Source organism: Pan troglodytes, chromosome 22, assembly GCF_028858775.2.
Source record: "Pan troglodytes isolate AG18354 chromosome 22, NHGRI_mPanTro3-v2.0_pri, whole genome shotgun sequence".
Taxonomy (NCBI): Eukaryota; Metazoa; Chordata; class Mammalia; order Primates; family Hominidae; genus Pan; species Pan troglodytes.
Window position 1 is genome coordinate 32,977,355 of NC_072420.2, and position 288,358 is coordinate 33,265,712.

General features: G+C 45.8%; 4 protein-coding genes, 1 non-coding gene and 2 pseudogenes across 21 annotated transcripts; 4 read left to right on the top strand and 3 right to left on the bottom strand.

Annotated features, from left to right (window-relative positions):
• Positions 1-474: 474 nt before the first annotated feature.
• MIS18A (MIS18 kinetochore protein A) lies at positions 475-10,529 on the bottom strand. The gene is made up of 5 exons (NM_001071811.1): positions 10,176-10,529; positions 6,355-6,421; positions 1,933-2,055; positions 1,228-1,324; positions 475-639 (listed from the first exon to the last, which is right to left on the bottom strand). The coding sequence occupies exons 1-5, from the start codon at positions 10,504-10,506 to the stop codon at positions 559-561; spliced, it is 699 nt and encodes a 232-aa protein (NP_001065279.1). The 5' UTR covers positions 10,507-10,529; the 3' UTR covers positions 475-558.
• A 3,096-nt stretch (positions 10,530-13,625) lies between these two features.
• Positions 13,626-124,362, bottom strand: URB1 (URB1 ribosome biogenesis homolog). Of its 6 annotated transcripts, none has more exons than XR_010154419.1 (40): positions 124,097-124,345; positions 116,872-117,011; positions 115,669-115,820; positions 114,786-114,918; positions 109,809-109,905; positions 106,764-106,849; positions 105,032-105,157; positions 103,884-104,008; positions 99,795-99,990; positions 98,007-98,144; positions 94,539-94,712; positions 93,273-93,402; positions 92,406-92,522; positions 91,195-91,307; positions 88,937-89,056; positions 86,852-86,968; positions 86,261-86,399; positions 85,335-85,505; positions 84,112-84,308; positions 82,105-82,323; positions 80,722-80,901; positions 78,376-79,231; positions 76,788-76,989; positions 75,986-76,172; positions 72,868-72,926; positions 70,104-70,297; positions 68,812-68,922; positions 68,502-68,565; positions 65,546-65,717; positions 64,703-64,805; positions 56,753-56,913; positions 56,015-56,126; positions 54,003-54,109; positions 53,325-53,468; positions 52,018-52,127; positions 50,705-50,902; positions 49,167-49,408; positions 47,957-48,556; positions 46,333-46,584; positions 13,626-15,634 (listed from the first exon to the last, which is right to left on the bottom strand). XR_010154419.1 is itself a non-coding variant. In XM_531425.9 (39 exons), exons 1-39 carry the CDS (start codon positions 124,236-124,238, stop codon positions 46,403-46,405), a joined length of 6,816 nt encoding a protein of 2,271 aa, XP_531425.6. In that variant the 5' UTR covers positions 124,239-124,362; the 3' UTR covers positions 45,435-46,402. The 6 variants fall into 6 exon arrangements, 4 of the variants coding, with proteins under 4 accessions (XP_531425.6, XP_063659564.1, XP_016793950.3 ...); XR_001712457.4 differs by lacking the exon at positions 13,626-15,634 and adding an exon at positions 38,166-38,295; XM_531425.9 differs by lacking the exon at positions 13,626-15,634 and having other exon boundaries at positions 45,435-46,584; positions 124,097-124,362.
• Positions 23,260-43,767, top strand: MRAP (melanocortin 2 receptor accessory protein). 2 transcript variants are annotated; one of them, NM_001071823.2, is made up of 5 exons: positions 23,260-23,296; positions 24,444-24,583; positions 30,406-30,521; positions 38,109-38,208; positions 43,161-43,759. In NM_001071823.2, the coding sequence occupies exons 3-5, from the start codon at positions 30,416-30,418 to the stop codon at positions 43,471-43,473; spliced, it is 519 nt and encodes a 172-aa protein (NP_001065291.3). In that variant the 5' UTR covers positions 23,260-23,296; positions 24,444-24,583; positions 30,406-30,415; the 3' UTR covers positions 43,474-43,759. The 2 variants fall into 2 exon arrangements, with proteins under 2 accessions (NP_001065291.3, XP_009439518.2); XM_009441243.5 differs by lacking the exons at positions 23,260-23,296; positions 24,444-24,583 and having other exon boundaries at positions 30,297-30,521; positions 43,161-43,767.
• On the bottom strand, positions 108,554-108,689 carry LOC112206694 (small nucleolar RNA SNORA42/SNORA80 family). Its single transcript, XR_002941125.1, has one exon. It is a non-coding gene; the product is annotated as a small nucleolar RNA SNORA42/SNORA80 family (small nucleolar RNA).
• A 19,648-nt stretch (positions 124,363-144,010) lies between the features above and the next one.
• EVA1C (eva-1 homolog C) lies at positions 144,011-246,214 on the top strand. 11 transcript variants are annotated; one of them, XM_054675033.1, is made up of 8 exons: positions 144,011-144,424; positions 184,816-185,012; positions 189,163-189,286; positions 199,225-199,377; positions 225,868-226,083; positions 232,313-232,393; positions 234,837-234,926; positions 245,642-246,214. In XM_054675033.1, exons 1-8 carry the CDS (start codon positions 144,265-144,267, stop codon positions 246,016-246,018), a joined length of 1,398 nt encoding a protein of 465 aa, XP_054531008.1. In that variant the 5' UTR covers positions 144,011-144,264; the 3' UTR covers positions 246,019-246,214. The 11 variants fall into 11 exon arrangements, with proteins under 11 accessions (XP_054531008.1, XP_054531010.1, XP_009456796.1 ...); XM_054675035.1 differs by having other exon boundaries at positions 232,313-232,384; XM_009458521.4 differs by having other exon boundaries at positions 225,940-226,083; positions 232,313-232,384.
• LOC107970123 (histone demethylase UTY-like) lies at positions 185,020-189,154 on the top strand (annotated as a pseudogene).
• On the top strand, positions 226,090-232,306 carry LOC104006988 (exosome complex component RRP40-like; annotated as a pseudogene).
• Positions 246,215-288,358: the final 42,144 nt, after the last annotated feature.

Below are 288,358 nucleotides of genomic sequence, written 5' to 3' on the forward strand. Positions count from 1 at the left end.
CAATTTCTCCAGGGAACTTTATGGATTAGTTTTCAGAGAAGATTCCATGACACTGTGGGTAGACAAACCTCTAAGATTTTTCTTATCATTTATAATAAATGTTGTCCCAAGTATTAAATGTCAAAGTTTTTAAAAATAGTAAATAAATGTGATACAGAGGAAAAAAAGTTCAGAAAATCATCCCAGTTTCTTATCAAAATCAAAACTCCTAAGTCCCAATTCCAACAAGTACCATAAAACGGCTTTAAAATGCGATTTTGAGAAACAATGACTTCTTTATCATAAAATATAGCTATAAAAGTAATTCTACAATTTTGGGGGTTTTTTTTGAGAGAAGGTCTCACTCTGTTGCCCAGGCTAGAACGCAGTAGTGGCATGATCAAGGCTCACTGCAGCCTCAACCTCCCAAGCTCATCTGATCCTCCCACCTCAGCGTTTCGCATGCCTGGCTAATTTTTTTTTATTATTTTTTTTTAGAGACGACGTCTCACTATGTTGCTTCATTTAACAAATAAGGGGAGGAAGGACGGGGGCAGAATGGAGGACACAGACTAGAGTTCAGCTTTTACAAGTGGCAAAGGACAATTTGGATTCGGCCTCCCACAGCTTCATTTGTAATGCTTTCAAGACATCTTCCATCTATTGAATTGAAAAAATAAAAAAATAAAGAAACACACATATAATTAAAAATTATACATGGTTAAATATAATTAAGATATACACTTAATGCAATTTTGGATATGTCATACATTACAAGGTAGATATTCAGTGTTTAACAAAACTATTCAGAGGCATAAATTTTTTTAAAATAAAGCATAATTCTATCAACAGTAGTTCTCAACCTATAATCTACATCTCTTTTATACAATCATCACCATCTCACCTATCTGGCAATGAGAAAATGTTAACATCCAACAACAAGGCTATTTATACCACAAAAATTGAATCAAACAAAATACTGATTTGAATCAAAGATGTATTTCTAGCTTTGCAGTGTTTGAATATATAGTTTTGATTTTGACATGACATGTCTTCCTCATTATTTTGTTGATTAAGCTTTGGCTTTTGAGTTCCCCAAAAATCAACTTTACTAAGAACTGAAATGAAATAAGCACACTCTTCCTGCGATCAACACAGATGACGTTATGAGAATTATCGTTTGTGGGGGAGCACTTCTTCACTGACAAACTGTTCATACAAAGATATAAAATGTACGAATAAAATTACCTGTGTTAGAGACTTTTCTATTTCAACTCTGCTTTCAAGATTAAAAAGCTCTTTATCTTCTGACACAATTTGCTTTTCAGAGGACCCTAAAACATAACTGAAGTACGGTACAAGGTTAAAATACAAGCTGGGTGTGGTGGCATGCACTTGTTCCCAGCTATTCAGGAGGCTGAGACAGAAGGATCATCTGAGGCTAGGAGTTTGAAACCAGCCTGGGCAACACAAGACCCCGGGCAATATGCCTGTAGTCTTAGCTACTTGGGAGGCTGAGGCAGGAGGATCGCTGGAGCCCAGGAGTTCAAGGATGCAGAAAGCTATGACCACAGCACTGCACTCCAGCCTGGGCGACAGAGTGAGACCCCATATCTTAAAAAAATAAGCTTTAAAATAAATAAAAATAAAAAGTTGGGGGTGGGGGGCAATATCCTACTGAACTACTTTCAATTTTTAAAAACAACTGAATATACTTTTATTCCAAAAATTTTCTCACAGTGTTTTCTCCTACAATTTAGAGTGTCTGACTTTTCCAATACCAAATAAAGAAGCAGGTCAAAGCAAAAAAAAAAAAAAAAAAATTACTGGCTTGTTAGAAATCATTACTTGAAAATATATTTAACCAAACAGTATTGATTTAGTTCTGACACTTCCGTGCCTTAACTTTCTGAAACACCAGTTGTGAGGTAAACATTTATATATCAAACTTACCTTTCAATGGCTTCAACACTGAGGCAAAACAAGTCTCTCTTGTAATCAAGATTCTTGGGCGTGCATCTGTACACGTAGCCAAGATTGAGTGAGCACCCCGCGCAGCACAAAGTCTCAAGGACGCTGCAATGAAGAAATGCCTTGCTTTAGGAAATGAAGCAGCAACTCATTATAATAAAAATCTCACTGTTAAAATCCATAAACACTTCAGTTTCTGAAGTATGCTATTCTGACCACACTAGGTCATACATAAAGGATAGGAAAAAATGATAGTAAGATATTTACAATAAAAATGTAAAGACAGTCATCTCCAGGCCACGATGCCTTAAGTATCAAATGACAAGGGACATACAAAAAAGTGACAAGAGAGAATATTGAGGTGGTGTTTTCCTAGAATATAATTCCTCCATCTGGTACTAATGTAACAAAGTGGAGAATAAATATTTTAGCCTCGCCAGCCATATGGTGTCTGTAACTACTCACCTCTGCCATTGTAAAACGGAAGCACCTATAGACAATACTAACTGAATAACCTGTGTTCCAATAAACTCGTATTCACAAATGGGTGCCCGCCCCATGGGCCATAGTTTACCAAACTCTGCTCTAGTGGAAGGTAATACTGCTTGGCTTAATAAAAAAAAGTCTCTAAAGTTAGATGACAACCCATGTAATTGTTTCTTCATTCTAGTTACCTCTCAACTCAGGTTCCACACACTTGAATATACCCTCCCCCAAAGCCTATTCATGTCTCCTTAAAACCTGGCTTAGAATCCAGGGTCTCCCAAACGCCTTGTTGAACTGACCCATCCAAATTTACCATTCTATAAATATACTAAAATTACCATTCCAACACATAGCAAAATGATAACTAGAGATTTAAATCTAGTAGTGATCACAGTAGTAAAACATACACCACAAACGATTTTTATTACAAAAGTATTCTAACTCCTACTCAGTACGTGAAACACTTGTAATCACTAAATATCCATTCCTGCTATCAAGCAAAAGGGAGCTACCCAAGACTCACAGATTATAGACTACATCATTGTTTACTTACAGATACTGAAACACTGTTAATTATTACAGCAACATATGGAACAAAGAACAAAATGGATCACCATCTGATTAAGTCATGAATTCTCACTGATGATGTGATTAGCTGGATAGTATGCCACTGATTACATATGAAGTGTCTATGGGCTTTTATAAGCTTCTATACTTTTTTTAGTTTTATAGTAGAAATAGTCTCGCTATGTTGCCCAGGCTGGTCTCGAACTCCTAGCCTCAAGCAATCCTCCACCTTGGCCTCCCAAATGTGAGATTACTGGCAGGAGTCACCATACCCAGCCAGCTTGTATAAATGTTTATATGAGAAATACAAAAGCATGTCGGTAAATCCCACCTAAATTACTCACAGTGAACAGGTAAACCTCCATGCTATATATCAAACCTCATTACCATTATGAGACCGCCTCACACCATTACGAAGACTGCAAACTAATATCTAATGTCATCAGCCAAGAAAGGACACCAGAGAAACCAGAGGCTTGAACTCCCCAAATCCACTGAGCCATGAATAAGACTGTTTTATCCTGAGTTATCAAAATCAACCTAAACACCACCAAAAATAGCAACAAACCCATTCACACTTCTAGAATCATCTTGTGGAGCAATGAAGAGATGGTAGCTACTATTAAGGCAGCAACTTTCTGCTTTCACAGTTGGCAAGAATTTGGCCAGCATTCACCCCTTTCATTGAACAATAACATTGAGAAGGCAGTGCCAATAATCGTAAGGTGATGTCAGACAAGGAATAATCCGATTGTTAAGATCCTCAACAAAGGACAAAGTCAGACTTAACAGAGAAAACAGCACTGGCACCTTCACAACATATTTCTAAAGCCCACAGTGCTCTTGCTGACCATCAGCAGAATGGCTCAGGCAGGTATCAAAAAATTCACAAGCATCCCAAAGCAACATGGGAGTGTGGAGCACACAACCCTAGTGAAGTCCAAGACAAGTGAAGGCAGTCTAATCGATGGGTTTAGGTGATACAAACAGTATTAATAACTCTGGATCAGAGAGTGAATTCTCTATCAATCCTGATTAGAAAAAAGAAGAAAGTCTCGGTTTGGTGCTAGACTGTCTTTGACACTTGTCTCATAGTCGCAAATCTTTTAATAGCAACAGAATAGACCTCAGGCAGAGAACCAGCCAGGTAACAACATCTCAGCTAGAACTAATAACATGTGTTTTCACTGTAATTATCTTCAGAGTTACTTTCTAGTTATGGCAAGTATATATTTATGATAGTAAAAACAATCCTTTTAAGACAAATTTAAATAAAAATTTTGAGTTGATTTAAATTTAAAAATTTAGTATATAATAGCACAGTTGGTAGCTGGTACACAAATATGACAAAAATGATGGTGATATCAAAATGGCTAGAGCTAGAAAGTGGAGAAGAAAGAGCACTTCGAAGGCAGTAAGGAAGGATAACAAGCATCATCCTAGCTCTTACTGCTAATTAGTCCTGTGACCTTAGCAAAGTTCTAGCCTCCCTGGGCCTAACTTTCTTCAACTACAAAATGAGAAATGATCTGAGGTGGGTTTTCCAAATTTTTATGGCCTGCATGCCGGCACCACAATTTCTGTCACATCCACAAACCATCTGTACTATTACTAATTTATCTTAAATGGAGAAACTTTTTTTTTCTTTTTTTTTTACTTTTATGGAAGAGATACATAGCACAAAGGTTACAGAAGGGGGACACAGAGCTTCCAAGACCTTTCTAGGTACACCACCCTCCTGGCATCTCATATTCACCAATCTGGAAGTTCTCTAAAACCCATGGGTTTTTTGGAGGTTTTATAACACAGGCATGATTAATTACATCATTGCTGATAATCTCTAGCCCCTCTGCCCTCGATGGAGGTGGGAGAAGAGGTTGGGGTAGGGCCGAAACTTCCAACCCTCTAATCATGCCTTGGTCCTTCTGGCTCCCAATCCTGAAGCTACATAGAAGCCCCCCAGCCACAGTCACCTCATTAGGATTCAAAACGACATTATTATCACTCCAGAGATTCCAAGCATCTTAGAAGCTCTTCTGTCAGAACTGGGGACTAAGACCAAACATGGTAACAAAAGATACCCTTATCACCCCATCACTCAAGAAATAGAAAGGGTTTTAGGAGCGACTAAGTATTGAATGTTTCTGTCCCCTACCACATGTATAAGTTGAAATGGTAGCTCCTAATGTGATGGTATTAGGAGGAGGGGTCATCAGGAGGTATTTGGTCATAAGTGCACAGAGTAAATTTTTTTTAATTGAAATATACTTTATTTGATAGGATACTCTAGCATCACTAAAAATGAAAAGCCAGTATTTTTAATACACATTAAAATATACACATAATTAATTTTTGTTTAACTGTGTACCACCTAAAGTTATTTCATATGCAAGTGTAAGAAACTGCATACGCAGTTTACATTTGCGGCAACAATTATATAGGGCAGCGCTTCCCACTCAGTTTGCTCAGGCGTCACTATGGCACATGGGTGGCAGGTATGGCAAGATATTTGTCCCCTCTACCCTTAAAGTGGCCACACAGGGCCTCAGATTGCTGGAGCTCCTGTGTTGTTTGCTTTTGCCACAAACAGCCTTGTCTGTTTACCCCAATAGGCCGTGTGTGTGACAGCAGCATTTTATGTGTATGCCATAACATGAGAAAGGTGGGCAGCATTAGCCTAAGGCACCCTTTAACATTGAGATTTTATAATATAGGTATTTCCTTTTCTTTTTCTTTTTTTTTTTTTTTTTTGAGACAGAGTCTTTCTCTGTAGCCCAGGCTGGAGTGCAGTGGCAATCTTGGCTCACTGCAACCTCCACCTCCCTAGTTCAAGTGATTCTCCTGTCTCAGCCTCCTGAGTAGCTGGGATTACAGGCCCGCACCACCATGCCCGGCTAATTTTTGTATTTTTAGTGGAGACGGGGTTTTGCCATGTTGGCCAGGCTGGTCTTGAATTCCTGACCCCCCGGTGATCTGCCCACCTTGGCCTCCGAAAGTGCTCGGATTACAGGCGTGAGCCACCGCGCCCGACCTTCTTTTTCTATTTTTATTTTTGATTTTCTTCAGCACCAAGCCCAAAGATCCAAAAAGGGAATGTCAGAATATGCTTTCAGAAATCTAGAAACTCTAACTTTTCAATATCTAAAGGTGACCACAACCACTCAAGAACATATTCCTTTCTAAAACAGGATATAGAAAAAGCAAAAAAAGAACTGATATATGCAAATGACTGATTTTTTTACTATCATGAAAAGTTTTATCCCAAGTAATCTTACTACTAGTAATGACCTTTTAAAGATTTTTATTAAAAAAAATTCTCTAACATATTCATATAAATACAGTTTTACTCACCAACCATTTTCCTTTTCACGTTTGGATAGCTTCTGTTCCTTATCCACAGAAACATTACAGGAAACACCTAGAAACAGAGAAAGTAACAATAATTTATTAATGTAGTTCGTTATAACATACATGCAGACAGAGAATTTCTAATCCAACTTTTTAGAACTCGGAGGACAAAAAATAAGCCCAAAGTCAAACACACAAAAGAGCGGTTTAAAACTAAAGGTACTGGGGTCTTCTGGGAAAAGATAGCAGAATAAGAGTTATTTCCAACCAGGCGCAGGGACTCACACCTGTCATCCCAACCCTTTGGGAGGCCAAGGTGAGAGAACGGCTTGGGGCCAGGAGTTCGAGGTCAGCCTGGACAACATAACGAGACTCCATCTCTAAAAAAAAAATTTTTAATAAAAATTTAAGAAAAATTTTAAAAGGTTATTTCCTCCCTTTCCCTGAAAACCACTAACATTAATAGAATGGCTAAAATTAGAGGGAAAAATTCATTCCACAGTAAACTTGGAACCATTAGAACCTCAAATCACACACTGCAAAGAATTATCTGCCAGATAGTGAAATTGGGTTCCAAACCTAGGAAGACGCAAAAAGCCAACACATATATCTCCAGATTTCAAACACAGGGCCCATTTCTCTAAAAGTAACTGAGAGGGTCCTCAGGATCCCAGCCACATATCTTTTACTTGAACAATGACTTGGACAGAGGTCACTGCTGGACTTCAGAGGCAGCAGCAAACATTCCCAAAGAATCCAGCTCTAGGAAACACTAAAGGACAGGGTAGAGGGTGAAGAGAAATGAAGAAGGGACATCTGACCTAAAATGGCCAAAACAGACTCTTGATTTCACGGCCTCCTACAGTCTACCTTAACTCGGTAAACTCCAACTCCATCTACCTGCTTGCTGAAATCAGAAACCAGGGTGTCATCCTTGATTCTTCGTCTCCTCATCCTGCTCCCCCGTATCTACTCCACTCATCCATCCCATCAATTCTACCTCACAAACTTCACTCCAGCCCCCAAACCACCAGCACCACCTCTTGCCTGGACTACTGCCCTGGCTCTTCACTGACCTCCCCACTTCCATACTTGTTCCTCCTTCAATGCTTTCTCCAAAGAAAATGCGGGGTCACATTACTCCCCTGCCTAAGCTAGCATAATAACGTACTCACTAGAACAGATTACTACTCTTTAGAACAGACTACAACGCCTTGCAGTTTCTGGTCTCTTCCTTCCTCCCTAAATCTTATCTTTATTCTCTTTAACCACAGTCTCCAGGCTTTTGCACCAGCTGCTCAGCACCTGTCAAAAGCAAAGAGCATGACCAAGAACTGTACCTGCAGCCAAGCTAGCATTCACTTATAAATACAGGAAAATAATCCCAGCACTTTGGGAGGCCGAGGCAGGCGGATCATGAGGTCGGGAGAGCGAGACCATCCTGGCTAACATGGTGAAACCCCGTCTCTACTAAAGATACAAAAAAATTAGCGGGGTGTGGTGGCGGGAGCCTGCAGTCCCAGCTACTCAGGAGGCTGAGGCAGGAGAATAGCGTGAACCCGGGAGGCGGAGCTTGCAGTGAGCTGAGGCTGCACCACTGCACTCCAGCCTGGGCAACACAGTGAGACTCCGTCTCAAAAAAAAAAAAAAAAAAAAAAAAGGAAAATATTTTCTAGCACATAAACTTGAAATTTTCTTGGAGATGTGGACGTGGGGAGCACTAATGATTAATCAAACAATTCAGGAATGAAAAAGCTATTAAGCTTTTTTATGTTAATGAGTACTGGAGTTGGGAAAAAAATTTATATAAACTTTATAGGATTGGGTGCTGTAACTCACATCTGTACTCCCAGCACTTTAGGAGGCCGCAGCAGGGGACTGCTTGGGGCCAGGAGTTTGAGATCAGCCTGAGCAACATAGCAAGACTCTATCTCTACAAAAAATTTAAAAATTAGCCAGGTGTTAGTGTGTATCTGTAGTCCCAAGCTACTTGGGAAGCTGAGCCGGGAGGATAGTTTGAGCAGGCGTTCAAGGTTACATACAGTGAGCTATGATTGCGCCACTGTACTCCAACCTGGGCAACAGAGGGCTGTTAACCCACTATAACCCTATTAAAAAAAAACCCTATTAAATAAATAATCCTATTTTTAAAAATCATAGTAAGGCTGTTATAGCTACAGAACAGAATGTAAATGTACAGAATGTAAATGTATAAACCTTGACAAAATGAAAATAATTAAACTAATTCAAATTGGGTAAGGAAGGAATGGAAATGAATCCGAGTTCATTTATTTATCTTTACTGGGGGGGCGGGGAGGTGTTAAATCCTATTATCTAAATCTGATAAATCAAAAAATGTATAGTTCTTTAAATTTTAAACTATTTACTATTTTAGAACTATGTTTTAAATTTAAAAGCTATTAATATAAAAATTAAACAAAAACAGCCTTTCTATAAGTAAAGCAAAACAACGAAAAGAGCCCACATGGCAAAAAATACACTCTATCGAAACAAACAAATAAAATGAAAGATGTAACACCAAACACGTTATTCCTTAAAAACATGTAAACAAGGTAATCTCATTCAAACAAAGAGCTTTTCCTACCGAACCAAAAATCTGCTTTTTGAGACGTTGTCTCGCTCTGTCGCCAGGCTGGAGTGCAGTGGCGCAATCTCGGCCCACTGCAACCTCCGCCTCCCGGGTTCAAGTGATTCTCCTGCCTCAGCCTCCGGAGTAGCTGGGATTACAGGCGCACACCACCATGCCCGGCTAATTTTTTATTTTGGTGAGGCTGATCTGGAATTTTTGTATTTTTAGTAGAGATGGGGTTTCACCATGTTGGCAAGGATGGTCTCAATCTCCGGATCTCGTGATCCAACCACTTCGGCCTCCCAAAGTGCTGGGATTACAGGCCTGAGGCACCGCGCTCGGCCTGGTTTGATTTTAATAGGTGCAAAGAGTTAATCTCAACTTTCAGTTAACTACTGGACACTGGTGTGCTCCTTTATTCCCAGTATTACACCAAGGAAAACGTTCCAGAAACGTCGATAAGCCGGTGGTGAATTACTGCCGTCGGAACATTTACGGCATTCAAAGACAGAAAAAAATTCATCTTGAAAAATCACAATCCAAAAACAACAGCCATTCTTACACCAATTCATAAAAAATATGTGCACCACTTTATCCCTAAATACTGCAAAAACATCAAAATGAGGGAACAGTGGAACAACAGAGGTAACTACTAGAACCAGGATTAGAAACTAATTCCTGCCTTCTTCTGAACTCTTTTGCTACATCCTCCTTCCTCGCCAATTTTCATGAGGTTGTTGGTGCTTTTATTGCAAGTTTCCTTCCCTTTCTTCCCCATAGCACTGTGTTCCGTCAACTCTGCGGCTCTATCACTGGAGGCTGTAGAGGCATCCGCTGATACACCAACAGCCTGCTGATCTCTATGGGGAGTAATAGTACTGGCTGCACCTCAAGTGCTTACAGTCTAGTTGACCATTTGTTTCTCTTTTTTTTAGGGTCTTTAAAAGTGTTATTCTTTGTCGCCCTTTGTTTCTGAGTAATGCTCACGATGATGCTGATTCAACCGCTGCTCTTCTGGGATCGCGGACCCCAGAAAAGAACCCACCGCCCGAGAGAAAAGTGGAGGGGTGACCCTCCTCCCCTTTTCCTGCCACAGCTCACACTGTCAGACTTTTTGGTCTTAAAGTCCCTGGGCAGCCCCAAGGAGCCCCCGCCTCCTCCCGGGCCGCCCACGCGCGGCACCCCTGGAAGAAGGCGACCCCACGCCCCCCCTGCCCGGCTCGACCCAACTGACAGCGAAGCAGGATGCAGTTGGTGTCCTCCTGGCTGGCCACCCAGCTCAGCGAGTCGCCCAGCGGCCGCCGGCAGCCGGAGCACAGGAACACCAGCGGCCTCTCCTCCGCAGCCGCCGCCTCCTCCAGCCGCGCCCTCTCCATGTCGGCCACCGACGCGTCTTCGCTCATGGAGCTCCACATGCTCGCCCACTTCTGCAGCAGCTGGTGGCGGCTCGAGTCTTCGGAGAGTCTCTTGCCCAACAGCGAGGAGTCGCGGCATTTGCCCTTGTCGCCGCACTCACAGCCGCCAGCACAGCCTCTACTACACCTCAGTGACCGAACGCCTGCCATTAACTACAAATCGCCCGCGCCCCAGAGCGCCATGGGAAAAAAAACCGCCGCTGCTCATGCGCGGGGCGGGGCGCGGTGGCGGAGGCCGAGAAGGGGCAAAAGCCTGAAGGGGGCGGGACGGCGGGCGGCCTCTAGTGCGCATGCGCGCCGTGCGGCCTTGGCCGGGCGTGATAGTCACTGCGCCTGCGTCAGGTTTTCCAGCCTGAAGAAATTGATGATGCAGACCTGTTGCTTGTCTTCCTAAGGATTATTCACCCCTTTCCGTGGGAGGGGCAGCGTCACTGAGAAAGTTACGGGCTGCAGGCTTGAGTGTCTAAGAACCACCTGGCGAGCTTCTTAAGCAGATCGCCAGGTTCCATCTTCGCAGACTCTGGTTCAGCAGGTAGCAGGTTAGCCCGAGAATCTGCATTTCTAACAAGCTCCTAGGCGTGCCCACGCTGTCAGTATTGGCAGCCCAACCTTTTTTTTGGGGGGGGGGGGGGAGTCTTTCTATGCTGCCGGTCTCGAACTCCTAGCCTTAAGCGATCTTCCCTCCTCGGCCTCCCAAAATGCCAGGATCGCAAGCGTAAGCCACTGTGCCAGACCACCACCCTTTTTCTTCTTTTTTGTAAGTGGACTAATTATAGTTGTATATAAGCAGCTCCACTTTTGATGACCACTGCTCTATTTTGTCGGCTCCTGGGGACCTCTTTTCCATGAAGTGGAGAAGAAAGGGGATAGAGGAGTCCCTCATCACAGGGTCCTTTTGCGCATTGCTATCCCTGGAATGAGACCCTGGGAAGGGCCCCGGATCACTCAGGCTGTCACTGCAAGGAAAAAGTTGAGGAAGCAGCAGTGCCCCTGGAAAGCCTGGAAGTGTCCCTGCTGCTTGGATCAAGGAACAATTCATCCTTGCAAGGAAGAAGCATCCTTTGTTGATGATAAGGACAGATTTCCTCAGCTGCCCCAGAAAGCCAGCCTCTGCCTAAAACACCGTAGGTCAGGAGGGAAAGCTGGCGGGGAACCAGCCAGCTGCACCACAGACAGTCTGGTGGTATACCTGGGAAGAAAGCTACCTGCAAGGACCTACTCTGTTCCTACTACGCTCTGGGTGTCCCCCAAGTTACTGCCTATTTTGCTTGGTTGCATAAACTATTTATGTAAATGTACTTCCAATTTTAGTGCTTACAGCCACTAGCAAAAAGCAAAAGCTTTGGAGTCAGTGGTCCTGGTTAACTTACCCCTCCCTCCACAAGGTAGTAACAGTGTAGGTAACTGTGGAAAAGGCTGTTTGCCTTCCCTGAGTCTAATTCTTCATGGAGTAAATGGAGTCTGTTTCTTCAGTACTACACCAAGTTGTTCATGAGGATCAAGTTTTCTAATATTCATGAAAATACTTTGTAAACCCTGGCACACCATGCTCATGTTAATCAGCTTCTTACTGGAAGAAAATGCTTTAGATAATTTAGGCTTTTTTTTTTACCCATAGAATTCCCTTCCTTCCTTCTGCTTTTTTTTTCTTTTCTTTATTTTTTCAGAGATGATGTTTCAATATGTTGCCCAGGCTGGTCTCGAACTCCTGGCCTCAAGCGATCCTCCTGCCTCAGCCTCCCAAGTAGCTGGAACTACAGGCATGCCTCACCATACTTTGCCCCTTCTGCTTTTGTGGAGCCAAGCCTGACCTTCCTGGACTGTTGTTTTCAAGCATAATATCTGTGGTACAACATTGATACAATCCACATGAGTTCTTTAAGTAAGTGGCTAGTTACTTGGGGATTCAAAGGATCATCTTGTCTCAGACTTTGGGTTCCTATTGTCAATACTTAAATTCTATGATAGGATGCCCCAGGAAAGAAGGAATACAAGGCCGAGCTGCATGGTGACTTTCAGGGGCCCTATTTTTGCCTTAGTAGGCCTTTCTCTCCATAAAGCAGTTAATAAAAATTTCATTTTATAGTCACATTGCTATGAAGATGATTATATTAAAATGATATCATAAAACATTTTTAGACCTGTAAGTTCATTTATTTCTCTTGATTAAAAAAATGAAACATTTTCATGGTCCTTCAGAATATCATGGTTTGTAGGCATGATGCCTCCTGCACATCATGGAGAAGTTGGCTGATGCAAAATGAATTCCTCTATAGGCACAAGTGTGTTTGTATTAATATTATGAATATAAAAACAAGGCTAGCCATGGTGGCTCATGCCTGTAACCCTGGCACTTTGGGAGGCTGAAGCGAGAGAGTCACTTGAGCCCAGGAGTTTGGGAACAACCTGGGCAACATAGAGAGACCCTGTCTCTACAAAGATTTCAAAATTAGCCAGGCATGGTGGTGCGCCCCTGTAGTCCCAGTTGCTTGTGAGGCTGAGGCAGGAGGATGGGTTGGGCTTGGGAGGTCGAGGCTGCAGTAAGCTGTGATTACACTATTGCACTCCAGCCTGGGTGACAGAATGAGATCCTGTCTCAAAAAAATAAAAAACAAAACAAAACCTCAGCTAACCACAAAATCCTATTTATGGGAGGACAAAATGAGATGCTTGAAAAAGATGACCTCGTAGTTTGTGGTTGTGGTTGCTTCCTAAACTACATTCTCACCGTACTTCCTAGTTATATAACTAGGAGATTTGGATAAGGTTGAGTCCATCTCCACCACTCTCACCACCAGTTCCGGGAATGAGTCCCTAGAGGTTTAACCCGATCAATCAGGATGACCATGACTCTTCCATAGCGATTGGGGCAGGGATGGCACCTACGCCTGGCGACCCGTGCTGCTCCCCTGGCAATAGGGATTGGCTCAGAATAAAAACTTGGCCTTGTCAAGTTCAATTTTGCCCAGTCTGAGTAAGGGAATCACAGAGAAACAGCACCCAATCTCTAGATCCTTCCAGTTGTGTGAGCCAACCAGTTCCAGTTATTGTGGAAGCCAGTTTCAATTGTTGTTTTGTTTTTACTAGCAACCAAAAATGTATGTAGCAATCTGTTACAGTATGTTAAAATTGAAGTTTCCACTAAGACTCCAAGATGAAGTAAAAATGAGATATCAAAGTGTGTGTGAGAGAGATTGCCCTCCTTCCTGGGGGAATCTTCAGAGTAGATTTAGGAGAGATGATTTCCTCCTGCTTTTTTTTTTTTTTTTGGAGTCTCACTCTGTCACTCAGGCTGGAGTGCAGTGACATGATCTTGGCTCACTGCAACCTCCACCTCCCAGGTTCAAGGGATTCTCCCACCTCAGCCTCCCGAGTAGCTGGGATTACAGGCACCCGCCACCACACCCAGCTAATCTTTGTATTTTTAGTAGAGACGGGGCTTTACCATGTTGACCAGGCTGGTCTTGAACTCCTGACCTCAGGTAATCCACCCACCTCGACCTCCCAAAGTGCTGGGATTACAGGCATGGGCCACCATGCCTAGCTGATTTCCTCCTTCTCTTAAACACCTCTCTCACACACTTTGGGAATATAAAGGAAGGGAGAAAATGGTGACCAAGATGACTTCACTGGAAGGATCTCTTTGGAGATGGGCCCCTCCCCAATAGAGAAGATGAGGGTATCTGCCTCCTTGCCTCAATTTGGCTGATAAGAGACTTTGAGGAGACACTTACGTACCTGTTGGTTCCCAGGCACTTGGGGACGGGGTGACCTGCAGGAGCGTTAAGCTGCGTGTGTTTTGGTAGCACAACAAAGGCAAACAAGGTAGGTTGTCAGCCAGATCTGAACTTTGCTGGCAGGATGTCACCTAGAGTCTTAATTTCTGCCTAAGGAGCTAACCTGGAAGCATGAAGACTCCCCAGTGGTGAGTCAAGTGTGAACAGCACTCCTGGAGAACCAGGGCAGAGGGAGAGCCAGCCTGAGATGAGGCCTTGCCCAGTGGGTCATGGGCATGCACCTGGGATTTGGGAGGTGCAGGGAGTCCCCGAGGGGGCTAGGAGAAAGGGTCAGGTCTAACTAGATCTTACCTAAGAGTGCAAAACAAAGTTAGAACAAGTTCAAGTGTGTATTAGTCCGTTCTCATGCTGCTATAAAGAACTACTTGAGACTGGGTAACTTATAAAGGAAAGAGGTTTAACTGACTCACAGTTCTGCATGGCTGGGGAGGCCTCAGGAAACTTGCAATCATGGCGGAAGACAAAGGGGAAGCAAAGCACGTCTTACGTGGCAGCAGGAGAGAGAGAGAGCAAGCCAAGGGGAGGTGCCACACTTTAAAACCACCAGATCTCGTGAGAACTCGCTATCATGAGAACAGCCTGGGGGAACTGCCCCCATGATCCAGTTACTCCCACCATGCCCCTCCCTCAACACATGGAGATTGCAATTCAAGATGAGATTTGGGTGGGAACACAGAGCCAAACCATATCAAAGTGAAAACTGTCCTATCCCCCACTTTCCCCATCTCAGGCTAGGCAGAAATGAAAACCGCAGGGAACAGGTGAGGTGGGAAAGAGCAGGGCCAGCCACAGCCCCTTCCCTACCTGAGGCCGGGAAGGCTGAGGTGGCCTATGTCCTACCTGGGGCAAAGGGAAAACAGTTCTCATCCTGTAGTGAAGATTGCCATGTTGATTAGTATCTTGGACTGACGCTACCATTTCTTCACTGGGATTCTGTTTGCAATGAAAGTGCCTACAGAATTGTCTATTCCCTAAGAGGGCCTTAGAAGAACACAGAGAGCATGCACTAAAATTCTGCTAGTGTGGGGAGGGATTCTTTGCAAAGGTTTGTAGGAGAGAACCATGAGGGATGGTACAGGAATCCAGGTTAAAAGCAATGAGGCCAACACCACCCCTCCCTCGACCTAGAGGGATGCTGGGCGAGGTTACCAGAAAGAAGGAGAGTTGTGAAGAGCAGACCACCTTGAGACCATCACCTTCCATCCAGGGTCACAGTCACCAGCTGGGGTGACCTCGTAGGGAGGGAGGCAGGAGATTAAATTCTCTGACCTCGCTCTCTTCTGTCCCTCCAGTTTCCTGCTGGAACTCGCCACTGACCATATCCAGCCAGAATCCACAGGGCATGTAGCATATTGATGTAATCCATACAAGTTCACCATGGTCAAGAGCAGGGTGGAGCGTGAATGGGAAGGGATCCCACACACAGACTGCCCTTGTGCTCATCTAGGGCCACAGGGAAGGCGGTTGTCACCGAAGAAGGTCTAAGGGCGTAGCAGAAGGCAAAATGTGAAAGAGAGTTCCATTTTTATTGTAACCTGCAGTCTTTTCTTGCACAACATATGGGTTACTTGAACTACCTGATTCAACCCTAATTTTTGGCTTGATTCAAAAGCTTTAGTGTAAATAACAAACAAATGCTCATCTAATTTATATCAATGGCTAGCACTAGAGGGGAGAGAGACAGAGAGAGCAAGAAAATATAACTGGGGGAGAGAAGGAAAAAGAGAAGAAACAAATGAGATCTTAATAATTTGGGAGAATTGTGGCCTTTTAAGAGTGCTCTGGCAATTGAGGAAAATCAGAAATTAATGGCTATAGGCCGAGTGCAGTGGCTTATGCTTATAATCCCAGCCCTTTAGGAGGCCAAGGGGGTGGATCACCTGAGGTCAGGAGTTAGAGACCAGCCTGGCCAACATGGCGAAACTCCATCTCTACTAAAAATACAAAAATTAGCCAGCTGTGGTGGTGGTCCCCTGTAGTCCCAGCTACTCAGGAGGCTGAGGCAGGAGAATCATTTGAACCCGGAGGGTGGAGGTTGCAGTGAGATGAGATTGCACCACTGCATTCCAGCCTGGGTGAAAGAGTGAAACTCTGTCAAAAAAAAAAAAAAAAAAATTAATGGCTACAGAATGCAATCAAAGGCTATATTTTAATTTCATTCGCTTCCTTACACTAACATGATGGGATGACAGGTAGCTGGAATCAGTGAGCTGGCTCCTTTAGTGCATAAAGAGTCGGCTGCAGCTGCATCTGAGGACCAGTTGATCCAATTCTTTTTTTTTTTTTTTTTTTTGAGACAGTCTTAGTCTGTCACCCAGGCTGGAGTGCAATGGCGTGATCTCAGCTCACTGCAACCTCCACCTCCCTGGTTCAAGCAATTCCCCTGCCTTAGCCTCCCGAGTAGCTGGGATTACAGGTGCACGCCACCATACCTGGCTAATTTTTTTGTATTTTTAGTAGAGACAGTATCTCACCATGTTGGCCAGACTAATCTCGAACTCCTGACCTCAGGCAATCCACCCACCTCGACCTCCCAAAGTGCTGGAATTACAGGCGTGAACCACTGTGCCCAGCCTCTCAATGTAAAATTCTTCTATCAGCCCCTCACTTTCTTTCTGAGCTCTCCTTTGTTTCCCCACAGTTCTGTTCATTTTTTTTTTTTTATACAACTGGAGGAAGATGGCTAAGACTGATCACCAGGGCTACGCTATAGCCATTAGGGAATAATAGGTTTTAGCGTCTATGCCAAACATGTAAATCTCCCTTTTAACTAAAAGGGTATTTTCTAAACACAGCACAGACTAATCAGAAAGTGAGTTTTGTGACTTCTGAATCTGGAATAATATCAGAGATGCTTAAGATTACAAATCAAGTCTTCTTGGAGAGATTCAAGAAACACCGTATCCATAGCTGAAGAATTGAAAGATAAAGGAATTCACAGAATATATAATCAAATAAGTAAGAAATGTAAATGGCCAAAGAAAAGACAAGAGGCATAGGTCCAGGAGGTCCAACATCTGACTAATAGGTGGTTCAAATATACAGGGAACACAAAATAAAGAGAAAAAATCATTAAAAAAAAATACAGTTGACTGGGCACAGTGGCTCATGCCTGTAATCCCAGCGCTTTGGGAGGCTGAGGTGCGTGGGTCATTTAAGGTCAAAAGTTCGAGACCAGCCTGGCCAACCTGATGAAATCCAGTCTCTACTAAAAATACAAAAATTAGCTGGGCGGTGGTGATGCATGCCTGTAATCCCAGCTACTCAGGAGACTGAGGCAGGAGAATCGCTTAAGCCTAGGAGGCGGAGGCTGCAGTGAGCCAGGATCATGCCACTGCACTCCAGCCTGGGCGACAGAGTGTCAAAAAAAAAAAAAAAAAAGAGAGAGAGAGAGAGAAAAGAAAGAAAGAGAAAGAAAAGAAAAGAAAAAGGAAGGAAGGAAGGCAGGCAGGCAGACAGACAGCAATTGTCACTGCACTCCAGCCTGGGCGACAAGAGTGAGGCCCTGTCAAAAAAGAAAGAAAGAAAAGGAGAGAGAGAGAAAGGAAAGAAAGAAGGAAGAAAAGAAGGAGAGGAGAGGGAAGGGGAGGGGAGGGAAGAGGAGAGGAAGAAGGGAGGGAATGCAATTGCCCAGAGCTAAAAGATGAATCTTCAGATTGGAAAAGCATACTAATTTCCTGGCACAAGAAATGAAATAATCTCACACCAAGGCTTAACATTGTAAATTATCAGAACTCCAACCTTCAGAGAAATTTCTAAAAGTTTCAGAGAAGAGGGAAAAGGTGCAAGAATCAGATCACATTAGACTTCTCATCAGCAACGTGACTTCAGAAGCCAGAAAGCTCAAAGTTCAGTGGGCAGGTGATTTTCAGACTAGAGTTATATACCCATTCCAATCATGATCCAGGTATAATTGACATTTTCAGATGTAACGGAACTTGAAAATTTTATCTTTTACGTAGCTTTTTTTTTTTTTTTTGAGACAGAGTCTTGCTCTGTCACCCAGGCTGGAGTGCAACGGCGTGATCTCGGCTCCCTGCAACTTCCGCCTCCTGGTTTCAAGTGATTGTCCTGCCTCAGCCTCCTGAGTAGCTGGGATTACAGGTGTCCACCACTATGCCTGGCTAATTTTTGTATTTTTAGTAGAGACGGGGTTTCACCAGGTTGGCCAGGATGGTGTTGAACTCCTGACCTCAGGTGATCCACCTGCCTCGGCCTCCCAAAGTGTTGGGATTACAGGTGTGAGCCACCACACCCGGCCACATAGCTTTTCTTATTTGAAAATATGCTACAACAAGAAATGTAGAAAGATAGGTCACTATAAAAGAAAAGCAAATATTTAATATATGAAAAGATTCTCTGCCATGCTCATTTTTAAACTACACTAAAAACTAATAGCTCACCTATCATCCTGATAAAATCCAGAAGTTTGACAACATGATCTGTTGTCCATACTGTTGCCCAAGAAAACAGGCACTTTCATACATTGTTGATAGAAATGCAAGATATTATAACCTCTATGGAAAGGAATTTGGCAATATCTAACACAATTGCATACATATGTATCCTTTCTCTCTCTCTCTTTCACACACACACACACACACACACACACACACACCCCTCACATCTAGGAGCTGATTCCAAAAGTACACTGGCAAAAATATGGTAAAACATGAACACAAGACATTGCAGCACTACTTGAAATAGAAAAGACTGAAAACAACCCAAACATTCATCAACTGGGAAGTGAATGGATAAGCTGTAGTACAACCACATGATGGGAACATTACGTACCTGTGAAAAAGAAAGAGGCTTATCTCTACATGCCATGGAGGGGACACCAGAATAAACGGTTAAGTAAAAAAAGGCAGGCTGGGTGCAGTGGCTCAGTCAGGCCTGTAATCTTAGCACTTTGGGAGGCCAAGGTGGGAGGATTACTTGGGTCCAGGAGTTCGACACCAGCCTGGGTGACATGGCAAGACCCTGTCTCTACTAAAAATACAGAAAAAGTTAGCTGGGCATGGTGGCACATGCCTGTAGTCTCAGCTACTCAGGATGCTGAGGTGGGAGGATTGCTTGAGCCTAGGAGGCAGAGGTTACAGTGAGCCAAGATTGAGCCACTGCACTCCAGCCTGCACAACAGAGCAAGACCCTGCCTCAAAAAAAAAAAAACAATGTTTTTTTTAAAATGTAATTTGCCAATGGACATCTAAAAAAAGGTAGGGGGAAGACATTAATACACATACATATTTACTTATATTTTTAAAAATTGAAGGATATACCAAGAACATTTTTTAAAAGTGCCTACTTAGCTGAAAGTAACAGAAACACAAAAGAGGAATAGGAACTACGGATCCACAAGTGTACCTTGTCTTGTATATTTGACTTTGGAATCATGTAACTATTTGACATAATGATAAAACAAAATCTTTTTTTAAAAAAGCAATCTCTAAATATGTAGATATTGAATATATCTAGTGGATGGCATAGCTGCATGGAGAAGAACTATTTTGAGTAATTTTAAAACATGAACTTGACTATACATATCTCATGAGATATACCCTAAGTACCAAAATAAATAAATAAATTTCTACCATCTCTTTCCCAAAAAGATTTTAAACCATTTTTAGTAAGCATGTTGTTGTTAGAATTGATATTGTTAGCTGCAAAAAAATAAAATAAAATACTTAGGAATATACCTAGCCAAAAAGGTGAAAGACCTCTACAAGGAAAACTACAGAACACTGCTGAAAGAAATCATAGATGACACAAACAAATGGAAACACATCTCATGCTCATGGATGGGCAGAATCAATATTGTCAAAATGACCATACTTCCAAAAAGCAATCTACAAATTCAATGCAATTCCCATCAAAATACCACCATCATTCTTCACAGAACTAGAAAAAACAATCCTAAAATTCATATAGAACCAATAAAGAGCCCACCCAGCCAAAGCAAGACTAAGCAAAAAGAACAAATCTGGAGGCATCAAATTGCCTGATTTCAAACTATGCTATAAGGCCATAATCACCAAAACAGCATGGTACTTGTATAAAAATAGGCACATAGACCAATGGAACAGAATAGGGAACCCAGAAATAAACCCAAATACCTAGAGTCAACTGATCTTTGACAAAGCAAACAAAAACATAAAGTGGGGAAAGGACACCCTATTCAACAAATGATGCTGGGATAATTGGCAAGCCACATGTAGAAGAATTAAACTGGATCCTCATCTCTCACCTTATACAAAAATCAACTCAAGATGGATTAAGGACTTACATCTAAGACCTGAAACTATAAAAATTCTAGAAGATAACATTGGAAAAACCCTTCTAGACATTGGCCTAGGCAAAGATTTCATATCCAAGAACCCAAAAGCAAATGCAACAAATACAAAGATAAATAGGTGGGACTTAATTAAACTAAAGAGCTTTTGCATGACAAAAGGAAAATCAGCAGAATAAACAGACAATCCTCAGAGTGGGAGAAATCTCCACAATCTATACATCTGACACAGGACTAATATCCAGAATCTACAAAGAACTCAAATCAGCAAGAAAAAAAAAAATCTCATCAAAAAGTGGGCAAGGACATGAATAGACAATTCTTAAAAGAAGATATACAAATGGCCAACAAACATATGGAAAATGCTCAACATCACTAATGATCAGGGAAAGGCAAATCAAAACCACATTGCAATACCATCTTACCCACACAAGAATGGCCATAATCAAAAAATCAAAAAATAGTAGATGTTGGCACGGATGCAGTGAACAGGGAACACTTCTACACTGCTTGTGGGAATGTAAATTAGTACAACCACTATGGAAAACAGTGTGGAGATTCCTTAAAGAACTAAAACCATTTGATCCAGCAATCCCACTACTGGGTATCTATCCAGAGGAAAATAAATTATTATATGAAACAGATACTTGCACACACATGTTTATAGCAGCACAATAGCAATTGCAAAAATGTGGAACCAGCCCAAATGCCCATCAATCAATGAGTGGATAAAGAAACTGTGAGAGAGAGAGAGAGATTCCATTATATATATATACTGTATATATATACAGTATATATATTCCAGTATATATATACAGTATATATATTCCAGTATATATATACAGTATATATATTCCATTATATATATACAGTATATATATTCCATTATATATATACAGTATATATATTCCATTATATATATACAGTATATATATTCCATTATATATATACAGTATATATATTCCATTATATATATACAGTATATATATTCCATTATATATATACAGTATATATATTCCATTATATATATACAGTATATATATTCCATTATATATATACTGTATATATCTACTGTGATATATATATTCCATATATAGTCCACATATATATATTCCACATATATATATTCCACATATATATATTCCAATATATATATATTCCATATATATATATTCCATTATATATATATTCCATATATATATATATTCCATTATATATATATAATGGAATACTACTCAGCCACAAAGAGGCATTTGCAGCAACCTGGACTGGATTGGAGACTATTATTCTAAGTGAAGTAATTCAGGAATGGAAAACCAAACATTGTGTGTTCTCACTCATAAGTGGGAGCTAAGCTATGAGGATGCAAAGGCATAAAAATGATACAGTGGATTTTGGGGACTCAGGGGGAAAGGGTGGAAAGGGGGTGAGGGATAAAAAACCACAAATTGGGTTCAGTGTATACTGCTCAAGTGACAGGTGCACCAAAATCTCACAAATCACCACTAAATAACTTACTCATGTAAGCAAATACCACCTGTTCCCCAAAAACCTATGGAAATAAAAAGTTTTTGAAAAAAAGAACAAAAATAATAAATTCTTCCAAAGACAAAAAAGAATTGATATTGCTATTCTGGGGTTGTTTGTGTGTACGTTGTATATTGAGTAATTATGTTAGTCTTGTTGGGAATATAATTTTAAGTTTTGGAGAAAGAGATACAGCTAAGAAAGATAAGGTTAAGTAAAAACTCCATGCTTGTGATTTTGAAGTGGAAGCATCAGTATGAACTCATGCTATTTTTTATCTCAAAAAATAAATATTTTCTAGCTCTCTACATTGAATAGGTCTAAACATTATAACCAACCCAGTAGCAACAAGTACCCCTATCATCTAGACCATGATAGCTAAATACCATTTTCTACTAAGAACTGGGATTCCTTGGAGAAATGACTGAATTCAAGGTTCGCGGGGGTATCCAATCTTTTGGCTTCCCTGGGCCACACTGGAAGAAGAATAATTGTCTTGGGCCACACATAAAATACACAAATAGTAACAATAGCTGATGAGCTTTAAAAAAAATGCAAAAGAATCTCATAATGTTTTAAGAAAGTTTATGAATTTGTATTGAGCCACACTCAAAGCCATCCTGGGCCACATGTGGCCTATGGCAAGCTTGTTCTAGGACAAGAAATGTACAAAATGTACATAGATTTAAGTTCAAAAATGCATTTTTTATATATATATTTCTGAGACAGAGTCTCACTCCATTACCCAGTCTGGAGTGTAGTGGCATGATCTTGGCTCACTGCAACCTTCACCTCTTGGGTTCAAGTGATTCTCCTGCCTCAGCCTCCTGAGTAGTTGAGACTGACTACAGGTGTGCACAACCATGCTTGACTAATTTTTGTATTATTTTAGTAGAGACGGGGTTTCACCCTGTTGGCCAGGCTGGTCTTGAACTTCTGGCCTCAAGTGATCCTTCTGCCTCGGCCTCCCAAATTGCTGGGATTACAGGCATGAGCCACCGTGCCCAGCCTCAGAAATGCATAATTTTTTTAAGCTTATTATTATTTACTGTTGGAAGACGCTAGGCAGGGATAAATAGGTGTAGCATAAAAGACTTTCAGGGCAGTGAAACTACTTTGTATGATACGATAATGGTGGATACATGTTATTATACATTTTCCCAAACCCGTAGAATGTACAACAACAGTGAACCCTAATGTAAACTATGGACTCTGGGTGATAATGATGTGTCATTGTCATTGTTGGTTCATCAGTTGTAACAAATGTACCACTCTGAGGCAGCATGTGGATAATGGGGAGGCTATGCAGGGGTGTGGGCTGGAGGTATATAGAAAATCTGCCCCTTTTTCTCAATTTTGCTATGAATATAAAACCGCTCTTTTAAAAAAAAAAGGTTTATTAGAAAGAGAGAGAGTAAGAATAGGAAAGAGAAGACACCTGTAAATTTAACAAGACTTCAGAGACACATCTCCCATCAAGCAATTGCAACACATGGCCCTTCCTTGCTCCCAATTTGAGCAAATTAACTGTAAAAAAATTATGAGACAAATAAGGAAAATGTGAGCATTGACTAGATAGTTGATTCAATTAAATAATATTCAGGTGGGATAATATGGTTTTGTTTTAAAAAAAAAAAGCCCTCCTGCAGAGATACATAGAGAAATATTTGCAGATGAAATGATATATTTTGAATTTGCTTCACAGTAATCCAGGGTTGGAGACGTGGGTAGGGTTACAGATGAAACTAAATTGGCCTTGGCCATGATTTGATAAAAACTGTTCAAGTTGAGTGATGGTTACATGTGAATTAATTATGCTTTCTCACTGCTTTTGCAAATGTTGAAATTATCTATGATAAAAATTGACTTTTTATCAAAGTTATGCAAATTTTGCATGTACTCTGATATACACCTATGTTTGTTTCAGTATTAAAATGTAACTTTTTTTCCTTTGAGATGGAGTCTTGCTCTGTCGTCCAGGTTGGAATACAGTGGCGTGATCTTGGCTCACTGCAAGCTTCTCCTCTTGGGCTCAAGCGATTCTCTTGCCTCAGCCTCCTGAGTAGCTGGGATTACAGGTGTGCACCACCACGCCTGACTGATTTTTGTATTTTTAGTAGAGACAGGGTTTCACCATGTTGGCCAGGCTGGTCTTGAACTCCTGACCTCAGGTAATTCACCTGCCTTTGCCTCCCAAATTGCAGGTAATTCACCTGCATTTGCCTCCCAAATGGTGGCTCCCAATGGCTGGGCATGGTGTGAGCCACCATGCCCAGCCATTAAAATGTAACTTTTATAGCAAAAATCTTTAATAAAAACATGGACACTCCAGAAAGAAGTGTGTTTATTTTGAGGATTTATATTCCCAGGATGTGACATTGTTTGCCCAGTGCAGAGGCTGATTAATGGCCCCCAAAAATATCTACATTCTAATCCCCTAAGCCTGTGAATTTTACTTTATGTGGCAAAAGGGACTTTGCAGATGTGATTAAGGATTGTGAGATGGAAAAATTATCCTTGATTACCTGCACGGACCCAGTATAATCACAACTGTCCTTATAAGAAGAGGAGCTTTGGAAGAAGAGAGAGTTGACTACGGAAGAGGGAAAAGGTGATGTGATAATGAAAGCAGGGGAGGACGGCAGTGTGGTGGGGGCCATGAACCAAGGAATGAGGACAGCCCCCCGAAGCTGGAAAGGGCAAGGAAACAGATTCTCTCCTGGGGCCTCCAGAAGGAACCAGTCCTGGCAACACCTTGTTTGAGTCCCATAAGACTCATTACAGGCTACTGGCCTCCAGAACTGTAAGGCAAAAAAAAAAATAGAAATTGACATAAGGTAAGACACCAAATCTATGTTGTTTTAAGTCACCAAGTTTCTAGTAACGTGTTGCAGCAGCCATAGCACACTAATGCACCCAGGTTGCAAATCTCAGGGGTACTGGAAACAGCAGGGCCTGGAGACGGCTGTATCTGGCTGTATCCAGCTCTTTGCCTGGAAAATGAGGTCCCACCACCTGAGACCATAGTATTGTGAGAATTGCCTAAAGCACCTCGTCCAGGTCATCGTTCAATAAATGTTTGTGCCGTCTCCCTCTCTAGATTTCTCCCTTCTACCTTTCTCTCCACACTCAATCTGTAGTTGTGATGATCACTAATGTAATAGAAAACATCCTAGAAAAAACAACTTCACCTTCAAGGCTTGGGTTATAAATTAAAGGGAGAAGAAAAACAATGCTAACAGTCAAGGACTTTGAGGTATTTGTTAATATAAGTATGTCATCATTATCTTAGAGTTAACCTTGACAGCAGTGTCACTTCTTACTAATGTCAAAGGGGCAACATTTTTTTAAATTGTTTTTCTACTAGGGTACTTGCATGGATCTTTTTTTTTTTTCTAGTCAGTCTCTGCTTATCCATCATGGATATTTTAAAATCCAGATTATTATCAGACAAATAAATTCAACTTAATAATCAGTATTTTGTCAGACAGAAGTAAAAATTCCAAACTAATAAAATTATGCTCAACTGGAAAATGTAGGAAGGTCTTTTTAATTTTATCCATTCTGTAGAGGTATCTCCTGGTTTTGTTTTTTGTTGTTTGCTTGTTTTTTGAGACAGAGTCTTACTCAGTTGCCCAGGCTGGAGTGCAGTGGTGCAATCTCGGCTCACTGCAAGCTCCGCCTCCTGGGTTTACACCATTCTCCTGCCTCAGCCTCCCGAGTAGCTGGGACTACAGGCGCCTGCCACCACACCTGGCTAATTTTTTTGTATTTTTAGTAGAGAAGGGGTTTCACCATTTTAGCCAGGATGGTCTCGATCTCCTGACCTTGTGATCCACCCGCCTCGGCCTCCCAAAGTGCTGGGATTACAGGCATGAGCCACCGCAACCGGACAGGTGTCTCCTGATTTTAATTGCATCTCCCTGATGACTAATGACTTGGAGCACTTTTTGATGTGCGTATTGGCTATTCACATATCTTTCTTTATAAAGTATCTGTTCAAGTCTATGGCCAGTTTTTTAATTGGGTTATTTGTCTTTTTATTATTGATGTATATACTCTTGGTATAAATTCCTTAGTAGATATATAATTTTTAACTTTATTTCTTTCCAGTATGTGGCTTGCCTATTCATTTTCTTAGTAATCACTTTCGATAAACAAATGTTTTAAATTTCAGCTGAATGTAATTTATCAATATGTCCATTTCTACAGTTTGTAAAGCTGCTGGGATGATGATTGGGATTGCAGGGAACACGATCAATTTGGGGCCATTTAACATCTTAATAATACTGAATTTTTCAAACCATAAGCTGGTATCTCTCTCCATATTTTAGGTCTTATTTCATCTCTCTCAGTAACATTTTGCAGGTTTTACTCTTGCATATCTTTTGTTAATTTTATTCCTATGTATTTTATAATTTTTGACACTAACAGAAAACATTTATCAGAGTATCAAAAAAGCATTAATTACACTTAAAAATAATGTGTATTCTGCAACTGTTGAATATAGTATTCTATCCAAGGCAACTAGATCTAGATGATGGATAGTGGTATCACTACTGGCAGCAAATTCATACGGGTCTGCAGCAACCTCAATTCTTGCCTCCTCAGAAGGAAGAATTCAACTAAGGGGCATAAGACAGGAAAAGCGCCTGAAGCAAGTTTTAGAACAGGAGTGAACGCTTATTAGAAAGCTTTAGAGCAGGAACGAAAGGAAGTAAAGTACACATGGAAGGGGGCCAAGCGGGCAACTGGCGAGATCAAGTGCACAGCTGGGCCTTTTGTCTTTGGGCTTTATATGTGGGCATACTTCTGGGGACTTGCATTCCTTCTCCCCTGATTCCTCCCTGGGGGTGGGCTGTCCACATGCCATGCTTGAGCCCACTCGCCCAACTCCTGAGATCCTATCAGGAAGCTGATGACCAGTTTTAGGTGTTTTCTATCTATCGGGATTCTGCCTTTTCTTGGCGCCGCCTGTGACCAATTATTACTTTAGAGAGATGGTTAACAACAGCCTAACCATCACTTGATGTTTGCCCGACACTCCTGGTGTATGTGTAGGGGGAGCCCTCTCCTGCCTTGCTCATACCTGACTAGCTACCCATTATAACAGTATTAGTCTGCTTGGTCTGCCCAACTAGCCCAAAGTCCCAGAGTAGCTGTCTTAACAGAAATATGGCCAGGAGTGGTGGTTCACGCCTGTAATCCCAGCACTTTGAGAGGCCGAGGCAGGCGGATCTCCTGAGATCAGGAGTTCGAGACCAGCCTGGCCAACATGGCGAAACCCCATCTCTACCAAAAATACAAAAGTTAGCCAGACGTGGTGGCACCTGCCTGTAATCTCAACTACTTGGGAGGCTGAGGCAGGAGAATTACTTGAACTCAGGAGGCAGAGGTTGAAGTAAGCCAAGATCACGCCACTGCACTCCAGCCTGGACAACAGAGCAAGACTCCATCTCAAAAAACAAAACAAAACAAAACAAAAAACAAAAACACAGAAATGTATTTCCTCACAATTCTGGAGGCTAGAAGTCCAAGATCAAGGTATAAGTGGGCCTGGTTTCATTCTGAGGCCCCTTGCAATTGTCAATGGCCATCTCCTCCCTGTGTCTTCACATCATCTTCTTTCTGTGCCTCGGTGGTATCCCAACCTCCTCTTCTTATGAAGACACCAGTCATCTTGGATTAGAACCCATTGTCATGGCTTTTTAACCTAATTATCTCTTTAAAGATCCTATCTCCAAATACAGTCACATTCTGAGATACTGGCTTCAACTTAAGAATTTGGGGGAGCACAATTCAGCCCAGAATAGTGTTATTTGCACAGTGTTGTACACACCTGGGAGGCATGTGTACAGCAGTGTACACAGAAACATCTGGAAGTACACAGGTGGGTGCATGGTGTGGGGGATGTCTTTGTGATATTTTGATATAAGAAACATGTAAAGTCATGTGTCACTTCACAACGGGGTTACATTGTGAGAATTGCATCGCTAGGTGATTTCGTTATTGTGTGAACATCAGAGAGTCTACTTACACGAATCTAGAGGGCACAGCCTACCACACACCTCGGCTGAACTGCCTAGCCTATTGTCCCCAGGCTATAAACCTATTGTTACTATGCTGAATACTGTAGGCAACTATAACACAATGGTAAGGATTTATGATAGTATTATGATATTATTAGTGTTAGATATAAATGTATCTAAACATACAAAAAGTACAGTAAAAATACACTATAAAAGATTTTTTTAAAAATAGTACATCTGTATAGGGCCCTTACCATGAATGAAGCCTGCAGGCCTGGAAGTTGCCCTGCATGAGGCAGGGAGTGGTGAGTGAATGTGAAGGCCTAGGACATTACTGGATGCTACTGTAGACTTTATAAGCACCACACTTAGCCTATACTAAATTTATTTATAAAATAAAGTAAATGTGCAATGATGTTATGTTGGCTACGGTGTCACTAGTGATAGGAGTTTTTCAGCTCCATTATAATCTTACGTGACCACTGTTCTATATGGAGCTGGTCATTGATGGAAGCATTATTAGTCAGCATTTGACTGTATTTGATCTTTGTCCCTGGTAGCACAGAACTCATAAAACTTGCAATATCTGAGTAATGGGGTAAGAGAAGCATCTTCTGTTAATCAGCATAAGCCACTTTCAACTCTACCTGAGTTTATGCCAATGAGGTGGGGGCTGGTTGTCAGAGGAACCAACCATATATTAGAGGGTTGCAATGTTCACTCCCACCCTGGAAAGGGGAGAGAGGCTGGGGATTGAGTTCATTCACTGATAGCCAGTGATTTCATCAATGGTGCCCACATAATGGAATATAATAATCATCTAGATGGCATAGCACATGATAAAACCCTACAAAAACCCTCCTCAAGGGGCTTCAGAGAACTTCCAAGTTGGTGAACACATTGAGGTGCTGGGAGGGTGTGCACCTGGATCAGGCGTGGAAAAATCCGTGCCCTTTCCCACACCCTGCCCCATGTGTCTCTTCCACGTGGCTGTTCCTGAGTTGTATTCTTTCATGACAAACCAGTCATCTAGTAAGTGAACTGTTTGTCCTGAGTTCTGTGTGTGAGCCATTCTAGCAAATGACAGTGTCAGGATTGAGTTACATTGTAGGACACCCAGCCAGTGTCTGCCAAGAATAGGAAATTGCTTGGTATAGAAAAGCCCACGTCTGGTGTCAGAAGTTTAGGGTGTAGTGGGAGCAGAGGTTTTATTTTACTTTTCAAGTAGATCTTTTGCCCCTCCCTTGGGAAACACAAGAGCCTCATTCCTCCCCTTCTGGTCAACTGAACTACCCTCAAAGTGCTCCCCAAGGAATGCCTCAGGCGTGGCAGGCCTCAGCAAAACCAGCAGAGGGGCTCAAGTTATCTGGGTGGACTGTCTACACTGTCAATACCCAGCTTTATTCTGATAGTGTAGACCTGAATCAAGAACACAAGAAAGCTGGGCGTATTGGAGGGAAAGGCCGTGTAAACTGTGTGTTTTGGCCTCCTAATTCTCAAAGGCTAAATTCTAGGGTTCCTCTCACCTGTGGTCCTGCTCATTCCAGATGTTCAGAATGTTCCTCTTGTTAGTGTCTGAGGATCTTAGAGGAGGGTGTATAATTTGGAGTCAAGCCCTACAGAAACCCAGAAGAATCTGCATCACGTGTGGTATCAGCCAAGAGCTGAGTGGACTCTATTTCCCAAGAGCTTGGACCACATGGGGTTGTGTCAGAGATAAACAGCCTTTTGAGTCTGAACAAATGCAGCCGGCTGGTTGGTTCTTGGGGGGCTTAGATATAAGTGGAGAGGTGCACTCTGTTGGGGCAGGGGGCTCTCTTTTGGTTTTAATTAACTGGCTATGAGTACATGACAGAGGTTTACAAGTTCACGGCTGACATCACTCAATTTCTGCCCTCAGATATTGAATCTAAGCCAGCAGTTTGGTGGTTGCTCAATAGCATCAAGAATTGCTTAAATGTAAGTCAAGGGCACTGTCGGGCTTACATTTTGGTTCTTTTAACTTTTCAAGTATTTAAGGCAAAAAGCGATTGTCTTTCCAGCCCTATTGGGCATCTTCTAAGGGGCCCTGGGCGACTATTTCCTGCCCAGCTCCCTGTCCTTACACAGAGAGGGATCCTAGGGCTGCCCTGGAAAGCCGTTCTCCTGCCTCTCTGCTCTGTTTGCTTTGGAGTTTTATCAAGAAGGGGCAGATGGGAAGCTCTGCTGGATGCTGGCGTCGTGAGGCACACCCCCCTGACCTTTCTTCCAGCCAAATAGCTCTGATAAGTGGGCAGACCTTGAGCCTAGAGACCCACAGACACACTTGGACGATTCCTGCAGAAATCAGTGAGGCAGTCTCCTCCCAGGGGCTTGGCGCCTGGATCCAGAGGCGAGGCTGCCGGCCCGGACGCTGACTGCCCAGTGCCACAGACATGGCCAACAGGACCAACGCCTCTGCCCCATACTACAGCTATGAATACTACCTGGACTATCTGGACCTCATTCCCGTGGACGAGAAGAAGCTGAAAGCCCACAAACGTAAGTCTGAACTAGGGAAGCCGGCCAGACAGAGGCTGGGGGCCGGGGCCCAAATGACTGGGCACTCCCGGCTTTCTCTGCATTCACTTATTAACTCCGGTAGACATCATGGGAAAGCAGGAATGTGGCCAGTTCACTCATAGATATAAATGAATGGGGCTGGGAGAGAAACTGTATTTGCTAACTTCTGTAATAAGCTTGGAATTAACCTGCTAAGTCACGAAGACACTTTGGAAGCAGAATCTTTATTTTTTATTTTATTTTATTTTATTTTGGAGATAGGGTCTAGATCTGTTGCCTAGGCTGGAGTGCAGTGGGGTGACCATAGCTCACTGCAGCCTCGACTGCCCTGGGTCAAGTAATCCTCCTACCTCAGCCTCCCAAGTAACTGAGACTATCGGCACATGCTACCACGCCTGGTTAATTTTGTGTATTTTTTTATAGAGACATGTTATATTGCCCAGGCTGGTCTGGAACTCCTGGCCTCAAGTGATCCCCCAATCTCGGCTTCCCAAAGTGCTGGGATTACAGGTGTGAGCCACCGTGCCTGGTGAGAATATTCTTTTAAAGATAGATTTCTTGTTTAATTTGGGGCTCCAATAAGCTGAGCGAGTTTCCTCAAATTAAAGATTTGCCTTTTCCACTGTCTGTATTTAGATTTGGGACAGTTATTCTCTCCATCCCTAAGATGCAGGATTTAATAATTTTTACTAAAATGCCAACATACGTTTAATCTTCATAGTCTCAGCAAGGACAAACCAGCATGACTTCACTTCTTTTTGCTCATCTGCCCTCGGGTTCCTTATCTCTTGGCTAACGTGGCATGTGTGGACAGTCTTCTCTGAGGAGTCCAGCTACTTGATCACAATGACAAATTAGATGCGGAAGTGAGCATGAGAAACAAAACAAAAACAAAGCCTGGGAGGATTGGGTCTCAGCCCTGGAAACCCATGCGCTACCTATCCCGTAGGAAGTCTTAGCTTCCTTGGGTTTTCACTCACTATAATCATATACTGTCTGTCAAACAGTAAATGCAGGGCTGGGTGCAATTGCTCACGCCTGTAATCCCACCAACTAGAGAGGATCACTTGAGGCCAGTTCGAGGCCAGCCTGGGCAACACAGTGAGATCCCATCTCCACACACACACACAGAAAAAGTAAACGCAGACCAGGCATGGTAGCTCATGCCTGTAATCCCAGCACTTTGGGATTACGTCATATGTCAGATGCGTCATGTGTCATGCATCCTATGTCAGGGGCGTCACACGTCCTATGTCAGATGTGTCACGCATCCTATGTCAGGGGCGTCACGCATCCTATGTCGGATGCATCACACGTCCTGTGTCGGATGCGTCACGCGTCCTATGTCAGATGTTTCACACGTCTTATGTCAGGGGCGTCGTGCGTCCTATGTCGGGTTGTCACGCGTCCTATGTCACGTGTCATGCGTCGTATGTCAGATGCGTCATGCGTCCTATGTCAGATGTTTCACACGTCTTATGTCGGGCGTCACGTGTCCTATGTCAGATATGTCACACGTCATATGTCAGATGCGTCACACGTCCGATGCCAGGGGGCGTCATGCGTCCTATGTCGGATGTGTCACGTGTCCTATGTCAGATGTGTCACGTGTCCTATGTCACGCGTCCTATGTCAGGGGCGTCACGCGTCCTATGTCAGGGGCATCACGCATCCTATGTCAGGGGCATCACGCATCCTATGTCAGGGGCGTCACGTGTCCTATGTCAGATGTGCATCCTATGTCAGGGGCATCATGCGTCCTATGTCGGATGTCATGCATCCTATGTCGGGCGTCATGAGTCATGCGTCCTATGTCAGGGGCGTCATGCGTCCTATGTCAGGGGCGTCATGCGTCCTATGTCAGGGGCGTCATGTGTCATATGTGTCGTATGTGTCATGATATATCGTGTATGTCATATCAATGACATATCATGATATATGATGATATATCGCATGTCAGATATATCAAGATATGTCATACAACATCATATATCCATATATATCATGATATATCGTATATGATATATATATCATAATATATCGTATATGATATCATATATATATGATATATGATGGCTAATTTCTTTGTATTTTTAGTAGAGACGTGGTTTCACCATGTTAGCCAGGATGGTCTCGATCTCCTGACCTTGTGATCCACCTGCCTCACCTTCCCAAAGTGCTGGGATTACAGGCGTGAGCCACCACGCCTGGCCCAATTAGGATGGATTTTAAAATTTTTGTGTTTATGCTCTGATATGTGATGTGTGGGTTAGCACCATCCCCTTGGTGCTTTCTCATGATAGTGAGTGAGTTATTATGAAATCTGGTTGTTTAAATGTGTGTGCCATCTCCTCTTTCTTCCTCTTGCTCTGGCCATGGAAAGTGCTGGCTCCCCCTTTGCCTTCTGCCATAATCGTAAGTTTCCTGAGGTCTCCCCAGAAGCAGAAGCTGCCATGCCTGTTTCCTGACGCCCTGCCTGAATTGACTAATTACATGTTTGATCTTCATCTGTGCCCTTTTCCGAGGCTAAGCTTAGAAGAAAATCAATCTTACAGCAGCAATACAGATTATTCTAACATAGTGAGTCTCCAGATAGCAGCCTAATGCTCCCTTTCAGAGAGTAGGATGGGCTGATTTCCCTTGAGTAGTGCCTGGCTTAATGCTCTATTATTTACCTCTCAGGTCAATATATCTGCTTCCCTTTAGTTATGGGTTAAGAAGAACTGGTCATAGTCCATATTGACCTCTGCTGTCATGGTGGTTCAATGAGACAGTCTGTTCCTCTGCTTCTCTGAGCACAGGACGCAAGAGAACAAAATGACACTGTCAACCAATTTCTCTGTACACAATGTAGAAAATTCAAAGTATAGATTAAACAAAACGACTACATAAAACTCTTTTTCTCTCATTCAGAGCAATCATATTCAGGGCATGACATAAGTAGTGAAAGTAATTTTTAAACAAAGATAACAGAATGTGTATCTGTAAATGAATTTCCATCAAGGTAGCACCAGGGGCAGGTGCAACGCTTGAATGACTCTACTGTTGCTCAACAACTTCTTGAACTGATGTTGTTGGGTGGCCACAAAACATTCTAGCAAACATCTGTGGTGATAAATTGTGTATATCTTTTGAGGATGAATTTTATTTTTGGAAATAGTTAAGACTGACCCAGAAAAAAGTCAGGTTAATGAAATGGGTGATTAAGCTGGTTGATACCATCTGGATGTCATAAATGAACTATCTCACAACATAGCAAAATTGTGTCTATGTGTGAGTCCTTGAAGGTAATTCCAAAAGAAGAGACCTGTAAGTATTTGATGAATATATGTGTTTTAGTAAGAATTCTATGACTCCATGGTAGAGAGAGGATGATTATTTTGAAGGTCACCTTTCATTTGGATTTTTAAGTTCTGGTACATTCATTGAGAAAGTCCGTTTCTTTGCTGACTTGGTAAAGAAAATGGATTACAACTAACAGAGTATCAGATGAAACAGAAGTTAGTTTATCTCAGTCTGCAGGTCTGGGCTGGTGAGGTGGCTCCATGGAGTCCTTAGGAACTCACATCCTTCTAGCTCATTGCACTACTATCCCTGGGACATGCCTGCCCTCATCCTCAGGTTGCAAGCCATGCTCTGACCATCACATCCGTGTTCAGGGAGCAACATGGAGTAAGGGAATAAGAACGGACACACGGTGCTAGAAGTCTAGCAACCCCTGGAGGGAGGCTCCTAGAAGCTGTCCTGTGATGGCTCCACTCATATCTCATTGGCCAGAACCTTGTCACATGGTTCTCTGAAAAGGAGGCAAGGAAATGTAGTCTTTAACTCAGGCGGCCAAGTGTCCTGCTAAAAGCAAAGGTTCTATCACGACGGAAGCACACAAGGGCTGACCTTAGAGTTGACAGTAGTAACCTATGCCCCAATTCCCTTTCTTTTTTTTTTTTTTTTTTTTGAGATGAAGTCTCACTCTATCACCCAGGCTGGAGTGCAGTGACTCAATCTCAGCTCACTGCAACCTCTGCCTCCCAAGTTCAAGCTATTCTTCTGCCTCAGCCTCCCAAGTAGCTGGGATTACAGGTATGTGCCACCATATCTGACTAATTTTATTTTGTATTTTTAGTAGAGAGGGGGTTTCACCATGTTGGCCAGGCTGGTCTCGAACTCCTGACCTTAGGTGATCCACCCACCTTGGCCTCCCAAAGTGCTGGGATTACAGGCTGAGGCACCATGCCCAACCACATCTTGATTTTCTGCTGGAACTCTGGAACCCAAACGTTAGTAGAATGAAGAATGGAGGAATGCTAAAACTGTTTATTTAACAAAACAGAAGTGTCTACTATAAGAATGAACCCTTAGATTGGATTAATTTGTTAACTCCAAGTTAGGATAAGAATCCTCCCAAGATGAAGTGCAGCCTGGCCATGCCATCCAGAACCATTCCTGTCACTCTGCTGCTGAGGACTAATTCCCCTCATTCTACCAGTGTGGACCCAGAGGGGAAGGAGAGAAAGGAAGGAGGGAAGAGAGGAGAGAGGGAAGGAAAGGAGGAAAGAACAGGCAGGGAGGAGAAGGGAGGATAGGAGAGAGGAAAGGAGATAAGTTTCTATGGCTGGACCACTTTCATTGTCAACCCAGCCTGGGGCTCCCTGTTGGGAAAACCAGCCTAGGGATGTCTATTTCTGACACTGGAGAGTCACACAGCTCTTGCTTTTGGAATGAAATGTTCTCTCCAAGCACTTGGGTGAACCTTCAGAAGGAAGAGGAAAAAGAATCATATTCTCTTGCCTATTTTTTTCAACAGAACATGATGAAGGAGATTTTAGTAAAGAAAATGACTAGTGGCTGACGACTGCCTTTTGGTCTGACAAAACTTAAACTCCACTTATATGAAGACACTGCGTTCTGTGAAACCTGTCATCTTATTTCTTGCTCAATATCTGGGGATGACGACAAGGACTCAGACAAGTGTCAGTCTGGGAGAAAGGGGCTCTCAGGTGCTGAGTTTGAAGCTGTTCCCTTAGATCCCTGGTAGAACTTATGTAGGTGCTATAAGACCTCAAACCCTGCACTATTTTTAGGAAGGAAAAAGAGCATTAGTGTCCGCAGAAACCTAAAATATCCCTACAGAATAAAACTTCTAATCCCATTTTCTGACAGCATATGCACTCTTATACTGTAAGGGTTGTAAAATAGATTGTAACTCTTCGGGAGTGTAGGACAATGCACAGGGGGTGGGCAAGGAAGGCTAAGAGAGTCAGTCAGAGGCTTCTTTCAAAAATCCTTAAGCTGGCTGGGTGCGGTGACTCACGCCTGTAACCCCAGCACTTTGGGAGGCCGAGGCAGGTGGATCATGAGGTCAGGAGATCAAGACCATCCTGCCCAACATGGTGAAACCCCATCTCTACTAGAAATACAAAAATTAGCTGGATGTGGTGGTGGGCACCTGTAATCCCAGCTACTCGGGAGGCTGAGGCGGGAGAACGACTTGAACCCGGCAGGCGGAGGTTGCAGTGAGCCGAGATTGTGCCACTGCACTCCAGCCTGGTGACAGATTAAGACTCTGTCTCAAGCAAAAACAAACAAAAAACAAAACAAAACAAACAAACAAAAAACAAAAAAACTCCTTTTAAGCTTAGGACACACAGTTCAACCTCATTTCCCTTTCCCCAGGAATCCAGAGGTGCTCTTAAACAGTTCCCTGCTCTAGGGGACTGCGTCAGTTTCTCAGCTCGGAGACAGACAGGAGAGACATGAGAGCCAGCCTGGGGGTCTTTGCTGTCCCTGCCCCCGTGGAGTGTAAATGCCAAGTTGCTGATGAATTACAAGGCAATGGATGCTCATGATTCTTTTGCCAATACTGTGCCTTTTCATTATACCCTGTTTTGAGGGGGATTTGTTTTTTTTTTGTTTTTGAGACAGCATCTTGCTCTGTGGCCCAGGCTGGAGCACACTGGCGTGATCGTAGCTCACTTCAGCCTTGAACTCCTGGCCTCAAGTGATCCTCTGACCCCAGCCTCATGAAGGGGTAGGACTATGGGCATTACCGTGCCCAGGTAATCAAAAAAAATTTTTTTTAGACATGGGGTCTTGCTATGTTGTCCAGGCTGGTCTCGAACTCCTGGACTCGAGTGATCCACCTCCCACCTTGGCCTCCCAAACTGTTGGGATTATAGGCATGGGCCACTGTGCCCAGCCCATTATACCCTGTTTTTAATGTTACATTTTAGGGTCCAAGACCAACTCTTAGGAGTCCTGTTTTTCCTGCTATCTCTCAGGGGTCGTAGATGGCAGAGATGACAGACATCCTTTACTCAAATACCAATCTTCACCCCAGAGCCTCCACCTCTGCCTCTATGTAGATTACTCTCACTTTATTCATTCTTTCAGTGGTTTGCACGTTCTCTCATTCATTTACTCACAGTGTTAGTGCTGGAAGCACTGCAGAAGTTCAGAGGAGGAGGAGGTTGGGGGTGGAACATTGTGGGTGAATGAGGGGAGTTAGCAATTTCTAATGTGCTGGTTTAGCCCCCTCTGAATCCTGAACAGTCCCTCGCAAAAGGCGCTCAATGAATTATCGTTAGGTTATCATCCTCTAATAGCACCTTTTGGTCACACACATAGGCGTCTAGAATATCTCAGCTTGTGACATCTTGGCATTACGCAGTTGGTCTGGGATAAGACACTTGCAGACCCTAATTACGAGCCGGATTGCCCACAGCCACAGACAACCACCAAGAAAAACTGTCGTGCTAGAAAGTAGTTCCATAGCAACTGGCCTAACATTCCCAAACTGGAGCCTGGAGAAGGAAAAAGGCCCCTCCTGGCCAGCCAGGTTCTACCCAGGGCCCCAGGGGGGCTAAGTGTGTTTCCTGGTTTCCCTTTCCCCCTTCAGCCTCAGGCCACAAATACAGCCATCATGCTGGTGGCAAAAGTGCTTTTTCCTTCCTGCCACAGCCCCTGAGATGAGACTTCCTGCCTGAGAGAGGGACTCGCTATTTCCACCTTGCCGATCCAGGCATGAGCAGACCTAGGCTAACTCCCGTAGAGCAGAAAGGGCCTCCCCACCGGAGCGCTGTAGCCCAGCGCACATCCTCCGCAGGGTATCAACTCCTGGGGTCTCTGAAGCTGTTCCACCAACGGCCCCTGGCAGGCGCTGCATCCCTCCCGGGGGCCCAGGAGTCCTTCCTAACACACAGAGCTGCCCACAGCCCTCTCCTCTCCCTCCCATCCTTCAGGACTGTTCCTCTGAGCACCACTAGGAGCCGGGCAAGCAGATGCATGGGGTCGGGGGGCACACAATTCCATTCAATGTTTCCTCTTAACAATCACCCTAAACAGACCCCGTGGCCAGCTGCCCTGAGGAAAAAAACACTTCTTGGCTCCCCTGTTCTTTCCCAAAGTTATTGTTAATGGGAGATCTTCCCCATGGTAACAGCTGAGAGGCTGGAGGACAACCGAAACTCAGGGCCCTCATTCCACAATACCCTGGGACTCCTTACTGCCCCTCAGCCTTGCTTTATGTTGACATAACCCAGCGCTGAGATGCATCTCCTCCTCCCGCAGATTCCATCGTGATCGCATTCTGGGTGAGCCTGGCTGCCTTCGTGGTGCTGCTCTTCCTCATCTTGCTCTACATGTCCTGGTCCGGCTCCCCGCAGATGAGGTGGGTAAGAAGGGGTGTGGGTCTGTGGGTCACTCAGACGCTCTCCAGTGAGTAACAGTGCAGGTGGAGTATCCCTCATCCAAAATGCTGGAGACCAGAAGTGTTTCAGATTTGGGATTTAAAAATATTTGCATTGTACCTACCAGCTGAGCATCTCAAATCCAAAAATCTGAAATATTCCAGCAAGCATTTCCTTTGAGCCTCATGTCAGTGCTCAGTATGTTGCAGATTTTGCAGCGTTTCAGATTTTCGGGTTTGGGATGCTCAACCTACGTCCCTACAATGGAATAGTATTCAGCAATAAAAAGGGACGGAGTTCTGATCCATGCTGCAACATGCATGAACCTCAAAAACATCATGCTAAGTGAAAGAAGACAGACACAGAGCTGCATGTTGTATGACTCCATTCACACAAAACACCCAGAGTAGGCAAATCAAATTCTGTAGAGACAGAAAGCAGATTAGCAGCTGCCGAGGTCTGGGGGGAGAGCGGGGAAGGGGGAATGACTACTGATGGGTTTCTTTTGGGGATGATAAACATGTTCTAAAATTAAGCTGGGCGCGGTGGCTCACACCTGTAATCCCAGCACTTTGGGAGGCTGAGGTGGGTGGATCACTTGAGGTCAGGAGTTCAAGACCAGCCTAGCCAACTTGGTGAAACCCTGTCTCTACTAAAAATACAAAAATTAGCTGGGCGTGGTGGCACGCACTTGTAATCCCAGCTACTCAGGAGGCTGAGGCAGGAGAATTGCTGGAACCCAGGTGGCGGAGGTTGCAGTGAGCCAAGACTGTGCCACTACACTCCAGTCTGGGCAACAGAGCGAGACTCCGTCTCAAAAAAAAAAAAAAAGAAGTTCTAAAATTAAGCCAGGCACAGTAGCTCACACCTGCTGTAATCCCAGCACCTTGGGAAGCCAAGGCAGGAGGATCGCTTGAGCCCAGGGGTTCGAGACCCTGTCTCCATAAAAAATAGCAAAAAATTAGCTGGGCATGGTAGTGTGCACCTGTAGTCCCGGCTACTCAGGAGGCTGAGGCAGGAGGATCACTAGAGCCCAGCAGGTCAAGGCTGCAGTGAGCTGTGATTGCGCCACTGCACTCTAGCCTGGATGATAGAACAAGACCCTGTCTCAACAAACAAAAAGTTCTAAAATTAGATTATGGTGATGGTTGCACAACTCTATGGATGTACTGAAGACTACTGAAATTGTACTCTTTAAATGAGTCAACCTCATGGAATGAAAATATATCTCACTAAAGCTGTTAAAGAAAATGAAGCCAACTTGACACCATGGGCATTAAGTATTGCCGGCCAGCTCACCAGGAACATAAGAACCTTACCTTTGGCCAGGTGTGGGGGCTCACACCTGTAATCCCCGCACTTTGGGAGGCCAAGGTGGGCGGATCACCTGAGGTCAGGCCTTTGAGACCAGACTGGCCAACATGGTGAAACCCCATCTCTACTGAAAATATTTTTTAAAAATCAGCCAGGTGTGGTGGTGTATGCCTGTAATCCCAGCTACTCGTGAGGCCAAGCAGGAGAATCGCTTGAACGCAGGAGGCAGAGGTTGCAGTGAACCGAGATTGCACCACTGCACTCCAGCCTGGGCAAGAAGAGAGAAACTCTGTCTCCAAAAAGAAAAAAAAAAGAAAAAAGAAAAAGAAAGATCCTTACCTTAGGCACCTATGGCCAGCATCTGTTATCAGATGCCTGCTGTGTGCCACTAAATTGGAGGTGAAATCCAGGAGTTTTAAGGAGTAATTGGAACCCACCTTGTTTTATGTTAATTCTGTTATGCTAGAGGATTGGCTGCCACATCCAATGTTCCCTTCTAGGCTAATCAGCCCTCACAGCTGCTGCTCTCCTAATGACTGTTCTTAGGAGGGACCCTATATTTTGCCATCGCTCACCCAAAGAGGGCCTGTCCAGTGGCTGGCCCATGCCCTTGGAAACGTGTGCCCTGGCAAAAGAGCTGGTACTGGTCAGATTCTCATCTTTGGAATTTGGAATCTAGAACCTGAGGGATGGACCTGGTGGCTATGGAGGCTGCACTGATTGGTTCAGGAGGAGGACTAGGGCTGGGTGCCATTATAGACCATTATGTCCATTACGGACGGAAGTCTTGGGGACTGGAAACCCTAAGTGTAGGAAGCTGGTCAGCAGAGAGATGAGCCAAACTGTGCTGAGGAAGAGCTGAGTGGCCTTGGAGCCCCTGAGCCAGTGCGTCCCATGCCAGGTCCTGTGAAGAACCGTGGACTCGCGCATTGGCACAGCGTCTTAGTGTTTTCTGTTGCTGTAACAGAATACCTGAGGCTGAGTAATTTATGAAGAAAAGAGGCTTATTTAGCTCATGGTTCTTAAGGCTTAGAAGTCTAGGAAGCATGGCACCGACATCTGCTTAGCTTCTGGTGAGGGCCTCGTTTTGTAAAAAGATCTAATTCAGTCTAGAGAAAAAAAAAACTCATCACCTCTTAAAGGCCCCAGCTCCCAGTGTTGCCACACTGGGGACCAGGTCTCCACGAGTTTTGGTGGGGACAAACCATACCACAGCCCAACATTACCTTGAAGGGGCCTCTGATTCTCCTCCCCGCCCCCGCCTGCCCTGCCCGTGGTGTCTCACCCACCGGGGCTACACTCGCCAGGCCATTTCCGCTCACCTTTGGTCACATATGGAAGGTAGCTTTAGAGCAATGAAGAAATTCATTCTTTTTTTTTGTTTTTGAGACAAGAATCTCGCTGTGTCACCCAGGCTGGAGTGCAGTGGCGTGATCTCGGCTCACTGCAACCTCTGCCTCCCAGGTTCAAGCGATTCTCTTGCCTCAGCCTCCCGAGTAGCTGGGATTACAGGCACCCGCCACGACGCACAGCTAATTTTTGTATTTTTAGTAGAGACGGGGTTTTGCCAAGTTGGCCAGGCCAGTCTCAAACTCCAGACCTGTAATCCTAGCACTTTGAGAGGCCGAGGTGGGTGGATTACCTGGGGTCAGGAGTTCAAGACTGGCCTGGCCAGCTTGGCGAAACCCTGTCTCTATTAAAAATACAAAAATTAGCTGAGCATCGTGGCCGGTGCCTGTAATCCCAGCTACTCGGGAGGCTGAGGCAAGAGAATCGCTTGAGCCTGGGAGGCAGAGGTTGCAGTTAGCCGAGATGGCATCACTGAGGTCAGGAGCCACTGTGCACAGCCTGAAATCTGTTCTTTTCTTTCAGTTTTAAGAACTCACATTCAATTTAAGCACATTTTTATACCCAAGACACATCTGAGGGATAAACGAGTGATGTCACCTTTCTTTACTACTCTTCTGAGATGACCTGCAGCCGCCCTATGCCAGGGAAGGTGCAAAGATCCCTGGTCCGGTCCGGCAAGCCCAGGGGCTGCCTCCACCATGCCCAGCTCCCTGGGGGGCACAGGCCTTCTGGGCTATTTCACAGGGGCAAATTGATGACACTGTACATCCTGACCAGCTACATGGCTTACTAAAGAAAATGCTCTCAAGGCACTTGGTAACATTCCTGGAATGCTCAGGGCAGCAAAGTGGATCCTCAGCAAGTTTAGGAGTCACTCCCTGAGGAGCTGACCTTCCCATGATGGGGGGGGAGGGGAGGAGGGAGGGGGGAGGGGAGGAGGGAGGTAGGGAGGGCATTCTTAGGCGAGTGCCATCTGAAAGGATGGCCTCTGCCCAGTGGGTTCATCACTTGGTACTCTTCATTCGTGCCAGCGTTGTAACCACATTTAAGTCGTTTTATACATCATCTCATTTCATCCTGAGGATATCTGTGAGCCAATATTGTCCCATTTTATGGATGATGTTAAAGGCAGCTGGGAAGTGGTGGCCAGAGCTCACTCCAGATGGCCATGTCCACTGCCCCAGCACTTCCCGGGCAGGAGAATCCACCCAGGGAGGACACATTTCTTTTTTCTTTTTTTTTTTTTTTGAGACTGAGTCTTGCTCTGTTGCCAGGCTGGGGTGCAGTGGTGCAATCTTGGCTTGCTGCAACTTCCGACTCCCTGGTTCAAGTGATTCTCCTGCCTCAGCCTCCTGAGTAGCTGGGATTACAGGCGCCCACCACCACACCCAGCTAATTTTTGTATTTTCAGTAGAGACGGGGTTTCCCTATGTTGGCCAGGATTGTCTCGATCTCCTGACCTCATGATCCACCTGCCTCTGCCTCCCAAAGTGCTAGGATTACAGGTGTGAGCCTCCATGCTTGGCACAGGGAGGATGCATCTCTAGCCAAGTGTTTTAGTTTGTTCTCGGCTGCTAATAAAGACATATCTGAGGCTGGATAATTTATAAAGGAAAGAGGTTTAATGGACTCACAGTTTCACATGGCGGGGGAGGCTTCACAGTCATGGCAGAAGGCAAAGGAAGAGCAAAGCCACATCTTACATGACACAGGCAAAAGGGCATGTGCAGGGAAACTCCCCTTTATAAAACCATCAGATCTCGTGAGACTTACCATCACGAGAACAGCATGGGAAGACCCGCCCCCATGATTCAATTACCTCCCACTGGGTCCTTCCCACGACACGTGGGGATTATTACAATTCAAGGTGAGATTTGTGTCGTGACGCAGCCAAAGTATATCACCAAGATACAAGTTGGCTTGGGCTATGGATATAAAATGAGCTACACTCAGATACAGGGCTGGATGGGAGGTCAACCTGCTCCCCTCCACCCCCCACCCCCCCATCCTAAATCAATGTAGGAAGAAGTGGCCTCCGGGGAAAGACCTGCCTGAGGCCTAGTTCCTGACAAAGCACTTCCTCTCCTCTGAGATTTCTCTAGAATGGCCACCTTTGTGAGCTGGCTGACCCTTCTCAGGAATTTGCCTGTGTGGCCTTCCCTATGGGGTCTGGGCAGATGGCAGGTGTGGCAGGAAACCCCCCAGCCCCACAGTATGGACTGTTCTGCAGCAACTATGATGCCTGCCTCCCACTCTGCTCTGTTCACAGGAACAGCCCCAAGCACCACCAAACATGCCCCTGGAGTCACGGCCTCAACCTCCACCTCTGCATTCAGAAGTGCCTGCCGTGCCACAGGGAACCCCTGGCAACCTCACAGGCTCAGGCGAGCTCAGTGGAGCCAGGGAGCAGAACTGGCCCTGACCAGCCGCTACGACAGGAGAGCTCCTCCACCTTGCCCCTCGGGGTTTTCCAGACCCATCCCACTCTCCTCTGGGAATTGACCCTCAATGGGGGTCCCCTCGTCAGGAGCAAGCCCAGCGAGCCTCCCCCTGGAGACAGGACCTCTCAATTGCAGAGCTGATGTCAGTAAATCGTGGCCATAGCTGAGTGAACTGGTGAAATCAAGCCAACCTGGACACATACGTTCCTCATTCTTCTTAGAGGCCATTTGCATGTAGCAGAAAGGGCGCCTAGGTCAAGTGCAACTAGAGCAGGAGCATCCTATGCCTTTGACAAAGATTACAGTGGCCCCTCGAGTGCAGAGGTCATCCCAGGTGTTGCTGAGTTTATTGAGCACACCTAGCCTGCTTTTTTACTGCTTATATTTGCTTAGGGAAGAGTAGGAAAATAAAATATACGCAAATCAAGAGGAAAAGCTGTTTGCTTACTAATCTTTACTATGCCACTTTACCATTACTGTGTAATGCGTTATCAGCCCTGAGTTCACCTGGTCCTTCTGTACCTTTGTTAGGATGCTGGGTAAGTTCCCATCCAAGCTCCACTAACACCCGCCGGCTCCCCCAGATGTGATGGCATCTGCCCTGCCAGGTCAGCTCACTGCAGTCTGGGGACCTGAGTTGCACCTTCAACCTCCCCACAGCCTTTCAAAGACAGAGCCCAAAGAAGTGTCTCCCCTGGAGGGCAGGCAGCCAACGCCTGTCAGCAGCCAGGCCGGGTAAGCAGGATCTATGCCCAAATGCTGTCACAGAACACAAAGAGCCCTGGAAGCTGGCAGGAAAGGTCTCCTTCTGGATGTGACTTTATGTGACAGTGGATCTGGGACCCTTGAAAGATCTAGTCCTCTAGTGCCCAGCAGCCTTGTCCCTGGAGAGGAGACAGCATCACACAGCAAATCTCAGAAGACCCATATGTCCCCTACAGCTTTCAGGCAAGGAGGGAGTTGATAGGTTTTATTTTTAAAATAACTGTGCCCCCCGCCCCACTTAAGATATTTCTAATTTAGCATTTTATATTTTAAGTCAGGTGAAGACCATGTTCGATCTATTCTCCATGGGATGAGATTCCTTTCCTCCACACTAAGTGACTGGAAAATACACGAACAAGGTCAGGGCAGTGGATTTAAAAGGCAGAACAAAGAAAAGCAAGACTGATGAGCTCCAGAGTTGCAGAAAAGAAGGTGAGGTGCTGAAAATGTGTCCTCACTTGACTGAGCTGGAACTCGGCTTTGGAGCACTTGTCGCCACCTGACGTACTATGTATTTGACTTGCTGGGCCCTAAGAACCTGGGAGGCAGCTTAGGCCTGGAGCCAGGGATGAAGCCGTGGAAATCCATCCCACCTGCTCGCTGCGCCTCCCTGTGCCCCCAGAGGCATGGGGTTCAGGGATATTCCCCAGACCATTGTCCTTCTGGCCAATGCCCTCTGCATAAACGAGCAGAGGTGCCTATAACCAAAGGAATCCCCATAGATAGGCCTTGGAGAGGTGGATAAAGATTAAGGGGAACCAGGAAGAGAACGCTTTGTTGGAGCAGTGCTTGCCTGAGTCCAGCTTGGATCTAAACGTGGGATTTCAAGTTCAGGATAGTCTCAAAGAATAGCGTTGTAAGGTTTATTTGGGTAGGGAAGGGGACAAGTGAGGTAACTGATCCTTGCTTTGTAGACCGTGCAAGACAATTATTTGTGGTGAAGGGACTGTATGCCAACAAACGTTACTCATGCTTTAGTTAAAACTTTAAGTCACCTAAAACAGAAACAATTCTAAAGAACACTGGTGGAAAATAGAAGTGTAAATGTTTCAGACAAAACCAAGGCATTGTCAGCACGATGTACATTATATGACAGATAAAACAGCCACATCCTAGGCCACAGAGCAGATCCCAAGAGCCCCAGGCATGCAGGAGAGTTTTAAAGGAACAGATGGAAATTTTAACTGTGAAAATCACAAAATTTCATGACTTTTGTCAGCTACAACCCCAACTAATATATGACCATTAAGAGTAAAATTCTGACCTTTAAAATAAATGCAGGCCTATGTGGAGCAAAAATAGCCTCTTAACAACAATGAAGGGAAAACACAAAAACCTTACAAAAATAGACATTTATTAACAAGCATTTATAAAATTCAAAATCCCCTCTTTGAAGTATAGCTTTAAAAATTACAGGCTGTCTTCTCAAAGCAGAGGTCAAATCACTTTTATACTTTAAGGATTCAGTGTAACATCCTTTTATTTAATAAAATAATTAAACACTGGCAGAAATTAACTTATTCAAAAAGTCATACTAATACTTTGTTATGACTTTTTATAGAAAAACAAACTTTATTTTTTTATTTTTTTGAGATGGAGTCTTGCTCTGTCACCTAGGCTGAAGCGCAATGGCACGATCTCAGCTCACTGTAGCCTCCACCTCCCAGGTTCAAGCGATTCCCCTGCCTTAGCCTCCCGAGTAGCTGGAATTACAGGTGTGCGCCACCATGCCTGGCTAATTTTTGTATTTTTAGTAGAGATGGGGTTTCACCATGTTGGGAAGGCTGGTCTCGAACTCCTGACCTCAGGTGATCCACCTGCCTTGGCCTCCCAAAGTGCTGGGATTATAGGCGTGAGCCACCTCACCTGCTGAAAAATAAACTTTAAACATCTCTCTTCGTTTTCATAAAAAAAATCTGATACCTTTTGACATTTCAGCTTTAACACAGATGAATCTCTTCTGCATTCAGAAGTGCTGCCTCAAACTTGAGCTATTTCCTGTGATGAGCTCCAAGCCCCTAGAGAGGAAGGGGCTGGCCTGACGAGGCACTGGATGGGCCTCATGGCCTAGAAGTCCCCACATTCCTTGCAACTCTGATGCTGGGCACCTACAGGCCCGAGTTTATCATTCACTGGGCAGTTCAATAAAGTCCTCTCAACTTTTCTTGTCAAAGAACTGAGCCAATGTACTGAACCTGTTGTTTCCCATGCCTTCTCTGGAAACCCTTGACTCACCAAACTTCTAGAAGCTGGTGCTGTGCTTGAGGCTCTGGTCATCAGGGCGCAAGGTGCTGGCCGGCAGGAGTCAAGCATCTGAGGCTGCGCTGGCGGTGTCCTTGCAGAGCACCACGATGGCCTCCTCTTCACTGCTCGGGGCATCATCTGCGGCCTCACACACCATCCGGACGTGGGTTAAGAGGGTGTCCGGCCGCTGGGCCCCCAGCCAGATGTCCTTTATGTAGAGAGACACCAGGAATGCTGCAGAGGCTGAACAAGAACAGGGGATAGGCCGTTAGGATGCACACCTGCTCAGCTCGAAAACAGGTCATCCTGCCCACAATGCAACGGCTTTGCCAAGTGCCCAAATGAACCGTGCCACAGGCCTGGGCAACCCAAGGTGAGCAGACCGATACAACAACTCACTCTGCCTTTGCTTAACTTTTGTGTTAATCTTTTTTATTATTAAAAAGTTTCTTTTCTTAAAAAAAAAAAAAAAAAGACAGGGTCTCACTCTGTCACCCAGACTGGAGTGCAGCAGTGTGATCTCAGCTCACTGCAGCCTCGACTGCCTGGGTTCAGGTGATCCTCCCACCTCAGCCTCCAGAGTAGCTGGGACTACAGGCATGTGCCACCACGCCCAGCTAATTTTTGTAGAGACAGGGTTTCACTATGTTGCCCAGGCTGGTCTCAAGCAATCTCCCCACCTCAGCCTCCCAAAATGCTAGGATTATAGGTGTGAGCCACTGTGCCTGGCAAAAATTTATCGTTCTTCTGATGAATATGTGTGGATCCCCTCAAAAAGCTGTTACAAGACAAGTCTCTTCCTGGTTCTGACCATCCCTGCCAAGAATGACACTGAAGTTTGAGAAGAACTTCCCAGAATCATTTCCTACCATTTCCTCAGTGGCATGGGTGAGGAGGAGAAAGCTTTGCAGGCAAAAAGGCTCAATTCCCCAACTGCGGCCAGACCAGAGGGCGAGGTCACCCTGCTACCAGGTGAGCCTACCCGCTAGGCTGCCAGCCCCTCCCTCCCCTGGGCCCCCACATTCCTCCGTGAAAGGACAGACCTCTGGGTTACCACACCCACCTCCCTGGAGCTCTAACGGCCCCCTGGAGCTTGTGCTACTCACTCATTCACACTGCTAGGCTCCTAGTGACTGCCAAGTACATAAACTGTTCATGTGCGCATTTATACGCATGTGAAGCTATATGTGCACACACATGCGTGCACACACTCATGCACATGCACATGCGCACACATGCATGCATATGCACGCACGCGCACACACAGCTGGCCACATGTGAAACAGAACTCATCATGTGCCTAATGGTCAGAAACCCATTGCCCTGCAGGGTGGAGGGATGCCAAGGTTCTGAGGTGCCCTCTCTGCACCGTCAACATAACCAGCACCAAAGGTTTCCCCTGCAAGCAAAGGCAAAGACTTCCTTCCCTTCACATTCACTGTCCAGTGGCAAGCTCTCTGCAACCCCAGAACCGTAAGGGGCCACCTAAACAAGCACAATACCCAGCTGAGGAAGTCGGCAGAAACCTAAGTGTTCTAAACACAGAAATCACTCCTGCCCCCAGGCCCACTTCTGCATCTATTTCTTCAGCCTCCAACAAAAGAACCAGCCTTACCTCGTGTGGCTTCATCCTTCTCACTCAGAGAAGACAAGGAGAGGGCTTCCATGGCCGGGTGGAAGGGGCTCCCTGCCCGGCCCTGGGCGGCCACCAGCTGCAGCATGACCGTATTGAACAGGCAGGCCACCTCCTGCGCAGGCCCTGCCAGCCCCTCAGCCCCACAGAGCCGGCTATACAGCTTGAATATGCTGCTCCTCACGGCACCATCCTTAAGGAGGTCAGCCACGACCACAGGGTGTGGCAAAATATGGCTCTTAAGCCAGCCAATGAGTCCTGCAGCCTCTGCCCTGCTGAGCGGGTGCTCGGCCACTGACCGCAGCACCCAACTGACTGCCAGGGAAGCAGCAGCATACACGGGGCCTGGCGCATCGCTCTCGGGGCTGGCTGAGTCCACAGGCTCCTGAGTGGGGTCAGGACCAGGGATCACTGGTCCCCAGTAAGTCAAGATGGACCTCAGGAGGCCCTTGCATGTCTCCAAGGTAGATGCCATCAGCTCAGCATCAGCCATCTCCTCTGCCTCCCCAGGCCTCCTCTTTCGGCCCCGTGGGCCTTTGGCTCGGGCTGGCATGACAGGCTTGTTCTTATCCTTGAGCATTTCTGTTAAATGCACAAAGAGAAGGTAGTGAGACTGGGGTCCCTCCTGCCCACACAGATCCAGATGTGGGGAGGTGTCAATGGGGGACACGAGGGGCGGCTTGCATGTCCTGAGCACCTGGCCCTGCTCCCACGTCAGGAGCCTGGTGAGTGCTCGATGTTTCACTACGCCTGTCATCACTGTTATTATAACCAACTCATTAATCCTCACACCATGAGGTAGAAGCCATTACTGTCCTCTTTAAACACAGGGAATCAGGACAGCATCAGAGCTTCAGTCCAGGAGGCCGGGTTCCAGTCTTTTCCTTAACCCTGCACTACAGGAGGAGGTTGGGGCAAGTAGCTCATAGCTACCCCCAGCCTCTTTACAGGTGAGCACCATGATACTAAGGTAGGTGAAGTGACTTCTCCAAAGACAGGAAGCTAGTAAGCAGCTGGGCTGAAACTCAAAGGCTGCCCAGCTCCCCATCCAGGGCTCCAAGATGGATGTGTCCCATCTCTGAGCCTCATTAGCTTTGGAAATGTGGCTGAGAGACAGAGAGAGAGGGAGGGACAGACAGGGTGAGAGAGACATGTTGGCTACTCTGGGCCAGTCCTGGGTTCTGACACTCACTCATGAGCTCCCGGGCTTGGGCCTTCTCAATGGCTGCTCTCAGGTCTTCCTGGAGCTTGAGGTCTCTTTCAATGAGGCTCCACTTGTGCAAGAGGACAAGGACGTCCTTGGTGGAAAGCACTGTCTCATTTACGGTGAATCTGTTCATGTCCCTGAAGGCCTGTATGACAGTGGCCCGGTACCTCAGCACGGAGTCAAGTGTCCCGAAGAAGTTGGTCAGCTGGACGGGGGCCAAGGTGGGCCTGTTTGGGAGTCAATGTTACAGACTGAGCAAAGGCTGCTGCCCCAGCCTGGCAGTCAGCACCGTGGCAGCCTGACATCACACACCCAGAGGTGCACACAGTCCCTCCAGGAACCAGGTTTTCCTGCACAGCAGACATCTAGCATGGGCCCCCAGGACGCAGAAAAGAAAAAAGTGAGCCACTCCAGGAAGGCACAAAGGGGACCTGGAGTCTGACCTGCACCCCACAGGCACAGAAACCTCCTGAAACCCTGGCTAAACAGGGTAGCCAAACACACAGCTTGACAGCCAGGGTGCCAAGAGCCTGCGAGGGCTCCACTCCAGGCCTGCCAGCTTCCCTTGCCTCACAGACCACCAGTAAAGTGAGAAAAACCCAGGGAGGCCCTGGGACAGTGTCACCACCCACGGCCAAAACCTGATGACCACCAGGAGGAAAAAGATCTCCCTGAATTCCAAGACAGTTAAAGCCTGTAACATCAGTTCCACACAATTGTAAACATAAAACCAGCATTTTAAATAGCAACTGGTTCTTAGACACCAGCATGTCTTCCGACGATCCCTACATAGGAAAGGTTGACTATCCAGCACGGACTTAACAATTTAGTTTTGAACAATACAAAACAAAAGGCCTTGTTCTTTTTATCAAGACATTTTTCCTTCTGAGATTACAATCCTCTTGCTACCAACCTTCTGGTTCCGGTTAGCATAACTTGGCTCCCAAATCAGAAATAATGAGTGTACACAGTGTATTTTCTGTAACATGGTAGAATTGGAGGGAAATTTAGCTCTTCTGAGGAAACCAAAAGCATGACTCCAAGGGATCGGAGGAATATACTGAAACATTCCAGAGAATTCGTGGACAATGAGTCTTCACAGGCTAATGAAGGCAGAGGCAAGTTTGGGAACACCCTCTCTTATGTTAGAGTCACAGAAAATATTTTCTTTCTATGAAACATCACTTGATTCAAGTGTTTGAATCACAGTATCGAGGTAGATGGCTCGCCAGCTAAAAATGACCTCGTACGATGCATATTAGGTGTTAATGTTAACAAGTATGTTAAGTTCTCGGGGTCTTGACAAGAAGCTTTATAAAGCTGAAGGGGAAAGAAAGAGCTAATAAAATAGATGTTCTGACACTACCTACACCTGACACTGATGCTCTGCCCCAATCCACAGCAGGTCACGGCCCAGCGTCCCCCTGGTACAGAGTCATGACTGAGACATGGTGTCCACAGGTGGCAGACCAACACAGCATCCAAGAGGCCAGAAGGGCCCCCCTGGTGGGGGCAGGACTCACCTCAGGTGCTTCATGAGCACGATAAGAACATAAAGGAACTCATTGACCAGGTGCAGGGCAAGCCGCTTGGCAGGCTCCTGGGAGCTAGGCTGGCAAGGGCGCTGGCTGTCCCACTCCACTGCCTTGTCCCCCAGGTTGGTCACCCACAGTGTGTGTAGCAAGGAGATCACATTAGACAGCAGTGGAGTCTCCAGAAACCTAAAACCAAGCACAACAGCCTTCAATCCACCACATCCTGACCTTTCAGCAGGATCAGACTATCCCCCTCCATAATCCTGTCTGCTCATCCCCCTAGATAAGCATAGTCTCCAAGTAAAAACAGGGTGCTTGCTATACAAACGCAGCTTCCACACAGGACAAGGTGCACCGTCCTAACAGAAGACTGCCCTAAGTCCCTCCAAAAATTCAGGAGCCGCTGGGGCACACTAATAAAAACTGTCCTGTTCATGACAACAACTCAATTTCTAAAACAAGACACTATTAGCCAGGAACATTAGCTAATTATGCCTTTTATAAATCTGAAACAGTCTTGAAGTTGATGTCCAAATACACATTCTAATTTTGGATATTAATTTCTTCCCCCCACCCACTTTTTTTGTTGTTTGCAGATGTACTTGGATATATTAGTTTCTTTTAGAGAAATTTCAGGAAATACTTTTTAAAAAATGCACAAAAGAGCCTGCATTCTCCCAGGCTTATTATAGTAGTTAGTTCTTTGTAAGACAGAGCCCTCCCGCCAAGTGCTGTCTGCTGTGACAGGGTCTTCATCTTTTCAGATAGTCTCAAACAGCAGGAGAATCAGGAATCACAATAAATCATCAAATTCAGACCCTTGGTGCTGCTCCTCTACTGCGGGCTCATCGCTGAGGACAGAGACCCTGCACTGACAGCAGAGCCCTGTCACCCGTCAGACCGGCCTTTCTGCAAGAGGGCTGCAGCTGCTAAAGCCTTAGAGAACAGGACATTACTTCAGAGCACAGAAGGCTGCTGGGACACCGGGGAGGAGTCTGACCTGTGCAGAATAGAGCCAGACAGGCTGGCAGAGACTCTGCCAGATGTGAACAGCAGCTGGTGTCTGCTGTCCCATGGCAGACAAGAGACACTCAAGGAAAGGCTGTGAATGGAGGAAAGGCACTTTGGCACTGCCAGGAACGGGACTGCCAGGCATATGGTAGCATTGGAGGACACTGCATTTCAGAGAGCATGGATTTTACTGGACATTTCCAACCAACAACAGAGCTGGCAGCAGACGTCATCGTTTCTGTTCCTTTCCTTCCCACCTGACGCACACCTCGCATGCAAAAGGTACTTACTTGCTTTCAAGGATGTGTAAAATCCATGTTAAAAGGCTATAGTCTCGTATGATTTCATAGGCAGATCTGGCAACCTGGGCAGCATTCTGTAGAATTTCCAGAATCCAATTCTGAAAACCCCAAACAAGAAGTTACTCTTCAGTGAGAAAACCCAATTTACTTGATTAAAGAAACCGTTTTAAAAATGTAATGGTATGGTGCCATTACAGGTCGTGGCTGCAAATGAAGCCTGCTTTGCTAAGTCCGTCAGAGCGGTGGCCATGTACGAACGTGCCCTCCCCTACAAGTGACGGCCAGAGGACACAGACTTCCACAGCAATCTCTGGGCCCGGGGATCCACACTTCCATTAATCCATCATCTGGAACCCACCCACAAGCAAAGATGCACCACAGAAGCCAAATGGCCCAGATGCGCAGCCACCGGCACAGGGAGTGCGTGAGGGCCCGCCTCCAGGCCAGCTGCTGGCCGCCAGCCACGAGCCATGCGGCCCTGTGTTTACCACCTGGAAGGGAGGACATAAAAATGGGATGGTCCCCTGACTTGTTCATGGGGTGCTTCAGAATTCTCACATGCCATAAAAAACAAAAAGTTACTATACTCAAATTCAGTTTATTCAAATGGGCTTCTTAATCTTGACTTACTCCTATTTACCCACATTTTACATATGAGAAACAAAAGCTGACTATGCTAGAAATTAATCAAAATACTAAAAGCTTTTCCTATTTCCTTCTACCACCTACCTGTAATATTTAGAAGGTACACACACCAGCTCTTGGTTCCTGACTGGCTAGGTGAGGCTGTCTGTTTCAACCTGACCCTTGCTTTCTAAATGAGTTCTGATGACCCCCAACTTCTGTAGTAGGTAGAATCCTGGTGATTCAAAAGTGTCTCAGAGTACCTCAGTCACTGACAGGGGGTTTCTAGACTTGTGACCACTCTGAAGGCTCATGATTACTGATCAGTACCCCCCACTGATGGCCTTCGTATATGCCAAGGGCCGTATACACAGTAGGAGGGTTGCAGTGAAGAGTATTTAGAGGACCAATGACACTGGGGGTCACAACACTGCAGCCTCAAGTGAATGCACCTGCTCTGCATGCAGGGAACGGGACAGGCGCTCTCAACGTCTCACTTCCAGGGAACGGGACAGGCGCTCTCAACGTCTCACTTCCCCTAACTGAGGGCCAGGTTTAGGTCGGTCATGTCCAGGCTAGGAACTGAATTCATACGGACTTGACTTCCAAATAAAATCTTAAGAAGGGGCACAGACCTCTCGCTCTCCAATAAGCTTGCGGAACCCATGTACCTGTGCCGCCTCGTCACACAGCGGGCTGTGGAAGAAGGACAGGATGATGTGGAAGATGCCACGCCGGGCACACAGTTCGTAGCACTGCTTGTCACGGATCCCCTGCCGCAGAAGGCCAAACACCCACTTCTGCTCTGTTTTTTGCTATAACCCAGGCACACAAAAAACTGTTGTTAATAAGTGAAAGTCCTTTCATCCGACAACTGTTCAAACACCACTATTTTAAGCGGTGGCAAAAGTTGTAACACAGCAGCCCTGACCTCCACGTCTGATTATGAAAAATCCCTGATCTCATCTTTGATTCCATTTCTTCAGGTCAGAAATAGAGGATCGAGTCAAGTTTAAATACTGAAGTCAGATAGGTATTCTATAAAAGAATATTTAATATGAATATCTAAAAACAGAATTTAATATTTAACCCAGTGATTCACCAAGAAAATATGAGAATGTCGTAAAACTCAGGACTCTGAAGCAGAGTTTTTAAGGTTTGAGGCGCCATGTAGAAGTGAGCCAACAGCACGGAGACATTCCGAAGTGCAGGCCTGCGTGGCCACTGACTGCACAATCGTGTTGGCCGTGCAGCACACAGTATCCATGGGGAAAATGTCAGAATGACAATGGTGGCTGCATAATCAATTCAGGGGCCTGCAGAAAGCAGTGAGGACTCTGGAAGCATACCTCAAAGTCGGAGCTGTAGAAGAACTGGTAGAAGCCTGGCACTTTGTCCATGTTCAAGTACTCATGCGACAGCAGGAAGTTGCTGACCTTCAGGTACATGTGCTCCTCTGAGAACACAGGCAGACAGTCAGTCACGGCAGGCCCCAGCAGGACGCCCCCTGGTCTGGCAGCACTAAGAGGCAGGCATTCTGGGTATCAGATATAAATCCCCTCCCAGGAACTTTTGTGTCCTGACCCAGAGGACTGGCTCTTGAGAATGAGAACAGAATTCGACACGTCAGCTCCATACCGCACACAGGCTTGCTCTCCTAGCTCAGAAACCACTGCTGGATGTTGAGTCCTTCAGGGACCTCGCACCCTCCGCCTCCCCAGCTACTGTCCTACAGCACAGGCTTCAAACCAGCAGGTGGGAAGGGTGGGACTTGGTCACACATCCCACAGATCAGGGCTGACACCACACCCACCCGCTGCACCTGCCTCTAGCTTCTCACTGAAAGGAACCGTCACAGCGGGGGAGGCTCAGACACTACTGAGTGCCTCTGGAATGCAGCAACGCAGAGGCAATGGACACCCTAGCTCCTGCCACCTCCTATCCTTGGATCACCAATGAGTCTACCCCATGACCATGCTGCCCTGCACATGCTCCACCCCGACATGAGCACCGGTGTGGGACACAGCCACACCCAGGACCAAAACCATCATGGTCTCTGCCAATTATTTTCTTCCCCTTCCAAATCTCCAAGGCAAGTAAATCCATGGAATAAAATGAAATGGGAGTGGATGAAAATGAGATCTGAATTCTAATAGCAACTTGACTGTGAACTAACTGTGGGGCCTTGACAAGCTATCTACCCTTGGGAGCCTCAGTTAGTGAGTATGGGGGATACAGGTGGAAACAGCACCCTGTGGTCCCTGATGGTACCAACTTTCTATGATTTTTCTCTCAATAACCAAAAAAAGTCTTAGAATGAGCTAACTTCTAGTCACACTATCTTAGCAGTGGTACCCCCATTCCTGTAACAAAAAGGAGCCTTGTTCTAACAGCGTGGATTACACATGTGCAGTACTCACATACCAAAAGCTTTGTAGCTAAGGACCCGTGAGCCTAAGCATGAATCAATGATTAATAATGGCGGTGATGGTGATGGCAGCTATCACTGATGAGTTTTTACTGTGCCAGGCACTTACATGTGTGTTAGTGTGCGTGATCTAGGCCAGGCGTGGTGGCTCACACCTGTAATCCCAGCACTTTGGGAGGCTGAAGCAGGAGGATCGCTTGAGCCCAGGAGTTTGAGACCAGCCTGGGCAACATAATGAAACTCTGTCTCCAAAAAAAATTAGCCAGGCGTGGTGGCATTCGCTGTAGTCCCAGCTACTCGGGAGGCTGAGGTGAGAGATTACCTGAGCCTGGGAGATCGAGGTTGCAGTGAGCCGAGATCATGCCACTGCACTCCAGCCTGGGTGACAGTGCCAGACCATGTCTCCAAAAAACAAAAAAAGTGTGTGATCCTCATCACCCTCACAGCAATGCTAGAGGCAGTGGGTCCGATCATCACCCCATCTTAGAGGAGGAAACGGGCATGGGGAAGTCCAGGACCATCTGGCTGTGTCCACGCTTTCAGCCCCTGGGTTCCAATCCCTATGATGTGATTGGCCCACATTTTAACTTCAGTTTTATTTGCTCTCACCACAGTTTCCTATAACTACAAGCTAATATGAATATATACTCTTTCCCTCCATTATAAATACTGTTCTGCACTTTGCTTTGCCATCTACTTTTTTCTGGATTTCACCCCCCAGGGGTCCATGACGAGCTTCCTCATAGCCATCACCTATTTACTGTCCAGAGATGATGGGGACTTCGGTGGCTCCTCATCTTCCACGATCATGAGCACAGAGTGGCCTTGAACACAGACGTGTGACCCACTATACCTGTGGGACTAATCCCTAGAAGTAGACTTGCTCAGCCTCAGCTTTTCAATTTCCCCTCAACCTAATTATGTCAGTGGTACCTGGTTTCAAAATCTGCAGGGCTGCTTTGGCAATGAAGAGAGCCAAGGTAAAAGTGAGTCTCATGTCCTGAGTTCGAATCCCATTCCGGACTACATCCAACAGGTAAAGTAGCTTGAAAACAGAACAGAAAAGGAAAATGTAAGATGAGCGTGTTCAGAGCTATGGTCAGTCCTCTCTGGGGCAGCCGAACCAGGGCTCGGCAGGGTGTGCCTGCTTCTCATATCCTAGGGGCCACTGAAGACGAAGCTCACAGGAGCAGACACACTACTTGCCAGCATTTCCGGAACGCTTTTCGTTTTTATTTTAGGAGTCAGTCATGTGCACAACAGCAGAGAGAAGTCTGGCACCATGCCCTGAAAATCTAATCTGCTCTTATTCCTCCAGCACCATGGGGTACAGGTTTCTAAGGTTCAGTGTGTCATGGATAACAGCCACCTTAACCACTGAGTTTAGACCAAAGAAATACTCAGTAGAAGTCATATCATTTTGTCTACACACAACACAAGAAAGCCTGTAAGGAGAAACCTTTCTCAACCTCCACGGGGGGTTGTGGATCAAAGGCGACCTCCGGGATCACCTCCTAAGGGAACAGACTTTTGCTCTTCAGCAGAGATCTCCCGGCAACATGCCACCTCCGTGTTCCCTAGTAAATCCTTCTACCAAACCGGGTGGACAGCCAGCTCTCTGAAGTCCGCCAGGCCCACCCCCACAGTAGGATGTACGCTCTTCCTACTTACCTGGGACTGCTCTTGGAACCGTGCGCCCTCCAAGTGCGAGTAGTAGGCTGCCAGGACATGGTAGGCTATGGCTCTCATCTGGGGGTCATAGCTGCTGAGGGCTGTGACAGTTAGGCCCAGTGCATTTGAATCCAAAAATTTTCGACAATCCACCACAAACTCTACAGGAAATGAAATACAGCATGAAACACACACAATATGATTTTATTATTCTTGTTAACCTGGAGAATTAAATTTCCTCTTGCGTCTTACCAATAGCTACATGTGCCAAGCACAAGGAATGCAAGTCTCTCTCCAACTCCTCCTAACTTCTGCTGAAGTTAGACAAAAAAAAAACTCTTCCTTTATGTGGCAATAATGACCATACCTTCAGTTTCTAAAATGCTCATACATCCCAACCAGGATAATTTCATTACTTCTCTTAAACACCCAATGAGTCAGGATATTGGAGGTGACACTGAGACCCACTGCGGAGACCCCAGCTTGCCAGAGGCCTGGGGAACACAACTGGGAATCAGCAGAGAAAATCAGTCCCCAGCTTCCACCTTGCTCAGCCCTCCACCGCGGGCGCCTGTCTATAAGCATCGCCGAGGAAAGCACACACAGCAGTGAAAGCAGGAAAAGGCAGCTGATGCCAACCAGCCCGACAAAGGACTCACTCACACCCACTCTGCAACCCTAGCTCTTCCTTCAAATAAACAACACAAGTCTCACAGAAAAGTGGCTCATCAAGCTTAAGCAAAAGCTACGGTCCAGAGAGCCTGTTGGCTGGTATCCATTTGCCATTTGTGAGGCCTAGAGAAGCTGACAATCACTAGAGGAGAGGAGAAGACTCACAGAGAGAGGGAGAAGGTCAGACACATGAGGGGATGCGCCTTACCACAACCTAGAGGGCTCTTCACTAGCAAAACTGAGGACACCTTCCCACTCCTTAATAAAAACCCAGGCTATTCTACAAGATAAATACTGTCAAGAAGAACCTTAGAATAGGAATTAATGATTAATGATTAAACTGATCATGATAATTATCCACAATGATGTTCTCGAGATGGAGTGACCAGTGGCCTAATTGGGAACCAAACACAAGCCAACTGAAATGACTACTCCAAATGAGTAATCATGGAATATACCATCAATAAGAGATAGTCCATTGATGACATTTTTAGAAGTTAAAGAAAGATAAAGCATGTTAAGCAGGGACACAGAAGATACAAAAACCCAAAACCAAGCTTCTAGAGATGAAAACTAAAATATCTGAGCTGAAAAATGCATTGGATGGTGAAATGGTTTGGATTTGTGGCCCTACCCAAATCTCATGTCGAATTGTAAACCCCCATGTTGGAGGTGGGGACTCTGGTGGGAGGTGATTGGATCTCGGGGCAGATTTCCCCTTGCTGTTCTCACGCTAGTGAGTTCTCACAAGAGCTGGTTGTTTAGAAGCGTGTGGCACTGCCCCACTTCCTCCTGCTCTGGCATGTAAGATGTGCCTGCTTTCCCTTTGCCTTCTACCATAATTGAAAGTTTCCTGAGGCCTCCCCAGCCATGCTTCCTATACAGACTATGAAACCATGAGTCAATTAAACCTCTTTTCTTGATCAATTATCCAGTCTCGGGTTCTTTATACCAGTGCAAGAATGGACCAATAGAGATGGGATTATCAGTGATTAGACACTAGACCAAAAAGGATTAGCGAACTTAAGACAGCAATAGAAACTATCCAAGCTGAAACACAGAGAGGAAAAATATGAACAGAACATCAGTGTCCTGTGGGTATGTGTAATAGGGGGTCCCTGAAAAAAATCCGAAGAAATAATGGCCAAAACTTTTCTAAATCTGACCAAAAAAAACTATAAACCTAGACAGCCAAGAAACTCAATAACATAAAACATTAAGAATATCATGCAAGCATCATCACAAATAAAGCATATATATTTATATATAAAAGAAAATCACACCAAAGCACATTGTGATCAAATTGTTTGACACCAGTGATTTAAAAAAAATCTTAAGAGCAGCCACATGACATACAGAAGAATGAAGATAAGAATGGCAGATTTCTTGTCAGAAATAACTCAATTCAGAAACCAGAGGAGCAACTTCTTTAAAGTACTGTAAGAAAAAAAACTGTCAACCTTGAATTTTATACCCCATCAAAATCTTTCAAAAGTTAAGACTTTTTTCAGACACAAAAAAGCTAAAACAATTGGTCACCAGTAGACTTGAACAATAAGAATTCTTAAAGGAAGTATTTTAGGAAGAAGAAAAATGATACCAGATAGAAATCTAGATCTACACAAAGGAATGGTAACAATATGGCAAATATCAAATATTTATACTTCTTTTAAAAATAATGACAATTTGAAGCAAAAACAACACTATATTGTAGGGTTTATAGCGTACTGAAGTGTAATGCATGACAAGAATAGCAGAAAAGCCAGAAGGGAGGAAATGGATCTATACTGTTATAAGGTCCTTATACTATACATGAAGTGGTATCATCTCACTTGAAGATAAACTATAATAGATTGAAGATGTGTACTATAAACCCTAAAGCAACCAGTAAAAATACGCATGCATGCACTCATACACATACAAAAGTTGCAGGTAAAAGTCAACAAGAGATAAAATAGAGTCAGATCAATAATCACATTAAATATAAATGATGTATACACTCCAAAATAAAAGGCAGAGATGGTCAGATTAGATAAAAAGCAGAACCTAGGTACATGCTGCCTTCAAGAAACCCATTTTCAATATCAAGACATAGACTAAAAGTGAAAGGATGAAAAGAGCATAGTCAGATGACTCTTGGGCATAGCAGTTTAGGAACAAAATTTTCTAATTCTCTTATCTCTACTTTTTTAAAGCCAGAGTCTCCTTTGTTGCCCAGGCTGGAGTGCAGTGGCACAATCTTGGCTCACTGTAACCTCCGCCTTACGGGTGCAAGCGATTCTTGTGCCTCAGCCTCCTGAGTAGCTAGGACTACAGGCATGTGCCACCATGCCCAGCTAATTTTCTTATTTTTAGTAGAGACGGGGTTTCACCATGTTGGCCAGGCTGGTTTCAAACTCCTGGTCTCAAGTGATCAGCTCGCCTTGGCCTCCCAAAGTGCTGGGATTACAGGAATGAGTCACCGTGCCCAGCCTAATTTTTTTATTTCTCACAAGTGACTGTTTTTGATAAGAGGGGAAAAGAAATCCAAAAGCTTTAAAAGCACCAAACTAGATACAATTATATTGTTTTACAAAAGATGGAAGAAATGTGTTTAAGAGACACCTACAGAAGTACATAACAAATATAGGTAAATGGAATACATTTGGGAAAGAGAAAAGTCTAAACATTTAGTTTATACTCACTAAAAGCGGCTAATACTCAGCTGGCTGGGATATTTTTAGTAATCACTGACATTCTAAGACAAATGGATTTTCCACGTGTCCATGAGGAAAAGTCAGTTTCCTGTTTTGTGCTCATCTCTGCTACTCTATGAAAATCTTGGCTTTGTAACACTTATGGAAAAGAGCCGCCCTCAGAATGCTGAAAACATAATAGGCTATTTAAAAATAGTTATAAATGCCATTCTCTTTGTTTCAAGAACCTCATGAATAGCAACGTGGCCTTAACAGACCTTCAGATCAAAATGGCTTAACCAGGACAGTTATCAAGGATTAAAATTAAAACTGCCCCAAAACTGGGTGTAATGGCTCACCCAGCCTAGCAAGGTGCTGTAATCCCCCAGCAACTGGGAGGCTGAGGTGGGAGGATTACCTGGGGCCAGGAGTTCCCCTGGCAACATAGAGAGATACAGTCTCTACCAAAAAAAAAAAAAAAAAAAAAAAAAAAAATTAGCTAGGCATGGTGGTGCACATTTGCAGTCCTAGCTACTCAGGAGGCTGAGGCAGGAGGACGGCTTGAACAGGAGTTTGGGTATACAGTAAGCCATGATCATGCCACTGCACTCCAACCTAGGTGACAGAGTGAGACCCCGACTCTTAAAAAAAATGTGCCCCAGTATTAGTAGGCTTCAGTAGCAGTGCAACTGCTGTTGGAGCATCAGAAATCTTCCTTACACCTCTTTTTACATAATATCCCCCAGAGGCACCCCAATGGGCTAGACTCATCACAGTGAGAAGAGTCAGAGGAGCCTGCGTGCTCTGGTCATCTAGTGATGAGGCTCAGAGAATTGCAAATGGGGCTTCCTGTTCTGGCTGCCTTGTGGCATGTGTGAATTATGAGCTGTAGATTTCAGCCCAGTTCTGTTGAGGACAAGAGTTTGCTGTGGAAAAAGCATTTGTCACTGCCATTGCTAACAGCCTTGGCTGGCCCTGTTTCTTGGCCAAGGACTCAAAGAAGGGAAGGAATAAGGTTAAGAAAATAGGTTCCCATTTCCAGCAAAGGGCTGAAAACAGAGCAGTGGGACTGTAATTACTCTCAAGACTGGCAGCCACATATAAAAATTAATTGGATGCTCAATTTAGGATTGCAGTTAGTTTAGCAATACCTGGACCCAGATGCCACCGCAGGAAGTAAAAACATACAGTTGAGAACTTCTGCTACACTCTGCGTAGCTGAATCTCACAAATGTAACATGGGATAGATGCAGCTTGGCAGCAAAGATTACATCATGTGTATCGCCATTTACATGAAGTTCAAATACAGGATGCTGGCCCCTTCTAGGGAGGAAGGGGCTTGAGGAGCTGCTTACTGTTCTATGCCCTGATCTCGCTGGTGGTGTCACCACTACTGACTTTTCTATGTGTCACACTTCAACTATTTTAGTGCCAGGAATTTGCCTCTTCCAATGAATGAGTGTGCTTCCTTTCAGCAGTCAATGAAATCTGTTTAAAAACCAGGCCTCCATCTTTCGTTCGGGATGACAAGATGCTCAGAGCAACATCTAAGAAATGAACTTTCTGGGGAGTGTTTTTTTTTGGGGGGGGGGGTATATCCATTTCCCTCTCCACCTGTATGCCTTTTGAAATGTTCTACTTTGATATGAATTTTTCGTGTAAATTTTTGACTATTGCAATTCCTTTTCAAATTGGGATAGGCAAGCTCTGCAAATTTTTCTACCTGTATTAAACCAATAAAACTTAAATAGATGTATTTGGAAATTTAACGTAAGGAAACTGGTACCTGGTACATTTTCCTAATTTGAAAGACCATTTACTAATGACAGCTCTTCAAAAAAGTCCTCCCAGACCAAGGAAAAAAAAAAAAAAGCACAGGACTCAAGATTTCATGAAAATTAACATCCTGATTTTGCTATTAAACTTTTTCCAAGCCTTTTTCTCCTGAAAGCTCTATTTGTTATAATTCACTAAAGTTAAAATGTCCAGTAGTCTTGCATTTTTTTAGAGTATGGAAACTTTATTTCCATGTTTGATGAGTAACAGATTTAGCAGCACCACTGAGGCACAGGGGAAATCAGAAGAGCTTCCTGGCCACAGACTAGGAGATCTGCTGCAGTTAGCCTGCTGCTTAAAATCACCATCAGGGCAATTAAGATATCCATTTGCTATTACCGTAATCTGACATTTGTATGAAATGCCCCCTGCTCTCTTGCAAACAAAATCCAGCTTCAGCAACAGAGCACAGTGCTCACCATGAGGAGCTAGAGCCAACACAAAGGCCTATTGATGGGAAGATCTCTATGAAATCCTAGCCTCTTTGATCTTTTTAAAAGGGATACAAAGGGCACTGATAGAGGATTGGCAAGTCTATTCAGAAGTAGGAGCATTTGTTGAGAAAATAAAATTTCAAGTTTAAAAAGGAGGAAAACAGGATGAATAGTGGAACACTGTCTCCCCAGTGCACCTAAATCTCCCCAGTTGTGAAGTCTGGGAGTCCATTCAGGGATCACGCGAACCAGCACAGTAGCAAAATGTGTGCCGCCACACCTGCAGCACACCCCACTGGAATCTCAAGCTGGACCTAGGAAAACATGAGGAACTGCAACAGTTCTCCCTCTAGAATGAGGAAACTGTGGCCAGAGGTAGGGCAGGAAGTGCATTTTCCCTGTATACCCTTCAGCACCTGCTGAATTTCAAACTGTGAATGTATTACCTAATGTTAAAAATTAATGAACTTAGACTTCCCAATTCTGGCAAGATGGAGTAGACATGCTTTTTCCTATTCTTCCTATCAAGTAGAACTAAAAATACTGAGCATCATATGTAGAACAAATATAAGATGATTCTGGAAGGTAGAAAGAAAGCAGACCAGTCAGAGACCTTGAGACCCAAAGAACAAGGTAGTGCGTTCCTGGGTTGTCTTCTTGCCTCGTTTGTCCTAGACTTAGAACTCAAGTCAGCAACCTGGAAACATCGACAGGCTCTCACACACACAAAGGCCGGAACAAAAGCCTGTTCTCTCTAACAAAAAAGAATGGAAAAAGGGCTGCCTAGCAAGACAGAAAACTGTGAGCCAATAGCGGCGATACTTCAGCCAAACACTTCACTGTGCCCCACTCCCAGCCACACCAGCAAAGGTGGAGCCTAGACTCCCACCCCTGCCAGGCTGGAAGGAGGAGCCCCAAATCCCCTGTTGGGGTGGCATGAGAGAAGGCCAAGTAGGGAGGCAGGATGTTCCTCTCCTGGGCAGTGACAGTACACTCCTCCTGCCCCCACTGGGGTGTCAGAGGAAGCCTAGCAGAGAGTAAGGACTTTCAGCATGCCCAGCAGTGACTGGGCAGCCTCCACTTCTACCTGTCCCCACCAGGAAAGACCTGCAGAGGCCCAGTGAGCAGCTGGGACCCCCATCTCAACCAACAGTCACAAGCGGGACAGATGGACTTTTCAACACACAGAGGCTGTAACAACTGACAACAACAGGTGAAGCAGTATGAATCCAGACCCAGACCTCACACCTCACAGAAAAATGAGCTCAAAACAGATCACGGGCTTAAATTTAAAGAGTAAAACTAGAAACTTTTAGATAGAAACATAAGAAAAATTCCTCAGGATCTAGGGGTAGACAGAGTTCTTAGATGCCAAGAGCATGATCCGTAAAAGGAAAAACTGACCAAATGGACTTCATCAAAATTAAAAGCTTTTGCTCTGTGAAAGAGCCTGTTAAAAGGATTAAAAGATAAGCTACGGATTGTTAGATATTTGCAAACCACAAATCCTTCCAAGGACTAGTATCTGGAATATATAAAGAACACTCAAAACTCAATAGTTAAAAAAAGAAAGACAAAAAAAAAAAAAAAAAAAAAAAAATCCCCAAACTCAATAGTTAAAAAAACAAAAAACAAAAAATCCCATTAGAAAATGGGCAAAAGACATGAACAGACATTTCACCAAAGAGGATGTGCAGATAGCAAATAAACCACAGGATGTTCAACATCATTACCCATTAGAAAAATGCAAATTCAAGCCACAATGAGCTATCCCCGCACACTGTCAGAATGCCCCCAACCAAGAGACCTGACCAGCCTGGGAAGATCAATCTCAGTGTTTCTCAATGTGCATTACATGGAAGTGTTGCTTTCTCTCCCCACAACCCATTCACCCACAAGGACTCCCACTCTGAGGCTACTAGACACAAAACATGATTTCCAAAATGTACTTAAGCCAAGAAAAAGGCAACCTCAGCAAGCTGACCCATTTTCAGGACTAAAATCTCTCATTTCTGTTGGTATTTGACCAGTAACTAATAAAAATGCAGAAAATGTTCATCATTAGGAATTAGGAAAACATCAAAGACAACTGGACATTCCCAGATTTTAAAATTACAATTTTTTTTTAAAATCACTGTATGTTCAAAATACTAACTGTGACTTTGCTGAAAATCACTGGAATGAACAGATGAGAGGATGGCTGAAGATCCTTTAAGAATTATTTCCAAGATTCAGGTCCTCATGTGGTAATTATGGCAATAATTACCATAATCAACCTGACCTCTGAGAAGCCATGCATAGCAAGCCCTGACCCAAGAGAAGACTGCAGTTACCTGGCCTGGTCAGCTCACTGAAGAGCTGAAGGAGAAAGCAGGGGTCATAGAGGCCATCAAGATCCACCCTGCTTTTGTCTTTGAATATCAGCTCCTGTGTGTCCTGAAAGAGCCAAAATCAACAAAAATGTGTGATTCAACCTCACAAAGGTAATACAGGTTGAGCATCCCTTATCTGAAACACCTGGGATCAGAATTGTTTCAGATTTTGGAATATTTGCATACATAATGAGATATCTTGGGGATGGGAGCCAAGTTTAAACACACAAATCATTTATGTTTCATATGCACGTAATATACATAGCCTGCAGGTAACTTTATAAAGGAATTTAAGATAATTTTGTGCATGAAACAAAGTCTCTGTACACTGAACCTCAGGAAAGCAAAGGCGTCTCTATCTCATGTTAGTGCTCAAAAAGCTTCAAATTTTGGAACATTTCAGATTTGGGATTTTCAGATTAGAGATTCTCAACCTGTATGGCATAACTGTTTACCCTCTACTGCCAGAGCTCAAATTATTTTGAATATTTAAGGGCATAAAGCAAAGTGCTTGTGTAAAAAGCAGTGCTTGTACATGAAATGATAGGATCCTTGGGATGTGCTGCAACATAATCTCCTTGGGGGCAGGGGAACAGTGGTATAAACAGAACAAGCGTGGCCAGTGCAGATCATTGTTGCAGCTGGGCGGTGGGCTTATGAGGGTCTGGTCTCTGTACCTTTATATATGATAAGATTCTTACTTAATAAAAAGGTAAATAACAAGAAAAACGAAGCTGAGGGTGCAGATGGAGCCCCTGAGGCTGGGGTGAAGGGGTGGGTAGGACAGAACAGCAGCAGCCCAACCTCGGGGGGCAGCAGCCTCCGGTTCTGGGGGAAGTGCAGGATGGTCTGCATCATCTGGTCCCGGTCCAGCAGGCGAAGGATGTCCCCGACACTCGGCTGCTGCCACAGTGACCTGCCCAGGCTCCGGCATGTCTTGTGATGCTCCACGGCTGCTGGGCCCCACAGCAGCACCCTAGAGCCAGAAAAGGGAAAAGAGACTGGTCACAGAGCCCCCCGGGAACAGAATTAATCATGATAACAACAACAGGTAGCAGTTGTTAGGCTGCCAGTTCACACCAGGTGCTGTTCTGAGCATGCGACGTGTTACATCACTCAATCCCATCACAGCTTACGAAGTGGGTGGTGGTGATGGTGAGGCTGAGGGTGGGTGACAGTGTCGGTGATGATGACAGAAGCCGGTGTCTACTCAGCTGGCCCTATTCTAAGCCCTTCATGTAGATCAATTCACTCAATCTGCACAACAGCTCCATCAGGTGGGTACTATTATTATCCCCCTTGTGCAAATGGGGGAAAGAGGTGCGGAGAGGATTAAGCAAGTTGCTCAGCTGCTCACCTGCTCAGATGGTATGTTGCAGGGCTGGGATTCAAACTCAGGAAGTCTGGCTCCTGAGTCCATGCTAGACCATAGCGGCAGAATCCTGATCTCTCACTGCTCACATGCGGCCACGAGTGAACCAGGTCTGCCTACACAAGCCTTTCGGCTAAGCCCACCATGTGTGTGCTATGGACAACCTTTATACCTCAACCGCCACCGCAGCTGTCAGAGGCCACCTTGCCTTCCTTCCTCCTAGAAAATGACTCCAGCCTAGCACTTCCCCCAACTCTCCTCCTCCCTCCCCCATCCACTGCCCTGCTGCTGCCCCGCTGCTGCCAGGCCGCTCCCCAGAGCCCAGCGGAGCCCAGCTGTGACGAGGAATGCTTCCCTGCTGTCTCCCAGATGGAATGGAAATGCTTCCATCTGGTACTTTCACCCTCCACTGCCAATCCATGTGGCCTTCCCATTGCCTGTTTCCCTGCACACATCCAATGACCCCGATAAGCCGGGCTACTCACCCTTTCCCCAAATGTCCTGAGTTTCCACTCCTGCATGCTGTTTCCTCCTCCTGCTGCCCCAGGCCCCTCTGCCCACCTCACCTCAATTAAATCCCTCTGACTCGCCAAATGCCAACCCTGGCACGAATCGGTCTTGAGCACACAGGGCCTGGCTCTTGGTGCTCCTGTAAGAGCTGGTTTATATCATGGGGCGTTGAGTCAGCTGCCACTTTAAAAATGTCTAAATTTCTCACAGTCTGTTACCCTCAGCAGACGGGAAGACTGTATCTCATTCCCGTAGGTTTTCCTGAGAGCACCAAGCCCAGCGCCTCCAGGCAATCAAGGAACATTATCTATAGAGCTAAATACTTCTAAACAAAATTCTTCTAAATACAGGTTCACTTCTGTGCAAGTCGACAACAGTCACTAACGTCAGAAAAGGAAAGAATCATCCTTTCAGGGATGCTCGCTGTTCACCCCAGTTTCTGGCAGGCAGAGAGCCCATGCTCCAGGCACACCCGGCAGACTGCCCATCACGGACCAGCGGGAGAGCCGCCACGCAGCGTCCAGGATCCCCAGCTCAGCTCCCCGAGCTCAGGCCTGCTCCCTCATCTAAGGACGAGATGTTTATTTTGTTTGCGGAAATGCTCTGTGCCCCTTAGAGCCACAGTGCCAGTGAGCGGCACATCCTTGATTCGCTCTTCCCCGGGAGCTGAAACTAGACTCCCTTCACAGCCAGCCCTGTCCTGTGACTCCCTGGGCAGCCTCGCTTGGCGTTCTCTGCTCTCTGTGTTAGAGGTCGTTCTGCAGAACTGGGTAGCTGGAACAATGCTGCACTGTGATAAAACCCGCCTCCGACTTGCTCTCCCCTCTTCCTCACATAAGAAGGGCTATTCTACTCCAGAAAGGACATAACTGACATAGCACCAGCTCCGACGTCAAAAGAGCGAGGCTGCCGCAGGAGAAAGGAAAAGAGCTTCTATGCAAGCCCTGGGCATTCTTAAGAGACAGAAAAAAATGTTTTCATTTCCTTTTTCTTTCTTTTTTTTTTTTGTGGGGTGGGGAGGGTTGGGAGATAGCTTCTGGGCTGATACAGCTCTAATCTTTAAACAAAGTACTTTGACGTGGAAATTGTTTTCTCCTCCCTGCAAGCTCTCCTGAACAATCTTCCTTGGCCCAGTCAGCCCGCCTCCTGGCTGAACACACACACACACACACACGTACATACTGAGCAGATGTTCCAGTGCTAGTCCCAAACGGCAAGGAGAAAAGAAGACTCTAGGGCAGCAAAGAGGATCCAAAAGTGCATTCTATCAATGGCACATTTGATCAAGCTCCTGCTTAGGTGCGGCACTTGTAAAGGTGAGGCAGGGCCCACAGGGAAAGGTGTCACACTCAGCCCTGCAGGACCAAAGCCCATCTGACCAAAAGACTGGGAGCCCAGGAAAGACAGACATGCACACCCACACCCACCCACATACACCCACGCACACACAGACACAAGCATGCATGCACATACAGACAAAAAAAAAGAGATTTTATGTACAGTTGAGTCCCCTGACACTTCCCCTGAAATCCCTATGGCATAAGTCAATCTACCTAAAGGCATGAGCAGAAAAGTTTTCAGAAAAATCAACCAAATGAGACACCCCAGTCCAGCTGACAGTGCACAACAGGGGCAATTCCAGATGGACAGGCACCCATCAGTCAGCTGCAGTGGCCCTGCCCAGATGCCTTATGGCATAAGGCCAAGCTTCCCCAGAGCAGCCTATGCAGAAGCCAGTGTGAGTCAGGGGAGTGCTGCCTGCCTCACTCTTTCCCTGAGAACCAAAATGGAATGAGAGAAAATCTCGAGTCTGGAGCTCACTGTGTGGAGAGCAGGCTGTGACCTCAAGGCCTAGTCTACCTCTAGCCCAACACTCACCTGAAGTTGATGAGGCTGAGCTTGTTCTGCTCATACACTCGAAGCAGAAGTAAAATCTTCTGATCTACAAGTCAAAGCAGGATCGGTTTAGTAAGATGAACCCCTGACACCCTCCTGCTGCTCCCACCACCTGCCCTCATACCCTCCCTGCTCAAATGGCCCGGTCCTCACATCTTCGCCCTGCTCGCACCGCCTGGTCTCACTGTCTCCTCCTGCTCACATCCCTCCAGCTCTCATTCCCTATCTCTGCTCATATCCCCGGCCCTCACTCCCTCCCCCTGCTCACACTACCCAGCCCTCACCCCCTCACCTAGGACGCTGAGAGTGGCGCCATAGGCCCCAAGAAGCACTGCAAAGTGGCTGCTCTCACAGACAGAGGGGCACATCTCCACCACCGTCAGCATCAGGTCCACCAGCGCTTCTGCAAGAAAACAACCCTGAAACACATGGCATGGTGGGGCAGACACACTGAATACCAGTAGAGGAGAGAGCCTTCCAGGCAACACTGAAATGCTGGAAATCTCCTCCTCTGAATAATACTGGTGTTTGGACTGCCATCTAATCCCTTCCCCGCTTATTTTTTTGTTATTATTATTTCCTTTTTTTTTTTTTGAGATGAGGTCATGCTATGTTGCCCAGGCTGAACTCCTTAGCTCAAGCAATCCTCCTTGGCAGCCCAAAGTGCTGGGATCAGAGGCATGAGCCACCGCGCCCAGCCCCCCACGTATTTTTCAATTAAGATATCTCCACAGTCACCTTTCTTCCTAGGCCTTTGACAAGGCTGAATTCAGTCCCTGCGCATTCCCCCTCCCAAATGTTAAGCCAATACAGATTTTCAATCCAGGCATGTTCTCCCCATGACTGTGCTACCAAAGCCTCTACTCTGTCTACTTTTGCCTGAATTGAATGGCGGAGCCCTTTTAGTTTTTCTACTACCCATACCAGTGATGTGGCTAATGGCTGTCTTCGACTTATTAATAGCAGTTTATTACAGTCTGACCCTGTGGTGATTGCTAATACTTCCGGGTGTGAATTTTATCTGTCTAAACAGAGCGTGGCACCAGGAGGGCAGGAACCCTCGGATTATCTTCTCTGACATCCGACCTGTGAGCGCTGAAGTGAATCCTTACTGAATTAGGGATGGAGCCTAAACTTAGGCTTTTGAAGTTCTTTACCACTGAACTGTCAATGGGCAAGTTCTAACCGTTTTCCCTTGATAAAAGTTTCAATCTTCCCAAGCAGAAATTTCATGCAACTAATCAATTTCTCTCAGGTTAGACACCCACACTTTTTTCCCACGCGTGACTTCCCCTCGATCCCAGATTTTAACATGAGCCCATGATAACGGCACTAAGATCTCAAACACAACTTCTGTAAGCCAGTTAAGGCCTTGAAAACAGGTTTGTATTTGCTGTTTGACCACAAGTCAGAGGAGACATTTCTTGACCCTGGATTTGACAGAAATAAAACATTCCGACACTGTCTTGGCAATGCTTCCTTAGCTCCGAGAGCCGGAGGGAGATGAGTCTCAGTGCAGCCAGTGTAAGGAAATCAGGAGATAAAATCTGGATATGGAATGGAAGGGTTGGGGTGAGGGGTCACCTTTTACTTGGCTGTCCGGGCTCTCCTCTCCGTCAGATGTCAGTAGAGTCGGCAGAAACAGCGAGTGCTGCATGAGCATCACGTAGACCACCGGGAGCTGGATGAGCTTTGTGCGCACGGAGCTTTCTGGGCTGTACAGGAGCTGTACGGCGGTGAGGAGGGTCTTTAAAAATGTGTGGTCCTGGTACCGAAATCTAGGCGGCGAGAGTCAAAGGGAAAAGAGCTTTGCTAAAAGGAAAATTTATTTTACAGGAAACAATATTCTTTTTTCTCAGCATTTTATTTATTTATTTATTTTTGAGATGGAGTCTCATTCATTCTATTGCCCAGGCTGCAGTACAGTGGTGCAATCTCAGCTCACTGCAGCCTCTGCCTCCCAAGTGCAAGTGATTCTCCTGCCTCAGCCTCCGGAGTAACTGGGATTAAAGGCATGCACCACCACGCCTGGCTAATTTTTGTATTTTTAGTAGAGATGTGACTTCACCATGTTGGCCAGGTTGGGCTTGAATTCCTGACCTCAGGTGAGCCGCCCACCTCGGCCTCCCAAAGTGCAGGGATTACAGGCGTGAGCCACTGCGCCCGGCCATTTTCTCAGTATTTTATTAAGAAAATGTTCAAACAACACCAAGTTGAGAATTTTGCAGCAAATACCCTATATCCACCATCCAGGCTCTACCACTGACACGGCACTGCATAGCTCTATCACAGTCTTGTCTGTGCACTGACACAGGGAGCACTTCTCAAAACAAGGGAGGGATGCAGTGCATTTATTTTCTTTTTTTTTTCTTTTTTTTTTTTTTTTGAGATGGAGTCTCGCTCTGTCGCCTAGGCTGGAGTGCAGTGGCGCGATCTTGGCTCACTGCAAGCTCCGCCTGCCGGGTTCACGCCATTCTCCTGCCTCAGCCTTCCGAGTAGCTGGGACTATAGGTGCCCGCCACCATGCCTGGCTAATTTTTTCATATTTTTAGTAGAGATGGGGTTTCACTGTGTTAGCCAGGATGGTCTCGATCTCCTGACCTCGTGATCCGCCCGCCTCAGCCTCCCAAAGTGCTGGGATTACAGGCGTGAGCCACCGAGCCCAGCCCAGTGCATTTATTTTCTTTATGACTCAAACACCAAACAAACTTCCTGCTTAGTGGAAACGCCAGGAGGCATGAGAACAGCTGTGCCTGAGAAAGAGGCAACTTAGTGCCTCCCAGGTCACCTTGCCCGGCCTCCCTCCTTCCTCACTCTCCTCTACTCAGAACTTCCATCAAATGGTTCAGAAGCCTTCTATGTCCTAAATCCCTTCAAAACCCACTACGGAAAGGAAAGCAACATGCTCTAAAGAAAGTGTTTTTCAATCCTATACGAATAACTTTAACCTAAGATGGAAAGAAATATCATAATTCTGTGATGGTAACCTATAGTTGTCATTAACCTGGCACCCACTCTCACTTCCCTCTCTCCTCTTGTGTGAAATACTTTTCTCTGTTTCAAGTTCATGGGATGGTCAGGGAAATGAAAATAATGCATGACTATCTGATTGCCCCAAACTGAAGAGCTGGAATGTATCAAGGGTCAGGAAGGATGTTAAGGGAAAATGAACGCTGACACACACTCTGTTGGGAGTGCAAATTCGCTGGCCGGGCACAGTGGCTTACGCCTGTAATCCCAGCACTTTGGGAGGCCGAGGCAGGGGGATTACCTGAGGTCAGGAGTTCGAGACCAGCCTGCCCAACATGGTGAAACCACGTCTCTACTAAAAATACAAAAAATTAGCCGAGCATGGTGGTGCGTGCCTGTGGACTCAGCTACTTGGGAGGCCGAGGCAGGAGAATCACTTGAACCTGGGAGACAGAGGCTGCAGTAAGCCGAGATCACACCATTGTACTCCAGTCTGGGCAACAAGAGCAAAACTCTGTCTCAAAAACAAAAACAAAAACAAAAAATTTGCTCAACAACTTTGGAGAGCAGTTTGAGCATCTAGAACTGAAGATGCACCCACACTAAAAGCTAGTAAGTCCCCAATCCACCCCAAGAGACATGATAGAGACTGTAAGACTATAATGGGAGAGAATGAGAGAATGAGACAGAGAAAGAGAAAAACAGTGAGGGAGGGAGAGAGAGATGTGATGTAAAGGGGAGAATAGGGAGAACAGCCTAGATATTTGTCAGTAGAAGACTGGCAAAGTAACCTGGAATATAGTCAAAAGACCGAATATTGTACAGCAGTAAAAATGAATGACTTAGATCTACAAGTATCAGTACGGGTAAATTAGAAACATCTCAGTGAACAAAAGGATGTATAAAGAATGATACATTAAAAAAAAAGAATGATACATTAGTGTAAAATGTTAAACATGCTAAATAATACTGTTTAACAACATACTAACCCTCAGTGTATGAAAATACAAAATAAGATACTGACAAGACAAAGCAGAACCTCAGAAGAGTGTTGACCTTTGGTTAGAGTGGGATGAGAAAGAAACAGGACAAACACAGAAAACTGTCAACATGTATTAAATGTGGGGGCTACTATTATTCTCTGCACATTTCTGTATTTCTTTAAATAGTTCTTTTAAAAGACCGCTTCTCTCATCATCAGAAGCACCCTGTGTCAAGAGGCAAATCATTTAACTTCTCCAACTTCTATCTCTAAAAACGAGGTGACATCAGCTCCACCACGTAGATTATGCTAATAACAAGCTATAAAAGAGGCTTTGCATGATGAACGACATTCACACCTTTACCAAAGGGCACCAAGAAAATAAAATCATCTTACTTGAGTCCCGTCTTCACGAATTTCTGCCAGTCACCAGGATCAACTTCATTAAGTGCATGCTATGAATAAAATAAGTAAGAAAAACACATGAAACATCTCAGTCTACAAAATACTAAAAGGCCCCAGCTGCAGAGCCTTCAGAAAGGCATCTGCCTCCATGGCCTGACTACCTCCTCTGTAAAACCCATGATCAAAGGGTTGAAAAGAGGAGCGCTGGTGTCCCCTTCTGCTCTGACATTTGTGATTCAACCCAGCAGCTGCTCTGTTCTGGACTCTTTGTGCAATGATTATTATTTTTTTTAATAGAATAGGCATACAAATTTATTAATGTGCGTGGGAAAAATCACTGAGCAGTTACTCTTGTTTGCACAATTCTTGACAAGCATGTGATAGCTCAAACTTACAGGGGCAGAGAGCAGAACCAAGATTAATCTTAAAACAAAAACTAAAATGCAGAATATGAAATTACACTTAGAGCCATGTAATATGAAATTACATTTAGGGCCATTCAGTAAATATGAAACACAGTCATCCAAACAATCCACAAGAGCATGAAGGTTTTGGATTTTTTTTTTAACTTAAAAAAATTGTTTGGTTATTTCTGCTAGTAGCTCTGACATTTTATCAGCATAATTGTGTTTATCAAATAGTCAAAGGAAATTTCCTGAGTAGTCCTGTTATTTTTTCCTTTGTCTATCATTTCAAATAGCACTAATAGATTTGTAATTAGCCTTTTATTAAATAGCCAATGAAAACCACTAGTGTGACACCTTTACCCAGCCTCCAGGACACAGGGTTGGATGACATGAAGAGGTCTGTGGAACTGGATGATCAATGCTGGCTCCAGAGAGACCAGCTACAGGCCGTGTGTGTGCAGGCTGCTGCCTCCCACCAGGCTGGCTGTGCAGTGGAGGCCACAGTTCCAGAAATCACAAGGAAATCCAAGGAGATCCTGGACCCATCAGCTGAGGTATATCTCACACTCGTGACTTTTTTTTTTCTTTTTTAAAAGAGATTGGGTCTTGCTAGGTTGCCAAGGCTGGAGTGCAATGGTGCAATGGCTATTCATAGGCGCAATCCCACTACTGATCAGCACAGGAGTTTTGACCTGTTCTGTTTCCAACCTAGGCCAGTTCACTTCTCCTTAGGTAACCTGGTGGTCTCCTGCTCCAGGAAGTCACCATACTGATGCCAAACTTAGTGTGGAAACCTGATGGGAATAGCCCGGAACCTCTGGGCTCAAGCGATCCTCCTGCCTCAGCCTCCAGAGCAGCTGGAATTACAGGCGCGTGCCACCATGCCTGGCTCATCACATTTTTATATACATGTTCTCTTTCCCCCAGCATTTCCTGCAACTGGACATAAATGGCCAAGTGTGCAAAAATGGACCAGGCAAAGATGTTTATCACAGCATTCTTTATCATAATAAAAAACTGGAAAACCACCCACAGCTCCACTATCATACAACTGCGTGATACATGATGGTACATTTACCCATCTACCACTGACCACTAACAAAGTCACAGCAGGTCCACAGTCATCGGGTGGGGAAAAAAATCTCTAAATATGGTATTATGCTAAAAACAAACAAAAGACCAGGCTACACACAGCATGCATAATATCCTATTAATATATAAAATTATACATAATTTTATCACACACACACAGATATATAACAAGGTTTCTACAGGGAAATTCACCAAACTTATAATGAGATAGACTCTGGGTAGTGGGAGTTTTTTTTTGTTTTCTTCTCTATTTTTTGCAGTGTGAATACTTGCAATGAGTATGTCTTTTAGCCCTGTGATCACAAAAACCAGTAATTCCAAATTTTATGAGTGGTAGAGGAGGGTGGACATCATACAGTAGAATTCTACTCAGCAACAAAAAGTAAGAAACTACTCATTCCCACCACATGGATGAATCTGGAAAGCATCACTGAACTTAAAGAAGTGAAACGCATCACAGTTGACACACTATATGATTATACTGCACAGTTCCAAGTATACAAAGGTCTCAAACGGGCAAAACAACCTCAGGGTTACAGAAATCAAAAGAGTGGTTGCTTTGGAGGGAAGGGGATTTTGAGAAGATGCACAAGAAACTTTCTGGGATGATGAAAATCTTCTTGGATAGGAATGTGGGGTACACAGATACATGAAGTACACATATTTCTGTATATTTCAAAATATGTAAACTTACCTCAATTAAAAGAAAAGGCAGGTAAGGAGGGAGGCAACCCTCTAAAAGAGCCCAGTCTGTCATTCCATCATCAAGCCACCCACCGGATGGAGAGGAATAATGGCCAAATATCTCTAAATTTTGTGAAAACTATAAACCTACAGACCACGAAGCTCACTGAACCCAAAGTACAAGAAACTTGAATAAAACTACCCTGAAGTGTGTCATTATCAAACTGCTTTAAACCATGTAAAAAAAAAAAAATCCTAAAATCAGTCAGAGAAAGAAGACACAACACAGAGAAACAAAGGCAAGAAAGGCAGGTTTCTTACTGGAAGCAAAGCAGGCCAGAAGACAGAAAAGCAACAAGTTTGAAATACTTAAAGGAGGAAAAAACTATCAACATAGAATTTTATACCCAGTGAAACTTCCCAACTTGTTTTATAAGGCCAGCATTACTTAATCCTTAAGACCAAAGACATTGCAGGAAAATAAAATTACAAATATCCCTCATGGACACAGATGCAAAAATTCTTAACGAAATATTAACAAATCAAACAATATATAAAAATAACACATCAAAATCAAGCAGGCTTATCCCAGGAATGCAAGGTTGGTTTAACATTCAAAAATTTGTTAATATAATTCATCTTATTGGTAGACTAATCAAAAAACAAGACATTATATAACATCTTGAAATGGAAAAAAGCACTTGACAAAAAGCATTTGACAAAATCCAACGTCCATTCCTGATAAAAGATAGTTCATCAATTCTGGGGTTATCCAGTATCTGCCACTCTGCCCCAGACACAGCCCCTCTCATTTCCTACAGGGCCATATTCATGCCACCTGGCTTGAAATGCATCTATAGCTTGGTTTGTCTAGCATACTCTTTCCCACAGAAATTTAATCTGGATCTCTAAGAAAAGACACTTACCAACAACGCATTTAATCTAAGCAGCATTTCCTTCTCCTGATTCTGAGTATTATCATCATCTTGCTGTCCACCACTGAAAGACACGATCAGCCACTTCACACAGGACTCCAAAAGGGTCCTTCTCCAGGCACACAGCTCTTCTGCTGACCCTTCCAGAGCTGCTGAAATGGAGTCGGCCACGATCCACCTGCAGCAGGAGATGAGAGTCAGAGACAGAGAGCAAGTTTAAATCCTTGACTTTACGTATAATCCAGCATCACAAAGAGCCATATGGGATAGATGCTGAGTCCTGCTCCCCACACTACCCACTCACAGGAATCACAGGCTTCCCTGGACTCTTACTCAAATGCCAAAGATATACCAAAATTTTTACAAGCAAGGGAAATACTATTAGTACACCAGGAAAAGGACACGTATGTCCAGACTTTTTCTAAATCAGGGTTTCTCAACCTCAGTGCTACTGACATTATGGGACAGATAATTCTACCCTTTAGAAGCCAGAAGCAACACCCTCTCATCCTAGTTGTGACAATAAAAGATGTCAGACATTGTCAATCGTCCCCTGGGAGAAAATCACCCCCAGCTGAGATCCATGGCTCTCAGGGAACCCGACCCAGCCATCTACTTGTGGAGATGTACAAGCTCCAGGCAGGATGGCTGGAAGTAGAGTTCTCATAGGAACTGCCTGATCACAGATGGGGCACAACAGTAATGCAGCAGTTTTTCAATGACTTACTCTATGAATTAAAAAAAAAAAGACACCGAGAGTGGAACATCCTGCAACCAACCTGAGCCTTCATACCTCTTGTGACTGCTTGGGGTGTGAAGCAAGCTGGGCAGGCGGTCCATGAGTACACTGAGATCCTTGGCTCGTGCAAACGGGACCAGCTGTGCCAGGATCTCCTGGTACAGCCCAGATGCTGGGGGACTGTCAGTGCTAAGAAGCCTGCTCTGTAGCTGCCTCCACAGGGTCTTCCTCAAGACAGGAATGACAGCGGAAGACACTAGGGCAGAGATACAAAGGAGAAGTCATCACACCCAATGGTGGGCTGCAGCCAGCTTGGACCAGCTCATAGGAACTGGTTGCTGTATTTTAGGTATCCTGTGACCCTGGTGATGCCACACCGGTGGCCTGAAATTGGTCACGGCAGGAGTACTGACACCATGGAAACTGGCACACCTGTCTCCTTCAAGGGTCCTCCCCTATCTCATCAGTCAACACTCTTGATGGATACTCTTCAACACAGGGGGCCCTGGCTATAGCCGCTATTTCTAAGCTCATGATGAGACCATGAGTGCCAAGGTTCTCAATTCATATGGGATTCATTCTTCAAAGCCATGGAATAGGGAGGGTAGCTGCTATGGTTTGGATGTCTGTCCCCTCCAAATCTCATGTTGAAATGTGATCTCCAGTGTTGGAGGTGGGGTCTAATGGGAGGTGTTTGGGTCATGGAGGCAGGTCCCTCATGAATGGCTTGGTGCAGTCCTTGTGGTAGAGTGAATGAGTTCTGGCTCACCCTATTAGTTCCCAGAGTGCCAGGTGTTAAAAAGAGCCTGCCACCTCCTGTGCCTCTTGCTTCCCCTCTGGCCGTGTGATCTCTGCAGAGCTGGCTCCGCTTTTTCTTCCACCATGAGTGGAAGCAGCCTGAGGCCCTCACAAGAAGCAGACGCTAGCTCCTTGCTTCCTGTACAGCCTGCAGACGCATGGGCCAAATAAGCCTCTTTTCTTTATAAATCACTCATCCTCAGGTCTTCCGTTATACCAATGTTAAATGGACTATGACTAGAAGACTCCTAGTTGCAGGGCACTGTCTTACTTTTTAAAACCTCTGTCATCAGTGATAGGAAGTTATGCAAAACAGAGGCAAAGTGGTGAGTAAAAATCACCCATGCATTCAACAAAAGGGAATTACATTAAATTTGGGGTAATCGAAAAGTGCCTCAGCTCTGAAACCCAGTGAGTGGAGACAGAAGAGAGAGCTGAACCCAGGCTGCCTCGACTCAACATCAACTCATCAACATCTCCCCAGAGGGCAGGGAACCCTGGGACATGGGATGGATTGGCACCCAAGAACTCCTTCAACGTAACAGGACAGCCCTAAATAACCCCCGCTACTGTACCCAACTCCCGCCAGCTTCATGTGGGGGAACTCGGACCTGATGGGGCACAATGGGCTGTGCCTCAAGCCACAAAGTAGGGAGACTGAAGGGAGACAGGGTACTGGGGAGAATTACTCCATCTTTCTCCATCTTCAGAGTTGTGTCAGACACTGGAAACTAACCCACATCCCAGAACCTGAATTTCTAGGGTTTAAAAATGGCCATGCAGTTCACCTTCTTAGCCCGTGTAACTTAAGACCCCAGCTGCCCAAAGCTAGCCTTTCCCTTACCTCCTGCTGGGCGTGTGAAGTGGCTCTGTGTCCTGCACTGGAGGTACACATGGATGAGGGGGAGGAAGTCGTCCAGGTCCCCCTGGAGGCCGAGCCCTGGGCCAGCCTGCAGGCACCACTGCTCGAACCACAGCAGGTGGGTGCAGCTCTCCTGGAGGAGCAGGGCAGCGATGCTGAGGGCCGCCTGTGTGCGCCGGGCCAGGCAGTAGTCAAGCAGATCAGCCCCAACTGCAGGGGCCAGCACAGGGTCTCTCTGCAGAGTGTGGAGGAGCACTGTGTCCAGCTCGTCCACTGCTAGCGTGGGCAGCAGAGCCCCCAGGCCTCTCACATACTCGGAGGACCACAGGAGCTCACCACTCTGCAGCTGATCCTGGGGGCTGCAGGTCAGCAGCTGCACCAGGGTCTTTCCAAGAGCATTCAGGTGTCTTTCTTTCCCGGGGGATTTCGTGGGTTGCTGGGTCACCAGGTGTGTCTCAGGCAGGCTCAGCAAGGCCAGGGTGACCTCACGGAGCTGGGCACCCTCCATGTATGGATGCAGCTCCTGCAGGGCCTCCAGCTGCGGCGGGGTCTTTGGTGGTGATGTGGCCGGGCCCGCCCTCCTGTTCTGAAGTTCCTTCAGCACACTCTGGGTGATGGCCTCTGAGTACCTGGCCAGAAGGCCCAGCTGCCCAATGTTCCGGAGGATCGGGGCACTTGCTGCCAGCAGCTGAAGGACCCCTGCACTAAAGTGGGTGGCCAGGAGCTTCACGAGGACAGGGCTGAGCGTGTGCGGCGGGAGGGCCTGCTGCTCCAGGGCCAGGAACCAGCCCTCCAGGGTGGGGTGCCTGAGGATGGCCACAAGCACCTCCTCCAGCGTCTGAAAGGCAGTGACGAGGCACAGACGTCACATAGAGCACAGGGCTAAGACAGGGGCGGCAGCTGCCACACAAGTATTCACTGTTGTTAGCGGGACAGAGAGCAGAAGGCCCCTTTCCTAATCCATTCCATCCTCAAGCCTACATTTCCATGCGCCCCTCGGGGTGCCCAAGGCATCGCAGCCAAGCCCAGCCAGAGCTGTCATCCAGTTATACCACAATTGCCTGAGACACTCCACCTGCCCCGGAAGGACTGGACTGTGACCTGGCTGGTGCCCCACCCACATTTGCGAGCACGTGTCTGAAGAACCCAGCCTGGGTGAATTTCCAGCATGGGAAAAGTGCTCTCTATGGTCACTCAGTGTGGGGGGCGGGCCGTGCAGAAACACCACCATGTGAGTAAGATCAATCAGCTGCTGGCTTCTCCTCAGCGGCCTTGCCCTCCTAGATAAATCTGGTTGAGGGACAGGGGTGTCTACTTACAGCTGGGGTGATGTCAGTTTAGATGAGACCATGTGTCCGGGGAAAGTGGGTTGGGATTAAACCACTGTGTGTCTACGATCCTGAATTGAAAGTAATCCTGTCTCCACTGTCAGGAGGAGACTGGGCCTTGAGTGACCCCACAAAACCCCCATACTAGTTCTGACCTGGCCAACTGAGTAAACATTGAGCAGAATGCAGTTGAGCTCCCTTGCTGGATTAGAGAGTAATTTCATTCAGTCGTTCCTCACAGCCCTGCTGAACCGATTCCTCGCCAACGACACTCCACCAGTTCCCAGAAAGAAATTTTCTTTCCTTATTTATTCTTAGGGAAGGAAAGAGGAGCCTATCACAGTCTCCACTCAAGCTCTACCAGTTAAAAACAGCAAAGCACGATTACATATTGAGAATGCTTTGCCTCACGCTGACTGGCTAATAATAGGTGGTCCCACCCAAGAAAATACCTCCCAGAAAGGCAACTCAGAGCTCAAAGGAAAAAAGTGTATACTTCAATTAGATTGTGCAACAAGGAACGTGTCTGCCTCCTGAACCCGGTAAAACAGGTTACATGGCAAACTGTGAGAGAAAGAGTCATCTTGGCCCCAATTAAACAGCCTGCTTCCCAAGACTCCCAACAGGACAGAAAGGCTGCTGCTTCTCAGAGCAGTCTATTTCCTGTGTGTATTTCCTGTGAAAAGCAGCACCTGCTGCCCACCTTTCACTCAACACAAGCTGCAGCTATTCACACTGTTTCTCAGCAGGCTCACCTCACACAGCGTGAGAGAAAGCTGTCTGCAGGGAGGGTGACTGTACACAGAAAAGCAACTGGAAAGAGAAGCCCAAATTAAACCGCACGCTGGGCGGGTGCCAGGAAGTTTTTATGATCTCTGCTGTAGTTTCTGCATTTCCCAACTTTCCCACAATGGACCTATGTTTGTTTTTAATCAGAAGTGAAGAGAAAGCCACTGCCCATGACTCTGAGAACAGGCTACCAGGCGACCTGTGGCGGTACCTGATCATTGGCCAACTCCAGCGAGGCCACGGACTCCATGTCCAGGAAGAGGTCGGCTTCGGCCCGGGCGGCCTCGCATCTCTGCTGGTTCTGGGCATCCAGCTGCTCACAGTGGACAACCAGGCGCCTGAGGAGATCCAGGAAGAGCTGCAGGAGAGGCGGGCCCACACTTCTGCCCAGCTGTGAGGACAAGAGCACGAGCCTCAGCAGGGAAGAGACGGGTTCACAGCCACCAGGCAGTGACTTCCAGGGCCCGTGTTTTCAGAGCAGGAGACTCGGGAGGCAGGCTGAGATGGCAACTCCTCACAGAGTGTGTGAGACACCCATCAATGCAATGCCATTTCTCAAATAAGAGCTGTGTCTTCCTAAGCCTTGGTGAAACACAAAGGTTGTTTTGACTAAAGTGAAAGGGACAGGCCCACCTCAAAACTTAAAAATCCCTCGAACCACATCAGGAACAGAAATTCATCAGCCAGTTACTAAATTAATACACTTAAGAGGGAGGGCTGGGCCAGGCTCGGTGGCTCACGCCTGTAATCCCAGCACTTCGGGAGGTTGTGGCGGGTATGTCACCTGAGGTCAGGAGTTCAAGACCAGCCTGGCCAACATGGCGAAACCCCGTCTCTACTAAAAATACAAAAATTAGCCAGGCGTGGTGGTGCGCACTTGTTATCCCAGCTACTAGGGAGGCTGAGGGTTGCTGTTGAGGGTTCAACAGCTTGAACCCGGGAGGCAGAGGTTGCAGTGAGCCAAGATCCTGCCATTGCACTCCATCCTGGGCAACAAAAGCGAAACTCTGTCTCAGAAAAAAAAAAAGAAGAAAGAGGGAGGGCTGGGTGCGGTGGCTCATGCCTGCAATCCCAGCACTGTGGGAGGCTGAGGCAGGCAGATCACTGTGAACCCAGGAGTTTAAGACCAGCCTGACCAACATGGTGAGAACCCATCTCTTCAAAAAACACAAAAATTAGCTGGGAATGGTGGTGCATGCCTGTAGTCCCAGCTACTTGAAAGGCTGAGAGGTTGGAGGGTGGCTTGAGTCCACTGAGGTCGAGGCTGTAGTGAGCTATGATGCGCCACTGCACTCCAGACTTGGTGACAAAAAAAACAAAGGCCCGGCAGGGCTGCCAACCCATTCTACTGTAGGAAGGGCTCTGTCTTGACCAGGCTGCCCTGAAAACAAAGTCAGGCTGACCTGGCTCCCATGAGCAGGGCTGAGGGACATGAAGAGTTTGCAGCTGAGGTCTGGACAGAACAGCACTTAAACTGCCTCTGCAGTGAGTTCCAGGGAGCAAGAGTGTGCTGGGCTGTGGGCCCGACTCAGAGAAGGCTGAGCTCTCTGGTGGCAGAGCTCTGAAGCCTGTGGAGGATGGGGGCAACGCTGACCTGGCCGAAGTTCTCCACGGTGCTCCGCAGGTAGAGCAACACCTGCTTGGCCGCGAGCAGGACCTGCTGCATGGACAGGTGTGGCATGGTGGCCTGCAGCTGCACCTGGATGTGCTCGTCCCGAAGCGCCTGGCTCTCGTAGGCTGCCTGCAGCAGGGCTGTGAAGGAGGAGGCCAAGGGAAGGGCAGGGGGCGAGGGGCTGCCCTGTGCCTGCAGCAGCTGAGGGAGACAGCAAAAGGCCGGGGAAGAGAAAGACACATCACCACAGATGAAAACGGTCATAGGCACAGGTAACACACAACAAACGGACATTTCACAAAGAAGCACATGCTGAGATAGGACTAACGAATACGGGACCGTGTGGCATTTTACTTCAGTAGAGTAAGTTCTGGTACCATGTCATGCGTACTTTCCTAGAGCGTTTCCACTGACCACATGTGAAGGCCCAAATTCATGCTGCATCTACACCCCTTGGAGAACAAGGCAGAAGCCTGTCCCACAGGCAGGAGCCACGTGTGACAGAGGCAGGATGTGAATCACAAGAATCACTAGAAAGGGGGAAATCAGCCCACAGAGAAGCCCGCTCTGCGAGTGGCCTGCCTTCGGAAGACCTTCCCCAGGAGCTGCGGGTCGAATATCTTGTTAGAAGGACAGAAGATGGGCAGAACACAGAGAAATTTCTGGAGCCCTTCTGCCTCAAACTGAAGTTATTCATTTCTTCTAACATTACTACCAAGCTGCCTTCTTTATTTACTCCACGTGGCTTATGTTGCTATAATTCCATTTGACTTCCTTAGGCTAATAAAACCCAAGGCTGTAACATGCCCTGAAACTCGGTGGTTGTCAGTGTTCCCCAGGCCTGCAGCAGCATGTGTGAAATGCAAATTCTCAGGCTCCACCCAGACCTGCCGGGTCAGACACTGTGGCTGGAACCCAGCAGTCCAGTTTGAAAAGGCCCTCTGGGGAATTCCGACACACCCTGGAGGGTGAGAACCACTGCTAAGTCTTATTCCACAGAAGGTGGACACCCACTCCAAGCAACCACGAGGGGCAGGACAGAACCTCTAATACTGCCACATAAGTTGCTGTCTGGCTATCACTGTGGCCTACGTGTGGAGGAAGGTGGCAACATTATGGGTGAGGGCTCTGGAGCCAGACTGCCTGGGCCAAATCCTGACTCCACCACTGACTGGTGTTGGAACCGCTCTGGGCCTCGGTTTCCCCATGTGCATAAAGGATGGTGAGAGTCCCGGCCTACTTCTCAGAGTTGCAGTAAGGATTAAACGGCCAAAAATACACATAGTACACTTAGTACAGGACCTGGTATGCCTCCAGAAAACACACAGAAAACATGCAATCGCTGTTGGCTATTGCTGCCAATATCACAAGACAAGGAGGGTCTAAACTGACTGCTTTTTCGAACGCAGCTAAAATGAAATGAATGCACAAAAATGCATACCACAAATTTCGTGCCCCACACAGCATTGTAAATACCCTGCACATTGGAGCCAGAATCCCATTAAGAGAATGTAGTCCCCAGCAAAAGAAAATATACTTTTTCCTTTCCTTCCCCAACTTTAGCAGAAGAGACCCTGCTGGAGGCCTTGAGGGGGCCATGTGTGACAGCTGAGCACAGTTTGTCTAGGGCCATGCTAAGGTCCGCAGAGGAGAGCCAGGAGACAAGCACGCACAGATAACAAGGTAAGGAAAAAAAGGAAGAGGCAACGCTCCTGCCCCAGGCTGGAAGAGGAATTAACCTATTATCATTATCAGGGAGCCAATGGGGAATTTAATTTGGCTGCATCACTGAGTCCTGTGTGTTCAGTTATGTTAGCTGAGCACCAGGGATACTACTTAGCTTCCTCTCTTATGCAGGGGACTTTAGGGTAAGAAATTTCACCCTGCAGGCTGTCTGGCTACCCAACTGCACAGCTGTGGCCCAGCCAGTTGGGACCCTGGGAAGAACCCTGCACAGCAGCAGTGACCACAGCTGTGGCTGCAGCTCACCCAGGCCTCTCGGGCTTGCTCCGGGATCCAGAGGCTGTAGTATCTGTTAAACCGTGAGAGCTGCTGGCAGCAAGGCACCGGGCATGGAGGCTCAAGCTTATCATATGCCTGGAGCAGGAGACACAGAGCCAGGGGGTCCCTCTGGGTGTGGAGGAGGTCAGTCAGCACTGCCGTCAGATATGTCACAACGTTTTCCACTGCAAAGGAACAAGATGCATATGGGAAGAGGCTGGCTGGGCCCACCCTTCTGTGACCTACCAACACCACCTTCTTCCACATACAGGCAAGACCCTGAAAAATTCATGCAACTCCATGAGGGGACACATAACCACAGGGAAGGAGGTGCTACTACTGGAGACTGTACTAGGCTCTGTTTTATTAAACATATAGAGCAAAGTCAGACATCCACTCCCGAGGCCCAGGAGTGAAGACCCACGCATGTAAAAGGCCAGGCAAAAGCCACCTGGGACCAGGACTTGCTAGGTGCTCACCAATCCGTTTACTGTGCCTCGGCACACAAGCCTCTCTTGCGTGTAGGCTGGGACCACATGCCTGGTTAGTCACTTCCAGGCCATAACACCCCTTGCTTGACTGTCCACTCTTTCCAGTTCCCTTTCCATGGTGATCTTGGAAGCCATAAATTGAGACGACATAGCTACAAAATGGGAGCAGCCTGAATCCCTGACCAACCTCCTAAAGGACAGCCAACCAGAAGAGCCACCTGGCCTGTATTGGACCACAGCATGGTCTAGAAACAGACCCTTATTTATTAAACTACTGACAAGTCAGGGCTTATTTGTTACTGCAGCAAAGCCTGAGTTCTCCCGACCAATCATGCTACTATAATCTGTGAGCACTTCCTTGGGTCTAAGTTGCCTGGAAAATCCAACAAGTATGAAGGATTCATCCTCTACATCAACGTATCAAGAATAAATGTTGACGAAAAAACATCAACGTTACAGAGGCTGTCTGGGCAGCCAGGCAAACACATTATTTCAGACTCATGCTCAAATGACCAATTTCCCAAAAGCCTAGCCAGCCCCAAGATCCCTCCCGCTGTGCTCCTAGCTCTGCTGGCTGGGTAGCTATCACTCTGGGGGTTCTGACCTCCTATTGCCCTGGATTCTCAGCAATTGATCCCAGAGCCCCTGGAATCCCACCTCCCACCCTGCACAGACTAGCCGGCCAGGTGCAGCCAAGACATCCTGACTATACACAGGTACCTGCTTCATTGCCTGTCCCAAGGAGCAACTTATTCCTGGCTTCCAGGGCCGCAGGGACCACCGCACTGAATGGGAACGTGAGCAGGATCATGTCTTCACTCAACGTGAACCCTATTTCCTCATCCAAGCCTTCACTGCCCTCCACCAGGACATCCACCATGTCGAGAACCTCTGAGACAGAAAGAGGAGAATCCAGCTGATGTGAGAGCCACTGAAGGGTTTCACTGCAAATACCCACAGGGAGGCAGAAGCAGAATACGTGCAAAAAGAAAAAAGCCAAATTCCTCTTGGGGGGAGCGTTTAACATAGTTTGACCCTAAACAGACGAAAACATTGCCTATGAAATCTTTTGTATCTTTGTCTGATAAAATGCAGGATATTCAGCTGAGGTGGTAATAGGTTGAAGTTTCCTCAAGTGACACAAGAAGCCCAGGAACTTTAACCCAGATATTCAGGCAAACAAGCCAAAATCTGAGAGGCAAAATAGTGTGAGGGTTAAAGCACAGGCCAGAGCCAGAGTACCTGCGTTCTAATCCTGACTTTGCTATGTAGTAGCTGTATGAGCTTGAGCAAGTTATTATACTAAACCTCTCTGTGCCCCAGCCGCTTTATCTCTATATAAAATGAGAATAATAATAATACCCTTTTCTCTTGGGGTTGCTTATGAGATTTACATGAGTTAGAACTTAAAAAGAGCTTAAAACCCTACCTGGCACCCAGTAAATACTATGCAAATAAAACAACAAGTGTTTCCCATTACATGAACACATAAGGAGATTATTTCCAGAACAGGCTGGTCTTTGCTGCAAAGGGACTGTGTGCACTTGGCCTAGGGCATTAGTGCAGTTCTTGTTCTCAATCTCTTAACACGTCACTGTGGCTTGGTCTTCAGACCTCTGAGCAGCGCAGAACAGAATGGAACATACCGTCAATGTGGGAGATGGGAATGCTCATGTCATCAGCTTCTTGCTTCGTCATAGTGGCCTGCAGCGTGCTTGCTTCTTGGACAAAGTCAGATGCTTTGTCTGTGTATGAATAGGGATTCGCCACCAATGTCAATAAAATCTGGGCATTAAAGAGCCAAATAGAAAGCATTCAGATGGTCACAGGTGAAATGAAGAAGCCAAAAAATGTCACTGGTCAAAATCAAGGCAAGTGATAATATGTTCAATCCTTAATTAGAATAGTTTTACTATGAAATTGGGCCTAAACTTTTTATTGTGGAGTTAAAAAAAAAAATCTCCTTTTACTATAGCACTGCTTTTAATACCACTTTTGGTTACCTATTCCCCTATGCAAAAACAAATTCCCAAAAGGAAATGAAACAGCATGCTGTAATATATACGTATTTTACAGATTCTAAAACTATGTAGATTCTGAAGTCTCAGCAAGAATTAGGAAGTAAGCCAGGACGAGAAGTCTTTTGGTGCTGGTGCATCAAAAATGCCTCGATTACGCTAAGAAGTTAATATAATTATCTCTGAGCATGTTCCTTTATGTGGGAAATATGTGCTTACGCGTTCCAGAAACTGAATCACAGTCTCTTTGTCCTCTTCCACGGTGTTCTCTAAATGCTCCAGCCAGAGCTCCAGCTCCTTCCAGGTGTGCTCAAACACCCCCGTGTCCCGCAGAATCTGCCAGGAAGTAGGCACCGGTGAAAAAGTCAGAACAGAACGCGCTTTCTTTCTTTTCTTTGAGACAGGGCCTCACTCTGTCACCCAGGTTGGAGTGCAGTGGCATGATCTCGGCTCACTGCAACCTCCGCCTCCCGGGTTCAAGCAATTTTTCTGCCTTGGCCTCCTGAGTAGCTGGGACTACAGGAGTGTGCCAACACGTCCAGCTAATTTTTCTAATTTTTTAGCAGAGACAAAGTTTTGCCAAGTTGGCCAGGTTGGTATCAAACTCCTAGCTTCAAGTGATCTGCCTACCTTGGCCTCCCAAAGTGTTGGGATTATAGGCATGAGCCACCACACCCAGCCTACAGGACCCACTTTCTGTCGGAGGTCAAGCAGTTTCATTGTGCTCCAGCACCACACGCCCAAGGAGCACGCAGGGGGTGAAAGTTTCATCCCATTTTTCTCTGAAAGTTAGTCTTTCAACATAACATCCCCAATTGTTGAGGGAAACAAGCAAATCATTCTATGCTCTCTCAAAGACAATATAATCTGGCCAGGCATAGGGGCTCATGCCTGTAATCTCAGCACTTCAGGAGACTGAGGTGTGAGAATTGCTTGAGCTCAGGAGCTTGAGATCAGCGGAGGCAACATAGTTGAGACCCTGCCTCTACAGCAAATAGTAATTTAAAAAGTAGCCGGGTTAGCGGTGGTGCGCACACATGTGGCCCTAGCTACTCAGGAGGCTGAGTTGGGAGGATCACTTGAGCCCAGAAGGTCAAGATGGCAGTGAACCGTGATTGTAGCAGTGCACAGCAGCCTGGGTGACAGAGCGAGAGCCTGTCTCAAACAAACAAAAAAGACAATATGATCCCTTCTCTCAAGGCTACTTATCCTTTATCCTCATTTCCTAAATAAAAAGAAGGGAAAAAATTTGGCTGCTACTTAGGAGCCAAAGACCTCTGGATTTTCACAAAGACCCAGGTAAATGTGTAAAACTTGACCCCTCACAGCTACTCAACCCTTAGCCTGTATGAAATTCTCCAAGGTCACGAGCCAGTCACATCATATCACTTCAAATGTAGACCTCAAGACTCACTATTCCAACAGAAGAGAAACTGGTATGAGGCAGGACTTGAATGTGCAGAAGTGACGAAATGATTTCCCTAAATGGTCTGAAAGCAGAAACTCAGAGTCTAAGAGGCCTCACGGCACAGAGCCCTGCAACAGCATGCACCAAAGGAAAGCCTGACTGTGCCAATTTCACCTATTTGCAGTCAGTGATCACGAAATCTGGCTGGGGTCAGGTTCACAACTGCACTACCTGGAAGGAAATGGCAACCTATGGAGGTCAAGACTTAGACTGCCACATTCTTTAAGCAGCTCAAGAGAGAAGGCTGTAAGTGTAGCAAGGTTATCAGCATTTCAAATAAAAGTGAAAGGTCAAACCTCTGTACCCTAAACATAGTGCATCCCCCAAGCTGTTTGTTGCAGAGCAGAAATGAGGACTAGATGTCCTACTGCTATCATAAGACCTGACATAGCTCTGGAAACATGAGTATCAAGGACAAAACAAGATAAGGAAATAAATTCCTATTCTCTTCCACTGGCTTTGATGACCCATGTGCTGTGGGTGATGGATTCTGGCAAAAAGGCTGAAAGCCCTGGAGAACGCCGGAGCCTGAGAAGGAGGAAAGAGGCACTGCCTAATAAACACCAAGAAGCCAAAATTTAGTATTGAGCCTACAACAAGCTAGAAATGACCTACCTAAAAAAAAAACAAAACATTTTTCCAATGCACCAGGCTGCCTCCCAGGAATGTAGCTAAGTGTAAGACACGATAAATTAAACTGCCATAAAACCTTCTATTTTAAAACTAAAAACAATTCCAATACCTCCTGAATTCAATAACTGTTAACTAAACACTTACCATAAGGAAGATCTATACAACATGCTTTTCAGAGTTAGAAACTGGTAGAAAATGCTCACCTTCATGATCAGAAGTTTGGTCAATGACTTCAGTTGTAAATGGCTACTGGTCACAAACATTTTCATTAGTAAGTAAAATACTGATCGTTCACCTCCAATAATTTCTGCATCTGGGCCTTCCTAGAGTTTAAACAATATTACATATTTTTAGTATATATAATTACATATATAATTTTAATATATAGTTATATATTAGAAACATACCATGGGGCCAGGTGTGGTGGCTTACACCTGTAATCTCAGCACTTTGGGAGGCCAAAGTGGGCAGATCACCTGAGGTCAGGTGTTCGAGACGAGCCTGGCCAACATGGTGAAACCCTGTCTCTACTAAAAATACAAAAATTAGCCAGTCATAGTGGTGCATGCCTATAGTCCCAGCTACTTGGGAGGCTGAGGCAGGAGAATCACTTGAACCCAGGAGGCAGATGTTGCAGTGAGTCCAGATGACGCCACTGCACTCCAGCCTGGGCAACAGAGTGAGACTTCATCTCCAAAAACAAAAAACAAAACATAACGTAGCAGGAGCCATCACTTGCTGAACACACAGTATGCTGCCAGGTCCTTACCTCATCTCATTTTAACCACAATTTGGCAGGAAGAGTAGCAAGAGTAAGCACAGGTAGCCCTGTTCCTGTGCTGGAGCCGTCCCAGGGGCCCAGCTTACACTGACTCACTGAATCCTCCCAACACCCCTGTGAGGTGGGTACAGCTGCTACCCTATTTTACATATATGGAAACTGAGGCACTGGGAAGGCACCTGGCTGTTTACTGGGAACCAAGGCAGATGCTGTGCTGTCTGGTGGATGGTGAGCAGGAGGGACCCCAGGCTGTCTGAGTCCATCAAATGATGTCCTCGTTACTTTCATCACGATGCCAGTGCTGACAGAACGGATTGCTTATGCATAATTTATCCTCCTCAAAAGGCTTTTGGGCTTTGAACAAGTCTTCAACAAGTACATGGAGCTCCAGATCCCCAATTCAAACTCTACTGAGCCCGTGTGTCTCACTGCAGCCCTTGGCAATGAGGACAACCCTGAAAATGGTGAGGTGCTGGTTAGCTTAGGCAGAGCCAGCAGATATAAGCATAAGGTGGGGTGCAGGATATAAATTCACACCAGCTCTTTCAAATTATGAGGCCTCTGTTCACTTTCCAACTAAATTATCAAGATCCCATGAGCCTAGTTGAGCTGGAGTGAAAACCAATCAGCAATGCCCGAGCCTGTCACCTCCCTAGGACTGGTGGAAATGAACTCACATCTCAGTGGAATGGTGGCAAGCAGAGCTCTGGGCAGCACCGCCTGGGTCCCATCCTGGACCCACCACTCATGGACAGGACCCTGCAGAAGGTTCTGACACACTGTGCCCAGCTGCCTTGTCTTTAAGTAACGTGAAACGAGCAGCCACATGAAGCACCCGTAACCTGCCCAGCATGCGAGTAAGTTCTCAGTAAGAATGATCCTCAGCTACGATGCAGGGAAGCCTCAGAACGGGGACTCGAGGGAGAGACACATAGTCCCAGAGGCACAGCATTCTTAAGTCTTCCTGGAAATGTCGCGTGTAGAAATGCCAACATACATTTCCATACTACTGGTTCCATATAAGATCTAAGTCATTAAAAAGTACATCAGCTCAGATTATAAGAAACACTTGGACAATGATTAATTTTGCTTGATAATGTTCCCTCCTCCTCTTTGCATAGAAATGATGCAGCATCCTGGGCTTAAGCCCAGCATAAATATATGTGGCATCCTGAGCTTCCCTTTATGATTTAACATTATGTTCTCCAAAAAGTTCTGGTAGATATTTTATTAAAGACCTAGAAAAAAATGCTGGCAATGTCTACTGATTCTTCCACCAGCCTCAACCCTCTCCTGACTTGGTTATCTATTCTCATCTCGTCTTTAATTCTTCCAGGATGAGGACAAAAGAAAAGGAATGTATTTTATTTTGTTTATTATTTAAAAATGAGAAAAATGTAAAATGTAAAACAGTTGAGATAAACAAGAAACTCCCTGGACCCAGCAATGTATCTGCAGCAAGGACATGTTAAGCACCATATTTTACAAAAGCAAGCAGGTTCCCAGGCCTCCTGGTTCATGAATCAGGACCTCTGCTGTGGGTCTCTCTAAAATGAGAACTGTTGACCTCTTCCGTCTTGCCCCGTCAGGTTCTGAGCCAGTTAGCAATTCATCAGGCCAAGAAGCCACCCGGCCCAGCAGGTTAGCTTAGGGCAGAAGACTGGGAGTTCTGCTTCCTACCTGTGCCTTTAACCACAGAAACTTGCTGGCCGGCAGCTCCAGGGCCACCTTCAGCATGTGGTGCTGCAGAATGGGAGGCACCTCCTCTCGAAGGCCCTGCTCAGAGATGACACCTATGGGTGAAAAAGAGGCAGGCTGAAAAAAGTCACACGGACGTGGGTGCCCAACAATTGCTGCCCTGGCCAGAAGGACAAGGAACTCACCATGGAGAAAGAAAAAGGGTGGATGCAGGGTTCTGTTTCTCTGTCCTGTGCTCACCCTCACATGGCACATCTCGCCTGATGTACCCCCACGCCCTGGTCTGTCCAAATCTTCCAACAAAAAGCCCAAATCCCACTTGCCTGAAGAAGCCCTCCCATGCCACACAGCCCACACTGACCCCAAACAGCTGGAATCACGCACCCACCAAGTGCCCTCCAGGGGTAGGCTCTCGCTAACGTTCTCCCTGACTCCCCAGACAGCAAGCATTTTGTGGACAGAGACTGCAGCCACCTGCACCTGAGACTGGGTCCTTATCCTCTAGCCGGCTCTCTGGGCTTCTCCTTTGCTACCAAATACTAAATGGCCACATTCTAGTAAATTTCATATTTCCACAGCAAAGAGAACTTTTCACCTTCAAATGATTAAAAAGTGAATTGCAGCTTTTGAAAAGGAGTATTTCAATAGCTCATATAAATTCCAAGAATGATATTTTTGCAAGTCTTCTCCCATAGGCCCAATTATAAAGTGGATCAGACAAACTTTACCATCCAGGAAACATGACCAGACAAGCATTGTTACTTTTACAAGTTTGAACCTGACTCAGTGGGGTAAAAGATGAAGTAACTATGTCAAAAGTGCCTCTGCATAAACAGGATGTCCCTTCTGCAGGCCCCTCATTTCTGCTACACCCTCTGCAACCCTGCTCCCTTGAAAAGTGACTTTAGAGTTAATGTCACATGATTGGATTTGTGGGCCATTCATGCAGGTTGCTCAGCACTCAGAAGCTGGCTGGCTTCTTCCATTGTTCTCACTGCTACCAGGTGTTCATTTGATATTTACTTAAGGAAGACCAGCTATTTAAAAAATACTGATGCAAGTACAATTTCTCAGGCTGACGGATGAGCACGCAGCCAACCGTCCACCAGCCTTCCTGATTCTTGGCTGCAGGGCTCTGCTCTGGTTTATTGGCAGCAACAGTGGCGGCTTGTCTGCAAGCCCTTGAAACCCACCTTTCAGGAGCTTGCTGAAGTCAAAGTTGTACTGCATGACCACGTGGGGGACCACCTTCTGGTAGAGGCATATGACCTGGAGCAAAACAGCTTTCAAAAGAATGGTTTCTGCATCATCTGCACAAAAAAAAGAAAAAGAAAGAAAAAGAGAAAAAAAGAAAGAAAGAAAGAAAGAAAGAAAATAGCTTGAATTAGAAAACATACTGGTTCTTTGTCCTTGAGCAGCTGAACCAAGTGTGGCACCACACTGCAGCCAACTGCATGCTGTACACCGAGACTGCAGACAGACTGCTCAGTACCTAGATCTAATGAGTCAACGTGGTAAAAACGTTAAAACTGTTCAGGGGGTCTGGGTTAAAACCTCATTTCACTGCTGTGACCTTAGACAGGTTCTGGTCACTCTGTCTCCCTGTGCTTTCGTGTCTTCATCTGAGCAACTGGGACATACAGCAGGGCCTACCCTTGCAGGGCTGCCGTAAGGATGAAATACGATACAGACATAAGACACAAACCTCAATGCCTGACCAACAACAAGGCTCTGAGCTCTATCTGCAGACCAAGAAACAGCACCCCCATACTGTCATCCCTGGAAAGGCCAGAGCACATGGCACCCAACACTCAAGTCTTCAGAGAGACACAGTGCTTGCATAAAGATGGGCACGTTTCTAACAGATACTAAAATCCAATCTATGATTCCTTTCCAATTCTTCTCCCTAAGCAAAAAAGGATATAGACACATTCACAGCCAGAGGTGCCTTGAAACAAGAACTGCTCTAGGACTCTCTGGATAGGAGCTATCCTAGGCTGCCAGTGTCAGCTCTGTCCCATGCAAAAGGCAGAGGGTCCCCCTCACCCCTGAGACCTTACCGCACTGGCGAGCATCGCAGGCAGCCGGGGGCCCATCGCTCCTTTTCTTCCCTTTCTTGTCATCCTGTTTGGTCTCTTGCTTTTTAAGTGACTGCCAGACCCACACGACAGTGTTCAGGTCTGGCAAAATCTAAATGGGAAAAAGAAGCAGAACATTAGTTGTAGTCAACCACAAAGGGAGACAAATGAACTGAACATATTAACAAGATGCAAAAAACAGGGAGGGGGGTGCGAGTCTAGAGGAGTGTGTGTAAGAAGGAGAGGGAAGAGTGGTGAGAAAACAGGCCCAAATCCACATAAGCTCTGCTCTGCAGTATAATTTTTTTTTTTTTTGAGATGGAGTCTCACTCTGTCGCCCAGGCTGGAGTGCAGTGGGGTGACCTCAGCTCATTGCAACCTCCGCCTCCCAGGTTCAAGTGATTCTCGTGCGTCAGCCACCTGAGTAGCTGGAACTACAGGCACCCACCATCACATCCAGCTAATTTTTTGTATTTTTAGTAGAAGCAGGGTTTCACCATGTTGGCCAGGCTGGTCCTTGAACTCCTGACCTCAGGTGATCCACCCATCTCGGCCTCCCAAAGTGCTGGGATTACAGGTGTGAGCCACCGCGCCCAACCATGTTCTGCAGTATAATTTCTAGAACTATACACAGTAAGGATTTGGTGAACAGGCAAGTGCTGATCATTAAAACGAACCCCTTAAACCTCATTCACCTAAGCAAAAGACACAGGGAACAAAGAAAGACTTTCTCAGGAGCAGCTCAGGGAAAGCTGCCCTGTGTGACTGGGGCTCTCAGAGCAGCCGGCCAGTTTACAGAAGCCTGGCCTTCAGCCATAGGAAGCAAGAGGGGCTTCCTGAGCCACTGCATCCCTTCTCACTGGGCCACAGTGTGGTCTATGTGTGTGCCTGCAGCCATGGGTGAGGGGTAAGGACACAATCTGCCCCTCGACAACATCACCACGGCTCCTGATTGAACATGAGGTCCCCACCAGAGACAGAACCCCTGTGAGAGAACACATGTATCGTCTAAATTCTTACTCTGCACAAGGACTTTGGGATGATGCTCTGTGACATCACTGCCTACAATCACAAGTGGCAGGTCTTCTCAGCTGACCCTCAGCACCCACGCTACCACACTGCCCACCGGCCTGTCCAACCCTGCGGCTCCAAGGACACGTCACTTGGCTTCCGCCCTAGGGCTCCCAGAATGGCCTTTTCCACCTGGTGAGGTCTGGAAGGAAAGCCCAAACCCGGATCAGAGCCTACCTTGCTCAGGGCTTCTCTGAACAGCTGCACGAATTCTTCCATCATCACAGCTGTGTACACGCCTGATTCCTGCCACACCTCTTTATTCAGGCAGTGGTCAACAGTTTTTAATGCCCTCTTCAAAATGACAGAAATAAGGGATAAGGCTGTGTGCCTCACTGAGGTGCTGTCCAACTGGGAAGAAAAAGAGTTAAATGCACAAATGTCTCTAGGATACACTGGTGGACACAGATTTGCTAAGCTATGGGCTTGGCTGGCATTTGCCCCTCCTCAGGTCACTCACAGGGAAAGCTGCATGAAACAGGTGGTCTCTACGCTCTGAGAAGAGGCGACCTGGGTACCTCGCCCTCCTGACATCCTCTGGGTCTGACTTCAGCAATTGCCAGGAAATGACCACTAATGGTGGCATCCAGCAGTAGTTTCATTTTTGTCATCTGCTCTTTGGTAAGCCTTGAGACAACCACTCAGCTACTGTGAAAGTTCTCCATTAACAACAGATCTCACCAGAACCCACTCTGCCACTGTTTTTTTTTTTTTGAGTCAGGGTCTCACTCTGTCGCCCAGGCTGGAGTGCAATGGTGCGATCATAGCTCACTGCAGCCTCAAGCTCCTGGGCTCAGGCAATCCTCCCGCCTCATCCTCCCAAGTAGCCGGGACTACAGGCACCTACCGCTTCTGGCTTTCTTTTTTTTTAAGAGATGAGACTTAGTATGTTGCCCAGGCAGGCCTCAACCTTCTGGCCTCAAGCCAATCCTCCTGCCTCAGCCTCCCAAAGCACTGGGATTATGAGTGTGAACCACCGTGCCTAGCCTTTTTTTTTTCCTTTTGTAGAGGCAGGGTCTTGCTGTGTTGCCCAGGATTCTACCACTATTAAAAACATTAGCATCAGGTGGAGGAATGGCCAAAAAAAAATGCATCAGGTACTTTAGTATGAAAATCCACCTCCAAGCTCAGTGAGGAAGCAACCCACATCACAGGCCTGTGACATCCAGAGCTCTTGACTTCCAGTCAGAATGACACCTGGGAGAGTCACTCACTGCAGAGACTGAGTAGGGTTCAAGAACCTGTGCTACCACCAACAGTAGGAAAACAGTCCATGCCCCTGCTAGTCACAGTGTGTTCTGGGGCCAGGAGGATCATATGATGGCATCTCCCGGAGCTCAGGAGAAATGTAGAAGCCCAGGCCCCAGCCCACACAACTCAAGCAGAATCTGCATTTCACATGATCCCCAGGAGAGCCCTCCGACACTGAGATCTGAAAAGCCCTGGCTGGGACACTGCAGACTGACGGTGCGGTAGAAACAAAGAGCTTTTCTGGTTTACTTTCAGCTCAATAACCACGACACCCCAGAGCTCCAGCATTCCAGTCAGCTGCGGTTTCACTCTGTGTACACTGCACACTAAATCAGGACTACAGGAACTATCCTAAGCCAAGAATGGCCAGCCCCATAATCACTTCAAAGGCAAGCCCCACACAAGCGTGCACACCACACCCAAGGGGCTGGGAGCACAAAGCTCAACCAACAGCCTGAGGCCCTGCTTCCAAACGCTTTCTTATTTCCTGTTTCTAAAATAGGCTAAAGCTTCTCCTCCTGACTCTAAAATGTACGCTTTAAAAGTTTTTTAGACAAAACCATAAGAAATAAAACAAAAAAAAAACAAACATCATCTAACTCCAGTCCCTGGATGCACTCACATCACTGGGTCTCACTTACATAAAAACACAGTCTTGGCTCTCGGAAAGGGCACCTGTGGAGGGAAGGCAAGGCTGGGCTCAGTGGCCCTGGCCCTGGCCCCAGGGCATGGCAATAGCCAACAGGGGGAGAGGAGGCTGTGTCCTCTGAGACTCCTTCCTTGGAGCCACTCCGTGCAGGAGCTAGAACACCCCTCTAGGGGCACAACCCTTTGTCCTGAAACAACACTGTGAGAGGAGGAGGAGACAGGCTTTTCTCTCCCAGACTACTAGGAGCAAGCTTGGAAGGGAGAGCAAATGCAGCCCACAGAGGAGGCACATCTGGCTGGGTGTGGCGGCTCAGACCTGTAATCCCAACACTTTGGGAGGTCGAGGTGGGAAAACTGCATGAGGCCAGGAGTTTGAAACCAGCCTGCACAACATAGCAAGACACTGTCTATACAAAAAATAAAAATAAGAAAATTAGCTGGGTGTGGTGGTGTGCACCTGTAGTCCCAGCTACTCAGGGGGCTGAGGTGTGAGGAACACTTGGGTCCAAGAGTTTGACGCTGCAATGAGCTATGATCACACCACTGTACTCCAGCCTAGGCAACAGAACAAGACCCCGTCTCAAAAAAGAAAAAAAAATTTTAATAAAAAATAAAAATAAATAAAAAATAAAGGAGGTTCATCAAACTAATCCTTTCAATCTGGTTTTCCTGCAAGCCCTCTGAGAAATGCAAATGTCTCCCACATTAATTAAAACAGTTGGGCAAGCTAGCTGGGTACTAATTTTGCATACGATGATTTGACAAACACAACACAAAACCTTTCTGCCTACTCCCACACAGGCCTCCTCTCTACTCCTCACCCCATCACCCATGCTCAGCACAAACCCTGGAGGGGTATCAAAAAATGGTGAATCTCACCATGTGGTCTCAGGAGTCCACCCCACTTTACAGTGACTGTGCTCATTACCACAGGGCCAACTGAGGCCTGTGCAACCCCCCACAGCCAACCTGTTCCTACTGAAGCCACACAACAACTCAGCCTGCCTGGAAGGACGAAGACACCCTTCTGAATACCTGTCCTCCCCCAGGTACCTCAGGCAACTTGGGGTTAGGAGGGGCTGGCAGGGCCCAGGACCCACGTGTGCCAACAACCCACAGCCATTCACCTAGGCCCATGATGCTGCGGTGAAAGACACGTGAACCCCCCAGAATGCGGCTTCTGATGGGACATGGGGACCTTTATAATAAATAATGATGTAAAATTTAAGTATCAATTTCTTCCATGAACATGTCCTCCAAAAATGCCTGAAAACAGCTGGCCTTCAAAGTACATGTTTGCCAGGCATCTTAACACCATTCATCTAAACCATAAAAGAAAGAATTTGCTAGGCAAATTTCAGTCCTACCATGTCTGGAAATTCTAAACTAATGAGATTTTAATGATAAACTTTCTTTCTTCTGATTTAGACATTCTTTCATCCTCAGGCAGGACTAGAAAGGCTTGGAGGGATGCAGGGGTCCCCGCTGTGTGATGGAGCAGGGCCAAGGACATGAAGTCCGTTGTCCCTAGAAGCAAAGTCTCTTTGCTCCAAGGTCCTTACCCGGGTGCGTGGACCTGTCACTTATGGGCTATTTCAAACTACAGCCTCTGTCCTGGAAGCCTCCGAGGCCCCCTGACAAAACACAATCAAACACATCCAGGCCGGTTCTCAGAATAATCACATCATGCAGCCAGCGAGTTTAGCTGGAGGCAGTTCCAGAAGTGGGGCAACCACATGGCCTTACGTTTAATGCTTGGGTGAACATGCTCTTATTGCACACCAGGGGCACGGTGGTCACCATCACCATTGCCAGGAGCCGAGGCAAGGGTATAAACTCTCTGGTCTGAAATGCCCGGGAAATCTCCGGCTGAGCCTCATAGATCTAGGAAAAGCAAAAAAGAGATTTAGGTGGTGCTAGAAGTAAGTTTCAAACCTGAGACTAGCTGTAGGCACCCAAAGGTGAAGCCATTCAATCAAATAATTATAGCGGTAAAGGTCCGAGACTCCCCACAAGGCAGAGTGGAAGATTAACCCTCAAATCTACTTGTCAAAGACAAATCAGGTCAGGAGACTGGCTGTTAACAGAGAAAGGACCTTCAGAGCAGAACTTGACCTGTGGTCTGCAGAGTCTCTTAAAACCTCTGATGGCAAATAAATCACTGCTAGAACTACGAATGGTACTACTTACCAGTTCCTGCTGCACTTGACAGGCACCTGACAAATGATGTCAGGAAGGGATGTCAAGAAGCCATCTTCTCAAAGCTTCCTCACAACGCTTTGGGATAGGCACACTTTACATTAAAACAAAAATATATTCACAGGTGACAAAATTGGACCTCAGTGAGGTTAGGTAATTTCCTTAAGGCCACATAGCTAGTAAGCAGCCAAGTAAGGACTCAACACTGGGCCTGCAAAAACCACACACTCACCCCTCCCCTATCCTACAAATCAGATGTTTCATCAGATGCAGCTCCTAGTAGGGGTGCTGGCCCCAGGACTGTCTGTACCAAAACAAGGGGTGGAGTACATCCTCCTCATCCCAAGGGTAAATGTGGAGACTGTGCGCATAGGCACTCAAGCAGAATAAAAGCTGGTTTTATAGATAATGCCAGGCCCAGGTAGAGGCACAAGAAACAATCCCAGGTATTTTACCACTAGGCAAACCATGAATCGGTGACAGAGAGTTCAAACAAGTCAGGCATTACTGCCAAAGAACTAACAGTAGGTACCTCTATTTGTAAAATGGGCAGATGCTGACACTATGATCAAAAGGAAGGTAACGCACATCCACTTAAACCAGCAGACCAACGTTCCACAGCTTATTTCAAGTTGTTCTAATTGAAGCAGCAACCTTTAAAAACTATCCTACAAGTCAGACATTTCATTTTATTTTACTTTTTATGAGCCCAGATGGAGAAGAGATAATCGGGCAACTCATCAATCCCAGTCTAACTGTGCTGAGACTGAACAAGATTTCACTCTGAGCAAAATCTTGATGAACAGGATAAATTGGCTCAAAAGATTCTAAATAAACCTCAAATTCAGCTCAGTGAAAGGCAAAATGCTATAGAAGATAAGGACACCAAATTTACATGGTCTAAAATATCCCTTTTTATCCCTGAAAGGTCTTCATATTGTATAGTTTACCAGATGAGAATGTCTGCCGGTCCCCTAACTCCCTATGCCCCCCTACCTAGCTAACAGACTTATTTTTTTGAGATGGAGTCTCGCTCTGTCACCCAGGCTGGAGTGCAGTGGCGCAATCTCAGCTCACTGCAACCTCCGCCTCCCAGGTTCAAGTAATTCTCCTGTCTCAGCCTCCCAAGTACCTGGGATTACAGGCGCACACCACCACACCCAGTTAATTTTTGTATTTTTAGTAAGAGACAGGTTTCGTCACGTTGGCCAGGCTGGTCTCAAACTCCTGACCTCAGGTAATCCGCCTGCCTCGGCCTCCCAAAGTGCTGGGATTACAGGCATGAGCCACCATGCCCAGCCTAGCTAACAGACTTTTAAATATCATGTTTTTTACCTTGTTTAGTAGTTTGATATTATTTAACCAAGTAGACTTCGCTCGTGGGATAAAGGAAAACGTTACTTCCTTGAAGTATTTGTTCAGTAAGTCCGGGCACACTTTGAGGATGTTTACCACAAGGTCAGCCACCAGATCATCATCAGCTGCAGTTTTCAAACCCAGCAAGAAGTGCAAGAGTGTCAGGTTTCCGCCTCTGTTAGAGAAAGACACATGGGGAGAGGTCAGCAGAAAATGGTCAAAGCACCCTGAGAGCTCATGGTGACGTGCAGCTCTGCAGAATTGCCCTCAGTGAACACAGCAATAACAACGTAGGGAATTTCCCCCAGGACATAAAGTGGGGGTTCCGTGGCCTGGGGGTTCCAGCTCTCCACAGAGGGCTTCCCTCTCATCCTCTACTTCTGAGTGGCTGAAAAAGTCTCTGATTGTCCTGCTCCCTTTCTTCTTTCCTACTTCCCTCCCTTGAGTTCAATTTGCTTTCTAAAGAAAAGGAAGAAAACCATTCTCTCTCACTCTACCTCAGCCACCTACCAGTCTGCCTAGAAGTCAAGGCTACTGAAAAGAAAGGACAAAACCAGCAGGGAGGAATCCATGCCCCAAATTTCATTTTGAGATTTTACTGACGTTCCTCCTCCAGCCACACACGAAAAAGCACTATGTAGGGCTGGCTGTGGTGACTCACAACTGTAATCCCAGCACTTTGGGAGGCCAAGGTGGGAGGATCACCTGAGGTCAGGAGTTCAAGACCAGCTTGGCCAACATAGTGAAACCCTGTCTCTATTAAAAACACAAAAAAATTAGCCAGGCATGGTGGTGCCTGCCTATAGTCCTAGCTACTCAGGAGGCTGAGGCAGAAGAATTGCTTGAACCTGAGAGGTGGAGGTTGCAGTGAGCTGAGATTGCACCACTGCACTTCCAGCCTGGGTGACAGAGTAAGACTCCATCTGAAAAAAACAGCACTATGTAAATACATATGTGAGTGTTGAGTGTAAAAAAATGCAGATAAGACATTTTTCTCTTGAAAGGGGGACTTGTTTTAATTTTTAAATTTTTTTATTATTTCTTTAGAGACAGGGTCTTGCTCTGTCACCCAGAATGCAGTGGCGTGACCATAGCTCATTGCAGCCTCGAACTCCTGGGTTCAAGTGACCCTCCTGCCTCAGCCTCCTGGGTAGCTGGGACTAGAGGTGCACACCACCACATCTGGCAATAAAGTTTTTTTTATACGAACTGCTCATGAGTTGCTGCATGGTCCAGAGTGCCATTAAATTATTTCTTGACAAGAAATCTGACAAGACAGCACGAGGTCTTTGCATGGACCTTCTGCCTTCCCTGTTTCCAGCTTATTTCAAATTCCTTCATTTTCATTTAGCAGATGAAAGAAGCTAGGATGTGGAAAAAATCTACCGTAGAAAAATACTGAAAAGTTGTCTCAAAGTGGACAGTCTTCAAAGGTATGAAAAGATAATAAAAGCAGGTGAGCCCAGGACTTCGAGGCTGCAGTAACCTACGACTGTGCCACTGCCTTCCATCCTGAACAACACAGCGAGACTCCATCTCAAAAAAAAAAAAAAAAGTAAGAAGCAGGAAAGTCTGCAGAGACTAAAACTTGCATAAAGGGAGTAAAACCCCAGGATCCACACAGCCAAAGCCCCAGGACACTAGGCTTCACCTGCCTCAAAGTCTTTTTAGAAAATATGCCCTTTCCTATCTGCTTGACCCTGGGAAGTCAAAACATCCAGAAAATCCTCAGACTCTGCCTCATGTGCACGACACAGTGATGGTTTCTAGGGTCCCCGGTGTCTCACATCCCCCTTATAAATTGAGTAAAACTACAATGCTATATGACAGCTTTACATATAGTAAAAAAAGTTTTTTAAAAACCAAATTAGAAAGTATAATTTTGATCAGAAAAACTATCCTTTAAAAAAGGACATGAAAATATCCTTTCCTAATATGAAAATGTCATGAACAAAATAGTTTGTACTGTCAAATGAAAAGGATATTAAATCTACAAAGAGTGCTAAAAATACTACACATGCTTTATTTTAATCAACAACGTAATAAAATGGAGAGCATTAATATTTATGTAGTGCACAACACATGCCAGACACTGCTCTAGGCAGTTACCACCACCTCTCTGCGACAGGCACTACTTTTATTCCCACTTTATAGACAAGATAATGGAGGCAGAGAGGATGCCTAACCCAGTGAAGGTCTCAGAGCTAAGTTGGGATTGAAGCCCAGCTGTCTGCTCTGTTAACCTACACCAGGGACTGGCAAAGTAGGGCCCAGCACCTATCATTGTAATTTGATTGGGACACAGGTAAACCTACTTATTTACATCTATGGATGCTTTGCTGGCACAACTGAGTGGTCACAACAGACTGTGTAGGCTGCCAAGCCCAAAATACAATCTGGACCTTTGTAGAAAAGTTTGCCAATCCTTGCTCTATGCTGTAACACCAGCTTTCAGTGAACACCTACTATGTGCCAGGCACTGTCCTAGGGACTGGAGGCCCATAATAGACCGGCGCCCGTTCTCACCACTTCTCACCAATCTGATAATGAACAAGCAAATAAATAAATCAGCAAATAAATGTATGAACAGTCAGAAGCCTAAGCCAGGCAAAAAGCACAGTGACAGTGGAGGGACTATTTCAGAAAGGGCTGTCCGGGAAGGCCTCCCTGAAGTGGTGAGGTCTGCACAGGAACCTGAATGAAATGAATGAGTGGGCCACATGTCTACCGGGGAACAGGGAACGATGCAATTCAGTGTTCTCAAAGCTTTCTATCACCATCCACAAACAAATCTCCTTCCTTTCCCTTATGCACAAACACTTGTCTTTTGCCCATGGCTTCAAAATTCACATAAATCACAGCTTGCTGCAAAGAGATGCACACCCACAAGTTGATTCAATATGCTCATTAAATGCTCATCTATTTCATGGGCCTAGTTATGGAGGAAAAATGCTTTAAAAAGGGGGAACAATGCATGTGTTTTAAGCATGGTGTAATATTCTATTCGACTATAAAAGTCTGCTGTTATGTTTTGGCAGGAAAATGAGCTCATTCTTACTGATGAAAGAAAAAAGAAATGATGTGACAAGTTAAATCACAGTGACCTCAGAATCAAAACATGTCCAAAGTCATAAGCAGACAGAAAAACTCCCACCATGTTATTCCATTCTGAAGGAATCACCTGATTTCCTGACTGGCTGAAATTAGAAGTAAATCAAACTGCCTAAATCCTTGTGATATAATGCTAGGATAGAATAACAAGGATCAAACAATAAATCATTTACACATTTACAATGACCAGAAAACATGGCCAATATTTTTACTGTCAAGTGGGAAAAAAGCAGATAGGATGAACAGTAGTAAGCCATTTTTGTTATTAAAAAAAAAAAAAAAATTACATGGACCTGTATTATACAACTACAAAAAGAAAGTCTCAAAGAATATGATCAAAACCAGTCGATTTGAACTTAATATGTTTCCTTAATGATGAAATCTTACCACAATTGTGAAACGTGAAACAAAATGTAAAAAAAAAAACAATTTTGAAATCGTGACTCATGGGCAGCCTGTCAAGGAGAGGGAGGACTGTTTAGTATCAGTTTGGAGCTGGACTTCCTGGATTCCAGTGCAACCTCTGCCATTTAACCAGGGTAAGTGTCTCGACCTCTCTAGAACTACTTTCTTCCTCTGCAAAGTTGGCATAACAATGGTACCTGCGTCAGGACTGCTGTGAAGCCCATGTCAGGGCCAACCCTCTCTGGCAAGGCAGACGCCTTTTCTGAGCTCCAGCTGACGAACACTGTCTTTAGGTAAACATCCGCAGCACCTCCCTGGGTGAAATATCCCATGACCTAACTAAGTGCTAATAGACAGCTACCCTCAGAACTGCCCCTGAGGACATGCAACAAGTAGAAGTTCTCTGGGACTACAACTGTTCAACCCTGAAACGAGTTAGATAATGTCCACAATTCTAGTTCTAACCTACTACAGTTCCACTAGACACTCACGTATGTGGTGACTTCTGAGGAACACACACACCCTGGGGCCCACAAGAGGGTTATACTTTACCTGCCAAAGGTACCCAAAGATGCATCGTAAAAATTAATTCCATGCTTGAGTGAACAGCAAAGATCCATCAGAAAGTTATGAACAAGCTCCCGCACCATGGTTTTCCCTGCTTCTTCAGCAGAAACCTATGAAGATTTTTTAAAAATTCAATGAAAATCCCAAGCTCATACACTTTAGTAAGAGCTAGAGTAAAAACAAGGACAATATTAACTGCCGATGACAATTTAGAAAACATTTTAAATACTTGGTGTCATTCCAAACAATAAATGAAAACAACAACAAAAAGATACACCGATCAAGATAAAAGAATACTCTGAAGAGGGGCAAGTTTAAACCTGTATTTTTAAAAGCTTTAAAGTGATCTAATTTCTCTTGTTCATTTGAATAAAATTCCATATTTGGGAGTGTTTTTATGCAGCCTCTGAGGCTTGCTGGTCTAGAGCATACAAAAACATGTTCAAAACAAGAGGACCTGGGCAAGTCTCCAAGATAAAAGGAGGTGAAATATTAGGCTCTTGAGAGGTGAATTATTATAACGTTAACAGGAAGTCTGTGCCTTTACTACTCTGGCCAAGTCCATGTTCAGTAACATCCTGAAGAAAATTAAAATATACACTGGCATTGGGTCAATGTTAGGAGCAGCTGTTTCAATTTAGCACGAGTTAACTACCACAAAATAAATTATATATGTCAGTAGGTGAGGCTCCTAGACATTCAGGATCCTGAGGTTAAAAACAAACAAACAAACAAACAAACAAAAAACACACAACAAGCCTTGAAACTCCAACAACTGGACATGAAAGAATGGAAGGATGGGAAGGCAGAGGTAAAGCAAGAGGAAAAGATGGCCGGGATGACCCTGCAGGTCTAACAGGCAAGTGCTGCAGGGAAAACTAAGATATGGCTCAGCCCAAGGAAATCATAGTTTTCTAATTAAAAAAAAAAATTATTAGCATGATTAAGAAATTAGGGGAAAAAAATCCTATTGCAGTTAGCAGAGGGTTAATACAACCATATAACCACAGTCAAAAGAAACAGATCAAATGAGGGGACTTCAAGTCTGGTGCGGTGTTGAGAATTCTCCCTCTCCCAACCCTGAGGATCAAATTCCAACAACGAGGTCAACGAAAACCAAAAAGTGTCTGCACCTTGACATTTTCTGGGTTCACATCGGTAATCCCATTCCAGTTGTACAGCGATGCTATGTGGTTCAATAACTGCCCCGTAAAGAAACGCACCTTCTGGGTTTTTGTGATATTTTTATTGTGAACTACCTGAAACAATAATAAAACAAATGAAGTTCATGGAATTCAATTATTTTTTAAATGGTGCTTACTGTTTTCTCATCATTATAAAAATAATGCTTGCTAGTGGCAGAAAATTTGGTTTAAAAAAAGGACAAACATAAAGGGAAATTCACCAATATTCCCAACCATCCTAGGATATCGTTACTATTTTGATATATTTCCTTTCAGTCACCACCCACACCCACACAATATACATGTGTATGTATTCGTTATTTTTTGCCTGAGATTTTATTTATATATGATTACTTATGAAGCATAAGCCTTTTCCACGTCATTAAACATCCCTTTAGAACATTTTGGGGGGCTAAATACCATTCTATCCTATGAGTGGACCACAACTTATCTAACCATTCCCCTGGTGTTTACAATTAGTTGTTTCTAAATTCTGGCTATTCTCCATAAAGCTGTGATTAGCATCCTTGAACATAGTCTTCATTGCATCTGACTTTGGACTTGACACTGGTTCCTGCAAGTAGAATTGTGGCACAAATTCTCAGCTCCACCCAAACCTAACCCCAGAATCCCTATGGGTGTGGCCCAGGTATATATATTTCAGATACATTCCCCTAGAGGTTCTGATGCAACTCCCCCAGTTCAGAACAACCATACGTCACAGTCCATGAACATATTTAAGACCTCTGACACATCCTGTCAGAACTGTTATCTTCCATAGGGGATACAACACTTCCTCCTCAAGAAAGTATCTGATTCAAAGCATCCTTGCTAGCACTGAACACCATTGTTTTTAAAAGTCAATGCTATTTTAGTAGGCAAAAAAATCTGTATGTCATTATTTGCTTTACTTTAAATTAGGGTTTCTCAACCTCAGCTCTATTGACACTTGGGGCCAGGTAATTGTTATGGGGGCCATCCTGGGCATTACAGGATGTTCGGCAGCATCCCTGCTGTCTCCCCACTAGGCACCAGTTGTACCTCCCCAGTTGTGACAATGCAAAATGTCTTCAGAGATTGACAAATGTCTCGTAGAAGGCAAAATTGCCCCCAGTTGAGAATCACTCTTTAAAATACTTCGAAAATAAAGTCCTTTCATGCTTATTAGCCATTTTCATGAGGCCTCTGGACAACTTGTCATGTTGGGAGGGTCATAGAGTTTTTCTTACTGATGATTTAAAGTGTTTCTGTATTAAAGGCAGTGATCTTTTTAGCAAGTTTTAAAATATCAATAAGATGCTTGCAAAAGGCAGAATATGGAACATGACACAAAACAACATTTTGCTAGATATGTGAATGAAGTATTATTTATAATTTACAGCTCACAATGATTACTTTGGGTTGCTGTGAAATGTTGACCAGCAGCTTTTCTGCTGCTGTAATAAAACAGCAGCCATGTCTGGACATCACTGGCTGCTTCAGCTATTCTTTAACCTTCTAGCCCCAGGATATGCTCATCAACAAGAACAAGTTTCTGCTTAGGGAAGAGTTTTCCACTCAACCAATACAACAATCTATGTAACATAAGATGTTGTAGCTCTACAGTCCTGTAAAACACCGGAGAATATCTCCATTCCCAAGGGAAAACAGACAACAGAAACGCTGATCACCAAGCACATACCTTTGTTTTCAGTGTGGATAATAAAATATTGATGGTAGAGATCCTATCTTCCTTTATCCCTGAGCTAAAAATGCAAGGAATAAATTCTGAAAGTAAAAGTTTCAAAGCATTAAATTCAAAAATATTTTGAAAATGAGAATAGACGAGAGAATATTACTGTTTAGGTGGTACAGCAAACAATGCCATTTACTTTTTCAAGTTTTTTTTTTTTTTAAACTATACAAGTTTCCGGTAGAAATAACCACTTCCATGACATAAGAAATCAAGAAGCCAGGCAGAGTGGCTCATGCCTGTAAGCCCAGCACTACAGGAGGCCAAGGTGGGAGGATCCCTTGAGGCCAGGAGTTCAAGACCAGCCTGGGCAATATAGCAAGACCCTGTCTCTAAAAAAAAATTTAAAAATTAGCTGGGTATGGTGGTGCACACCTGTAGTCTTACTGTAGTCTTAGGTACCTAAGAGGCTGAGGTGGCAGGATCACCAGTACCCAGGAGTTTGAGGTTGCAGTAAGCCATGATCGCACCACTGCACTCCAGCCTAGGCAACAGAGCAAGACGCTGTCTCCAAAAAAAAAAAAAACAAAAACAAAAAGGAAGAAAGAAAAGAAATCAAGAGCACCTACAAGCGAACCAATGACAGAACTTTTTAAGAAGCTCAGTAGGTCTTTAGTTCCATTTTACTTTTCTTTTCTCATATTAAAATTAATTAAATGCTATTTGAAAGAGAATGTACGGTATAACAAACTAATACAATTTCTCTCTTGCTTAGACTTGCTGAGATGTGTTTAAAGAGATGGTCATGATTTTTTAAGTTGGCAGTAGAATTTTGGGTGATTTAGTTTGTTTACTTTTTGCTTTCTCTTCCTACTTTTCAATCCCCAAGGAAATGGCCACCAGAGCTTGACACTGTATCATTATTAATGCAGTGGTGACAGTGGGCAGAAGCAGCAAAACAATTACAAATTTCCTTGCTCCACACATGCTTACTGAGCACACAGAATTTCTACAAAAGCAAATTCATTATTTGTGAAAAAGGAAAAATCAGAAAATACCAGACAAACCAAAAGAATAAGTCAAAGCTTCAGTACCGAGAAGTTAACACTGTTAACATCATCTGAGTTAACTATTACCCTTCTGATGTATTCATGCTACTCTATTTGAGTAAAATGAGATCATACTTTATAGTTTTATAGTTTACACCCAATCATATATCACTAAAAAACTTTGAAATCATTAAGTGCAGCATGTTTTTTTTCTTTTTGAGACAGGGCCTCCCCCTGTCCTCCAGGCTAGAGTGCAGTGGCGCAATCTCCACTTACTGCAGCCTTGACATCCCAGGCTCAAGCAATTCTCCCACCTCAGCTTCCCAAGTAGCTGAGACAACAGGTACACGCCAACACACCCAGCTAACTTTTGTTTTGTTTGTTTGTTTGTTTGTTTGTTTTGGTAGAGACAGAATCTCACTATGTTGTCCAGGATGGTCTCAAGAACTCCCGGGCTCAAGCAATCCTCCAGCCTCCAACTCCCAAAATGCTGGGATTACAGGTGTGAGCCACGACGGCCAGCCTCCAGAGTATTTTTAATCGCTGCATTCCATCTTATGACCAGTCCCCAATTTGCTCAGCCAGTCCCTTACTGGTGGATAGTTACAAGACCCATTTCCAGCTAATATAAATATTATTCCCTAACAAAACCTCTACTCACATCTTTAATTATTTCACTGGGATAAATGACTAGACATGGAATTGCAGGATCAAGTATCTTAAAAGTTTTTTTTATCTTTTTTCTTTATCTATTGTGCAACCCACTTCAGTGCCAGCAGCCTACGGGCACAGAGGCCAGGCAATGGTTCGGGGCTACAGTTTGCTCTGGCATGGGGTACTATGAGAGGTCCAGGGGGACGGGCCCATCATAAATCCAAACCCATGCATAAGCACCTTAAAAGTTTTGATGTGTACGGCCAAACTTCCCAGCAGAAACATTAAACTGTAGTACGTTCCAGCCCCCTTCAACAGTGTAAATGGTACCAACTGTCATTGAATAAAAGGCCAGACAGCTGAAATGGCCCACGGGAATTTGAAGAAACTACTGGCCCTGGCAGCAGCAAGATATCCTGAACCTAGTGCCTGGTAACAAGTAGGAAAAAAAAAAATCTGTCTGCTGCATTATGCAGAGACCGCATCTCCACTCTCATGCTGCTCCACCACAGCAGCAATGGAGCGCCCCACACAGACCAGGCTGACCACATACAGGGTGACCGCCACCTGCACTCTCCTCCTAAATCGTCCCGGCAGTCACATTCCAGGGGCAGTCCAGATCTCCCATCCTGGGAGGGAGAAGAAGGGCTGGAGACCCAAACACCCTGGGTACAGCACCCTGCTACTCCTCCTCAATAACTCCCAGAGTTCCGGCCAGGACATGGGACTGCTCCTCACCTCCAGACAGGCCAGGATTCCAGGGAATCTTACTGAGCAACTGCCATGTGCTGAGCTAAGTGCTGCCATTTATCATCTTAGTGAATCTCTTGATAAAATGCAAGGGGCCCTAGTAGATTAAATGATGCCAAGCCTCACTCTAGGGACACAGCCACCAAAAGGTGGTCAAGTTGGAATTCTCTGAAGCCCTGTTACTGATGTTCTCGTAACACAGGTCTAAGCCACCAAAGAAACTAACTTTATTTTTTAGAACGACATCTCCCAAGGAAATCCAGGTAGCCAGGGCTATGAGTCTGAGTAGGTTCCATAGCCATAAAGCCTCCTTTGTTTGCCCGACTCTGCCTCTCTGAAGTCTGCATTTATCCTGTTACGGCATCGTTCAGCATTCCAGACGGCATAACAGGAACAACTCTGTTCACTCTGACCAGTGATATCAAAATGGTACTGACCAAGGCTTTGCACCCGCTCACCCACCTCCCTGCCCCACACCCTTCAATCTGGTGTACACAGCAACTGCAAAGGCTGCAGACTTTTTTTGAACTTGGAAGAAACGGTTTGCAGTAGGTTTTTCAAAACAAATGGGCTTTCCTAACGGACAAGGGAGTACACCTACCTTTCACTTCCAACACCTGCACTATAGTGCTGTCATCACCCGCAATTAAAAAGGAGAGAGCAAACTGAACGTAGGCCTGCCGAACGTCGTACACTCCCTAGAGGACAAAGGAGACCTACATGTCACATGCATATTCCACATACAGCCAAAGGAATCAGCAACACAGTGGCCAAGCACACCCCTCCCGTCTCAACATCACCAGCCCCCCAGCCTTGTCCCCAGTTACCAGGGGATGCAAGTCTGAAACCAATGCTCATTCTCCATGGAAAGTAAAAAATTTTTTCTGTTCTCTTTCCCCGGTAATCTTCTCTACTTTCCTTCTCTTTCAAGCCCTATTCTCAATACAAAAGTATGGGTAAAAAATAGTAGTGTTCCCTTCCCTGACTATAACACATACATTTTCGTTTCTTGGCCACTTTGGTGTAGAGCAAGACTCTCAGCCTGCCTAGATCCATCTCCTCTTGCTTGCTGATGAAAATAATCTGTTTTTGAAAATCCAGAGATGATGAAATGGCTGGTACTGCTTTTGGTGAGACATCAATGTGGTGATGTCTGGTTTTTATGAGATATTATAAATAACTTATTAGCTCATACCACAAACCAAAGCACAGATGCTGTCACGTTACTAACCCTGTTAGGCCTTCCCAGGGTTGTAGCCAGCACTGTCCACATGCATCAGCCACCAACCAGGGCACTGGGCACGTTTGGGGAGGGCCCCAACACCGTGACAGCAGCCAGTGCCTCTAGGGAAGCCGCTGATCAGCTTCCCCTCCCAGTATCATTACGACAAAGCTGTGTCACATCACTCCTCGTTTTGTATCTAAGGAACTCAAGGCATGTGGTCATGTCAGTCTCTCATCAGCTGTTCCAGAACTAGCAGGTGTGCCTGGATCCTCCATTGCTTACACCCAGCACTATTCTCTACTTCACAGTTACTCCAAAGATACCTTCATTCACTGCCAATAAATAAGTTAATATCACAACAAATCACTGCCCCAAAATGCCTGGGAAAATTAAGGAGTAATCTCTGCCTTCCAGATAGTTCTGTTCCACTTAGTAGTAGCAGGAGAGGCGGTGGCAGTAGTAGTGATGATGATGATGAGGAGGAGGAGAACAATGTTTACAGAGCACTTACTATGTGCCAGGCACTGTATCAAATGCTGCACATCCGTGATCTCATTTACTCCTCATAACAGCCTGAGGGAGAGATGCCCACACCACACCCATTTTACAGATGAGAAAACTGAGGGTTCAAAAATTCAGCCGGACACGGTGGCTCATGCCTATAATCCCAGCACATTGGGAGGCCAAAGAGGGTGGATCACTTGAGGTTAGGAGTTCGAAACCAACCCGGCCAACATGGTGAAACCCTGTCTCTACTAAAAATACAAAAATTAGCTGGGTATGGTGGTAGGCGCCTATAATCCCAGCTACTCGGGAGGCTGAGACTTAAGCCCGGGAGGCAGAGGTTGCAGTGAGCAGAGATCACGCCACTGCACTCCAACCTGGGCGACAGAGCGAGACTCCATCTCAAAAAAAACAAAAAAAGATTTCACTCGAGGTGACACAGCTAATTAAGTACCAGAACTGAGATAAGAAGTAATTGTACAAACATACGACTTATGTTCAACTACAGAGAAGTTCTTCCTTCTTCACAAGATTCTGTGGCATTTTCCATTTTCATTTCACTTTTTCTCAGGGTGCAAGGACCATACTTGGCATCAGTTAGGTTTCTGTGCAAGTCTTTAATTAATTCCATCTTATTTTGTTGGGTCTATGTTTCTTCTGGAGAAAAGGAAGGCTATCCAACCCATGCTCCCTAATATGTGGATCAAGGCCTTGCACACTCATTACATTTATTGAGTTTATCCCCGTCCATGTCACACAGCATCTCAGCAAGACCTTATTACACCAATGTGAGTTTCTTCCAAAACTGAGGCCTTCAAACTATCCTCTCTGTTCTGAGGACCTATCTGTGTGTCTCATCACAATAAGGAGTTTGCATCCAATGATCACTGGTGCCGAGAATGTGCAGCACTTCCATAGTGTCAGCAACGCTCCAGTGCCTTAACCCACCAATTCAGTTTTTATGAAACACTCATTCCATTCAAGATGCCATCATCTCAGGCCAAGAGAGGGTGCAAAGTTTACCAAGATGTTGTCCCTGTCCTCAGGAAGCTTAAGGTGCTCCCAAGCCATCTCTATGCCTCATTGTTCAAATAAACATGCCATCTAATTCAAGCAGTTAATTTTCTTGATCTACACAGGCCTTGTGTTCCAGATGAATGCTGGTAAAATGCTAAAACATGCCTGGCAAAATTAAATTAAGTTCTGTCTTTTCCCTGCTAGTGGAAAGTTCCTGTGCTTTTATTTTGTGTCCACTGAAGTAACAGTACTGGGAGTCAGGGCCCTGGAATGCTGGTCCAGGTTTTCTGCCATTCTACATCTTTCTATCCTGCTGGTACACAGCAGAACTAGACCTCCTGTGGGTCCCTCCAGCAATGAATTTATAAATGAAAAGGGATTTAGTTATCATCTCCTGGCTTCCATCTTTTATATCCCAGACAACTCCAAATTTCATGTCCTGACATGATGGAGGAACTGGGTAAGATCCCCAGGACACAGCAGCTGCCCACTCTAGGCTCTGCCACTGTCGTGGCCCCCTGGGGCTCCATCCTCTGTTTCCAGTCCTCTCCATCAAAGGCGTCCCACGCCTACTGCAAGTGGACCACATGCCTGCTCTTCATTCCCACCCTGTGACCTCACAGGGTTATTATTCCAGGAAGAAAACGTCCTGAACTCTTCAGGGCTTGTTCTGCAAAACATTGTCTAAAACAGACCAAAATACATTTGGTAAAACTGCTCTTTGGCACAGGATTTTAACAATGCTTTCTTTGGCTGGATGAATATTATCTATAACCCTCCTTCTTCATGAGGCTTTAATAATTTCCTCCAAAATGTTAACATATATTCATTAAAAAAAAAAAAAATCCCTGCCAGCACTTCAACAACTAAATAGCATTAAAAAAAAAAAAAAAAAAAGCAGGGGATGGCATGAGGGAGAAAAACTCAAAGACTCAAAAGGGATCAAAGATATTTAAGAAACGTATCAACCAAATGCAATGTGGACTTTGTTTGGATCCCGATCTGAATCACAAAGTGTAAAAACATTTTTGAGACGGAAAAAACCTGAGACCAAACTGAGTAATAGATGATAGTGAGAAATTATTAATGTGTTAGGCGTGATAATGGCACTGTGGTTTCTGTTCTTTAAAAGGTCTTTTTCTGTTAGAGTACATGCTGAAATATTTATAGTGAAATATGATTCACGTCTGGGATTTGCTATAATCGACTGCCCCAGAGGAAACTGAAAAGGTGGAGGGTGGGGACAGCGGCTGAAGCTGGACAGCTGGTACAGGGGTTCCTCACGCTGCTCTATTTTTAAATGTTCCTAACAGTTCCTTATTAAATGTAATGTCTCAACTCCATTTCCTATAACATATAAGAAATCTAAGATACTTATTACAGATTACACAATGAAAGTAAAAACACTTTCAACTTGACTGTAACTCCCATTTTACAGATCCTGGAGAGGTAAAATAATGTGCCCTGAGACCCTGAGATGAAACGGCTTGTGTGTGGCCCTGCAGCCGGGGTTCAGGACGGGAAGCCCTTTCCCACGCTGTCTGGGCTCCTAAAGTCTATTTCACTTAGACGGCGGGGAAGGCTGAGATCAAAAGAGATGGGTGGGGAGGGCATCTGATGGATAATTACTGCCAGGCTTACTGCCAGGTAAGACCAAAGAACCGTGATATTTGCCCTCGTCTGCAAATAGCACACACATTCTTTTTATTAGAAACGTATTTAAATGTCAGGAGCCATTACTCACTGAATGGAATTTGTTGACACATGGATAAAGCATAGTATCTAAGAGACATTAAGACCTGGAATTTTTTTCCTTAGAGAATACCTTATTTGTAATTCCAGTAAAACCCTCAACACCAGGCCAATCTCACAGAGCCATAAAAGCTACTTGGTATTATCAACCCTTTAGCCCAATTCCCGGCAATGTAGAAACTCTTAGTTCCCAGGGATACTGACAGAACAAGGCAGCACACTGTTATAGAAGTGAATTATTCTAATGTGGTTCTCCACCGCAGCAGATGGGATGGGCTGATACCTGTCCCCTTGTTCTTCATGTTCAGGAAGAGGGTGACACTCTGGCCAGGGCTGTTCACAGCACTGAATTCCAGCAGGGGAGCTGATATGGCAACCAGAAGAGGCCCTTCGACAGACAACCTGGAGCCAGCACACACGATGGGAGGATGCCCTCTCTCAAGCTCAGGAGTCCTCCAAGTGTGCCTGCTCCCCAAAAACCTTTCCAAACCCAAGTGAAATTTCAAAAGCCACCAGGGAATTTTTGTTTCACAGGTTTCCTGAAAACCAACCATCCACACTCCCATTTTTCCTGGGCACAATCCAACCCTTACCCATCACAAGATTGTAACTGGGAGGCAAAAGTCACTTATTAAAAAGCCATAAAAGTCCTCTTTGAGGACGTCACTGGCTTAGAGCTTCAAGGGCTTTCTCCGAGGTGGGCAGAACAGGAACAGAGGACTGGGACACGCTACAAGCTTCAGGGCCATGGGCACATGGAGGGTATTTCATTTACCAGGAGAGGAGATGCCCACAGCTAAGTCATCCTCACAACCAGGAAGGCCCTGTGCCACTCAGCCCCCAGGAGCTTCCTCAGATGTCCCCATTGTTCAGGCTCTGCCAGGTTCTGGCCCTATCGCCAGCCTGAAGTGAGTCCTGTCCTCACAGACAGATCCTGTGGCTGCTGACACACACCCTTCTACATAGACACCTCTCATTTCATCTGTGTGGGGATCAGGGCCAGAGAATGGAGGAAAAACCACTACAGTCCTCCAAGGGAAGGAGACCCATGGAAGGCACGAGACACTGTGGTCCCCTCACCTTTGAATCCCTCTTGGTCACCAGGGTGTACAAGGTCTTTTTATTCAAATCAAAATGGCTGCAGACGTCCCTGGCAGCTTCCGGACCCTGGGTCACCATGGCGGTCATCAGGCTCAGGCAGGCGCGAGCCAACCTGCACAGGGAACCAGAGGAAATCGGACACGTCAAGAACAGCAGAAGCACAGAGCCGCCTCACCACAAAGCCAGCTGCAAGCTGCTTGTGTTATTTGCTATCCCCAAACCAGAAAAAAAGAAGGAAAAAGACATGCTTTTTAAGGAAAAAGAAAAAAAAAGCATAAAGATTCAAAATAACGCTAAAAATTAAAACTAAGTAGGATTAACAATATAAACACAAGATTTGAAGATGGACATTTCTCTCTGGAGTGAGCCACTGTGTGATCAAGAGACCACACCTCAGTCCCTGTGACTGCAGAATACAGAGGACGACTTCTTCACAAAGGCATCTCTGAACGCGAGCTCTTGGCTGTCTTTCTGTTCTGCGGTTATCCAGATTCCATGCTTTTCTGAGCACCTGCTACATGCAAGGCCCTGTTTTAGGTGCTGGGAAGGTGGCATTTTATAACACAGGCAAGGCCCTGCCACATGCACCTATAGGATTCCAGTAGAGGGAGTCAGTCAACAGATAATAGCAGCAAGGACAGTAGCAGGCAGGACAAGAGGGACAAGGGGTAAGTAAGAGAGGAGTCAGGGACAGCCAGGGCTGGTCCACAAAGGAAGGGGGCAGAGACTCGGTCACTGTGGCCTCGGAAATAGCTCAGCTCTCCTCTAGCCATAAAGGTAATGACCAAATGCACCTGCGGAGAGCTGAATGCAGACCAAACCCAAAGGCCCATCCTTTGTCACACCAAGGCAGACTGCCTACCTGTAACCTGAGGCATACAGGGACTCACAGATGAGCTTCATGTGGTTGTTCATCAGCTTTTTCACAATGTTGGTTCCCACAACATGGAAATGTGAAAGATCACTTGCTGTCCGCAATAATATGGCCTCGAAAACTTGAAATATTAACATCGTCTGCAAAGACAGAATTGAAACGCTTAGAAATCGTCTCATTTCCTTTCCTCCTGTACATATATGCTCCTTTTGTCTTAGCCATAGTTACTTGTAGGCTTAAAGCCTTCAACATGCAGGATGAGGCCCACCCAGATCCTGAGTCAAAGGTGACAGCTTGGCAGGCTGACCTGCAGGACCCAGGCCCTGCATGTAGCCCCACTCCCATAGTCCAGCAAAATAAAGAACAGCTTGTTAGGGCCAGGCGTGGTGGCTCACGCCTGTAATCCCAGCACTTTGGGAGGCTGAGGTGGGCAGATCACGAGGTCAGGAGATCGAAACCATCCTAGCTAACATGGTGAAACCCCGTCTCTACTAAAAATACAAAAAATTAGCCAGGCGTGGTGGCGGGCGCCTGTAGTCCCAGCTACTTGGGAGGCTGAGGCAGGAGAATGGCATGAACCCAGGATGCGGAGCTTGCAGTGAGCCGAGACTGCGCCACTGCACTCCAGCCTGGGCAACAGAGTGAGACTCCGTCTCAAAAATAAAGAAAGAAAGAAAGAAAGAACAGCTTGTTTACAATCACAGAAAATCAAATGAGAAGAAAATTCTCTTAATGACTGGGTCTCATTCCTTTAGAGATATTCAGATCTACATCCTTATAGCAATAACCCTGAGATTTCAACAGACGCATCAATATCCCAATGTTCAATCTCTTTGGAATCAGAAAACAATCATCAATTCATTATGTGTTGTGAGTCTGTGACACCACATGTTTATCTGTTTCCCTTTTGTTTAAATAAACCATACTGAAACCAAGTATATTTTGATTAGGAATCTATGATCCTTCCTTCTGATGTCATTCATCAAATGTTAATAATAAGTGAGAATTTTCCACTAAAATGCTTTCAAGGTCATGGAGGCAAAAAATGAATACATTCCTACAGCACAGGGACAAAGCATCATTTTCTATAGAAAGTTGGTAATGGAAATTTCTATCACATTTTTCCTCATCAAACTTAACAGCAGCATTAACTTTTCTTCTCTTCATCAAGCCATGTAAGGAACAACTTACTTCACTTTCAGGTCGTTTCTCTCCACTTAGGAGCTGGAAAATTTCGACACACTCAACAGAAATCTTTATATACCCTTCCACGACATCATACACATCTTCTCGTGGTAGCTTCTTGGCGGCAGACACAAACGCTTCCAAGCCTGAAAAAAAAGTTATGTTCAAACATTAACAAGGTCAGTCTTCTTAGAAACAATCACAGCCACCACTGCAACCTGCTTTCCCCATTCTGTGACCTTCCCCGATCCACCTACACTGCACAGAAGCTACTATGAATGCTATCAACTTAACTGTTTCTCTCCAAAATTCATGTTGAAACCCTAAACCCGGCCGGGCGCGGTGGCTCAAGCCTGTAATCCCAGCACTTTGGGAGGCCAAGGCAGGCAGATCACCTGAGGTCAGGAGTTCAAGACCAGCCTGGCCAACATGGTGAAACCCCCTCTCTACTAAAAATACAAAAATTAGCCAGGTGTGGTGGCACATATCTGTAGTCCCAGCTACTTGGGAGGCTGAGGCAGAATTGTTTGAACTCAGGAGGCAGAGGTTACAGTGAGCCGAGATCACGCCATTGCACCCCAGCCTAGGTGACAGAGCAAGACTCTGTCTCAGGAAAAAAAAAAAAAAAAAAGAAAGAAACCCTAAGCCCTAAAAAGACAGTATTTGGAGATATAGTCTTTTAGGAGATTACTCAGGTTAAATGAGTTCATGAGGGTGAGGTCCTGATCTAATAGGATTGGTGTCCTTAGAGGAGAAGGAGACATCAGAGAGCTCCCTCTCTGCATGTGGATAGAGGAAAGGCCATGTGAGGACACAGCAGGAGGGCAGTTGTCTGCAAGCCAGGACGTGCCCTTACCAGGATGTGACTATGCCAATGCCTTGATCGTGGACGTGGCCTTCAGAACTGTGAGGAAATAAATTCCTCTTGTTTAAGCCACCCAGTCTATGGTATTTTGTTATGGCTGCCCTAGTAGGTTAATCCACAAGGACATTATGAACACACTTAGAAACCATGAAGGCAATAAGGAATGAGACAAACTGAGTGCCAACGTGACTCCCAGGTTTGACTACTGAGTCTGGCAATGACTCGTCTGGATCCCCATATAGCTTTTGTTCCCTCAACTGTAGAATGGGTATAACAAGAAAAACCATATAGAGCATGGTAACGAAACATTACCAAGAGCTTTACTTACATGACATCAGCTAATTCTCACTGCAACCCTCCACCCTAGGTATGAGTATTTTTTTCCCTAGGTACTAGTATTTCACAGATGAGAAAACTGAGGCCCTTGTCCAAAGGTACACAGCTTAGGAGAGGTAGAGCCAGGACTCCAATCCAGGCAGTCGGGCTCCAGAGCCCATATTCTCCCTCCACGAACTGGATGATTCCTGCTCATGCAATGGAGCTGATGCCTGTTGCTCTGAGTGCACTGGCACACAGAGTGTCCGTGCTGCACCTGGCCCACAGTCAGCATGCCAAGCATCAGTTGACATCAGTGCTCTTTCAAAACCCAAAGGAGGGCACCCCACTAGAGTGTTTCCCCATAAGGCCACCCCAGAAGTTCCCCACTCAAAAATCTCCCCTCTCAACAGCCTGAGGATTCTACTACCCTTCCTGCAATTAATACAACCTCCCCTCCCCTACCACTGACACCTGAATCTGAACCCCCACCACAACCCCACCCTACCAACTGGGAGCCACCTGTGTGCCGCTGCCCACAGAATTCTCCTGCCAGAACCTGTTCTATAAAACTGCCTTTCAGAGAATCACTTGAACCTGCCTCTCGGAGAATCGCTTGAATCCGGGAGGTGGAGGTTGCAGTGAGTCGAGATCGTGCCACTGCACTCCAGCCTGGCAACAGAGTGAGACTCCGTCTCAAAAACAAAACAAAACAAAAAAAACCCTGCCTCTCTCTGGTTCCACTCTTTGGGCCATACTTCTCAAAACTAGGAAGGCAGGGCATGGCAGTGGGTTGGAAGCCGCATGAGAGCGTAAGCTAAAGGTAACACATCTTACTGGGGCCTTCATCTCTTCTGGGGAGTGAAGACTTCACCTTATTCAAAAAAAAAAAAAAGCAGAGGAAGGGACTAAATATTTCTATTAAAACCCACTTAGTAATGACCAATACAGTAAAATGTAAAATGCCACAAACTTTAAGAAATACACTACAGTCTTCATAGACACATCAGAATAGCGTGGTCTGCTTTAGGGAGTGTCTGGGCATCCCTAAGGGGTCCTTCCTTCTCTGCCTTGGGGCCCCAGGCAATGGATCTAATCCTTCTTTCCCACACCAGCTGCCATCACCCTAGTCAGCACCTCTGAAGACCAAACACTTCCTTTAACCTCTCTCCAGAAATGAGAGTTTCGAGATCCTTCTGTGTTCAGGTCACTCTCTATGTTCCCTTGAAGCATGAGGCCCAGAACAGGGCTTGGTACTGCAGGTGAGCTCCACTAGCTGAGCAGAGAGGACCAACACATGCTTCCTCTTGGACAGCAATTCTGCGTGTCTCAGATTCAAGTCCTGACGCTGCTAAGCCACATCTGCCCGGGGACGCATGAGCAGGCCATTGCACCAAAACCATACCAGAAAAGAACAAAATTGGAGCCAGACTCCTGGGCACGAATCCCCGCTCAGTCACTTACTAGCTGCATAGTACTCAGTAAGGCACTGAACTCTGAGCTCTGGGTACCTCACCTGTATAACGGAACAAGAACAGAACCTACCTGACAGGGTTTGTATGAAGCGTAAAAAGGCTAATTTACACATAAAGCATCCAGCATCACACTTAGGTCAAGGTAAACCCTCAAAACATAAGCAGCCCCCCGGGTGTCCTCAGCAGCAGCAGTGAAAATCCAGTCACATTCGGCCTCTGCCAGCCTCACAGGTGTTTTCAGATCCCCTTTTATGCTGCAACATTTTCCACAGCAACCACGCCATTCCTTTAACAGTCACCGAGCAAGTGCATCTGCTATGCCAGGCACCGCTCTGAGCGTCGGGGCCAGACTCCATTGCTGCCGTCTGCAGCGTGGTCTGGTGGTGATTATGAGCAGGCCATGGGTGTTCTGGCCGAGGTGACTGTGGGTTACAGGAGCTCAGTCGGCACAGGCACCCTGGAGTTATGCATAATACCTACTCTGTCCCTCAAGAAAACACAGAATGCAAGTGATAGCAAGGGCTGTTAATACAGAAAGAGCAGTGCAACTACTCACTCTTTTTTAAGGAATTATTCGTCAAACTCTAGCATGTAACTCCGAGCATTCCAGAGTATTACAGGGTGGAAACTGCTGGCCTGTTATGTTTGCCGTCTTTACAGGTTCATCTTTCCATACACCATTTACTGGGCACCTACCAGGTGCTCCAGGCATCACAGGGGGTGCCCGAGACGTGCTGGTGAGCAAATTAGAAATGGCCTCTACCCACATGGTCCTTACAATCTAATGATAGAGACCAATGTGAGTATTTATTAAGCACCTACCGCAATCACTTACATAGACACGTATAGCACCTGTAGTAAGTGCTATGAAGCAAACATCAAGAGTGTAATGAGGACTGTACCTAGGGAACATGATCTAGATTAGAGGGTTGGGAAGGTTTCCTTTGAAGAAGTAATGCTGAACCTATTATTAATAATAGTAAACGTAAGTATTGAGGGGGCAGAGGGTGAGACCACATTCCAGGCCCCAAGGCTGGAGGGTACACTGGAGCCAGGTGAGTGGGGAGGGGTGACTGAGTGAATGGGGGAGGGCAGCCTGAGATGAAGTCAAAGAAGCAGGCGGGGCTAGATGAAGCAATGGAAATGACTTTGGATTTTATCCTAAGGGCAGTGGGATACCACTGAAGGGTGTCATGAGAGGAGTGACATAATCAGATTTGGAGCTCTGAAGGATCATTTGACTGCTGCACACAGCACGGGCTGTAGGGAAGCAACAGCAAGAGAGACCAATTCTGGGCAACTCCAGCCACGGTCCCAGCAGGGACTGATGATGCCTGGACTAGAATGATGATGAAGGAAAGAGGGGGAGCAGACAGATTCCAGAAATTCTCAGGAGGAGAATCAACCACCAAGGCCAGGGGAAAGACTGATGCAGACGGAGGGTTCTGGCAGGAACATCCAGCTAATCAGAATTACCACTTATGCAGTGGGGAAACCAGAAGCAATGTGGGGAGAAGGAGATCAAGAGTTTAACCATTAGTGTACTCTCTTACAGTATGGCCTTTTCTCTATCACCAGTGGAGTCGTGGGCAAACACTTTCAAAGGAACTGGCTTAGAGCCAAACCCTTCTTGATGGGGGATCCTCCCACAGGCTGACACTGATCCACTCTGGAATATCCTCAGTCCTTACCAATCTAACCTGGCAGCTCTTGTTCCTCCACTACACGAAGGGAGCATCATCAGAACCCTTCCCTCACATGCCTGGTGAAAACAAAGTCTCCTAACAGCCATCAACTTCACTTCCCTGATCTTCCAGCAATCCTATCATAGAAGGTTATGAGAGCGTATAAAGAGGAAGAGAGGAGGAGAGAATCCAAGATACAGAGCAGATTCAAACACAAGTTCAACACAGCCTCAAACAAGGGATCCACACTTTCACCCATTGACTCAGCTTTGCCCCATCTTTCAACTACTCACCTACACCCATGCCCTGTCAACCCGGGTCTCCTTCTGACATGTGTTCAAATGATGTAGCACCTGAATGTCATGAGGCTCTCTGTGCAAGACCATGAAATATAGATACTACATCTTTTTAACAATTAAACGTGCTCTTTCTTCTGCCAGTAAGGTTCCTGTCCCTGTCCCATCCTACAATCCTTTTGAAAAGCCACTTCCTCTGATGGCCAGTGATGATGAGCATTTTTTCATGTGTCTTTTGGCTGCATAAATGTCTTCTTTTGAGAAGTGTCTGTTCATATCCTTTGCCCACTTTTGATGGGGTTGTTTGTTTTTTTTCTTGTAAATCTGTTTGAGTTAATTGTAGATTCTGGATATTAGCCCTTTGTCAGATGAGTAGATTGCAAAAATTTTCTCCCATTCTGTAGGTCACCTGTTCACTCTGATGGTAGTTTCTTTTGCTGTGCACAAGCTCTTTAGTTTAATTAGATCCATCAGAGAAATGCAAATCAAAACCACAATGAGATACCATCTCACACCAATTAGAATGGCGATCATTAAAAAGTCAGGAAACAAGAGGTGCTGGAGAGGATGTGGAGAAATGGGAACACTTTTACACTGTTGGTGGGACTGTAAACTAGTTCAACCATTGTGGAAGTCAGTGTGGCGATTCCTCAGGGATCTAGAACTAGAAATACCATTTGACCCAGTCATCCCATTACTGGGTATATACCCAAAGGATTATAAATCATGCTGCTATCAAGACACATGCACACGTATGTTTACTGTGGCACTATTCACAATAGCAAAGACTTGGAACCAACCCAAATGTCCAACAATGATAGACTGGATTAAGAAAATGTGGCACATATACACCATGGAATACTATGCAGCCATAAAAAACGACGAGTTCATGTCCTTTGTAGGGACATAGATGAAGCTGGAAACCATCATTCTCAGCAAACTATCGCAAGGACAAAAAACCAAACACCGCATGTTCTCACTCATAGGTGGGAACTGAACAATGAGAACACATGGACACAGGAAGGGGAACATCACACTCTGGGGACTGTTGTGGGTTGGGGGAGGGGGGAGGGACAGCATTAGGAGATATACCTAATGTTAAATGACGAGTTAATGGGTGCAGGACACCAACATGGCACATGTATACATATGTAACAAAGGGGCACGTTGTGCACATGTACCCTAAAACTTAAAGTATGATTAAAAAAAAAAAGAAAAGAAAAGCCACTTCCTCAGGGGAGCCTTCTTTGAGCTCCCAGATTAGATCCAAGGCCTGTTAAACACCCTCAGGCACCATGTACCTCTCCTTTGGAAAACTCGTGCTTGAAACTGTATGTATGTGATTTTACTGACCAATATCTGCCTGCCCCACTCGACTGTTTGTAAGCCCCACAATGGCAGAGGCTTTTTGAAATTTTTATTCATCACTTTATCTCTACCGTAGCAAATAATAACCTCTAGTAATACTTAATGAATTCGGAAATAAATAACTCTATGCTAACTAAGTATCATCTTCCTAGCTGTGACTAGCAAGTACAGGTATCAAAGTTTAAAAACAGGCCAGGTGTGGTGGCTCATACCTATACTCCCAGCCCTTTGAGAAGACAAGGTGGGAGGATTGCTTGAGACTGGGAGTTCGAGGGCAGCCTGGACAACATAGTGAGATTCCATCTCTACAAAAAGTAAAAAAAAAAAAAAAAACATAGCTGGGCATGGTGTTGTGCACCTACAATCTCAGCTACTTGGGAGGCTGAGGTGGGAGGACAGCTTAAGCCCAGAAGTTCAAGGCTGCAGTGAGCTATGATCGTGCCACTGCACTTCAGCCTGGGCAACAGACCAAGACCCTGTCTGTTTAAAAAAAAAAAAATGAGGACAAAAATTGGAAGTCGAAGATATTTTGGCCATTAATTTAATCGTTTATTTAACCTGGGAGAAAAACTGCCACTGTTTTATTTTGGAGCAATGCTTCCACATGGCAACACGTTCAATTGCGTTTTTCCCAAACCATGTTACTTTCCAAACGATTACAAGTAGTCGCGAAGGGTGGTCACACTTTACAAAAAGTGTAATTAAATTATAGAGTCGGCTACATCTCAGTCACTGGCCCATTCCTGGTCAACTGACAAGTAGCTGTGGTGGCTTCTAGTAGCTTGTTACAAGTTATCAAGTCAGTATGAGTGTTGGGGGATGGAAGCTATTGAAAACGGTGCTGACGGCCCAAGGAGTAGCAAACTGTCTCATGAACCGTCCTGAGCCGACTCAGTAAGGACTCAATAGAGAAGGACACTTCATTTACTTCCCTGACAACTGCAATAAAGAGGTTTTAGAGCTCGCTGAGGGATGCTGCCTGGGCAAGGGAAATAAATGTGTTGTAACATGAAACGGTCCCAATCAAGTCGGGGACCTCTCGCTGTCGCCGACAGTCCAGAGCAAGGAAGTACACAGCAGTCCTGAACCTCAGTTTTCTGCAAACCAGAGGCTTGCCACTGAGCCTGTGTGACCCGAAAGCTGCAGAAAGGAGAGGCTGTGCCCGGCACACGGAGGCCGCCTCGCCAGCCTATGCTCCCGACCCTGCGCCTGCCGCCCCGGACTCACCTGGCCCGGGGCCCTGCGGGTCCTTCAGCTGAGCCTTGAACCGCACGCCCGTGAGCTCTTCTTTGCGGGCGCGCTTGGCTGCACCCGCGGAGGAAGCCGCGCCGTCCTGGCCGCCCGAGGCCTTCCTCTTGGGGACCCCCATGGCCGAGAGGGCGGAAGCGCGACGGAAACGACACACCTGAGGGGACCCGGCAGGAGCACTGGCACAGACAGCAGACACGCGCTTCAGGCCCACATGGGGCAGGAAGGGGCGGCGCTGGCGGAAGAGGCGGGGCTCGGGGAAAGGCCGGCGGAAGGGGCAGACCCGCGCGAGGCTGGGACCGGCGGAAGGGGCGTGGCCTGCAGAAGGGGCGGGGCGGTAGGGATCCAGAGTCTTGGGGCTCCATGTGAATTTGCTGTACCCGTTGTCCCGGTCACGGCATGGGGCGAGGGGACACTCCACGACACCCCCCGTCCCCGGCTGCAGGGTTTGGGGTCCACCGGGGCGCACTTCTGATCCCGGTGGCTCTTCGGGTGCTCTGGGCCGGAAGAACTCCCAGACCTTTCACTCCTGGCCTGGCCGATCCACGAAGACTCGGGCCCCGGCGCGTCCAAGCAGCACAATGAGTAGTTCCTGACCCGAGGTCGCCCTGAAGGTGTCGCATGAAGAGCTTGCTTCACACACAACAGGATTCGATACTTTGCCAATTCAAGGCCCTGGTGGCTGGCCGGGAAGGTGGATTCGCCTTGGCTAGGTGCCAGGCAGGTCCGCCTGTGCGGGTGCCCCTGACTTCGACCCCTAGCTTATGTCACAGTCCGAACCAGATCGACTGGTCTGGTAGCATGTCACTCCAGACTGTCCTCCACCCCAGACTTCCGCAAACTGATGGGCTCTTTGCGCCGTACAGGGTGGGAGGAGAAGACCAAACGAAGTAACGTCTGTAAAACCCCTTCCTGGACAGCGTAAGGCCTCCACATCTAAGTTCCTGTCATTAAAATGGAGACAGCAAAGCCAACCCTATCCAGTCCTTGGGACTGTTATGAACAGAAAATGATGCAATGTATGAAAAACTGCTTTGAGGAGAAAAACAACACAGTGTGTTTTTGGAAGATGTGATTGATTTGTGAACCGCATTAAATGCTCTGAAATAAAATGAAAGTAAAAGTAAAAACAGGCTGGTACATATTTTAATACGACTTCATCGATACTTAGGTATGTGTCCAAATAAATCATGAACCAGCGCATTAGATAAGTAACTTGGTGATTACTGAAATTCTCCATCAGGTTGTCCTCTAGTCTAAGAAAATAGTGTTTCATATTCTGTAAGCAGATGTGTTTTGAACATCTGAGGATGTGGGCTTTTGTGGCCTGTTGGGGTCTCAGAGTTTCTAGTAGAAAAAGCACGTGTGTTGACGCTGAGCCTCTGTCCCGACAAGATGATTGTGCCTGTGGAGATGTCTATGTTGTAGGCAGGTCAGAGAGAGGGTGTCACCCCCAGCAGATATGAGCTAATGCAGCAGTGTTAAGAGAGGGGAATATGCTCAAAAAGTCATCTGTAAAAGGCAACACTCATTAGTGAATACAGAATCCACACGGGTCCTCTTCTCTGGTTAATTGCTAACCACCAACTTTGTTTTCTGCTATGGTGGTCCCAACCAAAAAGTTATCAGAAAGAGTTAGGGAACAGTCAAAAGCCCTGAGTTCAGTTTCTGCCTGTGTGACCTTGGGCAAATTACCATCCCTCTGCGCTGGTTTGCTTTACAAACAATTAAAGAGCATGAGGAACTTCCCAGGATTATCCAGCTAGTAACTGGTGGAGCCAGGACTCACCCAGTGTATCCTAGTCCCAAATTAAAAACAAAGAAACAGAAGTTGGCAGTGCCCATTTTACAGCCTTAGCCAGAGATGTATGGATGGCAAGTGTGGCTCAGAAGTGCATTTGGGTGTTTTAGACTAAGTTAATGCCATGAATCATTGATGCCGGGTTAACCCTTTGTTCAGATATGAGGCTCACCAACCTCTGGATAGTGACTTGTCTTTCCATATCAAAGCTTTGTATTATTTGCCTCCAGGAGCATTCTGGTTTGTTGCAGACTATGTGGTACTGCTCTTAGGACATTCTAAGCTGAGGAAAAAAGCCCGAGAGCTTTTGTACTTGTTCCCTCTCTTTGAAACTCTTTGCCCAGAGCTGAAGTGGCTCAGATGTGGACTTTTCCTGTACATACCTCACTCTCTGTCTCCCGACCTTTCTTGATAGGGCCTATTTTATAAAGACACTCACTAATTCCATCTGAGGGCTCCACCCTCATGAGCTGGTCACCTCATAAAAGGCCTCCCACCACCAAATATCACATTTGGCATGGGGTTTCAACATAATGAATTTGAGGGGGACACAAACATTCAAACCATAGCACTTTCCCAACATGAAGATGATTTTTCAGTTAAGTTCTAACAATTTTTTCAGAAACAGATAATTCTCACCTTGTGCCGTTAGTTCCACAAAATAAAAAATAAAGTATCCCAACATCTTTTACGAGGCTCATATAACCTTAAATACAGAACAAGCTAAGGATAACACAAAGTATGAAAATGATGAACTTATTTCAAGTATGGATATAAATGTGTGTAAATAGAATATTAGTTAACTGAATACAAAACAGCACTTGAAAAAAAACACAAGAAATACAAGCAAATAATATCTTGCTTATATAACTCACCACAATAATGGATTAAAGGAGAAAAATCCGTTATTATTTCAATAGATGGAAAAAGACATTTGAAAAGATACCTATTTATGATTTTAAAAATTCACATAAAACTAAGGATAGAAGGACTTTCCTTAACTTGGTAAAGATTATATACCAAAAACCTGCAGCAATTATCATGCACAATGGGAAAACTATATGAACTTGAATTATGACTGGGAACAATAGGAAAAACAGGGATGTCCACCATGCTACTATCTATTATGAGAGGTCATGGCTAGTGAAATAAGGCAAGACAAAGAAATAAGAAATGAAACTGTAATCTAACTGGAAAATTCAACAGAAATGCAAACTAAATAAGAATTTAGCAAGGTTGTCAGACATAAAATCAGTTACCAAAATTGGTAGCATTACCTCTACATTAGCAATAGCTAATTTAAATATGTAGGAGAAGCTGGGTGTGGTGGCTCATGCCTGTAATCCTAGCGCTTTGGGAGACTAAGGTGGGAGGATCACTTGAGCTCGGGAGCAACATAGTAGGACCTTGTCTCTACAAAAAAAAAAAAAAAAAAAAAAAAAAAATTTAAGTAGCTGGTGTGGTGGTGCATATCTGTAGTCCCAGCTAGTCAGGATGCCAAGGTGTGAGGATTGCTTGAGCCCAGAAGACTGAGCCTGCAGTGAGCCAGATTGCTCCACTGCACTCCAGCCAGGGCAACAGAGGGAGACCCTGTCTCAAAAAATAAAATAAATATAAAACAAAAATAAATAAATATGTGGTAGAAAACAAAGCACCATTTAGAAAGAAAAAAACCCTACAAATTCTCAGAATTAAACTAAAAAGACTGCACAGCATCTTTAAGGACAACATTGTAAAATAATATTTGGTTAAATAAAGATACATACTATGTTCACGGAAGAATGTCTTCACATTGTAAAACTGCTAATTTTTCCTAAATTAAGCTGTAAACTATTACCATTCCAATAAAAATTAAATTCAGAAAACCATAATATATTCTTATGGAAAAAGAACAATCCAGGAATAGCTAAGTCAGCTTGACAAGACTAAAGGGGATCTTACCTTATGCATGAAGACGTATCTCAAAGTTGCAATGGTCAAATTAGAATGGCAGTGGCAAAAGAACAGACAAATAGGCTGGGCGCAGTGGCTCACACCTGTAATCCCAGCACTTTGGGAGGCCAAGGCGGGCAGATCACAAGGTCAAGAGATTGAGACCATCCTGGACAACATGGTGAGACCCTCTCTCTACTAAAAAAAAAAAATTAGCTGGGCGTGGTGGTGCATGCCTGTAATCCCAGCTACTCGGGAGGCTGAGATAGGAGAATCACTTGAACCTGGGAGGCAGAGGTTGCAGTGAGCTGACATCGTGCCATTGCACTCCAGCCTGGGCGACGAGAGTGAAACTCCGTCTCAAAAAACAAACAAACAAAAAACAAAACAAAACAAACAAACAAAAAACAGACAAATAGCCTGGTGGAATGGAATACAGACTCCAAAACAGATCTATGTAATGGAGGTACAGGTTAACAAATCTGAAACTTCTTTTTACATATCCTGGAATTGAAAAATAAGTAAATGGATAAAGGATGGTGGGAGCCAGGTTTCACACTGTTGGAAAAGGAAGTTACATATAAGCAAAAGGGTAAGGCTAGAACGGACCCTGAGATACTGGATTAGAGTTGGAAACACCAGCATGATCTCATGTTTAGTTTAACACAGGTAGAGATGGATTGGTACAGAAATAAGTATAAATACATATTCTACCTGGGTTTGTACACAAGCATATATTTCCTAGCTCTGTTCACTGGTAGGGCCTAGAAGCAGTCACACCCCAGAAGCAATGAGCACACTCAGTGCCCAGATCTTGGTTTCTAATACCATTATCAAATAAAAGGAATCAGGGTGGGTGTGGTGGTTTATGCCTGCAATCCCAATATTTTGGGAGGCCAAGGTAGGTGGATCATCTGAGGTCAGAAGTTCGAGACCAGCTTGGCCAACATGGCAAAACCCCCATCTCTATCAAAAATACAAAAATTAGCTGGGTGTGGTGTCATGCACCCGTAATCCCCGCTACTCAGGACACTGAGGCAGGAGAATTGCTTGAACCAGGGAGGCGGAGGTTGCAGTGAGCCAAGTTTGTGCCACTGCACTCCAGCCTGGGTGACAGAGTGAGACTCCATCTCAAAAAAAAAAAAAAAAAGAAAAAAGAAAAAAAAAACACACCATAAAAATATAAAAATAAAAAGAACCAGGGCTCCTTAGAGAAATGGCTGATTGTAGGGCTGGGACAGGGAACACATAAGGTGAGTGTGGAGTATCTTGTAGTACCAGAAAGTAAGAAATGCTTCAAAAACAAAAGAATGGAGCTATGTCAAAGAGTCACAGGAACCAACTTGAAAGAACTCCCAATGGAACAGTTTTGGTGACAAAATGAATAATATAGCATTGGATTATAACCCAGGGTAAAAAGTAAATATATGTAAGTCTATACTGATATAAAAAATGATGATCACCAGGCATGGTGGCTCATGTCTGTAACCCTAGCACCTTGGGAGGCTGAGACAGGAAGATCACTGGAGCCCAGGAGTTTGGGTCCATCCTGGGCAACAGTTTAGCAAGACCTCATCTCTAAAAGAAATAATAATAATAAAATAAAAATAAATTGATTGCTAAGTAAATAAATGGGGGAGAAGAGATAAATCTTCCTTACAAAAGTAATCCAAATAATACATGTAGATACTTCCTGCTTCAAGAGGTGGAGCTTAATTCAAATACTCCTCCCCACTTCCCCAGTGTAGGTTTAGTGGCCTACTTTTAAAGACTGGAATATGACAAGGGAAAAATGATAACTCTATAATAGAGAAGCATGGCAAAGACTACCTTATCCAAGGGATCAAAGTTAATGTCATGTATAAATCATGTTACTGTGATGTACCCCTGAAGTGATGTGATGAAGATGCTTTGCCTCTGTATATCCTCCCCGAAACCCAAAATCCCAACCCAATTGTGTGGAAAACATCAGAGAAACCTAAATTGAGGGACAGTCTAAAAAGTACATGAGCAGTACCCTTTAAAACTGTCGAGGTCATGAAAAGCAATGAAGAACTGAAACACGACCACAGACCAGATGTGATGGGAGACACAATGATAAAATGCACTGTGGTACCCTGGACTGGACCCTGGAGCAGAAAAAGGCCACAAGGGGAAAAATTAGTACAGAGCAAATAAAATAAAGTCTGGTGTTTAGTTAATAGTAACGTCCCAATGCTGGTTGCTTAGTTAGCAAATGTACCCTACAACTCTGAGAAATGTAAAACATTAGATGAAACTGGCTGAGAGTATATGGAATTTTTTCAAATGTTCTGCAAATCTAGAATCATTTCAAAATAAAAAGTGTAGTCAAGGCCAGGCACGGTGGCTCACACCTATAATCCCAGCACTTTGGGAGGCTGAGGTGGATGGATCACTTGAGGTCAGGAGTTCGAGACCAGCTCAGCCAACATGGTGAAACCTCATCTCTACTAAAAGTACAAAAAGTATCTGGGCGTGGTGGTACATGCCTGTAACCCCAACTACTGGGGAGGCTGAGACAGGAGGATCACTTGAACCCAGGAGGTGGAGGTTGCAGTGAGCCAAGATTGTGCCACCGCACTCCAGCCTGGGCAACAAAGTGAGACCCTGTCTCAAAAAAAAGAAAGAAGGAAGGAAGGAAGGAAAGAAAGGAAGAAAAAAAGAAAGAGAAAAGTGTAGTTAAAACGAAGACCTATGCATAGATAGGAACTTTTTATTTTTAATTTTGAAACAGCTTTATTAAGGTATAACTGATAGGCAATCTAATGGCACATATTTACTGTATATGATTTGATGAATTACCTCCTGGCTCGTGGTAACCACCATTCTATTCTCTGCTTCTATGAGTTTGACTATTTTAGGTACCGCTTATAAGGAGAGTCCTGTCCTTCTGTAACTGGCTTCTTTCACTCAGCAGACACCCAGAATAATTGAAATAAGGTTATTGAAGGGATATTTGCACTCCCTGTTCATTGCAGCATTATTCACAATCGCCAGTTTACAGAAGCAACCTAAATGCCTATCGACAAATCAATGGGTTAAAAAAAATGCAGTATTTAGTATACAATGAAATATTATTCAGCCTTAAAAAAAGAAGGAAATCTTGATATTTTTGACAACATAGATGAACCTGGAGACCATTATAGAAATGTGATATGTGATCAAGACAACACCAAAATCAGTGGGAGAAGGATGGTGTTGTAGATTACAAAATATGGTCACAAATTCCTCCCACCCTGGAATTCATGCCCCTTTGCAATTTGACTTTGCAGTTCTCATTGGGAGGTTGGGACGTTTCTTCCCCTGCTGGGGAGCAATTTGGAACCACAGATCTCCAGGGGTAGCTGACTGCCAGTGTCATGATACTGTCATTATCTCTTCATTTAATATCTCCTCTCAGAGTACTCCTGGCTTGCTAGTTTAAATTGTGAAAATTTTCTGCATTAGCCTCATTTTATTTACATTATTTGGTCTTTACTGTTCATTACTATTTAAAGGTGTTAACATTTAAATGACATCTATACTGTAATTTTCCTTTGTCACTATTGAAGTCACTCTGGACTGCTAATTGCAAACATAATCGTATTTTCAGAGAGGTTTATTTTAAGCAGATTGCCCCTTAAGTTGCAGGAAGATGGAAAGAATGGCAGGCAGATCACCAAGAATAATCTGAAGATGAAGATGAATAAAGTGGGTAAGAGTGACTGGGATGGGCAGGGAATGGCAGACCCCTGAATGAGTTAGGGAGTGATCGAGCTTGAATATTTGTGCCACCCAGATCTCATATTGAATTGTAATCCCCAATGCTGGAGGTGGGGCCTGATGGTGGGTGTTTGGGTCATGGGGGTAGATCCCTCATGGCTTGGTGCAGTCTTTGAGATAGTGAGTGAGTGCTCGTGAAATCTGGTCATTTAAAAGTGTGTGGCACCTCCCACACCCCAGCTCTTGCTCCTGCTTCCACCAGGTGAGATGTCTTGTCCCTCTTTGCCTTTGGCCATGAGTAAAAGCTCCCTGCAGCCTCCCTAGAAGCAGATACTGGCACTATGCTTCCTGTACAGCCTGTAGAACCAGGAGCCAATTAAACTTCTTTTCTTATAAATAACCCACCCTCTGGTATTCTTTTAGAGCAATGCAAGAACAGCCTAACACAGGGAGAAAAGCCAAGGCAACCGATAGGTAAGAAAGGGCCCTCTAAGCAGAAGCTATAGCCAATGCAAAAGCACTGAGGTGGGACAGCAAAAAGGCCAGTGTGTCTGAAATGGAGGGAGGGCGATCATGGTAAAAGTGAGGCCAGTTGGAGTGGCTCATGCAGAGCCTGGTTGGACAAGGTAAAGTCTCTGTAGCATTTGAATTGTCTGGATTTGCCATTCCCAAACTGGGCACCAAAGTGCCCAAAGCACCACATTGCCTTGGAATGTTTTCAAAAGTTGAGGGAAATCCATCAATTCTTGACATCTGTTCATTACCAGGCAAACTACTGGCTCAAGGTAGTTCATAGATTCAACATTAGATTGTGCTAGTTTCCAGCTGGGTGCAGTGGCACACGCCTATAATCGCAGCACTTTGGGAGGCTGAGGCTAGCAGATCACCTGAGGTCAGGAATTCAAGACCAGCCTGGCCAACATTGCGAAACCCCATCTCTACCAAAAAAACACAAAAATTAGCCAGGCGTGGTGGCAGGCACCTGTAATCCCAGCTACTCAGGAGGCCGAGGCAGGGAGAATTGCTTGAACCTGGGAGGCAGAGGTTGCAGTGAGCTGAGATCGTGCCATTGCACTCCAGCCTGGCAACAGAGTGAGATGCCATCTCAAAAAAAAAAAAAAAAGATTGTGCTACTTTGGAAGAAGAGATGAAGAGATGAGTTCACAGCTTTGCAATGCTGGGTTTCCGGGGCTTACCATGATGAAAAGCATCAGCCAAGTGTGGTGGTGCCTGCCTGTAGTCCTAGCTACTTGGGAGGCTGAGGCAGGAGGATCGCTTGAGCCCAGGAGTTCGAGGTTGTAGTGAGCTGATCGAGACACTGCACTCTGGTCTGGGGAACAGAGGAAGAACCTCTCTCTGAAGAAAAAAAAAAAAAAAAAAAAAAGAGCAAGCCCCAAGCTAAAATCAACACGGGTCAAGAAATGAGAGTGTGGTATCCAATCTGATTTCAAGGTTGAAGAAATAGTGACATGTCCAATGGGCACACACACCCCATTCGAAATTATTTGTGCTTATTTAAGAATAAAGGAGGACTGGCCATGGTGGCTCATGCCTCTAATCCCAGCACTTTGGGAGGCCAAGGCGGGCGGATAATCTGAGGTCAGGACAGTCAGCCTGGCCAACATGGTGAAAGCCCATCTCTACTAAAAATACAAAAGTTAGCTGGAAGTGGTGGCAAGCGCCTGTAGTCCCAGCTACTCAGGATGCTGAGGCAGGAGAATCGCTTGAACCCAGGAGGCGGAGGTTGCAGGGATCACACGATTGCACTCTAGCCTGGGAGACAGAGGGAGACTCTGTTTAAAAAAGAAAAAAGAAAGAATAAAGAAAAACATTTTTATTTCCATCATATGTATTTAGTATATATGTAAACTGCTTCTTTATTATTAGAACACAAATACTTATGTTGTTTGGATATAGCTATTTAATAAACTTAATAGTTTAGGTTTAGGTTTTGTCCTGGGGCACTTGAAAAATTATTGAGACACTAAAGGTGCCATGAACTGAGAAAGATTGAGAACCTCTGGTCTATACCTTTGATCAGAGCTCACTTTTATTAATTCTAAATTCCCTTTGCGGACTTTGATTCTTTTTTTTTTTTGGCAGCCTTAAGCTTTCCCTTGAGAATGAACATTTAAAACTTGTACATTTTTCGTACACCCATGTTCATAGCGGCATTACTCACAATAGCCAAAAGGTGGAAGCCATCCGTGTCCATCAATGGATGAATGGATACACAAAATGTGGTATATACGTACCACGGAGTATTTTTCGGTCTTAAAAAGGGATAAAATTCTCACAACCTTGAAAACATTATGCTAAGTGAAATAAGCTAGGCACAAAAGGACAAATACTGTATAATTCCACTTATATGAGGTACCTACAGTAGTCAAATTCATAGAGACAGAAAGTGAAGGCCGGGCACGGTGGCTCATGCCTGTAATCCCAGCACTTTGGGAGGCCAAGGCGGGCAGATCACCTGAGGTCCAGAGTTCGAGACCAGCCTGACCAACGTGGAAAAACCCCGTCTCTACTAAAAATACAAAATAAGCCAGGCGTGGTGGCTCATGCGTGTAATCCCAGCTGCTCGGGAGGCTGAAGCAGGAGATCGCTTGAACCTGGGAGGCGGAGGTTGCGGTGAGCTGAGATCACGCCATTGCACTCCAGCCTGGGCAACAAGAGCAAAACTCCGTCTTAAAAAAAAAAAAAGAAAAAACAAAAAAGAAAGTGAAATGGTGGTTGTCAGGGGCTAGGAGAAAGGGGAATGTAGAGTTAGCGTTTAAATGGGTGCAGTGATTCAATATTGGAAGATGAAGAGATCTGGAGATGGAAGTTGATGATGACTGCACAACAATGTGAACGTACTTAATGTTACTGAACTTTACAGTTAAGATGGCTAATATGGTAAAGTTCATGTTACATATATTTCACCATAATAAAAATATATTTTTGAAATTCATGGACCACGATCATCACTCCTAAAACATAAATTAAGATTCCCACCTACAGAGGGCGCCATTGACAGCTCCTAGTGGCATTCGGGGGTTGGGTGTGCAGGACCCACAACTGCCTGAAGCTCCAGCCTTCTCCTTCCCCATCCAGCTGCCTGTGCAACCGTCCTCAGCCTCCCCCACCTCTCCCTCACCCTTCTGAGACTTTTGCTGAGGTTTTTGTTTTGCTTGTTTTTTTAAAACTGCTGCCAATCAAGGGGAAACAGACTGGGCATATCCGTGACTACCCCTCTCTTTTCTTCCTTCTAGGAGAGACAAAGTCACTGGAAAAGCTAATGTGGTACCTACATACAACAGGATATCATTCAACCTCAGGAAGGAAGGATATTCTGACACATGCTACAACAACCGGGATGCACCCTGAGGTCATTATGCTAAGTGAAATAAGCCAATTAATCCTGTATGATTCCGCTGATAGGAGGTACCCAGAGAAGTCAAATCCATAAAGACAGAAGTAGAATGGTGGCTGCCAGGGCTGGGGCGAGGTGGGGATGGGGAGTTGGTGTTTAATGGGTACAGAGTTTCAGTTTAGCAAAATAAAAAGAGTTCTGTGGATACGGGGTGGTGATGGCTGCACAAGAATGTGAATGTACTTAATATCACTGAACTGTACACTTAGAAATGGTTAAAATGGGCCAGGCACAGTGGCTCACACCTGTAATCCCAGCACTTTGGGAGGCTGAGGCGGGCAGATCTCTTGAGGTCGGTAGTTCGAGACGAGCCTGGCCAACATGGTAAAACCCTGTCTCTACTAAGAATACAAAAATTAGCTAGGCATGGTGGCAGCACCTGTAGTCCCAGCTACCCAGGAGGATGAGGCAGGAGAATCACTTGAACCCAGGAGGTGGAGGGTGCAGTGAGCCCAGATCATGCCACTGCACTCCAGCCTGGGCTACAAAGTGAAACTCTGTCTCAAAAAAAAAAAAAGGTTAAAATGATAAATTTTATGTTATGTATATTTTACCACAATAAAAATATTTATATATAAATTTGTGTATGTATATATACATATATACATATGTATATGTATATATACATATATACATATGTATATGTATATATACATATATACATATGTATATGTATATATACATATATACATATGTATATGTATATATACATATATACATATGTATATGTATATATACATATATACATATGTATATGTATATATACATATATACATATGTATATGTATATATACATATATAAAAATATCTATATTTTACCACTATAAAATATTTTTAAAAGAAAAATGATTTTTTCTTTTTGGATGTGTGTGTGTGTGTGTGTGTGTGTGTGATATCAGGTCCTTGAGGACTTGAAAAGCTCAAATCAGATTTGGCTGGCATTTCAGAAGAAAGCCAGGCCTCCAAAACTCAGGTGTGTCACAGAGGGCTCAGGGACAGGGATGCTGCTGAGCAGAGGAAACGGATGAGGGAGTGAGCCTGGCCTAAGGAGGCCAACAGAGTGGGCCAGAGGTGGGGAGGGAAGAGGGTATTCAAAAACCAGGGTTGAGGAGAGTGTCCCAGCCAGTTCACAGGAAGAAGAAAAAAAATTCTGGTGGAAAAGCCATTCCAGTATCCCACTAGAGCAGCGGTCCCCACCCTTTTTGGCACCAGTGACCAGTTTCTTTCATTCTCTCTTTTTTTTTTTTTTTGGAGATGGAGTTTTGTTCTGTCATCCAGGCTGGAGTGCAGTGGCGTGATCTTGGCTCACTGCAACCTCTGCTTCCTGGGTCCAAGCGATTCTACTTCCTCAGCCCAAGTAGCTAGGACTACAGGTGCCTGCCACCACACCCAGCTAATTTTGTATTTTCAGTTTTCACAATGTTGCCTAGGCTGGTCTTGAACTCCCAGTCTCAGGTGATCCATCTGCCTCGGCCTCCCAAAGTGCTGGAATTACAGGCATGAGCCACCGTGCCGAACATGGGGACTAGTTTTGTGTAAGACAATTTTTCCAAAGATGGGGGTTGGGGGGATGGTTTGGGGATGATTCGAGTGCATTACATTTATTGTGCACTTTATTTCTGTTATTATTACATTGTAACATATAATGAAATAATTACACAACTAACTATAATGTAGAATTAGTGGGAACCCTGAGCCTGTTTTCCTGCAACTAGATGGTCCCATCTGGGGGTGATGGGAGACAGTGACAGGTCCTCAGGCATTAGATTCTTGTAAGGAGCATGCAACCTAGATCCCTCACATGTGCGGTTCACAATAGGGTTCACATTCCCATGTCACTCCTTCACTCCTGTCAAGGAGGCAGAGGCCAGGCAGTAATGTGAGCCATGGGGAGTGGCTGTAAATACAGATGAAGCTTCTCTCACTTCTCTCACCAGTAGGGTAGCCCACGGCTGGAGACCCCTGCACTAGAAGATCAGGGCTGCTGTCACTCAGAGGAACAAGTTGGAAACTGTTTCCACCTAAGAGTTCAAATTAAAACCAAACACGGTGGCTCACACCTGTAATCCCAGCACTTTGGGAGGCCAAGGCAGGTGGATCACTTGAGCTCAGGAGTTTGAGATCAGCCTGGGCAACATAGCGAGATCTCATCTCTACTAAACATTTTTTAAAAATATTAGCCAGGTGTGGTGGTGTACGCCTGTGGTCCCAGCCACTCAGGAGGCTGAGGCAGGAGGATCGCTTGAGCCCAGAAGGCTGAGACAGCAGTGAGCTGTGATTGTGCCACTGTATTCGAGCCTGGGTGACAGAGTGAGTGAGACTGTCTCAAAAACAAAAAAACAAAAAAACGAAATTTAAAAAATAAATTAAAACCAAACACTATCTTATACCCAATAAAAAATAATATGCAAAGTCCATAAAATGATTATATTTATTGTCATGGCTACCCATGTGCCCATGTGTGAAGTGAAGCTTCTACTCGGACTGGCTCCTTTTTTTTTTTTTTTTTTTTTTTGAGATGAAGCCTCCCTCTGTCACCCAGACTGGAGTGCAATGGCATGGTCTTGGCTCACTGCAACTTCCGCCTCGTAGGTTCAAGCAATTCTCCTGCCTCAGCCTCCCGAGTAGCTGGTACTACAGGCACGCACCACCATGCCCAGCTGCTTTTTGTGTTTTTATTAGAGACAGAGTTTCACCATGTTAGCCAGGCTGGTCTCAAACTCCTGACCTCAGGTGATCCACCTGCCTCAACCTCCCAAAGTGCTGGGATTACAGGCATGAGCCACCACACCTGGTCCCAACTGGCTCTTCAGGCTCTAAACTCCACCACAATCCACAACACAAGTACCAGTCATGGCAGAGATGGGATTTGCATCTTTGAGCTCTGACCACAGAGCCCACACCAATAACGACTGCCCTAAAGCGTGACCAGGCAAGCTTGGTTTAGCAGAACCAGAGCTGCTGCTTTCCAACATTCTAGGGAGTTTCCTTCCTTTAGCACACTTTCCTTAATGATGGCAGAGCACTAGGTTGGAAGAGTGCCTGGTGCCCGGATGGAAGGGAAGAGCAGTAAGGAGGGTGGAGAGAGGGAGTAGGGGTTTCTGCCCTTTGTTCCCAGCTACAGCCCAGGCGGGCCCGGCTCCCTGTAGCATTTGCTGAAGGCAGCAGATCACTGGCACCTCAGGGCTTCTGTTGAAAGCAGCACCTTCCTGCCTCCCTCGATGGGGAAAAAGGCACCTGCTTTCTCCAGGATGAAATCCATGGTGTCCCCCAGAAACTGAGTGTGCCACTTAGAACACTTGGGAATTCCCACACTGAAAAATTCCCTTTTTTTTTTTGGAGACTGAGTCTTGCCCTGTCACCCAGGCTGGAGTACAATGCCACGATCTCAGCTCACTGCAATCTCCACCTCCCAGGTTCAAGCGATTCTCCTTCCTCAGCCTCCCAAGTAGCTGGGACTACAGGTGCATGCAACTATGCCTGGCTAATTTTAATTTTTGTATTTTTTTGTACAGATGGGGTTTCCCAATGTCGGCCAGTCTGGTCTTGAACTCCTGACCTCAAGTGATCCTCCCGCCTTGGCCTAAAAGTGCTGGGATTACAGGCCTGAGCCACTGTACTCGGCCTTGAAAATTTCCCATGGATCTGAATTCAGTCCTTCACAATGCTTCAAAAACTTCCAAGAGTTTGCACGTGCTGCATTCTTCTTTTACAAAGACAATGATTCACATATAAACTGATAGCATATGCAAAAGGTGAGAATACATAATTAAGAAAACAGGAATGAAAAGAATCAGTATAGATTTAGCCTGATTTTTTTGAAATCCTACATCTATTTTAAATAGGTTATGGGTTTTTAGAGTCAAAATGGATTTTAGCATTCATTTTTTTCATTTTGCAAATGTGAAAAAGTGAGAGACAGGCGAGTCAAGTGCCTCTGTGGGTTCCTCTGTCTCAGTGGCAGAGCTGGGACTTGACCTGAGGTCTCCTGAGTGGCTATTTGAATATAGGTTGACACTATTGGATGAGATGCCTTTGACCTTGGATGGGCTGTCAGTACAGACGTCAGTTGACTGCTGTGCACATATTCTTAAAGACCTCCTTCTGGCCGGGCACAGTAGCTCATGCCTGTAATCCCAGACTTTGGGAGGCCGAGGTGGGCAAATCAGGAGGTCAGGGGTTAGAGACCAGCCTGACCAACATGGTGAAACCGTATCTCTACTAAAAATATAAAAATTAGCTGGGCGTGGTGGCACATGCCTGTAACCCCAGCCACTCAGGAGGCTGAGGCAAGAGAATCACTTGAACCCAGAAGGTGGAGGTTGCAGTGAGCCGAGATCGCACCACTGCGCTCCAGCCTGGGTGACAGAGCGAGACTCCATCTCAAAAAACAAAACAAAACAAAAACCTCCTTCTGCAGGCTTTGGGGCCACACCTTCCCACACAACTTTTCTAGTGCACTGTGGCTTTTGCAGTCCTCACCAAGCAGGCTCCTTGCTATTGATGCGGCTCTGTGGTGCCAGCTCTAGAAACAAACCACCATTTGTTGCTTTCTAAAAAAAAGCCTTTTAAGCTCCAGACGACATTCAGCCTCTCTCTCCTGAGCTGAAAGGTTGGTTTCTTTGAGGTTTCCAAATGGCAGCTTATGTCTTCTCAGGAGGGCTACAGCCCATTTGTTGGAAGCCAAAAACCTTACCTCAATGGCCCAGGTGAGAGGACATGGCTCAGGGTTGCAGTCTGAGTGTGAAGCACATAAACATTTCCCATAATAGGCTTGGTGGCTGGGCCTGGTGGCTCAAGCCTGTAATCACAGCACTATGGGAGGCCGAGGCGGGTGGATCACCTGAGGTCAGGAGTTCAAGACCGGCCCAGCCAACAAGGTGAAACCCTGTCACTACTAAAAATACAAAAGAAAAAGAAGAAGAAGAAAAAAAAATTCGCTGGGCGTGGTGGTGCACACCTGTCATCCCAGCTACTTGGGAGGCTAAGTCAGGAGAATCACTTGAATCCAGGAGGCGGAGATTGCAGTGAGCCCAGATCGTGCCACTGCACTCCAGCTTGGGCAACAGAGCAAGACTCCACCTAAAGAAAAAATAAACAGGCTTGGATATGGCAGAGGGTGAGAGACAAGTAGCTAGGATCTCAAGGAAGAAGGAAAATAGAGATGTAACATGGAACTGAAAAGAAGGTGCAGGAATTGCTTTAAAAGAAAACAAAGAGACAGAAAGTAAGACGTGTAATTTACAATGTCCTGTAAAGGTTGCCTCTTGCACACATGGACTGAATGCTGTGACTACAGAGGCACTTTTCAAACTAGTACAAGAAGGAACAAGATTGCCCAATGGTGCCATCACTTAGAAAAGAACCCTTTATTTTACCTCCACCTAATTGCTGTGCCTTTGCAGTATAAGAGGGCTTTAAGTCTTGGTTCGGACGGTCAGTATGACTCTGTGCCCTCAGTCTCCCCATCTGAGAAATGAAGATTCCTGTTGTACCTGGGCCAGCTTCATATGACCTGAGCAATCACTCAGGGCCCTGTGTTCAAAGCATTAAACTATGCTTGGTTTAATGCTCTGCTATTATCATCCTGGAATTCTTAATAATCCTTGAACAAGGGGCCCCACATTTTCGTTTTGCACTGGGCAAGTAAATGACATAGTTAGCCTAGTTAGTACCTATCTCAAAGGGTTGTTGTGAGTATTAATACTTTGGAAACACTTTATTATTTGGCACACCAGTCATCATTCACTTCAATTCCAGCTCCCATAACTGTGTTGAAATACCAAGTGGCTATGACTGTTTTTATTATTCAAATTCCATCATAGTAGAAAGCATTTAAGGAAAACTGCCTCAGTGGAAAAGATTATTTCTCTCCAGACCCCAGATTGATTTTACACTGTTCATCCCTCTTTGAAACATATATTCCTTTTCCTACTTTTCCGTCCTATGAGTTGTTATAGTGCCTCAGAGTTAAGGTATTTGACCTACAAAGCTCTTAGAAAAGTGTGGGGTCCAGAGAGAAAGATAACTGAGCAATTCAGTGTTCTCGCAAGATTCCAAAATTCTTAAAGAGATCAGATTAGGACCAAAATCTTCTGATTTAACAGTGAGGGGCTAAGGGACAAAACAGAGGGAAGCCAGGGAGACATGCTTCAGACTCCTCTCATAGCCCACGACCACCCGGTCGCATTGTGCTGTCCATCTGCCTTCTAAACATCCTTCCATTGTGGCCGCTTCTCCTCTTCTCTCTGGGTGTACAGCGAGCACATCAGCCCAAGCACAGCCATTAACCCCTGACTGCACTCTCTCCCTCACCACGGCCATCTCCCCAGACCCACTTTTCTTTTTTGAGATGGAGTCTCACTCTGTCTTGCCCAGGCTGGAGTGCAGTGGTGCAACCTCGGCTCACTGCAGCCTCTGCCTCCCGGGTTCAAGCAATACTCCTGCCTCAGCCTCCCGAGTAGGTGGGACTACAAGCGTGTGCCGCCATACCTGGCTAATTTTGTATTTTTAGTAGAGATGGGGTTTCACCGTGTGGGTCAGGCTGGTCTTGAACTCCTGACCTCAGGTGATCCACCCACATCGGCCTCCCAAAGTTCTGGGATTACAGGCGTGAGCCACTGCAGCCGGCCACATGCCATATTTTGTTTATCCATTCATCCACTGAGGTTTTCCATCTGTCAGCTCTTCTAAATAATGCTGCAAGGAATATTGGTGCATAAGTATCTGTTTGAGTCTGTCTCTGCTTTCAGTTATTTGGCATACATACTTCCAGGGCCTGCTTTTGACTCCTCCAGTCCATTTGCACTCAGCAGCTGAGAAGGACTTTTTACCAACACACATCCAATCACATCCCTTTTGTACTTACAGTTCTTTGCTGGCTTAAGATAAAAGACGGAAATGCTCACCAAAGTCTCCAGGGCCCTGAGCTCTGGCCTGCCGACCTCCAGGTCCCCTGGCTCTTCCCTTTGCTCTGCTCCAGCTGTCTAGACTTTTCTCCATCCTTCAAGACAGCCATGCTCCTTTTGGATTTCAACATGCTGGTCCCTTTTTCTAAAATGTTCATCCTCTCGCAACACCCAGGTTTTGCTAGTTCTTGCTTGGCCAATTCATCCTCTATCTTTCTCATCCATCTTGCCTTAAAATGCTCCTGAATATCTCCCTTCCTCCCTCGGGCTCAGCTCCTTCATTCCTCGCTTCTGCTCCCACGGTTCCTGTCTTTCGTGACTGTCCGTTCACGGGGCATTATTTTCCAATGTCTGTCTTCCCTGCTGTAATAGTAACTGTATGCATTCATGCACTGGAGTTGCTTCCATCTTTTGGCCATCATAAATAATGCTGCAATGAATATTGGTGTGCGAGTATGTTTGAGTCTCTGCTTTACCAGGTAAGAAAGCCTGGGGATGCTGTCACAGTGAGTAACAGTGCCCACTTAGACATTTGGAAGCCAGTGCAGACCCACAGGGCAGTGCTGCCCACTCCCAGGACTCGGGAGCATGGCTGCCTCCCTGTGCCAACACTGTCAGTCACTAGCGCAGAACCTGGCACACGTTGGTACCAATTCATATCTAAACTGGATGAATGAACAGACAGAATGGAAAGTACAGGAGGGACCCGAGTTTTGGACAAACATTACTTACCCTGTGGCTCCTAAGTGCTGGGCATCCTTACCCACACTCCCAGCTTCAGTTTCCCTAACCTAGAGAGCGCACACTAATATTTATGTTCAAATGTTATTGGGGAGGTTGAGTTTTTATTTAATATTTGAATGTAGATTTTAAAAATCATTATGCCAGACAGGCTGGGCCTCACTCGATAAACACTGATGTTTAGCATTTAACACACCTTTCCCCAGACTGGAAGAAGAGGCCGAGATCCCAATTCGGTGACCCAGCCCCTGCTGGAGTACTAGGTGGTATCTAATGCCATCCACCCTTCCGGGATCTTTACGGCCCACCTCTGAGTGGGTCCCACGGGGACCCTCAGCCGCATTTTCTTTCTGCAGGCCTCCCTGCACACTCCGGGGCGTTCGCAGCTCTGGAGCCCGCGGGGCAGTGCGTCCGGCCCCGCCCTGGGCCTCATTATCTACGTTTCCGCGTCACGCCCGCCGCGAACTTGGCAGGACCTCCCGCCGGGTTCGGGAACACTGTGTGCCTAGCGCCCGCCCTCCTCCCTTCCGCCGGCCCCGCGCGGTCCATAGGGTTTGGGTCGCTGGGCGCCAGGTACCCGCACCCGGCAAGCAGCCACGGAGCCCCTCGCGCACTTGTCCTCGATACCCTTGAGTTGGGGCTACGCAGGCCACTCCTAGGCCACTGGCTGGGCGTCCGAACGTGGGTCACCCCGCACACAGTCTAGAGGTTCAGAAAGATGCTGTGGCCCACTTTAAAACAAAGCCCAATTATTAGCGCTCGGCGGCTGTTTGCGCCGGTGCAGTGTCAGATCCCCCAGCGCTGCGGACAACCAGCACCCAAAGGAAGCCGAGCTGGAGCTAAAGATCCCGGCTCCGGAGCCATCTGACCGGTTTTGAGACCTCCAGCTCGTCGCCGTCCTGGCTGCGAGAGCTTGGGCACGGCGCCGGGGCTCAGTCTCCGCTTCTGTGAAATGGCGATAACTGTATGTGCCGGGTGACTGCACGTGGCGCGCGGCGGGTGGCGGGGATGGCAGCGGTGCGATCCCACGCCTCCAGGACCCCACCTTCCTGCGGCCCCCGATCGGCCCCGCCCCGGGGGCGCCCCAGCTGCACGCGCGGCGCTGGCTCCAAAGTGCGTCACGGGCACCGGCCGCGCTCCTTCTGCCGCCAGGGCGAGGCTGGCACCCGGCCAGCGCGGGCAGGGCCACGGGTGCCCGGCTGTTTCCCGGGTGTGGAAGGCGCTCAAGGTGCGCGGCCCGGGGCGCGCTACTGGGGGCGCCCTCCGCGGTGGGCAGCGCGCCAGGGATCGGCCTGGGCAGCCGCGGGGCGCGCGAAGGCTGCGCTTTCCCTACGGCCCCCCTCGCTTCCTCCGGCACGGCGGCAACGGAGATTTCCTCTCGGGGAAACTACGCGGATCCTTTTCGGGGATCCTCGCCCCGCCCCAGTTCTCCGCCCCCTCCCCTTTGCTGGGGCGCCTGGGCTGGCCCGCGCAGGGGAGGAGGCTCTGGCAGCCTGGGCAGGGAGGCGGCGGGGGGCCGCGGAGCCGCTGGCCATCGATTCTCCCCGCCATGTGACGCCGTCCTTAGCCCTGCGACCCCCAGCGCGTCCCGGGCCTGCGCCTCCGCCCCGCCGCGCAGCGCACCATGCTTCTGCCGGGACCCGCACGCCAACCGCCGACGCCCCAGCCCGTGCAGCATCCCGGCCTCCGCCGGCAGGTAGAGCCGCCGGGGCAGCTCCTGCGCCTCTTCTACTGCACTGTCCTGGTCTGCTCCAAAGAGATCTCAGCGCTCACCGACTTCTCTGGTAAGAGCGCCCTCCCTGGCTGTGTGCCCCCGGCACCGCGGAGCGCCCAGGTGAGCCCTCGACTGGGGGCAGCCGCCCCAGTGGACACGGCGGGGTAGGATTAAAGTTGAGGCAGGCTCACAGACACTTGTCTTGTCTGGTGTGAGCCCTTGGCATATAGGTGGCTGCAAGTGAAGTGGCGACGGGGGACTGCCACTCCCAAGAAGGAAGGGTGTGTAATGTATTCAGAGTTTCTCACCCTGCTGTTGACCTCGTCAGTTTCCTAGCATTAGGGACCTGGTCCTGAGCCACGCTCGTTCTATGGAGGCTCCTTAAACTGAGCCCTGTGCCGCGCCCAGCCCTGTAAAATACACGTGTTGTGGTCGGAGGCGTTGCACCGCGTTTGTCACCCGCGTAGCCCGTTTGCCCATGTAAGGAGACTAGCCCAGGGGACACTGGACCTCGAGTCCACATGGCAGGTAGAAAGGGAAGCCCGCGGGGACTGGAGGTCTGGTGGAAAGGCAGTGAGGGATGAGGAGATACTTAGATAAGAGAGAGGAGCCTCTCTGCCAAAGTGTACCAGGGTCCTCCCTCTCCAATTCCAGTTTCCTTCACAGAAAATAATGACTTCCTACTCTCGAATAAACTAGGAGGCTTTTCTTTTTGGGAATCGTGATCCAGGCTCTCGCAGCGGATCCCAGATAGTTCTGAGCTTACAGGTGTGACGCCCCAAAGTGAAAGGGATTTCTAGGTTGACGATAGCCATGGGAGCACATGCTTAAGTTAGCGCTGCAGTTGCTTAAGGTAACACATGTCCTTGCCGCTGAAGCACACCTGGATCTCCCTCTGGCAAGGCTGGAGGCCTTCAGCCTTCCCCAGCCCAGCTTAGGGAGCAGCTCTGAGCCCCATACTCCTCCTTCTCCAGGGATCTTCTGCCAAGTTCAGGCTTTGCACAGTCAGTCCCTATCGGGTCCTGCAGTGCAGAGTCTTTTGCAACATAATGGTGGTAAAGGGAGTCCTCCTCAGTCCTGTTTGTGCAGTAGGCTAGTACATAGCAAAGAACAAGGGCAAACCAGAAGTTGAGTTGGGGTTCTAGTTTACTTACAGAGAATGTCATTGTTAGTGGAGAGCCCTTAGGTCAGAGGTTCTTTGCTTTGAATATGTAATATCAAGGCAGTATTCCTACCTAGCAAAGGAAGCCAAGATAAGCCCATTTGGCAAGCCACCCATGGCCCTTAAAATCAAGCATCCCAGGATCAGAACTCTGTGGTAAGAGTTCTGGGGAAATGCATCAGACTTTTCAAGTGCTATTAACTTTTTTTTTTTTGTACTACTAGAACTTTCTTGGCTGCTAGAAAAGCTCTGTATTAGCTGATTTGAGCTATGGAAAGCAGTTCTGAGTTCAGCCACCATCTAGCTCTGAATTCTAAGGAAATAATTGAAAACTGACAAGCCTTTTTGTGTTTGTGACATCATTGCAACTGAACAAATATTGCTTTAGGCAAATTGCAGTGTAACCATTAGATTGTTTTCACAGATTATAGACACTTAGAGTTCTGTTGCTTTAGGGAAGCAGTTGCAATACTTGTAACAGTCTATAGATTACCACCCAAGTTTGGAATTGTCTGTATCTAGCAACTGTTACATACAGTGGAGTTGAGCTATCAACTCCTTAGTAAAATGAATGATTTGATACATGTTATTCTAAATAGTATAAATGATAAAAGGCATTTTCTTCTGCTTTCCATACGAACCTAAATTCCAGGGTTTCAAACTCCCTGAGCCAGCAGTAGGTGGTGATATTGCCACCCACATCGAGCCCCCATTTTTCCTCTCATCAGTGATGCTCTCCAGAGATCTGAAGATTAGGCAGAACATGTCAGAAGCCTTTTGGGGAGAAGAAAAGAATTATAATGTTCTCCCAAACCACTGATGCACTTAAGTTTAAAACTTAATTCTATATCATGTGAGGTCAGGGAAATATTAGAAAAATCTCAGGGAGAAAGAAAGATCATCTTCCAAAGTTGGCTCATTTGACTTGGATTTTAGCCGCCCTCCCTCTGCAAATTCCTAAGCTCCAAAGATGACCATCTTATTGTTCGGTTCAGTGTTTCAGCTGACCCGAACCCCATGTGGCCTCAAAGCTTGCTGCCTGTGTTCCTGGGACAGTCGGTCCTGTTCCTTTTTATGAACTTGAAGGAGTGCATAGAAACCAAAACTGAGGTCTGGAAAGAGACAGTGGATCCTCCCCTGCAGAGCCTGATCACAATAACCAGGGCTAGAGAGAGCAGTGTTTGACGATGCAGATACTTGCCTGTTTTTCTAAATAAAGGGAACATCAAAAACTAGCAGAGGATAGAGGAAACTTGGGATCCCTCTGCCCTGTGAAGGAGGAGGGAGGATGGTGTATCCATGTGAAAGAAAGTGCCAGAATGTCAGGGGTCCCAGCCATTGTCTGTACAATATAGGCCCCTTTCTCCCCCCAGGAGATTAGCAGTGCAGAGTTTTGGAAAGTTCCTTAAGCCTTTCTCTTCTTTGCAGCTCTTCCTTGAGCCTTTTCCTGGGGCTGTCAGCTGGTGTCGTTTTCCTGGGTCATTGATTTTTTTTGCCCTCAGGGATTCCAGCATCGATCTCACTCTTAATAAGCCAGAGGCAGCATCATGGCCCCCTCCTCCTCCCCGTCCATGCTCGTGACTTGTTCTAATCACCTCCAAGCTTGCTAGTAAACAGGCTCCCCAAACACCCCCTTCTCTCTCATCTCCAAAGATTTTGAGATGTCGCCAGCAGCCACTGGAAGGCTATCATCACTGCATTAAAAATGAATCCCAGCGAAGGCAAGAGAAGTTCATGCAAAATTAGTGCCTCTGATCCTTAATCTCATACCCAAATGTGCTTGGCTTTCCTCCACTTTCCTCTTTGGGATAGAGTTCTGTTCATTTGACTGCATTCTCAAATTGAGGATTTGGCTTGAGACGTCTAAATTCATCATTGACTTAAAAAACAAAACAAACCCCAGAAGTATAATGCTATGCCCATAGTTCTTTGTTCAGAGAACAAGACAGGGAGCTGGAGCTTGAGGATGAGTGCTGAGAGGAGGGAGGGGTGCCCTCTTGAGTAGCAGCCATAAAAAGCAAGGGATCCTCTACATTTTTGCCTTAAAGAGTGGTGTTTCAGTGTGTCTCTTGTATTTAGTTTGTGATGGTCCCTCAGTACTTACTGTTGTGTGTGTGTGTGTGTGTGTGTGCTTCTAATTTGTGTTGTTTCTCTGCTGAAGGTAAGCTGGGTCTTCTCTTTCCTCCCTGCTTCTTTCCTTTCTCTCCTTTTCTTTTTCTTTCTTTTTTTTTTTTTTCTTTTTGAGACGCAGTTGCACTCTGTTGCCCAGGCTGGAGTGCAGTGGTACAATCTCGGCTCACTGCAACCTCTGCCTCCCAGGTTCAAGCAATTCTCCTGCCTCAGCCTCCTGAGTAGCTGGGATTATGGGCACCCACCACCACACCCAGCTAATTTTTGTATTTTTAGTAGAGACAAGTTTTCACCATTTTGGCCAGGCTGGTCTTGAACTCCTGACTTCAAGTGATCCACCCACCTTGGCCTCCCAATGTGCTGGGATTATAGGCATGAGCCACCGCACCCAGCCTCTCCTTTTCTTTTTCTTTTGTTTCCTTTTTTTCTCCAAGAAGTTCAAAGTGATTGATGGGCTTCTAGGTAGAGGTGGGGAGGAAGGAAGGGAAGGAAAGGGTAGAAAGTTGTTCTAGTTCCCACTTGAATTCCTCAAGAACTCCCACCCTTGGACAAAGTAGACATGACCATATGTTTCCACATTTGATTTTGTCCTAGGGCACACAGTGGTGAATGTGAGAAGTAGAAGGGACAGGGGATGGGAAACAAGGAGAGTGGGGCAGTCTTTAAGGCCTTCCTTGTACCCAAATGTCCCCAGACCTCAAACAAAGGTCACTCTATAATAGAAGCGTTGTTGTTGTTTTTTAATGGAGTCATGCTCTGCTGCCCAGGCCCGAGTGCAGTGGCTATTCACAGGTGCAGTTATAGTGCACTGCAGCCTCAAACTCATGGCCTTAATCGATCCTCCTCCCTCAGCCTCCTGAGTAGCTAGGATTACAGGTGTGCACCACCCCACCTGGCCTGGGCCAGTGTTCCAGTCCCTGCCATTGGTAGCCCAAGTGAGCATTAAGTGGTACTTGGTACCAGATTGTATTAGTTTGCTAGGGCTGCCATAACAGTGTACTACAGACTGGGTGGCTTACACAAGGAACATTTATTTTATCACAGTTCTGGAGGCTAGAAGTTCAAGATCAAGGTCTTGGCAGAGTTGATTTCTTCTGAGGCCTGTCTCCTTGGCTTGTAAATGGCATCTCCCTGCTGTATCTTCACATGGTCTTCCCTCCATGTGTGTCTGTGTCCTAACCTCCTCTTCTTACAAGGACATCAGTCATATTGGACTAGACTCCTTCAAATGATCTCATTTTAATGTAGTCACCTATTTAAAGGCCCTGTCTCCAAATACTATCATAGTCTGAAGTGCTAGAGATTAGACTCCAATGTTTGAATTTTAGTGGGAGGCAGTTCAGCCAAAACTTAGATCATTTGCAGCCCAATAAATAAACCTGACTGATAGCTCTTTATTTCATTGGCCAGGAATTCCAGGGTATAGAAATATGGTAATTCAATTGTTCCCGGGGGCCTTGAGGTGGGAACTCGTATTGATGGACACAGTTGTTCATTTTGGAGAGGTTGAACCTTGTTATTTGCTTTCAGATAAGCATTGGGTCTCAGCCCTGGCAGCATAATAAAATCTCCTGGGGAGACTAAAAAAATATCTATGGACATTCAGGCTGCACCCCAAGACTTCTGATGTAATTGGCCCTGGGAGAGCCAGTCACTGATCTCTTTTTGAAAGCTCCCCAGGCAATTCTAATATGCAGCTAGAGTTGAGGACACCTCTGGAGTTCAGAGGGGAGGGTGACCTCCTGCCCATGCATCAGGTCATCCAAGGGCACAGAGTGTGGCTGGGTGTCCCCTTCACTCCCTACCCTAGGGCTCATCACCAGGGAGACCAGGACTGTATTTCCCCAGCATATCAGCACCTCGCAACACAGACACCTGTGCATGCACAGCCATGCAAACACACGCATGCACACACCCTTCCCTCTGCATTTCATTATGCCTCAGTCACATCATCCTTTTTATTCAAGATTTATCTTTACTTTAAAAAAATTTATGGAGTGAAAAGCCAGCTCGTAACTAAAGAAAAACAAACCAAATGTCTGAAGGAGTTGTCTAGAGGCCACAGAAGAAGAGAGATGAATAGCCAGTGTCTGAATCTGCTCATCTGTTTCCATGGAAAGTGACTACATCTGAAAAGTTTTCTGCCGGCTCTTTTTATGGCAGAGAAGAGTCTCAGCCCACAAGTGGTCCCTGTTATTGATGGCTTTGGTCTCCCAGGTGCTTTATTGGAAAGGGGAGCCTAGCAGCAGTTTCAGGGAAGAAACAGAAAGGAAGAGGGTAAAAGTTAATTGAACTCAGTTTTATCTGATTTCATCCTCATAGCAACTCTGTGAGATCAGGACCAGTCTCATTTGCAGATGAGAACTCAGCCTCAGAGAGGGTAACAAACTTGCCCAAGACCACCCAGCTAGGGAGCAGAGCTGAGGCAGGCTCCGGCACCAGGGCTGGCCGGAGTACAGGGATGGGGCCAGGCTGGGGACTTCGCCTGCAAGGGTGTTGGGGGTAGGGAGGAGCAAGGCCAGAAAAAAAGAGTACCGCAATTTGCCTAACCTTTCTTGAAAGTTCATGGGGTGATTGCTGCCATTTTGGTTACCTTCTGAATAGACTGACCTTTTCCTACCCTCCCATCAGCATCATTTCATCACAGTCCTTCCAAAGTGGGTGCACTCACAAAGTGGTCCAGTGGGGTAGGAAAAACATGTCAGAACTTCTGTTCTTGCCTATTAGTTTTTCCATCTTAACAAAAAAAGAGTTAAGTTTTGCTTATAATTAACATATAAATTGACAGAACAACATGTAATTTATAAAAAAGTGTGCATATATTGGAGGTGTGTTCTCAAAATGTTTCTGTTCATAATGTTTTTTATAATTTTTTCTGCCAGTAATAATAATTATTTTTAAAAACTTTTATTTTAGGTTTGGGGGTACATGGGAAGGTTTGTTGCATAGATGAGTTCATGAGTTAAAAAAATTTGGAGGTCACTGATCTTCACAGCCATCCTGTTGGCTTAATATCTTTAAAATTCTTAGTGAGGCACTACTTTGAGGGTAATGTACTATGAGAGAACAATTGCTCCCTTGTTACCCACCCCTATTGCCTGACTTGCCTACTGCTCTCCCCAGCTCCACAACTGCTAATAAAATTTAGAAGCAGGATTTGAACCCAGTACCTATTGGGTTTTAAATATCCATACTGATGGCCGGGCACTGTGGCTCACGCCTGTAATCCCAACACTTTGGGAGGCCGAGGCAGGTGAATCATTTGAGGTCAGGAGTTCGAGACCAGCCTGGCCAAAATGGTGAAACCCCATCTGTACTAAAAATACAAAAATTAGCTGGGCATAGTGGCATGCTCCTGTAATCCCAGCTACTCGGGAGACTGAGGCAGGAGAATCACTTGAACCCAGGAGGTGAAGGTTGCAGTGAGCCGAAATCGTGCTTCTGCACTTCAGCCTGGGTGACAGAGCGAGTTCCTGTAAAAACAAAAACAAAAAACAAAAACAAACAAACAAACAAAAAAAATACTGTCACTGAAGCTGAGCAATGGACCAAGAAGGTGGGAGCGGGGGTGGGGGCTGGGGGGAGGTCTGAAGTTTTATTATACTTTGTCACTATTTTAATGAGGCTGGTATATTTGTATCCTTCTGTAAGGAAATGGCTTCTCATAATAACATAAATCCTAAATCCTACAGTCACGAAGATTTTAGTACTGGAAAAAGAATCTTGGGTTGGAAAGGCAGCTGACCAAGTGATTCTGGTGTCTTCTGAGTTTCCCCTTGCCCCTTGGGGTATCTCGTTCTGCCACCCCTTTAGTTGGCTCCCATGTGTGCACCACCGGCTCAGCAGAGGCAGTAACTTCTTTACTTGGTTTCCCTCATTATGAGTAAAAAGTTGGTGAGTTAAAAATACTTTTAGGGTTTTAAAAAATTTTTACAGCCTGGCCCATAGGGTGAAACCCTGTCTCTACTTAAAATACAAAAATTAGCCAGGCATGGTGGTGGGCGCCTGTAATCCCAGCCACTCGGGAGGCTGAGGCAGGAGAATTGCTTGAGCCTGGGAAGCGGAGGTTGCAGTGAGCCAAGATCATGCCACCACACTCCAGCCTGGGCAATAGAGCGAGACCCTGTCTCAAGAAAAAAGAAAAAAAATTATTTTTTACTTTTGAGATAGGGTCTTGCTCTGTCACCCAGGCTGGAATACAGTGGTGCAATCACGGCTCACTGCAGCCTCAACCTCTGGGGCTCAAGCCATCCTCCCACCTCAGCACCCCCTAGTAGTTGGGACTATAGTCACATGCCAGCAGGCCTAGCTAATTTTTTTGGCATTTTTTTTTTTTGTAGAGACAGGGTCTCACTATGTTGCCCAGGCTGGTCTCAAACTCCTGGACTCAAGAGAGCCACCCGCCCTGGCCTCCCAAAGTGCTGGGATTACAGGAGTGAGCCACTGTGCCTGGCCCTAAAAATAATTTATTAAGCACATAAAGCACTCTATGCCAGACACTGTTCAAAGAACTTCATGTTATCCCATTTAATCCTCCCAGTTGTAGCTATAAAGGAGACGCTAGTATAAAAAGTTCAAGAAACTGAGGCAAAGAGCGATTTAGTAACTTTTGGGGATTTGAATCCAGGTAGCCTTTCTAATACCAAGGGAAGAAAACAAAATAAATTACATGCAGTTTAAAGCAGTGGCACTTCTGTCATGTTTATCTCTTCATTTACTAGAGCCAAATCTTTCCCAGGACTTACATAAGTAATGTCCATTCCTTGTCCTGTTTAAAGATAGTACCATCTAGCCTCAAAGAACTGATTATAGAATTGGGTCTGTAATTTGTTTCTGAAAATTGGTGTTCTGAAACTATTTCCCCAACAAAACACCTAGAAATGCTGAATAAAATATAAGAAAAATCTTTTAATGTATAAATGAGTGGTGAGTGGTTAAATATAAAGAATATCCAGGAAACAAAAATGAAGAGAGAATAGAGAACTAGGGATGATAGCTGGTGCTAACTCTATGGCTACGTTGGAGTTGCTTGATGGTCTTGACAACGAAGATTTAACAGGTGCCTGAGCGCAGGCGATAAGGAGTGAGACCACTGTATAGTGAGAAATTAGAATAAAGACCTCTATATAAAGCCAGGACTTTGAAAACCTAAACCTTCATTAAAAGGTGGATGTAAAACAAATCAGCCTTCTTGTAAAGAAAGATGACAAGGAAACTTGTCATAGCCTAGGTTCAGGATTGGAGAAAAAAATAATGTCTCTTGAGATGGTGTAATCAAAATTCTGCCTTTTGGAGAGTCTGGGTTTTGAATTCATATTACCTTTACTGGGAAACCCAAGTTGAGAAACTAATAAAGTTGTCCCATGATACCTGGCAAAAACAAACACACAGATACTGCCTTCATGGGAATATCATCAATATAGGCCCATCTATAGATTCCTATAGCTAAAATGCTGCTGATTATGATCACACAATTCAAAATTACATTATATGAGCAGTAGTCAGCAGCAATGACACGGTTCTTAAGTAATAAAAGAGAGAATCTAGGGCTGGGCATGGTGGCTTATGCCTGTAATCCCAGCACTTTGGGAGGCCGACGTGGGTGGATCACCTGAGGTCAGGAGTTCAAGACCAGCCTGGCCAACATGGCGAAGCCCTGTCTCTACTAAAAAATACAAAAATTAGCTGGGCGTGGTGGCGGGTGCCTGTAATCCCAGCTAGTTGGAAGGCTGCGACATGAGAATCACTGGAACCTGGGAGGTGGAGGTTGCAGTGAGCTGAGACTGTGCCACTGCACTCCAGCCTGGGCAACAGAGCAAGACCCTGTCTCAAAAAAAAAAAAAAAAAAAAAAAAAAAGAGGGAATCTAAAAAGAAATTTAAGAAGGAATCTAAAACATGAGAAAGGAACAAAAGGCTATCGAGAAAAAACAGGCGTATTTGTAAAAGAATCAAAGATATCTACTAACATGAAAAATATATTCATTGACATGAAAAGCCTGACGGGTAGGTTGAAGAGCAGATTAGGTATAGCTGAAGAGAGAAACAGTGAGGTGGAAAAAAAAGCTGGAGAAATTATCCGGAATGAAGCAAAACAGGTAAACATATGGAAAACATGGAAGAAAAGTCATAAGACATGGAGGATGGAATGATGGTTGAATATACATCTGATCAGTATTCCAGAAAAAGAAGGTAGGGAAAAGGAGAGAGAGGCAACATTCAAAGTGATGGTGTCCTAGGATTAATTTTTAAGGATTGATGAAAGATTCAGAGTTAAGCATTCCAAGGAAGATAAATAAAATAAATTTATACCTGAATGTGTCATATTGAAACTGTAAAATACTAAAGACAAAGTGACAGTCTTAAAAGCAATCAGATAGTAAAGGAAATGTTATCTATAAAGTCTTTGCTACAAAAATAGTGGGAGCTATAGACAGCGAAATAATATTTTCCAGGTTCTGAGAAACAAACAAACAAAAAACAACCATCAGTCCTGAATTATATACCCAGCTTAACTGCTTTTCAAGAGTGTGTGAAGGAAAGACAAATTTACCGCTAATGAATCTTTACTAAAAGAACTATTAAAGGGGTCAGGTGCAGTGGCTCACATCTGTAATCCCAGCACTTTGGAAGGCCGAGGCAGATCACTTGAGGTCAGGAGTTCGAGACCAGCCTGGCCAACTTGGTGAAACCCATGTCTGTACTAAAAATACAAAAATTAGCTGGGCATGGTGGTGCACATCTGTAATCCCAGCTACTCACGAGGCTGAGGCAGGAGAATCGCTTGAACATGGGAGGTGGAAGTTGCAGTGAGCCAAGATCATGCCACTGCACTCCAGCCTGGGCAGCAGAGTGAGACTCTGTCTCAAAAAAAAAAAAAAAATGGTGGACAAAGAAATGGTACAACTTTGAATGCACTTTATCCAAATCCTTGCTCTGTCTTCCTGCTGAGGGAGTATAATCTTTTTGTACTGAGAGGGATGTTCTGTAATATATTTCACTCTTTTGATGGCAAAAGTCATGAGACACTTTCTTGACCCACTTGAGCTCTTCCAAGGACTATAACTTCCACCCTGAGATACTCAAGGCTCCTCCACAGGTGAGCCTCAGTTTCATGGTGACCACACACTAGAAATTCTGTAGGGAAGAATGGGAAACAGTCTAAAGCCTCTCAGGTACCAGATGCTGTGCTAGATATGGTACAACCTACTCTAAAAAATCATTCCTTCCCTGGGGAAGCTTCCTTCTTAGTGGGTTCATGGACACACACATTACAGAGGAGTTTGAGGGATGAGCAATCGATTTGGCAGGTCACATTCTCCAAAAACCAGTAAGCAAACCACAGAGCTTGGAACTGAGTGTTTGGAAGTATGTTCACAGACCTACTAGATGACTCTGGCTATGCATAGATTTTACATTTCCTTACATGAATTTCTCACCCTTATGTTCTCTCCGACACCTGTATCATTTGCTCACTCAAGCCTCTGGAAATGAATTTCTCCTGCACTAACAAGTTAGAGAATGAAATGATGCTTGGATGAAGTGATGCTTAGGGTTTGTTTCAATCTGAGAGCCAAGTTTTCCACACGCAGAAAACCAGGCAACATTAAAATTCAAAACTCAGGCCACGGAGTCTGAAATGTATGTTTGCGAACAGTCTGATTTCATGTCTGCCTCTGATGCCCTGTGAATACAAATCACCTCATCTGGGGCTGGAGGAGCAGAGAGGAAGAAACCTAAGAATGATCTCCAAAACAAATCTTTAATTCGGATGAGTATAATAGAGTGTAATCCCATTTCAAGTCTGTCAGCATTCCTTTGATGATTACAAATGAGTCCCTTTTCCCCTGCAATGTGGGGGAATAATCTGGATAAAATAACCCTTTTTGTCTGCAAAGGCCCATGCGATGCGTCCTCGTGACAGCTTTCAGAGTAGTGTTTCAGAGTCTGAGAGAAGAGCACACCGTGCTACCAAGTCATCTCCTTTCTTTCTCTTGACTTAGAAGATTTTTCACTCTTTTCATGTTCAGTGGCTTCCGAAATTCTCAGGCTTAGAAATCATAAATCATCGTACTGTACTGAGGAACAAGAGAAACCCAGGTCACCAGCTCCTTTTCCCTCCCTGCCTGCTCAACAGGAGACGACAGGTGGAAATGGGAATGTATGATCTTATCTAGAAGGCCAATTTGTACAGCTTTGGAGGGATATACTTGAAGAAATTCACATAATTTTACAGTCTCTTTTTCATTAAAAAAAATGTACACTGAACCCAAGTTCAGGCTTACATGCCTCCCTTTGTCAATTTCCTTGTAAAATTAAGGGATAGTCATTTTAAACACTTCATTCTATTATCTGAGACCTGAATGCCAGAACGCTCCTTCCAAAGCTAATGATGCAAAATGTTTTGTGGACAGGCCACCCTGGACACAAAGACTCAGAATGAAAAGGGGTCTTGAGAACCCCAGTGCTGTGGTCCCGCTCTGTGGAACTGGTCACGGCAGGCTGTGGAGAACCACACAGAGCAGATCTTGTGGTCTTGCTTGTTCCACTTTCAAGTGCAAAGGTCCCTCTCATCTGATTTCCGTATTTTTTTTTTAAATTAGAATGTCCCAGGATGATGATGATGACGTGATGATGATGATGATTGATGATGATTTCTCACAGAGTCTCATTCTGTTACCCAGGCTGGAGTGCACTGGCATGATTGTGACTCACTGCAGCCTCAACCTCCTGGGCTCAACAGCTCCTCCTGCCTCAGCCTCCCAGGTAGCTGGGACTACACACCCCACTAATTTTTAAAAGTATTTTGTAGGGTGGGTGCAGTGGCTCACACCTGTAATCCCAGCACTGTGGGAGGCTGAGGTGGGCAGATCACCTGAGGTCGGGAGTTTGAGACCAGCCTGGCAAACATGGTGAAATCCCATCTCTACTAAAAACAAACAAACAAACAACAACAACAAAAATTAGTTGGGTGTGGTGGCATGCCCCTGTAAATCCCAGCTACTCAGGAGGCTGAGGTAGGAGAATCGCTTGAACCCAGGAGGCGGAGGTTATAGTGAGCCGAGATCACGCCACTGCACCGCAGCCTGGGAGACAGAGCAAGACTCCATCTCAAAAAAAAAAAGTATTTTGTAGAGACAGGGTCTTGCTAGATTGCCCAGGCTGCTCTCAAACTCCTAGCCTTGAGCGATTCTCCTGTCTCAGCCTCCCAAAGTGCTGGGATTACAGATAGGTGCCACTGTGCCTGGCCCAGGATTATTTTTTATTAGTGTTAGAGCTCTCAAACACCATAAACTAAGGCTTTGAGGCAAAAGGTCTTTTCTTGTCTCAGATTTCTGTGTCTCTCCCTGGCTATTCAAGTCAAGGCAGGTTATTTGGGTTTGTCAACATTTGCCAAAAATGCTATATGCTCTTTACAGGGGACGGCGATCTTTACCCAGTGAACATTTTGCTTTTCCTGATGTTTAGTTGAAACCAGTGATTCTCAATCCAAGAGTGATTTTGTCCCTTGGGAATATCTGGCAATCTCTGGAGGCAATTTTCTTTGTCACAGCCTCTTAGCGAGTAGAAGCCAGGGACGCCGCTAAACATCTTACAATGTCCAGGACAGCGCCCCCACAGCAAAGAATCATGCAGTCCTCGTGCTAAGGTTGAGGAACCCTGGGCTAGACCAGCAGATTTGTCCTTGTTTTATTTTCCACACTTTTAGAACCTGAAAAAAGTGAACACTTTTTTTTTTTAAATCAGAGTTGAGTCTGGAGTCCCTAGACAGCTCTGAAAGACTCTCTTCTCCAAATCTAGCTTGCCTTCTGCAGCCCGAAGGAGGTCTTCAGTTCCATAAAGCCAAAGAAATGAAAATCCACTGGCTGCTGTGCTTCTCCACCCTCTCTAGCCCAGTGGGGTTTTAGTCAGAATTTTTCCCCCTTCCTTTCCTCCAAGGACCTTGTCTATGTGTTTGGCCCTTTTGCCTTCATCTCAAGCTAGACTCTTGGCCATCATTAACGTCAAAGTGAAATATTGCTCTGGAGAGGTGTTCAGACTTGAAGTCACTTGCTCACTTGACGTGCGAGGATGTGTTTGCAACACGTCTCAATTATTTCAAAATCTCAGTGAAATGGTTGCATGATGGGGGGTGGATAATTTGATTTGAACATGAAAAAGGAAGGAGAAAGTCACGAAGATAGTGCAGAGGTTTTTTTTTTTTTTGGCATCTCCCACTGCCTCCCCGACTTTCCTCCTTCCCCGTGTTCCTGCTCTCATTCCCCCTACCTCTCTCTCTCCAACCCCTGCCACCCCACCAGCCTCCATGCACTCACATACAGACAGCTTGGGTGTTACTTTGTGAACAGCGCATTCAGCAGTCTGTGCTGCTGTTATACACTTATCAAGATACGCTGGAGTTTGTGTGGTCATGGGGCTGAGCATCGTTTTACAGCCCACATCGAGAAGGAGGAGTTGACGGACTCCTCTGAAATGGTAACTACCATCCCTGCCCAGAGGCCTCAAGACTGCAGAGCAGCTTCCACTTTCTGAGCATGCCTCCCTCCATCACCCCTTCAGACAAGTCACAACTCTACTTAAAATATTTTTTTCCTTCTGCCAAACACAGGGAAAATATAGTATTGTTTCCAAGAGAGCGAGCAGGGGCACCAGCAGGAATGGGTGTGCAGTATTTGTACAGTTTTGTGACTCAGTCCATCTGAATTTCCAAGCATTTTAAGAGCTTTGTCCCAAAAAAAGGTCTATTGTGTGGCTCTTGGCACTGAAGAAAATAGCAGGCCTGTCAGAACTCTGTTTCAGATTTAATTTTCAAGTGGGTGATGTACGAATGCTGTCCAACGGGAGGGCATTTTCTCATTCCTGCTCACTTTGGTGCCATAGAACTTCAGTTTTCAGAATCAGCTCAGATTAAAAAACGGAAGCATCTTTTCCCTGGACACCCTTTTAATAAAAAGGCACCATGTTCTTAAGCAAGGATTACTGTGGCTCTTAAATGAATATGGCTTCCTGCAATAAAAGTAAGAACATTTGACGATGTATATAATAAATTTGTTTTTTCAGAGCATCTTCTTGCAAGACTTTACTATTCTTTGTTTCTATATAGTTTGGAAATGCAGGCCTAAAGACATTATTGATCTTCTCAAATGCCTCTTGAATGGAATATTTACCGCTGTGTATAGACGGTGTAAAAAATAGGCAGAGGCCGGGCGTGGTGGCTCATGCTTGTAATCCCAGCACTTTGGGAGGCTGAGGCGGAAAGATCACGAGGTCAAGAGGTTGAGACCATCCTGGCCAATGTGGTAAAACCCCATCTCTACTAAAAATACAAAAATTAGCTGGGCGTGGTGGCACATGCCTGTAGTCCCAGCTACTCGGGAGGCTGAGGCAGGAGAATCGCTTGAACCTGGGAGGCGGAGGTTGCAGTGAGCCGATATCGTGCCACTGCACTCCAGCCTGGTGACAGAGCAAGTCTCCATCTCAGGGGGAAAAAAAAATAGGCAGAGGCCAGGCACAGTGGCTCATACCTATAATCTCAGCACTGTGGGAGGCCAAGGTGGGAGGATGACTTGAAGGCAGGAGTTTGAGACAAGCCTGGGCAACATAGCAGGACCCCATCTCTATTAAAAAAAAAAAAAAAAAAAAGAAAGGCAGGAAAAACTTGTTTTTGAAGTTTCTCTTTTCCTAGTTGTTTTCTTCCCTGGACCTTAAACAGTGGACAGTGACTTTTCTCATTCCATGTATACTTTATGTAGAGTGCACAGTTTGTCCTCCATGTCCCTTGTCTTCTCTTGTTGATAAAGATTGTGTACTATATATTTTTAAAAAAGAACTGAAGCATCATATCTGACCCCTGGATCCCTCTGAACTGTGAAAAGATGATAAACTTCTGGGCTCAGAAATTTTCCCATAATGTTGCCAAGCATTAGTCCAGTGTGGAGGCGACTTTCTGCTCAAACCACTCATTTGGGTCCCACGCCCAACGTCACCCATCCTCAGCAAAACAACCTTTATTTCCTTCTTCCTGGTTTCCAGAAAGTTCCCTTAAAGCCCTGAGGAATCACCGAATGAAAGGGGCTTTTTACAAACAGGAAGCTTAAGTGGAGTGCCAGTACACAACATGGATTGCACCAGGCTGGGTCTAAGATAAAACCAGACTGCGGACAACGGGACAGATAAGGCCCACATGGCTCTGCACTGCCTGGGTCTGTTACTGTGTGGAGGAATGTCTTAGTCTGTTGCTCCTGTGGGTGTAGCTAAAACACGAACCAGGAGCCTTCATCCTTAGAAAGGAGTCAGACAGACACCTGAGAACCAATCCCAAACTGCACCCTTCCCCTGAACCTCGTGGAACCTTCTGGAATGCAACTCATTACTGCCAGAGGGTCTTTGATGAGAGTCTACTCTCCACCATTTATCTTCATTACCCACATATTCTCTTTCCGTGGAAAGGTAAGTTATTAGAGTTTATGCAGTCTGGTATATTAACTGAGAGCTTTACTTTAAAGAATGTCACATTTACGATTCAGTCTCACAGACTGGGTTAAAAAGGCAGTGTTGACTATTAAGTTGCAAATTACTATAATGATCATTATTATTATTCAAGCAAGCTGTGAGGAATGAGCATTATCTCACAATATCTGCATTTTAGTGAACCTGAGGGAAGAGTGTATTTGCTGGAATTACAGAAGCCTGAGAACCACAGGGGAATTCTCACTGCAGGGCATTCAGGGTCCAAGGCTGATTCTATTTTGCATGCTCAATCCTTCCTCAATTTATTTTTATTTATTTGTTTATTTATTTTTTTGAGACAGGGTCTCGCTCTGTCGCCCAGAGCGAGATTGTCGCCTTGGTGCAATCTCAGCTCACTGCAACCTCGCCTCCCGGGTTTAAGTGATTCTCCTTCCTCAGCCTCCCAAGTAGCTGGGATTTCAGGCACCCACCACAAAGCGCAGCTAATTTTTGTATTTTTAGTAGAGACGGGATTTCACCATGTTGGCTAGGCAGGTCTTGAACTCCTGACCTCAGGTAATCCTCCTGCCTCGGCCTCCCAAAGTGCTGGGATTTCAGGCGTGAGCCACCGTGCCTGGCCCTCAATTTTATTTTTCTATTTATTTATTTAGAGCTGGATTTTCGCTCTTGTCCCCCAGGCTGGAGTGCAGTGGTGTGATCTCGGCTCACTGCTACTTCTGCCTCCAGGATTCAAGTGATTCTCCTGCCTCAGCCTCCTGAGTAGCTGGGATTATAGTCACGCACCCCTACGCCCGGCTAATTTTTGTATTTTTAGTAGAGACAGGGTTTCACCATGTTGGCCAGGCAGGTCTCGAACTCCTGACCTCAGGTAATCCACCTGCCTCGGCCTCCCAAAATGCTGAGATTACAGGTGTGAGTCACTACACCTGGCCCCTCAATTTAATTTTAATAAAATTATCAGGGAAATAAGCCACAAAAGGACAATGTGCAGACTTTAGAACAGAGCTGTCCAATAGAAATATAATGTAATCCACATGTGTAATATTAAATAATTTAGTCGCCACATTAGAAAAAGTAAAAGGGGTGAAATGAATTCTCCTAGTAAATTTATTTAACCATTATATTCAAAATATTATTATTTCAACATTAATGAATACTTAAAAATTCTTAATGAGATATTTTATGTTCTCTTTTTTTTGCTTATGAAGGCTTGGAAATCTAGTGTATATTTTACACTAACAGCATATCTCCATTGAGATGGCCATATCTCAAGTGCCCAGTAGCCATGTGTGGCCTGAGGCCACGACTCTGGGCAGTACAGCTTTAGGTGAGACTAGGGCAGGGCAGAGGGGGGCACCTGGGATCAGGCGTGGAGCTTGGGGCCTTGTTTAGCACCCTTTGGTGAGGGCACTTTCTTTCCATAAAACCCAGGTCAAGCATGCCTCACAAAGTGGCCAGTGGAGGTGCCTCAGTTTACATGGGAGCTTGGCCTCTCCAGCTTGCCTTCTTACTGCCTGGAAGAAGATTGGTGCCCTCTCGCCTTCTCTAGCCCCTTTACCAAGAACCCTCCCAGAATTTAGTCCTGTGAAGGGCCAGGGGTGCAAGGAGTCACCCACACAATGACAGGACCCACCAGCAATATCAGAAGTTGGCCAGCCCTACTCATCCAAATTCCTTTCTGCAGCTGGACATCACAAGAGTTTCAGACTGCCATCCTGTGGCAACTCCATTTTGGGGTCCGGGGATGTAAGGGTTATTGTATTAGTCCATTCTCACTCTGCTAATAATGACATACCTGAGACTGGGTAATTTATAAAGAAAAAGAGGTTTAATGGACTCACAGATCCACGTGACTGGGGAGGCCTCATGATTATAGCAGAAGGTGTAGGAGGAGCAAAGTCACACCTTACATGGCAGCAGGCAAGAGAGCTTGTGCAGGGGAGCTCCCCTTTATAAAACCATTAGATCAGGCAGGGCACAGTGGCTCACACCTCTAATCACAGCACTTTGGGAAGCCAAGGCGGGTGGATCACCTGAGATCAGGAGTTTGAGACCAGCCTGGCCAACATGTTGAAACCCCATCTCTAATAAAAATACAAAAATTAGCCAGGCGTGATGGCTCACGCCTGTTGTCCCAGATTCTCGGGAGGCTGAGGCACGAAAATTGCTTAAACCGAGGAGGCGGAGGTTGCAGTGAGCTGAGATCACACCACTGCACTCCAGCCTCGGCAACAGAGTGAGACTTGGTCTCAAAAAAAAAAAAAAAAATTAGATCTTGTGAGACTTATTCAACGTCATGAGAACAGCAGGGGAAAGACCCACCCCATGATTCAGTTACCTCCCACTAGGTCCCTCCCACAACATGTGGTGATTATGGGAACTACAATTAGAGATTTGGGTGGGGACACAGCCACACCATATCAGTTACTGAGCTGGGCATCTTCTTTCTTGAATGCACATTGGCCTCTGAGGCACTTCCTGGTTAACCTCATTCCACAGCTGAGAAAACCCAGGCTTGGCACAGGCAAGGGATCTGACCCAATGTCTCCCATCTTATTAGTGGAAGGACCAAGACTGGACCCACAACTATGCTCCTGTTTTGAGTCACCATGCTGCACTCAAGATCAGATCTCAAAACAAGCAGACATGGGGGGCTCAGAAAGTCCCCAGCCTAGAACTTTCCTGTCACCCAACAACACTAAGGACTAAGCTGGCTGCTTATTATTCTGGATTCACACTAGAATGACCTTGGGGTGTGTTTCACACATGCCAATGTCTGCAGTTTCACCCCCAGCTAACTGACTATGAATCTCTGGGTTGGGACCTGGGCACTGATATTCATGCAGAGCTTCTGAGATGATCCTATTACATCGCCAAGGTTGACACCTGCAGGAACATTGCACGCTTTTTCATTTATTTAGTTATTAAATATGTAATATTTATTATTATTTTTCCAGACACAGAAGCGTTGCAAGAATAGTACAAAGACATCCTTTATACCCTTCGCTGAGATTCCCCAGTGCTACCATTTTACCCCATTTGCTTTATTATTTTCTAAGTGGCAGATAAGTTATCCTTTACCCCTAAATATTCCTGTGTATTCCTTAATAACAAGGACTTTCTCTTATATAACCAGGCAATGATCAAAATCAGGAAACTAACCCTGCTACAATACGGTTTTCTAATGTATGGACCTCATTCAGATTTTGCTAGTTAACCCAATAGTGTACATTGGAGCAAAAGATAATCCCAGATCATGCATTATTTTCAGTTGTTGTGTCTCTGTAGGTCCCTTTTAGCCTGGAACAGCTCCTCAGTTTTTCTTTATCTTTCATGGTATTGGCATTCTTGAAGAACGCAAGATGGTTATTTGATAGAATGTCCCTTACTTTGGATTTGGCTGATGTTTCTTGGTGGTGACATTCTTATGCATTTGGGGTGGGACTGTCACAGCAATGGTATCATGTTCTTCTCTGTGCATCACATCAGGAGGGACATGCTGATGGTTTACCCCATTACACCAAAGTGAATGTTGATCATTCAGTGAAGGTGGGCGCAGGTTCATTGCATTATATTGCAGAAGCCGTCATCAGCCATACTTGCTCTGATTAACCGATCATCTTCCGTAGCCATTTATCTAACAAGGCTATAAGGGTCTTGAACTCAGGGTAAGCAAGCCTTAAAGCAGAACAGAAGAAAGAAAGGAAGGCTCTGGAACCTGGAGCTTTGGCAAAGGGGGCAGGTCCGGGGAACGCACCACCAAAGTTGCTCCTGGCATTAGGATGAAGAGGAAGGAGAGCATTCTGTCTAGAAGGGGTTTGGGGTTAGCGAGAGGGGCATGGGAGAGTCAGAGTCTGCCCGCTTGTGGTTTTGCTGAGGGCTACACTGTGGTAGCAGGTCTTTCGTTGCTGCTCTTGAAAATGTTGTTCCGTAATCCTTCATCTAAACAGAGCAATTCCCTTTTTCTCAGTTTTGGCCCCCTTTGCAGGGGCTTCATCTGTCTTCTGTTCTCTTATTTTTAGAGACAGGGCCTTGCTCTGTGGCCCAGGCTGGAGTGCAGTGATGTTATCATAGGTCACTGCAGCCTTGACCTCCTGGGCTCAAGCGATCCTCCTGCCTTAGCCTCCTGAGTAGCTGGGACTACAGGTGTGCACCACTGCATGAGGCTGATTTATTTTATTTATTTTAGTTTTCTGTAGAGACGAGGTCTCACTTTGTTGCCCAGGCTGATCTTGAACTCTTGGCTTCAAGGGATCCTCCCACCTCGGAATCCCAAAGTGTTGAGATGACAGGCATGAGCCACCACGCCCACCTCTGTCTTTTCTCTTGGGATTAATGACTTCCACATTAGCTCCAGGAATAATTTCTGTGAAGGTGATGCCTGGCTTGACACTTCTGGTAACTCCTGCTGTTTATCTATTGCTTATCTCCAGAACCCATGTGATGCTTCCCACTTCAAAGTGCACTAACGCCAGTCAGCTTGAAGGCATCCCCTGAGCTGCTGGCAAACAAGGCCTTTTTACCCACAGATTAACCTCTTATTTGTTTTAATAAATGATCAAAACTTGGTTTGCCTCCTGTGCGTATGTTGGTTGGGGCCGAGACAGGGTGGTGGTGATTTCTGTTCACCTGGGATCTCAGGCCTCCTGGTGTTCCCTGAACAAAAGCGAGGCAGGCAGAGCAATGAGCAGTGTTCCCCGTCTGCCTCGCTGCCATCAGTATTTCTGCCTGTGGTTGTCTCTGGCGCGTTATCAGGATGTGTCACTCCCTCGTCTTTGTTCCCTCTCGCTCTTATATTTACCTTCACCTGGGCTGCGAAGTGCTGCGGGAGAAACATCGGGTTGTTGTGGAGATTGTGGCCACAACAAATTTAGGTTCCCCACCCTCGGGTTGCCCCTCACTGGTCTCTGCCTCATACCTTTGAAGAAAACAACTCGTGGAGGTCGTCATATTCATAAAGGTGAACACTTCACAGAGCAGGGCACTGTTGTGGGTTGAATTGCATTCCCTCTCCCACAAAAGACTTCCTGGAGTCCTGACCCCCAGTACCTCAAAATGTGGCATATTTGGAGATAGTCATTACAACGGTGGTCAAGTTAAAATGAGGTTGATAGAGTGGGCTTTATCCAGTATAATGGGTGTCCTTATGGAAAGGGGAAATTGGCCAGGTGCAGTGGCTCATGCCTGCAATCCTAGCACTTTGGGAGGCTGAGGCAAGAGGATCACTTGAGGCCAACGTTCAAGACCAACCTGGCCAACATAGGGAGACTCCCATCTCTATCAAAAAAAAAATAATAAAATAGGTCAGGCACAGTGGCTCACACCTGTAATCCTAGCACTTTGGGAGGCTGAGGCGGGAGGATCACTTGAGGCCAAGGTTCAAGACCAACCTGGCCAACATAGCAAGACCCCCATCTCTGTTAAAAAATAATAAAATAGGCCAGGTGCAGTGGCTCACACCTGTAATCTTAGCAGTTTGGGAGGCCGAGGTGGGTGGATCATTTGAGGTCAGGAGTTCAAGACCAGCCTGGCCACATGGTGAAATCTGTCTCTACTAAAAATACAAAAAAATTAGCTGGGCATAGTGGCGGGCACCTGTAATCCCAGCTACTTGGGAGGCTGAGGCAGGATAATTGCTTGAACCCGGGAGGCGGAAGTGGCAGTGAGCCAAGATCGCACCACTGCATTCCAGCCTGGGTGACAGAGCGGGATTCTGTCTCAAAATAAATAAATAGGCCGGGCGTGGTGGCTCACGCCTGTAATCCCAGCACTTTGGGAGGCCGAGATGGGTGGATCACGAGGTCAGGAGATCAAGACCATCCTGGCTAACATGGTGAAACCTCGTCTCTACTAAAAATACAAAAAATTAGCCGGGCATGGTGGTGGGCGCCTGTAGTCCCAGCTACTCAGGAGGCTGAGGCAGGAGAATGGCGTGAACCCGGGAGGCGGAGCTTGCAGTGAGCCGAGATAGCGCCACTGCACTCTGGCCTGGGCGAAAGAGCGAGACGCCGTCTCAATAAATAAATAAATAAATAAATAAATAAAATTATATAGATATAGATATGGAAAGGGGAAATTTTGGACACAGATGCACACAGGGAGAAGGCCACATGAAGATTGGACTTATGCTGCCACAAGCTAAGGAGCTGGCGGAAGCTGGGAGGGAGATCCTTCCCTAGCATCCTCAGATGGAGCGTGGCCCTGACAATGCCTTCATCTCAGCCTTCTGGCCTGCAGGTGTGAGACGATGCATTTCTATAGTTCTAAGCCACCCAGCTTGTGGTACCTTGTTATAGCAGCCCGAGACATTTAATACAGCAGCATTCTGAGCCCTTCCCATATAAACTCTTCATTGAATCTTCACCACAACCTCCCTGCCCGTAAGTGCTGTTGTTATTGTCTTCATTTTATCTTCGTTTTATCCATGATGTCTGCAGCACAGAGAGGTTCAGTAATTTGCTCATGGTCACTTGAGATAATAAAACCCCACTCTAGGGAACCTCTCATGCCTGCTTCTGGCTATCACCTTTGCTCTCCCCTTTCCTCCTGTCTCCTTCCTCTCCATCTCCTTTATGAGGCCTTCTTTGTTGTCCTATCTCTTTTTTTGTATTTTTACATTTTATTAATTTTTTTTGTGGGGGGGAAATGGGGTCTCGCTATGTTGTGCAGGCTGATCTTGAACTCCTGGCCTCGAGCTACCCTCCTGTCTCAGCCTCCTGAGTAGCTGGGATTACAAGTGTGAGCCACCATACCCAGCTATTGTCCCATCTCCTAAATGTCTGCCTTCCCCAGCATCCCTGCCCCACAGTTCCTGCCTCAGTAGCCCCTCCTGAGCCTCAGCCACCACCTGTGCTGATGAATTGCTGCTCGCCCTCCTCCCAGGCAGGATGCCCCATGGCCACTGCAGGCTCAGCCCATCCACAACAGATTCACAATGCCTGTCCTTCAGGGCTGGATTTCCTAGATTTCCCAGCCAACGGTACCACTGGCTGAAAACCCTGCAGCCATGCCTAAATCCTCTATATCCCCACGACCAACCCATGCTGATTTTATGGCTAAATCCCTGTCTTTACAGTCAGGACCAGCTGCAGAATTTGCAAGGCCCAGTGCAAGATGAAAACATGGGCCCCCTTATTCAAAAATCAGAGGAAAAGCACTGCTGAAGTACTAACATATAAAGCATTTTCTTTCTTCTGTGGTCTCTGTGTCTCAATTTATCATGATACTGTCATTTGTTATTTAATGTCCTTCTAAGTAAAGAAAAATTCACATTTTAAATTACTAGCATGGATTATACTGTTCCTCTTTACATTGTGCAATGCCAGATTTAAATAGGAACATTGGACTCAAATGTGGAATCACAGAAATGACATAATTTGTACTTTGCATGTGGATTTTTTCTGCCTCACAGAAACAGTGAGATGTTGCAGGAAACTAATTCAGCTGTTTTTTGTTTGTTTGTTTGTTTGTTTTTGTTTTTTCGCCTGAGACGGAGTCTTGCTCTCTTGCCCAGGCTGGAGTGCAGTGGTGAGATCTCGGCTCACTGCAACCTCTGCCTCCTGGGTTCAAGCCATTCTCCTGCTTTAGCCTCCTGAGTAGCTGGCATTACAGGAGCCCGCCACCACACCCGCCTAATTTTTGTATTTTTAATAGAGACGAGGTTTCGCCATGTTGGCCAGGCTGTTCTCGAACTCCTCACCTTGTGATCCACCCGCCTCGGCCTCCCAAAATGCTGGGATTACAGACATGAGCCACCACACCTGGCCATTCAATTGTTTTTGTTTCACTTTTTCACACCTATACAATCAACCACCACTCTCTACCTTTGGCTTACTGATGTGTAAGGAAGAATTGAAAAGAAAAATAACTATGACTCTGCTATCTTTGCCTCTCCTATGTCATCATTTCCAGTGGAAGTGGTTGGCTACTACAGGGAATCAGATGAGTAGAAAAGGCTGGGAGAGAGTTCCTTGTTTGTTCCTGTTTCTTAGAATGCCATTGACTTGGTTTTCAATTCTGATTCTATAATAAGAGAAAGTGCAACCTCTTGGTGCTGTCAGCATCTCTCACAGACTCCGTTGTGGACATAGTAGGCTTCCCTTATGCTCACTTGGAGCCTTGCTGGGCTCCCATGCACTGCGGACCCCCAAGATTCTATGCTCAGGGCACGGCAGACACGCCATGGGGAGTGCGGTGGCAAGGGACGGGGGTAACTCATATTGTTGGTGTCTCGTCTGCCCACGCACATGTTCTATTGCCCTGTTGGATTTTACTGATAAAACATAGATTCAGGCTGGGTGCAGTGGCTCATGCCTGTAATCCCAGCATTTTGGGAGGCCAAGGTGGGCAGATCACTTGAGGTCACGAGTTCAAGACCAGCCTGGCCCATATGGTGAAACCCACTCTCTACTAAAAATATAAAAATTAGCCGGGCGTGATGGCGGGTGGCTGTAGTCCCAGCTACTTGGGAGGCTGAGGCAGGAGAATCACTTGAGCCTGGGAGGTGGAGGTCGCAGTGAGCCGAGATGGCACCACTGCACTCCAGCCTGGGCGACAGAGCGAGACTCTTTCTCAAAACAAAACAAAACAAAACAAACATAGATTCAAACATAAAATGAGGAGGAATTTTAAGACAGTAACAGCAGAGCATTAAGCCAAGCTCCGGGTCCCTCTCAGCATGGGGCCCTGTGTGACTGCACGGGCCAAACACCCATGAGTTCATCTCAATTTCCATCCCTCTCACACCCTTCCCCACTGCTGTGGTCTCAGTTGGCACCTTCCTCATTTCTCCCCTGGAGGACTGCCTGTACCCTGATTTCTTCAAGGGTCTCTCCAGTCCATCAGACACAGGCCAACCCAGGGTTTTTCTGCACTGCAATCCAACCAGCATCACTCCCCTGCTTACCAGCCTGCAGTAGCTCCTGCGTCCCTTCAGGTTAAAATTCAGACTTCTTAGCAAGGCACTGCTTATTTCTCCAGCCTCTGTGACAGCCTCAAACCCTGCAATCGAGCTCTGCTGATCCTGGAGAAGCTCCCTCTGAGCCTTTGCACACCTGTCCCTGCTACTTGAGGGTGATTTCCACCTGGTTACCTGCTGGCATCACCTCCCACCTGGAAGCCTTCCTCATCTCTGGGGTGGGTCAGATGTAGCCGTTTTTGCCCTCTCCCTACACACCCTGCATTTCCTCTCTCCCAGCGTTCATCTCGTGACATACAATAAGCAATTGACTAACTTGTCCTTAAGGCCAGGGCCATAGTGGGTCTTCTTGGTGACGAATGAGGGAGGAGCGAGCGCTTTTGCTCTCTAATGGCATCTGTGGATCACTAGCTGGAGGCCTTGGGACTCTAAGAGCCAAGCTATTCAAGTGCTACAAATAACACCGCACGGCCCCCGGTCTTTCCTGTTTCCGCTCTGCGTCTATCAAGGAGGAGCAGCTGTTTTTTGAAGCCCTGCTTTCCTTCCCACAGCTTTGCTTACCCCCACCCTGCTTGATCTCCAAACTCAGAGCCTTGACTTTCCTATAAATACAGTTTCTCTCCAACTCAACTTGATTCATTCATGCAGGGTCCTAGTTCTCTCTTTCTGCCATTCCAATTCTCCTCTTTCCATTACATTTAAGAGAACCCTGGCTGGGCATGGTGGCTTACACCTGTAATCCCAGCACTTTGGGAGGCCAAGGCGGGTGGATCACCTGAGGTCAGGAGTTTGAGACCAGCCTGGCCAATATGGCAAAACCCCATCTCTACTAAAAATACAAAAATTAGCTGGGTGTGGTGGCACATGCCTGTAGTCCCAGCTACTCGGGAGGCTGAGGCAGGAGAATCACTTGAACCCGAGAGGCAGAGGTTGCAATCACGCCACTGCACTCCAGCCTGGGTGACAGAGTGAGACTCTGTCTCAAAACAAAAACAAAAACAAAAACAAAAACAAAAACGACCAAGAAAAGGTCGTTTATGGTATAAGAGCTGAAAGCAAAAGGCAGAGGTTCCTCGATGGAGCTCTGCTGGGACCATGTGTAGTAGCAGCCATTCAACCTCTTCACCACCCAGCGCACATCCAGGAAAGCCCCACTGGTATTGATTTAGGGGTTATAAATAAACATTATCAAGTAGGTGAATTTGCAGCTACAGAATCTGCAGGTAATGAGGATTGATTGTAAATGCACCAAGGAACTGGAGGTCAGATTTTCAACCGAACCGTCCAGGAGATGGCCAGCAACCAAGAGCTAGAAAAAAGGATTCCTGGAGGGTGGTGAAGAAAACAGAAGTCTTAGAGGCTCAGAGACAGATGAATGTAATCCCTCAGCTGTCACCTGAGCTGTGACTATAAAATGAGGCAACAGATGAAGAATAATAAGCATAAGATTGAAGCCAGGCTCGGTGGCTCATGCCTGTAATCCCAGCACTTTGGGAGGCCAAGGCGGGCAGATCACTTGAGGTCGGGAGTTAGAGACCAGCCTGGCCAACATGGTGAAACTCCGTCTCTACCTAAAATACAAAAAAAAATTAGCCAGGCGTGGTGGCCCATGCCTGTAATCCCAGCTACTCGGGAGGCCAAGGCAGGAGAATCACTTGAACCCAGGAGGTGGGGGTTGCAGTGAGCTGAGATCTTGCCACAGCACTCCAGCCTGGGCAACAGAGCGAGACTACATCTCAAAAAAAAAAAAAAAAAAAAAAACATTGGGGCAGTCAGAAGCGACCACCGTCAGCAAAGGAAGGATGAGGGGGAGTGAATAAAGGGTCCACAGGAGAATTAAGAAAGTGTGGGCCCTTGGGGCCATTTGGTGAAGCAGAGCCAGGTCACTGGCGAGTGTGCCAGGGAATCAATTAAGGATGAATATGAAGCTTGAGGCCAGGCCAGCATGATTACCGTGTGGACGCCCGTATTTCTTTACATTTGCTGACTGTCAACCCAGCCTCCTGTGTTTCTGTGAAATACAAAGGAAGAAATGCTGTGACCTCCTCTCATTCTAAGGTGAAACCAAAGAAGGGGAAACTGAGAGACCTGTCTGAAATCCTCCACCGAGCCAATGGGGAGGCTGGAATAGATACAGCTGGTCACCCGAACTGTTCTTTAGGCACGGCTTTTTGGATTTGCCATTTACATCTGCTTCAAGTTTTAGAAACTTCCAGGCTGTGGCTTTTTTGCTGCTTTGGGGGAACAAAGCATGTTTGGTCAAGTGTACAGTAAACCTGTCCTGCTCCTAAATCCAGTCATCTTCAAAATAGATTTTTGAGGTTTATAGTGCTACTCTCCAAATGTCATTATCATCCCTAAAGTGAAAAAAAAAGGTTTAATTACTATGAGCAGTGAAATTACCATATAATCTTCCAATTAACTGAATAAGGCACCAAATAAGTGCCCTCAAGCCTTAATTTCCACCTTGAAGTTAAGGTAGGTATCATGCTTACCTTGATCATCCTACACATCCTCAAAGTGGGCAGAGTTGAAAGGCTGTCTAAGCGGGTGGGATGGGAGGCGGTGCCCTTCCACTCTCATGTCTGTTTGTCGAGCTCTGTTGGTCCTTCCGATTGGTTAGCGACCCTGAGTGTTTCTGAGAGCCTTTTGTTGTATGTGAGGGCAGAACCACTAATCTGGCCAATTCCAAGCAGAAAAGATCAAGTATAGATTTCATATCTGAGTTTTAAGTGCTAGTAAAAAGTTGCATTAAGTTATCAAATGCACTGGGATCCTGGCTTCATCGCCAAGTGGCTCTGCGGTTTGAGGATTACGCTGCGTCCCGAAGAAAAGAAAAGAAAATTGTTCCGTTTAGTTGCTTGGGGTAAAGGGGGATTGATCCAGTTACTTTTAAATTAATCTAAGTCAGATGGTGTTCGCTGCATAACTTTCTAAGGTTGGTACTTGGTCAAAGAACAAGGTGTTCATTTTTATAGGATTGAAGGCCTTTGGTTGAAAAGGCATGAAGAAGTTTCTACCAGTCCTGTTTGAAATAAAATAGTAGTGTAATCTAAGGATTGTAATACAAGACCAACACAGCACATTTAGAGTAACTTTTTAAAATTGGTTGACAGATGTCAACCAATTAACTTTTTAAAATTAACTTTTTAAAATTGGTTGATGATCTCTCTCTCTTTCCGTAGATGTGTGTGTAGCATATCACATAGAGAAATCTATAAGCCCTGGGTTATGTTGGTTGCTGATGAGGATTAATTAGAACCTACTACTCAATTATTCACTTTTGATCTGCTCTTGCTCTAGTAGTCTTCTTCACTGTGTCATTCATTCAAGAGCTGTTCATTGGGCCAGGCGCAGTGGCTCACACCTGTAATCCCAGCACTTTGGGAGGCCGAGGCGGGCAGATCACCTGAGGTCGGAAGTTTGAGACCAGCCTGACCAACATGGAGAAAACCCGTCTTTATTAAAAATACAAAAAATTAGCCAGGTGTGATGGCACATGCCTGTAACCCCAGCTACTCAGGAGGCTGAGGCAAGAGAATCGCTTGAGTCCAGGAGGTAGAGGTTGTAGTGAGCCAAGATGATGCCATTGCAGTCCAGCCTGGGCAAGAAGAGTGAAACTCCCTTTCAAAAAAAAGAACTCTTCATTTTCCTATATGATGACATACTGCTATATGACAAACTCTTGCTAGCTGCTGGAGATACAGCAATAAATAAAGCAAAGTCCTTGCTTACATCCCAAAGGGGAGAAACAGGCAACAGGTTTCTATGTAGCAAGATACAGCAGAGTCAGGGGTGTGGGGCAGGAGGTGTGCTGTCTTGCAGAGCAACCCGGAAAGGTCTGACTGATGAGGCCACATTGGTACAAGAGGCTGAATGAAGGGAGGAAGGGAGAAAGCAGATGTTTGGAGGAAGACTGCTTCGGGCTGAGAGACAGTCAAAGCACAGGTCCTGAGGTCAGAGTATGCTTAGCATTTTCAAGAAACAAGAAGGCACTGTGGCTGAAGTCAAGCAGGAGAATGGCAGAAGATGAGGTTGGATGAGGCTGGATGAAGTAGAAGGGGCCCAGTGGCATGGGACTTTGGATTTTTGTTTGGAGTCAGAAACCCATACAATGGATTGACATGTGTAGACAAATGCCGAGACAGCCACAAAAATCTGAAATCCATACATATAAATACACAAGTGGACAACTACATAGGAAAATCCACTTAAAATACATGCAAATATATGGGGGGAAATTATGGGGCTTGATGAATCAGAGGGTTGGTGTACAGAAAGGGAAAAGAAGTAAGAAAAAGTGACAAGATGGGAGATAATTGGGTGACTATTAGAAACAAATGTTAACTACAAGAATTCAAAGTCCAGGTGTAGCCCAGAACGAGGTTTCTTCCATTTGGTGCCTCCCCTGTCTTCTGGGGCCTCAGAGTCTGTCCTTGTCCCCTCTGTTGTCCACTTGTGACAGCAGACGGGGAGAGAGAGGTAGTGGAGGGTCACAAGGGGTCTCAAGGGCCAGACCTTCAAGTGGCAAACATCATTTCTGCCCTCTTTCCATTGCCCAGAATTTTCCACTGGCCCACTGTACTACAAGGAGAGATTGGGGTAGGGCAGGCTGAGAAATATACTACTCCTGTGTGCTCAGGAAGAAAATATATTGTCTCTGCCTTGTCTGGACTCTCAGTTTACCTTCTCTCCTCTGTGGTTTGTTTCAGGACTAGGATCTGAGCTCATCACTTAAGAGTTGTCATAGCTATCCTTGGTCATCCCTAACTTGGGAGCCTCCCAAATATCTAAGAAACAGGCTGGTGGCTCTAGTTCTCTTCACAATTAACCTCCAGGTTCACTTTCTTAGTCTCACACCTGGGACTAGAGGAAGGACTTAAACTCATACCTAACTTCACCTTTTGATCTTGATGCCCCTGGGTGTGTAGTGCCAGTCCTGAGCCCTTGGTCATGGGGCCTTTCCTGTACCCTCAGGACCCCTGACTCATGGCTCCCCACCCCCCAACCCCATGCCATTGCCAATTCTCTAAATGCATTCACAAACACAAAAGAAAAGAACATCTTTTTCTGGAAAAAGACTTCAAACATGTAAAAACACCTTTTATTATTTGTTTATTTGTGAATACAAGGGTGTGGTCTTTTATCTAAAGCATTAACCAAGTGGAGGGTGGCAGGTTATAAAAAAAAAAAAAAGCGGGTGGGAGGGAAGGCAAGGACATAGCAATTGAATTCCTTTCTTTTCCCAGAAGTAAGATTGTGAAATTGGCCCCTGGTGATTAGGGGACTTTAGCACACCAATGTGGGGCCAGTGACTGATATTCTTATATCCTGCGTTCAGAGTGACTCAGGCAACGTCGACCCTCAGGAAACTCAGATTGCATTGGAAGCCTCTGGCTTCAGAAAAGAAAGAGAGGAAAATGTACAGCTCTTTTGACCTCTTCTAAATACTAGTAACTTTTTAGGTCTTAATTATTAGGGAGGAAGAAGGGAAGGAAGAAGGTAAAGAAGGGAGGGAGGGAGGGAAGGAGGGAGGGAGGGAGGGAAGGAAGGAGGAAGGGTGGGGAGGGAGGGTTCCCTTTTCCTCCAGGCTCAGCAGTGACATGTCTGGACTGAGGGCAGCCACGGGGCTATGTACTGGTCTCTGAGCTGTCTACCTTACATCAAGGTGCTCAGAGCTGAGAGGGCTGGCCGCGAGTGTAATTTGATTAGAGCTGAATTGTTCAGCATTGTACCAATGGAAGCTCTATGTTAATTAGTGTTCTTTAAGATTTACAGTACATGGCAGGGTACAGTGGCTCATGCCTGCACTTTGGGAGGCCTAGGTGGGTGGATCACCTGAGGTCAGGAGTTGGAGATCAGCCTGACCAACATGGTGAAACCCTGTCTCTACTAAAAATACAAAAAAAGTAGCCAGGCTTTGTGGCAAGGACCTGTAATTCCCAGCTACTTGTGAGGCTGAGGCAGAAGAATCTCCTGAACCCAGGAGGCAGAGGTTGCAGTGAGCCAAGATTGCGCCATTGCACTCCAGCCTGGGCAAGAAGAGCGAAACTCCATCTCAAAAAACAAACAAATAAAAAAACCCTTACAGTATAATTGTAATACCTTAGAGATGTGCAGTGGTTTATGGTAAAGAAAAAAAAAGATGCTTATGCCCACTATATCATTTAATCATCACAGCAAAACATGAAGCCACCAATTCCAAGAGGTGGCTATCACAGTCATACACCCTAATTCCTAGTGCTCTCTTTTATTTTTATTTTAGCTATTACAGATAACAATAACCAAAGGATTGAATATTTCACTTCTTTATTATTAGTTTGCATTTCCTTGCACATCCAGTGAACCAACTTCCCAAGAGTTGGATCTGTCTCCAAATTCCGGAAAGGTAACTTTCACCTTTAGTAACAGAGTGCAGCACAGCTGTGACTTCATACCATGGGTGACCATACGACCATCCAGGAATCAAAGGTCTCTTATCCTCCATCCTCTCATTCTTTCTCTTCCCAAAGCACATGTTTCTATGAGACAGGGCCACAGCCAGCAACTCCCACTTCTGACACCAATTGTGTGAAAACACACACACACACACACACACACACACACACAAAAACTCAAAGTACTTTCTCTATTCTTTCACTCAACAACAATCAACACGGAATATTTTTTGTGACCAAATGTTTGGGGATTCCTCCCCACCAACAAGCAAACAATCAATTCTGCAGCAAATACCAGCTGGATATATACTCCAATTCAATTCTGACACCATCTACCTGGAGATAGCATCATATCCCACAGATTGAGTCTCGGTCCCCAAGACTATTGCCCTTCTTCCCAGCAGTCACAGTCTGGGCCTCCAGAACTTCTGAACAACCAGCTTCAAGTTGAGGTTCCCATGACCCCCTCCTTGGGTTCCATCAATATGGAGTGGCTCACAGAAAAACTTTAGGGAAGTTTACTTATGTTTATCAGTTTATTATAATGGCTATTACAAAGGATACAGATGAAGAGACACATAGGGAAAGGGATGGAGGAAGGAGTGCGGAGCTTCTATGCCCACCGTGGGTGCCCTGACCTCCAAAAACCTGTACATGTTCTGCTATCCAGAAGCTCTCCAAACCCAGTTCTTTTGGATTTTTATAGAAGCATCATTACATAGGCACAATTGATTAAATCACTGGCCATTAGTGACCAATATAACCTTCAGTTCCTCTCCTCTCCCTGGAAGTTGGGGTTGGGCTCAAAGTCCCAACTCTTTAATCTTGCCCTGGTCTTTCCAGGGACCAGTCCCCATCCTGAAGCTAGCTAGGGGCTGCCAGCCATCAGTCAACTTATTAGCATACAAAAACACATCACTTTGGAGATTCTAAGGGTTTTAGGAGTTGTATGGAAGGAAACACGTGAAAGATCAAATATATATTTCACAATATCGCACTCCTGTAGAACACTTTGGGACACATACCATGATTCTTTGAAAATCAGTTATTTACATCATTCTGGTATAAATCAATGAAAATGACCAAGGCAAGTTGTAATCATTTTAGGGGGTTTATTTGCCGAAGTTAAGGACACCCACTGGGGAGACAGGTCTATGCCTTTCTCCAAAGATAATTTTGAGGGCTTCAATATTTAAAGGGGAAAGGATGGATATTGGGGGAATATACAATTTTCATAGGAGGGTGAGTAGAGGAAATAGTCATTCATGCTGTCACTTGTCTGGCTAAGGGAATCTGCAATTTTACATAAGATAACGTAAACAATAGGGCAGAGGAAGCAATCAGATATACATTTGCCTCAGGCGAGCAGAAGGATGACTTTGAGTTCTGTCCTGTCCCGTCCCACATCTGTGGATAAGCTATCAATTGACATTGCCAGGGTGAAATTCAACAGAAATATTTTCAAGTAAAGATCTTGGGGCCTGCAAGGAATCTCCTTGTGGGCAAAAGGTGAGCGATGTATGTAGCTTTTTATCTTTGTAGCCGTCTTAGTTAGGAACCAAATGGGAGGCAGGTTTGTGCGACCCAGTTCCCAGCTTGACTGTTCCCTTTAGCTTAGTAAGTATGGGGCCCCAAGATTTATTTTCCTCTCACACTGGTCTTTCTATAGTCACTGGATTATTTGAATATTAATGGATTTTCCTTGTAAATGTGATGAGGATGACGATCCCAAGAAGGACTTCCCTGTGTCTTTCAGAAGACAGAGGAGAGCTCCTGCCACTCTTACGGGTTCATGTCGTGAACTCTTCATCTGTATTCAAAAAACGAAAACCTAAGAACTTTGGTCTAAGCTGTTCTAAGATTTGCTCAACCCAAACCTTTCAGGATACTCCTTTGAGGAAGGTTTTACCCATGGCAGTAGCTATAAGACTTTCTGCTGATACACAGTGGGAGGATTCACCAGGGAAGAGTATCTTGGAGTTACACATGAGCTGCACCAAGATCCCTGAGCGATGTGAAGCGGATAAAAAAGAGTCTACATCCAGCTGGGTGTGGTGGCTTACACCTGTAATCCCAGCACTTTGGGAGGCTGAGGCGGGAGGATCACCTGGGGTCAGGAGTTCGAGACCAGCCTGGCCAACATGGTGAAACCTCATCTCTACTAAAAATAAAAAAATAGCCAGGTGTGGTGGCACGTGCCTGTAGTCCCAGCTACTCGGGAGGCTGAGGCAGGAGAATTGCTTGAACCTGGGAGGCGGAGGTTGCAGTGAGCCGAGATTGTGCCATTGCACTCCAGCCTGGGTGACAGAAAAAGAAAAAAAAAAGAGTCCACATCCTCTCATTTCCTCTCCTCACCAGTTTAACAAGGATCAACAGAGCATCTCCAGGCTCTAATGGATTCCAGGACTGATTTCTTAACAGAGTGTGCACAACTGCCATCTTCCAGGATAGCAAATACTTGCCTACAAATAGAGTTAGATTGTAAAAGCTCTGGCTGAAACTATTAAGAAATAAAGCAGTTTTGACTGATCCAACATGATGGCTAATTTGACTAGGAGGGAATCATTAATAAACAGCTGCATTAGTAGTTGTTCTTTAAAAAGGATCTCTCTTCAACCAGCCAAGAAACCAAGGTGTGGGAAGTTCAGTGGCATGACTCTGCCCAGCACACTGGAATGCATGAGCTTGCCTACCGGGAAAGCAGCATGCCGGAAAGGGTGTGAGATTGGGAGCAGCTCATCTGTCATCTGCCTTTTGTTTAAGGACAACCTTGGCAGCTGGCTCCTGCTCCACCCCACTTCCTACCTTCATCCTGGGAGACGCCTGGTCCACAGGGCATCTTCATTCTCAGTCCTGGCATCCTTGTTTCCAGCAACCTTCTCCACCAACCTCTCCTACCTCCTTCCATGGCCACTCCTGGACATTTCCATAACCTGCAAATCCACCTTGAAATCACTCCTCAAACAACTCGTGGGCACAGCCTCCTGCCTTTCCAGCCTGCTGTGTGATTCCCTCACTCTGACCTTGCTGGTCCTCATCAGGATCTCTGGTCCCTTGCGCCCCTCCCCTCTTCTGTGCTCATTTCCTTTCTTACATTTAGCTTGGAGCCCACGGTTCATCATTTTGAGCCGTCTCTTGACAATATCCCCCTTCAAACTTGTCGGACCATAACCCACGGTAAGAAATCTAATACATATGAGCCTGGCGCAGTGGCTCACACCTGTAATCCCAGCACTTTGGGAGGCTGAGGTGGGTGGATCACTTGAGGTCAGGAGTTCCAGACCAGCCTAGCCAAAAACAAAAATTAGCCGGGCATGGTGGCGGGCACTGTAGTCCCAGCTACTCCAGAGGCTGAGGCAGAACTGCTTGAACCAGGGAGGTGGAGGTTGCAGTCAACCAAAATCGCGCCACTGCACTCCAGCCTGGGTGACAAAGGGAGACTCCGTCTCGGGGGGGAAAAAAAGAAAGAAATCTAATACATACGATCTAAGGGTCATGTGCATATGTATTTATCTGTACACATACATATATGCACAAGCCTCTTTCACTTTAACTCAATCACAATTATTTAAAAATCTCTCTCTGAACATCAGTTCTTACAGCTGTTTCTCTTTTTTTTTTTGAGAACTTAATCACATCTGCCAAGTCCCTTTTACCATGAATGTCTGGTAACATAATCACTGATCCTGGGGATTAAGGCCTGTGGACATCTTTGGGGGCCGTTATTCTGCCTACCACATGGACCATCTTTGACTTTCTTCACTTCCACTCACTTTTCTTTTTTCTTTTTTTTGAGATGGAGTTTTGCTCTTGTTGCCTAGCCTGGCGTGCAATGGCGTGATCTCAGCTCACTGCAACCTCTACCTCCCAGATTCAAGTGATTCACCTCCCTCAGCCTCCCGAGTAACTGGGATTACAAGCGCCTGCCACCATGTCCGGCTAATTTTGTATTTTTAGCAGAGACGGGGTTTTTCCATGTTAGTCAGGCTGGTCTTGAACTCTCAATCTCAGGTGATCCGCCTGCCTCGGCCTCCCAAAGTGCTGGGATTACAAGCGTGAGCCACCGCGCCTGGCCCCTCCACTCACTTTTCAACCTTTTCCGAACAAGCTTCTGTCCCCACCCCCCATCCCATATGGTTTCAAAATGGTTGTTGATGGCCTCCATGTTGCTGAAACCATGGGGTTGTTCTAATTGTCCTTCTTCCTGACCTTTTGGCACTGTGGACCAAACAGAATGGGGCATGGGCAGGCACCCTGGAGGACCAGAGCATTTGGGCAGCCTGTCCTGCTGTCACCCAGCAGCCCATCCTCGTGGGACTGAGGCTGGCTACAGAAGGCATTCCGCACCCGCTTGCTCCATGAGTTATCCAGGGCTCCATGTGCCTAGGCTTTCTTTATTGTTTAAAAGTGTAGGTCAGATAACTGCAGGTGAAGTTTTCTTAAACATTTTTGTTTACATATCCACAGTGGATAACTGGGTGAGCTTTCACAAAGTAAAACACATGCCTGCCATCAGATCAAGGAACAGGGCATTGCCAGCTCGCCCGAGCTCCTCGTTCTCCCCTCCCTAACGCTAGCTCCTCTCCTCCCATAGGTAATGCTATCCTGGGGCCGAGGTGATAGGGATTTTTTTTTCCTTTTAAATAGACTTCATGTGTTAGAGAAGTTCTAGGTTCATAGAAAAATGGAGAAGAGGCCAGGCGCTGTGGCTCACACCTGTAATCCCAGCACTTTGAGAGGCTGAGGCGGGCAGATCACGAGGTCAGGAGTTTGAGACCAGCCTCACCAGTATGATGAAACCCCATCTCTACTAAAAATACAAAAAAAAATTAGCCAGGCGTGGTGGTGCATGCCTGTAATCCTAGCTACTTGGGAGGCTGAGGCAGGAGAATTGCTTAAATCTGGGAGGTGGAGGTTGCAGTGGGCTGAGATCTTACCACTGTATTCCAGCCTGGGTGACAAAGAAAAAAAAAGAAAGGAGAAAAGAAAGAAAGAAAGAAAGAGAGAAAGAGAAAGAAAGAAAGAGAGAGAAAGAGAGAAAGAGATAGAGAAAGAAAGAAAGAAAATAAAGAAAGAAAGAAAGGAGGGAGGGTGGGAAGGAAGGAAGGAAGGAAAGAAGGAAGGAAAAGGAAAGAAAAAGAAAGAAAAATGGAGCAAAAAGTGCAGAGTTTTCATCAACCTCTAATCCTACCTGCCACACACACGTGCAGCTTCCACCACTAGCAATATCAAACCTGAGTGCGATATTTGTCATAATCAATAAACCTACATTGACAAATCACTATCACCCAGAGTCCATAGTTTACATGAGGGCTCACTCTTGGTGTTGTACGTTGCATGGGGTTGGACGTATGGACAATGACGTGGCTCCACCATTGTAGTATCACACAGGGTAGTTGCAATGCCCAAAAAGTCCTCTGTGTTCCACCAATTCATTCCTCCTTTCTCCTGACCTCTGGCAACCATGGATATTTTCGCTGTCTCCATAGTTGTGGTTTATCCAGAATGTCATATAGTTGGAATCAGACAGTACACAGCCTTTTCAGATTGGCTTCTTTCACTTAAGAATATGCATTTAAGGTTTCTCCGTGTCTTTTTGTGGTTTGATAGCTCATTTCATTTTAGTGCTAAATAACATTCCATTGTCTTTTTTTTTTTTTTTTTTTTTTTTTTTGAGATGGGGTTTCGCTCTGTTTCCCCTGCTGGAGTGCAGTGGCACGATCTCGGCTCACTGCAGCCTCCGCCTCCAGCGTTCAAGCAATTCCCCCACCTCAGCCTCCAGAGTAGCTGGGATTATGGGGGCGTGCCACCACACCCAGCTAATTTTTTGCATTTTTAGTAGAGACGGAATTTCACCATGTTGGCCAGGCTGGTCTCAAACTCCTGACCTCAGGTGATCTGCCCGCCTCAGCCTCCCAAAGTGTTGGGATTATAGGTGTGAGCCACCACAACTGGCCGGGCCTAGGTTTTTGAAGAAGGAATTGAACTGAGTGTAGGGCAGGTTGTACTGCTGACGTGTCTTCTTTGTACTTGGAATGTGCTAGGACTGATATACTTCAAAGTGCAAAGCACCTGAAGGATCTGGCATTAGTCAATTCTATGCACTGAGCTTCTGCCCCCAGAATACCACCCTCAGAATAAGAATATGGTAAGGCCAGTTGGATAGGTGGGGCATGGATTGGAGGCTCAGGCCATTGCACTGCACGTACAGGTCTTGATGTAAATGGTCTGGAGGAGGTCAAGTTCTGTTTAGCGGGGATAGACTATGTGACAGAGTGAAGAAAGATAATGGTCTAAACGCAGCAAAAGTTTCATTCCCACTCACGTGACAGTCTGTGGAGCAGGCAGCTCCTCTCTTCATGAACCTGGGACCCAGGTATCTTCCATCTTGTGGCTCTGCTTCTCCGGAGCCTTGTCATTTTTTTTTTTTTTCATCTAGCTACAGTGACAAGATCTTTTGGATAAGCCATGAATATTAAACCAAAGGCAAACTCTGAAAATTGATTTGATGTGTGGTCAGCTGCTTATTTATTCCCCGGACCACAGTCCGGGGAATGCTGGGGTGATGGACAAGAAGGTTTTCATGAGGAGGCTGAAGAGATCTAAGTATAGGGGTGCCAGCCTGGGGCACTTCAGAAGGGGCACTGGCCTAGGGGTAGCATCAGGGTGACCCTGAGTTCCCTGGGGCAGGGTGTGGCTCATGACAGGGTGCTGAGAACCCACCAAGAAGGCTGGAATTTTCAGTACTTATTGTTTTATGAGGGCCTGCCTGTGTGCCAGGCGGGAAGACACTGACCAGAGGCCCAGGGCCACTGAGGGGTCTCGGCCTGGTCTCTTGGTGCCTGGGGGGTACACTGTGCAAGCAATGATGTAGTTCCCAGGGGCAGGACTCTGACCCACACTCCTGGTGCCAATGTCCGTTTTGCCACTCATGTTAGATTTTGCTTCTCTAAGTGAACTTACTCAGGATAGCTGGGTTCTTGGCCATTCTTCCAGTGGTTTTCAAGGGTGAAAAAAGGAGTTTCAGCAAGACAGCTAACGTCTGGATGAACGTGCCAGGAAGTGTCTGTAGCCTTCCTCTAGAGAGCACTCTGGGCTGGTGGGCGTGAGGACCCTAGGGCAGGCTGGCTCAGCCCCTTTGACTTCAGATTTCAGGGAAGGCCAGGGAGCTGGATTGGGCGCCTGGATTTTCCGAGAATTATGTTTCTGAGAGGATTTTGAAACCTAAACAGGAATACTTTACACACAGGTCATCGAGCAGGAATTGGGAAGTTCCTAAGCTGCCCTCCTTCACGCCACCTCCTCCCTTCAGAGGCCAAGGGCTGCCAAGCTGTCTCCCACACACCTCAGTGAAAAGTCCCTGGCTCTCCTCCCAGCCGCCTCGCTGTGACCTCGTGAGGTGTGAGAAGGAGGAAGGGGATCTACATTCTGGATGAACCTTCCTTCCTCCTTGCCGAGAAATAGTTTGGGCCCCTGCGCCTGCTGGGCCTCAGAGGTTCTCAGAGCCCAGGGCCCAGTGTGGCTCCTGCAAGCTACCTGGGAATTCCATGGAGTCTGACTGGCTGCCTGTCTTATTCCCAGTCTGCTGCAACCCCTTTCCTAAGCTTGTGTGGCTGAAAACAACAGAAATTCATCCTCTCACAGTTCTGGAGGCCAGAGTCTGAATCCAGGTGTTGGCAGGGCTGTGCTGCCTTTGAAGGTTCTAGGGAAGAATCCTTCCTGGCCTTTTCCAGCTTTGGGTGGTGGCCGGCAACGCTCGGCATTCCTTGGCTTCAGGTGCATCATTCCAGCTGCACATGGCTGTCTTCCCTCTGTGTCTCTTCTTTTCTTCTTATAAGGACACCAGTCATATGGTGTTAAGGGCCCACCTTACTCCAGTATGTCACCAACTTAATTCATTACATCTGCAACCACCCTATTTCCAAATGTCACATTCTGGGGTTCCTGATGAACGTGAATTTGAGGGGACATCATTCAACCCACAGCAGAGCCCCACCATCGCCTCCCTGCACCACGCCCTTGGAGCAGGCCCCTTCTCTGCGCAGGGCACCCTACCTGTCTTTCCTCTCCAGCAGCAAGACAGAGCCAAGAGTGATTTCTTGAAATGAAATTGCATCCTCTCATTCCAATAAGGCATGGCCTCACTAGTGGGAGATGAGCAAATGAAAGCCTCCCTCAGGATGGGCATCCACACATCCAGGGGACACTCACCCCAATTTTTTTCCTGGTTTATAAAGGTGCTTCAGGACTCCTTGGCTCCTGGCCAATATCTTAGTGCTTCCTGAAGGGGAAAGAGCCCTCCAAACCATTCAGTGGGCCATCCCAGACCGAGGTTTCTGACCCAGACATTGAAACAGGAGGAGTTCCCTTATCCCCCTTGCAGGGCATGTGACAGGGGCATGGCTCGCTTCTCAGTACCCTGCTGCTCAAACCCCTAGAGGGGGCATGCAGATGGGCAGGTCGTGGGGAGCGTTTTTGAGCTCTGACCCCACAGCACCTTGTAGAATTGGGTGTTTACAGCTCCCGAAGCCCCAGTGGGCATGTGTTACAGTGGTCTCCTTCAGTTTTGCCGTCTGCAGGCGGCTTGTGTTAATCAGCTCAATTAGACCCTCTGCCTTATCACAAAGACAGACGGCTTTCTGTATCCCAGGTTCTTGCCCTAGTGTACTCGGAAAATCAGATTTCGCATGGACTTGGAGAAGGAGTGCAAGGTTTTATTGAGTGGAGGAGGTGGCTCTCGGATGGGGAGCCAGAAGGGGGATGGAGTGGGAAGGTGGTCTTCTCCTAGAGTTGGGCTGCCCAGCAGCCAGACTCTCCTCCGACCGCCCCTGACTGAATTCCACATCGCCCCGCTGTCGAAAGCCCGCCAGCATCTGCTGGTGTCTGTCAGTGTGCTCTTCTGCTTCTCTGCTCCTCTCGACGTCCAGCCACTTGTGTGTGTGCCCACTAGGGTCTTGGGTTTTTTATGGGCACAGGATGGGGGTCATGGCAGGCCAGAGTAGTCTTGGAAAATGCAACATTTGGACATGAAAACAGGAGTGCCTGTTCTCACTAAGGTCCATGGGCACAAGCCCATGGGTGGAGCCCTCGCCAGGGACCCCACCCTTCTCTACCCAGCACTCCCCTGCCCCCCTTCCATGTCAACATGAAAGCTGCCATTGGCTCCTGTGCCCCACCTCTGGGCCTGGTTTGGTGACCTCTGCACCAGAGCTGCTAGGGAGGCCCCATCCCACATGTTGTTGATTGAACAGCCCTTCCCCAGGGGAACCAACATCCTCCTGTCCCCAAACCCATGGAGGAGTGGTGGGTTCCTGGGCCTCTAGTAACTCGACTGAATATTTTCCAGGTTACCTAACCAAACTCCTGCAAAACCACACCACCTATGCCTGTGATGGGGACTATTTGAATCTACAGTGCCCTCGGCATTCTACGATAAGTGTCCAATCGGCATTTTATGGGCAAGATTACCAAATGTGTAGTTCCCAGAAGCCTGCCTCCCAGAGGGAAGACAGCTTAACCTGTGTGGCAGCCACCACCTTCCAGGTATTGCCTTTTGTAGACATGTTAAGATGATACAGTTTCAACACACACTCTTTCTCTCTCTCTGGGTATAAATATATTTGTGATTATATAGTTCAATCCAAGCAAAACTGATCCATGAAAAATCCCAATTTATACAGATCACCAGTTTTGTAGGTGACCTATTATTTGCTTCTCAAAGGATTTGTTGCCCAACAAAACTAAATAGAATTCCTACCTATTGTAGAGCCCCCTTTGTACACTTCAATATGAATTTATTTGTAGGTTTACTCCTTACTTTAGTATAGCAAAGTACAACCAGGATGGATTCCAACCTCCAGGAGTTCCCTTATCCCCCTTGCAGGGCATGTGACAGGGGCATGGCTCCCATAAATGTGGGAGCCCCACATCTCCCATAAATACTCCTGTAGAAAGGGAAGGTAGGTTCTTTAATGGAAACCACAAGTATCTCTTTGAGGCAGACATCTGAAGTCATGACCAACTTTTTAGAAAATGTACTCAAAGGGCTGGGCGCGGTGGCTCATGCCTGTAATCCCAGCACTTTGGGAGGCCGAGGTGGGTGGATCAGGAGGTCAGGAGTTCAAGACCAGCCTGGCCAATATGGTGAAACCCCATCTCTACTAATAATACAAAAATTAGCCGGGCATGGTGGCACGCACCTGTAGTCCCAGCTACTTGGGAGGCTGAGGCAGAAGAATCGCTTGAACCCAGGAGGCGGAGGTTGCAGTAAGCTGAGATCATGCCACTGCACTCTAGCCTGGGCAACAGAGCGAGACTCCATCTCAAAAAAAAGAAAATGTATTCAAGGAAGGAAATATCAGTAATATCAGTAACTGCCTTGTGCTTCTTAATGATTTGCTTCTTCAGTTGTAGATAATCATGTCATTCTTGCTTGGAGCTATTTTAGGCAGCCTTTACTGACTCCTTCCTTCTACTACATAGTACCAGGAGTTGGGAGAGGTGTGGTTTACGTCATTCTTTTTGTGGTTGGCATATTTAGGGAAAGATTTGGTATAGGAGAAGGTCAAACTAATATTTCAATGATGGTTTTAGACTGTGCATGGCTTTCAATCATCTGAGCAACTTCTACTTCACCATCCCTGGCCCCTAACATATATAACTAGTTGACCAGGATTACTGAGTCACTTGGCCTTGGATTTTTTTTTTTATGCCTCCCAAGTTCCATATGAATACATTTAAAGCAGGGAGTTTAGAGCAGGTGGAAAGTTGGAAGTCTGTTTGATTTTGTCGACCGCAGGAAATATGGATAAAGATACATTTGCTAGAACTAAGGAGAAATAAGAGTAGCTTTAATGCTGTGTAGCTCTCCCTAAGCCCCAAACAGGAGACACAAACTAATGTGATGATGTAAGAATTTTTCTATTTCTCACACCATCCCTTGCTTCCACTCCAAGCATGGTAGTATCTGGGTATTTAGGTGATTGGTGAAACACACCAATTGAGTAGCCAAAATGAATGTGTCTGAATGACTCCCCATGACATGGTTTCTATACCTTGAGGAGAGACAACATGTTTCTTCAGGAGACAAGAAGTTGCTTTCCCTGTGTGCTCCACTGTCTTAGTCCTTTTTGTGCTGCTATAACAGTGTCCCTGAGCCTGGGTAATTCATAAGGACCTGAGATTGATTTCTCACTGTTCTGAAGGTCGGGAAGTCCAAGAGCAAGGCGCCACAGGTTTGGTGTCTCTACTTCCAGGATGGCTCCTTGAACACTACATCCTCTAGGGGGTTGGAGAACGCTGGTACTCATGTGGCAGAAGAATGGAAGGGGCAAGAGAAGGAGAGAGGGCCAGCTTGCCTTTTATAACAAGCCTAGTGCCACTCTAACAACCTACTCCTGAAAAAAACAAAAAACAAACAAACAAAAAAACCAGTATTAATCCATTCATAAGGGTGGAGACCTGATGGTCTAATCACCTCTTAAAGACTCCACCTGTTAATACTGTTACTGTTACAGCAGCAATTACATTTCAATGTGAGTTTTGGGGGGGATAAACATTCCAGCCATAGCACCCACCCTACCCCTAATTCTCTCTGTTGGGCGCCACCCCAGGAGGTACATCCCTCTTGACCCACCCCCATTTCTCAGCCACCTGCCCTGGCCATCCATCCTTGGATCCCAGGCTACCTGCTGCCCTCCTGGGTGCATGAAAGGAATGTTGGCCAGTACCAACATTTTTTTAAAGTGGCTACTTTTTAAGAGTAGGAACTCTTGGCATACACTAGAGCATGGGCACCACCTGCACCATTCCACGGGTACCTGCCTCTGCCAGATACCCCTGAGGGAAGAGGATGTTCTATAACCAGGCCGACAGGTTAGCATTTGTGAACACAGTTCTGACGTTGTTGGGAGGGTTTGTTTGCCAGAAACATCCCCATGCGCTACTCTTTCAACCAGAGGTCAAGAAGTCCTTTACTTTTGTGTCTTTTTTGTTTTTTTGTTTGAGACGGAGTTTCACTCTTGTTGCCCAGGCTGGAGTGCAATGGCGCAATCTCGGCTTACCACAACCTCTGCCTCCCAGGTTCAAGCAATTCTCCTGCCTCAGCCTCCCGAGTAGCTGGGATCACAGGCGCCCACCACCACGCCTGCTAATTTTTGTACTTTTAGTAGAGACAGGGTTTCACTGTGTTAGTCAGGCTGGTCTTGAACTCCTGACCTCAGGTGATCTGCCCGCTTCAGCCCCCCAAAATGCTGGGATTACAGGTGTGAGCCACCGCGCCCAGCCTTCTTTTGTGTCTTTTAAGCTGCACTCGGAGCACAGGCAAGGTGCTTCCTCAGAGGGAGGTTGCTTAACATGGGGAGACGTCCACACAGGAGACCACAGCTGATCCATCCCTTGACTGTCAGCAGCAAGTCCCCCTCTCTGCATTTTCCAGCTCATGACATAGTTTGGAAATAGCCCTGCCCTGGGGTCTGCTCTGTGGTTGTAACAGTGGAGCCCTCCGGTGACATCTGTGGGCCGAGTCATTTCACCATGACCTTTGGCCATGCCACATGCAGTCATCTGAAAGCTGCACCTTCTGGGGTCTGAGGGGTTTCTCGGGTATTTTTTCCTGATTGAGACACATCTGCTGGGCCCCTGAGAGAATGGGGGATACCTGGCGGGGCCAGCATTCTTCACGGAGCTATTCCACGAGCTACTATGAGAACATGGTGACTCAGAGAGGCTCACGTGTCTGCACTAAATTCAGACCTAAAGTAATAAGCAGATTCTTGGGAACTTTTTTTTTTTTAACTGTACTTGATGTCCTTTTTGTTTTTGTTTTAACCAGACCCAAGTTCAGGACCTCTGTGTTTATCACAAGCAGGACTTGTTCCATTTGGGAACGAGGACCTAGAGAACAGCAGCAAAAAGCTGAGCCTTCCCAGGACCTGGAGGAGGGTGTTCTGTGAGCTTCCACAGAGCAGATGCCTTAAAAACGAAGGAGCTGTCTGGAAAAAATCAGGAGAGAGAGAGAGATTGAGATTTGCAGGAAAGCCTTTACTCCCAATGCTCAACAGAAAGTCTGAGTGTTCCACTAAGAAAACTGCTCCCCGAGGGAGAAGTGGGTCCCATCCTCTTGAGTTTGATGAGGGTGGGAATCAGCTTTGTAATTTTTATTTTTTGGCCTGTGGATGGTTCGTAAGCTGGAAAGGGTTTGGGTCCCCAAGAGCTCCCCGATGCACAGCTCTCCTGTGTCCTGTGTGGGGCTGTTTAAGGATGAAAGGCCAGGACTGTGAATCCTGATGGTCACAGCTCTCTCAGCTTAAAGCTAGGGGACCCCGCTCGAAGGGGACCTTGAAGTCCCCTGCACCCCAACATCTGAAAGTACTCTGACCTCGCTTGCACCCCCTGGAGCCTCGGCACTCAGTGCCTTTGCTGAAAGTAGCAGCAGCCGCACCAGTAGTGGTGGATCAGAGGTTAGTTTTCCCAGGAGCCTGGCACCATTGGATCAGGTTTCTTTTCAGGAGAAAGAGCAGGGAGACAGGGAGCTAACCCAATCACCCATGTCTATGCTCTTCGGCCTTAGACACAGCTTGGCCAGGTGGGGAGGCGTCCTTCCCTTTGCAGAGCCCAGAGCAGCCCAGGTTCGGGTCTGGCAGTCACTGTGAGCAGTTTTCAAGCCTGTCCCTTTTCTACCCTCTCCTTCTAGAAGGTGCTGGACGAATGCCAGAACCAGCGGGCCTGCCACCTCCTGGTCAATAGCCGTGTTTTTGGACCTGACCTTTGTCCAGGAAGCAGTAAATACCTCCTGGTCTCCTTTAAATGCCAACCTAGTAAGTAACTTCGGAGGGGGACAGTGTGTTTGGGGTGTGGTTCTCGTTTCCTTCACACTCCTGGTCAAAATTCTCTGCCCGTTGGCATTTGTCCAACTTTGAAACTCATTAATAGACACATTGGGCTCCATCCTACCCAGTTTTTTAGAGACAGAGAGAGAAAGAAAGACAGAGAAAGAAAGAGAGAGAGATTTTGTGTGTGTGAGTCTGCACATGCCTTCATTTTCTTACAAATGCCTGAATTTTAAAAATCCTTTCCAATACGTAAAACTCAGTTGTACTGATGCTACAACTCTCAGGGGTGGTGAGAGACTGCAATTGCTATTCCTCCAAGTGAGGAGCTGGTTCTGCTTTTCAGAGGTGTCCTGTGCTGAGATTGAGGGGCTGCCTGTTTTTCCTTGAGGCCCAGTGGCCCACTTGCCACCTGCGCCCACTGCTTCAGATCTTTAAGAACCAGTTCCTCCCGCCCTCACCCAAGGCAGGGGAATGAGAGGGGATATGGCTGGAGCCATCTCTTTTATTCTGATTCTTGTTGTTTTCTCCATTGACTTTTGCCATTTCTAACACGCATCAGCTTTGTGATGGCCAAAAATAATCCATCTTCCGTGGGTGGGTCATACTTCCAGGCACCAAGAGCCTGCCTGAGATAAATCATAGGTCACTGTGGCATTAGAGGTTCTTGCACACCTTGTTGCAAAGAAACGATAGCAGTGTGTTTAACCAAAAAATGAGAAGTTAAGCTTTTTTTTTTTTTTTTTTGAGACAGAGTTTCGCTCTTGTTGCCCAGGCTGGAGTGCAATGCGCAATCTCGGCTCACCACAACTTTCGCCTCCCGGGTTCAAGCAGTTCTCCTGCCTCAGCTTCCTGAGTAACTGGGACTACAGGCATGCACCACCACGCCTGGCTAATTTTGTATTTTTAATAGAGAGAGGGTTTTGCCATGTTGGTCAGGCTGGTCTTGAACTCCTGACCTCAGCTGATCCACCCGTCTTGGCCTCCCAAAGTGCTGGGATTACAGGCATGAGCCACCACGCCTGGTCGAGTTAAGCATTTTTAAACCTCCTCCCTGCCACCCAACACAACTGTTTTCACTTTTTGCATTTTGTTGTCTGTTAGCTCCCGCCCTGGTTCCCCGAGACCCTGGTGGCCTAGGTGCCAGACTTATGTGGGGAGAGGTCAGGCCACACTCGTACTATGGTCTCAGGTACACATGTGGGGAGAAACCCCCCCGATCTCTTCAGCAGATATGCAGGCTTCTGTCAAACCCCTTCCCTGCCAGGGCCCAGATACGTCAAAACTGCCCTGTGCTCTTCTAACACAGCACATGCAAAGGCATTCACACTCTCACAGCACATAACTGATGCTCCTCACACTCATAATAGACATCATCACACACAGGCACACACTAACACAACCTTAAACCCCATTATACACACTCAAACACATACAAGCTGTCACACTCACTCACACTGTCATACATGCTCACACACACTCACATGTACAGACAATCGCAAATACCTACAAGCAGGCCCAGCCATTCAGAACAGCCTGAACTCCCTTCGTGACCCCTCTCCACCCTCCCTCCGCCCCTAGGCATTGGGATCACCTCCTGCCTCAGTCAACAGACTCAGGAAATCACATCAAGATCTCAGTGTTCTTCCTCACTTCCCTCCAACCGCTGAATCTCACAGACGACTGTGTCATAGCCTTGAAGACACCCTTGACTGCCATTAGCTTCGCCTTCCTTTTTTTTCTGTTCTCCACTTCCCTCCTTCCATGGTGTAAAATATTGCCCTTTAAAAAGTGGCCTTTGGCTGGGGGCGGTGGCTCATGCCTGTAATCCCAGCACTTTGGGAGGCTGAGGTGGGTAGATCACCTCAGGTCGGGTGTTTGAGACCAGCCTGACCAACATGGAGAAACCCCGTCTCTACTAAAAATATGAAATTAGCTGGGCATAGTGGCGCATGCCTGTAATCCCAGCTAGTAGGGAGGCTGAGGCAGGAGAATCGTTTGAACCTGGGAGGCAGAGGTTGCGGTGAGCCGAGATCGCGCCATTGCACTCCAGCCTGGGTGACAGAGCGAGACTGTCTCAAAAAAAAAAAAAAAAAAAGCGGCCCTTGTTCAAGATGTTAACAATTGGAGACCTGAGGTGGTGGGAATATTACTGTTGGTTGTGATATTCTTTCACATTTTCTATATGTTTGAAATGTTTCATAATAAATTGAGAAAAACCAGCCTCTAAGAGAAGTCAAATGACCGTTGTAAAATTGGCCGAACCTCGGATAAGTCAGCGCAGAGCCACAGCCCCATGACTATCGTGTGAGGTTTCGTCTGGTTTATTCATATCATTTCAGCAAAGCCCCTACTTTGCACAGGAGTGGAATATGAAGAGAACTCACATCCCACAGAGATTCCCTGAATGGCGGTTCTATCGTGGGTGGTGTCCACACCCCCTCCAGGGTATTTCTCAACCTTCCTTCACCCAGCAAGCATTCCTGAGATCTTCACACAGCTGGTTCCTTCTCCTTGTGTATTTTCCACCCCAAATAGCACCTTTCAAGAGAGGCTTTCTCTGTCCAAAAAACAACAACAAAAAACCTCTTCCTCTCATCCTGCCGCCCCTCTCTATCACAGCATCCTATTTTATTTTCTTCATAGCAGCATCATCGTTTAGATTTACCTTATTTGTGGCTTGTGTATGATTCGCACACACACTGCATCAGACTGTGAGCATGATGAGAGCAGGAACTCTGTGTGGTTCAGCACTGTTACCCCAGAGCAACAGGTGCTTAATATGTATTCACAGAGCAAATGTTCACCCAGAAGGGCCAGGTCCTGTGCCCAGCACTGGGGAGACACAGGTGAGCATGTCCTCGGTAACCAGATTATCCAGTCCCGTGGGGCCTGATATTCACTGTGAGTTTCACACAAATATGTGCAAGATTCCAGGTAGGGTCAGGGCTTCATGGAGAGGCACTTGGTACTATGCAAGCAGCTCAGAGAGGAATCTTTTTTTTTTTTTTTTTTGGATAGGGTCTCACTCCATTGCCCAGGCTGGAGTGTAGTGGCTCAATCTTGGCTCACTGCAACCTCTGCCTCCCGGTTTCAAGCGATTCTCCTGCCTCAGCCTCCTGAGTAACTGGGACTATAGGCATACACCACCACACCTGGCTAATTTTTGTATTTTTAGTAGAGACAGGGTTTCACCATGTTGGCCAGGCTGGTCTTGAACTCCTGACCTCAAGTGATCTGCCCACCTTGGCCTCCCAAAGTGCTAGGATCACAGGCGTGAACCACAGTGCCCAGCCTCATAGGAGAAATTGACCTTGACTGGGGGTTCAGTGGAGTCTTTTTGAAGCAAGTGATGATGGAGCTGAGAACTGCAGGGATGGAGGGCACAGAAAGAGTGCTCCATACAGAAGCCTGTGGCTGCGGGTTGCAGGTGCATTGGCGCAGCCAGCCACAGGGTAGGAGCACAGCACCAAGACAGGAGAGAGCACCAGCTGGGGAGCCAGAGTAGGGATCCTGAGTCCTCAGAGCCAAGGAAGGAGTTAGGGCTCTATCTATAGGGCAGCATTTAAGCAGGGAGGGTGCTGTGATGAAGTCATAAAGCCCCTCTGGCTGCCCCATAGAGAGCAGATGAGAGACAGAGGCCCTGTGTAACCTGAACACCAGAAACCTGAGCACTGCCATTTAGGAGGTGGAAGTGAGATTGTCTCCACACCTTCCTGCCTCTTTTTCTGCATCTCTCACACCTCCTGAGGCTCTTCTTCTCAATTCCCAGTTCCAGTCTGGGCAGGACACTGTGATTGTCCAAAGGCTGCACTGCTGAACCCTGTGGCGTGCGGAGCCAGTTCTTATGATGAGAGCCAGTTATGCACATGTCTTACCAGCTCTGCCTGTGTTCTGTGGCATCTGCCACGGTGGGAGTATTTACACCAGGGAAATGGGCAAATGCCACTGATCAGGTTTATTTGTTTGTCTTTACGGAAAGCTATTTTACCAGCAAGGCTCACTGGAACCTTCTTTTCCCTAATGTGCACTGTGCTTCCTTCCTCAAAATCTCACCTCCCAAATTGCATCCCTTCAGGAAATGTAGGTTTCAGCGAGGCTTGGATTTAGGCAGTTCTGGGTTCATATTCCTTTCTGCTGCGTATCTGCTGTGTGTTGGGCAATGTAGGGACACTTTCCAGGACTCAGTTGTAACATGGGATTATGTCTCTTCTGCATAGGGCTGTTATAAGACTGTGAAAACACAGTGTTGTATGTAACACGCTAGCACGGGACCATGGAGTTGAGCTCAGCAGTTGGTAGCTATTATTTCAATAAGCTGATTCAAATCACTCTGCTAAAGATATGAATGACTAAAGGATATAGTCATGCCTGTCATTTCAGCATTTTGGGAGGCCAAGGCAGGAGAATCATTTGAGGCCAGTCATTAGAGTCTAGCCTGGGTAACATAGGGAGACCCCTATCTCTAAAAAAAAAAAAAAAAATTAGCAGGGCATCATGGCAGGCACCTGCAGTCCTAGCCACTTGGGAGGCTGAAGCGGGAGGATTGCTTGAGCCCAGGAGTTTGAGGTTACAGTGAGCTATGAGCTCACCACTGCACTCCAACCTATATGACAGGGTGAGATTTATTTACTAAATAAAGAAAGAAATAATAAAAATAAATAAAAGTGACTATCTACATTTCAGCATCACTATGCACTGGCAATTGTATGCAATGTCAGTAATAAAATACTCCCATCGTGGCAGATCCTTCCTCTGCCCACCTTTGAAAGGTGGCTGGTGATGTGTTGGGAACAGGCCCCCCAAAATCTGGCCATAAACTGGCCCCAAAACTGGCCATAAAGAAAATCTCTGCCACACTGTGACATGTTCGTGATGGCCATGATGCCCACGCTGGAAGGTTGTGGGTTTACTGGAATGAGGGCAAGGAACACCTGGCCCACCCAGAGTGGAAAACCACTTAAAGGAGTTCTTAAACCACAAACATTAGCATGAGTGATCTGTGCCTTAAGGATGTGCTCCTGCTGCAGGTAACTAGCCAGAGCCCATCCCTCTACTTCGGCCCATCCCTTTATTTCCCATAAGGAACAGTTTTAGTTAATCTATAATCTATAGAAACAATGCTTATCACTGGCTTGCTGTGATGATTTATGTGGGTAAATCTCTGTTCGAGGCTCTCAGCTCTGGAGGCTGTGAGACCCCTGATTTCCCACTCCACACCTCTATATTTCTGTGTGTGTGTCTTTAATTCCTCTAGCGCCGCTGGGTTAGGGTCTCCCCGACCGAGCTGGTCTTGGCAGTGATGTGCTTTTGTGACCGTTGTATCGAAAAGAAGCAGAATGACCCACATAACCCTCTCATTTGTAGGTTGGTGCAAAAATAATCGCGGTTTTTGCCCATTGCTTTTAATGGCAAAAATCACAGTTACTTTTGCACCAACCTAATAAAATGAGGAGGCGGGGATTTCATTGCTCTTGTCATTTAAGCAGAGTCGTGGCTCTACCTTCCCAGGCCCCTGCCGTCCTCCCCATCTAAACTCCCAGGAGAGTTGGCAACCCACTTCTGGAAGGCTGCCCACACCTTCTCTAATCTGAGACCAATTGAGAACGCTAACCCACCTCTAAAACAAATTCTAGTCTTCTAAGAAAAGTAGCAATGATGTTAGTAGTTTCCTAATTTTTTATAATCCAGAAATGTCACTCTTATGTGGCAGTGAATTCGCACATTCCCAAGGAACCAAGTGACTCAACATAACACAACAGTCACCCCCAGGATGTAATGTGACACGCACAGGCCCCTCCGTTCCAGGAGATGGTTTGCCCATAATCTGGGGACGAAATCGCTGGAGGCCTTGCATGTGGGTGTTGCGTTACCCTGGGAGGGTTTTGTTGGCATCAAGGCTACCTTTAATGAATGGGCTTTAATAAATCAAAGAGATGTGGCTAATAAATGCGTTTCATGACATGCCTTAAACAAAACAAAACAAAAAAACCTCTTGTAACTTTAAAAATTTTTGATTTATAAAAAAAGAAAAAAAAAAGACTTCCATTTAAAAAGTTTCCAATTTGTGGAGATAAAGCTTGTTTTTGTCCTGCCTTCTCCCATCCTCCTTCTGTGCCAGCTCTGCCACGGGAAGGCATTCTTAACATTTTTCTGAGTTTTTATGGTTGGAAGGGGACTTTGGCTCTTTTGGTGTTTCTATCCAAGCCCTCTTTTCTGCATCAAAGGCCATCGTTCACTCTGGGCCTTTGAAGTCAGGCAAAATTTTGTTGTTGGTGGGATTTAGCATCTACTCATAAACTGCATATAAATGCCAGTGCGGATATGACTCACCAAAAAGAATCGAACCTTCCGACGTTCGGGTCAGACTTAGCAGTCTTTTATCTAGAGAAAGAAAACGAAACTTGCCTTGGCTCTAAGTTTAAGCTGTTGAATTAAGATTCCAGTGAGTGGGTAAAGGGCCTTCGAGACATTTGCTTAGTCACCATTTTCATTTTTCTTCCTCGTGGAAGTTCTTCCTGCGTGTTAAACTACCAGGGCAGGATACGGATTTTGTGAGCATCTGTAGGCTGGCTTCTGCTCCCAGCCTTTCATTCATCTTGAATGTTCCCATCCTCATGGATGAAAGGATAGCAACAAAGTTTGCCAGCAGCAGAGCTGGTGGTCCTCTTGAGATTCTGTAGTTTTCCTTCTTGTGGTCCAAAATTTTGTCTCACTGTTGCTTCTCTGCTTTTGGTACAAAGTCATGGAAATTCACAAGGTACAGAAAGATGGCGTTTAGGCCAGACATGGTGACTCATGCCTGTAATCCCAGCACTTTGGGAGGTCTAAGTGGGTGGATCATTTGAGGTCAGGAGTTCAAGACCAGCCTAGTCAACATGGTGAAACCCTGTCTCTACTAAAAATACAAAAATTAGCCAGGCATGGTGGCGCATGCCTGTAATCCCAGCTCCTCAGGAGGCTGAGGCAGGAGGATCGCTTGAGCCTGGGAGGTGGAGGTTGCAGTGAGCCAAGATTGCACCCCCCGCACTCCAGTCTGGGTGACAGAGTGAGACCCCGTCTCGAAAAACAAAAAGGTGGCATTTATATTTGGAAATTATTGTCTTTCATTTTTTAAGTTTGGAGCTTAGCATCACCGACACCAGGATAAGAAGATCCAGCCCAGCTGCCGTGGCCCTAATGTGTACAGCTCGTGCCTTTCTGTAGGGATTAAGGTGGGCGTTTTCAAATTGTGATTGCAGCCCATGGTAGGAAAAGATTTTCACATTTTGGCCCAGTGGAACACACACTTTATACACACAACTGAAAAAGAAATGTTTAAATTACAAAACAGTGTTTATACTTTCTTCATGTGATGGCCTTTGTTTTCTAAACTACTCTATGCTTTATTTTCAAAAATTGCTGGTTACAACTCACTAATGATTTCAAGACTCATGAATGAACCTCAAATCACAATTTGAAAAACTCTGGCTTGAGGTGTGTTTGGGACCTGGAATCAGCCTGCACTTCCAATCCAGGAAAGAAAAGTGGAAGAACATGAGCACGTGAGAGGAGTGAGAGGCTGGGGTGGAAGAGGTTCTCTCTGGACAGTCTTCCCACCCACCCTGGGCCAGCCCATGACAGCCCAAGCAGTTCTTGCCATTTAACTCTTGTTTGCAGTTAACGCCAATGCTTGTTTGGCTGAAAAATGCACCTGTCCGCTATGTGGTTGCCATTTCAAAGTAGAAAACTCCAGAACAGTGGTGATAGGGTAGAGCTAGCATTTTAAAAAGAATTTTCTTTACAAAATGTTGGCAAGGATAAGAACCACATATGCAAATAAACGACCGTGGTCCCCTTTATATTTTGCTGGGCAAAATATAGTAGCTGGGATTACAGGCACCCAACACCACACCTGGCTAATTTTTGTAGTTTTAGTAGAGATGAGGTTTCACCATGTTGGCCAGGCTGGTCTCAAACTCCTGACCTCAGGTGATCCGCCCGCCTTGGCATCTCAAAGTGCTGGGATTACAGGTGTGAGCCACCACTCCCAGCCGTGTTAGCTACCATTATTTAAAGATATCTTTATTAAGATATCATTTACATAGCATAAAATTCACATTTTTCAAGTGTACAATCCAGTGATTTTCAGTGAATTTACTGAGTTGTGCAACCGTGACCACAGTCCAGCATGGGACATTCCCACCATCTCAGAAGGCTTCCTTGTGTCCATTTTCTGTCACTCTGTGACCTCACCTTCAGCCTCAGGCACCCACTCATCTACATTCTGCCTCTAAAGGTTTGCCTCTTCTGAATCCTTCATATAAGTGGAATCATACCTATGCAGTCTTTTGTGTCTGCAGTGTTAGCTCTTACTGCTTTAAAAAATCAAATCATTGGCCGGGCGCTTTGGCTCACGCCTGTAATCCCAGCACTTTGGGAGGCTGAATCGGGTGGATCACGAGGTCAGGAGATCAAGACCATCCTGGCTAACACGGTGAAACCCCATCTCTACTAAAAATACAAAACATTAGCCGGATGTGGTGGCGGGCGCCTGTAGTCCCAGCTACTCGGGAGGCTGAGGCAGGAGAATGGCATGAACCTAGGAGGCGGAGCTTGCAGTCAGCAGAGATCGCGCCACTGCTCTCCAGCCTGGGCGACAGAGCGAGATTCCGTCTCAAAAAAAAAAAAAAATTCAAATCATTATTAAACATTTTTACTAATTAAATGGTTTTGGAGTATATTCTTTAAAAAAAATAAACTGTGTTTTCTTCAACAGTGCACGCATAATGCCAACTTTGTATGACATTGCAAAGAAAGATTTTACTATGATAAGCAGATTAAACAAACAAACAAACTTTTCCCTGAATTCTTTGGGAACAAAGCACTACCTGGTCCAAATCATCCTAACCTAGAATGCACCATCAGCTTGACAGTCAGTTGTTCCTGGATTTACCAGATTTGGGGCAGACTTTTCATGCTTCTCTAAAGAGGGATTCTTAACTGACACTGTGCCTTGTTTTTGCCCCTTTCCTAGAAAAGGAAATGATTTGATTTGGTATCATATCATCTTTCTTGCTTTTTTTTTTTTAAATTAGAGACGAGGTCTTGCTATGTTTCCCAGGCTGGTCTCTAACTTCTGGGCTCAAGCAATCCTCCTGCCTCAGCCTCCCACCCAAAATGCTGGGATTACGGGTGTGAGCCACTGTGCCCGGCCTCTTTCTTGTCTTTTAACAAATAAATGTAAGCCAGACATGGTGTGCATTCATATATTCCCAGGTACTTGAGAAACTGAGGCAAGAGGATTGCTTGAGCCTAGGTTTGAGCCCAAGAGTTCGAGGCTGCAGTGAGCTATGATTGCACCACTGCACTCTAGCCTGGGTAACAGAGTGAAACCCTGTCTTTAAAGAACTAAACTAAACTAAAATAACAAATAATACCTATATGCATGGGGATGCCAGTTGAGGGGCTGGAGGTGAGGTTTAACTGGGCTCTCTCCAGAGAGAGAAAGAAGCTTAATGCTTCTTTCAAGTAATTTCTGGTCTGTCTTTACCTATGTGGATCTCAAGCCAACATTTGAGAAAAGGCCCCCTTCAGTGAAGGAATGTGTGACCTTAAGTGGTGAGTGAGAGAAACTTCCTTTCTAGCCAGGTCCTTCCTGGGAGCTAACTCCATGCGTCTGCTTCCTTAACGCCAGCACCTCTCCTCCATTTGCCCCTTAGTTTAATTCCCAGGGTCTTTGCGCTTGTCAACAGGTTACTTCCCACCCGCTTCCTGCAGAGGGCTTTGTTTTCTGGGATCAGAGACAGCATGAGCCCACAGGGCCATCCCCACTGCCCCCTTCTCAGGGTGCTGCCCCGGGGAAATGAGCAATGGGACTTGGACAGAGCTCACCAATTCCTTCTGGGGGAAGCTGATTGTGCCTTCAATTTTTGTTTTTGCTTCAGATGAATTAAAAAACAAAACTGTGTGTGAAGACCAGGAGCTAAAACTGCACTGCCATGAATCCAAGTTCCTCAACATCTACTCTGCGACCTACGGCAGGAGGACCCAGGAAAGGGACATCTGCTCCTCCGAGGCAGAGCGGCTCCCCCCTTTCGGTATGTGCTTTTGTATGTGTATTAGCCAGGGTTCTCTAGAGGGACAGAATTAATAGAATATATATATATATATATATCCTATATGATTGTGAAAGTCAATACTTAACACAATCACGATCTTGTGATCGTGTAAGTTAATACTTAATAAACTCCCATATGTGTGTGTGTGTATGTATATATATATAAATGCTTGTAAACAGTAATCTGCCAAAAATAAATAAGTAAAAGAACAAGAACTGGCCGGGCGCAGTGGCTCACGCCTATAATCCTAGCACTTTGGGAGGCTGAGGTGGGTGGATCACGAGGTCAGAAGTTCAAGACCAGCCTGGCCAACATGTGAAACCCCGTCTCTACTAAAGCTACAAAAATTAGCCAGGCATGGTGGCGGGCACCTGTAATCCTAGCTACTCGGGAGGCTGAGGCAGGAGAATTGCTTGAACCCGGGAGGTGAAGGTTGCAGTGAGCCGAGATCGTGCCATTATTGCGCTCCAGCCTGGGTGACAAGAGCAAGACCCTGTCTCAAAAAACAAACAAACAAACAAAAAAACAAGAACTTAAGACATAAACACTAAGAATAGTACCCAACTCCCCTTTATATATATATAAAGAATAGTACCCAACTCCCCTTTATATATATACATAAAGGGGAGTTTATTAAGTATTAATTTACACGATCACAGGTCCCACTATAGACTGTCTGCAAGCTGAGGAGCAAGGAGAGCCAGTTCAAGCCTCAAAACTGAAGAACTTGGAGTCTGATGTTCAGGGGCAGGAAGCATCCAGCACGGGAGAAAGGGGTAGACCTGGAGGCTAGGCCAGTCTCTCCTGTTCACACTTTTCTGCCTGCTTTATATTTGCTGGCAGCTGATTAGACTGTGCCCACCAGATTAAGGGTGAGTCTGCCTTTCCCAGCCCACTGACTCAAACGTTAATCTCTTTTGGCAACACCCTCACAGACACACCCAGGAAATACTTTGTATCCTTCCATCCAATCAAGTTGACACTCACTATTAACCGTCACAGTAGGGTTATACACAGGGGGCCGTCTGAGTGGATTAGGGCCCTGGCTCCCCAAGAAAGGAAGCTATGCCAGTGGGCAGTGCCTGGATTAAAGGGAAAGTCAAGGGCAGGGAGGAACCGCCACACCATGCACCGGCTCTTTCTCCTCCACATTTCTGAATCCCTCAGTTGTTCCATCATTCCACTCTGAGTAGTTATTGAGCACCTGCTGTATGCTGGGCCCTGTTCTAAGCATGGGGGAGTCATCAATGGCACAACACAAAGTCTACACCCTCGTGGAGCTGACGTTCCAGCAGTGGATGGGGAAGTGGTGAGAAATCAGATAATGAATGGGTGCATATGTCATATGTCAGGTGCAGATGGGATAAGTGCTAAGGAGAAAAATCCATGGGGAAGGGCAGGTGGAGAAGGCCAGGGGTTGCTGCAAAGAGGTGCAATTTTAGGGAGTGATGGGCATGCTGGGCTTGGAGGAGGTGAGAAAGTGAGCCTGCAGCCAGTTGGGGACAAGTGTCCAGGTAGAGAGAAGAGTGGATGCAACGCCCTGAGGCTGGACTGTAGCTGGGTATTCAGTGCCAAGAAGGGCTCTGAAAGTCATTCTTCTTAGAGGTGATGGCCATGGTAGGACTAAGAGCTTCACTCATCAAGCCCTCCTATATGATTCAGAGAAACAGAACCGATAGGATATGCAGGTGCTTGTACCTATGGAGAGAGAGATTTTAAAGAATTAGTTCACAAGGTGGTAGGGGCTGGCAAGTCTGAAACCTGTAAGGCAGGCCGGCAGGCTGGAGACCCAGGGAAGAGTTGAGGCTGCAGTTTTACATCTGAATTCTGCAGGACAGCAGGCTGGAAACTCACACAGAACTTCTGTGTTGCAGCCTTGAGGAGGATTCCTTTTTAGGGAAACCTCGGTCTTCGCTTCTAAGGCCTTCATCTGATGAGATGAGGCCCACCCACGTGGTGGAGTTCATCTGCTTGACTCAAAGTCTACTGCTTTCAACATCAGTCACATCTTAACACTTTCACAGCAACATCTGGGCTGGTGTTTGGCCAGACAACTGGGAGCAATAGCCTAGTCAAATTGACATGTGAAATTAACCATCACACTCCAATCTGTGCTGGTGAAAAAGCTTGATCTCTCTCTGGTGTATTACCAGAGAGAACAGACCCAGCTGTGAAACAGCCCAAGGACCTGCGCTTATTGATCAAAATCTAAAATGAGCTCCTTAATATGTTAAATTGCTACAATGTATGTGTGGATCGCAGGTGAAATTCAACATTAATTAAAAAAAGAAATGCATGCCTAAGTAATACCTTGGACCTGAAAAAAAGAAAATGAACAAAAAGTGAGCTAAGTGCACTTTAACTCAGGTGAGTCTCAAGAGAAAACAAAAAAAGCCATTTGGAACACGTGCCTCCCAAATGGTTCCTTAGCTGGATGAGGGACCCTTGGTGTTTTAACTTCTTCCTGCAAAAAGGGGCTTCACTTCTTTTTCTTTAATTCTTAACCTTTATAATATTCAAGAATGCCTTTCCAGAACAGGGATTGTGCAAGGCATTGTGGATCTACGTCTTCTTTACGGGCTCTGTGTTCCCCTACTCCCACTCCTTTTTTTTTTTTTTTTTTTTTTGAGACAGAGTCTCCCTCTGTCACCCAGGCTGGAGTGCAGTGGCGCGATCTCGGCTCACTGCAACCTCCACCTCTGGGTTCAAGCAATTCTCCTGCCTCAGCCTCCCGAGTAGCTGGGATTACAGGTGCATGCCACCATGCCCAGCTAATTTTTGTAGTTTTAGTAGACACAGGGTTTCACCATGTTGGTCAGGCTGGTCTCGAACTTCTGACCTCAGGTGATCCACCCACCTCAGCCTCCCAAAATGCTGGGATTACAGGCGTGAGCCACTGTGCCCAGCCTCCATTTCCTTTTTTTTTTTTTTAGACGGAGTCTTGCTCTGTCCCCCAGGCTAGAGTGCAGCGGTGCGATCTCAGCTCACTGCAAGCTCTGCCTCCCAGTGTCATGCCATTCTCCCGCCTCAGCCTCCCGAGTAAGTGGGACTACAGGTGCCCGCCACCACGCCTGGCTATTTTTTTGTATTTTTAGTAGAGACAGGGTTTCACTGTGTTAGCCAGGATGGTCTCGATCTCCTGACCTCATGATCCGCCCGCCTCAGCCTCCCAAAGTACCAGGATTACAGGCATGAGCCACTGCACCTGGCCTCCATTTCTTAATATTGCAAAGAAGCACCTCATTTCCCAGGCTTACTAGTCTAAATTAGCCGCATGTGTTTTAAGAAGCAGTGGTAAGTAACATCCCTGTCGGCTGTTCTTTTCAGCAGAATTCAGTTGGCCAAGCAGGTAAATCTGTAAGCCGAATGGTTTGTGTTCAGTTGGTCACTGCCTTTCATTCCTAGGAATGGTGGATGAAAGTTGGATTTAATTAATTAATTTATTTACTCATTTATTTTTGAGACAGACTCTCGCTCTGTCGCCCACGCTGGAGTGCAATGGCGTGATCTCCGTTTACTGTAACCTCCACCTCCCGGGTTCAAGTGATTCTCCTGCCTCAACCTCCTGAGTAGCTGGGACTACAGGCGCATGCCACCACACCCAGCTAATTTTTGTATTTTTAGTAGAGATGGGGTTTCACCATGTTGGCCAGGTTGGTCTCGAACTCTTGACCTCAAGTGATCCACCCGCCTTGGCCTCCCCAAAGTGCTGGGATTACAGGTGTGAGCCACTGCGCCCGGCCGAGAGTTGGATTTAAAAGGGAAAAGTATACCAGACACAGTGGTTTATGCCTGTGTAATCCCAGCTACTCTGGAGGTTGAGATGGGAAGATCACTTGAGGCCTGGAGTTTGAGGTTGCAGTGAGCTATGATCGCACCTCTGCACTCCAGCCCGGGCCACAGAGAAAGACCCTGCCTCTTAAAAGAAAAAAAAAAAAAGGAAAAGTAATTAAAGAAAGTGTTAGCAGATCCCATGGCCTAAAAGACAGGTTTCCATGGAGAGTGGAGGAATTCTGAGGTCAGCCAGCAGTGTTAATGCCCTCAGAAACCCTGATGTAGAAAGGACTGTGAAGAAAAGTCTGTGACTCTGCTCTGTGCCCCTTGCTTGGCTGTTCAAGGTAAAAAGCTCCAGCTCACAGAGTGAAAGCCTGCTCGCCCTTCTCCCTCACAATCAAGCACTTCCATCCATTGCCCTCGGTGTACTTGCAAGGGTGAGGACCAGACTCTTCTCTGCATTTGTGGCCACAGCCAAAATGCCAGAGCCCCTCTTGCCCTGTGCTCTGCAGCACAAAGAAGCTCAAAGACAAAAATCAAAGGGCCCTGAGGGTGCCCTGTTCATCAGGTCCTCAGCCTCACATGGAAGGCTCAGCTCTGACCTCACCATTCAGGTCAGTGCTAAGGGCAGAACCACGCATGCGTGTGGAAATACAAACCTTTGGCTCTCTGAGCTGGTGCATTTTCTCCATCTAATTGAATGCTATGAAATCATTTGCTTCTTGGCCCGGGAGCCAATAACACCTGCGTGTGTTCCAACAACACCTGTGTGTGTTCAGTTGGATGCTGTGCTCTTCTGTCTCTTAAATGTCTCCACCTTCTCCTCCCTTCTCCCTGCTACTGCCTTAGGGAAAGGGACCATTGTCGGGCCACTGTAGCTGTACATGAAGGCTTTAAACTGCACTCGGCCTGTTCTCCCCAGAGAATCATCAGTTTACCCCTCGTGTCTAAACATGCTTTAATATCATCCACCTGAAAAAGCACACTGTTTTGACCTCCCGTCTCCTACCCGCTACCCGTCCCTCCCTTCAGTCCCATGGGCAGAGCATTTGCTGTCTGCAGAGAATTTGCAGACAGTCCCAGGGCGGTCCCATGGTGGCACCTCTCTAATCTGTCCACTTTGCTCCCAGCCTCCTCCGGGCATCTGTCCCCTGGACATCGAAGCTGCCTCCCCTCTTCACTTAGCAGCCAGAGGGATTGTATTTATTTATTTCAAAAAAATTGTTGGAGACAGGGTCTCGCTCTGTCATCCAGGCTGGAATGCAGTGATGCACCAAGTGCAGCCTTCATGTATGGTCTATCTGAGCCAAGGAGAAAATGCCCTTAGCACTGACCTGAATGGTGAGGTCAGAGCTGAACCTTCCATGTGAGGCTGAGGGCCAGATGAACAGGGCATCCTTGGGACCCTTTGATTTTTGTCTTTCAGCCTTTTTGTGCCGTGGAGCACAGGACAAGAAGGGCTCTGGCATTTTGGCTGTGGCCATGAATGCAGTGAAGCATTCATCATAGCTCACTGCAGCCTCCAACTCATGGGCTCAAGCAATTCTCTCACCTCAGCCTCCTGAGTAGCTGGGACTACAGGTGCATGCCACCATGCCTGGCATGATGGAGATGAAGTCTTGCTATTTTGCCCAGGCTGGTCTTGAACTCCTGGCCTCAAGTGATCCTCCCGCCTCAGCCTCCTAAAGTGCTGGGATTGCAGGCGTGAGCCACTGAGCCCGACCAGGATTTTATTTAAATTAAACCAGAGCACACCGCACCTCCGCTTAAAGCCCTCCACTCTGCCCACTGTAATTGGAATACATCAGTCTTCAGCTGTGGTCCTGCTGCACACACCTCTTCCCTCACTACCTCTGGAGCACTCCACCTTTATTCATACCCCTGGGCCTTTGCACAAGCTGTCCCTTTGACCTGGACTGTGCTCACCCCATATCTTGTGTGGCTGGCTCTGCCACACAAGACATCGACCCAGATGTCATCTCAGAGAGGTTTCTCCAGGCACCGGCCAGCATGGCACCTCGCCCCTGCAGTCCCTCTCTGGCGACCCTTTTGTTGGACTTTCTCCACAGCATGGAGATAGACCATGGTATGTGTGTGTGGTTCATCTCCCCAGGAGCTAAGCAGCTCTGCAGGGACTGGTCTGTGGAATTCCCAGCAACTTAAGCAGTGCCAGGCATAGAGTGGGTGCTCACGTGAATCTTGAGGCACAGGAATGAATCAGAGCCCCTCTGAAGTGAGGCGCCCACACTCGGCTCCCGAGGATGGATAATCGTCTGGTTACAGACTGGGAATGTAGGCCTGGTGTCACAGCTTCCAACCTCATGGGATGCTGGAAATCTGGATTTTCTTTTTTTCTAAGTGAAATATTCCAACTTTTAAAACACTGTGAGCCAAACAAAACATGCCTCCAGGGCGCACCTGGGCCACAGGCTGCCAGTGCATGTGTGATCTCTGCTCTGTGCTCCCATTTACTACTGCAGCTCAGCCTCGCTGCTTTCAAGGGGAAAAGGGTCTTTATCCTTAACCCTAGAAGCTGGCAGGAGTTTGGTGGGATGATTATGTGAGAGCGAGGGGTTGGTTTCACTGCAGACCTCTGTAAGGGAGCTTTGTGGTGAGTCCTGGAACATCTGGTTTGAGAGGATGATTTGTGTATTTTTCCTCTTGACTATAAGTTAAAGTCTGGCAAAACCCCATTTGCTTTAGACTGGATACCCCCTTGGAACACACGCGGTGAAACCCAGTGTCCACAGTGTCTCTCCATGGTCAGGGACCACTTTGGATTTTATAGCAGCTTAGTGTGGCTTTAGTGCTGAGATGCTGTAAAAGAGCATTTCCAGTTCTTCTAAAATATCATCATCATCAACATCATCATCATTTTTATTGTTCTGCACAAACACCATCATAATATTTAACAGAAATGAGAAAAGGATTCAGCCACAAATGTTACTCATCAGCTAAAAAGGTTCTTACTTTTTTTTTTTTTTTTGGATTTCTCTCCAAGTCGAGTATGAGCTGAGGACTGTTTTACGTAATGGCAGTTCTAAGCAGATCCATTTGCAGACTGCCTTATTTTCCTTTGCCTTATATCATGTGTGTTTTTCCACGTGGCCAAAAAAATCCTAACAATGCCGAGCACTTCCTAATATCTTGTTAAAAAGACACATCAAATAATTTACGCAACTGTTCCCTGGTGGCCAGATATTTTTCATTTTTTCTGACTTTCAAGTATTGTAAATAATGTATAATGAGCTTGTGCTTGTAGCTTTCCCTTTCTTCCGGCTGACTTCCGGCTGACTTCCTTGGAATAAATTCCCGGAAGTTTTATACCAAAAGATAGCATGAGTATGTTTACAGTTCTTCACAGAGTTCTTTTTAAAAACTTTATCTATCTATCTATCTATATATAAACAGGAATGTATAACTGTGGTTTCCCTGCAACGCTGGCAGCTTTATGTATGATTTTTCTGCATGCTTCCAATTTAAGAGGTATAAAATAGTCCTTCGATGTGGTTTTTATTTTGCCTTTCTTTGACTGTGAATGACCTTGGCCATTTCCTCATATTTTTGTGGTTACTGTATTTGCACTTGCACACCTTGTCTCTCTAGCTTTTGCCTTTTTTTTTTTTTCCTGTTGGGATCTTTATTGATTTATTTTATGAGTTCTTGGCAGAGTAGGGATAGTAACCCTTGACATGCTTTTTCTGCTGTAATTATCCCCCTATCCTCGGGTTTTTTGTTTTGTTTTTTGTTTTGTTTTGTTTGTTATGTAGGGCTGGTTGCCTTTTTGATTCTGTGTATGTCATATATAGGGAAGTTCAAGAGGGGCTGGGCGTGGTGGCTCACGCCTGGATTCCCAGCCCTTTGGGAGGCCGAGGCAGGCAGATCGCCTGAGGTCGGGAGTTTGAGACCAGCCTGGCCAACATGGTGAAACCATGTCTCTACTAAAAATACAAAATTAACCACATGTGGTGGCGCATGCCTGCAATCCCAGCCACTCCGGAGGCTGAGGCAGGAGAATCGCTTGAACCTGGGAGGTGGAGGTTGTGGTGAGCCAAGATCGCGCCATTGCACTCCAGCCTGGACAACAAGAGTGAAACTCCGTCTCAAAATAATAATAATAAGTTCAAGAGGAAGAGGGTGGAGAAGTAGGGGCATGTGTGTGATCCCTCCAAGTTATCGGTGTGACTCCATCCTGCCCCATAAGCACCCCCAGGGCTGCCCGAGGCCTGGCTGTCAGCACTCCCGTATCCTGCACCGCAGTGGGACACACACTCCTGAGCATTTCCATAGCTTGAGGTTCCCCCCACCTGCCTCAAGAAAGCCTCCGAGCTCTGGGTGCAGAGGAGGGAGAGCAGTGCTGCAGTGTTCTGTATATGAAGCCCTAAGCTGGTCCCAACTGAACTGCATCAGGGCAGGCACGGAGGAGGTCGGTGTTGGCCACACACCCCACTCTGCTATTGAACAGAGCTTCCCAACCGCCCCATCATCAAGCACATAGACAGTTACATCCATATGGAAAGGGGGTAAAGAGAGATGCCACTGAATGCTGGCATCAATGGCCTGGGGACAGGTGGGGCCTGAGGGGACACATCCGAGCGAGTCTGTGTCCACTCACAGGTGAGCTGGGAAGCTCTGCCCTGAAGACGCACTTGGCTTCAGCACATCAAGATGACAGATACCAGGTTTCTCTTCAAGGCCCTTACATTTTCTCTAACATACCCCTCAAGGTCACCCCAACTCGTGCTCACTGCCTGATCCCAAAGCCACCCCCAAAGTTTGAGGATTTCATTACCCCGGCAACCCACTTCAAATATCAAAATGTGAATTCGTTTTCTAGTAAAATACCTCCAAGTTTAATGGCTTAAAACAAAATGTTTATTACTGTGGGACAGGAATTCAGGGATACTGTAGTCTGGCAGTTCTTGCTCAGTCTCACGGGGTTTCAGGAAGTTGCAGCCCGGATGGTGGCGGGGGCTGCAGTCCCCTGAGGGCTGGACTTGCAAGGGGCTGGCTCATGGGTGGGTGGTTTGGTGCTGATTGTTGGTGGGAAACGTGAGTTTCTCCCCACGTGGGTCTCTTATGTGTCCTTACAACACGGCAGCTGGCTTCCCCCAGAGAAAGTGATGCAAAAGAACTGGTGGAGCCATACGCTCTCACCTCCCCCGTACGCCCTCACCTCCGCCGTACGCCCTCCCCTCCCCTCCCCCCCGTACGCCCTCACCTCCGCCATACGCCCTCACCTCCCCCGTACGCCCTCCCCTCCCCCGTACGCCCTCACCTCCGCCGTACGCCGTCCCCTCCGCCATACGCTCTCACCTCCCCCATACGCTCTCACTCGCCCTCACCTCTGCCATACGCTGTCCCCTCCATCATACGCTGTCCCCTCCGCCATATGCTGTCACCGCCACCATACATTATTGGTCCCCCACACAAGCTCTGGTTCACGGTGGGAGGAGGCTGCACAAACGCACGAATTCCAAGAGATGAGCCTCCCTGAAGACCCTCTTGAAGGCTGTTATGAGCTAACTTATGTCCTCCCCAAATTCATATACTGAAGTCCTAACTCCCGGTACCTCAGAACGTGACCTTATTTGGGGATAGGGTCTTCAAAGAGATAATTAAGTTATATATATATACATATATATATACACACATATATATATATATATTTTTTTTTGAGACCAAGTCTCACTCTGTCGCCCAGGCTGGAGTGCAGTGGCTCGATCTCAGCTCACTGCAACCTCCGCCTCCCAGGTTCAAGCAATTCTCCTGCCTCAGCCTCCCAAGTAGTTGGGACTACAGGCACGCACCACCAAGTCCAGCTAATATTTTTGTATTTTTAGTAAAGACGGGGTTTCACCATGTTGGTCAGGCTGGTCTCGAACTCCTGACCTCAGGTGATCCGCCCGCCTCGGCCTCCCAAAGTGCTGGGATTTCAGGCATGAGCCACCGCGCCCAGCCTGATGTCTTATCTTGAAGGAGACTGACCCAAAGTCTTTTCTGAAAGATCTTACAGCAGGTGGGCTCCATCAGAATTTATGCCTCATCCGGCAGAAGAGAAACTGAAAGGAAGACATGAAAGTGACCATCACTGGTGACCAATGAACACCAGCAAAAACAGCATTTTCACATGAGACAGGAGTGAGCTTTTCCCGAAGGGCTGGGCCTGAGGCCGCCAGGCTTCAGAATGTGCCCCTGTCTGGGCATCTACTGTGGTGCATAATTTCCCGCTGTGGTTTACATTTTCCGGGTGAGCTCCAGGGATTCTGCTATTTCCTTAATAAGAGGATGAGAAAAACCACACAATAGGCCTCAAAGGCTGGGCTAAGGCCACTCCGAGGCCAAGTGTGGGCAGGCCTGGACTTTTCAACCAAAGATCGAGGTGCCAGAGGTTCCCACTGCCAAGCCATTGGCCCTTAAGCAGCCAGCCTTATTATCTAAATAAACACAGGTTGGAAGGAGCAATTAACTTCAGTTTCACTGTTAAGTAATAGCCAAAAAGTAAAAATGTAAATGGTTGAATATCTTGTTATCACATGTATTGGGGGTGGAGGGCAGTTTGCCAGAAACAGAAGGTGCAGGCTGGGAGCGGTGGCTCACATCTGTAATCTCAGCAATTTGGGAGGTTGAGGCGAGTGGATTGCTTGAGGTCAGGAGTTCGAGACCAGCTTGGTCAACATGGGGAAACCCCGTCTCTACTAAAAATATAAAAAATTTAACTGGGCATGGTGGCACATGTCTGTAATCCTAGCTACTCAGGAGGCTGAGGCAGGAGAATCACTTGAACCTGGGAGGCGGAGATTGCAGTGAGCTGAGATCGTGCCACTGCACTCCAGCCTGGGCAACAGAGCAAGACTCTGTCCCTGCCCTCCCCAACCCCCCAGAAAAAAGAAGCAGCAGAAGGTGCAAATAAAATCAGCCTTGGAGGGAAATAACCACTAACAACAACAACAACAACAACAGAATCCTGCCAACCATTCAGAGCTCAGTGTCAACAAAGATACAGTCAGACCTGAATCAGACCTGAGTTATCCTGGGCCTCTTCCTGTGGGTTCTTTCACTCTCACTAAAATAAATTCTTGCACTCCCAGAGTAACTGAAAAGTGCAAAAGCAACCCAGTGCAGTGGTTCTTTCCTGTGATCCCAGCACTTTGGGAGGCCAAGGTGGGAGGATCACTTGAGGCCAGGAGTTCAAGACCAGCCTGGGCAACATAGTGAGACCCCTATATCTACAAAAAAAATTTAAAAATTTAGCCAGGCATGGTGGCACATACCTGTAGTCCCAGCTACTCTTTTCTTTTTTTTCCTTCTTCTGTTAGCCTTAAAGAATATGGTCGTGCATATATCCTTAAAACTAAGAAAATATAGGTTTCCCAGGGTGCTCTCATAGAATTTTTGCAGCTTCATGCCTTGGTAAACTTTTTCTGGATAAGTTTGGCAGTATGTATTAAAAGCCTTGATGTTTGGAATACCCTTTAACAAAGCAACCTACTTCCAATAATTCCTATGGAAATATCATACTTGTTTGCAAATGTTCAGCTGTAAGATTATTCTACATAGCACTGCTTATAATATTAAAAAATAGAAATCATCTGAATGTCTGACAAAAGAGTATTGTAAATAGGGTTGGATTCTTACACAGGAGGCTAAGGTGGGAGGATCACTTGAGCCCAGGAGTTGGAGGCTGTGGTGAGCAATAATCGTGCCACTACATTCCAGCCTGGTTGACAGAGCAAGGCCCTGTCTCTTAAAAAAAAAAAAAAAAAAGGTACTGAGTTGGTACATTCATAAAATGAAAGACAATACAACTCTTTAAAATATTGCTTATTTAAAATGTTCACAAATATATTAGTAAATGGGAAAGTGTAGCATACAAAGTAGTATGTATGTGATTCCAGCCTGAGCAACATGGCAAAACCCCATCTCTACAAACAATACAAAAATTAGCTGGATGTGGTGGCATGTCCCAGGCTAGGTGACAGAGCCATGGATAGCATAGTCCCAGCTACTCGGGAGGCTAACGTGGGAGGATTGCTTAAGGCCAGGGAGTCAAGGCTGCAGTGAACCGTGTCTGCGCCACTGCACTCTAGCCTGGGCAATAGAGCAAGACCTTGTCTCAAAAAACTTTTTTTGCCGGACACAGTGGCTCACGCCTATAATCCCAGCACTTTGGGAAGCCAAGATGGGTGGATCACCTGAGGTCAGGAGTTTGAGACCAGCCTGGCTAACATGGTGAAACCTCGTCTCTACTAAAAATACAAAAATTAGCTGGTCATGGTGGCAGATGCCTGTAATCCCAGCTACTCAGGAGGCTGAGGCAGGAGAATAACTTGAACCCGGGAGGCAGAGGTCGCAGTGCGCTGAGATCGTGCCACTGCACACCAGCCTGGGCAACAGAGCAAGTGCCGTCTCAAAAAAATAAATAAATAAATAAAAATAAAATAAAATTATGTATGATTCCATTGAGAGGGAAGAACATTTACACACAGAAAAGTTGACTAGGAAGATATTCTTTAAAGGTTAATAGCTTTTTTTCTTGATGGTGGGATTTACTAGGGCTTTTTCCCCCAGTTTTGGGCCTCTCTGTACTTCTAAAATGTGAACATGTATTTACTTTGTAACAGGAAAAAACGATACTACTTATGTTTGGAAACGTTAGACTTCTAAGATAAATTTCACAATTCAGACTATTTGTTCCCAATGCAGGTAGCTTATACAGAAACCATATATTCCATTCTATGTTCTTTTGAAACTTAAGGTTTTTTCTACTTAGGGAGAGGAATTCAGTGAAGAAGGGGCTAGTTTTAGGCCACTTACATATAAGGATTGTGGTTTAGTAGAGAAGAAACAGAACCTTTTTTTTTTTTTTTTTGACTGGTAAATGTGCTCAGCTCAAAACCCCAAATAAAACAAAGCTCTTAAAGACAACAAAAATATCCTCAGTCAACCCCGTGCAGCCACAAGAAAAAAAAAAAAAAAAACTAGAAGAAAAGTTAAAGGATATGTCTTTACTCCTAGATAAACTTTTCATGACCTCTGGGACAAATTAAGTTATATAAAAAAAAGAGTTTATTAAAATATTCTGAAAAAATTGCCTCTAAGACTCTCACTGTTCAAAAACTGTCTTCTATTTAGACATAAATTTCATTCTCCTTTTAAAGAAAGATCATTTGATACTTTCATTTCAAAGCATTGTTAAGTCACAAAAGCTTGAAACGTACCTTAAAATCGATAAGGGAGAATAAAACACCTTTTTTCAACCAGCCAAAAATACCATCTTGGTGATTCTCCTTCCAATCTTTTTTTATTTCCTATATGCAGATTTGGGGTCTGAATATTTAGTTCATACCACGCCGTACCATATATGCTTGTTTTTCACTTCAAGGGAGCAAAGAGAGCATGTAATTTAGACTCTAAATTGACGAAGTCCCAAGGCCTTTTCCTAAAGTACCATTTCCTACCTGACATTAGGTGCCCTGATGATGATAATGCTGATTCACATGCGAGGGCGCTGGCATTGTTCCCACTGCCCACACCACTGCCTTTTTAACAATCACACCATCCCAGGAGCCAGCTCCCAGGACTTTCTTTGTCCGAGTGAGGAAACTGAGGCTTAGCAAGGTCACACGTTTTGCCGCTGCTCTGTTCTGCTGCCCACAGCTGCCACAGATGGTCTTCCGGGACCTTAAACACAGATTTTTCACGCAAGCTTAGAGACAGCTGAGGAGAACAGCAAATGTTTTTGTGGGCTTACCTTCTGCAGTTGCCTCGTACAAACCTCATAGAGATACAGTGAAAAAAGATATTCCTCATGCTACACAGGAGGGAAACTGAGTCTCAGTGAGTTTATCAGATACCAAGTGCTGGGCAAACAGTAGTGAGCTCACCCTCTTCACAGAAGAACTGAACCCCTTCACGGTTCTCCAATGAGTAGAAGAGTTTCCCTGAGACATGAGCTTCCTGCCTTCCCCTACCTGCCCAGTCCCTGGGGTACCTCCTCGGAAGCCCAGGGCTCCCTGGAACATAATTTGATGTTGGTGCTCTTGCAGAAGGAACTACCATTTAATATTTATTGAGTCGGACACTGTGTTAATCCATGAGACCCACATGCCTCAAACCCCAGCAGCTGTCAGCCCAATGGGAGATCCAGGCACAAACAATGAACACAGCACAGCAGAAGCATTGCCACTCTCCTCTGAAGGGTCCTGCTCCATTCAGCAGCCCTGTTCACGGAACTTCCCCCTCTGTGTTCTGGAACCACTGTCCTGCCCCCTTCAGGTTTGGGGGTGGTCACATCCCAGTGTTATTCCCTTTTTTTTTTTTTTTTTTTTGAGACAGAGTCTTGTTGTTGCCCAGGCTGGAGTGCAATGGCACGATCATAGCTCACTGCAGCCTCAATCTTCCAACTCAAGCGATCCTCCTGTCTCAGCCACCCAAGTAGCTGGGACTACAGGCGCACACCATCATGCCCAGCTACTTTTAATTTTGCTTTTAGTAGAGACGAGGTCTAGTTTTGTTGCCCAGGCTGATCTTGAACTCCTGAGTTCAAGCAATCCTCTCACCTCAGCCTCCCAAAATGTTGGGATTACAGGGATGAGCCACCACGCCCGGCCCTCCCTGCCATTCCTACCCCTGGGGTTCTGCACCACCCTTTGGTTGTGCCATGTCCTCATCCCATTCCCACCTTTGCAAATGGTCTATTTATTAAGCCCTGATTTGAATGTGGGTGGCCTGTCTGGCACCCAGATGTGCAGCAGTGACTATTCCTGCTATACTGGTTGAGCTAAACTTGCCCTTCACAAAGACAGACTTGACGTTTCTGGCATTTGCTATAGACAGGCACTTAAAACATTCTCTTAAAGCTCAATAGACTTCTTGACTTGCTGTGTTCACTCTTCATTCATGAAGACCCGCCAGAGTAGCTCCAGCAAGCCACTCCTTTAGACTGGAGTACTCCACTCCCAGGCAGTCAGGGGAAAGATGGATTTATTCCAACCCCCCAGTGAGTGGCTGGGAAGAGCTGATCCAGGAACCAGACAGAAGGATGGCAGCTTCACTGCTTCCTAATGCCCTTGGAGCATCCTTTCTCAGCATAGATTCGATCTCACAGATCAGGCACCCCTACAAAATAACACATTCTAAAGCCAGAGATGTGGGATATTTGCATTATGTCATGTTCCAGGCTGTCCATTTCAGACCATGAATTCATTCATTAAGCACTTAATTGTTGAGTGCCTACTGTGTGCCCAGCACCTGATTCTTTTTATCAGGCTTGTGGAATGGTACCTTAGCAAAATAAGTCCGAACCTTCATGGATATAAGACGAGATCAGGTGCATTCAGGGTGGTATGGCCGTAGACGTCCTTCATGAATATATTCAAATCAAGTGCTTTTATGATAATGTTCCTCACTGTTTGTTTATGTGTGTGTGTGTGTGTGTGTATTTAAATATATTTAAATTGTCCTTCCCTCAAGGGCATTGACTTTCCAATTTTTTAGTGGTTAGCCATAGATCATTCCTTTCAACTGGACCCCTTCACAGTTCTCCAATGAGTAGAAGAGTTTCCCTGAGACATGAGCTTCCTACTTTCCTCTACCTGCCCAGTCCCCAGGGTACCTCCTCCAAACCCCAGGGTTCCCTGGAACATAGTTCGATGTTGATGCTCTTGCAGAAGGAACTACCATTTAATATTTCTTGGGGTGGACCAGGCGCAGTGGCTGACACCTGTAATCCCAGCATTTTGGGAGGCCGAGGTGGGTGGATCACCTTAGGGTCAAGGGCTGGAAACCAGCCTGACCAAGATGGTGAAACCCCATCTCTACTAAAATTACAAAAATTAGCCAGGCGCAGTGGCGTGTGCCTGTAATCCCAGCTACTTGGGAGGCTGAGGCAGGAGAATTGCTTGAACCCAGGAGGCGGAGGTTGCAGTGAGCCGAGATCATGCCAATGCGCTCCAGCCTGGGCGACAAAGAGAGACTCCATCTCAAAAAAAAAAAAAAAATTTATTGGGGTGGACACTGTGCTAACTCATGCAACTCACATGTGTCACCCCGGGTTCTGTCAACCTTTTAAGTTACCTGGGCTGTGAATTCCTCCCCTACTTAGAGACTCTTGCTTCTTTCTCTGGCCCCTTTTTCTCAGCAGATGTGTTGGTCTGTGATTTCTACCCTAATCTCTCTTCTGGACAGGCACCTTTGGCCTCCCTAAGACCCAGTGAGCTCCCTCGACTCACCCCCACCCACTGTGTGTGCTTCTATCTGTCCGCCGAGCAGCCACGCCACTGGAGGAAGTTCCGGCCTCTGCCATCTCCATAGCCATTACGTCCCCACTCACCCACAGGGAGGGGCTGGCCTGTGCCAGACCACAGAAACTTTCCTTGTTTGCCGATTTTTTTTTACTGCACAAGCATTGTTAATGTGTTCTCCCTTCCAAATCCTTCCAGAGCCCAACCCACACTCTCCCTTGGCCCATTCTAGAAGCGTCAAACATATTAGATGCATGCGTCTTCCTCTGTAGTTGACATTCTCCCCCCCTGACTGTCCACCCTCTTGTTTTCCTCCAAGAGGGCCACGTCTTTCAGATGCTGCAACTGGTCTTGCACACCTGAAACTCACCTGATGTTGATCACTCTCTTTTTTTTTGAAATAGTCTCACTCTGTCACACAGGCTGGAGTGCAATGGCGCAATCTCGCCTCACTGCAGCCTCCGCTTCCCAGGTTCAAGCGACTCTCCAGAGTGGCTGGGATTACAGGCATGCACCACCACACCTGGCTAATTTTTTGTATTTTTAGTAGAGGTGAGGTTTCGCCATGTTGGCCAGGCTGGTCTCGAACTCCTGACCTCAGGTGATCCACCCGCCTTCCAAAGTGCTGGGATTACAGGCGTGAGCCACCGCGCCTGGCCACTCCCTTTTTATTTTTTTCATTTTGTTCTTCTTCTTTCATGGAGCCCATAGGTTTCTTCTCTCCTTAAGAACCTTCTCTCTCTAATCCCCTTGTCCTGGCTCCTCATGGGCCGGCTCCTCAAGCAGACTCAGAATCTAGATTCCTTAATTTCTTGTTCACCATGGCCCAGACTTGTCTTCTCTCTCTTGCCAAATTGTTTGAGCTCCTGATTCTCGCAATACCTTTTCCCACTCTTGTCTAAGTGGAGACGTTATGTTTAAGGGCACAGTCTTTAATGTCAACTGGATTGAGGTTCTAGGGCACACACTACCACCAAACACTGAGACCTAAGTCAAGTTACATAGCCTTGCCAAGCCTTCTGCATTTGTCAGGGCAATTAATGTAACTGTTACAGCCACTCAGTGGCTTAACCCAGTAAAGGTTTATTTCTTGGTCATATCACAGTCCAGTGAGGCTTGGGTGGTTCTCCTAGGCAGCTCGCTTCCAGTGACCCAGGGATCCAGGCCTCTTCCACCTTGTAAGGTTTCAGCATAAACAGTCAAAGGACATCATCAGAGATATACTTTTAGAAGTTGGCTCTGGCAGCATTGTTTGAACCAATCGCCATGAGCAGACAAAGGAAGAAAGAGTGGATGCGGAGCTATTGATCTTACTGTTGTTCTTTTTTTTTTTTTCTTGAGAAGGAGTTTCACTCTTGTTGCCCAGGCTGGAGTGCAGTGGCATGATCTTGGCTTACTGCAACCTCCGCTTCCCAGGTTCAAGCGATTCTCCTGCCTCAACCTCCCAAGTAGCTGGGACTACAGGTGTGTGCCACCACACCCAATTAATTTTTGTATTTTTAGTAGAGACAGGGGTTTCAACATGTTGGCCAGGCTGGTCTTGAACTCCTGACCTCAGGTGATCCGCCTGCCTCAGCCCCCCCAAAGTGCTGGGATTACAGGCGTGAGCCACCGCACCCGGCCCTTACTGTTGTTCTTGACTAACTTCTCCCTCTCTCTGTGTTCAAGTTTTTACCAGGTATTACTGCTTCCTCTATGCCCCTGTGAGGTATTTCTGACTCTAAATGCCCACCAATCTATATTTTTAAATTTCCTATAATGTTATTATTACCTGATTCCTTGCTGCCAACATCTGTGGTCTCATTTAATCCTAAAATTTCTGGAAGAAACACTTTCTTGGAAAAAAGGCCTTAATAGTCCATTTTTACCTTTAAATTCTTTAATATATTTGACATACTCAAAATAATATGTGTAACACTTATGTAGGTTGTAAAGGGAGAATAATATAGTGCATTACACCCCACAGAACTAGAATCCTACAAATAACTTGGATCTACTTATGTTTTTCTCCTCTGTCCTAGCCCTGTCCCTTTCAGTGGTAAATGCTATGTAGAGATTTGTATTTATACAAATATGTTACACATATACTTTTAAATAACTGTATTCTTTAGTTTTTTGGCTAATAAAAATGGTGTTGAGGTATTGTAATATAATAAGAAATATATATTTTTGTCTTCATTTGGCTCCTGGCCAGAGATCCTAAAACCTTTGTAATTTCCTAAGTTATAAGTGCAATCAGAACATCTTTTGTTATAATATTTAGATTTTGTCCTGGGCTCCTGAAATAGCTCCAGAATGATGAAGATGAAAGGAACATCTTTTGTTATTCATTAAAATTAGCTCCTTTTAACTACACCTGAGTTTATGTAGATGAATGAATTTTGGAAAGCCCCTAATGATGGGGGGCTGGTTGTCAGGGGAATGGATCATGTGATTAGAGGGCTGGAACTTAAACCTCACACCCACCTCCTATCTCCCCAAGCAGGAGAGAGAGGCTGGAGGTTGTTGGGTCCATCACCAATGGTCAATGACTTAATCAACCATGCCTATATCATGAGACCTCCATAAAAGCCCTCAACAATGGGGCTCAGAGACCTTTCAGCTCAAGGACTCCATGGAGATGCTCAGTGGGTAGAACCTTTAGGCCAGTGGCAGCGACTCACATCCCTGTAATCCCAGCATTTTGGGAAGCCAAGGCAGGTGGATCACCTGAAGTCAGAAGTTCAAGACCAGCCTGGCCAACATGGTGAAAACCCATATCTACTACAAATACAAAAAATTAGCTGGGCATGGTGGCAGGCGCCTGTAATCCCAGCTACTCAGGAAGCTGAGACAGAGAATTGCTCGAATCCAGGAGGCAGAGGCTGCAATGAGCCAAAATCGCGCCACTGCCCTCCAGTCTGGGGGACAGAGTGAGACTCCATCTCAAAAAAAAAAAAAAAAAGAGAGAGTAGAACCCCCAGCAAGGGCATGGGAGCTCCATGCCCCGTCCCCAAACCTTGCCGTGTGCATCTCTAACATTCAGCTGCTCCTGAGTTGTGTCCTTTTATAATAACTAATAATCTTGTAAGTAAACTGTTTTCCTGAGTTCTGTAAGCCAGTCTTGCAAATTCTGGAACCCAAGAAGAACCCCTGATTTATAGGTGGTCAGTCAGAGGCCCAGGCTTGCGATTGGCATCTGATGATGGGCTGGGGGGTAGTCTTGTGGGACTGGGCCCTTAGCCTGTGGTATCTGTACTAACTCCAGGTAGTCAGTGTAAGTTTTCAGCATAAACAATCAAAGGCATCATCAGAGATTAATTGCGAGAAAATATTCTCAAACCTTATATCTGATAAGGGGTTAATATTCAAATATGCAAGGAACTTATACAACTCAATTGCAAAAAGCAAATAACTCAGTTAAAAAGAGGGCAAAGGACCTGAATAGACATTTCTCCAAGAAAGACATAAAAATTTAGATAAATTGTAGGACACACAGTTGGTATTTTTTTTTTTTTTTTTTGAGACGGAGTCTCGCTCTGTCGCCCAGGCTGGAGTGCAGTGGCGCGATCTCGGCTCACTGCAAGCTCCGCCTCCCGGGTTCACGCCATTCTCCTGCCTCAGCCTCCCGAGTAGCTGGGACTACAGGCGCCTGCTACCACGCCCGGCTAATTTTTTGTATTTTTAGTAGAGACGGGGTTTCACCGTGTTAGCCAGGATGGTCTCGATCTCCTGACCTCGTGATCCGCCCGCCTCGGCCTCCCAAAGTGCTGGGATTACAGGCGTGAGCCACCGCGCCCGGCACACAGTTGGTATTTTCAGGAAATGGAGAATTATTTCCTTTAGGTCTATACCCAGAAGAGGGATTGCTGGGTCATACAGTAGCTCTATTTTTAATTTCTTTAGGAACCTTCATGCTCTTTTCCATAATGCCTGCACCAATCTACATTCCCACCAATAGTGCAGATGGGTTTCCTTTTCTCCACACCCTCTCCAAACACTTGTTATTTCTTGTCTTTTTATTAGAAACCACCCTAACAGGTGTGAGATGGTATCTTGTTGTGGTTTTGATTTGTATTTCCCTGACAATTAGTGATGTTGGGCACCTTTCTGTACAGCTGTTGGCCTTTTTTTTTTTTTTTCTTGAGATGGAGTCTCTCTCTGTTGCCCAGGCTGGAGTGCAGTGGTGCAATCTCAGCTCACTGCAACCTCCGCCTCCCTGGTTCAAGCAATTCTCCTGCTTCAGCCTCCCTAGTAGCTGGGATTACAGGCACCTGGCTAATATTTGTGTTTTTAGTAGAGACAGGGTTTCACCATGTTGGCCAGGCTGGTCTCGAACTCCTGACCCCAGGTGATCCGCCTACCTTGGCCTCCCAAAGTGCTGGGATTATAGGCGTGAGCCACCATGCCAGGCCTGTTGGCCATTTTTATGTCTTTCTTGGAGAAATGTCTATCCAGGTCCTTTGGCCACTTTTTAACTGAGTTATTTGCTTTTTGCAGTTGAGTTGTATAAGTTCCTTATATATTTGAATATTAACCCCTTATCAGATATAAGCTTTGAGAATATTTTCTCGCAATCTGTAGGCTGCCTTTTCATTGTGTTGATTGTTTCCTTTATTGTGCAGAAGCTTTTTAGCTTGAGGTGGTCCCACGTGTTTATTTTTGCATTTGGTGTCCTAGCTAATAAATCATTGCCAAGACCAAGGTCAAGGAGTTTTCCCCCTGGGATTTCTTCTAGGAGTTTTATGGTTTCCGGTCTTATATTTGGTCTTTAATCCATTTTGTGTTGATTTTTGCATATGGTGGAAGATAGGGATCAATTTCATTCTTTTTCATGTGGATATTTAATTTTTCCAAAACCCCAACACCATTTATTGAAAAGACTATCCTTTCCCCTTAATGTCTTCTTGGCCCCCTTGTTGAAAAGTTAGTTGATGGTATATCCTTGGGTTTATTTCTAGGCTTTCTATTCTGTTCCATTAGTCTATGTGTCTGCCTCTATGCCAGTATCATACTGTTTTGATTACTATAGCTTTGTAGTAGATTTTGTGAGTAAGTAGTGTGATGCTTCCAGTTTTGTTATTTTTGCTCAAGATTGCTTTGGCTATTCATGGTCTTTTGCAGTTCCATATGAATTTCAGCATTGTTTTTTCTATTTCTGTGGAAAATGTCGTTGGAATTTTATAGGGATTGCATTGAGCCTGTAGATCACTTTGGGCAGTATGAACACTGTAACCATATAAATTCTTCCAGTCCATAAGCATGGGATACCATTTCATTTATTTGTGTCTTGCTCAGTTTCTTTCATCAATGTGTGTATAGATTTCTGTGTGCAGATCTTTCACCTCTTTGGTTAAATTTATTCCTAGGTAATTTTTTATGCTATTGTAAATGGGATCTCGGCTCACTGCAACCTCTGCCTCCTGGGTTCAAGTGATTCTTCTGCCTCAGCCTCCTGAGTAACTGGGATTACAGGCGTGTGCCACCGTGCCTGGCTAATTTTTGTATTTTTTTAGTAGAGATGGGGTTTCACCACATTGGCCAGGCTGGTCTTGAACTCCTGACCTCAGGCGATTCACCTGCCTTGGCTTTCCAAAGTGCTGGGATTACAGACATGAGCCACCATGCCCGGCCTACCAGCTTGACCATTTCTAAGTGTACAGTTTGGTCATGTTAAGTATATTCATATTGTTGTGCAACCAATCTCCAGAATTTTTTCATCTTGAAAATCACAACTCAAAACCCATAAAACAACTCCCCATTGCTCCCTCCCTTAGCTCCTGGCACCCACCATTCCACTTTCTGTCTCTGTAGATTTCACTACTCGAGGTCCACACTACTGTGTGAGTGGAATCACACAGTATTTGTCTCTTTGTGACTGGCTTACTTCACTTAGCATAATGTCTTCAAGGTTCATCCACATTGTAGTATGTGTCAGTTCTTAGGAGTCAGACTTGGTCAGATGGGTGGTGGGGGATCTTAAGCAGGCAGGGAGTGATGAGATTAGAAAGACCACAGTGGAGGGCAAAGGGGAGAGAACCATTTGAAGGGGAGAAAATGGAAGGAAGGAGTCCAGTGAGTCCTTTTTAAGGCTGAATGATACTCCATCCTATGTATATACCACATTTTATTTATCCATTCATCCATCAAAGGACACTTGAGTTGCTTCCACCTCTTGGCTGTTGTGAATATGCCACTATGAACATGGATGTGAAGCCATGGTGTTTTTTTCTCTTGCTTCTGGTTCCATTTTAGTCTCCTTCTTGAATCTCACAGCCGTGGGTTCTCATGCACTCATGTACCTCACTACTAGTGAATCCTTCTCCTTTCCTCCTGGATAATCCACTTCAAGACTTTCTTCCCATGAGCAGCTAGCTCCAATGCCTGCTGGCAAAGGCACCAGGAGTAGGCTCCAAGAGCCAAGGAGGAGCTTCAGAAGGGATGGAGGTTATAACCTTCCCTTTGTTCATTCGTCCCATAATTCTTTGAGCATTTACTGAGCATCAGGACCAGAATAAGTGCTGGGAGCAGGAGCTCCCTGTCTAGTCTGGAGAGCGACAAATGAGCAAATAAGTAGAGCCACGAGGTGAGAGCAATACACAGAACAGGAGAGGCAGAGAGAAGGAAACCACTGACTGCCGCCTGGGAGATGGTACAACTGAGAAGACAGGGGAGAAGGAAGTATTTCCTAGCAGGCAGAGGAGCATGTGCAAAGATAAAGAGATGTCAAGAGTCACAGCCTGGCTTTCTGGGGCTGCAGTGAGACCTGCAGGCTGCAACACAGGCTGGGGTGGGAGAATAACGGCTGTGAAGGAGCTAGGAAGGTAGAAAAGGCAAGTCATACGGGGCCTTGTGCACAGTTCTGAGGAGTCAGACTTGGTCAGATGGGGGGTTGGGGATCTTAAGCAGGCAGGGAGTGATGAGATTAGAAGGAGCACAGTGGGCCGGGCATGGTGGCTCACGCCTGTAATCCCAGCACTTTGGGTGGCCGAGGCGGGTGGATCACCGGGGGTCAGGGGTTCGAGACCAGCCTGGCCAACATGGTGAAACCCCGTCTCTACTAAAAATACAAAAATTAGCCGGGCATGGTGGCAGGCGCCTGTAAGCTACTTGGTCGGCTGGGGCAAGAGAATTGCTTGAACCTGGGAGGCAGAGATTGCAGTGAGCCAAGACTGCACCACTGCACTGCAGACTGGGTGACAGAGCGAGACTCTGTCAAAAAAAAAAAAAAAAAAAAGCACAGTGGAGGGCAAAGAGAGAACCATTTGAAGGGAAGAAAATGGAGGGAGGGAGTCCAGTTACTAGACTTGCTGCAAAACGGACAGGGCTGGAACTGAGGCTATGGCAGGAGAGTAGGAGGAGATGATAGGTGCAGACGTGTGGAGTCAGAGGTGGCTGGAAAGAGTAAAGACAATCATTGCACATGGCAGAGTGCCGGAGTGGCCAGCGCTGAAGGCAGAGATCCTGGCCTCAGCTCTCAGTGGTTTGGTAGTGGCAGGGATGGACTTGGGACTGAATGGAGTGTGCAGAAAGGAGCAGAGAGCCCAGACCCAGTGCATTTTGCAGGGCCCTGTGCAAAATGAAAATGCAAAGCCCCTTGTTCAAAAATATATCAGAATTTCCACCAGGCACAGGAATGAGCTTACTCTGGGTGGGCAGGCCTGCAGAGGGCACCAGGACAGAGGAATCAGAGACCACCAGGGTGATGAGCACCAGGGAGCTGAGGTCAGTGAGAAATCCCTCAATAGGGGCATTTAGGCACCCGAAGTTCCAGAGATAGGGAAGGATTAGGATCAGCCCTCATCTCTTGGATGGGATGGTGATAAGTCCATGTGATCTCCTCAAAGGGATCAGTTTCGAGGTGTGTGTGGGACAGGGGCATATTGAGGAGGGGAGGGTACAGGTTGGGAGGGGAGATGCAGGGGAGGCATAGAGATCCTTTCTAGAAGGTTGACTGAAGGAAAAGCATAAGTCTGGAGAGAGGTCCTGGGAACTGGGAAGAGCAGTTTTTGTTGTTAGAGGGTAGAGGAGTTTGTCATCTATAAGACGTGAGCAGACATGCACAGGACTTTGTGTGGCTGGGGTCCCTGCCCCTGTGCCTTCATACTCTCCCTGACCTATGCTTCTTCACAGCACCAGCCCTTGGCCTCTCTGGGCATGAACCCCCCACAGGCATCTCCAGATTTGAGCCTTTTCTTCAAAATCTCGGCCCACCTCAAATGCAGGACAGTTTTGTTTTTCTTTTTTAATGACTTTATGATCGTGTCCTTCAAACTGCCTACTCCTAACAACTTCCCTCATCTCTCAATAGCACCACTGTTTCCCCAGCCCTGCAGCTTAAGATCTGAAACCATCCTTGGTCAGTCCCTCACCCACCCTTTCATGGAGACTGGGGTAGTGGGGCTCAGAGATCAACCTGCAGGCCCCGCTCTTCTCTAGCTGTGTGAGGTTACTGAACCTCTCTGTGTCTGCTGTCTCAGCCACAAAATTGATGTGTGTGTGTGTGTAAGTGTGTGTGTGCACGCACAAGTGTGTGTATTACAAACAGCCTATCTCATAAATAATTATCTGTATTTATTGGGCTCCTACAGTGGGCCAGGTGTGGGAACTAGATGATGAGCAAAACAAAAATAGTCTCTCACTATACAAGTGCTGAGAGCAGTGGCTGACATCATGCTACCTGTTATATCATAAGTGAATGGAACTTTGCAAAGTCTCTAAAATTCTCTCCTCTTCCATTCCTTGCTCTTTAAGCCTGTAACTCCCCTCAATGTACATTCTTAAAATTGCTTCCAAACTGCTCTCCTTGCCTTTGGTTCCCGTTTCTCTCCCAGGGAATCCTCTACACTGTCCCCTAAAGACAATAGTGTCAGGCATTTCTTTAGGCTTCCTGTTGCTTGCAGAGTAAAGTCTGAATTCTTTAGCTAAGCCTTTGAAAGTGTCTCTGTCTTGTTCCAGTTGACATTTCCTACTCATTCGCTGTGGTCGCCCCGCCTACTCCCGCCTTTCCAGCCTGTGGCCAGCCCCTGCAGGGGCTCCTAGCCCACTGCCTTAGTGTTCATGCTTTCTCTCTTGCCTGCCTCTACCCAATTTCTGCTCTTTCTTTCATGATCCAGCCCCTCTGCTCCCACCCACAGCGATCTCTCCCGCCTCTGACCTAGCACCTCTTGTCTGTACCACGTCCTGCTGACAGTGATTTACTGTTTCCACTATCAGACACCAGCTCTCACATGTGTGTTTTGACTCTCTAGCTCTATTGCAAATCCTGTGAAAGGATGCTTTCATCTGGGTAAAAAGCAAGGTAGGCTTTTTATTTATTTATTTATTTATTTGAGACACAGTCTTGCTTGGTCGCCCAGGCTGGAGTGCAGTGGCACAATCTCGGCTCACTGTAACTTCTGCCTCCCAGGTTGAAGCAATTCTTGTGCCTCAGCCTCCCGAGTAGCTGGGACTACAGGCACATGCCACCACGCCCGGCTAATTTTTGTATTTTTAGTAGAGATGGGGTTTTGCCATGTTGGCCAGGTTGGTCTCGAATTCCTGACCTCAGGTGATCTGCCCGCCTCCGCCTCCCAAAGTGCTAGGATTACAGGTGTGAGCCACTGTGCCTGGTCCTCTTTTTACTGTTTTTTTCTGATGGTACTTAGCACAGTGCCTCATCTGCCATAGGTGTTCAACTGATATTTACTGATTTTAATGATGTTGTGCCAGGGCACCGAAACACAAATCTTCATGTCAATTAGTTTATTTCATTCATTCATTCATCAGATATTTACTTGCCTTCTACAGTGGGTGAGGTGTGAGAATTAGATGATGAACAAAACAGAAATAGTCTCTCCTGGAGCTTATGTTCATGTAGAGGAGATTGATTCTCAAAATAAACAAACAAATAATATATTTCAAAGCATGGTAAAGGTCGTAAAAGAACCAAGAATCTTCATTCAATGTTCTTCATATTTTTTTACCAGTGCAAAATGAAAATGCAAAGCCCCTTGTTCAAAAATATATCAGAATTTTGACCGGGTGCGGTGGCTCACACCTGTAATCTCAGCACTTTGGGAGGCCGAAGCAGGCAAATCACTGGAGGTCAGGAGTTTGAGACCAGCCTGGCCAACGTGGTGAAACCCCATCTCTACTAAAAATACAAAAATTAGCTGGGCATAGTGGCATGCGCCTGTAGTCCCAGCTACTGGGGAGGCTGAGGCAGGAGAATTGCTTGAAGCAGGGAGGCAGAGGTTGCAGTGACTGAGATCATGCCATTGCACTCCAGCCTGGGCGACAGAACAAGAATCAGTTTCAAAAAAAAAAAAAAATTCAAGATGGCGCCAGCAGAGCATTAAAACCAGCTCTGGGACTTCTAGGACAGGATCATGATGCTGGCTCTGCCCATCTTGGGTGCTTTAATGAGACAGAAAATAAGCAGAGAAACTCTCCATTTGATTTGAATCCAGCTCAGCATATTTATTTACAGAGAATGCTGTAGGCTATGTGGTGGCCCTGTGTGGGATGCAACGTGAAGTTCTGGGTGTTTCCTGCCTTTCAGATTGCTTGTCTTACTCAGCTTTGCAAGTCCTATCCCGAAGGTGCTATGGGAAGCAGAGATGCAAAATCATCGTCAACAATCACCATTTTGGAAGCCCCTGTTTGCCAGGCGTGAAAAAATACCTCACTGTGACCTACGCATGTGGTAAGAACACACCCCCGACCAGCTGCCTGAAGACACTGCCTCTTTTGGGGGAGGGTGGTGACCATGTGAACGGCAGGAGTTTGCCCAGAACAAGCCAAACACTGCTCCTCCTGAAGCTGTTTGGTCATCCCAGATACCCGAGAGCCCTTTTTTTCTTTCTTATTCTTGTTTATGATATTCATGTCAGATAAGCAATAGAATTTTCTTTGGTCAAAATTTGTGTAAAAGCGCCTTTAGCAATCAGATTGGCAGCCAATGGGGAGGGTGGAGAAGGAACAACCAAATAGGGGTAAACTGATGTCACTGAGACCAGTGATTTTCATCTGGGAAAATTTATTGGGATGTCATGCGAGTTCACAGTTGAATTATGTGTCTCCTATTTAACCTTCCAGTTCTGCTTTTAGGCCCTAAATGACTAACTCTCTGTACTGCCAACAGCTATTTTATCTACATGCCCACAGTGTTGAGTCAACAGATCAAATGCTTACCCTAAAACAATAAAAATTGTTACACGACAGCATTACTTTGTTTTCCTGATGTCTTTAAATGATAAAATGAAATGCCTTCTTCGTTTAGATTCTAATTTCATAAAGCCACGTAAAAGCAAATCAGCAGTTTATTATTTTCTGAGGATACTGTGGATTTCCAGTGTGTAATCCTAATGTGTTGACTGCTTTCTTTTTTTTGGAAATGAGCATAAAAGCAAATGGAAAGCAAAGAGCATTATAATTGAAGAACCTGATACCTATTCTCTTGGAAATCGCTTTTTCCCCTGCCAAACATTCCTAGCCATTTTATGTTTGCAACAGCTTTTTTGAGATATAATCCACAGAGCATACAATTCACCTGTTACAGCATACAGATCAGTGGTTTTTAGTATATGCACAGAATTGTGCTACCATCACCACAATCAGTTTAAGAACATTCTCATCCCCCCAGAAGAAACCCTGTATCCCTTAGCAGTCAGCCCACCAAATCCACCCATTCATTACACCTGCCCCAGCCCCAGGCAACCACCCATCTACTTTGTGTCTTTATGGATTTGCCTCTTCTAGACATTTCCTAGAAATGGAATCATACAATGTGTGGTGCTTTGTGTCTGGCTTCCTTACTTAGCATCTGTTTTCAAGGTTCGTACATGTTGTAGCATGTCTCAGTACTTTATTTCTTTTTGTGGCATCATAATATTCCATTGCATCCTTAGAATTTTATATCCTGAACTAAAAATGTTGTTCTCTGCAATATCAATGCTGCAATAGATATAATGAAATGACTACATAAATGTATTACCAAAATAATGGCACCCACTCTTACATCACAGGAGGGATGGCTTTACCTGCTCTGTCTTTATTCCTGCTGTCATGTCTAAGCAACTCTAAGTAGCATGGGGCCCATTTTGGCTGAGGTTCCCCCAGAGGCCAAAAAGGTCACTTTGAGTACATCCTTGGATAGCTCCTCTGGTAGAATGGAGGACGGTAGACTGGACATGGGTCACACTGAGGTTCCAGTAACTTCAGGCCTCTTCATCAGAGTGTTGAATAAGAAGCAGAACTTTAGCCTCCAAATAAGGTGTAGTTTTGGCCGGGGACCGGGAAAGCTGAGACACTGCTGGGCTGGGGCCGCCATAGCCCTGGGAATGGAGTATATTCTAGTGAAAGGAGACCAGGTGACTGGCATAGTGACAGCTAAATCTGGAGATATATTCAGAGTTGATGTTGGAGGGAGTGAGCCAGTTTCTTTGTCTTACTTGGCATTTGAAGGTGCAACTAAAAGAAACAGACCAAACGTGCAGATTGGAGATCTCATCTATGGCCAATTTGTGGTTGCTAATAAAGACATGGAACCAGAGATGGTCTGTATTGACAGCTATGGATGAGCCAATGGAAGGAATGTCATTGGACAGGATGGTCTGCTTTTTAAAGTGACTGGGCTTCATTAGAAAGCTGTTAGCTCCAGATCGTGAAATCAAACAGGAAGTGGGAAAACTCTATCCACTGAAGATAGTATTTGGAATGAATGGAAGAGTATGGGTTAAGGGAAAAACCGTCCAGCAGACTTTAATTTTGACAAATGTTGTAGAAGCTTGTGAACACATGACATTAGATCAAAGAAAACAAATCTCCAGATTGGCAGAAAGTTGATATAGGTGGAATTTTTTAATGGGTCCATTGAGCCAAGAAACCATGGGTTTCCTGGGGAAAACTTTTTTCAGGTGAACTTCTCCCCATTTAGTTATTCAGAAGACAAGTTATGAAGGTACATATTATCTTATTGGAGTCCTAATTAAAATATTTTTATAAGTAAATTACTGATCTTCACCCATGCTCTTGTGGGAGAGAAAATCATTACAGAATCATGATGTATTTTTTTATTCTGTACAATAACATTTACTAAAACATTTTTTTTAAAGGTGCAGTTTCTAGTGTGCTTTCAAGGATGAGGCAAGAACAGTTCCTACAGCTGAGGCTCTTCTTAGCTAATTGTATTAGTCCGTTTTCACACTGCTGATAAAGACATACCTGAGACTAGGCAATTTACAAAAAAGGGGGTTTAATTGGACTTACAGTTCCACATGGCTAGGAGGTCTCACAATCATGGCGGAAGGCAAGGAGGAACAAGTCCCATCTTACGCGGATGGCGGCAGGCAAAAAGAGAGTTGTGCAGAGAAATTCTCATTTTTTAAACCATCAGATCTCGTGAGTCCCTTTCACTATCAAGACAACAGCCCGGGAAAGACCCACCCCTAAGATTCAATCATCTCCCACAGGGTCCTCCCACCAGGTCCCTCCCACAACACGTGGGAATTATGAGATTTGGGTGGGGACACAGAGCCAAACCACATCACTAATGCTGAGATGAAGGTGAGCTTTCAGGGCCTGGGGGTCACATGTCCCAGTTCAAGCTTTTCTTCCTTCTGTCACTCATTCAGCACATTGCTCTTTGTGTCAGGAGCTGTGCTGGGTGCCAGGGATTTTGTAATAAACAAAGAGACACGGCCAGGTGCGGTGGCTCATGCCTGTAATCCCAGCACTTTGGGAGGCCGAGGCGGGCGCATCATCTGAGGTCAAGAGTTCGAGACCAGCCTGGAAAACATGGTGAAACCCCATCTCTACTAAAAATACAAAATTATCTGGGCATGATGGCGCATGCCTGTAATCCCAGCTACTTGGGAGGCTGTGACAAGGAGAATCACTTGAACCTGGGAGGCGGAGTTGGCAGTGAGCTGAGATCTCGTCACTGCTTGGGTGACAAGGGTGAAACTCTGTCTCAAAAAAAAAAAAAAAAAAAAAAGAGACATGGTCCTGTTTTCATGGGGTGAGCAGTTGAGGGAGAAAGGCAAGCATTAACCAAATAGCCAGACACATCATCATGACCTGTTGTGACAAATGCTATTTTAGAAAAGGGCAGAAGACTGTAACAGTGGAGGGGGCCTAATTTAGCTTGGGGGTGATGGTTTAATTCTTCCAAAGAGAACCATACTGTAGGGTGAACACTAGGGTATGCACACTAGCTGCACACTAGCTGCACACTAGGGGCCGAGACGCTGAGGTTGCTGAGTGGGAGAGGAAAGGTGTTGATGAGGAGGAAGATGGCCCTGGTTTAAACTGCTGAGAACAGGGTCCTGCACACAGTAGGAGCTCCATGAAGAGTGGTTCCTAGTGTTTTCACCAACATATCTGAAGTGGAGCAGGATGGTGATCAATCACACCCCAGTCCCCCACCTCATTCGGAACCAGTTTGAATCAAGGAGATGCAAAAATCTGACAAGTGTGTTGACAACGGTGATTTTAAAGGTCCTAAAAGATTCTCCAGATATCAGAGCCATTTTCACACAGTAGAAGGGCACATTCCCTGCAGTGGCCTGTGTCATACACAGCCAATTTAACCTTTTCACTGCCTGGTTATTCCGCAAAGTGCATCCTAGAATGCCCTTCCCCTCTGAGCTCCTCTACAAAATTCTTTCTCAAACTGTAAAGCCTCTGGCATTTGCCAAGAGCCAAGGCCCTCCTGAAGCCATAGTTTGAGAACAAGCCAAGAGGCAGACATGAGAAAGAAGTACCACTCCTGGCAGGGAGAGCTGACACTTCCTAGGCTTCTGCGTCCTTCTCAGGGCCCAGAAATGAATGCGAGGTAATTAAAGCAGAAAGCAATTTGCAGCAGCTGAGCTCAGCTCTCCGGAGCTGCCAGGGTCCCAGGATCAGTGGTGTGCCCCAAGGACAGCCAAGGGACATTCCTCAAGGCCCTGGAAATCATCAGCCATGTCCAGCAACTTCACCGGGCTTCCCTGGAAAGTCTCCCTTGCTGCTGATGGGCACGAAGGCGCCAGGGCCTCCTGTACGTGGAAAACTCACAATCTAGGAATGTCCGGTGGTTGTTGATCCTGGGACATCCCCAGAAGAATTTAGTTAAGCCCTCCGAGAGAGGAAACAAGGTTTTCTTGCTGCTGAAGATGCCTCACTTGTTCTTTTATAAAAAAGCAGTGCAATTGAATTTGCAGTTTGTTTTGGCTTTCTTTCCATTTCCTGTTGCTACTTCTCCGAGATCTCAGCTGGGCTGAGGAACAAACAAAAATAAGCAATTTTATGCAGCAGGAATATTCGGTTTCTACTCCCTTCTCCCAGCCTGCGGCAGTGTGCCTGGCCTGCAGAATTCTTGCTCTGCCCTCTGTTTCAGCGGGTGCTGTCATCTGCCGGCTGCTTTGCCTGGGGATTCTGACATCCCAGGGCTTATTCTTAGGGTCAGTTCAGCAGAGTCTGAAACCACCTTCAGAGGAGTCGGTCACGCTGCCATCCTCTCTGCATCTTTCTGTAGTCCTTTCTGATAATATTTAGCAAATCACTTTAGCACAGGGTCTTCGAATTCTTTCCAGATTTACGATGGAAACACAGAGGCAAAGAGCTTGGGGTAGAAAGCAGAAGAGTAGGTGCTGGGAGAGTTTGATGGTGGGTTTTGAGTTGGTCACAGTCATTTTGCTTTACTAAGTCCAGGGAAGCTCATCTTCAGAGTTAACCACCCTATTTTTTTTTTTGAGATAGAGTCTTTCTCTGTCACCCAGGCTGGAGTGCAGTGGCACAATCTCAGCTCACTGCAACCTCTGCCTCCTGGGTTCAAGTGAGCACATCCGGCTAATTTTTGTATTTTTTAGTAGAGATGGGGTTTCGCCATGTTGGCCAGCCTGATCTTGAACTCCTGACCTCAAGTGATCCACCTGCCTCAGCCTCCCAAAGTGCTAGAATTACAGGCATGAGCCATCATGCCCAGCCCAGAGTTAACCACTTTATTGAGGTGTTATTTTCCTTAAAATTCTATTACACGTGAATACAATGCAATGATTTTTAGTAAATTTAGAGTTGTGCAACCATCACTACCCTCCAGTTTTAAAACATTTTCACAATGCCCCGAAGCTCCCTTGTGCCCATTTGCCGTCACTGCCCCATTCCCACCCCCCCGGTCCCAGATAACCACGCATCAACTTTCTGTCTCTAGATTTGCCTTTTCTGAATGTTTTGTACAAATGGAATTATGCAATGGATGGTTTTGTGTGTGTGTGTGCATGGTTGGCTTCTTTAACTGAATGTGATGTTTCAGAGGTTCATCCATGTTGTAGCATGTATCATATTGGTACTTCACTTTTTTTTTTTTGGAGATGAAGTCTCACTCTGTCACCCAGGCTGGAATGCAGTGGTGCGTTCTTCGCTCACTGCAACCTCTGCCTCCCGTGTTCAAGCAAATTCTCCCGGCTTTAGCCTCCCAAGTAGCTGGGATTACAGCTGTGTGCCACCATGCCCAGCTAACTTTGTATTTTCAGTACAGACGGGGTTTCATCATATTGGCCAGGCTGGTCTCGAACTCCTGACCTCAAGTAATCTGTCCACCTCGACCTCCCGAAGTGCTAGGATTACAGGTGTAAGCCACCATGCTGGGCCTTCATTCCGTTTTATTATGAGGTGTATTCTGCTAGATGGATATATCATATCTTGTTTTTATTCTCCATTTTTTTAATATTGCAAAATGGGCCTAAAACCACCTCTCTGGAGCATTTGATGATCACATGGATACCATTGGGTTTGTGTGTATGTGTGTGTATTTAACAGGAAGAGTGAGTGATTCTTGCACTGATTTGGAAAGTGATTTTAAAATCTTATCTACATTGCATTTAAAAATATATTAAGAGTCCACATTTTAAAAATATACCACGAATTTAAAATATTTCTTTTTTGGCTTTTAGTTCCCAAGAACATACTCACAGCGATTGATCCAGCCATTGCTAATCTAAAACCTTCTTTGAAGCAGAAAGATGGTGAATATGGTAATTTTTATGGCTTACTACCAGCATTTCTCTTTAAGTAAAGGTAAACAGCCCCTGGGTGACCACAATTGGGCACACCTTGGTTAGAATGGAAGGGGCTGTCAGGAGGTGTGTTTGAAGTACCGGTCCTGGTGATAATAGCGCTTATTATCGGCCAATAGTTGCAAATGGTGAACACCATTTTATTTTGTTTTGACTTTTTTAAAATCAGAAGTAGGATAAACCTCCCCTTCATTCTCCTCTCACTTCCTAAAAGGAAAATCACTTTGAAAAGACATCTGCTCAGAAGTAAATTTGGGCTTCCTGGGTTACACAATGAGCTTTTTGCAAAGCTGAGCCCATTGGAACCTGCGTAGGCGCCAGGGCCAGCTAGGACCTGAGGGCCTCTGTACCTCTGTACACACCACCTTCCTCTTTAGTTTCCTCCCTCCCTTCCTTCCTCCCTCCCTTCCTTCCTCCCTCCCTTCCTTCCTCTCTCCCTCCCTTCCTTCCTCTCTCCCTCCCTCTCTCTCTCTCGCTCTTTTCTTTCTCTCTCTCTCTTTCTTTCTTTCTCTCTCTCTTTCTTTCTTCTGTCTTTCTTTCTCTCTTTCTTTCTTTCCTTTCTTTTTCTTCTTTTTCTTTGGAGTTTCGCTCTTGTCGCCCAGGCTGGAGTGCAATGGCGCAATCTCCACTCACTGCAACCTCTGCCTCCGGGTTCAAGCGATTCTCCTGCCTCAGCCTCCCAAGTAGCAGGGATTACAGGCGTCCACCACCACACCTGGCTAATTTTTGTGTTTTTAGTAGAGACGGGGTTTCACCATGTTAGTCAGGCTGGTCTTGAACTCCTGACCTCAGGTGTTCTCCTTGCCTCGGCCTCCCAAAGTGCTGGGATTACAGGTGTGAACCACCGCACCCGGCCCCTCCTTAGTTTTCACTTGGCTTTTGTAAATGGGGTGGAGGGGTAGGGGGTTGAGGGGGTTGAGCATTTGGATTTTCTTATCAAATCTAGAATGGAATTCAAACCCATGGGGTCCCTAATAGAAACTGCAGAGACCCAGTAGAGCATCTAAGATGTTAGGCTGTGGTGAGAGTTTTGTCTTGTGTTACCTTTATTATATGTATTAGGTCTTTCCCCCCTAAGTATAAAAGTAAAGTATGTTTGATATGAAAACCATATGAAAGCACCCCTAGTCCAAAAGCTCAAAGAGAACTATCGGTAATGTTCTTCTGTGTCCTTCTAGCTGGCCACCTTGGCTTTCTGGCAGGCTCTGTGTTCCTTAGCTCCTCTTCTCTTTCTTTTTTAAAAAATTAACTAATTAATTAACTATTATTATTATGTTTGTAAAGACAGGGCTTTGCCATGTTGCCCTGGCTGGTCTCGAACTCCTGGGCTCAAGCGATCCACCCACCTCATCCTCCCAAGGTGCTGGGATTACAGGCGTAAGCCACCGCACCCAGCTTCCACTTATTTTTCTAACAGGGTTCCCACCCGATCCATAAACAGCCTGGTCCCCCTGCAGTGGGGGCCTGAGAGCCAACCCTGTGCCGTGTCTCCTCAAAGGCATCTGTCCTGTCTGACATGGCTAGGAGTCCCCCAAGCCATCAGGTTACCCCATCACAGACTTGCTAAGCTCCATCCAGCAGTGTAACCAGGATTTAAAAGCAGATTTGCCCCACATTTTGCTGTTGTTTCCAAAAAAAGTAGCCCAATACAACCTCCCTCTGTAATGGAGGCTTGTTTTATCTCTGGCCACACAGCAGACATCAAATTCATGCTTAAAGTGAAATATTATTGGCCGGGAGCAGTGGCTCACGCCTGTTATCCCAGCACTTTGGGAGGCTGAGGCGGGCAGATCACCTGAGGTAAGGAGTTCGAGACCAACCTGGCCAACATGGTGAAGCCCCATCTCTAATAAAAATACAAAAATTTGATGGGCGTGGTGGCACGTAACTGTAATCCCAGCTACTCAGGAGGCTGACGCAGGAGAATTGCTTGAACCCAGGAGGTAGGTGGTTGCAGTGAGCCAAGATCGTGCCATTGCACTCCAGCCTGGGCAACAAGAGTGAAACTCCATCTCAAAAATAAATAAATAAATAAATAAATAAAATAAAGCAAGATGTTATTAAGCCTCTGAGGGGTGTGATGAATATCACTGTCTTTAGGATGGGAAAATCCACTTGTTCCGTTCCACAGTGGAGTGGAAGACCAGCACCTGAAGTTGGAACCAACACTTAAAATAATTTCTAATCCTTTTTGTACTTTAATATTTTGGGGGACTGCTTACTATTTAATAAGTGTTCTTCCTGGGTTAATCTTCTGTAATTTAGCCAGAGGCCCATTTGTTTGATTTCTGTGACTTTTAATTATTCCGGCGGTCCCTGGGGTAGGAGCAGCAGGGGTCACCTAGAATAGGCGTACTATGAACAGTTGTGATTAATTGGTCTTGCATTTTTCATGAAACAGGTATAAACTTCGACCCAAGCGGATCGAAGGTTCCGAGGAAAGATGGAATTCTTGTTAGCAACTCTCTGGCAGCCTTTGCTTACATTAGAGGTAGGTCAATGAATCAAAGCTTCCTAGAATGCTGATGGATTTACTAAAGTCTTGTTAATAAATGTGCTGTTCAATTATAGCACTCAGATAACTAAAGGACGATGACTTCAAGTTTAACATGCCAACCACCGCTTCTAAGATTCAGAAACACAGAGGCCTGAGTTCAGGCACAGTTGCAACCAGGCAGTCAGCAAGAGAACCACATAAACAGACAAAGTCACACTATTTAGGAGTTGAGCTCCACAGATATTTTTCGCTTTTGAAAAGTAGAAACCCGAGGAATGCATTTCCCAGCTCTAAAATTCGGGAAGGAACTAGGATTATTGAATTCCAACCCTGACTGGAAGAAAAATGAGCCATAAGGTCACTTAGTAAACAAGACAGATCATGCCCCATGAAGACAGAGCCACTTTCTGGGTCATCAGTGTTATTCCTAATAGTTGTCAAGGATTCCCTTGTTAGTCTTCCCCATGAGGCTCAATCAGACTCAGCCCTCATGAATTAGCAGAGCCAGAAGGCTTATACCAAGGCCGGCCACACCGCGGGGACCTCTTCATTGAGGGGAAGGTATGTACAATTTTTCCTCACCACCCTCTCTGCTTATCTTAAGATAGAACACATTTTGGAATGCCATCTGCAAGTTTCAGCAATGCCTGCCTATGTTCAGAGAGACAAAAACCAGAGAACTTCAGTAAAATACATGTTAATATAACACATAACAGTATTGCTATTCAAGGCCTGCAAAGATGGGCTATTTGGGGTAAGCCTGTCTCAGAGGAAAATAGAGGCTTAGGGAATGTATTTGTCTGTTCTCATGCTATTAATAAAGACATACCTGAGGCTGGGTAATTTATAAAGGAAAGAGGTTTAATGGACTCACAGTTCCACATGGTTAGGGAGGCCTAACAATCTCGGTGGAAGGTGAATGAGGAGCAAAGTCACGTCTTACTTGGTAGCAGGCAAGAGAGCTTGTGCAGGGGAACTCCCCTTCATAAAACCATCAGATCTCGTGAGACTTATTCGCTATCGCCAGAACAGCATGGGAAAGACCCACCCCATGATTCAATTACCTCCCACCACGTCCCTCCCATGACACATGTGGATTATGGGAGCTACAATTCAAGATGAGATTTGGGTGGGGACACAGCCAAACCATATTGGGGAATGATCTCAATACATGAGATGCAAAGTTCAGTCTTGGGGTCCCCTGCTGTTCTATTGTCCTCCTGCGTCAGGATTCCTCCTGTGTGTGTGTTATGTGGTTGATGGTTTCTTCTGTGGGTCCTCTCTTTTCTAGCCACCTTCTCATTTTCATGTCTTTCTGTTCCTGATCATCGTCAATGTTAAGAACTGTAAGGATTTTTATTGTCAGAAATATCCCCATATTTACAAAGTCCCTGGGGAGCTTCTTGGAGAAAAGCCATCATGAAAATCCTCCAGACAGAGAATAACGATTGAAGGGGAACGAGACCGACATTGCGCTCAGTGAGCTGTGGCCTTGCTGTGTGCTTTACCCCAACTACCTTGTCCGTTCCTCTCAACAACTGCCTTAGCCAGCCCAGCTGCCATAACAAAGTACCCGAGACCAGATGGCCTAAATAACAGACATTGATTTTCTCATCGTTCTGGAGGCCAGAATTTCATGATCAAAGTATCCACCAATCACTTTCTGGTAAGGGCTCTCTTCTTGGGTTGTGGACAGCAGCCTTCTTGCTTGTCCTCACATGGCAGAGAGGGGGAGAGACAGAGACAGAGACATCTCTTCTTTTTATAAAACCACCAATTCTATCAGATTAGGATTCCCCCCTTATGGCCTCCTTTAACCTTAATTAGCTCCTAATGAGTGAACTGGGGGCAACACAATTCAGTCCATAGCAACAACCCTGAGAGATGGGACTCTGATCCCCTCTTCTGCACTTGAAGCTGGTGGTCAGAGGAGTTGAGCCATTTGCCTGAGGACACCATGGACAGCGGCAGGGCCAGGATTCAGGCTCAGCTAATACAAGGCTTGCACTCCAGCTACTCTGAATTTTGAGGGATGCAACCACCTCCCCACTCTGATCCTGAGTTGTCTAAATTAGCTTTCCTCCATCTCTTTCTATCCTTTTATGTGATTGTCATTCCCAGAAACCACAGGATAGAGATATTCATTTAGTGACTATCTCTCCTGCTAGTGGCTCAGCTCCACAGGGTCAGGTGCCTTGTCATCTTATTTTGTGTGGTATCCCTGTATCTAGGATGCGGTGCTGGTACAGAACAGGTGCACAGTCAGTAGTTAAGGAACAATTGAATGATGAGTGCTGATATGGGCTTATGAGCTTTTTCCTGTGCCTTATTGTCATCCAATATTTGCTATTTATAAGATGTCCATTTTTTTAAAATGTAAGGACTTGATGAGCTGTTATTTGATTTTATTGAGGGGTGTTTGGGGACATTTATCTTAGCAAGCCATGACCACGCCTCCATATAATGTCCAAGAGAAAGAGTCTCTAAATGCACTGTGTTGGATGTTAGCTAAATGAAATCACCACAAGAAGCTCGTGACTCAAATCACGGAGGCTTACAAAGCCCTAGTAGAACGGGTGCCTCTGGGCTTGCCTGTGAGTTTTCTTGGTGTGTCTGTGTCGCTGTCTGGGTGGCCACTCTAGAGGAGGGAAGCATGCAGCGCATGCTCAGGGGTCTGCAGGCCAGTGTGCCACAGAGGTGCATGTGGACATCAGGCTGGGTCATTTCGACCCAAACAGGCAGTGGCCATCAGCCAATGTCACACAGTGCTGAGCTCCATCCTCACTGCTGCTGGAGAGAGGTGCCCAGACAACTCTTCAGTCGCATCCCCGGCCCCACTGTGGGGATGTGACCCACGGGATGAGCTGGGGTCTCTAGGCACCCCCAAAGCAGGGGCAGCTGGGAGCCAAGAGTGTGAGCAGGGCAGTTTCCAGCCCAAACCACCCAAATAGGCGGCAAATGGAGTGAATCCAAAAGTACATTTCCCAGGTCAGGCTGCAAGTAGCTTTGACACAGTAGTGCAGTCCAGTGTACATGGGGACAAGGAGAAGAGAAACCAAAATTGAGGTTTGTCCCCTGATATTAAAGCACAGAGGCTGGCAGAAGGGACAGGAGGATGTCCAAGGGTCCCTGGTGAAGCGTCTCCTGGGGTCATTTGAATGATCTGTGAGATGGTTTCCCCAACATTGAAAAAGCTTCTTAGGTATGTTTGAATTTACTGTCATTTCGATAATACAGACTTACTTCCTGAATTCATTCTAGAATCAAGATCATGACTCTAAGGAAGCTCATAGAAAAACATTGGAAATTAGAGAAATGGAAAAGGAGTGGTGTGTGTGTGTGCATGTGTGTGCATGTGTGTGTGCATGTGTGCATGTGCATCTGTGAGCATGTGCATGTGTGCACATGTGCGCATGTGTGCACGTGTGTGTATAGGTGTCTATGTGTGTGTGTGCATGTGTGCATGTGTGCATGTGTCTGTGTGTGCATGTGTATGTGTGTGTGCATGTATGTGCATCTGTATGTGTGCATGTGTGTGTGTTTGTGTGTGCATGTGTATGTGTGTGCATGTGTGTGTTTCTATGTGTACATGTGTATCTGCGTGTGCATGTGTTTGCAGGTGTGCCTGTGTGTGCATGCATGTGTGCATGTGTGCATGCTTATGTGCACGTATGTGTGCATGTGTGTGCATACGTGTATCTGCATGTGCATGTGTTTGCATGTGTGTGCATGCATGTGTATCTGTGCATATGTGTATCTGTGTGTGCATGTATGTGTTGCATGTGTGTGCATGTGTGCCTTCGTGTGTGTGCATGTGTATCTGTGCATGTGTGTGTATCTGTGTGTGCATGTGTGTGCCTGTATGTGTATCTGTATGTGTGTTTGTGTGTGTATCTGTATGTGTGCCTGCGTGTGTATGGGTGCGTGTGTGTACGCATGCATGTGTGTGCATGCATATCTGTGTGTGTAAGTGTGTGTTGGAAGTTCTTAGCAAAGCAGTGTAATAGCTGGCTCAGCATGAGCCATTGTCCCCTGGCAGATTGTGCCCAAGGGGACTTATGTATTTAGACAGTCTTGCATGAGAATATGACCTCTCCTATTCCACCTAATTACTGTTTCATTGACATCTGGCTTTGGGTGTTTACCTCATATGTGCCTGCAGGCATGCCTTTTGTGGCCTAATATTTCCGTCGCTGCCCCTGCACCCTTGGGACAGTGACAGATATGTCATCAGCCTCTGGCAGGCCCTGCTGTGGGCTTCTGGGGCGCAGGGGTAAGGAAGCTGGGCAGAAGGGACAGGCTTGCAGCCTGGGATGTCCTGTTTTGGGAGGCATCATTGTTTCATAAGGGAGGAACTCTAGGGCCGCAGATAAGCTCATACTGAAAGAGAAACACAAAAACACGCTCCAGAGTCAGAGCTACGTGATTCCCCCACCAGGGAGAATCATTGGAAATCAGCACCACCTTGTCACGGAGATATGGATTCGGATGTTTTCCCACGGTCTCCAATCTCTAGTTCCATGATAGGTTTCTGTCACACCCCTAAGTGCTGTCAGACCAGCACTTGGTACGCTTTGTGCTTTCTTCTGGACAACCCTCGGGCCCTGACTGCTGCCTCGATCCTCTCAACAGCAATAGGGCCCCAACAGGGGGAACCCTCGCCATGGCCTCTGGGTGTCTTATCTGGACACGAACGAGCTGGAGCGTGCATTTGCCCCAAGTCAGGATCTAAGGGTGGAAAGGAGCCTTAAAGGCCATAGGTCCCCCTTCAGAGGCTCCCAAGGGCATGCAACAGCTGATCAAATTAAAGTCATTCACTCCAGCTGGGGATGAACCAAGGCTAAATTTAGAACAACGCCAGCAGAAACACAGTGTGAAGATTCTGTTCAATCACAAGGAAAACTTTGTTTTTCCAGAATACAGAATAGGAAAAGGAGCCACAAAAGTATAAAGTAGTCCAAGTGATTCTAGAGAACAGTTGACATTCCCTTAGTGTAAAGCCTGGGACCATGGAGAGAGCCCTGGCCTGAGCTTGGGGTCCCAGCCAAGTGGTGGCTTTGCACAAGTGACTTGGCTACAACAAGAGGGATTGGACCAGCTCATCACTAAGATTCCAGCTGACCAACATCTGGTGAGTTTGTATCTTCAAACTAGTTGATTCAGATGACTAGGAAGCCTTGTTCCCATGGACTTGCCAAGCATTGCCCATATTGTCCATCTCTGGTGGCTGCATCTCAGCAGAGTTGATGCAGACTTGCCTTAAAGAGCGCTCACTTAGCAGGAGGCAGGCCTAGGCCAAGAGGCACCTGGAGTCTTATGAGAGAGAAGCTCTCCTGGCAGCAGAACCCAGACACCCACCTCCCAGGAGAAGAGGAGAGGGAAAAAAAGGGAGCTGATTTATGGAGCCCCATCCCCGGGCGCCAAGCTGAGTGCTTAAATCCACAATTCCCTCCTTTTATGCACTCAGCAAATATTTTCATAATGCCCACTCTGTGCCAGGGATGGCACTGGGGATTTGGCAAAGAGCAAGATGGTTCCAGCCCCTGCCCTCAGGAAGCTTGCATTCTAGGTGGAGAGAAAGGATGGCACCCACTCAGCGAGTGAGTGACGATTGTAAGTTGGGCTGTGAAGAAAACATTCAAGATACTCTGAGACTAAATGACAGGGGACCTGGCTAGGCTAAGGCAGGGGGAGGTATCTAGTAGTGCTGGATGAAGAGGGAGGAAAGAACTTTCCAGGCTAACAGAAGAGCACATGCAGAAAAACCAGGGTGTGCAGGTATCTGATGTGTCACGAGTGAGGAATGGCAGGCTAGAGCGGGGAGCAGAGAGGAAGCGGAAGTTCTCGGGAGTTGAACTTGGGGAGGGTGACAAGGGCCAGGTCATAGCCGGCTTCCTAGGCTGTGGTCAGGAGTTGACTTTTATTGCAAAAGTAATTGCGATTTCCGACATTCCTTTTTTTTTTTGAAACGGAGTCTTTCTTGGTTACCCAGGCTGGAGTGCAGTGGTGTGTGATCTTGGCTCACTGCAACCTCCACCTCCCAGGTTCAAGCCATTCTCCTGCCTCAGCCTCCCAAGTGGCTGGGACTACAGGCACACGCCACCACCCCTGGCTAATTTTAATTTTTGTATTTTTAGTAGAGATGGGGTTTCACCATGTTGGCCAGGCTGATCTCAAACTCCTGACCTCAAGTGATCCACCACCTCAGCCTCCCAAACTGCTGGAATTACAGGTGTGAGCCACCACTCCCGGCCGATTTCCGCCATTACTTTTGCACCAACCTAATAGCTTAGGAGAGGGAAGAGGCCATCTATAAGTTTTAAGTCAGGCAGTGACGTGACCCAATGTGTGTTTCTTAAAGATTATAGAGGCCATGCAGGAAAGATGGTTTATATATGGTCTGTGGTCGCTTTTGCACTACAATAGCAGAGCTGTTATATTTGCAACAGAGACCATATGGCCCATAAACCTGCAATAGTTCCTATCCGGCCATTCACTAGAAAAGGTGGGCAAGAGAGGAGGATGGGGACCAAGTGCCTGCAGGGAAGATGGAGCAGAACAGTGTTTCATCCCTGTTTTTCAGATAATTTCACAAGGTTGAAAGACATCTTAATGAAAGTGAAAGTACAAGGCACTTACCAGGAGATATTCACACCAGATGCCATGGCTCACACCTGTAATCCCAGCACCTGGGGAGGCCAAGGCAGGAGGATCACTTTCAGCCAGGAGTTTAAGACCAGCCCGGGCAACAAAGTCAGACCTCATCTTTACAAAAAAAATATAATAAAAAGTTAGCTAGGCATGGTAGTACATGCCTGTAGTCCCAGCTTCTAAGGAGGCTGAAGTGAGAAGATTGTTTGAGCCCAGGAATTCAAGGCTGCAGCAGGCTATGATTGTGCCACTGCACTCCAGCCTGGATGACAAAGGGAGACTCTCTCTCTCTCCCTCTGTCTCTCTCTCTCTCTCTATCTATCTATCTATATATGTATACACAATATATTTGCTGTCAAAGGATTATCATCAAGAGTCTATAGAAAATATACACATCCTTGGGCTAGGCATGGTGGCTCACGCCTGTAATCCCAGCACTTTGGGAAGCTGAGGTGGGCAGATCACCTGAGGTCAGGAGTTCAAGACCAGCCTGGCCAACATGGCAAACCCCATCTCTACTAAAAATACAAAAATTAGCTGGTGTGATGGCATGCACCTGTAATCCCAGCTACTTGGGAGGCTGAGGCAGGAGAATCACTTGAACCTGGGGTGGGGGGCGGAGGTTGCAGTGAGCCAAGATCATGCCACTTACACTCCAGCCTGGGCAACAGAGCAAAACTCCGTCTCAAAAAAAAAAAAGAAAGAAAGAAAAGAAAAAAGAAAATATACACATCCTTTATATATAACTGGAAAAGCACAGGCAACCTAGAAAAAAAATGGGTACATGACATGAGCCAGCATTTGGAGAAGAGGAAATACATAAGCATGTGAAGATAGGTACAGATCAGGGGAACACAAATCAAGACCATCGTAAGGTACAATTCTATACCCATGTGATTGGAAAATAATGTAAAAGTCTATGTGAGCCAAGTGCTGGAGAAGATGAGGACTGACAGGATTTCTCACACATTGCAGCCACTTTGAACACCGTGTTGGCAGTAGTTCTGAAAATTGAAACTCACGTGCCTTAAGTCCATCAGTTACCTCCTAGGGTAGTACCCAAGAGAAACGCTTGCAGGTGTTGACCAGGGACATTGACAAGAATGCTCACGATCATCCACAAAAGCAGAAACCTGGCAACAGCAGGAGAGCAGGCAAATAAACAGTTCCCGACCCACCAGCAGGAGAGTGGGTGAATAAACTACATTATAGCCAAGACAGTGAAATATTTTACAGCGATATGATATTAAATTAAAAAAAAACACCAAGTCTCCAACACTACCTATAATATTATACCCTTTAAATAAAATTTTAGGAATACATAGAGACGGAAAATAAAACTATATAAAAAAGGAAACAGGGGAGTAAGGAGCTTGGAATTCATGTGGTAGTCACCTTGAGGGGGAGGCGAGGGGATGGGGAAGCACAGGTTAGACACAGGTGTGGTCAAGGCCTCGCTCCTATACGGGTGTGCATTCATAGCACTGGTGCTAATTACAGTATTAAAAAGTAATTCGTTAGACAGACATAAAGTAGGGCTATGTATTGACCAATGAAGAGAATGTCTCATGTCCTAAGGATTATGGGTAATTTAATTCAGTCCACCAGGAATCCTCAAAATATGAAAAAAGAGGTACAGTAGCAAGTCCATAGTTACCGGCTGTGGCACCCTACTCCCTTCTTGGAACCTGAAACGTCCCCATTCGACTTCCTTCACTTATAGCTCAAGTCGCTGCTGGAATTGACTGCTGGAATTGATTGCTCTGCTGTGACCCTACTCTGTCTGCCCTGGGTACCCGGCCCCTCCCACGACACCACCACTGGGAGAGGAGGGGAGGGGGCCACGGATGACCATTGTACCTCAGAGGCTTGAGCTGGATGGAATTGTTTCTGTCCAGATCTGTCCCTGGCCTGACCATGGGTGGCTGGAAAAGACTATAAATGGATGGGATTCAGCTTCCTCACACTCAGCACTCCTTGAGGTCGGCAGCATCACTGGCAGTGGGGCTCAAAGTTTATATTTTCCAAGACAGAGAAGTTGAGTTGTGGCCCACCTTGAAAGCCCTAACAGCATCACAGAAGGAGAGGGTTTGGAGAGGACAGTGGCTCAAAGATTTCGGGGGAGAGGAGGGCTGCAGGATGGGGAGGAAAGGAGGGAAATTCAAAGGGGAGGAAGATGAAAGTGAAGTCAGGAGAGATGAAGCTTTGATCTGCATATTACTTACAGTATACAGGCTTCCATCTGTATAATACTTACAATAATATAGTAAGTATTATCATACTTACAATAATATAGTATTATAATACAATAATATAGTTGTTATTATTGTAATATAGTTGTTACTATATTATTCTAAGTATTATAATACTTACAATGATATAATATCATTATAGTAGTAGTATAATACTTACTATATTATTTTATTTTATTTATTTATTTTTTGAGATGGAGTCTCACTCTATTGCCCAGGCTGGAGTGCAGTGGCGTGATCTCGGCTCACTGCAAGCTCCACCTCCCGGGTTCACGCCATCCTCCTGCCTCAGCCTCCCGAGTAGCTGGGACTACAGGCGCCCGCTACCACACCCAGCTAGTTTTTTTTTGTACTTTTGGTACAGACGGGGTTTCACCATGTTAGCCAGGATGGTCTCGATCTCCTGACCTCGTCATCTCCTGCCTCGGCCTCCCAAAGTGCTGGGATTACAGGTGTGAGCCACCGTGCCCGGCCAATACTTATTATATTAATATTTATAAATAATATACATATTTATATTATTTATTTTAATATTTTTCTTTTCTTTTCTTTTTTTTTTTTTTGAGGCAGGGTCTCACACTATTACTTAGGTTGGAGTATGGTGATATGATCTTGACCTCCCAGGCTCAAGTGATCCTCCCACCTCAGCTTCCCTAGTAGCTAGGACTACAAGCATGCACCACCATGCCCAGATATATTTTGGTATTTTTTTAAATAGACATGGGGTTTCACCATGTTGCCCAAGCTGGTCTTGAACCCCTGAACTCAAGCAATCCACCCACCTTGGCCTCCCGAAGTGTTGGGATTACCAGCGTGAGCCACGACACCCAGCATATTTTTGTATTTTATATTACAGTTGGCCTTCTGTATCCATGGATTCCACATCTATGGGTTCAACCAACCTCAGATTGAAAATATCTTTTTTAAATGGATAGTTGCATCTTTACCAAACATGTACAGACATTTTTTTTCCTGTCATTATTCCCAAAACAATACATGGTAACAACTACTTACCTAGCATTTCCATTGCATTAGCTATTACAAGTAATCTAGAAGTGATTTAAAGAATAGGGGAGAATGTGCTTAGGTTTTATGCAAATTCTGTGCCATTTCATATAAGTGACTCAAGCGTCCGTGAATTTTGGTAGCCTGGGAGTGTGGGGGAGGGGTCCTGGAACCAGTCCCCCACGGGTACCAAGGGATGACTGTATATTTATATTTACTTTTTAATCTGAAAAAGGACATAATTAAGTTTTGCTAACATCTATTATATTATTACTTAGGTTCACATATATACTTCGTACATAAGTTAATTCTTCATGAGCTACTTCTACTACTAATAATAGCAACACTTTATTGAGCATTTACTATGTGTCAGGGAATATTCTAAGAGCTTTATAGGAATTAACTCATTTCACTGTAATGACTCTGTGATAGAAGATACTATATGCCCCATTTTACAGATGAGGAAACTAAGGCACAGAAAGGTTATGAAACTTGCCCAAAGTCACACAGCTACTGAGTGGCAGACCTGAGTTTGAACTCAGAGGAGTCTGGCTCCTGAGCCCCTCTGCTGTGTGTTTTTCTCCTACACATACATATATTGACTCCGTAGGCGCAAAAGCTTTTTTGAAAAAAAATGTCAGTGGGGATATATGATTATTTTGGTGTAGACAGTCTCAAAGATGCTGGACTGGCATTCTTCATTAGCCCCCTGCTTGGGCAGACATCTGTTTCTGTGGGACTTGCCACTGGTGGAGTCTGCCAGCTCCTCCCAGATCCTGACATGTTCTCTTCCTCCTGCAGCCCACCCGGAGAGAGCTGCCCTGCTGTTCGTGTCCAGTGTCTGCATCGGCCTGGCCCTCACACTGTGCGCCCTGGTCATCAGAGAGTCCTGTGCCAAGGACTTCCGCGACTTGCAGCTGGGGAGGGAGCAGCTGGTGCCAGGAAGTGACAAGGTCGAGGAGGACAGCGAGGATGAAGAAGAGGAGGAGGACTCCTCTGAGTCTGATTTCCCAGGGGAACTGTCGGGGTTCTGTAGGACTTCATATCCTGTATACAGTTCCATAGAAGCTGCAGAGCTCGCAGAAAGGATTGAGCGCAGGGAGCAAATCATTCAGGAAATATGGATGAACAGTGGTTTGGACACCTCGCTCCCGAGAAACATGGGCCAGTTCTACTGAAAACCACATGCATCTTGATGCGATCGCACTTTCTGAAGAAGGAAGGATCCCAAATGCCCCTCCAGTTCTGGTTCACCTGTACCTTCTATGAAGGAGAATTCGTCATGTCATTCAACACTCGTGAGGCCAGGAAGCTATTAAAGGGATGTTTCAAGCTGTTTCTAGCACATTCCAAAATAAATAAGGAGGGAAGAGACTTTGTTTTCTGTATTTCTTTGAATTTGTGTCTATACATTAATAAGTTATACATAATTAGAATTTACATTTGTTGAGCGCTTATAATGCCAGGCGCTATTCTAACTGCTTTTCATGTTCTGAGTCATTCAATCCTCACAATGTCATGAGCTGGTACTATTACCCCCATTTTACAGATGACTAAACAGAAGATTCCTATATATAAACGTAAAACAGTTACACAGATACTCAGCAAACATGAGCTCATGAGTGATTTTAACCACTGACTTGTTTAGACCAACGGTTAGCAAACTTTTTCTTAAAAGGCAAGATGATAGGCTGGGCACAGTGGCTCATGCCTGTAATCCCAGCACTTTGGGAGGCCAAGGCAGGTGGATCACTTGAGGTCAGGAGTTCGAGACCAGCCTAGCCAACACGGTGAAACCCCATCTCTACCAAAAAAATAAAAAATTAGCTGGGTGTGGTAGTGCGCGCCTGTAATCCCAGCTACTTGGGAGGCTTAGGCAGGAGAAATCACTTGAACCCAGGAGGCAGAGGTTGCAGTGAGCTGAGATCGTGCCACTGCACTCCAGCCTGGGTGACAGAGTGAGAAACTCTGTCAAAAAAAAAAGCAAGATGATAAATATTTTAGGCATTGTGGGTCAAATCCTCTCTGCCACAATTACTCGACTCTCCATTGCAGCTCAAAAGCAGCCACAGATATTACATAATGCATGAACTTGGCTGTATTCCAATAAAACGTTCTTTTTGGACACTGAATTTTAATTTCATTTTATTTTCACATGTTCCACGTTCTTCTTTTTTTTTTTTTAAACCAGCCATTTAAAAATGTAAAAGCCTGAGGCCAAGAGTTCGAGACTAGCCTGGGCAACATAGTAAGACCCCACCTCTATTTAATTTAAAAAAATTTAAATAAAAGTAAATAAAAATGTAAAAAAACATTCTTAATTCAAAGGCTGTACAAAAACAGACAGCAGGATGGAGCTGGCCTGTAACCTGTTTTTGTAAATAAAGTATGGTTTGCAAAACCTAAAATATTTACTTTCTTGCCCTCTATAGAAAAAAGTTTGCTGACTCCTGGTTTAGAGTTTAAAACAGCAGAGCCCCTGGTGGTAAAAGCCATCAACCAGGGTACCTAACAGTGCTGTGGGCCAGGATCAAGTGGAGCTGGCTCCCAAATCTCTCCAAAAACGGGGTCCTACCCCACCTGGGGAGGGCTGGGTGGAGGAGCAGAAGAAAGAGTTCAGAAAACAGACCCCAGTGGGAGAACTTATTATTGGTTCCTGCAGACGGCTCTCCCTGGTAGACAGGAGGCTTATAGCTGTGGCATCAAATAAGAAAACATGTTTTTTTTCTTTTTTGTCCTAATAATCCCAGGGGCTTAGAATATAAACATGATTGCATTTTTCATATGCCTATTACCAAAGAGCTCTCTCTGTGTTATCTTATTATCTTACTTCGTCATCACTAACCCTGTAAACATATGTAGATGAGGAAGCTGAAGGCCGCCAGGGTAAGTATCGTCCAGCCCACGTCACACAGCTGGGAAGTGCTGGGACTGACTCATCCTGAGTGCTCAGGAAACATAGCTGTTCCCACAGGAACTCCTACAGTGACAGGTATGGAGAAGGCATGTCTCTCTCAGTCCTGCAGACCATAAGGGTGAAGGGCCTATCTGCAGGATGCAGAGGAGGGTGGGTGTGGAGTGAGGAGGCTCAGCTGCCGCTCCGGCATTCATTTTTAGTAAGTTGAAATCCACATAATGTAAAATTAACTCTCTCAATGACGTTTAGTCCATTTGCAATGTTGTGCAAACACCACCTCTATCTAGTTCCAAAATATTTCATCACCCCAAAAGAAAACTCTCTGCCCGTTAAGCTGTCACTCCCCATTCCTCCCTCCCTCCAGCCCCTGGAAAACACCAATTTGCTTTCTGTCACTATGGATTAGCCTGTTCTGGATAGTTCATGTAGATGGGATCACACAACATGTAGTCTCTTGTGACTGCCTCATTTCACTTAACATAACGTCCTCAAGATCCATCTATGTTGTAGCAAGTGTAGCACGTGTTCATTCCTTTTCAGGGCTGAATAATATTCCATTGTACGGCTAGCCCACAGTTTGTTTATCCAGCCATCAGCTGGTGGACATTTGGCTGTTTCCTTTGGCCACTGTGAATAGTGCTGCTGTGAACGTTCATGTGTGGCATTTCACCAGCACAAAGCAGCAACTACAGACAGAGCTGGTGGGAAATCCTGTGTGTCCACTCTGTGGAAGGAAGGGGAAAGTCAAGATGGGTCAGAATGGCACCCCCTCTTCTACCCTCTGCACCTGCCAATTTCAAAGCAAGCTTCCCTTACACAGGCCCCCTGCAGGTGGGAGAGCAGGGATTGGCCAAGAGAGGTGTCATACAGATGGGCTGGGGGTGGTTTGGGTGGAGAATGAAATTCCTCAGGATTTCCAGGTACCAGAATTTCTCCCATAGGGAGAAATTGAAGGGGTTGAGGATGATGTGTTTTAACCCTTTCCCCATTTAGGAAAAAAAAAAAAAAAAAAAAAGCGACTCACTGTCAGCACTCATTTAATTTTACATAAACACACTTTGAGGCCGAAGCAAATCTGACTGATTTTCAGTGTGAACATAAAATATAAAAAAGTGTTCTTGGGGCCGGGCGCGGTGGCTCACGCCTGTAATCCCAGCACTTTGGGAGGCCGAGGTCGGTGGATCACGAGGTCAGGAGATCAAGACCACCCTGGCTAACACGGTGAAACCCCGTCTCTACTAAAAATACAAAAAAATTAGCCGGGTGTGGTGGCGGGCACCTGTAGTCCCAGCTACTCGGGAGGCTGAGGCAGGAGAATGGCATGAACCCAGCAGGTGGAGCTTGCAGTGAGCTGAGATCGCACCACTGCACTCCAGCCTGGGAGACAGAGTGAGACTCCGTCTCAAAAAAAAAAAAAAAAAAACCAGAAAAGAAAAAGTGTTCTTGGAGTTATTTCTGAACAGAATTAACAACAGAATCATCTATTTCAGAAAAACTAAATTCATCAAATGAATCTTCAGCCAACAACTGTTGGAGAATGACGTTAACATCAGGCATGAGAATGCTACATTTTCTAGGATTTGACATTTTCAGCAATTGAGGATTACTACACTTTATAAATGGAGATACCTCTACTAAAAACAGAATGCTATAAACAGAATGATGTCTTTTGTTTCCAAAGTCAATGTACAAGAGCAATGCAAAAATAATAATAAAAGAGAGATTTCCTGGAAAAGTTATCTCGGAGTAAACGCTACAGCCTCAAGTGCCACTCGTGAGTATTCTCAGGGCAAATGGGAGAAGGGTTAAATCTGTCATTGGAGAGAAATCTATGTATTTATTTATTTATTTGAGAGAGTCTTGCTCTGTTGCCCAGGCTGGAGTGCAGTGGCGTTATTTCAGCTCACTGCAACCTCCATCTCCCGGGTTCAAGTGATTCTCCCTGCCTCAGCCTCCTGAGTAGCTGGGATTACAGGTGTTCACCATCACGCCTGGCTAATTTTTGTATTTTTAGTAGAGACAGGGTTTCAACATGTTAGCCAGGCTGGTCTTGAACTCCTGACCTCTAGTGATCCTCCCGCCTCAGCCTCCCAAAGTGCTGAGATTACAGGCATGAGCCACTGTGCCTGGCCTGGAGAGAAATCTATTCCAGATCATATCAGAGAATGCAGTGAATTCCATTGTCCAACTATTTCATAACGATTTTGTTCTAATCAAAGAGAATCTTTGTCCTTTCATGTCCCTGAGTTCAGCAAGGAACATTTTGATAATGTCCCAGCTCCCAGAGCAGCTGTCTGTCTCTATTTCCAGTTTGAAGGCAGCATCTTCCCTGTCCCAGTGAACACAAATGCTGTCCAGCTGGTGGCTGATGACCGTCTGCTTGGGGCTGCAGATGTTCACGTTACCAGTTGAAGAAAGAGCTGTGCCCATATTGGCCTCAGTCACATGGTTTTCTTGGATTGCACAACAGGTTTTCACTTATCTGAATTTCCCCCATTAGCCCCCAGCATGCATGCTTACACACACAAAAACACACACACACACACACACACACCCTCCCAGGACCCCTACAGAGGCAGCTGGTCAACAGGCTTGCCAACTCGAGGGTCAGTCTTTGGCCTGTGCAGATACAGTGAGATATTTCTTTGCATTTTCAGAGCCCCAAAGAAGAATGCCATGTTCTTGTTGTGGAAGGAGGCTGAAGGGTCCCGCTGAGATTGTGTTTGGCTTGGCACAAAGTCCAGCGGGAAAATGACCAGAGCAGATTTGGATGAGAGACTGTGGTGGCTGGGAGGAAGCTGCTGGGAGGAAGCTCCCGGGTGGAAGTCCTCCCAGGGACCGCGGGCTCACGTGGGCTGCCACTTCTTGCTTTTGTGCTTTCTGGGCAGCAGAACCCCCACAGTTTCCAGGCTGTGGGGTCCCAGGAGCCCTGTGAAAAGAAGCCAGTTCCCTCTGGGAGGTTCGCACGTCCCTAGCTCGGCTACTTGCTGCTAATGCTGACTTTCCATCCGTGAGCTGCCTGCTGTGAAATTCTACTCTTCTGGATACACCGGGCTTGTCTGAGGGGCTGCTGGGGCTTGTAGCAGCCATGACATTTGCTGCTGCTTCAGGGAGAAGCCCAGGGACCAAGCAAGCCCAGGGACCAAGCAGGCTCGGGGAGCCTAGAAGCAGTCCCACTGTTGACCCCACAAATGGGACCGTGTGTGATGTTGGTCCCCGTTCCCAGGCACCCAGCCTCCAGCTGCTGAGAGGAGTGGCTGTGAATGGCCCACACCTGTCCTCTTCTACAGAGAATGACTCCTCCCCACTTTCCTACAGGTGTTTCCCCGGAGAGCACTCCCTCAATAAATCTCTCGTGCACAAATCTCCATCTCAGGAAACTGACTTACAGCATCCAATGTGAGAGGTCTGTGGACCGGGGAGTGTGCCAGCCCCTGCTGAGCCACAGTGCTGGGCGGCATCACCTGCAACGTCAGTGGGTGGGAGCCAGGCCCGAAGGAACATCAGCAACCCTCCCCACTAGCTCGTGGTGTTGGGAAAAGTCAGGCACTCATACATCTGGCATCTGGGGAGTCTTGGAAAGAAGTGCCCACAAGATCCCCCTTCCAGTCTCCCCCCAGCCTTCTCCATGAGTCCCTGGAAACCAGTTACTGCTCCAGGAACCAAAGCCCAGTGCCAGGCAGTCAAGGGAACCAAGCCAGCCTCTCCTCCAACTCCCTGGGTCTCGGCGCTGCTCCCCAAATCCCCACATGTCCAGTGGGACCTCCTGAGAAGCACCACAGCCCTGAAAGCTTCCACCCCACTTCCTGCCTGTCACCCTGGACCCCTGGACCACTGACGTCAACCAGACTAGACACGACTCTGCTTCAGCCCTGGACTCGGGGTTTCCTCGTTCACTGTGTCACTCTTGTCTCCCAGCTTCTGCTCTGACTTGGTCCTAGCTCAGTCTTGGGGTGACTTATCTGTGCCTCAGTTTCCTCATCTGTAAAATGGGCATAATAATGAAATCTACTTCCTAGTGGTGTTGAGAGTCACGGTGCTTTACACATAGTGACAACAATACATTTCAGCTTTGATCATCGATGATTTCTTTCCCGTGAGAGGCAGCATCCAGCATCCCGTGTGGCCGAGGTTGCACCATTTAGACCACACTAAGGGCATTTCGCAAAACTCAAAAGCATTATAAGAATGAGTCATTGAGGGAGATAACAAGCCAGCCTCCTTCAGCCCTGCTATAGAGACGAGTTTGTGGAGGAGAAATAATTGCATCTGCAGAGCTCAGAGGAAAAGTGTCAAGGCCTGAACTTCCTTGGATTCTGCAGCCAAGTTCATTGTCAAGTCTCTGGCACATGGACTTAAGCTGTGCTCAGTTTTGGCAGGGTAGTTGTAACCCGGAACTATGGTCATTTGGTTTTAAAAACCCGTTGTAAGCCTGAGCACCAGTGTGGAGTTGGCTGAACTCCACTCCAAGACTGGATGGTAGCCTTGGAGATTAAATCCTGAATACTCCAACAAATGCTCTGTGAACTGGAAGCCTCACTGGTCCATAGCTAAAGAGAAGGCAGGAAAGAGCCACGATAACCATCAGCCCATGAGGGAGGATTCAGGAAGCCAACTAAGGATCCGGGACTACTACGTCATTTTTAGGAATCTCAAATCAACAGTCGCCTCCTCTGGGTGTGGCACAGCGCCAGGCTCCCTGGAGAATGAATGAGAGTAGCTAATTGCAGTTGCTGTCAGTTCTGGGCTGTGCTGTCCGGGACTGAGCCACTAGCCACATGCTGTTTAAATTTAAATTTAAATTTAAATCAATTAATAAAATGTAAAAGTCACCTGCTCAGTTGCACTAGTCACATTTCAAGCGCTCAATAGCCACATGGCCAGTGGCTACTGTCTCGGACAGTGCAGACAGTTCTGTTGGACAGTGCTGAGCTAGTCAGGTATGGAGACGCCTGCTCAATTCATTGATAAAATGGGACAGATATTTCCCTGCCCTCACCAACTGAGAACATAATCAGATATCAAAATCCCAGGCACAGAAATGTGGGAACCCAGCTCCACCTTACCCGACCTCTGCCCACCTTCCTGGGGATACCCCTGCATGTCTCTTGTCTCCAAACCCCGAAGGCTCAGTGCACAGGCTCCTGTCCGCCTGGGGCCGCAGCCTCACCTTCATGGGCTCTGAGCCCCAAAGAGCCACGACCGCAGGAGTTGTGCCCCTTCCGTCCCCTGGCCACACTCAGCCTGCTGCTCCTTTTTGTTCCTAACACACAACCCGGCCATGGTCCTGTGGCAGCTGCTGTGACTGTCACCTCTCTGGGCACTGCTGCTGCTGTTAACTGCCCTTCCTTTGTGCCCTGAAAAGGGTGTGACCACCTTGGAGAGCCTAAAGGGCTTCTTTTTCCTGACCCTGCAGCCATCTGTACCCCAGGAACATTCGAGAGAAACCTCAGGCCAGATCTTTTCCTCTCACCTGGGCCCTGCCTGCCCCCTGCTCCAGGAGGAGCCCCTGGGTCCACCCAGGAAGGAACTGCACCTCCTGCCCTCCTCTTTCTCTCTCCCTTTGATCCCTTCTTCTCTTTGCTGAGCCCATGAGCAGATTCAGCAGGGGCCCTTTCTTTATCCTTCAGGGGCTTAGCTGCATAAGACAAAGTGTAAGAATGACGGTAGGCCAGCCACCGTAGCTCACACCTGTAATCCCAGCACTTTGGGAGGCCGAAGCAGGCGGATCACTTGAGGTCAGGAGTTCGAGACTAGCCTGGCCAACATGGTGAAACCCCGTCTCTACTAAAAATATAAAAGTTAGCCTGGCATGGTGCCAGGTGCCTGTAATCCCAGCTACTCGGGAGGCTGAGGCTTGAGAGTCTGTTGAACCCGGGAGGCTGAGGTTTCAGTAAGCCGAGATTGTGCCACTGTACTCCAGCCTGGGCCACAGAGTGAGACTCTGACTCTAAAAAAACAATTGACATCAAGGGTTGGGTGCGGTGGCTCACGCCTGTAATCCCAGCACTTTGGGAGGCCAAGACAGGTGGATCACCTGAGGTCAGGAGTTCAAGACTAGCCTGGCCAACAGGGTGAAACCCTGTCTCTACTAAAAATAAAAAAAACAATTAGCCGAGCATGGTGGCATATGCCTGTAATCCCAGCTACTCAGGAGGCTGAGGCAGGAGAATTGCTTGAACCCGGGAGGCAGAGGTTACAGTGAGTCGAGACTGCGCCATTGCTCTCCAGCCTGGACGACAAGCGCAAAACTCTGTCTCAAAAAAATAAAAAATAAATAGATAAATAAAATAAATACAATCAACATAGAAGAATGACAGTAAATGGCCAAACCAAGTGGCCCTGGGAGCTCAGAGAAAATGTTCCACCAAATGGACTAGGGGAAGCTTATCAGAGATCGCGCTCAACATGGTCCTCTAAGAATAGGCAGAATTTCCAAAGGTGAAGGAAGGTAGGGAAGGGAGCAGCCAGGAGGTGGGAACAGGAACAGCACGTTTGAGTACAGGGAACAGCCAGAGTGAGGGAAAATAAGGCTAAAAGGGTGAAGGGCACCTGGAGAATGTTGATATTTTGGGCTTTGGCGCATGCCTGTGTCCTGGCTGTAAGAACGTTACGCACTTTGGGCGGCATCACTCAGCCTGCTCCTGGCTGTGGGTCCATTATCTGCTCCTAATATTGTCTTTCGTCTCGGGATTGCGAACAGATAAGGAACCCACAGCCAGCAGCAGGCTGGGCCTGGCCTCCAACCTTGACCTTCTGACTCTTGGAATAGTAATTGCTCCGGATTTTAAGGCCACTGAACACCATCCAGTTAATCTCGATATCTTGGAAATGACCAAATTACAGCTGAAGTCCGTTGAAGAAATTAAAATCATCACTCTTATCCTAAAAGTGATTATCCTAAGTATTCTGGTGACTGACTCACCTGGACACTTTAAGATGCAGTTAATATCACCAATGCAAATAGACCTCAAGGGTCCAACAAATTATTTCTGGCAAAGCCCGTTTTTGAAAAGTTTCCAGTCTTTGCCCCAAGACTGCTCACAGCCTAATTGCATTTCTTTCCAATGGGTCTAACAGAAAATCCCATTGGAAATTTATCTTCAGGTGAAAATGCCGCCTTCCTGCTTTTAAGCGAACTGCCTGTGATATCATGAGCTCAGGCTGCAGAGGCTCAGCCAAACAAAGAGAGGAAAGCTGGTTGCTTCTGATTGGGAGGACGTATTAATTCCCCACACTTTCCCTGTTCCAAACTCATGACTCCATGGATTGAGTCCTTTTAAGAAAAGAAAATAGAGCCTGTCATTTCCTATTGTTTCAAAGACAAAATCCAGCCTGGGAAAGATTAAGGGAAGAGGACGGGACTCGTGTTCAGATGACTAAGCACCAACCTGACCTGGAAAAGGCTCGATTAGTTTTTGAGGAAGGGAGGGTGCTCCAATTAGAGGCATGTGTAAAATAATGACATTACCTCACTAAAAGAGAAAAAGGAAAGCATTCCCAACTCACTAACAATGAACTAGCAAGAAAATGTGTTGCTCATCTGTGAAGAATTTGCAAACCCAGTGAGTTGCCTCCCAGCTCTGAGCTCCCAAACTTCCTTCCTTAGAACTTGACCTCTGATTGTAAAACCCTGGGCCCTGGGAGAGAGGGGCCTGTGCTGGTCAGCAAGGGGAGTCACATGGACCAGCCAAGCCCGGCTCTGCTCCGCCCGGGGTTTCTGGTAAGTGAGCCTCTGTCACTCAGTTCGTACACATGGATACTTCTTATTGAAGATGTCTTGGGAAAAAGTCAAGCTGCTCTGAAAAAATAATAAAAATGCACTGTATCATGTTTTTAAAAGAGCTAGATCTCTATGTACTGACATGGAAAATCCTTAAAGTCATTATTAAATAATACATAGATTATGATATCGTGTTTTTAAAAAGACTCAAAACTGGGCCGGGTGCTGTGGCTCATGCCTGTAATCCCAACACTTTGGGAGGCCGAGGTGGATGGATCACGAGGTCAGGAGTTCGAGACCAGCCTGGCCAATATAGTGAAACCCCATCTCTACTAAAAATGCAAAAATTAGCTGGGCATGGTGGCACACACCTATGGTCCCAGCTACTCAGGAGGCTGAGGCAGGAGAATTGCTTGAACCCAGGAGGCAGAGGTTTCAGTGAGACAAGATCGTGCCACTGTACCCCAGCCTAGGCAACAGAGTGACACTCTGTCTTAAAAGAAAAAAAAGAAACTAAAATGTTGGTGGTTTGGACAAATCCTGCCCCTGCACCCCACCTGCATGTCCCCTCCATGACTTCCTGTTGTGTACCAGGGTCCCTGAGGTGGGCTGAAAGAGGGCCGGGAGCTGGCTGTTCAGAGTCCCCCAGAAGCAAAAGCAGTGGGCCTCTGGCCCTGTGGGCAGGGCTGGCTGAAGCAGAGCCAGGAGGGAGGGCTGAGGAAGGCTGTCGTGCACCTGCCTGGCCAGCCGTGGGCAGTAGAAAAGAGGCTGGGATGGGGCCGGGTGAGCCCAGCTCAGTTCGGGGGCCTGGCGGGCCCTGGACATGTCTGCTCACAGCTGCTCAGAAGTGGCTCCTCGGGTTGGCCCTTGCTGCCCTCTGAGCTCTTGTCTCTGCATTCTCCATCCACCCCCACCCCAGCATCTTGCCGGCCCTGTGCACAGACACCTAAGGCCCGCCTCTTAGGGTCAGCTTGCCCTCAAAAAGAGAAGAAAGCACAGGTTTCCAGGACTGGCTGATGAAGGGAGGGTTTGGGATTTCTGAAGACTTGAAGTTGAGCTTGAATTCCTCCCCTCTGACTTTCCCAGGCCAAGGCGTCCAGCACCCAGGGACCAAGCCCTGGTCCTCAGCAGAGACCGTCTGCAGCCCCTGCCCTGGTCTCGCTAACACTGGTTTAATATATCTATAACGAGAGATTCCCAAACCCCACCCAAGAGTCCCTGAGGGCAGACCTTGGGGCTCCAGGCCCAGGAATCTGCATTCTCCCCACCCAAACTCCCCCCAGGGGTCCTAGGGGTCCTGATGGGCAGACAGCTGAGAGCTGGGTTTGCCTCCACCTGGGTCCCGGGAACCCAGCACCCCGCCCTGTTGCTTGTCTCTTGCAGCCCAACTCCTGCAGCTGGGCCTTCTGCTCATCCTGTACAGAAACCCTCTGTTTGCTCCTGCAGACCTGCTCTCCATGGCCCCCAGCCTGCTCCACTGTCCTGTACCTCCAGAGCCCCATCAGCATCTCCCCGCCTGTCTGCTGGGTTCAGCCAATGGGGAGCCTGGCAGGAGAAAGTCATGCCATCAGCTTTGAAGATACTTTCCTTTCCTGACTTCTTATCCTGGGGTTCCTGAACTCTGTTTTTTGTTTTGTTTTGGATGGAGTCTCACTCTGTCGCCAGGCTGGAGTGCAGTGGCACAATCTCGGCTCACTGCAACCTTCGCCTGCCGGATTCAAGCGGTTCTCCTGCCTCAGCCTCCCGAGTAGCTGGGACTACAGGCATGCGCCACCACGCCCAGCTATGTTTTGTATTTTTAGTAGAGACGGGGTTTCACCATGTTGGCCAGGAAGATCTCCATCTCTTGACCTCGTGATCCACCTGCCTCGGCCTCCCAAAGTGTTGGGATCATAGGCGCGAGCCACCATGCCTGGCCGGGGTTCCTGAACTCTTAAGGGGACCACTGATCTTTTCTAGAGCTCCATGAGCCCTCTGAAGTTTTAAGCAAAAGTTTGTATATTTGAGAATGTGAATCTTTCTGGCTTTTTCATGGGATTGCAACGAGGATCCAAAGAGATAATACAAATGATGTCAGCTTTGACAACCACTAACTGCCCAAAAATATAAGGTATTATTATAATCACAGCAAGATCAAAAGAGGTTAATGCGCGTCTCTCTGTGTCAAGTGTTCATGAAGCTTCTGTTGAAGTTGGCCACCAGATTGGGCCAGCATGCACATGGGCAGCAGACAACAGCTTTACAGGTTGTTAGAATGAGAGGCTGAACCCTAGCCTCTGGAAGGTGACACCGCAGAGGCCATCCACAGAGGTGTGGGTCTTCCTAGAAAATGATGCAGGCAGGTCCGGGTGCAGTGCCTCGCGCCTGTAATCCCAGCATTTTGGGAGGCGGAGGCGGGCAGATCACTTGAGGTCAGGAGTTCGAGACCTGCCTGGCCAGCTGGTGAAACCCCATCTCTACTAAAAATACAAAAATTAGCTGGGCATGGTGGTGCAGGCCTGTAATCCCAGCTACTCAGGCAACTGAGGCAGGAGAATTGCTTGAGCCCAGAAGGTGGAGGCTGCAGTGAGCCAAGATCGAGCTACTACACTCCAGCCTGGGTGACAGAGGGAGACTCTATCTCAAAGTAAAAAAAAGAAAAGAAAAGAAAAGAAAGAAAATGATGCAGGCAGGATTAATAACCAGAATATATAAGGCGATCAAACAACTCTATAGGAAAAAATCTAATAGTCCAATCAAAAAATGGGCAAAAGATTTGAATAGGCATTTCTCAAAAGAAGACATACAAAGAGCAAACAGGCCTATGAAAAGGTGCTCAACATCTGTGATCATCAGAGTAATGCAAATCAAAACCACAGTAAGATAGAATCTCACCTCAGTTAAAATGGCTTTTATTCAAAAGACAAGCAATAACAAATGCTGGAGAGGATATGGAGAAAAGGGAACCCTTGTACTCTGTTGGCAGGAATGTAAATTAGTACAACTGCTGTGGAGAACAGTTTGGAAGTTCCTCAAAAAACTAAAAGTTAAGCTACCATATGATCCAGTTATCTCATTGCTGGGTATATACCCAAAAGAAAGGAAATCAGTAAATCAAAGAGATAGGTGTACTCCTCTGTTTGTTGCAGCACTGTTTACAATAGCTAAGATTTGGAAGCAACCTAAGTGTCCATCAACAGTTGAATGGATAAAGAAAATGTGATACATACACACAATGGAGTACTATTCAGCCGTAAAAAAAAGAATGAGATCCAGTCATTTGCAACAACATGGATGGAACTGGAGATCATTATGTTCCATGAAATAAGCCAGGCACAGAAAGACAAACAGAGCATACTCTCATTTATTTGTGGGATCTAAAAATCATAACAAGTGAATTCATGAACATAAAGAGTAGAATGATGGTTCAGAGGCTGGGAAGGGTAGTGCAGGGGAGTGGGGAAGGGGGTGATGGTTAATGGGTACAAAAAAATAGGAAGAATGAGTAAGATCTACTATTTGATAGCATGACAGGGTTACTGTAGTCAGTAATAACTTAACTGTGTATTTTAAAATAATTTAAAGAGTGTGATTGGATTGTTTATAACCCAAAGGAGAAATGCTTGAGGAGATGGAAATTCTCCATGATGTGTGTATTTCGTATTGTAGGCCTGTATTAAAATATCTCGAGTACCCCATAAATATATACACCTCCCACGTATCCACGAAAATTAAAAATTAGGCTGGGCGCGGTGGCTCACATCTGTAATCCCAGTGCTTTGGGAGGCCAAGGCGGGCAGATCACTTGAGGTCAGGAGTTCGAGACTAGCCTGGCCAATATGGCGAAACCCCATCTCTACTAAAAAATACAAAAATTAGCCAGGCATGGTGGCACAAGCCTGTAATCCCAGCTACTTTGGGGACTGAGGTGGGAGGATCCCTTGAGCCCAGGAGGCAGAGGTTGCAGTGAGCTGAAATTGCACCACTGTACTCCAGCCTGGGTGACACAGCAAGACCCTGTCTCAAAAAAAAGAAAAAAAGTGGGAGCTAAGCTATGAGGATACATAAGCATGGGTGATATAATGGACTTTGGGGACTTGCGGGGAAAGGCTGGGAGGCGGGTAAGGGATAAAAGGCTACATATTGAGTAGAGTGTACACTGCTTGGGTGACAGGTTCACTAAAATCTCAGAAATCAACACTGAAGAACTTATCCTTGTAACAAAAAACCACCTGTACCCCAAAAACTGTTGAAATAAAAAAAGAAGAAAGAGAAAAACAAATAAATAAAAGCTGAACCCAGGAGGCGGAGGTTGCAGTGAGCCGAGATTGCACCACTGCACTCTAGCCTAGGTGACGGAGACTCTGTCTCAAAAAAAAAAAAAAAACTTAAAAAATTTAAAAAAGAAAATGATGCAGGCACTGCAAATAGAACATACTTGGGTGCATGTGGGGGAAAGCGGAGGGGGAGACACCAGGGTCCATGACCCCATGGCATGAGGACATGATTGTGGAGCCGCTCTCTTGCTGTCCACAAAGTCACTGTAAAAGCAAAGTGCCAAACATTTTCAGTGAGGGCCCTTTTGCTCATTGGTCATGACTGGTGTCAGGCAACCCTTGGAAGTTTCCTCACGACCTTAGAGGGACAGCATCACCTGCAGTTTCTATGGCAGAGATTCCATAGTAGGTTGAACACTGCTCCCCCAAATACACGTCTTCCTGGAACCTCAGGATGTGACCTTATTTGGAGACAGGGTCTTCGCAGTTATAATTAGTTAAGATGAGGTGGCACTGATGGGCTCTAACTCCAATGACTGGTGGCCTTCTAAGAAGGGGGAAGACAGACAGACACACAGAGAAGAATGCCACGTGACTAGAGAGGCAGAGACTGGAGTGACATAGCCACAAACCAAAAAGTGCGAAGGATTGCCAGGGGCCACCAGGTGCCGGAAGAGGCAAGGCAGGACCCCCTTCTTGGTCTTCAGAGGGAGCACAGCCCTGCCAACACCTTTATTTCAGACCCCTGGCCCCCAGAACTGGGAGAGAATAAATTTCTGTTGTTTTAAGCCACACCATTTGTGGTCATTAGTTACGGCAGCCACAGAACCTAGCACGGAAGGTTCCAGAGCTGCTCCCAGGAGTGGAAGTGGCACAAGGTGAGGCATGGAGTAGTCACAGATCCCCAGCCAGAAGCAGGGGACACATTCACACTGGGATGACTCAAGGAACTGTATGTACAAAGCATGAGCTGAGCCCTGCTCTGTGCCAGACACCACGCTGGGCAGAAGCCAGGGGTTGCTGGAAAAGCTGTAACAACCAGCAACCCCAGGTGTGGGCAGGGAAGTGCTGATTTGTAGCATCGGCTAATTTCTGTGGTGTAAATACTCCCTCCTTGGCCAACGCGAGTGTAACACAACGTCCTTCATATAGTGTTTCTACCCTACAGGTACAATCAATGTCAATGACCTCAAGACAATAGTAAAATAAGGTGAAATAATTAGGAAATGTTGAGCTTTGAGAACTGACTGCCTTTATGCCTAATATAATCTATTTAATTGTAAGCTTCCGTAATTTAATTTTTCATGGTGGCTGTGTTTAACAACCAATTTGCAAAAATTCCTGAATGTTTAACCATCAGCTGCCATGAGCCAGAGCTGCTACAAGAAGTAGAGCAGTGAAGAAGGCAAACGGCTAACAAAACCTCAACTAGGTGAGGCCTGGAATGCAGCAATCTGGCTCCAATATGATGCTTTTGGGTAGATGTGCCTGGAGCACCTCCACCTCTGAGGCCTGCAAAGCTGCCCCAGAGGAAGGGTGGCCTGCAGAGCGGCCTCTGCATCGGCTCTCAGCTGGTCCAGGGCACAGCATCAGTTGAAGAACACTGACTATGCCCAGTCACATTCAGCTTCCAACTGTGAGCTCTCAGGAGACCTGTTAATGCAGAGATTCCTGGAGATGGTACCAAAAAAGCCAGCAGCAGGTGGGCACTGGTGCACATATGATACACATATAGACACACACACACCATGCACAGAACATGCAGACACATGCATGCACAGAACATGTAGATAGGTACACACACATGCACAGAGCATGCAGACACACACACATGCACAGAACATGCAGATACACACACATGCACAGAACATGCAGATACACACACATGCACAAACACACTCCTGTTACGGTTTGGCTGTGTCCCCACCCAAATCTCATCTTGAATTCCCATGTGATGGGGGAGGGACCAGGTGGGAGGTAATTAAATCATGGGGGCTGGTCTTTCCTGTGCTGTTCTCGTAATAGTGAATAAGTCTCATGAGATCTGATCACTTTTTAAGGGGAAGTTTCTCTGCACAAGCTCTCTCTTTGCCTGCAGCCATCCACGTAAGATGTGACTTGCTCCTCCTTGCCTCCCGCCATGATTGTGAGGCCTCCCCAGCCATGTGGAACTGTAAGTCCAATAAACTTCTTTCTTTTGTAAATTGCCCAGTCTTGGCTATGTCTTTATCAGCAGTGTGAAAACGGACTAATACAACTCCTTTTTGCATTTTTGCCACAACAGTTTCCTTCAGTACAACAGCTACTTTTTAAGGAGTGCTTTGTGTCAGGGACCAGGCCAGGCATAGGAATATTCACATGAAGAAGGCAAAGCCCAGGACCTTCCATCAGTTGGTGAGGCCTGTGACTGGCCACAGCTGCCTGCGTCTCATTCTGCCACTGATCTAAGGAAGCCCTTCGTTGCCACATATCTCAGCCTTAATCTCCATTGTCAGCTCTCTCCATCCTGAAGGTGAGAGGTGGTTGCTAGTTACTTTAGAGCTAGGATGGGAAACAGGGTTTGATTTCTACAGCCCTCACAAATACCTGCATTTGGCATTGCGCACAATTCGTGAGGTAGATGCAACATGAAGTGAGGTGAAAATTGGTAGGCGGGGCATGTCAGCTCATGCCTGTAATGCCAGCACTTTGGGAGGCCGAGGAAATACATCAGTTGAGCTCAGGAGTTTGAGACCAGCCTGGGCAACATGGTGAAACCCTATCTCTACCCAAAGTATAAAAAATTAGCTGAGCGCTACCGCGCACTTGTAGTCCCAACTACTCGGAAGGCTGAGGTGGGAGGATTGCTTCAGCCAGGGAGGTGAAGTTTGCAGTGATCCAAGGTTGAACCACTGCATTCCAGCCTGGGTGACAGAGTGAGACAGGGAGGGAGGGAGGGAGGGAGGGAGGAAGGAAGGAAGGAAGGAAGGAAGGAAGGAAAGAAAGAAGGAAGGAAAGAAGGAAGGAAGGAATTGGTCACCTGGACGGGGTTATGTGAGTTCCTGTGAGTACTTCTTATAGCTATAGTAATTTCAACCAGGAACACCAATCATTCTGGTTTGTGAGGGATGAATGGGTTAGTGCTACAATGAGGGTAGTAGTCTTAGGCAACACGGGATGGGCAACCATCCTAATTCTCACCTCCCTTCTGACAGCTCAAGTTTGAATACTGAGGTCTGCAAGGACATTATACTGAGACCTGCAAGGACATTTGTCTCACATTGCAATAAACAGCCACCGGGTTCTAAATCTGATTTTGCTTAAATCCATTTCTCTAAGAAATATTATAGCATTTACTCCTTTTCATTGTATAAGACATGTTGAAAAACAGCCATTCATTTCTAAATCCTTCTTTTCAGTCACTTTTAATATTCTTTTAAAAAGAGAGAAAGGAAAAGAAAAGACTTCTTGGGACTAAAACTTATCATAGTTGGATGAAACCCAAAGGTGAATATTTATTTCAGCAAAATTCATTCGGGGCCTTGAAAGTCAAGTGTGTGAATATAAAATACACCTTTTCAGCCTGGGATCATGCCCTTTTCTGTGCTTGGATGGCTGAACTATGAAATGCCAGGTTGACATATTCAGTGCTTCCAGGAATGTGACCCCAGAAGAAACAAAGGGGAATGTGGCATTTGTGGAGGTGGCCAGGCCGGTTAGCCAACTTGGCTGGGTTCTGGAAGGGTCTAGTCCATGGGCTCCCCCCATATCCCAGGTGATTCTATCTGCTCAGAGTTCACAGGAACCACAGATTCCCACACCTTCATTCCCGAGGGGTGGGTGAGGGGGTGTCTACATGCTCCTTCTCAAGCACAGCTGTCATTTGTTCCAGCTTTGTCTCCCCATCCTGAATCCAGCATGAGGAGGTGTCTGGATCTCACACAGGATGCATTCACAGGGGCTGGGGTGGAAGGATCCATCAGCACCTTCAAATTCCAGCCCTCACTGTTGCCAAGACAGGGCACCACGTTCTCGCGCTCACAAAGACGATCCTGCACCAGAGCTGCATGAACAGGGCTTTCACCTTTTCATTTGCTCACTCATTCCTTCCATCAGAATCAATGGCTGTTTGCAGGACAAACAAAATGCACGTGCCTGCATGTGTGTGTCTGTGTGTGCTTGTGCATGTCTGTGTGCATGCCTATGTGTGTCTCTCTGTGCTCGTCCATGTGTGTGTGCATGCATGTGTGCCTGTGTGTGCATGCTGTGTGTGTGCATGTGTGTGTGCATGCTATGTGTCTGTGTGTGCGTGTGTGTGCATGATATGTGTCTCTGTGTGTGCATGTGTGTGCCTGCATACATGTGTCTGTGTGTGCTCATGCATGTGTGTGCATGACTGTGTGTCTCTGTGTGTGCTTGTGCGTGCATGTGTGCACGCCTGTGTGTCTGTGTGTGCTTGTGCATGCATGCCTATGTGTGTGTGTGCTTGTGCATCTGTGTGTGCATGCCTATGTATGTCTGTGTGCTTGTGCATGACTGTGTGCATGCCTGTGTGTGTGCTGTGCATGTGTGTGTGCATGTCTATGTGTCTGTGTGTGTGTGTGCATGCCTATGTGTCTGCTCATGCATGCATGTGTGCATGCCTGTGTGTCTGTGTGCTCGTGCATGCGTGTGTACATGCCTGTGTGTCTGTGTGCTCACGTGTGTGTGTTTATGTGTGTGTACACATACATGCATGTGTGCGTGCGTATGCTATTTCTCTCTCAAGACCACATTGCAAACTGGCCCCTGTGGGATGTTGTTTCTGCCTTACAGATTGACATGTGTATGTTTGAACAGAGGCCGGCCAGCATGGGGTCACACTGGCTTCAGTTAACCTAGGTTCCAATCCTGCCTCTGCCACTTGGTAGCGGTGACACCTTGGTGACTTTCTGGGCACCATTTCTGCCTCCATTTGCTCATCTGTAAAATGGAGACCACACAAGGCTGCTGTGAGAAGTAAACAAGGTAAGGAATGTGAAGTGCCCCACAGGACCCAAGCGTGGTAGCCCCCAGTAAATGGTAGCTGCTGTTCCCCTAGGATGTGCCCGTTGTTCTAGCCCCGCCAGGCATGCTCCCTGCCCCTCTCTCTGCTTGCTGGGAAAGGCTGGGTTTGGTTGATAAAGTGGAAAGTTTTCCTTTCTCTGATCTCTCTCTCATCACCAGTAGGTAGTTCATCCACACAGAATACACAGAAAGTTTTCCCAGCTTTCATGAAAAGGAAACCAGGGAGGAGGTGGGCAATGGAGGGCGGCATCTCTGTGCTTACCTGGCGAGGCCCTGGACTCAGAGGCCCTGCTATGACCCGGGTTGTTTCTCTGGAAAAGGCCCAGGTCACCTCAGTCCTGAAAATTATTCACTCCTAGTCAGCGCCAGTGTCTGCCCATCACCCTCAAAAGCCTCGGAAAGTCCCACACAGCGGCTCCCCAAATCAGTCCTCTGGACCCCTGCCAGGGAGATCACAGGACGTACTGTCTTCTTAAAATCCTGTTTTCTAAGGCTTATCTAGGAAAACAGTGAAAGTTATATACATACATATATATATATATATATATATATATATAAAACCATCTGATAGCATGTGCTAAACTGTGTGATTCCTACATCTAAAAATATCAGCATTAACACACCAGCATTACTCAAATCGCCAAAAGGTGGAAGCGACCCAAGTGTCCATCCACGGATAGACAGAGAAACAAAATGTGGTGTATCCATACAATGGAGTATTACCCATCTTTAAAAAGGAAGGAAGGCCAGGTGCAGCGGCCCACATCTATGAACCCAGCACTTCGGGAGGCCAAGGTGGGCGGATCACTTGAGGTCAAGAGTTCGAGACCAGCCTGACCAACATGGTGAAACCCCATCTCTGCTAAAAATACAAAAATTAGCCAGGCATGATGGTATGTGCCTATAGTCCTAGCTACTTGGGAGGCTGAGGGAGAACTGTTTGAACCAGGGAGACAGAGGTTGCAGTGAGCTGAGATTGCACGCCTGCACTCCAACCTGGGCAACAGAGTGAGACTCCATCTCAAAAACAAATAAATAAATAAAAAGGAAGGAAATTCTGACACATACTCCAACACAGATGAACCTTGGGCCATTATGCTAAATGAAATGAGCCAGTCACAAGAGGACAAATTGTGTGTGTGTGTGTTTGTGTGTGTGTGCCACTTATAAGAGGTATCTGGAGGAGTCAAATCCATAGAGGCAGAAAGTGGAACAGAGCTTGCCGGGGACTGTGGGGGTAGATGGGAGGAAATGAGGAGTTAATGTTTAATGGAAACAGAGTCTTAGTTTTGCAAGTTGCAAAAGTTCTGGGATGGTTTGTACAACAATGTAAATGTACTTAACACTACTGAACTGTACACCGAAAAATGGTTCAGATGCCAGGCACAATGGCTCACACCTGTAATCCCAGCACTTTGGGAGGCCGGGGCAGGAGGATTGTTTAAGCCCAAGAGTTCGAGACCAGCCTTGGCAACATAGTGGGACCTCATCTCTACAAAAAATCAAAAAATGAGTGGGGCACGGTGGCATACACCTGTAGTCCCAGCTACTCAGGAAACTGAGGTGGGGGAACGGCTTGACCCTGGGAGGTTGAGGTTGCAGTGAGGTGTGATTGTGCCACTCCACTGCAGCCTAGGTGACAGAGCGTGACCCTGTCTCAAAAAAAAAAAAAAAAAGATTAAGATGATAAATTTTATGTGTATTTTACCACAATTTAAATATATATGTGTATACATATATAAACATTCATATTCATACTTGCAGAATTAATCACTAACACTATGAAACCCAGCCCTTGCGTGGCTCTGCCAATGGCTGGCCCAGCCACCAGCCCCATGTCAATTGCCTGAGTCCGTCCCACTAGGATGGAGCCTGCAGTCCTTTCCACCCTGCAGTGAGGCCACTCTGGGAAAACCCGGTATACACAAGAGTATCCACGGAAAACAGACCAAATTAAATGAGATGCATGGTGTTGGTCGTGCAGGGACACAGGCACATGGAGCGGGTGTGGTAGGCAGGAACTGAAAAATAAAAGGACCCAGACAAGATCCTAAAAGAATTGGAGAGATGAAAAAGTGTCCTAACTCATTAAATCCCATTCGTTTATTCATTCAATAAATACTTTTTTTCATTTGCCATCTGTACAACTTCTTTGATAGGGTCAGATATTTTGCTCATTTTTAAATTGGGTTATTTGTTTTCTTATTGTTGGTTTTTTTTGCTTGTTTGTTTGGTTGGGTTTTTTTGAGACGGAGTCTTGTTCTGTTGCCCAGGCTGGAGTGCAGTGGCGTGATCTCGGCTCACTGCAACCTCCCCCTCCCGGGTTTAAGTGATTCCCCTGCCTCAGCCTCCCAAGTAGCTAGGACTACAGGCATGCACCACCACGCCCGGCTAATTTTTTGCATTTTAGTGGACACAGGGTTTCACCATGTTGGCCAGGATGGTCTTGATCTCCTGACCTCATGATCTGCCCGCCTGGGCCTCCTAAAGTGCTGGGATTACAGGCGTGAGCCACCACGCCTGGCCTATAGTTGGGTTTTAAGGGTTCTTTATATATTTTTAAAATACCAGTCCTTTATCCAATATGAATTTTTTAAAAAATTGAGTGGGGGCCGAGAGCAGTGGCTCACGCCTGTAATCCCAACACTTTGGGAGGCTGAGGCAGGAGGACTGTTTGAGGCCAGGAGTTCAAGACCAGCTTGGACAATATAGTGAGACCCCATCTCTGCAAAAAAAAGTTTTTTAAATTCGCATGGCACGATGGCATGCACCTGTAGTCCCAGGTACTTGAGAGGCTGAGGCAGGAGGATTGTTTGAGCCCAGGAGGTTAAAGTTACAGTGAGCTGTAATTGTGCCACTGCAGTTCAGCCTAGGCCACTGAGCAAGACAGTGTCTCAAAAGGTAGAAAGAAAGAAAAAGAAAGGAAAGAAAGAAAGAGAAAGAGAGAAAAGAAAGAGAAGAAAGAAAGAAGAGAAAGAAACAAAAAAGAAAGAAAAGAGAAAGAAAGAAAGAAAGAAAAAGAGAAAGAAAGAAAAGGAAAGAAAGAGAAAGAAAGAGAAGGAGGAAGAAAAGGAAGGGAGGGAGGGAGGGAGGAAGGAAGGGTGGGTGTGTCCATACCAAGTGCCATCCTATGAAGTGAACTAAACAGAAAAAGTCCTGCCCACATAGTGCACTTTTCTGGGGGGTGGGTGGTATTTTATCAAAATGGCCAGTGAAGGTCTCTTTAATAAGACAGCATTTGAGCAGAAACCAGGAGGAACCAAAGGAGCAAGACTTGAGAAGGGTGGAAAGAGAGCTCCAGGAAAAGGGATGGTGTGTGCCAAGGTCCTGGGGACACCCAGCCTATTTGCAGAAGATCATGAGAGAAGATGGGTTGGGGGTAGGGGGTGGGTCCCTGTGAAGGACTTAGACTTTGGGCTCTGTATTTGTTTCCTGTGACTGCTGTAACAAATTGCCACAAACTGGCCGGGCGCGGTGGCTCATGCTTGTAATCCCAGCATTTTGAGAGGCCAAGGTGGGCGGATCACCTGAGGTCAGGAATCTGAGACCATCCTGGCCAACATGGTGAAACCCCATCTCTACTAAAAATACAAAAATTAGCAGGTGTGGTGGTGCATACCTGTAATCCCAGCTACTCGGGAGGCTGCATTGAGTGTTGCTGAGAACTCACGCAGGTGACGGACCACTGGATCCAACAGCATGAAGGCCAGCAGTGACCTCGGCAAGAGCCACTTTTGTGAGGTGGTGTGCATGTGAGTAATGTGGACCAGAGCCAGCTGGAGTAGGGTCAGGAGAAGAAGGGAGGAAACAGCAGGTGTGGGCCACTGTCCTAAAGTTATCTATGAAAGTGATTCTTCTATAAAGAGGCACAGATAAGTGAAGCAATAGTGAGAGGAGGGGTATCAAGAGAGAATGTTTTAGTATGCCATTTTGTTTATTTATTTACTTGTTACATAAATGAAGTTATATTTATATATTTTAGTAAGTTACTTTCTTTGGGCAAAATATACTGTAATTATCCATGTTATTTGCTATACTTCTGCAATTAACTTCAAAATTTTTAAAGTTAGCCAGTCAGTGAATCTGCTTACCTGATTGTGTTTGTGCAGATATATTTTAAAAACTGGCAATAGTAGGCTGGGCATGTTGGCTCACACCTGTAATCCCAGCACTTTGGGAGGCTGAGGCGGGTGGATCACCTGAGGTCAGGAGTTCGAAACCAGCCTGACCAATATGGTGAAACCCCGTCTCTACTAAAAAACACCAAAATTAGTTGAGCATGGTGGCGGGCTCCTGTAATCCCAGCTACTTGGGAGGCTGGGGCAGGAGAATCGCTTGAACCTGGGAGATGGAGGCTGCAGCGAGCAGAGATGGCGCCACTGCACTCCAGCCTGAGCGACAACGAGACTCCCTCTAAAAAAAAAAGCCACATTATGAGCCTTAAGGATGTTGAAGATGTTAAGGTCCCTGAAAATGGCTAAAACAAATTTTAATGATGGCAAACATTTATTTATTTATTTATTTTTTTTTTTTTTTGAGATGGAGTCTCGCTCTGTTGAGTGACAACACATGGTCTCACTTATATGCGGAAGCTAAAGAAGAGCTCACAGACTTGGTGAATAGAACAGTGGTTACAGGAAATAGCGGGGGAGTGAGGTGCTGGTGGTGGGGAGCTTGGTTAACATGAACAAAGCTACAATTAGAAAGGAAGAAGTTTTGGTCTTCTCATGGGGTGAGTAATTTACTGTATATTTTCAAGCAGCTAGAAGAGAGGATTTTGAATGCTTTCAACACAAACAAATGATAACTGTTTGAGGTCATGGATATGCTAATTAGACTGATTTGATTATTACACACGGTACCCATGCACCAATACATCACACTTTACCCCATAAATATCTACAATTATTACATGTCAATTTAAAAAATCCATGGAAACAAAAAGTAGAATGACTTTTGCTAGAGTCTTGGGGAAGAGAGAAATGATGAGCTAGTGTTTAATGGGTCCAGAGATTCTGGTCAGGATGAAAAAGTTCTGGAATTGGATGGTGGTGATGATGGTTGCACAAAATTGTGAATTTACCTAATGCCACAGGGCTGTACTCTTAAAATGTTAAAATGGTAAGTTTTATGTTACATATGTCTCATCACAATTAAAAATAAAAGAGTACATGCATTCATTTTGAGAAAAAACAAGTCTCCTCCTTCACTTTGAAGGTGTCAGCTCCCAGAACATAAGGACAAAGAGAAAACCTCAGAGTCATGTTTAACATGTCTGATTTATACTGAGGACAAATTAAAGAAAGTAATTTATATAACGAAGAGTAAACTTATGGAACTCATTGCCGAAAGAGGAGGCACAGACATAAAAATATCCAAAGACATCTACGAGGAATTGTTCACACATTTATTGCATTTATTGACAGCAGCCTAACAGAACATGGAGCACGATCAGGTTTGGAGTCACCCTGAGGTTCACATCACAGCACACAAGCAGCTTTTTGCCCTACAGGCATTGCGCCCCAGTGAGTTTCTGAGGACAGGAATGGGGAGCTGGACGGACCTGCAGGTCCTCCCCATGGAACAAATGCTGCACCTTGCACACACCTGGGTCCCTGCTATGTCTAGCCCCAACCTGTGCACAGTGAGGAGAGCACACCTGGTGATCAGGATGGGGTCCACCCTGAGATGTTCATCGCCTACCTGTGCATGATGAGGGCAGCACACCTGGTTGTAAACACAAGGTCACCCCTGAGATGCCCAGTGCCTACCTCTACATGGTAAGGACAGCACAAAGTCACCTCTGAAATGCCCAGTGCTTGTACATTGTGAGGGAATCACACCTGGTTGTCAGCACGGCATCACCTCTGAGATGTCTTCCCGTTCACATGTGTAGCAACAGAAAAGGTATGGCTTAACAACTGTCATTCTCAGCTCCCAAACAAAGCAGAATAGGGTGTTGTACTCATATTTAAAGCTTTGTTTTGTATCGTATCTGTTTTTATAAATTGTCTTTTTCCATGTAGGCTAAAGTTACATCTTCAATAAGCCAAGTAATAGGAAATTACTTTGCTCATCGCAGTGACCCTGGAATGTAGCATAGTATCAGAAAGTAGGAAAGTATCCCCCAAGAATGTGTTTTTAAGATGAGGGCACATCAGAAAGACCCAAGAATCAATCTGATAAAGCTCCCAGTGGCCTGAGCTAATATAATTTGAGCACCATAATAAATTTCAATCGTATTGAATTATCATCTAAAGAATAAAATAAATATCCATCGGTACATACTGATATAAATAAATAAATAAACAAACAAAAGAAGGAGGACCAATCTTTCTTACATAAGAAATCCAATTAATAAATGTAGAGAGAATTGGAGAAACAGAGAATCGCCATTGGAACACCACAGATATCATTGCTACGGGCAAGACTAATTGATAATTGCTAAAATTAGTGATTGAACCTTAAGGAGTAACAAGATATTTGCATCATATTTGTATCCCTTCCTAAATTTACTAACCACTCTTATGGTTTTAAAACATGACTTTGGGCCGGGCGCAATGGCTCACGCCTGTAATCCCAGCACTTTGGGAGGCCGAAGCGGGCGGATCACGAGGTCAGGAGATTGAAACCATCCCAGCTAACACTGTGAAACCCCGTCTCTACTAAAAAAATACAAAAAAAAATTAGCCGGGCGTGTTGGCGGGCGCCTGTAGTCCCAGCTACTCGGGAAGCTGAGGCAGAGGAGAATGGCATGAACCCGGGAGGCAGAGCTTGCAGTGAGCTGAGATTGCACCACTGCACTCCAGTCTGGGTGACAGAGCAAGACTCCGTCCCCCCAAAAAAAAACAAAAAAAAAACACATGACTTTCATACTCAAGTATAGACTGGACTTAGTGACCTGCTTTTATGAATAGATGACAGAAAGAGGAAAATTGTAACTTGACAGTGGGGAAACCTAACAGACATCACATTAGCCAGGTGATCAAAGTTAATGTTACCTGCAGTCATGCTGACATTATACGCCCACTAACATGATACAATGAGAAGGGCCTATCACCTCTGTGGTGTTCTTCTCCAAAATCCACAGCCTCAGAATGTTTATGAGAAACCATCAGATAAACCCAAGTTAAGGGCATTCTACAAAACACCTGACCACTACTCTTCAAAACATCTAAAGTCATGAAAGACAAGAAAGTACAGAGAAGCTATCACAGATTGGTGGAAACTAGGGGGACATGATGAGTGAAGGTATCAGGATATCCCAAACGGGGTCCTGGAACAGAAAAAGTACATTAACAGAAAAAGTTAAGAAGTCCAGGCCGGGCGCGGTGGCTCACGCCTGTAATCCCAGCACTTTGGGAGGCCGAGGCGCTCGGATCACAAGGTCAGGAGGTCAAGACCATCCTGGCGAACAGGGTGAAACCCTGTCTCTACTAAAAATACAAAAAATTAGCCGGGCGCGGTGGTGGGCACCTGTAGTCTCAGCTACTCGGGAGGCTGAGGCAGGAGAATGGCGTGAACCTGGGAGGTGGAGCTTGCAGTGAGCCGAGATGGCACCCACTGCACTCCAGCCTGGGCGACAGAGCGAGCCTCCATCTCAAAAAAAATTTTGAGAAGTCCAAATAAAGTTGGTAGTTCTCTTGCTAATATTGCACCACATCAATGTCTTAGTTTTGATAAACATACTATGTAAGACGTTAACATTCGGGGAAGTTGGGTGAAGGGTGTATGGGAACACTCTGTACTGTCTTAGTAACTCTTTATGAATTCTAAAATTATTTCAAACTAAAAAGTTTTGTAGAATAGGTAGAGTTGCAAATAATTTGGTGAGAGGTGCAGATGGAGGTATCTCTTATCTGTGAGGCAATAAGTCAAGTAAATTGCTGAGAAAAATGTGGGTGGGAGAAAATGGCACAGAGGGCCTTTGTCATGACTTGCCTGAAGGTCGATACTGCATTAGAAAAAAATTATCCAAAAATGACCACACTGTGCTATAATGGTGCCATGTCTCCATGTATCTGCCACATCTGCATTCTCTGGGCTTGCTGTAGTGATGGGAGGGATTCAAATCCTCCTCTTCAGCAAAAGAAGTTTCTGGATGGATGGTCTGAGACAAGAAGGGATGTCCTTTCCCCGGGCTGCGCACGGATTCCAATGCCCCACTAAATGATGCTGACAGGCATCATCTCTGGCCACTGAAGCCCAGGCTCTTAAGTTTAATCATAAAACGCTTCGGTCTCATGGGCTGCAAACCACCAAGATAGAACTAAGATTGATAAGAAAAATATACTGTTTACTCAAAACAGGTGTATACCAGCCTACATATTTATAATGTCCTATTATACGGTTGTACAGTTCATATCCTCAATAATTCAGTAGGTATCTCGCTAACATCTATTTGAAATCCCCCCCAGAATAACATTTAGCAATAGCTTCCTGATCTCTTTAGAATGGTGTCCTTATTTTTCTTAAACATTTGATATGTTACACCACCCAGGTGGAAAATAGAACACAGAGTGTAGGATACACACTTACTCACCATAAAAACAACCATATTGTAACACCAAAATATATTTATCAAATTGGTCAAGGAAATTGAATTTAACATATGCTGTTATCGTACAAGCATTTTTAATGAAATAACATTTTGTATGTATATAGCACCTTTCTACTAAGGAGCAAAAATATGGCTCAGATATTATTACTCATTTTCACACTATCCTCGACAGGTGGATAAGTAGCAACATTTATACCAAGTTTTAATCACTGGGAAACAAAGACATGCACAAAGAGAGCAAATAAACCACAAATGGTAACCCAGAAAGTTGGCATTTTCCACCCCCCAATGCCCACTGTGGTCCCCTCACTCTTTTTTTAATATTTCACTGAAATATTAAAAGCTACTTTGAATATTGGTGAAAAAAAAATAGAGGAACAGTAGAGTGATGAAACAGGTATATACCAGCCTCCTCAGGAAACTGATGGTGGAGCTTAGACTGGAAACTGTTGAAAGTTAAAAATAATTCCCAAACCTTGACCATCTACTTGGACAAATTTTATGTGTACCAGGGACAAATGAAAGTATCCTTCCAAAATATGTCCCAAATTATTGTCAAGCCTTTCTGTAATAAAGGTCCATTCCTCAAGCCGCTGTCACATAATGTGCAGGTGATCAACAGCAAATCCATCAGCAACACAGGATAAAGAAATTTGTGTAGCCCCAATAGCAAAGACTTGGAACCAACCCAAATGTCCAACAATGATAGACTGGATTAAGAAAATGTGGCACATATACACCATGGAATACTATGCAGCCATAAAAAATGATGAGTTCATGTTCTTTGTAGGGACATCGATGAAGCTGGAAACCATCATTCTCAGCAAACTATCACAAGGACAAAAAACCAAACACCGCATGTTCTCACTCATAGGTGGGAACTGAACAATGAGAACACATGGACACAGGAAGGGGAACATCACACACCGGGGCCTGTTGTGGGGTGGTGGGAGGAGGGAGGGATAGCATTAGGAGATATACCTAATTTTAAATGACGAGTTAATGGGTGCAGCACACCAACATGGCACATGTAACAAACCTGCACGTTGTGCACATGTACCCTAAAACTTAAAGTATAATTAAAAAAAAAAAAAAGAAATTTGTGTAGCCCAGAAACTCTTGCATAAAACATAACTTCAACAAGACAGTACATTTTGGATGATGCATTCCTGAGGAGCTCTTTAAAAATTTATTCAAGGAAATAAAAAAAAAGTCTCTTTAATGATAAATGCAAATTACAGGCATAGTTGGAGCCTGAAATTATGTCTTGAATAGGAAAATTACCAGAGGATGAATTCCTTAAGAGCACGACTGTCTTTCAAGAGTTTCTAATATATTTAATCTCCAGTAAACTCTAGGATATCCAAAGGTGTAGTACCCTTTTTTTTTCCAGAATATGCAGTGTCTGAGAAACTTGTATCACATCTATCCAAGCATTCAACTAATGTCAGCAAAACTAGATGACAAATCATACATAAAGGGAAGGATGAAAATATTTTGTTGTAAACTTCTGAGACACAGGGATAAGGAAAGGAAGTTACATAATATTCGAATAACAAATTTCAATAATGTGAAAAAAGAAAAATAACAGCCAACACTTATGAAGTACTTCTATGCACTAGTATGGGTAACGGCGCCAGGCACAATACATGCGTTATCTCATTTCCTCATCACAAGCTTCCTTTGAGATATACCCATTTTATAGATTTAGATTAAGATGCTTGTCAGAGGTCAGGGTACAAGCAGCTGTCTGACTCCAAACCCTTTATGGAGGCTGCCTGGCTTTTTCTCTAGCTCTTCACTTCTTAATTAGTGCAGAGAATCAAGTCTTGCCTTTCATTTCTTCCCCTGCACTGAAGAAAAATCTAAAAGTCATCCTTTTGTAACATTGAAAACTTGGAATAAAAAATTCATTAAAATATTATCTATAGAAACACTCCCAAAGCCTCATAGCAAGAAATTCAGATAAAAGCACATATTTTCACTACTTTAATGTGCATGAGTTTAAACTCCATGACTCTTATTTTTATCTTCATCATTCCCTATTTGACTGATTTTTAACCTATCATGTTACACCATGGAGTGGCAAATACAATCAAGGAATCAAAAAAAGCAACTCCTTCAACAATCTAATTTATAGGAAATAGAGTAAATTACAATGATGCCTCTTTAATCTAATTAATTAGTTGATTGATTAATTTAATTAGTTAATTAACTAATGTCCCTGATGGGCAAAGTTTTCTTAACCAGAGAGCTTCCTGGCCCACACAAGAAAGGAAAAATTAATGATCCATCAGCTGTTTCTGAACTTCAGGATAGTTGGAGGCCCAGCTTCAGGGATCACGTCTTCTGTGAGGTCACAAAGGAAATTATGCCTTCAAGAATGCACTGTTCAAGCCATATCCTTGACTCCGATGAATCAATTAGGAAAGGGCTATTGTTATAAATAAGCAAATAAGACTGGTCATCAAGCAACTGGTCCTCAAGGTTTGACTTCTTTTCTTCTCCACCACTGAACAGATTTACTTTTTTTTTTTTTTTTTTTTTTGAGATGGAGACTCTCTGTCGCCCAGGCTGGGGTGCAGTGGCGCTACCTCGGCTCACTGCAACCCCTGTCTCCTGGGTTTTTAAGCAATTCTCCTGCCTCAGCCTCCCGAGTAGTTGGGATTACAGGCACCCACCACCATGCCTGGCTAATTTTTGTATTTTTAGTAGAAACAGAGTTTCACCATGTTGGCCTGGCTGGTCTCAAACTCCTGACCTCAAGTGATCCACCCGCCTTGGCCTCCTGGAGTGCTGGGATTACAGGCATGAGCCACCATGCCTGGCCCAAATTTACTTTTAATCTCATGAGATGCTGAGGACTAAGACCCCCTCCTTCCCAGGGCCCAAAGCAAGAAAATGGGATGGAAAGGCCCATCTCCAAAGATCTTACCCTTGGAATAAGGGTCTTTTTCCCACACCTCCTTGACATCTATTCCCCCGGGCTGTTTTTATTTTCCTACCCTACACTCCATCAGCTTTAAAGCACTAAAGAACTTTTTGGCCACCTCAGAACAAAAATTTGTTACAAAAATCACCTCCCAAATCGAATGAGCTCAGCCTCACTAAGTAAATCAGGCTTTGGACAGGCTCCGCTTCCTGTTGGTTGTTCATACATTTGTGTTGCTCAAGTCTTCATCCTAGAACCCAACCCCGCCTTGCTGGATTCCTGATGGAATTTCTCTTTGCACCTGAACAATTCTTCAGGCATCTTCTCCTTTTAATTTTGAAGAATGTGATACCTTTCTGTCAGAAAAGGTATCCAGGTCTTAGATTCACACTCAAGCCATGAATAATACTCTTCTGGGCATACATAAATCCACGATTTTCCCAAATTCTCCTTCTCCTAGCACAGAGACCAAAGCCTTCTTCCTTCCCTTTCCCTAGCCTTCTTTCAAATTCTCACCTTTCCTGGCATTTGTTTACTTGCTCAACCTTCTAACAAATGCTTATTTAACAAACATCTGCTATGATCCAGGCGCTGAACTAAGTGACACAAAGGTGAGTAAGACACAGTCCTTGCCGTAAGAAGTTCAGGCTCTTATGAAGCAGACCAGTTATCAGACCATTACAGCGCATGGTGGAAGGGCAGAGATAGCGTTAAGCCCAGGACATTACAGGGCCCCTCAAAAAGAGCCAAGTCAGCCCGCTGGGGACCCTGTCTCTTTCCCCTCACTCTTCAGGTTCTAGGTGTTTTCAGAGTTGTGTTTCTTTAAAGTGTTTAAATAGTTTCCTTTCTAGCAACCTCCCCCATGGATAACGACGTAGACCTTCCCACCTCCCAATCTGAATCATTGTATTACTTCCAGGCCAGCGACTCATATATTCCTAGACTCATCAACTTCTCATCATCCGTACTACCACAAACATCAGAATATCTAAAACCCCTAGAGTCCAACCCACTCCAGTCCATGTTTGAGTTTTCCAAATCCACATGTCATTTGAAGAAGGTGAATTTTCCATGCATTGTGTTTTGAAATCAACAGACATATACTTAATCCTTTTGCCTCAGTTTCTGATCATCATAAAGACAGGAAAAACAGAAATCCTCAGTTCATTTTAATTCTCTTAGTCCTCAACGTGATATTCGTTCGCATCCTTAATGACTGGCCTCTCTTTTATCTATCTGGTTTTGAATTACATTGGCTAACTTCAGAAAAGTCATCGTTACTAAATTGTCTCTGAAAGAAAGTAATTGAGGCAGAAGATATATGCAGTCCTTCAGCAATTGTTTGAGCTGCACTGTCAGTGTAGAAATAAGCAGCCTAATAAGAGGTCAGATACGTGGGTTTTAAAAGCCTATTTATCATACAGTATTCAAACCCTTTAATCATTTTATAAGCCTCACATTAAATGTCAGTTGTCATTCTTTTTCCCATCATGATTATTTAACAAACCAAAATACCATTATGTTGTTCCTTTTCTAGAAAAAAAAAATGCTTCAATGCGAAAGAAATAAAGCTACAGAGAGACAGGGCTGGCGCAGGGGATCTGGACCTAGAGAACCAGCTTCAAATTCTGCTCCACAACCTATTTATTGTGTGATTTGAAGCCAATTATTTAAGTTCTTTGAGCTTCAGTCCCTTGATCTATTCAAGGAAGATAATAATAATCTCTGCCTTACAGTGTTTTCAAGGGTGAGTCCACACCCATCCTTGAGTGAATCATCACCTTGGTGGGCTCCATGGCACCCTCCTCCCCCACCCCACCCCCGGCCGGCCCTCCTTTCTGAAGCAGGCTCTCCCACCCTGAGGTGCCCCACCCTCCAAGTTTCCTGCTGCTCTGGGCACTCCTACATCTCTGCACCACGGCCCACACACACTGGAGTCCTGGCATCTCAGTCCTAGTCTTCATTCTTATTTAGTAGCCTCTCTTTAAGATGGTTCATCCACACTGGCAGCTTCCATTTTCAGATGCCTCCAATCTTTCATTTGAATATCAGACCTTTATAGGCAACTATTTACACCATACCTTCTTTTGGGGGGTATCTCCCACTCAACAGGTCTAAATGAAGTTCGAGTCCTCTCCTAAATCTAGCGGGCTTCCCATGTTCCTCTTCTCAGCTAGTGGCACTGCCACTCACCCAGCTGTGCGAGCCAGACACCAAAGAGTCATCCCAGACCCCTCACCTGCTCCCCAACCCCAGCCATCACAAGCCCTGTCCATTCTCCCTCCTAAAGAGCTCAGAAATATGCCTTCAGAACTACGTCTTCATTGGACCACCCCGGTCTGAGGTACACCCACCTATTTCCTAAACCATCCCATCGTACTCACTGCCATGCCCCAGCAGAGCGCCCTTCTCAATGCACAGATGTTGTGGTGTCATTTCCCTACTTCTGTCCTCTCACAGCTCTGCATTGCTCTTTGGGTCAAAAATAAAATCTTTTTTTTAAATTTATATAAATATATGGGGTTCAAGAACAATTTCGTTACATGCATAGATTGCATAATGGTTAAGTCGGGGTTTTTACGTATTCATTATCCAAATAATGTACATTGCACCCATTAAGTAGTTTCTCATCCTCCACCCCCTCCCGCTCCCTCATCCTTCCAAATCTCCATTTTCTATTATTCCAATCTCTATGGCCATTCGTACACATTTTTTCACTTCCACTTACAAGTGGGAAATATGCGATATTTGTCTTTCTGTATCTGGGTTGATTTGCTCAAGGTAATGGCCTTCAGTTCCATCCATGTTGCTGCAAATGACATGATTTCATTCCTTTTTATGGCTAAATAGTATTTCATTGTGTTTATATGCCACATTTTCTTCATTCAATTTAGGATATTTAGGTTGATTCCATATCTTTGCTATTGTGAATGGTGCTGCAATAAACATAAAAGTACAGGTATCTTTTTGATATATTGATTTCTTTTCCTAAGGGTAGATGCCCAGTAGTGGAGTGGCTGAATCAAATGGTATATCTATTGTTGGCTCTTTGAGAAATCTCCATACTGTTTTGCACAGAGGTTGTATTAATTTACATGCCCACCAGCACTGTTTAAGAGTTCACTTTCTCCATATCCTCACCAACATCTGTTCGTTTTTGTCTTTTTAATAATAGCCATTCTAACATTTGTTTTCTTAGTATTGAGTTGTTTCATTTCCCTATATATTTTTGGATATTATCCCCTTATCATATGCATGGTTTGCAAATATTTTCTCCCATTTTGCAGGTTGTCTCTTCACTCTGTTGATTATTTCTTTTGCTGTGTAGAAGCTTTTTAGTTTAAGTCCCATGCATCTGTTTTTGTGTTTGTTTTTGTTTTTCGATTGGGGGGATGGAGTTTCGCTCTTGTTGCCAGGCTAGAGTGCAATGGCACGATCTTGGTTCACTTCAACCTCTGCCTCCTGGGTTCAAGAGAGTCTCCTGCCTCAGCCTCCTGGGTAGCTGGGATTACAGGCGCGCATCCCCATGTCCAGCTAATTTCTTTGTATTTTTAGTAAAGACGAGGTTTCACCATGTTGGCCAGGCTGGTCTTGAACTCCTGACCTCAGGTGATCCACCTGCCTCGGTCTCCCACAGTGCTGAGATTATAGGCGTGAGCCTGTTTTTGTTTTAAAATCCTTAAGGAGATGTACACGACCCCACAGGACCTGACCCTGGCTCCCGGCCAGCCTCACCTCCCATGGCTTTCCTGCCCCTGTATTACCTCACTTCCTTCCCCTTTAGCCATCCTTCGGGCCTCAGTTCAAGTTCACATCTTCAGGATGGTAGTCTATGACCCCTTATACCAGTTGAGACCATCTTTTAGGCATTCCTACCTCACCACTTGATTTTCTTTCAGGGTATTTAGCACATTTGCTGTTGTAAGACAACGTGGGCCTTTCCATCAATGGCAGTCTCCCGTGCTAGAATACATAATCCAGTACTGCAGGACATAGCTATATATTGCTTATCCATGAATTCCCAGTGGCAAAGCCCCAGTAGAATTTCAATACGTATATATTTATTAAAAAGTGATTTACTAATTACTTTTTAAATTAATTAATATTGAGGTGCACCAGCAACATAGTTAAAACTCCTCATTCCCCAAACTACTCAGATCCATTTCTGGCTCTGCCACATACTGGTTTTGTGACTTTGGGGAAGTTATCTTATCGTTATCCCTGACACTTCCTCTCCAAAATTGAGTAGCTTGCATAGGAAAGTCAAGAAGACAAAAATTAGCCTCCCAGCAACTAGCTAAACAAAACCCACTTTTTAGTCAAAACCAAGAATACCTATTTAATGATAATAATAAAAAAGAAGAAACCATGCTCCTAGTACACATTAATTCATCAAAGGATAATAAAGAAGAAAAAGAGGAGTCACAGCCAATTGTGCTCTGCTAATAAGTAACAATCTTGCCAAGACCTTAGGAGGACAACATCAGCCAGCACCCATTTTCAATGGGTGACTCGGTGGACCTTTGTTTCCCATCAAGTCCCTTTCCTCTAGCACCCAAGCACCCCTGCAGCCCACCCCTGACACAGCCTGGTAGCAGGTGCTTCTCCTGCAAGGGAAACAGCCCGGCCCTGTGCCCCGTATGCAATGAACAAGGCAGGGCTCTGCCCCTCTCCTGCAAGCAATCAACACAGGCCCTGAAGCATGAGATTTAATTGCTTGTTCATTATTTTAGCTTGCAGGGGCTACAAGGAAGTATGGCATTTCTGAGCACACCATCCGAGGGAACCCTGGGAGCTGTCAGATTAAAAAATAACAACAGAAACGAGAAAGGAGCCTCCCTTTAGCCAAATGGCTTCAGGTGCCCGTGACTCAATGCAAGTGCCCCCATCAAAACCCATGGCAGCCCCTCTCTGTTTGTCCTGCCCTTTTCAATTCTGTCTGAGTGGGGAGGAGAATGCCACAAAGAGACGAGAATTTGAACTCGCAGCCCCTGAGTGCACCAATGCCCTTTTTCTGCCTGATTGTATACTTGAAGTGCCTGTAAAGTCAATAACTTCCCATGGTTTCACAGCAAAGTCAAAAGGTTAAAAAAGAGACGTTGTCCTTTTGAAGATGTGGAAAGTAATGAATGAGCAGGCCGAATCCTCTCTGGGTTTAAAAGCCTGTGCCATTCTGCTTTAAGGTGTCAAAATTGCCTTAAATTTTTAGCTTTGTTATACCCTGCTGCTACACAGATATCATAGAACCAGGCTGAGTCTCTCAATTTGGAGATCATTTTTTCTCTCTAAAAACTTGTTGAAATATATATGTTAGCACAGACATTTTCTTAACATTTTCTGTTCAAAATATAGTATTTTTTCAGATGCATCATAAGAGATCAGAATAGTCAAACAGTAGATCTCTTTTTGAAAAAAAAAAAATTGTATACCATCTTCAAGTTTTAAGCACAAAGGTTACAGCTAGTTCTCCTCCCCTATTTTATTTCCACTGTTGGAGCAGATTTGACCTCGTCTCTCTAAAGGCAGAAAACTTCAACAAAGGTGAGAGGACTATTTAAAGCGATGAAAAAGATTCTGAATGAAGGATTTTGCCTTGGATGAAGCCTGAAAGAAATGCAGTGCTTAGGAAGTGGATAAAAGTCAATAGCAACAATTCTTGGCTTTGGATGAAAACTTGAAGGTGCACTTTTCCCCAGTGATATGAAAAACAAGAAAATAAAAACAACCAACCAGAGACCCGTAACCCTTCTGGTTCTGTGGCGTCTGTACATTCATACGATAGAAACTTACTAAATCCCAAAGGGTCCCTGGCAAAGCCCAGGCTCCGTGATGGGCTGAGAGCCCTGCCACTGCACCAGGAGAAAAAGAGTCACTAGGCTTCGGATGGGGAAGAGAAAAGCCTCTTTCCTCCCTCGCATTCCAAAGGAGAAGAAAAAACCTGGACAGCCAGATACAAGCAGCCTTGAAAAATCACTCTAGAGGAGAAAAGACAGGAAGAATGTCATCGAGAAAGAAGGCCAGGAGAGGATGCCACAAAGGTGCTTTTTCTCCCTCCTCTCTTTCCACCTTTCCCATAGTCTCCTCTCCACCTAAACGACCCCCAATCAACTCTCTCCAGATTCTACTCTCCCACCGGAGCCTGACTGACACATTTTCCAAAAGCAGGTTAAAAAAAGCAAGGGTCTCAGGCTCCGTCACATCCAACTCATTCTTATGTGCCAGGGAGATACAGAGCCACATTCTGTGTATCTGTTGGATTGTGAATTACCGCTTGGGCACAGAGACTGGTCTCAACAGTGAGATTCCCCTCGTGTAGGTACCCTCATGCTTCAGCTAGGTGCTTACAGGTGAAGAGTTACTCAAAAATCATCATGTAGCAAATTTGGTTTCCACACCTTAAATTAGAGACTCAGGCGTGCACCAAGGAAACGTCTAGCTATGCTCTTCTCCAGCCTCTCACCGGGCTGCAGGTCTTAGCTTTTAGTATCACTGGGGTGTCCCGGGCTTTTGTTTGAATGGCTCAACCTGGCTGCAATCATTGCAGCCGATCGCTCTGCCAGCATCTGCATTGTCTGCTTCAAAAGTCAGGCTCACCAGAGAGAGCAATTTCTTTTTTCTTTTTTTTTTTTTTTGAGACGGAGTCTCGCTCTGTCGCCCAGGCTGGAGTGCAGTGGCGTAATCTCGGCTCACTGCAATCTCCGCCTCCTGGGTTCAAGCAGTTCTCCTGCCTCAGCCTCCTGAGTAGCTGGGATTACAGGCGCCCGCCACCACATCCAGCTAATTTTGTATTTTTAGTAGAGACGGGGTTTCACCATGTTGGTCAGGCTGGTCTCGAACTCCTGACCTTGTGATCCGCCTGCTTCGGCCTCCCAAAGTGCTGGGATTACAGGTGTGAGCCACCGTGCCTGGCCAGAGAAAACAATTTCTTAATGGAAAGAATTTGTTATTAGTTTAGGCCACAAGCCTGAATCTTTGAAACAACATGACTCAGATAGTTCATCACTCAGAGAATTAAGGTTTTGCATCCCTCGGTTCTGAGTGAGGTTTTCTTCCTCTTCTGAGAACAGCAGCATTAAATTACCAGAGCCATCTCATCGGTCATTCATTTAGTATTTACCACACCTACTATGTGCAACAGGCAGTGGGAAGTAGAAAGATTAGAAAGAAAAACTCCTGCCATCCAAGGGGTTAATAGCTTACAGATCTTAGAACCACACAACTTAGAAAAAAAAGTTTAAGATTATATAGCGAATCCAAGTGCTTTATTTCACAGATGAAGACATAAGACCCTGAACTATTCTATAACTCCTGTGGTAAACTACAGAGGCAATTCCCAAACCCAGGTCTGCTGACTCAAAGAAGGACTGTGCCTTTCCATTCTGTTTCTAACAGCTAAGAAACTCCTGCATCCCCAGATCCCAGAGGCCTATATGGTCTGGAAAGCTGGTGTCGTGGTCATCAGTCAAAAGCACTCACTGCATACGTACACCACGGCCAGCACACACCTGGAGGTTTGGATACGCACGTTCACACACTTACATAATCCTCACAATAAGTGTTTGAGGCAAGAATTGGTATTCAGGATGTAAGCTTGAGAAGCTGGGGGGAGTGTTAAATAACCCATTCAAGGTTAAAGGGTCCCCGTGGTGAATTGAGGACTCAAAACTCAGTCTGTTCTCTGCCCCTACACACCAGTAGCCTCGATTTCCAACTCGTTTGGTTATTCCCTGTTATAGACTGAATGCTGTGTCTCTCTCTCAAAATTCACATGTTAAAACCCTACTCCCCGATGTGAGAATATCAGGAGGTGAGGCCTTTGGGGGTGATTAGGGTGAAGCCCTCATGGTGGGATTAGAGTCTTTGTCAGAAGAGACACAACAGAGATGATTGTTTCTCTTCAGCCATGTGAGGACAGGACAAGACGTCCATCTACGAACCAGAAAGGGGGACCTCACCAGACACCAAATCTGCTGCTGCCTTGATCTTGGACTTCCTAGCCTCCAGAACTATAAGAAATAAATGTTTGTGGCTGGGTGAGGTGGCTCACACCTGTAATACCAGCACTTTGAGAGGCTGAGGCGGGTGGATTACTTGAGGTCAGGAGTTCGAGACCAGCCTGGCCAACACAGTGAAACCCCATCTCTCATAAAAATACAAAAATTAGCCAGGCATAGTGGCACATGCCTGTAACCCCAGCTACTCGGGAGGCTGAGGCAGGAGAATCACTTGAATCCAGGAGGCCAGGGTTGCACTGAGCAGAGATCTCGCTACTCCACTCCAGCCTGGGTGACAGAGTGAGACTCTGTCTCAAAAAAAAAAGAAAAGAAAAAAAAAGAAATGTTTGTTGTTTGAGCCAGTCCATGATATTCTGCCATAGCAGGCCAAACTGACTCATACACTCCCTTTGTTTCATCTTCATGTATTTCTGGCATCCTGGTTTGTAACAAATAATGGAATCTTAGAATTTTAGAAATGGAAATGTTCTCAGAGACCATGTGGTCCAGATCTCTCATTTTACAGGTGAGGCAAGTGGTCCATTGACTCATCTGTGCTCACTGCATGAGAGCCATGCAAGCTCTAGAGAGCACACACAGAGTGAGAGAGACAAGCCGAGATCCTGTCCCCGTAGGCACTAGTGTATCCATGGTTTGGTACAACATTGGGTGTCATCCTGGTTGTCCCAAGCCTCAGCAGCCAGTGGATGTCAATAAGGTCACATTATAAATAAAAATAAGAATGAATAGGCCGGGCGCGGTGGATCACGCCTATAATCCCAGCACATTGGGAGGCCGAGGCGGGTGGATCACCTGAAGTCAGGAGTTCAAGACCAGCCTGGCCAACATGGTGAAACCCCGTCTCTACTAAAAATACAAAAATTAGCCAGGCGTGGTGGCAGGCACCTATAATCCCAGCTACTCGAGAGGCTGAGGCAGAAGAATCGCTTGAACCCAGGAGGCAGAGGTTGCAGTGAGCTGAGATTGCGCCATTGCACTCCAGCCTGGGGGACAAGAGCTGGACTTCATCTCAAAAAAAAAAAAAAAAAAAAGAATGAATAAACAAGTAACTAACTTGATGTAGGAGCCATACATATGCATCTGTCTACTACAGAGCCTCCCACCCCTCTCCAAGTCCTCACCTTGGTTTTCTGGAGTCCCGTGGTCTGTCTCACAACCACCCTTATATGTACTCAACACCCCAGATGTCATTTGAGTGTTTTCCTCAATCATGACCATAGCTGCTCAGACCTTCTCTGTCAGCATCTGCTTCCCCTGAAAAGATTTCTTTCTCATGCCTTTCTGTCTGTGTCCACAGTGTCTCAATTGAAGGTCCTTGGTCTTCAAGGAACCAAGACTACACTGAGATCCATTCTTGGGAAGTACCTCTCCTTCAACCTCCGGTATCATCCATAAACACCAACACTATCTGCCTCTTTGTGTATCATAAAGTCCCTCATTGAAACAGCCCCTTAAACTCCAGTCTGGAAAACAAACCCGCTGGGCTACAGTAAGGACCAATTTTAGACACAGACATCCTCCCCCTTCCTCTTGACCCCACGTACTCTCTGCCAAACTACAACTCCTCCAGGAAATCAGCATCTAGCAGCACCCCCACCAACCCATGGAGGTTTGTTCTGTTTTGTTTTTTGAGACAGGTCTCACTCTGTCACCCAGGCTAGAGTGCAGTGGCACAACCACAGCTCACTGCAGCCTGACCTCCCCGGGCTCACGTGATCATCCATGAGGCAGTTTGAAGAGATCTGAAGCCCAAGATAGACTCAGGCTGGAATTCCCACTATATACAGGTCACTAGATTTAATTTAAATGTGTCTTAAATTTCACAAATGATGCAAAAGAATGAAAGATGTAATTCAACAAAACTTGTCCAAGAAGGTCCTTGGTATTTTCTCTCTTCTGGAAATCATCGATGAAAAAGCATGTTATATGAGCTAGCAGAACTCAGTCTTTTAAGGGAAAAAAGGTCATTTAATTGCACAATAAGAAGCATACTGTGGGCAGAAAAGAATTCCCTGTTTATTGCATATGTCAAATTATTTAGGTATCTATGAGAGAAAGGTAGATTTACCAAAAACCTAGGCTATGTGTAATCATTGAAATTGAGTATCAAATTGCACTCTATGTTTCCTGGAAGCCAAGATAAAAAGTAAAATAGGTAAGTCATATAGCTCTCCACTATTATTCATCTCATAGAGTAACACAGCGTCTGGTCTGGTCTAACAGCCAAAAGCCTATCATCACAAAAAGAAATGAATTAATTGCCTGGGTCTCTAAATAAAGGGAATAAATCACCCTAGACAACAAGGTCTTGGAGGGCCTCATCTGGGTGGTCTCTACCACATGCCCCGCAACAGTTTTCCATATGCCCCGCAACAGTTTTCCATAATAGAAACAGATTTCATCTGATTTTTTTTTTTTTTTTTTGAGTCAGAGTTTCGCTCTTGAGTGCAATGGTGTGATCTTGGTTCACCGCAACCTCCGCCTCTCGGTTTCAAGCGATTCTCCTACCTCAGCCTCCCAAGTAGCTGGGATTACAGGCATGCACCACTATGGCCTGCTAATTTTGTATTTTTAATAGAGAAGGGGTTTCACCATGTTGGTCAGGCTGGTCTCGAACTCCTGACCTCAAGTGATCTGCCCGCCTCAGCCTCCCAAAGCGCTGGGATTACAGGTGCAAGCCACCGCTCCCGGCCCTCATCTGACTTCTTATGCAAAGTACAAGAAGATGTCACATTGCTTTCTTTCCTATCGTTTTGAGAAGGTGTTTTTACAAAGACCTCCTGTTCTGAACACTGCTCGTTCTGCCTCTGATGAGCCCAGCTTCCTGGATGGACCACACATGCTACCAGGCATGGCTTATGATACCCTTGAGCCTGGCTTATGATGACCCTTGGTGTTCATTTTCCTCATCATTTTCAGCCTGGGCCAGCTTGTCTGTCTCTCTTGGACATACGAAGGTGCCTTGCTAACCTCTTTTTACCCTCTCCCATAGCCAGTGCACAAAAAATACTTGGATCTCGGGTCATTGTTCCCTGACCATAGGCTTTGTCGAGATTAGAAATAACTGGTTCTTTCAAAGAGAATGCCTGCATTAACCAAGTATATTCTAAAGATATATAGCAAATGCTACATTTGTAATCATCATAAAGCTGAAAGGAAAAAGAAACACTGCAAACATACTGAAACAATTAAGCAATGTTCGTTCCTGACTTTGGGCTGGGAAGAATATTCTTTGTGCACCCTATAGTCGGTAAGACAACATTCTGAGGCCCACGTTTTAGTTAGTTACCAACTCCTAGAAGCCAATGGAAAATCACAGTCTTTGATGTGTAAAATAACTGAGAAAAAGGGTGTAGAGCCTTATAAAATACCTGAGCTTCATCTGGACCAGCCAGGAGCAAGACTTGAAATCCTCTTACTGAGGAAAATGAAGGAATGCACACTTGCCTTTTGAGGCACAAAATAAAAGAAACCTATAAAATTTGTGTGGCACAGTGTCCCAGAAATCAATTATGTAATTCTTAGAGCAAAAACCTGCTTATAATCTGCTGTTTAACAAAATTTTTAAGGGTTATAAAAGGTTTATTAAAATCTTACCATATGGTCAAACTGATTCAGATTAAATACCTTTGTCTATAAGGTTTGATTAAGGTTTGGGTTTAACATAAATAGTACATTAATGTAAAGGTGAAATTTGGCTTATTGGGTATAAAAATCATACAGGGAGCACTGCCAAATATGAAATGGTATTTGGCTTTCTTTGGGCTATAGTTGCATAAATATGTTATTGGTATGTGATCTGAAATAATGGGAAACTCCTATAATTCTGACATGACTTAGTGTATGTTATTAATAATTATAAGAAAAACCTGTTGTACTTTTATTCCAATGTTCAATTTATCGAAAAACTGAATAATATCCCTTTAATTTTAGCCGATATGTTCACACAGATAATTTCTTCTATGAGATTAAGATTTCACAGACCTTTAACAACTTGCCTAAACCTTCAGCTTTATCCTAACTTAAAACAATCCTTTAACTCTCTAAACTTAGGCAAGAAATCCACATTCCCATGCCTTCTTATAATCTT

Coding starts and splice junctions, on each gene's coding strand:
- MIS18A (NM_001071811.1), bottom strand. CDS start 10,506: ATGGCAGGCGTTCGGTCACTGAGGTGTAGTAGAGGCTGTGCTGGCGGC. Junction 2,056..6,354: donor CGTGAAAAGGAAAATGGTTG/GTGAGTAAAACT, acceptor TCTTCATTGCAG/CGTCCTTGAGACTTTGTGCT. Junction 1,325..1,932: donor AGTGTTGAAGCCATTGAAAG/GTAAGTTTGATA, acceptor ACCGTACTTCAG/TTATGTTTTAGGGTCCTCTG.
- MRAP (NM_001071823.2), top strand. CDS start 30,416: ATGGCCAACAGGACCAACGCCTCTGCCCCATACTACAGCTATGAATAC. Junction 30,522..38,108: donor GAAGCTGAAAGCCCACAAAC/GTAAGTCTGAAC, acceptor CTCCTCCCGCAG/ATTCCATCGTGATCGCATTC. Junction 38,209..43,160: donor TCCGGCTCCCCGCAGATGAG/GTGGGTAAGAAG, acceptor CTCTGTTCACAG/GAACAGCCCCAAGCACCACC.
- URB1 (XM_531425.9), bottom strand. CDS start 124,238: ATGGGGGTCCCCAAGAGGAAGGCCTCGGGCGGCCAGGACGGCGCGGCT. Junction 93,403..94,538: donor TCAGAGAAGCCCTGAGCAAG/GTAGGCTCTGAT, acceptor TTTCCCATTTAG/ATTTTGCCAGACCTGAACAC. Junction 50,903..52,017: donor TTACACATCCTTGAAAGCAA/GTAAGTACCTTT, acceptor GCTTGGTTTTAG/GTTTCTGGAGACTCCACTGC.
- EVA1C (XM_054675033.1), top strand. CDS start 144,265: ATGCTTCTGCCGGGACCCGCACGCCAACCGCCGACGCCCCAGCCCGTG. Junction 144,425..184,815: donor AGCGCTCACCGACTTCTCTG/GTAAGAGCGCCC, acceptor AATATTTTCCAG/GTTACCTAACCAAACTCCTG. Junction 226,084..232,312: donor CACTGTGACCTACGCATGTG/GTAAGAACACAC, acceptor TTTGGCTTTTAG/TTCCCAAGAACATACTCACA.